General features: G+C 41.8%; 2 protein-coding genes across 4 annotated transcripts; one reads left to right on the forward strand and one right to left on the reverse strand.

The window, feature by feature from the left end:
- The first annotated feature begins 25311 nt into the window (after positions 1 to 25311).
- On the forward strand, positions 25312 to 88056 carry fancl (FA complementation group L). The gene is made up of 15 exons (XM_080200398.1): positions 25312 to 25369; positions 39244 to 39358; positions 46376 to 46434; positions 47188 to 47248; positions 49015 to 49071; positions 54293 to 54390; positions 58390 to 58486; positions 64718 to 64786; positions 78554 to 78704; positions 80021 to 80104; positions 80199 to 80244; positions 80351 to 80432; positions 84925 to 85041; positions 85167 to 85238; positions 87985 to 88056. The coding sequence occupies exons 2-15, from the start codon at positions 39266 to 39268 to the stop codon at positions 88018 to 88020; spliced, it is 1122 nt and encodes a 373-aa protein (XP_080056524.1). The 5' UTR covers positions 25312 to 25369; positions 39244 to 39265; the 3' UTR covers positions 88021 to 88056.
- LOC145350924 (serine/threonine-protein kinase VRK1-like) lies at positions 87843 to 190860 on the reverse strand. Of its 3 annotated transcripts, none has more exons than XM_080200396.1 (12): positions 190672 to 190860; positions 182446 to 182586; positions 178456 to 178511; positions 174623 to 174692; positions 174183 to 174270; positions 173979 to 174087; positions 171335 to 171427; positions 157982 to 158114; positions 121829 to 121949; positions 118862 to 118920; positions 109636 to 109811; positions 87843 to 88957 (listed from the first exon to the last, which is right to left on the reverse strand). In XM_080200396.1, the coding sequence occupies exons 2-12, from the start codon at positions 182582 to 182584 to the stop codon at positions 88424 to 88426; spliced, it is 1578 nt and encodes a 525-aa protein (XP_080056522.1). In that variant the 5' UTR covers positions 182585 to 182586; positions 190672 to 190860; the 3' UTR covers positions 87843 to 88423. The 3 variants fall into 3 exon arrangements, with proteins under 3 accessions (XP_080056522.1, XP_080056523.1, XP_080056521.1); XM_080200397.1 differs by lacking the exon at positions 190672 to 190860 and adding an exon at positions 190244 to 190264; XM_080200395.1 differs by lacking the exon at positions 190672 to 190860 and adding an exon at positions 189582 to 189703.
- Between the last annotated feature and the right edge of the window lie 97498 nt (positions 190861 to 288358).

The raw sequence follows: 288358 nt of genomic DNA on the forward strand, positions 1-288358 counted from the left end.
CAGCCTTCCATTTGGTCATCATGGCCACAAGGAAAAGTCATTCTCTCCAGATCCCTTAATTGATAGCAATAATGAAACTTAACACAACATCTGGCTTTGCCCTGAGCCTCAGGTTGTTACCAAGTGGAGGTGCTGGCATTGGAGTGGGGTGGACGAGATGAGAAGTCACATCACATCCGTTTATAGTTCCCAACAGATTTATTTGAAATCATGAGCTTTTGGAGCACTGCTCCTTCATCAGGTGAAGCGAGAGAGGCATGCAGGCACAGAAAATGTAGGCAGAGTGACAATAGCCTGATACTGACAGGTAATCAATTTGTGACTGTTGGACTATAGAGAGTGCTTACAGTGTAGAAGGAGGCCATTCGGCCAATTGAGTCTACACCAACCACAAACCCACCCAGGCCCTATTCCCGTAACCCCACAGATTTACCGTAGCTAATCCTCCTGACACTAAGGATCAATTTAGCTTGGCCAGTTAACCCAATTTCCACATCTTTGGATTGTGGGAGGGAATCAGAGCACCTGGAGGAAACATACACAAACACTGGGAGAACATGCGAACTCCGTACAGTGACCCGAGGCCGGAATTGAATCCCGGTCCCTGATGCTGTGAGGCAGCAGTGCTAATCACTGTGCCGTCACTCCACCAATTATATTCTGTTTCTGTATGCCTTCTCTCCACCTGATGAAGGAGCAGCACTGTAAAAGCTGGTGATTTCAAATAAACCTTTTGGATTATAACCTGGTGTCATGTGACCTGTGAAAAATGTGATAGGTTGTTACAGCATTGCATTGTTACCAACCCAATTTACTGACAGTACTGTTGTGAACAGTGTGAAGATATTCATCTTTGAATCAATTGTTGCATTGTAGAAAAATAGTGCAACTTCTAAGTTATGTGCAATCCCATACAAAGTTTATATTTATTAATAAATTATATAAATAATTTATTTAACTTTTTTTCATTCAGTCAGCAGTTCTGATAGACACAATACTGTACATTCCTAAAATAAAAATGAAGTGCTGAAAAAAAACTGAGCAGGTCTGACAGCATCTGTGGAAAGAGAAACAGTGTTAAATTCAATGTGACTTTTTTTAGAAACTGATAGAATACAGTACTACACGTTTCTATATGTATTATATCTGAACATTCAGTCCCTGTTTTAGAGAAAGCAATGGCTTTGTTACAATTGTGCAGCTACCACTGATATGAAGCCAGTGTCCTTCATATCAGTGGTGGTCGCATGGCATACAATATTCTATTTTAAACAACACTTTTCAAGTTGCATTTCCATTTTTGGAACAGCCATATACATAGTCAGTTTATTCACGTTTTTATTTTTGGTTAGCAAAGTGTTAATTTATTTTTGCTGATGGTTAATATTTTAATGTGTAAATGTTGGATCTTTTAATAGACATTTGAATGTGATTTAGATTTAAGATCCTGTCAGTAAGGTTTGTAAAGTTGTAATTTATGCTGTGCTTTATAACTAATATAGTATAAGATATATGTTATGATCCAGTGAGATAATTGCATTTATTAACTCAAGAACTGAAGTCCCAGATCAATAATTTGTTAAGAAGACTTGATGCTATTGCCTTATACTGAACTTAGTTTTGTTTGAAACAATCAGTTTGCTGAACTTGATGGTCCTATGAACCAAACAAAATCAAACTGGTGAGAAAGGCGGCTCATTGCATCAGTCTTTTGGGTATTCTACAGAGCACCTGTCCAAGTGATGGAATGTTAAAATCTGGTTTGATAGACAATGGGGAAAATGTGCCTCAGGTTTTGAACACAGTTGAAAGCCATTAATACCCTTCCTGAGACCATTGTCTGTACCTTCAAAGAGGTTGGTTCACATGATAGACTTCTACAATTAAAACTGAGCAATATTACATCTGTTAACTGAGGGCAAATGTCCATGTTTATGCCAAGAATACATTTGGTTCTGTAGTTCATTATTCAGCATCAATCCACAACATGTGTGTGGGAAATTGGTGCAAAGTTTAACATTATCTTCACCTTGTGGAACTCTCTCTGTTATTAATTTGAACTCTTGTGTACAAAATTCTTTCATTTGTAGTCTTGCACAAATTGAGTACATAAATATTGGAATGCAAAAATAGGAATTTCACTCACCTCATGTCATTTCAAAAGACAAATACTTTCAACCAAGCAATTTCTTGCAATATTCTGAATTATTGAATAGGTTCATGAATGATTAATTTGTTACAGATATTGAAATCAGTACTAAGCACCAATCTGAAGTTAACATATCGTTATATGGATAAACCTGCCAGAAGAAAACCTAAAAAAATCGATCTGCAAAAATAGGGCAAGGCCAATATCATTGTTGAAAGTTGCCAAAATCCCAGAGACTGCTCTCCCGGCTTTTTAAAAGGGAGAACAGACTGGTGATCATTTAACCTGAGGGGCAAGTTTGGCTTCATGAATAACCTCAGCTGGTACAGGAACTGAAGTAGAGATGCCGACATTGGACTGGGGTAAACACAGTAAGAAGTCTCACAACACCAAGTTAGAGTCCAACAGGTTTTTTTTGATAGTAATCTCACAAGCTTTTGGAAACAATGTTCCTTCGTCAGGTGTGTGGAAGAATCTCCCACACACCTGACAAAAGGAACACCATTTCCGAAAGTTTGTGAGATTACTATCAAATAAACTCTTTGGAGTCTAACGTGGTGTTGTGAGACTTCTTACAGGAATTGAACCCATGTCATTGTTCCACATCACAAACTAGCCACCTAGCCAACTGAACTATCCAATCCCTGATGGTATCCATGAACTGCAATTTTTCCTGAAATGTAGAAACCCATATCCTTCTCCTATTCACACTAGATCTTGTTAGACTCTTCATATATGTCAATAATTTTCAAAAATAAATTGAAACTTATAGTTAATAGCTGAAAGAATGACATGACAAGATTTTATTTTTTAAGACTTTTACTGTATGAAATAAACTAAAAACTCTTGATTAAACATATAAGTGAGCAATTTATACTTTAAACTGCAGAACAGAACTTCCCACTTTTACTGTTAACACAACCTAAAACTGTACTTTACAGATGTACGTTACATTGTCCTTTGATTAGATGCTGAATTCTCCTGGAACCAGTTCAAATGATTCTTGTGAGGGTTTACTCTTTTTTCAGTTTGGTAACCTTTAACCCCAGAACTCTAATTATGGGTAACAGTTTTCCCAGAGATATAACCACACTCATTAGATGAATGTTCCAATGATGTTTTAATTCCCCATGTATTTGTTCTGTTCGATTTAAGTGGGAGCTCCCATCCACATTCCTACATGGTAAAACACAAAGACCTGAATCTAACCACTATTCATACCAGCAGGATTTTCCCATACCGCCGCAATGAATGGAGATTTGGCCCGCTGCCAAATTCACTGAGCTTGCTGCAGCGGGAATGTGGCATGAACAGGCGTTAAGATAGCACCTAGAAACTTTAATCTCTAGTTCTCTAAATCTCTCAGATCTTTACATGCTGACTTGTTCGAATTTTCAGGGATCCATGGAAACCCTCTCAAAGTCAATCCCTATGGCAGTGTGAATTGCATAGACTTTGTGTCCAAGCAGAAATGCTGATTTGCTATCCTTGAGACCCCAACCCTCTTGGAAGTAAATGGACAGCTTGAAATATAACTACATAAAACACAACATTCTCAACACTTCTCTGAACTTTGGACCCTTGAAGTCCAACACTAAATACAGACGTTGCTGCCATTGTATCTAAGACGGAACACCTTACATCTTATTAGCAAACAAATTAGGCCTCTTTTTAATCTTTAAAAGTCACTTCATCCACACCTGTTGTCAGGCAGACAGAACAGATAACACGATCCACTTTGTTTTGCCCTAATTAATGACAACTGTCACAAAATTTAGCAATCTTATAAACCTCATAGTTGTAATAGTTCCAAATGCCAACTATTCTCATCTACTCAAACATTTTCCCAATGATACTGAATTTGGACTTGTTTTTTTAGAAAACCTCCTTGGCCTTATCCCACTCCAGCTCTGCAAACCCCTTCAACTTTATATCAATTCTCACATTGTAGATTTTTTAATATGATCTTTGAAAAATTTCACCTTTCCTCTGTCTAAAGAAGACATTGTCTTTTGTCACTTCAGTCCTGGTCTTTGGAATTCTTCTAAAATGTCAATGTCCCTGTATTTTCCATCTGTCTTTAAAAACCTCAAACTTCCTCGTGACCATGCTTTTACTCACTTCTAATTCTGCTGCTCTTCCCTTTAGTTACTTTTTACCTTCTCCTTTTGCTTTGGGATTTTATTTTACATCAAAGCTACCATTTGTCTTTATTGAATAAGTTCAGCAGTTCCACTTTGTGAAAGTAGTGAAAAAGGTTTCTTCCTGCTGCAAGTTACTTTATAGAGATCCTCAGCAATTGAACTGCCCTTTCCATAATGTTATTCAGACAAGTTTCTGTGCAACATTGTCCTTCCAGGAGCACTTCTTTGATGTCTGCTGGATTAGCTGTCCCACAGTTCATACGTCTATAAAACAAGTGATGGGTGCTGGGGAAAATATCTTTATCACTTTTCCAAAGGAAAGAAGATGTCAAGTCTTTTACCAAATGGTAGGTATCTCAAGAGTCCAGAACATCATCGACAAAATCAATGTTACCTGCTGATTCAACGCATGAATTAAAATGCACGGAAGCACACAAACAGGAAAATGCATTGATGTGTGGGTAGTTTCTGACCTTGAAATGAGATCATACGCATGAATTGTTTATTATTATCCAGTCGATGTTGCCTGTTGTATTTAATAGTTAAGAAAGAAAGAGCATATGGCTGTTGGGAGACAAAGGCTGCCTTTTGCAACCTCAGTTTGTGACCCTAATTAGAACAGCAGCAGACTGCAAAAAGAAAGAGGGTTGTGCCAACAATTGAATTACAGTTGGGCTCGTCATATATCCTGATGTGTCAGTTTCATTTGGACAGGTGATACTCTCCAACTTTTCCAAAATTATCATTGTACTGAAGGCTGGATTATGTTGTCATCGACAAAGAGTGAAGCTGTACATTTTATAGATCGGGCATTAACAATGTTCTCACCTAAGGCTTGGGATGGAAGGTACCTGGTTCTATAGATTTGTTACTCTTTAATGCCATTATTTCCTTAGTTAAACTATTTAACTATTTTTTTTGGTGAATTCCTGTCCTTGATTCATTGCTAGTTCCTTTAGGATTTCCAGTGATCTGACCTTTTTTTCTACTGTAAATACTGATGCAAAGTAATTATTCAACATGTCCACCTATTTCTTAATTTCATTGGCAATATCACTATTATCAATTTTCGAGGGCCCACATTTCTCTTGATCTTGTTCTTCTTGATATAATTGTGAACTTTATGTTGATTTTGATAACCCTTTCAAGTTTATTTTCACATTCCCTTTTTGTAGTTGTTACTTTCTTTGTATCTTTCCCATTCATTGATCTCAACGTTGAGGGGGCAAAGCTGGGAGGAATAAGATCAACAACTTTGATCTGATACGCCATGCTTCACATCCAAAGCATGTGGTCAGGCCACAAATTGACCATGACAGACATAGCCAATCTCTGTTCCACTAAATATGTTGCTATCATCAAGATTGGAGCCTTCAAGATAGCAAATGTCCACAAGCCCCCCAGCACCATCTGGGACAACCATATTCTCTTTATTGCACCAGCTGTCTATATTGGAGACTTCAACAGCCTCACTCAGACTGGGGCTACAATGAGATTGACATTGATGATGCAAAACTTGCAAATTGGGCAGTACAGAATGACATCATTTCCCAAACAGCCAGGGACTTTTCACTCTGCAAGATGGAGGTGTGACTGCTCACCTGACCTTTACTGGGTTAGCTCAACACTTGGCAACCCATTCCAACATCATGCTAAGTCTCGTATAGCTTCCCACCAGCACAGATCAACTATGACATCAGCCTTCAACTACCATCACCAGAAGTGGTGGAACCTATGCAGAGCCAACTGAAACAAATACCAAAAGGCACTGAAACAAATGTGGTAATGATACCACCCCCCATATCCTCATTGAGTACGCATATAGTAACTTCTGCAAAGCCACATACAAAATGCCCACCAAATCCATTCCATGGGGCTATCGCCTAGTATATACCCTCTGCCTCATAGAGGAATATGTTTCTCCTTCAACATTGAGAAAACTGGTGGCCAAGATACAGCTACTCACTTGATGGAGTCCTTAGGCTCTGCTCACTAAGGGAGATGGGAAGAGACCTCCCAAAAACCAGGCAAAGACCCAAACTTATCTTCAAGTTACCAACCAATATCTCTGTTCTCTGTGTGCTGCAAGGTCATAGAGCACATCTTATCCCTATCTTAATAGTGGATAGGGCCAGAGTGAGAAAGTCTTGAAAGAGAACAAGCTGGCTTTGGCAAGGGTGAAGCACTTGCAAACCAGGTCCTTGCCCTAACCACCTTCATTGAAAATGGTTTTGAAAATATCTCAAAACAGACTGTTTTTCTCAATCTCACTAGCATACAACATGGTCTGGCAACTAGTCTTCTGTCAAAAGTCCTGCCTATGTGGATTACTGATCCCATTGAACTATTACTCCAAGTTAGAGGGTTCAGGGTTCACATGGATGATGAGACAAGCACCTGGAGGAAACAGTTCATTGGGCTTTCCCAGGGATCTGTTCTAGCCCCAACCTTCCTCTATGTCAACAATATCTTTCCATCTGCCTCCAACCCTGTCTCAGAAGTTCCTCTATCCTGATTACATCTGCTGTGCCTCGCCGGCTTGGACATTTTCTCAACTGGAGGCAACACCAAACAATGATGTTGCAAAGCTGGCTAACTATTGTAACACATGGCGCCTTCAGCCCAACAGCAAAACCAAAAACAGTCACAAGTATATTTCACTTCCATAATGCCACCGCAAAGAGCGAACTCAAAATTTCTTTGAATGGCAAGAGACTGCGTTACGAATACCATCCCAATTATCTTGGTGTTGCCCTTGACCAAACACTGACATATAAAAAACATTTCAGCAGGGCAGCAACAGAGCTCAAAATGTGAAACAACCTTCTCAGCAAAACTTGCTGGCTCTTCATTTGATACTGTGCACCAGAATTGTACAGTCCATCCCAGACCAAAATTATACCAGTCACATCCAGCCCAACAGAACAATGCATATCATCTTAGGTACCCTCCAGTCAACTTAATTCCCTGGCTTCCAGTCCTAAGCAGCCCCCTATGCAAGGAGCAAGACTGAAACAAGAAAGCTCCTGGAAAAAATTTTCATCAGCAATCCTGCCACTTCATAAGGACCTTACTAATCCACCTGCTGCTTACTTGCCATCGCACCAGCTTATATGGCTAAGACCACCCATGCCTAGGATTAACAGCAGAGGCTCTATCACAGTAGGAATGGAACCAAATGCCACCATTAAAACCACTGCCTCAGATCGTACAACCTACCCACCTGGCTTCACCCCACATTGGGCACTCCTCAACCAAGACCAAGACCTTTGTGCAGCAAATCAACATGAGTGAAACCTTACATAGAACCTGGACTGCAGTCGTGGTGCACCCCAAACTATGGCTCACATCCCTGAAGACTGCCGTCTAACAAAATTCAGCAGAGGGTTCAGAAATCTCAATTTAGCCATGGCAGAAGTTATTTCCTATCTTGCTCATTACTGCACATACTAAAAAAATCTGGTCTCTGTACTATTATTTATATTTTAGTTTGCTTTCTCTTTTAGTTTTACATTATCTCCCAACTCTTCAATTGTTCTTTAATTATAAAAAAAGTTTAGTCAGGAATTGAGATTATTTGAAAGGGGCCTGAGGCATCCCTTCTGTGAACCATCCACCGCCATGATTCAAAGACAACTTTTGAATCTTGTCTAGCCACCCAATTGCTCTGGATTTGTTATCACTCTGGGATATCTCCACACTATGAGCAAGGGGTTAAAAACAAGAAAATTGATTAGTGTCACTTTGTGGGATTAATCTCACATGAATGGGTATAATTGCTTCACTTTCTTGATTCCCTGCATTGTCATTGGAAGGCTCCTAATATATTGCAGATGTGCCTCTCTCCTCATTTTGGAAGGCATCCCACCTCCTAGTGCATACATCAGCCCACAAAGCCCTCATTTTAATTTTTTATAGTGCCATCATTGCACATTGGAAGTTGGTGGTGCAGAACTGTCAGTGCCACACCAGCTTAGACCCTCCCTGTGAGAGTTTGGAAACCCCTCCCATTCTCTTGGAAGAGCTTCATGTTCAGGCTTCCTCCCTCACAGACCTCTCATTCGTCCCCTGTATTCCTTAATCTCATTGTGTCTATCTGTTAATTAGCCCCTGAACATTTTGAGATGGATGTACCTATGCCCTATTTGGGCTGAGACACGTGATGTTACAATCTCGCCCAGTACCCAACATGCTGGGTACAACTGAGACTGAACTGACATGCTCTCCCCCTGGACTGGGACGAGGATAGTCTTTGCAAGATCAAGAATGGATGGTTATTTCCAACTGTGCACACCCCAAGAACAGAAATTCCCACCCGAGGTCAACAGATCTTTCAATGCTCCACCAAACTTTCTGTCCCACTCACTACAATTCCCAGGATAGGCAGGACGGGAAATACTGCCCAATGTAAATTGAAGCACTTCTTCATTCAGCTCTCCACCCATTCTATAGCATACTCTCTCCCCATCCTGGCACTGAGGATCCTATCACCCACACCCTGCCCCCAGTCATGTGTCCATACGAGTGTAAACATCCCCATTTGCACCCCTTATAGCACTAGTCCTGCAGTCCCTTCCCCTGCCTGAGGTCAACTGGTCCCTTTCACCAGTAAAGCTCTGTAGCCCATTAAAAGCCTCCTCTGCCTTACTGTTCATCTAGTAGGTAGAAACTTGTCTCTAATAGTCCCCTGTAAACAATGTAGTGCTGCTTGTTAATTCTGGCATTATTTTAATTCTGAGCATTGAACAATGCAAGGTAGGTGTACAAACATCAAAATGGTGAACAAACATCAAAATGATGAACAAAGTTCAGGTCGCCAGATGCTTTTGCTCATATATCATTGTGAAGCATGTTGTGGTTATTTCATATCGACATGCCCAGCTGCTCAAATGTGGGGGGATGATTCTGACGGAGTATGCTTATAATGAGATGCAAATACATTGAAATGACATTCCCAACATGCCATGGTGCGAAATGTGGCTTGCCATTTACACCTGGAGTGCACAATTGCAACTGGGTTTTATGATGACGTAAAACTGGTTTTTACATAAGAACATAAGAAATAGGAGCAGGAGTAGGCCATCTAGCCCTTCGAGCCTGCCCCGCCATTCAATAAGATCATGGCTGATCTGTCGTGGCTCAGTTCCACTTTCCCGCCCTCTCCCCATAACCCTTAATCCCCTCTCTTATCAAGAACCCATCAACCCGCTTCTTAAAAATATTTAGCGAGGCAGCCTCCACCACTTCAACGGGCAGAGAATTCCAGAGATTCACCACCCTTTGAGTGAAGAAGTTCCTCCTCAACTCCGTTCTAAACCGCCTCCCCTTTATCTTGAGGCTGTGCCCCCTAGTCCTACTGTCTTTTTTGAGCGGGAAGAGTCTCTCCACCTCTATCCTATCCATCCCATTCATCATCTTATACGTCTCAATGAGATCTCCCCTCATTCTTCTAAACTCTAACAAGTACAAGCCTAGTTTATTCAGCCTCTCCTCATAGCTCAACCCCCTCAACTCCAGTATCAGCCTAGTAAACCTCCTCTGCACTCCCTCCAAGGCCAAAATATCCTTGCGCAGGTGCGGCGCCCAAAACTGCACACAGTACTCCAGCTGCGGCCTCACCAATGCCCTATACAGCTGCAGCAAGACCTCCCTATTTTTGGCCTTCTCATGATATTTTCCATTCCCACCTGCCATGAACAGGAATGGAAAATTTCAGCTCTGTCTCCTTATGTTGAAGTCAGACTTATTCTACAAAGAACAAAGAACAAAGAACAACCCAGCACGGGAAACAGGCCCTTCGGCCCAATGAGCCCGCGCCGCCGCATCACCCTTCACCTATTCTACCCTGCATGTCTACGAATAGAACCCCTAACTTAGCCAGATTCAGGGGAGAATAGTGTCAATTTGGTAAAACCAATCAGCCTAAGAGCACATCTTTGGGGTGTGGGAGGAAACCGGAGCGCCCGGAGGAAACCCACGCAACCACAGGGAGAATGCGCAAACTCCCACAGACACAGGCCCAAATCCATGTATCTGCACAGCTAGCAGTGCTAGTCACCGAGCTGTTGCGGCGCCCGTCTACCGGTCCAAGATCAAGCACACACACCGACACGAAGTACTAGGCCACTCCCGGAACTTCCAAGAGCAGCCCACGCACGACCCACCATGTGCATGCCCCTCGTTTGACACGAGGTGGACCTCCACCTGCGGAATAAAAAGACAAAAACGTTAATCTTACAAGCCTGCTTTTCCGGTGTCTCCCGAGGTTCTAACCTTATTTAATAGCCCCTACCATAACCCTCCATCCTCGTTTCACTCATGTGTCTATTCTCTAGGATCTTTGTAGTTGATTTGTGTTTTTTCCTCTCAAACACTAAATTAATCTCAGTTTTATTATCCTTGCTATTAGATAAATGTCATGCACCATTAGGTTGTTAACTAAATCTGATGTGTCACTAAATTTAAGAATGGCAGGGATGCTTGTTGATTCTAGGACATAGTTTAATTTACTTACCAAAATGGCCAATTAGTTACCTTTGCTACCGTTAGACCTAGAAAAAAGGGACTAACCAGCTTCTTTTAATATACTGAGAATGATTAATTTATTGAAAAACAAAATATTTTAAAAAACAAATTGCAAGAACATAAATGTAATCTGTAAGTATAACTATTTATCTATTTTAGAAGTTCCCCATTACACACAAACAAACAAAAGACAAACAGATCAGAGTCTCTGCAGAGATGGACAGTTAAAGAGCAGGCTTTGAAAGAAATGATAAAGTCATAGGGTTTCAACACTGTCAATTTGGCACACCCTTGTGTGAAGACAGGTCATTAGTGGAAGGTTTTCAGAAAGGTATTTTATATAATACATCCCTAAAGGGTAATAGCTCTACTTGTATGATGAAACAACCTTGGTCAATGAGGAAAGTGTGAGATAGTATAAAACTAGAAGGACTTATATATAGGCAAAGAACAGTGCAGATTTTGCGGATTGTGAGAGATATGAAGAAGATCAAAAGGATATGGTAACAGCTCCAAAAGAAATTGTACAAAAGAATCTCCCAAGGAATATCGAGACTAGCGTTAAAGCTTTAGGCGAGCCCCTTAATAATAAATGCGGATGGAATTTAATTGGAAAACAAGAAATTACTTACCAAATGGAAAGGAACTAATTATGGATGATGGAGAAACTAGAGATCACTGGTAGACATCTTCAGGACCAGAAGGCTTTCACCTTTAAGACGTAGGTGAGGAAATTTTTACATAGTAATTTAAAACTCTTATAATTCAGGAAGTGTATGTGTGTGTGAGCACATGCATGCATGTCCATGTGTGTTTGATATGAGTTTCAGCCTACTAGCATCACACCTTAAGACTTACGTATTTTTTTCATAACAATACGTTTTAGGTAACGCACTCCTGAAGCGTGTGTACTAACAGCAGTTAGTGTTAAGGGGGCATGGGAGTGTGGCTTGCTCGGAAATTAATTTGAGGGAGCCATGTGGCTGGCAAATGTATTTGTGACTGCACATCTCTTCCTAATTCCTAATATATGAATAGATATACCTAGAGAACACTTGTCTACATTTGATTTCCATGTTCAGAGTTGGTTTACACCACAAAAATGGAGCACCAACATTATGAGAATGTTAGGAGTTCCCTGATGTTCTTGGGAGGTCACTAGGGGTTTTATGGTTTGAAAAGTTTGGGAAACTCTGTACCAGAATGATACCAGATATACATGACTTCAGATAGCCTTTAGATAAATTGAGATTGTTTGCTTTATAACCAACTAGGTGTAGATGACATTTGGTAGGAGTGTTCAACATCAGGAAGGATTTTGATACAGTGTATAATGAGCAGCTGCTTCTACTGATAAAAAGATTAGTAGATACGGAACCCAGATTTATGGTTATTGGCTAATGAGTCAGAGACAACAGAAGGGAAAAACAATTGTACAGCAAGATATTATGAGGTGGATTGCGCTGCCTTAAAAGGTGGTGGAAGCACAATCAATAATAATTTTCAAAAAAGAATTGGATAAATATTTGAAGAGAAAACTTTTCAGGGCTATGGAGAGAAAGCAGGGTCATGGGTCTAAGTGAACACTTCTTTCAAAGAGACAACACAGGCATAATGGCCACCTTCCATGCTGAATTGTTCTATCATCACATAGTCAACACTTTAACAACCTTTAGCATGAAGTTCAGCAGCAGCAAGATACAGCTGTCCGATTTCACCAAGCTGCTGCATGTGTGATGTTAGCCATATGGCCATGCAGTAAATCAGTTAATTATGCCCCAGTGGTTCCTTGTGTAAGTGTTTCACTTTTGTGTTACTGTTCAAGCACACCAATCGCATCCTCTGGGAAGTACATAGCAATACTGATATTTGCTAATGGTGATTAGAGGTATGTAGTGTTCTATGAGCTGTTATCTTGTAGGTCACAGTTAACACTAGCAGATTGTTTTGCAAGAGGAATGGAGCATGAAAGTAAGAAATCTTGCTACCACTGTACAGGGCACACTTACAGTAGAGCATAAGCACTGTTGTTTTAGTTTCCTTTTTTAAAGAGAGATACTTGTGTTGGAGGCTGTTAGGTTCACTAGTGTAAGAATTCAGTCTCTATACTAAGCCCTGTCAAGAAAATTATTTCCAAGGAATGACCATATTCGCAAAAAGGACAATTACTAATTTAGAGTGCAAGCTAATGAGTTTAAATTTTAAGTTTATTTATTAGTGTCACAAGTAGGCTTACATTAACACCGCAATAAAGTTACTGTGAAAATCCTCTAGTTGCCACATTCTGGCACCTGTTCAGGTCCACTGAGGGAGAATTTAGCATGGCCAATCTATCTAACCTGCATGTCTTTTGGACTGTGAGAGGAAACCAAATATTCTACAGGCATCTCACACAGACACGGAGGATGTGCAAACTCCACACAGACATTGACCCAAGCTGGGAATTGAACCTAGGTCTCTGGCACTGTCCAGGCAGCAGTGATAATCACTGTGCCACAGTGCTACCCTCAAGGTTATTGAACAACAAACTTTGATACTTAACATTTCATCAGTTGAAGCATGGCACAATACACAAGTTCAAATACATGTTAGTCTATCTTTCCTATGGATTACAGGACTTCTGAGATCTTCTTTGTTCCTTGAACTTGGCTTTTCGATTCCAGCTGTCCTTTGAGGTTTTAGCAAGGCCAGTTTAACCCTAACACACATACATAACACCCTTTGCAACTTAGAGACTTCAACTTTGATGGATCCTTTCACAACCTACAAATTCCCAGTCAACCTTAATTTCTGAAGTTACACACTTTACAATTGCCTGCTGAATGCTCTCTCTCTCTCTCTTCCTTTCTCTTAAGGCAATTACTTCTGCTCTGGCAATCTTGGATTTACTGATCTCTTATATTGGATTCTTATGGCAAACCTCACGTTTGTGGCAATTACTTCATTGCCAAAATGTACAAGTCTGTTCCAATTATAAATTTAGTCCTCATCTTCTTGTTTAAAGCTGCGTCCGTATTTGGCACTTAATGAGATAAGACTCTCTTAAGAACACATCCCAAAATTCAAAGTCATCCCATTATTACATTAAAATTAAGACTTCTCCACCACTAATGTATGGCACAATTCAATAATTTTAGCATTATTAATTCCACAAATGTGTCAATGAGGTGAAGTCCAACATTAGGTTGATTCCTATAATGAAGGGGTTATCTTATGAGGAAGGGTTGACCCTGTTGGGCCTATATTCATTGGAGTTTGGAAGAATGAGGAATGATCTTATTTAAGATTATGACAGGGCTTTACAGGGTAGATACTGAGAAAAAGTCTTCCCTCATGGGAGAATCAAGAACAAGGGGCACAATTTCAAAATAAAGGGGTGCCTCATTTAAATTGAAATAAAGAGGAATTTCTTCTCTCAAAGGATTGTTAATCTTTGGAGTTTTCTACCTGTACGGGCAATGGCAGCTAGATCAATGAATATATTCAAGGCTGAATTTGACAGATTTTTGATCCACAAGGTAATCAAAGGTTATGGGGGATAGGCAGGAAAATGAAGTTAAGGGTGTATTTAGATCTTATTGAATGGTGGAGCAGGCCTGAGGGCTGAATGGCCTAGTCCTTGCCCTATTTATGAGGCCTATCAATTTATAAATGTTAGGTGAGCTTCATGAGGCCTTCAAATGGAACTTGCATTGCAATATAGTGTACAATGTTTTTGTCATCATGTGTCCATTTATGTAATGAGTCTGAAGGGAGTTAAAAGACAAATACAGGTTGAGATTAATTGAAGTTGAGGGAGGTTTGAAGCTTCCCCTTCCCATTGTTCCCTCCATGGTTTTGCGTGCAAGAAAGTTCAGAGTGGTCTCTTCAAAGGGAGTTGAATTCTTTTGAGGGCCAATTTTAACCACAGCTGGATAACAGGAGGGAGGTGGGCAAAATGCATTCGCTGTCCACCATCAAACCTCAGTTAGATATTTCTGCCAAACCGCAGACATGAAGCAGGTATCCCACTGTGGCTCAGCGGAATTGGGAAGGTAGACAACCAAGCAGTTCTCATGCTGTGTCATCTAATAGATGGAGTGTCAGAGGTTATGGTTGAGGTGATTCCAGATGGATCTAGAGTGACATAGCAGTGAACTGGAGTTTTCCTGTGGGTCCTGGAGGAGCACTCCTACTCCTGCTGGCTCCACCATTAAAAACTATTGCCTGGGCAATTCCCAGCATTTCCTTTAAGGACCACCATGGGAGGGAGAGTGTGGTTAGGCTGTTCAACACCTAGTAGCAATGTCTGGCAAGCTCTGGAAATTTGTATCTCAATTTTGCCATTGATGCCCTATGTACAGTGAACCATTATTTGCACGTCATGTAATCTCCTGCCTGAAACAGGAAAGCAATTCAGCTGCCCACCTCAGGGTTCTCCTCAGGGTGGCAAGATTAAGGAAAGCAGTTGGAGAGCTCAGAGTGGCACTGGACAGAACGGGCATCTTGAAAAAGTGATAATCTAATCTCATGTATTTTCTCCCACCATTGTAGAAGGGGCTGCACGATGATATTGGAATAGAGTGAGAACAATTTCTTCCTTAGCTGCTAAAGAACCTTCAGGGGCTAAGACAGGCATTGCAAGATAGAATGTTGGTTTAGTCCATATATTGTAGAGTGCCCTTTTGCTAACTGAGTGAAGCTTGTGCTAGGAACAGCTGCTTAGAAGGTCATTAAGCAGCTGATTGGCACTTAAATTGCCAACAACTGCTCATTGATAAAGCTGGAATTTAGTTATAACCGCTTTACTCAGCATCCTCTCATAATAATGACCAACTGATGGGGAATAAACTTGTTGATGTAGAAGATTTCAAGCCTTCCTTAAAGGTATCACCTTTTACTGTTCACTTGCTACTGGAGGTTTGAAGAGTTCATTTAAAACAGATTGACAAACTTTATGTGACACTTTGTGGGGGCAGGTGGGACATGTACAAGAAAGATGGGTTGCATCTAAACTGGAGGGGCATAAATATTCTGGCTGACAGGTTTGCTACTGTCACATGGGAGAATTTAAATTAGTTTGGCAGGGGGGTGGGAACCAAAGCAGAGATGAATAAACTGAAGGGGAACTAGAAAATACGGCCACTAAGACTCAAAGAGCAGGCAGGGTACAGTTGCTAATCAAAAAGAGTCTGGTGGACTGAAATGCAAGAAGTGTATCAGGTAAGGCAGATAAACTTGGAGCTTGGATTAATACTTGGAACTATGATGTTGTTGCCATTACAGAGATTTGGTTAAAGGAAGGACAGGATTGGCCACTTAACATTCCAGGATACAGATGTTTCAGGCAGGATAGAGGAGGGTGTAAAAAGGGTGTGGGAGTTCCACTATTGGTTAAGGAGAATATCACAGCTATACTGTGGGAAGATACCTCAGAGGGCTCAAACAGCAAGCCAATATAGGTAGAGCTCAGGAATAGAAAAGGTGTAGTCATAATGTTGGGGTTTACTAAAGGCCTCCCGACAGCCAGTGCGAGATAGAGGAACAGATGTGTGTGCAGATTTTAGTGAAGTTAAAAGTAACAGAGTTGTTGTGGTAGAAGATTTTAACTTCCTCTACATTGACTGGGACTCACCTAGTGCTAGGGGCATGGATGGGGCAGAGTTATAAGCAGCATCCAGCAGGGCTTCTTGAAACAGTATGTAAATAGTCCAACTAGGGGAGGGGCCATACTGGATCCGGTATTGGTGAATGAGCCTGGCCAGGTGGTTGATGTTTCAGTAGGAGAGTAGTTTGGGAACAATTCAGTAAACTTTAAGCTACTGATGGATAAAGATAAGTGTAGTCCTCGAGTGAAGGTGCTAAATTGAGGGAAAGCTAATTGCAACAATAGAACCATAGAACACTACAGCACAGAAATAGGCCCTTTGGCCCTTCTTGGCTGTGCTGAACCATTTTTTTGCCTAGTCCCACTGACCTGCACCTGGACCATATGTAGAACCGTAGAACAATTTTAGGCAGAAACTGAAGAATGTAAATTGGGGGCAGATGTTTGAGGGAAAATCAACATCTGGCATGTGGAAGGCTTTCAAGTGTAAATTGATAGAGGTTCAGGACCAGCACATTCCTGTAAGGATGAGTGTGGCAAGCTTTGGGAACCTTGGATAACGAGAGATATTGTAAGCCCAAAGAGAAAAAGGAAGCATTTGTCAAAGCTAGGAGACTGGGAACACACAAAGCAAATGTAGAATACACGGAAAGTACGAAGAAACTTAAGCAAGGAGTAAGAAGGGCTAAAAAAAATCATAAAGTCATTGGTCAACAGGATTAAGGAAAATCCCAAGGTTTTTTATACATTTATAAAGAGCAAGAGGGTAGCCAGGGAGTGGTTTGGCCCACTCAAGGACAGGGGAGAGAATCTGTGCGTGGAAATGGGTGAGATATTAAATGAGTACTTCACGTCAGTATTCACCAAAGAGAAGGACTTGGTGGATGATAAGTCTGGGGAAGAGTGTGTAGTTTGGGTCATGTTGAGATCAGAAAGGAGGAGGTATTGGGAATTTCTGAGAAACATTAAGGTAGACAAGTCCCCTGGGCCTGATGGGATTTACCCCAGAATACCAAGAGAGGCAAAGGAGGAAATTGCTGGGGCCTTGAGAGAAACCTTTATATCCTCAATGGCTACAGGGGAGGTTCCAGAGCATTGGAGAATAGCAAGTTTTGTTCCTTTGTTTAAGAAGGGTAGCGAGGATAATCCAGATAATTACAGGCCAGTGAGGCTTACATCATGGTAGGGAAATTATTGGAGTGATTCTTTGAGACAGGATTTATTCTCATTTGGAAATAAGTGGACGTATTAGTAAGAGGAAACATGGTTTTGTGAAGGGGTGTTTATGTCTCAGTAACTTGATCAAGTTTTTCGAGGAGGTGACAAAGGTGATTGATGAGGGTAGGGCAGTGGATGTTGTGCAAATGGACTTCAGTGAGGCCTTTGACAAAGTCCCTCATGGCAGACTGGTGCAGAGGGTGAAGTCGCATGGGATCAGAGGTGAGCTGGCAAGATGGATACAGAAGTGGCTTGGTCATAGAAGACAGAGGGTAGCAGTGGGAGGGTGTATTTCTGAATGGTCATAGAAGACAGAGGGTAGAAGTGGGAGGGTGTGTTTCTGTGACAAGTGGTGTTTCTCAGGGATCAGAGCTGGGACGTTTGCAGTGTAATATATATAAATATTTGGAGGAAAATGTAACTGGGTTAATTTGTAACTTTGCAGGCAACACAAAGGTTGGTGGAATTGCAGATAGCGATGAGGAATGTCAGAAGATACAGCAGGATATAGATCAGTGAGAGACTTAGGCGGAGAGATGGCAAATGTGAGGTAATGCATTTTGGAAGGTCTAATACAGATGGGAAACATACAGTAAATGGCAGAGCCCTTAAGAGCATTGATAGGCAGAAGAATCTGGGTGCACAGGTACACAGGTCACTGAAAGTGGCAATGCAGTTGGAGAAGGTAGTAAAGAAGGCATACTTCTTGCTTGCCTTCATCAGCCAGGGCATTGAGTTTAAAAATTGGCAAGTCATGTTGCAGCTTTATGGAAACTTAGTTAGGTTGTACTTGGAATATAGTGTACAATTCTGGTCGCCACACTACCAGAAGGATGTGGAGGTTTGGAGAGGGTACAGAAAAGATTTACCAGGATGTTGCCCAGTATGAAAAGCATTGGCTCTGAGGAGAGGTTTCAGAAACTTGGTTTGTTCTCACTGGAATGATGGAGGCTGAGGGGTGGCCTGATAGATGTCCACAAAATTACAAGGGACATGGACAGAGTGGACAGTCAGAAGCTTTTTCCCAGGGTGGAAGAGTCAATTACTAGGGTGCATAGGTTTAATGTGCGTGGGGCAAGGTTAATAGGGGATGTATGAGGTAAGTTTTTTACACAGAGAACGGTGAGTGCCTGGAACTCATTGCCAGGGGAGATAGTGGAAGTAGATACAATAGTGATTTTTAAGAGGTGTCTTGATAAGTACATGAATAGGATGGGAATAGAGTGATATGGTCCCTGGAAGAGGAAGAGGTTTTAGTTCAGTCAGGCAGCATGGTCGGTGCAGGCTTAGAGGGCCAAAGGGCCTGTAATTTTCCTTGTTCTTTGTCAAAACTCCATTAAACTATCAACATTTATTCTGGAAATGCTCTGAGAACCTAATTAAAAAAAGAGTATGCTACTCAACCTTTATTGGATGCATTGTAGGATTCACAAGGAGAAATTTGAGTGGCAGAGTGGTTAGCACTGATGCCTCACAGCGCCAGGGACCCAGGTTCAATTCCCAGCTTGAGTCACTGTGTGTGGCATTTACACTTTCTTCCCGTGTCTGTGTTTGTTTCATCCAGGTGCTCCAGTTTCCTCCCAAAGTCCAAAGATGTGCGGGTTAGGTGGATTGGCCATGCTAAATTGTCCCTTAGTGTCAGGAGACAAGCTAGGGTAAATGCATGGGGTTATCAGTATAGGACCTGGATGGGATTGTGGTCGGTGCAGACTCGATGGGCCAAATGGCCTCCTTTTGCACTGTAGGATTCTATGAAATAGAGTACTTTGTCTTTAGCACCTTGTGAGGGCCATTTCCATCTTGGTTTGAGAAGAAATGAGAAGGGAACATGTCACCAGGCAAAGCAACGTCAACTGCTGCAGGATTGGATGGACAAGAGGGGGAAGCAAACATTTTCTCTGTCCTGTAGATATAGCACATTCCTCCTTTGGGCGTCCTCCACTACGACCTCCAGTGACACGTCAAAGAATCAATGTCTCCATGGTAGCTGAGCCACTCCAAAACCTGCTGCTCTCTGTCAGTCAGCCCACTCCACATCTGCAGCAGAAGTGAAATCATGGAACCAGCGTACACTCCTATTTTGAGTAAATCAGATGAACTGAGGGATAGCCTGTATATACAGCTGGACAAAAATTATGCCTCATTAACACCTGAATGTTAAACTTAGATGTTAGTGATTTGGATGCTCCAGGCAAATTTAAGTAATTGGCAATAAGGCCTAAAATAGCATGCTTAAAACCAGACTTTTTGCTTTTATGCCTCTAATAAGATGTCTTGTCTTATCAGCATAGTACCCATTTAGAATCTATTTTCCCACTGTCAGAAAAATAACCCCAACATCTTAGAGGGCATACATGTAAATTGTTATGTTGTGGAAGAAATATGCGAGGCCTTGGTCAACAGTAAGAGAGATAGTGACTGCTTGGATGTTGATTTGATTTATTATTGTCACATGTATTAGTATATAGTGAAAAGTATTGTTTCTTTCGTGTTGTACAGACAAAGCATACCATACATAGGGAAGGGAAGGACAGAGTGCAGAATGCAGTGTTACAGACATTAGTGTCACAAAAAGGCTTACATTAAGACCGCACTTAAGTTACTGTGAAAATTCCCTGGTCGCCACACTCCAGGTACATTGAGGGAGAATTTAGCATGGCCAAAGCACCTAACCATCATGCCTTTTGGACTGTGGGAGGAAACTGGAGCACCCGGAGGAAACCCATGCAGACACAGGGAGAATATGCAAACTCCACATAGACAGTGACCCAAGCCGTGAATCAAACCTGGGTTCCTGGTGCTATGAGGCAATTCACAGGTTTTAAGTCGGTCTGCCTTGTTGTCCAATGAGGGGCATACATACGATGGGTCGTACAAGGGCTGCTCTTGGATGTTCGAGAATGGCCTAGTACTTCATGTCATTAGTGTACGCTTAAACTGGACCAGATGCTGGGCAACACGACAGCTCAGTGACTATCACTGTTAGCTGTGCAGATACATGGATTTGGGCCAGTGTCTGTGGGAGTTTGCGCATTCTCCCCGTGCTTGTGTGGGTTTTCTCTGGGTGCTCTGGTTTCCTCCCATGCCCCAAAGATGTGCTATTAGGCTGATTGGAGGTAATAAATTGTCCCTAAATTAGTTTTCCCTCAATGTGGAATGCCATAAGCATAGATAAGGGGTCATGGGTGGAGGGGGGACTGGTAATGTTAAAATGGTGGCGCGGGCTCGTTGGGCCGAAGGGCCCGTTTCCCGGGCTGTTTTTGTTCTTTGTTCTTTGACATTGTTGGAACGCTTTGAGTGTTGTCATTGCAGCCACTTTCATATGAAGAATGTAAGTAAAATTAAACAAGAAATTGCTTAAAGTGAGGAAGTTGGTGGTAGATGGGAGTTAGTGCTCAACATAGAAACAAGGGCACACAGGTTGTCTTGGAGAATGATTCAGGTGTATAAGTGACTGCCCATCCAAGTGAAAAGAAAATGCTGCGGATCAGAGAATGTGGAATTGTTTAAGCAGTGAAGGACATTTGAGAAATTTTGGATGGAGGAGACCGGAGACAGGTGAAAACCCTTTACCTGCTTCTTAAAGGCAGAGTCTAAATGGTGTTTTAACTGACCAGTGACTGCCACCACACTAGAAAGATAAGGCGCACTGACTTCCACCTGGGCTTATGGAATCATAGCATCCCTACATTACCATTGAGTCTCCACTGACTCTCTGACACTTTCTTACCTGGCCCTCTCCACTGCCCTATCCATGTAACCCCACACATTTACCATAGCATATCCATCTAACTGACACATCTTGGGACACCAAGGGATAATTTATCATGGCCAATCCACCAAATCTTTGGACTGTGGAAGGAAACTGGAGCTTCCAGAGGAAACCCATACAAACACTGGGAAAAAGCTCAACACAGATAGTCACTCAAGGCTGGAATTGAATCCAGGTCCCTGGCACTGTGAGGAGCAGTAAATAACCACTCTGCCACCATGCTGTCTATCATCACATTATCACCACATGTCATCACATTGGCCACATCCAGACATGGATCCTCAGAGGAAAATTTGTAGACAAAATCCAATGGGAATCAGAGGGGGAAATTCTGCGCAGAATCCTTTGTAGCACAAAGGATGGTTGTAGAAAGTCAACCCTCTCAGTTCCAGGCCATCACTTCAGGGGTTCCTCAGGATAGTGTCCTAGGCTGCTACATCAATGACCTTTTCATCACAGGTCGGAAGTGGGAATGTTCACTGATGTTCAGCACCATTTGCAACTCCTCAGATATGAAGCAGTCCATGCCTAAATGCAGCAAGACCCGAACAATATCCAGGCTTCGGCTGAGAAGTGACAAGTTACTTGTCAGTAACCGCCAGTCAATGACTAACTCTAACAGGAGAGAATCTAACCATTGCCCTTAATATTCAATGGCATTACCAACATTGAATCTCCCACTATCAATGTCCTGGGTTTACCATTGACCAGAAACTGAACTAGATTAGCCATTTAAATAATATGGCTACAAAAGCAAGTCAAAGGCTATGAACCTTGTGGTGAGTAACTCACCTCCTGACTCCCCAAGCCTCTCCAGCATCTACAAAGCACTGTTCAGGAGTTGCCATTTGCCTTGATGCAGATCCAACAACCTCAAGATTCTTGACACTATCCAGGATAAAACAGCCAGTTTGATTGGCACACCATCAACGACCTTCGATGTCCATTCTCTCCACCACCAAAACTTAGAATCAGCAGGGTATACCATCTACAAGATAACCTGCATGAATACACCAAGGTTCTTTAGATAGTAACTTGCAAATCCATGGCCATTACCATCTTGAAGAATAAGGACAGCAGACAGATGGAAACACCACCACTTGGCAGTTATTCTCCAAGCCATTCACCAACCTGACTTGGAAATATATTGCCGTTCGTTCACTGTCAAAGTCCTGGAATTCACTCCCTCTAAGCACTTTGGGTGTACCTACACCACATGGGCTGCAGTGGCTCAAGAAGGCAGCTCAGCACTACCTGTTCAAAGGCAATTAGGGTTGGGCATTAAATGCTGGCTGAGCCAGTGATACCCACATTCCATGATTTTTTTTTTGTAAATAAGAGTATGACAATGTGAGACATGAAATGAAATAGTGTAATTCTATGTATATTGGATAAAAGTTTTCGGGAAGGTATAGGCACATTAAGATTAGTGTGGGACTGAGCACAATACTGCTCACATAGTGATGTAAGAAGACACAGGGCCCAGACACAGAGGTCATTGTGGTGTTGAGCAGAGAAAGGTTAAGACCTAAGCAGGGAGAAATCGCCGAGCCTGTATCCTTTACTGTACATATGTAAATAGTTCTACTTAATAAAACTTACAGTTAAATAACTGAAAACTATGAAGATTTTTTCAGAGACATTGTTCTGTTACCAACATCCTCCCAACATCTAGAACTAGAGAACACAGTTTCATAATAAGGGAAAGACCATTTATGACTGAGATGAGGAGGAATTTAGAGGGTGGTGAATCTTTGGAATTCTCAATTCCAGAGGGCTGTGAAAGGTCAATCATTGAATATATTCAAAACAGAAATCTATAGATTTCTGGATACTGGTGACATCAAGGGATATGGGAATAGTGTGGGAAAAAAATGGTGTAGAGGTGGATGATCAGCCATGATCTGTCTGAATGATGGAGTGGGCTCGATGGGCCAAATGGCCCACTCCTGTTCCTATTACCTACTTTCCGAAATCTCTTCTGGTACAAGTTTTTGACTTGTTTTATCTGAGATATCAGGATTTGACTTTGTTTTTACTATCTGGAACTGTAGATCTTCTTTCTTCCCACTGCATTGGGCTCTCAGCTTAAATTATCCTCTTGGGATGAATATCATTCCATCATATAACCTCAACTTTATCTTCAATTATTTCATTTTTGGGTCACCATCTTTAGCAACCTTGTACAGCTTTGTGAAGCTCATGATATTGCACTTACCGCTCAGCAACAATTTGACACTTCACATTAACTTGATGCTCTCCTTGCACAGTCTTCATTCCAAGAGTTACAAACCATTTTTTACCTTGAGATTTGCTGGTGCCAACCGTTTTGGCAGTGTAAAATGAATCACCGTCTGAAATCTCTCCAGCAACCATCTCTATGGGCTTGCTTTTCTTCTGTCTAGCAAATTACTTGTGCTCAAAGTCACTCAGCTTGCACTGCTTTCTCCATGCTTCCTTTCCTTTTGTGTGCTTGCTTCTGCAATATTTATATTCAATGCACTAGCCTTGATCTTCCTTCTGCCCTTTTGTAAACAATTCTTCTTTTTCTCCATTACTTAATGCTTGGAAGTTTTGAACTGTCCCTCAGTATAGTTTAAAGTCTTGTTAGTTCTCCCATCAATACTTTTAGCTTATGATTAACCTCTTCAAACCTTCTGTACATCAATATCTTTCTTCAGAAAAAGTTTCCCTTCTCTCAGCAACAGCTCTCGCAACAGGGTTTCTAGTTCTTGAGGCAATCCTGTCTCTGAGATACTTCTTCAGTTGCCCAAACTCTCAAGCTCAGCTAGACGTCTCAGTACAGTCACAAATTGATCGATGTTTTCCCCCTCTTCCTGAGCGCTGGTGCTAAATATATAAATGCCATGGCAGTGGTGACAGGCACTCACTCTATTCTTGTCTTTCTTCTTGGACAACTTTCAGCACCCACCTTGCAGACTATCCTCAGGAGGGTTGGTAAATCCAGCCTGACAATTGTAATTTTTGAACAAAGTGAAAGAGCAGATATCATTAGACCAGAATGTAATCTGATCTCTGTATCTCAGATATTTTGTCCTAATTTTTATTCCATTATAAGTTCTTTTAAACATGAAAAATATTATTGTGAAATGTCAATTGATCCAATATCTTATCTGGCTCAGGGTCACATTTTCGTTTATAAGGCTTCCTGTCAAGTATCTTGGGATGTTGTTATGGCACGGTATAAATACAAGTTCGTTTTGGTTTCTTGAAATAAATATCTACTAACATTTAAGGCACTGGGTGATGCATGTTTAAAATCTGAAGCAAATTGTCTCGAAGTTTATGCTTGTTGCATAATTATAATATTATTATCTCTCCTAGATATCACCGTGATGTTCAGGAATGCTCATTTCGTAAGGTTGTTCTGTTTATTTGTTACGCAATAACTTCTAATCTCTCGATTTTTGTGTACCAAACACTTTCAATATAACAGTCTGTTTAATTTTTCTTGGTCTTGTTACATTATCTTTTATTTTTTGTTACATTATTGTGTTACATTTTGTTGCATTATTGCTGCAAACGGATGGACACTTTGAGTTCAGCTCAAAGCCAGCTTGACCCACGTGGCTCCATGTAACTAATAGAGGAAGTCGATGGGCTGTGATTGGCTGGGCGGGGCGAAGCGGAGGCTGTGATTGGCTGACTTGGACGGAGGGTGTGATTGGCTGACCTGAGAGGACGTTGTGACTGGTTGAGAATGGCAGAGTGGAGCGTGTGATTGGCTGGGTGGGGCAGAGTGGAGGTTGTAATTGGCTGACTGTGGAAGAGGGTGTGATTGGCTGAAGGCTGTGATTGGCTCAGTGAGGCGGAGCCGAGGCTATGATTGGTTGGCGGGACACGACATGTGATTGGCTGGTGGGGAGGGGGCTGTGATTGGCTGACCTTGGCGCGGACTGGTTGGCGGAGTTGGGGTAGAGCTGCAGCCGGCGGGAGATTGAATGAAGAGTAGTGTGAGTAATTGGGGGAAATATTGTTCACCTAAATGGCAGTTGGAGCACGGCTGTGTTTACCGCATTGATTGATTTATTTACACTTTCAGTATTCTTATTTATCTGTTAGTGTCACAGGTAGGCTCACATTAACACTGCAATGAAATTATTATGAAAATCCCTTAGTCGCTACGCTCGGGCACCTATTCAGGTACATTGAGGGAGAATTCAGCATGGCCAATGCACCTAATCAGCATATCTTTCAGACCGTGGAAGGAAAAGGGATCACCCAGACGAAACCCACACAGACAGGGGGAGAACGTGCAAACCCCGCACAACTGAGAATTGAACCTGGGACCCTGGCACTGTGAGGCAGCAGTGCTAACCACTGTGCCCCCATTGCATCAATTCATGGCTACTGCAAATTCTTGAACTCAATATGTCCATTTATGTTGGTTCCACCCTTCCGAGAAGTGTTTTCTTGTCAACACTGGCTTGGTGGGTAGCTGGGCCTTTCAGTTTTGGATTCAATTCCTGCTCCAGACACTGGAGCACAAAAGCCTAGGCTGAGACTACAGTCCAAGACTGAGTGACAAGGGCATGAATGTCTGTCCTGTGCCTTGGCCACTACTTATCCCTCAGGCACTATCACTGATTATATTGTCTGGTTATAACCATATTGCAGGTTGTGCGACTTTGCTCTTGGTAGATTGGTTGCAATGTCTCCTGTACCAGGCCAAGGACTGCTGAGTATTTTCAGCATTTTCTGGACATTGGAAAGATTCTGATTTTCTCCAGAAACTCTGGGTTATGCTTGCAGACTGAATAGTGGAATTCTGTAAGGTAGTCACCTAACCTGCGTTTGGTCTCCCCAACGTATAACAGACAGCATTGTGAGCAACTAAATTGGAAGAAGTATATGTAAGTTGTTGCTTCAGCTGGAAGGTGTTTTGGGGGCACTGGAAGGTAAGGAGAGAAGGTTGACGAACAGGTATTAATCTCCTGCACTTATGTGGATTGGTGGCTTGGAAAGGGTCAGGATGTTGGGGGTGATAAAGGAGTGGACTAGGATGTTACTGTGGAAACAGTCCCTTTGGAATGCTGAAAGGGGAGGGCAGGGGAAGATGTGTTTGGTGGTGATGGAAATGGCAGAGCATGATCCATTGAATATGGATGCTGAGAGTTGGGCACCAAGCACAAGGAAGGGGAACCATATTGTGGTTCTGAAAGGGGTGAGAGCAGATGTGTAGGAAATGAGCTGGACACAGATGAGAGATATGTCATCCACAGTGGGGCACAACCAGAGGTGCTGCCATGGAAGGCTGCATCATCAGAACGGATGTGACAGAGACAAAGAAATGGGGAGAAAGGAATAGAATCCTTGCAGGGTGTGAAGAAATAAAATTAAAGTTGCTGGGGGAGTTATTGGCTTTCCAATGATGATATTTGCTGATAGCCTAACCCTAGAAACCTTTCCTGCTTGATTACCTCATGTGTGTTCCTGTTTAATGTGTAATACCCATGCTCACTTCTATCCAATCTCAGGACTTTATACCTACCTCTGTTGAACTTCATTTATATGCACCTTTAGTCCAGTTTTTGTTGTTTTTAAATGTAGATTATTTAGGGATTCCTGTTTCTTAGGTCAGAAACAAGGGGAAAAATTGATTCAAAGATTGAGGGTCAATTTAGGAAAAATCAGTTTTTGTTTTGAATGTTTCGAACATGTAAGTATGTTCTATTGTCAAGTTATTGTTGATTCACTCATAGTATTTGTGAATGAGCTGAAAAATGCTGACTATAAAACTATATGTTTGAAGTAGCACATTGTTGCCACAGAATCATGAAACAAAAATATATGCCAAAATGTAATGCTGTTTTTATTTAACTGAACTGTAAATGAGAATCATTTTGTTAATAATCTAGATGTAGTTGATATCAATATGCTTCATTTTGCATTACCAACACCTTCCATTTGAGTCATATTTTTAATGAAAGAAAATGACCAAACCACTATACAGAACTAACCAGCAATGCCCACATCCTGTGAAAGTATTAAAAAAACATATAATCAAAAAATCAAAGCCATTCCAAAGAAGTTGGCAAGGGTAAGGTTTGTTTTATCATTTTGGGATGTGGCTGTCACTGTCAAAGCCAACACTTATTTCCCATTCTTAATTGCCCTTGAGAAGGAGGTGATTTGCCACCTTCTTGAACTGTAACTTCCTTGCAGTACAGATACTCCCACAGTGCTGTTAAATAGGGTATTCCAGGATTTTAATCCAGCAACAGTGAAGGAATGGAGGTACACTTCCACATTGAAGCTGGTTTGTGACTTGCAGGAAAAGTGGCAGGCATTGGTGTTTCCACACACCTGCGGTTCTTGCACTTCTCGGTGGTAAGGATCTCAGGTTTGGCAGGTGCTGTAGAAGAAGACTTGACAATTAACCATGATGTACTGGTGGTGAAGGAAGTGAATGTTTTAAAGTGGTGGTGGATGGGGTGCTAGGCAAGCAGGCTGCTTTGTCCTGGATGGTGTTGAGCTTTCCACGTGTTTTTGGAACCGTATTGATCCAGGCAAGTGGGAATTCCGTTATACTGTTGATTTGTGCCTTATCAACAATGGATGTGATGGATTGTTAAGTTTCAGGTCAGTGATTTTGATGGTGGGAATTCAGCAATGGTACTTCTGTTAAATGTCAAGGGACAGTCGCTAGACTTTTATCAGTGCATCCCTGAATATTGTCCAGGGCTTGCTTCACATGGGTTCAGTATGTTTAGTTATCTAAGGAGTTGCTAATGGAAATGAATGCTGGGCACATCAACAAAGTCTTTTCTCCAGCAGTGTAAGGATGGGCACTTTCACCTTGCCTCTGGAATCAACTCTTGTTCATGTTTGGACTAATTCTGTAATAAGGTCTGGAGGCAAATGACCCCAGCAGGATCTGAATGAAGCATTCATGATCTGATTATTGGTGCATAAGTGCTGCATACTAGCACTGTTCTTGACACCTTCCATCACTTTGCTGATGAGCAGGAGTAGACTGGGATAGTAATTGCCTGGAATGGACTTGTCCTGCTTTTTCTGGACAGGGATACCTAGGCAATGTTTTACATTGTTGGGTAGTTGTTAGTGGCTCTGGAGTATGATGCAGTAAATTTGGTATGTGGATGAGTTGAATGTTATTTCTCGAATCTAGTGTTTCTCCACTTTATATTTTGAAGATTTTCAAATAGTCAGTTCAGAAATGGGTGGACTGCTGCCTCATAGCTCCAGAGATCCAGATTTGATTCTGCCTTTGGGTGTTTGTTTCTGTGGAGTTTGCACGTTCCCTCCGTGTACATCTGGGTTTTCGCCAGGTGTTCTGCTTTCCACTCACAGTCCATGACATGCAGGTTAGGTGGATTGGCCATGATAAATTGCCCCTCAGTTTGTCTGTGTGCGCATATATCCTGCAATAGACTGGCGCCTCGTCCTAGGTGTATCCTGCCTAATGCCCACTGTCAACGGAATAGGCTCCGTCACCCCATGACCTTGAATTGGAATAAGCTGTTTGTGAAAGTGATTCAGAAACTAATTGATCCAAAGTCAGTCTGATGAATCGTAGCATGGATCATTAAAAGGGGAAGCTCTGTTTCTGTCTCCCCAGATGCTACCTGACCTGCTAAGCATTTCCAGCATTCTTTTATTTTTATTTCAGAATTCTAGCATTCACAGTGTTTTACACTCATATTTCTGAAGTCTAGGTGGATACCAAAAACAGCATGTCCCCCACCCACCATCTATCAAATCTGAAAGCTTCTTAAAGAAGTCTAATAAATTGGTCAGGTATATAACCTGCTCCTGAACCACTGCTAACTTTGACACAATTGACTTTGTCCTTTTAGATCTCTCTCATTAATGTCTCAAAAAAAAAACCCTCAATTGAGATGAGGTTCATAGATAATTTAAGGTTTTATTCCTCAGGCTTTTTTAAAGATGAATAGGGTTCACATTTCTAATCCAATAGGATATGGCAGTAAATGTTGCAGTATACTTGTGAGAGGATTTGTAATCTCAGCCAATTCCATCAGCATCCTTTGATGGATGTTCTAATTATAGAGTAACATAATCGTCTCCAAACATAACCAGAAGTCTGGAATAGGCTGCTGTTTCTTAGTTATCAAGGTTCTGGATTTGATTGAGTGGATAAAATCCTGCAGTAGGGAGAGGAGAATCCAGAGATTATGGAAACCAACAATGAAGAAATCTCTTCCGACGTTCCCTGTACCCCCTGAGCAACCATTCACTTGCTCTACTTCTTCAGCCTGCTCATGGATATCATTCCTGTCTGTTACATTCTGTCCATTTCCAGGACTGAAAATCTGTTGAACACTTCTTTCTCCACTGGTCTCTGATTCTTTCTACCCTCTTTACATACCTAATTGACTGCAACCCATATGTTATTGTTTGCTGTGTTGGCTCTGAAACAACATCATGGACAATCTCTTCCAGATACTTTTTTCTACTTGTGTACAATCTGCCAGATAGCTAGCTGGCCATTTAGTCAAGAAATCTATTTCTTGAGGGAGTCAATTACTTAGCATTCATGAAGGTGTACTCCCGTCGGATTCATTGCAGATCCAAGATGACCCACATCCTGTATGTCACACGTTCAGTAAGCTTAACATCCACAACGACGTCTCTATTTTTAACACGTTAAAAGATATTTTAATTTTTTTCTATAGGTGTACTTTGATATAAAATAATTACTTCCTACTGTCAAAAACTCTCTCCAAGTCTCCAAATATAATAAATTTTAACTTGTAATAAAATTAATTATGTACAGTATAACCTGCAAGGCCTGTCCTGAGGGGAGAAAGCTGAACTTTACATAAAAAGCAAATGCTGTCTCCACTTCGGCTGCATTCAATGGAGCAGCTCTCTCTATTGCAGCTGAAATTAAAATCAAAACAATTAAGATTTGTGGGTGGAGGAAGAGGACCTATCAGTGAAGTTAAGTCAGTTCCTCCTCACTCATTGAATGGGTTTATTGATGAAGGGCATGGTTTACAGGAGCAAAAATGAGAGTATTGAAATTCATCCAACAAAACTGTAGTTGCAATGGGTTTTCCAAACCTCAAAGTTGAGTGAGATCCTTTTAGTATCTTGTTTGCAGACATTGAGATAGAATCACTTTCCCTGCTCAGACCACTGTCTGTGTGGAGTTTGCACGTTCTCCTTGTGTCTGCATGGTTTTCCTCCGAATGCTCCAGTTTCCCCCCACAATGCAAAGATGTGCGGGTTAGGTTGATTGGCCATGCTAAAATTGCCCCTTAGTGCCCTAAGATGCTTAGGTTAGAGAGATTAGTGGGTAATAATATGTAGAGATGTGGGAATAGGGCCTGGGTGGGATTGTGGTCAGTGCAGACTCAATGGGCTGAAGGGCCTCTTTCTTCACTGTAGGGTTCTATGGTATGGTACTTCTCTGAAAAAGTAATAGACATATTCTTCAAGTGAACAAACCAGATCTGATCACTGCAGGAAAGAGGTAAGTGTACTGATGCATGCCTGCTTTCTGTCCCATCAATTCATGACCAAACAATTTCTGCACAGGGGACGCTGGAATTTGGGGCAGAACCTTGTTCTGTTGGAATTTTGCCCTGCTTTAATTGGCCTTTTTTGAGATCTCTACCAATCAAAATTCATACCTGATGTTCATCTGCTCCACTCTCACACATTGAGCACTGTTGCAAGTCTCTCAGTTGTACCTCAGGGGTTACATTCACTATCAGCTATTCAATCACGATAACGACGTGATTCAAGCAGATTGTATGACATTCGCTGACCCACTTCATTTTGCAAAGCTAGGTGGCACACAACCAGAGGTAGCCGGAGCAAACTGGAGGGGAAGAAGTGTGGTGTATTTCCTAATCCCCATGGAGGGGATGTGCTGGCCATTATTGGTGAGCCTGTGGGCAGTGATGAGACTGAAACCAACAAAGGTGACAGTGTCCTCATACGTCATTTTTGTTTTCACATTCCATTTTCCCCTTGCCCCCGCCCCCACTCCCCCACATTTTTTGATTTACAAAATACAGATGCCCCTCTTGCTTTTTGCTCCACTTTTCAGAACAACTTTATTTGTGAGCCTTTCTTCTTTCAGAGTTACCAATAAAGTGCAGTCTGGCCAGGCAAAGGCCATCAGTTGATTTCACACTTGCAGCCATCAGCTCAGAAACCAAAACTGTGTAATTTAGAAGATAACATGATAGTGGGATCTGCTTGCATTAAGACATTCTAGCTAGGGCAGGGATTGAGGACAGTGCAAGTTCCAGCTTATTGAGGGTGAGGTCACTGAGTTTTCTTGCAAAAGAACTCCGATGACCATTTGGATGGGACAGCCTATAGAAGGTTAATGGGAATGCACAATAAAATGCTGAGTGCCTTGGGAAGCCTGGGAGAAAACCTGCAATCAATGACAAGGCTGGTACTAACTTGGCAATGATCTTCATGCAAAGAGTCCTCTCTCCCTCTTCCTGCTGTGCTGTGGCCTTTTTTAACTCGTGTTATATTCCATGAGGGGAATGCTAACTAATCCAACCATATCGGGGAGCAGCTGGTTTGTGCCTTGAAGTGGGCAAAAAACTCTTTTAGCACCTGGCACACCACTTCCTGTAGACTTCGCAATTTTAAACAACTATGGGAAGTACCAAATACTTGCAAGTTCTTAGCAACAGCTTGAAGAAATTAGTCATCAAGAAACCTGATAGTAGTTGATCTTTTTAAATAGTGCTGGCTTGAGGGGGGCCATTCCTGCCACTGAGCGCATTTCCATCTGTGAGGTTAAGCAATTAGTTGGAATTTTGAGCTCCTAACTGGCACAACTAAGTCAAATTGTTATTCCAAACTGACTGGTTTCATGACCTGTCTATTCAGCATATTTCTGGCAACTGTTTGCTGAGCACGTGCATTAGCCGTTTTGGAACTTTAGGGACACCTTTATTGCCCAAACATTGAGTGATCCCAATTTCTCACCTATTGCTCCTAGTGATATGTTCACCTTTGAATTTTCCCAAAATAATATTTGCTTATTAAGGGTGCTTTTTTTTCCTTTCAAGGGCTGCTGTTGTCTTTCCAGCCAGCATGCTCAGCAGGAAATGAATGCAAATGTGTCATTTTATTTTAATTAAGAAATGTATAAAAAGGAAAGTCAGAAAATGTTGACAAAATATTAATTTTTTTTCATAATTTTCCCCTTGAATTTGCTGGAAGAAAACAAGAGAAGCCTAGAAAGATAAACCCAGAAAATTTGAGACTACCCATGCACACCAAGCAACTGTGTCAATAAACCGAGGCATTGCTTTCAATGTCACTGCCTTTGAAGGCATTTCATTCAGGATGCAATTATACAATTATGTCATTTTCTGTAGACTGATTCTCTGACTCTCTTCATCACACTTATAGCATTGCCCTTAACTGTGATGTCTGTGGCTCAAAGGGCCTCATGGGGATATCTAGGATAGATGCTAATTTGCAGCACATCAAACAGGTGACTGAGGAACCATTGCTCATGTCATTTAATACATTCATTATCCTCCCCATTCGAACAGCATTAGTTGCGTGATTTTATCATGTTGCTGGATTCCCCAACGTCCAGGAAGTCATTCATCTAGCTGTATGCACAGTCAGCAAACTTCCCTTACAAGTAGGCTCCAAGGCCTCTGAAGTAGCTGGATATGATGCTACGGTGTGGAGATGCCGGCATTGGACTGGGGATAAACACAGTAGGAAGTCTCACAACACTAGGTTAAAGTCCAACAGGTTTATTTGGTAGCAAACGCCACTAGCTTTCTGGTCTCTGCCCGTCTTCAGGTGAGTGGGGAATTTCCACTCACCTGATGAAGGGGCAGAGCCCTGAAAACTAGTGGCGTTTGCTACCAAATAAACCCATTGGACTTTAACCTGATGTTGTGAGATTTCTTACTATGATGCTACGGAATGTGGCAAACTGCTCCCTGGCCACCAGGTGCCCGCTTCATCATTGGCATGACCTCTTGCTGTTCCATATGTATGTACTGCCGATGACATAACGCTCCCTCCTCTGTTATGTATGTTGGGGCATTAGCTCCTTTAAGGGAATGGGTCATGTGACCTGTGTTAGGGGGTGAGTTTGTTGGGAACTCCCCTGAGTGGACAGTCAATGTTTGGACTATGGAGCAAGTAGGCTGAATAAATTTCTGAGTTCCCTGACACCTGGCTGTGGAGTAGTTCTTGAGGAGAGGAGATATGTCAGTACTAAGAGATTTAACATCGTCAAGTTCTCTAATATCATTTCTCCAAGGATGTGTGATACTTTGAGGTGCTGTTGCTTTTGCAAGGATTGCTGGCTGTTTCTTTGGACAATCTTTCAATAACTGTACACATTAAAATGCTGACTGCAGGACACTCCTTCAATCAGTTTACATGGCAATATACTGAGTGTCCTGGTGCTGTTCCTGGTTTCATGCCACAGAGAAAGAAAGTGGAATACCAGCTTGGGAGGCTTCTTCCTTTGTATGACTGTGCCAATTATTTCAGGGTATGTCCCCCTTGGAGAAATTTTGGATTTCTTCTGATAAAAGGTGAAAGAGTGGGTCCTTGTTCTTTTGTTGCCTAGCAATTCCAGTGTTCCTAGGGCAATTGTAAGATTCATTTGGTAGTTTTTAAGGGTATTTCTGTGTGGACTTATTTATTTCATTTTTGTTTTTTTTGATTCCACTTAGCTTTTTGTGACCTGTTATGGTAATTACCTATAATGCTTTAACTTTCTAGCTATGAATTTTGTCGCTACTGTGTACCCTGTGGACATTTCCCATTGTAGCTTTTCAGCTAGGGAAACTGAATGTAAGTTGGGCCAGGCTGCCTGATGGTGTTTTTTGCTCATCTGCAGTTATACATCTCTTAAATGAGGTTCACTGGTTCTTTCCCATTTAGCACTGACTTGGACATGAACTAAAGCAGTCCCAGATAGCTTTGTTTGGGGTGTCAGATGGGCTGGGGGGAGGTGGTGGTGGACATGTGGGCAGGGGGGATGCATTTGACTCCTTGTACTCAGCCCATTGTTTCAGACTGTCAGAGGATGAATTCTTTGGTTAGTTCTTTTTGTCCGTAATGCATCATCACACAGCTAATATATTTCCTGTTCCAACAAGTGGAATTCAAAATTTGGGTCATTTTGTTCCTTGATGTATCTAGGACAGCAAACAATGGATATGGGAAAAGAGTGCTTACTTAGCAAGATTTCTGCGGACTCTGTGCTGCAGTTGTTAATGGGAATTGTTCAATGTATAATTCTGTCAAACAATTTCCTGGCAGAAGTGGCTGGTAACGTTGGGCCGGGTGGTAAGAGTGAGTGGGTCAGCGTAACTTTTTTTTCACCTTTGGGACACTAGTTTGGGTTGAATTTTAAACCATTGTTTGAAAGTTTCTCCATTTACTTCAGCTGCTAAGATTTGAAGTTAAAGGATTTTTGGGCAGAGTCAATTCAATCACTTTGTAGATTGGGGCCTGCAATGTATTTGAGGTCTCCAGCGGGCTGGGGATTTGGTGGTGTAAATGGTAGATGGTGGGAAAGGAGATGTAAGGAAAGAATTGAAACAGTTACTCAGTAACTGACTGTAAGGTTACTTCGTACAGATTGCCTCTTACCAAAACGTGTTTACTTTCCCTATATTGACATCTTTCATTGTAAGTGCAATATTTACAAGGAGCTTTCTGTAAAGAGACTGATAACAAAGAAAGGGAAACAACTGATTTTAAGATTACAATAAATTTGCATGGTACGTTCACCATTTCACTTATTTTGTCAATCGTCAAGAAAGATTAACAGGAGTGAATACAGCCACTGGACCCCATATCTGGGACATTCAGGACCAGGCATGTTGCGGATTTGGGGATTTTGTGGATTTGAGTCTTGTAAGGCGCACTTTCATAATGTGAAAGTTTAATTTTTTTAAAATTTTCATAAATTACGCCTCAACTGAAGAATAGTCATTGTCAAAAGGAATGTCTGGGATGGTAGCTGCTGTACAGTCTCAGGCTGCAGAAGTTGAAAGCTCAGACTCCGTCTTACTACTTTTAAACATTCCCTGCAGCTTAAATTGTTTCAGATATGCAAATTTTTTTTTTAGGAACACCACTCGTATTTTGTAAACCCATGCAACATGCTACTCTGTAATCTGCCCCATCCCGTGAATCAGTTCCTCCGTAAAGCTTATATACCTGTTATTAGACACTTTTTCCTATTCATCCAATGCACCATTTTCATTGTCATCACCGTCGACCTCATTCTCTTTATTCTTATCCATGACCATGTCGCAATATTCCATTGAGAGTTGGATGTGAACTTATCAACATTCAGACAATCCTTAACAGCATATTCATTTAACAATTTGGTTTCAGCACGTAACAAATCTTTCACATGTTCCAATAAATATTCAACTTTTTTCTCCTCAGAAATACAGAAACCCTTAAAATCAGTTCAATTTCATCCTCAATATTTAGGAACATGGTTAAAGGCCACAAGTTGTGCCAACGATTTATCAAAATATATTGAGGTACGTTGACTGAGGCCTTCATGATACTCCAGAGTGCACCTTCTATCAAAGATAGAAGAATGGTAAGAGCTGAGGGCCTGAATGCGATCACTGTCACTGGAGAGGTAGTGCTCGATAGACGAGCGGGACTGATGGTGGACGTCCCCAGGACCGGATGGAATGCATCCCAGGGTTCTGAAGGAAATGGCAGAGGTGATAGTGGATGCCTTAGTGATTATTTTCCAAACCTCGCTGGATTCCAGACAAGTGCTGGAAGATTGGAAAATGGCTAATGTTACGCCGCTGTTTAAAAAGGGTAGCAGGCAAAAGGCAGGGAATTATAGGCCAGTTAGTTTAACGTCTGTTGTAGGAAAATGCTTGAGTCCGTCATCAAAGAAGAAATAGCGAGGCACCTTGAGAAGAATTGTTTGATAGAGCAGACGCAGCATGGATTCTTTAAGGGGAAGTCGTGTCTGACAAATTTATTGGAATTCTATGAGGATGTGACTAGTGCAGTGGACGGAGGGGAACCGGTGGATGTGGTGTTTCTCGATTTTCAGAAGGCGTTTGATAAGCTGCCGCCCAAAAGGTTGTTACAGAAGGTTAGGGGGCATGGAGATGGGGGTAAGATGTTAGCGTGGATAGAGGATTGGCTGTCAAATAGGAGGCAGAGAGTAGGTGTCAATGGGTGCTATTCGGATTGGCGGTTGGTGACTACTGGAGTGCCCCAGGGGATCGGTGCTGGGGCCTCAGCAATTTACCATTTATATAGATGATCTGGAGGAGGGAGCTGAGTGTAGGGTGTCAAAATTTGCTGACGACACAAAGATAAGTGGAAAAGCAAATTGTGCGGAGGGTGTAGAAAGTCTGCAGAGGGATCTAGTTAGGCTAAGCGAATGGGCCAGGACCTGGCAGATGGAATACAATGTTGGCAAGTGTGAGGTTATCCACTTTGGCAGGAATAATAGTAGGAGGGACTACTATTTAAAGGGCGAAAAGCTGCAGCATGCTATGGTGCAGAGGGACCTGGGTGTCCTTGTGCATGAGTTGCAAAAACCCAGCCTACAGGTGCAGCAGGTGATCAGGAAGGCAAATGGGATGCTGGCCTTCATTGCGAGGGGGATTGAATATAAAAGTAGGGAGGTCTTGCTGCAACTGTACAGGGCACTGATGAGGCCGCAGCTGGAGTACTGTGTTCAGTTTTGGTCGCCGCACTTGCGCAAGGATATTTTGGCCTTGGAGGGGGTGCAGAGGAGGTTCACTAGGCTGATACTGGAGTTGAGGGGGTTGAACTATGAAGAGAGGCTGATTAGACTGGGCTTGTACTCGTTGTAGTTTAGAAGGATGAGGGGGGATCTTATAGAGACATATAAGATGATGAAGGGGATGGATAGGGTAGAGGTTGAGAGGTTCTTCCTGCTCAGAAAGGACAGCACGACTAGAGGGCACAGCCTCAAGATAAGGGGGGGGGGTGCAGTTTAGAACGGAGTTGAGGAGGAACTTCTTCACTCAAAGGTGAATCTCTGGAATTCTCTGCCCGTTGAAGTGGTGGAGGCTACCTCGCTAAGTATATTGAAGACACGGGTAGATAGGTTTTTGGTAGGCAAGGGGATTAAGGGTTATGGGGAGAAAGCGGGAAAGTGGAACTGAGCCACTTCAGATCAGCCAGGCTCGAGGGGCTAGATGGCCTACTCCTGCTCCTATTTCTTATGTTCTTTAACATCAAATTATCTTTTGAAATTCCTTAAATCCCAAGCCTCAGTTGCATGCAGTGAGCATTTTGCACTTGAATTTAGTCTTGTACTTTTCTTGAATGCCTGGAGAGATTAACTTGATGCATAAGTTGAATAAGGGACGAATGTACAGTTGGGAGACGAATAAACTCTGAAAACATAGCTTCTGATGTTGAGTTCTGCACTGGGGTGCGCAGCACTGTTACCAAGGAGTAACATAATTTTGCAGCCCCTGGGAAGACCCACAGACCAACAAAGAGCGCTGGCTTCAGGGACAAAATGGTTCTCGTACCAACCAAGGAAGATTGGCCTTGCCATCCAAAATTGCTTATTGATCTTGTATACAACAGGAAAAACCCTGATCCCCTTGAAAGACCTAGGATTCTGACTTTTACCAGTAAAAAAACAATTACACTTGTGTGTGCATATTGCATTTGAACATCTGAGTGCAATTAGCCATTCCTTAGAATCTTTGAATTCTATTGGGGCCAATTCTTCCATTGTTACGTAGGTTTTCCTGGGAATATATCTCCAATATAACGATGTCTCATCAGCATTATTGGACACTTGCTCTGTTGTTCTTCTGATATTATGGTGGAACGTTCATCCAAGTATGCCTGTGCAGTTTTATGGTCAGGTGAAGCTTTTCACCATGGTGTTTTTTAAAATTTGTTGCACCATCCTTATGAATATTCACATGGTGATGTTAGGCTGAGTTCTTCAGGGAACACTTTCGCTTGGGTCATGACAATGGAATGGTCCAATGGATTTTTCATCGGAGGCTGAGAAGATTTGGGTTTTGTATGAGGATTACTTCTGGTGGGTCCAAGAGCAGGCACCAGCTTTCTAATATTTATATTCCTTTTGTCCATAACCATGAAAGGATAAAAAAAACACATTATTCTTCAAAGTTTATTTTGAGTTTACATGGATTTGATTTGGTATGTATAAGAAATATAAAATAAAAATATTTATAATGTTTTGAGGCCAATAATTCATTAATGTTAATTATTTTTACTGGGTTCCAAGAATATTTGTAGTTATTTTTTTAACAGGAGAGGGAAATACCACGTAGAGCAAGGGAGGTGGGAGTTCCTTTAGCTGTCTTGTCTGTGTTTTTGTACTAGTCAATGGAATGCATTTTTAAAAAATTTTTGAAATTGTCTTCACTTTTTAAAAAATCCATTTGCAATTTTGGGCGGCATGATAGCACACTGGTTAGCACTGCTGCTTTACAGCTCCAGGGACCTGGGTTCGATTCCCGGCTTGGGTCACTGTCTGTGTGGCTTTTGCATATTCTCCTCGTGTCTGCTTGGACTTCGGGTGCTTCGGTTTCTTCCCACAGTCCAAAGATGTGTGGGTTAGGTTGATTGGCCATGCTAAAATTTGGCCATTAGAGTCGTGAGATGTGTAGGTTAGAAGGATTAGCGGGTAAATATGTAGGGATATGGGGGTAGGGCCAGGGTGGGTTTATGGTTGGCGCAGACTCGATGGGCTGAATGGCCTCCTTCTGCACTGTAGGATTTCTATGAATTAATTGAGTTTTTTTGAAGTATTTTGGTAAATAAGACATCTTTGTAACCATACATATTTATTCCCTTCCAGATATTTACCTTTTTGGTGAACCATGACTGAGCGTGAAGGCCTGATCAATGAGTGCCCACTTCTATTGCCTCAGAACAAACAGAGGACTGTGTATGATGGTTTCATTATGGTTAAGGTACAGTACTTGTATTAGAGTGTGATTGGTAAATACCAGCATTACTAACATGATAGAATTGCAGTTTGTGGAGAACATCACTATGTGAAAGAATGTGTGATAATTGAATAAAAACAATTTTATTCCTTTCTTTCTCTCTGTAACCACCGTCCCTGTCTCCCCGTAACCACTACCAAGCATTGTAGACATTTTCCGTACAGAGAAGCCCATTCATTTATCATGCCTGAAAATCCTATAGGCCCTAATCTACTCTCCTGTCCTTTCCATTTACCCTTGTTTTTCTAATTTACCGTTTTCCTTTTAAATGCATTGAGCTTAGAATGATCCATTAGTGGAGAATATCTCCTGAAATGATGCATAACAATTGCTCAGACTTTTTCCGTCATACTTTTGGTGACGATTTTATATTGATATGCTGTGATTACTGACTCATTGATCAGTAGAAGTAACTTCCCCCATTTGTTATCAAAACCCTTCATAATTCTGAACATCTCTTAATCCATTCTATTTTAATAAAAAGAGCATCGGTTTCTCTAGCCTCTTTTCGTAATTAAACACTTCCAGCCATCGTCTGTCTCTTGTGCATTGTCTGTGTGGCTTTAACATCATTCTTAAAGATCTGTATAGATTTAGCGTCACCTCTTTGCTTCTGTATTCTGCTTCTATTTTTGAAACCTAGGATACCATATGTTGTTTGTTTTTTAAAGATATAGCTTTATCGATTTGACCTCCAGCTTTTAAAGATGTATCAAAAGTCACTAAAACTTTCCTTGTTTCCTTTCAAAGTTTTACCATTTTTAATAGGTTTGTATCTATTTCCTCTCCTTAATTGTCTTTGCATTTATCTGGCACCTTTCTACCCATTTCCATATGTTCTCTTGGAATTGCTTATAATTGTTTTCAACTAATCAAGCTCCCTGTTTTATTTTGCCTTCAGATTTTGAATTTATGTTCCTTGTATCCAAATTCAGATCACTTGTATGAAATGTATTGAAGATAAGAACAGCAATTCCAAAACTGATTACCAGGCGACTCTAAAGCTTTTACAGTTTGCAAAACGTCCGTTATGACTCCTCTCTATATTCTATCATGTAACGCAAATAACTTCTTAGCTGTGCTCCCACATAATCTTTTAAAAACCTGTCTTAAATTTGCAGTCTCAGAAGTCAGGACAGAGATGACATAAATTGTTGAAATCCCATTTTCTGCTCTACGCTTTCTGCAGTAATATGGGAATACAGAATCACCCATGTAGAATAAAAGGTTTGAAAAGTTTTCTCTCTATTTCCAGCAATTGAATGGTTAAAAGTGAATTGAAGATTAGGGATTACTATTGAAGTGTGAGGTTGTTTGTATGATTTTGGTTTGAAATGAAAATCAGTTTGACATCTGCCTCTGTGCTTATGTCTTCAACCAGGAGCCTTCACTTCCTTCATGGATCCTTTCACCTGTCTCCCATGTTCTCTCTCCATCTGGACTCTTCCCTCTGACCTCTTACCCTTTCTAGACTTTTTCATTGAGAATTGCTGGTGTGACAATGGTCATCTGCATTTCTTTGCTCTCTTGCCCTCGCGCCTCCCTCTGAACTTGCTGCACTCTGACCTCACGGGTCCAACCCTAACATCATCATCAAGCTTGATGGGTGGCGCTGTTGTTGTCCAGCATACTCTATCTTTGATTTGGCTTATTATTGTTACATGTATTATTGTACAGTGAAAAGTATTGTTTCTTGCACGCTATACAGACAAAACATCATTCATAGAGAAGGAAATGAGAGAGTGCAGAATTAAGTGTTACAGTCATAGCTAGGGTGTAGAGAAAGATCAACTTAATGCAAGGTAAGTCCATTCAAAAGTCTGACAGCAGCAGTTCTTGAGTCAGTTGGTATGTGACCTCCGACTTTTGTATCTTTTTCCCGAAGAAAGAAGGTGGAAGAGAGAATGTCCAGGGTGTGTGGCGTCCTTAATTATGTTGGCTTCTTTGTCGAGGTAGTGGGAAGTGTGGACAGAGTCAGTGGCTGGGAGCTTGGTTTGCATGATGGATTGGGCTACGTTCATGACCTTTTGGAGTTCCTTGCGGTCTTGGGCAGAGCAGGAGCCATACCAAGCTGTGATGTAACCAGAAAGAATGCTTTCTAAGGTGCATCTGTAAAAGTTGGTGAGAGTCATAGCTCATGTGCCAAATTTCCTTAACTAGCAGAAGCTTAATGCTAACTCCTTAATGCTTTCTCCTCCCTCCTCCTGTGCTATGATCCCACGACTGAATATCAAGCCATTGTGTCCAGAACTGTCACTGACCTCATCTCCTTTGGAGATCTTCCCTCTACAGCCTCTAATCTCATCCTACCCCAACCCTGAACAACTCGCTTCTACCTTGTTCCCAAAATCTTTATACAAGACTGTCCTGGTCAACCCATTATTTCAGCCTTTCCTGTTCCACTGAACTTATTTTTTCCTATCTCAACTCCATTTTTGTCCCCTTGTACAGTCGCTTCCTACCTACATCCGTGACTTTTCATATCCGGAGATGAGGGGGTTGGACTATGAAGAGAGACTAAATCCGGGGATGAGGGGGTTGGACTATGAAGAGAGACTAAATAGACTGGATCTGTATTCGTTGGAGTTTAGAAGGATGAGGGGGGATCTTATAGAGACGTATAAGATAATGAAAGGGATGGATAGGGTAGAGATAAAGAGATTTTTCCCGCTTAGAAAGGATAGCAGGACTAGAGGGCAAGCCTCAAGTTAAGGTTGGGGGGGAGGGCAGTTTAGATCGGAGTTGAGGAGGATCTTCACTCAAAGGGTCGTGAATCTCTGGAATTCTCTGCCCATTGAAGTGGTGGAGGCTACCTCTCTAAATATATTTAAGTCACGGGTAGATAGGTTTTTGACAGACAAGGGAATTAAGGGTTATGGGGAGAAAGCGGGAAAGTGGAACTGATCCCCTTCAGATCAGCCATGATCTTATTGAATGGCAGAGCAGGCTCGAGGGGCTAGATGGCCTACTCCTGCTCCTATTTCTTATGTTCTTATGTTCTTCAGTAGCTTCTATTTCCAGGCCTAACTCTTTCCTCTTCACTATCAACATCCAATCCTTCTGTAGCTTCATTCCCCCATTAGGATGCTCTAAAAGTTCTCTGCTTTTGATGAAGGTCCCAACAGTTCCCATCTGCTGTCACCTTCTTCCCCCTTGTTCTCACACTTGGTGACTTCTCCTTCAACTCACAGACTTCCTCCAAATAAAATATGTTGCTGCGGGTCTGAAAAAAGGACCCCCCTTGTCTTGCCTGTGCATCCTAAGAAAGGACCCCACTTTGCTTACTTTTTTGTGGGATATGTGGGGCAGGCATTATTCTCCCATCTCTTTTTTTATTCTGGTACATTAACGACTATATATCATTGCCGCCCCCTCCCCTCAGCATGAATTGGAAAATTTCATTTTTTCAATTTCCATCCTTCTCTCACCTTCACCTGTACCTTCCCTGACTCTACCCTTCTTTGATTGCCCTGTCTCTATTCCTGTAGATCAGCTATCAACTATTATTCACCATAAACCCAGGGGCCCCCACAGCAACCTTGACTATGCTTCCTCAACCTCTGTCCTGTAAGGATTCCATTCCATTCTTCCAATTTCTCTGTCTCAGTCACATCTGTTCTGACAATTCAACTTTCTACACCAGTGCTTCTGATTTGCCTTCCTTTCTCCTCAACAAAAGATTTCCACCCAGTGTGGTTGAGAGGCTCCTGTGCTATAGCTGATACTTTACATGCACTTCTGCCCTCACCCTTTCCTTTCCCTCTCAGAACCATGATAATATTCCCTTTGTCTTCACCCCCCCCCCTCACTCCACTCCTCCATCAGCCTCTGCATTCAATGGACCATCCTTTGCTGTTTCCGCCAGCTTCAGTGTGATGCCACCACCAAACATATCCTCCTCTTCCCTCCCCTCTCAGCATTTCAAAGGGAGTGTTCTCTCCCTGGTCCATTCCTCAGTCACCCGTAACACCCTATCTCTTCTGCATGGCACCTTTCTGTTCAAGCTTCCTCCCATATAACCATTCAGGCCCCAAACATTGCAAATGAAACAACAGTTTATTTGTCCTTGTAAAGGATTTGCTGTTCATGATATGGCCTCCTCTACACTGGGGAGACTAAATGCTGATTGGCATTTGTACGAAATACCTTAATTCAGTCACAAGCATGACCCCAAGCTTGTATTTTTAAATTTTTTTTAATTCCCCACTTGTCTGACATTTCAGTACATGGCCTGCCACCGTGTTCCAATGAAGCCCACTGACAGTTTGTGGAACAAATTTTTGTCTTGGCACTCTTCAGCCTTGAGAATTGAGTTCAACAAATTTAGAGCATCATTCCCCCCCCCCCCCAAAGTTTTTTTGTGCTGGCATTTTTTCCTTTTCTCTTCATGTTGCTTTTACAGTTCTGATGAAAGGTCATGAACCTGAAATGTTAATTCTGTTTCTCTCCACAAGCATTGCCTGACCTAACTATTTCCAGCATAGAGTCATCGCGGTTTACAGCATGGAAACAGGCCCTTCGACTTAACTCGTCCATGCCACCCTTTTTCCTAACCTCGTTTTTTTAACCTTTTTAAGCTAGTCCCAATTACCCGTATTTGACCCATATGCCTCTGTACCCATCTTATCCATGTAATTGTCTAAATGCTTTTTAAAAGACAAAATTGTACCTGCCTCTACTCCTACTTCTGGCAGCTTGTTCTAGACACTCACCCCCCTCTGAAAAGATTGCCCCTCTGGACACTTTTGTATCTCTCTCCTCTCACCTTAAACATCTGCTCTCTAGTTTTAGACTCCCCTACCTTTCGGAAAAGATGTTGACTATCTAGCCCCTCGTTATTTTATAGACCTTGATAAGATCACTCCTAAGTCTCCTACGCTCCAGGGAAAAGATTCCAGTCTTTCCAGCTTTCCCTTATAACGCAAATCATCACGTCCCGGTAGTATCTTTGTAAATCTTTTCTGCACTCTTTCTAGTTTACTAATATCTTTTCTATAATAGGATGACCAGAAGTTTTTTGTTTTTATTATTGAAATGGTTCCATCTCTGGGAATGCTGTTTTGAAGCACACGTTTCAATTAATATATCCCAGCACAAACAAAATTATATTAACATTAAATAAAATTTTATTTCTCTAGCTTAATGAGGAGCAGTTTTCTGCACTCTTATGGTAGAAAACCATTTTGAAGCTTTATGTTTTTTATTGCTTATGCCATACAAAAATGTTTTGAGACCTGCAAAGGAAATTTTTATTATTGTTCAGAAAGTTAATGTGCACTTCGCAACAAAATGTGTAAAAGTATTTTGTCCCAGCTTCCCAAAAGCTCGACAACTCCTTTTTATTGATGGTTTTCAAAAAATGACATTTGTTGCGAGGGTCTTCTTTAATTGCCTCCATCACCGAAAGTGGACAGAAGTAATGTTTTCATCCCTGTCTGTCTGTAAACAATGGAACTTGGCCCACAGATAGGGTATAGTCTATGGAAGAACTGATTAATTTTCAGCTAAGGTGTGGATGTGGATTCTGAATTTTTTGTAAAGGATCTGTTATGATTGGGAAATAGGGCAAATTAACTTATTTTTAAAGATTTTAAAGGATTGGCCTGCAGCCGCCTCAGTGAAATCGAAGCTCTTAATGAAAAGATTTGTTTTTAGCTTTGTAGTTGTAGACTATCAGCCATCAAGCAAAAGCCTCAGGAAGAGCTGCTTAATTGCAATAATATTGAATTAACATATTAGCTGGAATTCTACCACCCTGCCTGCCACGGAATCAGAGTGGGCGAGGGGCAGACAATGGAAATGTTTGTTGAGCTCGGGTAGGATTTTCCAATCTTGGGTCGAGTGAGGCCGTAAAATTCTGCCCATTGTGCGGACGTATACAGTACTGACCACCCTGTTCACTTGTTATTATGGAACTAGACATGTGCAGGCAAATTGCTTCAGTTCAATTTAAAAGTATTTTATAACCTTATTTTAAAAATAACTTTACAGTGACCCTGATTCTGTTGGCTGCACAATGGTTATGTCATGTTGGTTGAACTGAATTGCCATTTATTAGTTCTTTAGTAACCTGGTGTTGAAGTACAACTTTAAAATCCAAGCTTCCTTTAACTAGATTCCTGATTGAGGATTTCTCTGAACATGGGAAACCAATAATAATTGGGCAGCCAGCATTTCTTCTTCACTCGTTACAATTGGTTTGCGCCAATGTTAGTTGGCACTGGAGCCATTGAGCTGTGTTATACCATTGCCTGTAACTCAAGCCACTGGATCCATGAACCATGTATTAAAATGCTTCTCAGTAGTGATCAGTGTTTCTCCCTGTTCTACCCCACCCACATAAATCAGTGCTAACAATATTATATACTGACCTTCAGTTGTTGCATCAGCTCTTTTTACAGCACTAATCTCTGAGGAACTGCTGACTCCAAAATTATTGGAGATGTTGGCTGTTTAAATGCATTTCTGTAATAGATAGTGAATAGAGCAAGTCTTGCATATCAGCTTGAACCACTCTGCTCACTAATACAGCAGAACAGACACATTTTCTATCGATAAGATTGGTAGTGAGGGTGAGCGGATACTGTCTTTAGCGTTCGTCTGGATGGCTGTGGTCGTTTTTGAAGAAGTGTTTTCAACTTGTTTTAATTATCTGGCAGCTGAAGTTGTAGGCAAGTGGCTGGAAGAGCTGTGATTGATCCAGTTCATTTTTCCCAACAGAGGGAAATGGTGCTGGGAGATCTCAGAAACCTACTAATTTGGTATCCTATCAGGGAGGGTTTGGTCCTCTTTTGGGTAGATAATCTAAGTTCCATTGTAGTTCATTTGCTTTAATTGGGACATGTTTGTAATTTAGATTTATCTTGCCAACATCATGTAAATTGGGTTAAAAGGGCTTTGCTATCAATAACATTAGTAAATAGGAATTGGGTTTGCTATGAATTGTATAATAAATATCTCCTTTTGGCTGTATGTTTCCAGGACAAGGAATTTCGCGTAAGGATACTTTTACCTGAGCAGAAACATCTGAGGCATGCAAGGTATGGATTTCTTTATATTAATTATGATATTTGAAAAGTGTATTTAGGTATTTGATAGTTTGGCTCAGTTGCAAGTCGTCACAAGATTTCATCCTAGCCCAGGCTGGCTTTTCAGTGCAGGACTGAGGGACTGCTGCTGCTTTGATAGACATCATGCTTTGATTGGATGAAGCTCATGTTCAGGTGATTCTTAATGATTCAGTGACCCTTTTTGAAAGAAGAGCTTGCATTTATGTGTTAGCTGTGAGATTTGGAATAGAATCCCATTCAGTCTTTGTTCTGGGGATACAAAATTATATAAAAAAGGACAGGTACTGTAACGACAAGTAAAGAAGCAGGTGTATTTTATTTTCAGCTCATGGATCAAAATGATAAATTTATTTTTAATTGAGTTTGCTGAAGATGTGTGTTCAAATCTGATTGTTATTCTTGGAGTGTTTTGAAATGCAGTGAATTCTATTTTTATATTTTAACAAAAGATTAAGATAATATCCCAGGCTGCCTATCTAAGGATTGAAAAATTGAATTCAAATTTGACTGGTCAAATTCCTGAGATAATTTTTTTAACTATTATTGTTGAAGGGTTTATCTTCCTGTTCACTGCTAATGCCTTGAGCACTCACCGATATCATGTACTCCTTTTCTAAGTGATGAGACCTGCATGAGGATGTATTTCTGTACAACTCTGCAATTTATAAGTTGTAAATTACAAAATTTGTATCATTTTATTTTCATGCTTTTAATCTATTGAAGGCTTCAGTGCAGCTGGCAGTTAAAACAAGTCTTGCATGGATATCAGCACATTGTGAAGCAGGTAATGTGCAAAATAATGGCTTTGGTCGTGTAATAAAAATTTAGAGGTTGCTATAAATTGTCTCTGAATGGCAAAAATCCATTTGAGTATAGTTTACCTTCCTGAATGAGAAGGAGAAGCAGACTTTTAAAAATAAAATCAACACTTTATTAATATTATGAAGACTGGGAGCAACAGAAATGTTAATATGCATAAGAATTCAGCAGACTATGACAGGTTTAGTTATTATTTCTATGACAGCATTGAACAGCACTGGCATGTTTTCTGTCCTGTTACGTATGAAGGCTCAAATTTGGATTACAAGCAAATCAAAATGGACTAACAACTTAAACACACAATGTTGATAATTAGATCTGTTGCTTGAGCTGAAAAATTAAAGTGTCTTCAATTTTCTAGCCAGAAGAGACATTTGTGCTACATCTTTCAACATTTCTTGCTATTACTTACCAGCATAATAAATTAATGCAGCCTTATATACACTTAGAACTGTAGAAAAGTTACAGCACAGGAGGAGGCCATTTGGCCATTTTGTCCATGTCAGCCCCAAGACACCTAAGTGCCCTTTCTAATCCCACCTTCCTGCACACAGCTCGTAACCCTGTAACGTACAACATTTAAGGTGCAGATTCAGATACTTTTTAAAAGAGTTTAGAGTCTCTGTCTCCTCCACCAACTCGGGCAGTGAATTCCAGACACCCACCATCTACTATGTAAAAGATTTCTTCCTCTTGTTCCTTCTACATCTTCTGCAACTTACTTTGAATCGCTATCCCTTGGTCCTAGAATTCTATGTCAAAGGAAGCTCTCTCCCTCTCATTGATTTGTACACCTTAATCGAGTCACCCCTCAGCCGCCTTTGTTCCAAGAAAAATAACCCCAACCTATTAATCTTTCCTCATAACTACACTTTTCTAGTCCTGGCAACATTCTTGTAAACTTCTGTTTTCTCTCCAAAGCAATTGCAATTACAATTACTGTCATATGGTGACCAGAACTGCACACACTATTCCAGTTGTGGCTTCAACAGTGTTTTGTACTATTCCAACATTATACCCTTACTTAAATATTCTTTCCCTTTGTCAGTGAAGGAGAGCATTCCATATGCCTTCTTTACAACCTTATCTACTTGGACTGTTGCCTTTAGGGACCTGCGTACTTGTATGCCAAGATCTCTCACTTCATCTACCTCTTTTAGTATATTCCCATTTATTGAGTACTCCCTATAACTTTGACTTCCCTAAATGCATTACCTCAGACTTCTCTATGTTAAAATCCATCTGCCACTTTACTGCCCACTCCACCAACCCATCTGCATTGTTGTAGTGTAAATTCCACCAGAATTATCCATGAGAATCTCTTTAGCTTACATGTATCCCTATTTGTGTTCAAATATTGACCACATCAGATTTCAGGCATTCAAAAGCTTGAGACAGGAGTGCTATTTCTGTACAAAGTTGTTTGTTTCTTTAAAAGGAAAAGTTGTGCAGCTGAGTACCTGTCAACTGGCCTGTCTAAATATTGTAATGAGTTTCTGTTTACAATGGCATCGGAAACCAGAAGAGTATTATTGGTATTTGTGTTGCCTGACTTATTATCTCTCCTCCTCCTCTTCAGCTGTCCAATCATGATGGCTACAAAATACAAGTGGTATAGACAAGAAGTCAACAATTACTTGGAATGCTTATAATCTAGTTTAGCCTTCTAATGCATTGTGTTGCATCACTACTCACTGAAAGAGTATTTGATCATTTTCATTTCCTCTACAGAGACTGCAGCACTGCTCTGACCTGGTTAGTTTTATGTTGGAGTTTAAGACAGTTTTGGTGAGTGAAAAGGCACCCTAATCTCGGTGAATGCGGGCTTCTCAGTGGCGCATATTTTTACATGCTACAGGCGGGTGAATCCCACCTGGGAGGCGCTGCTAGCACCAGTGGGAAATAATCCTTGGCTCTTCACGCTGGTGAATCGTAGAATCAAAGAATCCCTTTAGTGTAGCAGGAGGTTATTTGGCTCATCGAGCCTGCACTGACAACAATCCCATCGAGGTCCTATCCCCATAACCCCACATATTTACCTTCTTAATCCTCCTGACACCAAGGGGCAATTCAGCATGGCAGATCCACCTAACTATCATGCCAAACATCCTCTCCACTGATTAACAAAAGTAGTCTTGCGGATACTTCAGTCCCATGGAACATCATCTCTAATTTCTCATTTGAATTTCAGAGAGACCAGCTTTGTTTTGTAAGTTACAGTCTTTGAGAGGAAAAACTATTGAAAGATATTAGATGCAAGCAACCGAAATTCATATAGTCAAACAAAAGGTGAAATAAAACAATGGAAATATTTTGAGTGAATGGGGCAAGAGAATTTTGTTCTAATTTGGATGGAGGTGCAATGGGAGGGACATTTAAAAGGTTCAATGTACAAACAATGTGTAAAGTTTGAAACTTTATGAAAAGTCAAATTGACCTTGCAAATCTTCAACTTTTAGAAAGTGCTGTAGGAACAAAGTGAACTGAGCTAAATTAAACCCTGAGTTGCTATGTATCTCAATCCAGTTATTAAAAATGGGAATTGTTTTTATTTTTGTATATTGGCTTATGTAAAGTATCAATCAGATGTCTTTTTTTGGGAAAGAAAAACTTTTGGGCCTTGGGAGCTTTGAAATGAGTAAGAAAGAACAGGTGAATAGTACTTTTGTCTCACATGGTGAAATATTTGTCGTAATTTGATCCCATGATGGAAAGTCTCATTGATTGAAGGAACGTTCTGGTTTTTCTTGACTACAAGGTATGACGAGTAGGTAGTGCTCCCAGCTGCAAATGAATACTGCAGGAGGAGCAAACCAGGAATAAAACTTGACAACAGGAGCTGTAACTAAAAAAAAGTAGCAATAATCTTTAGTAAAATGGAACTGAGGTCGCTAATAATGTAGGTCAACTGTTTTAAATTCTTCAAAAAAATTAAATTTGCCACCTGCATATGATATGAATTATTAATCTGATTAACAGCTGGTGATCTGCTTTGAAGTTTTTTGCCAAAGGTACCTTATAACTAGCCGCTAGGTGGCCAAGAGTTTGCACAGGAAAATTATTTTTCTCCTTACCCCTCTTCTGTTGTGTAATACATCCTTCACCCAGAATATTCAGGCGAGAAAGCTTTGGAAAATCTCAGATATAAGTCTATTAATTATTCTATAGTATAGGACGCAATGTGGAACAATGCTGTCTTTTGACCAGTAATTTGCATTTATTTATTTACTTTCTCTCAAAATTGCACTATCTAATCACCTCTTGTGCTAAAGGTGGCCAACTGGAAAGACTGTTGTCTCCATGAGCAAGGAGTGTTGAAAGGTACAGAACGTACCTCCTTGAAAACACAGTTGTCCCATGTGATTCTCCATGTTTGGCTTACCCATGACTATGGAGCTTTGTGTAATTGGAAGACGATGCTATATGCAAAAGACGGGTAATTTGCTGTCATGGATAGATTGGCAGCAGTCACTGAAAATTAATCAATTTTGTCTTGTGCAATCTAATTTTCACCTAAAGTCTGTAACTTGTCATAATAACATGCCCCAAGGCTGTAATAAAAACAGAAAAAGCTTGAAATTCTCAGCAGGTCTAGTAGCATCTGTGGAGACAAAAACAAGAGTTAAAATTTCAGGCTGAAATTTTGCGTCTGTTTCGTTCTCCACAGATTCTGCAAGACCCACTGAGTATTTCCAGCATTTTCTGTTTTAGAAACCTGCAGATTTACAGCATGTGCAGCATTTTGCTTTTGCTTGCCAAAACTGTCATCATTTACTTCAACATTTATTTGGCTCATGCATGGTTCTCAAAGTCTATCAATTTTAATACAATATTGACAGCATTGACAGATGTAACTTCATTTTGGCCTGCTGGTGGAGTTTTGAGTTTAAAGCTATATACATTAAGTGAAGATAACATTGTTGATGGAGCAGTTAAAAGATAACACCGTAGTCCTTTTGAAAAGGGGTAGAGATGGCCTAGTGGTATTATTGCTAGACTATTAACCCAGAAGCTCAGCTAATGTTCTGGGGACCCAGGTTTGATTCCTGCCATAGCAGCTGGTGGAATTTGAATTTGATTTTAAAAAATCTGGAATTAGGAATCTACAGATGACCATAAAACTAATCTCGATTGCCGGAAAAGCCCATTTGGTTTACTAATGTCCTTTAAGGAAGGAAATCTGCTGTCCTTATCTGGCCTGCCCTATGTGTGACTCCAAAGCCATAGCAATGTATTGACTCTCAATTGTCCTCTGAAATGGCATAGCAAGCCACTCCGTTCAAGGGCAATGAGCGATGGGCAATAAATGCTGGCCCAGCCAGTAACACCCATGTCTCATGAATGAATAAGAAAAATTAATCCAACACTCAATGTTAAACCATTTGACATCTTCTAATTTTATTTCCATTGCCATCTATGGAAGATTGACTGAAGGTGAAGATTGGAGATACAAAACTGGCTGTCATTTCTCTATCATCAGATTTACTATTGCACAAGTCCAGATCTACCCCAGAGAGCGCTGGTTATTAGTTTATTCCAGCATCATAAATAATACATTAAGTTCACAAAATTCAACAGTACAAATTGAGGGCATAAGAAAAATTATAATAGTGAAGCATGTTCACTGAAATTCCTTACACAGAAGAGCATGTTTTATCAGATTTCAAAAATTTTTGGACTTCCTAATTTGGCTACATATGGGCTTGGTGCCCAGTCAAGGATGTCTGTGGGGCTCAGGTTGTTAACTGCCCAATCAGAGGACTGGCAGCTCTGAAACCTGAGCAGACCCACGAGGAGAGGTGGTTGGGTCGGCAGTCTCAACAGTGTCTCCACATGGAGATGGCCTTGAACAAGTTTGTAAAGGTTAAAATTTAGGGGACTGATCAGTATGCCCTGTGGGGTGGAGGAGAACCTCCCCACTTGCCTCTCAGATGGTCTGTTGAAGCCCTCGGTACAGCCTGTCTTGCTTGTGACTCCCTTTTTTGGTCATGGAACCTCTGGCGGGACACAGTCCTATTGCTTGCAAAACGTGATTGGCTCTGTGAAATAGTCTGTAATTGAGCCCTTGCCTTCTTGATCTTGCCTCACTGTTCCTCAAAGATCCCTGGCAACAAGACAGTAATGAAAGGCTGTCCTGACACAGCTCCCTGCTGTGTGCACCCGCCCCCCCACCCCGGCACCACTACCATTCTTAGAATTCAACCCTGAGTTTCAGAAGAATATTCAAATCCAAAGTCATGCAGAATATAAATATTAAGTTTTCTTGACCTCCTGACCTTGGTCCAGAATGAGTGGAAATTCCCTCAAGTTGGAAATTAAGATGACAATGCTGTCAGTCCTTGCCACGTACTGTGCCAGCAACTTCAACCTGAGCCCTCACGTGTCTCGAGGCTAAACCAGTCTATTTGCAAACTTGACTATAGCTGAGTTTCTGACTCTATATTCACATCAATCCCAAAGTCACCTTTTGCCAGCTCTAACATTGCAAGTCCTGTCCCCTATCTCAAGCCAAAAACTCATCTTTGATTTTGTGACCTCCTAGACTCAGCCATTCTTTCCTGGTGAACAGCAAGCCTTGCACCATCTGTGTAACTCGGCTCTCTGCAACTGAACCTACACCAAGTCCTGTTTATTTGTCACCCTGTACTTGCTGACCTACATTGATTCCCAGTCCAGTAATGCACTGATCTTTAAAATGTTTGTCCTTGTTTTTAAATTCCTCCCTAACCTTGCCTGTCTCAACCTCTAATCTTCTCCAGCCCTTTACCTGTCAATGGCATCAACACTCCTCAAATCCTGGCCTCTTGCACCTAGAATTTTTAGCATTCCTCTATTGGTACCAGGACCATCAATGCCCAGGCCCTAAACTTTGGAATTCCCTCTCTAAACCTCTAGATTTATCTATGTCTATTCCTTTAAGACTTTTCTGAAAACCTGCTTCTTTAATCAAGTTTTTACTCACCTGATACCTCTTGTTGTGGTTTAGTGTCAAATTTTGTTTGATAATGCCTTTGTGAAGCGTTTTTACTGTTTTCAAGACTCTATATGAATGCAAGTTGTTGGACATGCCACTTTAGTTGTTTTCAGTTGTACTTTTTTTTGACTTGTCAACCTTTTAGCAATGCCATTTGTTTTTGTAGGTTGGCAAGTTTTGCTGCCTGATTTGAAATGAGACTAGTCCTGCCAGTTTTCTTTCAAGACTTTCCAAAGATTAGCTGAAATATTGCTGCAAAGTGTGCCATCTAGCAGCCAAATAATGAATTGAAGTAATTGCATGGAGGTTGTCAAGTTTAAATGCTGAAATAGTTTGATCTTGGAACATAATAAATATGAGCAGGAGTAGTCCATTCAGTCCTTCTAGCCTTCTTGGACTTGAACAGAGTCATGGCTGATCTCTCTCAGTTCCTTATTCACCCACTATTTCAACGTACTTCAATTTTGTCAGTATCGACTGATCTTTATCATTAATATATTCAAGTGACTGAACATCCACAGCCCTCTAAGGCAGAGAATTCCAAAGATTCACAACCTTTTGAGATTAGGAGAAATTTGTTCCCACACTCCTCAGTGGTTAACCCCTTATGCTCAGTGTGTGACCCCTATGTCTAGACACTTCAGCCAGAGGATAGTTTGCTTGGAGGTTTAATATACTACTACAGGAGCTATCATTCACTGTTTTAATCTTTTAAAGGTTTCTGCAGGGTAGCTGCTTACCTCCACTTGTATATGTTGGAAGACAGCATGTTTTTCAATGAATGTTTCCTGCCGATGCTTGCCTCTAAAGCAAGACCACTTGCTGACTCTGTTAAATCATTGAAGTACTTTTTATTGAGTTATTGACCTGCTCTGAGAAGTGATAAAGCTATAACAAAAACATAATAATCTCAACTTCTGCAGCAAGTCATTCTGTCGGCCTAATGCAGTGCAGGTTCATAATCTGCTCTAGGATTCTGAGTTGTATAGGAAATGTGCTGTAGATGATTGCTGAACAACAACTTTATTTTTGTAGGAAATTGCCTTGAGGAACAAGCATGAGCTGCAGTCCCCTCCTCCTCCACAGTATTATGCACAACTTATTGAAGAAATTGGAACTTTGGGTTGGGATAAGTAAGTAGTGTTTTTCTTTCAGTTCTGTTATCATTATTGAATTTGCATACCTTTATGATTGCGGCAAATTTCGTTAATATTGTACTTTCATTCATTACTTAATTATGTGGATACTTATAAAGGAGAAGTTATATGCATGGTTTTCTGCCGAAACAGTTCATAGAATCCCTCCACTGCAGAAGGAGGCCATTCCGCCCATCGAGCCTGCACCAACAGCAATCCCATCCAGGCCCTATCCCCATAACTCACATATTTACACTGCTAATATCCCCAGAACCTGACATATTTACACTGCTAATCTCCTGAAATTAAGGGGCAATTTAGCAAGGCCAAATCACCTAACTTGCAAATCTTTGGACTGTGGGAGAAAACTGGTGCACCTGCAGGAAACCCACGCACACGGAGAAAACATGCAAAATCCACACAGGCAGCCACCTGAGGTCGGAATTGAACCTGGTCCTGGCACTTTGAGGCAGCAGTGCTAACCACTGTGCCACCATGCCATCCCTGAGTGGCATTGGATTAATAGATAACAAAAACATGCTGGAAACATTGAACAGGTCTGGCAGCATCTGTAGAGAGAGAAATGTTAACAAGGCCTCCTTCAGTGTTGTAACCATTCAGATGTTGCCAGACCTGCTGAGTATTTCCAGAATTTTCTGGTTTTGCTTCAGATTTCCATTCTGCAGCATTTTGCTTTTGTTGTAGTTGGATTCTGAATTTCATTTTCCCTTGTATTTTCTCAACTGTACCTTCTCAGGAAGAATATTCCGTAGCCATTGTATACCCCCAGCTGTTCAAGAACTGCATTACTAGAGGCTAAATTACAACTTTCAGCTTGATAACTTGTCCATGCTCCTGCAGCTGCTGGGGTAGACAAGAAATCTAATTGAAGTGTTTAAATTGATTTAAAAATATATATATGTATAAGACAGAACAACTACTTCCTTTGGTGACAGAATCTAGAACAAGGAGACATAACAAAATTAAAGACAAGCCATTTGACCTTAAATCAGGAAGGATTTTTCACAGGGTAGTAAAAATAGTTCCCCCAAAAAAGTAGATACTGGGTTAGTTGAAATTTGCAAAATTGGTATATATAGATTTTTATAGATCCAAGTATATTGAAGGGATATGGAACAAAGGTAGGTCAGTAGAGTTGAGGTGTGTATCTAACTCATTGAATAGAGTTGAGGGGATAAATATCATACTCTTGTTCCTAACACCTTAAAAAAGCTTTAGATTAACTAGGAGATTTCAGAAGATGGACACTTGTAGTGTACATTAACATTGAAATTTATTTATGTATTTTGAAAATTACAAATGCTATTCAGCGTGTTTGTATGCAGAACATGTTCTAAGAGTATCTGGTGACTCTACAATACTTGTTAACAGTAATACCAATATTGATCTTTGGAGAGATTCAGTTCATTGGAGGATATAATGACTGGAGGATATTATACATGATAAAGAAATACACCTACTTGTTGCAGTTCTGCTTTGAGAACATACCGTACAATGTCCTTGGTCAGAGAATTCCTATAAGCTCATCTCCATCTGCTTTCTGTGTGCCCATTCCTCCTATTGGTGCTCCTTCTTCTCCATTAGTAGTCACAATGGAATGCCTGACAGGCCTCCAATGAAGGCAAATGTGGATTGCCAGAAGGACTTTAATCCCAATTGCCAGTGGTGTAGAGAGAGTACTGACAGCTGTAGAAGTTTTCAGCAATCAAAATCCACATCACTTTACGAGCCAAAAGTCAGAGCAAGCATTTCAATTGTAAAGCTTTACCTGAAAGCAAGAAAGGATTTCTTTCAATTTAACAGGAAGTGACAACCCTCCTGGCTGTGTTAGTGGATTGTTGAATAGTCAGTTGCTAAGCTGGTGACAACTAAAATGGCATTTGAATTCTTGAACTAGCACAGATCTTTAGTTTGCATATTAATATACAGCTCTTGTCAGTTTTGGGCAAGAACACTAACTGAATAAATCAAAACCACTCAAACTTAACTTTGATTAGTTCTCTGTCTGCTTCTTTATTTGAAAACTTCTATACACTGAGCTTCCTGTTTACACTGAAAAATGAGGCAGTGGGCAAATGGAAATTGTCCGCTATGTGACATACGTGCAATACAGGTGCAGTAGGTGGTAAAAAAGACAAATATAATGTTGGCCTTCATAGTGAGAAGATTTGAGTACAGGAGTATGGATGTCTTGCTCCAATTATAAAGGCCGTTAGTGACGCCACACCTGGAGTATTATGAGCTGTTTTGTCTCCTTATCTGAGGAAGGATGCACTTGTTACAGAGGGAGTGCAGCCAAGACTGATTCCTGGGATGGTTGGACTGACATGAGAGACTGAGCCAGTTAGAACTATATCTGCAGGGGTTCTGAAGAATGAGCAAGGATCTCATAGAAACCTATAAAATTCTAACAGTACTAGATGGGGTAGATACAGGAAGGATGTTCTCGATGGTGGGGGTGTCCAGAACCAAGGGTCATAGGCTTAAGGATGAGGGGTAAACCATTTAGGACTGAGATCAGGAGAAATTTCTTCACCCAGAGAGCGGTGAATGTGTGGAATTTGCTGCCACAAAAAGCATTTGGAACCAAAGCATTATATTTTCAAGGAGGAGTTAGACACAGCTCTTGGGGTGAAAGCGTTCAAAGGATATGGGGTGAAGGCAGGATCAGGCTATTGAGTTGGATGATCATCCATGATCATAATGAATGGCAGAGCGGACTCGAAGGGCTGAATGGTCTGTTCCTATTTTCTATATTTATATAACAATTCCAATCAGATTTAAATCCCTTGAAAGCTCGACAGGTCTAATCAACTTGTCAGTTCCAATGAGTTTATCCACTTTTTACGCATTATTGTCTCCTTTTAACAAACCCAAAGGGTACCTGAGCACCCCCCCCGCCCCCAAAAAAGCTGTCAGTGGAACTCTCCTACCTCTCCAAAAGTGTACCCTACCTCTTCAAATAACTTTAGCACCTTTAGAACTTCTTTGTAAATCCCACCAGCCATGTGTTGGACATCCTACAGCAAATGTTGGATCTGATTGAAGCTAACTGCGCTTTTACAAAACGCAGCTATCTCCATGAAATACAGATGTGCAAACTGTAACCTGTCCTTGTTTCTCCACTCCCACTAATCAAAAATGGTGGGTGCCGAGTTGGGGGAGGGACCTCTGGAATCTAGCCCTGGCCTCCAACACTGTTTAGACTAAGGCAGAAATCCTCTCTGTCTTTACAAACATTCAGACCCAAGTGTCACGCTACAAGGAATAGTAAATTTCTTAATCTGTAATTACTGTACAAACTTTCCGCACAACAGTTAGAAATTGATCAACAATACTGATCTGAGCAGTTGAGTGTCCACCGCTGGAATAGTTTATAGATTTTGTGGTGCTCTCCGATTAAATGAACTGCATTAATGAGCTTCCGATTTAGAATTGTATACAATTTGTGTTAAAGTAAATATGGCTAAAAGCTGGAATTTAGAGAAGTTGCATGTGCACAAATGATGGCTACATTGCAAATGCTAATAATTTGCAGAACGAAGGATTTAATGAGAAGGAGCAGATTAAAATCTAATAATTTTAATGGGCTTAAAAAAACATGCCTCCTGGTCTAACACACTATAAAACTGCAAAAATTGATCAAAGGCCTGACAGGAAGTTTTATGTGTACATAAGTAAAGGCTGACAAGAACCTGCTGTGTGTGCCAAAGGTTCCCATGATGGAAAACTGAAACATGGTGCTCACTGACCACAGCGTGAGCCTTGACACAGGTCGTAAATAACTTTGTGATATATGACCACATTAAACAGCCGACTGGTGTATTAACAGCAGTAAATCTGTGACAGGAGAAATGCTTGGCACTCAAGACCTTGTCTTTCTGATATTAGTTTCAGATTAATAGGGGTAAAGCAAACACATCAAATCACTAGTAGACTTTGATTTCATAAACCTTTCATATATTTTCTTCTCAGACTTGCTTATATAGATGCAGAGTTCAGAACCATTAAGCTGAAGGCTGAGGATTCTGCAGGTCGAGAGCATATGATCACAATTAAATTAAAATCAAAGGTGAGGCACTGGTAATGGATTCAAAGATAGAGCACTGGGATTTCTTTTGAACTGTAATTTTGTATATTAAGAAAAATCAATATCAGATACAGGGAGATGGATTTATTCACTATGGCAACTTGGTTCTCGATATTAGTCGGTCTTGCATTTTCATCCTACTTAAGAGTTTGAGGTTTTAAACCAATGATATAAAATGGCCTGGTTCACTGTTGCATTTATTTGTGTTTTTTAGGCTAGTTGATGCTGTAGGTAAACCCTGGGACTGCTCAAAATAAAATAAGCAGTGAATCAGTCTTGATCATTTAATGTTAACTTAAGATCTCAAGCAGTTAGATATGTAGTGAGAGCAATTATAACTTGGAATTAGCTTCTAGAATTGCAAGAAATATTTAAGGGATGACAGTACACATACTTACAGTATATTTTTTGGTTTGGGCTACATTTAAAAAAACGCCCCTTTGGGTAATATATAAATGTCTAAAATGAAGTAATTCATACTTCTGTTTTGAGGGTGTTAGGTACACGTGCCACACTATGCAAAGTAATGCACAGAAACAGGTATTGAGAAAAACATCCCTCAAGTAATATTAAATGCCTTGTTGGTAGCAAGGGAATGATATGAGGTCTTGGGGTTGTTCCTGCTCCCTCTTCCCACCTTAAAATTGACATTTGAGTAGACCAGGGTACTTTGCTTCATCCTGCATTAATATGTTATTTCAGTTTTTTTCATAGCTTTTCATGTTGTCATAATTTAAATATTCCCTGTTGATTTTAAAAGGCAGGAGTTCTATATACCCGTCAGGAAAATGTTTTGCAGGTGATGCATCTGTGCATGATTGACAAGCCGCAGAATGTTCAGTCCTTCTGTGGCGGAAGAAGTTGCAGTTGTCAGTTATCTTGTTATGCATACTTTTCTTCATGAACTAAATGACTTAACCTTTCAGAGTATAGGACTGCATTAAATAAAAAACTCTATTAATCATTTAGTTGTGTCTCTGTCATTGAAAAGTTGGCTATGAAGCACGAAGCTAGAATGTTCATGTGCAAACCTTGTGGCAGGTGACATTGAAACTTAGTTGCTAACAAATAGAATTTGCATCATATGCTAGAAGGGAGGTATGATGTCATTTAACATTTCAGATTTGATTGTGGCAAAGAGGATAAAATTGCCAACGTTTTGAATTAAGTCTTATTGCAGACTGCACCTATTTACTGGTGTCTTGGTATCTTTTTAGAACAAAATTGATAATTCCAAGTAAATGTGCAGTGACACTCAACACTGGAAACAAATGTTTTTAGAAGTCAATTGCAGTTATACCTCAAAGAGTAAGAACATTTCCTTTTTCCCTTTTGAGCCTGGCCTGAATAAATGTTAAACAGGAACTTTATTAGTGATTTGTTTGAAAACTTTTGACATAGCTTGCAAAATGGTTAAGGAATCTAATAATGAATTGTGTACAGCTGCTGTTGAATTATTAAAAAAATAGATGGTGTGGATGGCTTTAACTTCACAGAGCATAAAGTACATATTTCTGCAGGAAGTAATCATATTGTGTTGGTTTATAAAGAGGCCTCATTAGATATACATAGATCATAGAACATTACAGCGCAGAACAGGCCCTTCGGCCCACGATGTTGCGCCGACCAGTTAAAAAACAATGACCCACTAACCTAAACCAATCCCTTTTCGTCCATAAATATCCATGGATCTCTTAAACGCCCCCAAACTAGGCGCATTTACAACCGCAGCAGGCAGGGCATTCTAATCCCTCACCACCCTCTGGGTAAAGAACCTACCCCTGATATCCGTCCTATAACTACCCCCCCTTAATTTAAAGCCATGCCCCCTCGTGCTAGCTTTCTCCATCCGAGGAAACAGACTGATATAATTTGAACTTTGTTTTAAAAATGTAGGTTTGTGCATGCTTGTATTACAAAATCTTTATTTAGAAAAAAAGTCATCTTGAACAACAATCTATTGGCTGCAATGTTTAGCTCAGTAGCATTTCTAGAGCTTGCTCTTTGGCAGCTGAATAGCTAAAAATGTCACGCATGCTTTCTGTGTGGCCCTCACAACATCCCGTGCTTTTTTGATTTATTATTGTCATGTGTATTAGTATACAGTGAAAATTATTGTTTCTTGCACACTATACAAACAAGGTATATCGTTCATAGAGAAGGAAAAGAGATTGCAGAATATATTGTTACAGTCATAGCTAAGGTGTAGAGAAAGATCAGCTTAGTGTGAGGTAGGTCCATTCAAAAGTCTGACGGTAACAGGGAAGAAGCTGTTCTTGAGTTGGGTGGTACGTGACTTCAGACTTTTGTATCTTTTTCCTGACGGAAGGAGGTGGAAGAGAGTATGTTTGGGGTGCGTGGGGTCTTTGATTATGCTGGCTGCTTTTCCAAGGTAGTGGGAAGTGTAGACAGAGTCAATGAATGGGAGGCTGGTTTTCATGATGGTCTAGGCTTCATTCACATTTAGAGTTGGTGTACCATTTGTGGACCGAGAGCACAGATCATGACTTCAAACAGCCTCTACAACTGATTTGATGCCCACTTTGACCTCATCATAACAGGATCGTAACAGGTCCAGTTAGTACCCTCTTATTATCCTTAGCTGGTATGCATCCAAGAGGAACCCATTAAGCCATCCACCCCACCAGCATTATTTAAAGAACTGACCATCCAACTTCCACTTGCGGTTTTTGTGTTGTGAAACTTGTAGACGTACTGAGCTGTCTGGTCATACAGGTGGTGAGGAATTTTGACCGTGATTTCTGGCTACTAGAGATTGCTCGTGGCTGATTGATGGAGGTATGGCGCACTGAGTGCCATGAAAGTTTGTTGATACAGTGGATGAGAAATTTGATGGTGTGTTTTCTGATGTCATTGAATTTCTTTGGCACCGCTGCTAGGTCCTTGGGGGTTAAACTCCAGGAAATGACCTTCCTCATTACCTATTCCCTTTTCAAGGTGTGCCTTGAGGGTTTCTTGCTCATGCAGTAGATATAATTTATCTGGATTTGCAAAAGGCCTTTGATGAGATGCCCCATAATTGGCTGATGAATAAGGTCAGAGAAAATGGAGTCGGGGGCAAGGGACAGGATGAATTGCTAGCTAGACTTGAGGCAGAAATTGGGAATAAGAGGTAGTTATTCAGAGCGGCAGAAAGGATGGCAACGTGCAACTGAATATAACCGTTATTTACAGATATTTGAGCAAGATTCAGCCCCGAGAGTTCTAGTTTCCCAATTTCTTGTTAGCTCAGCAAATGCCAGTTCTCTTATTCAATAGTCTATTATCCAGATTTAATTTGTTGTATCAAATGTGCGTTGCAATATTAGAATAATGCATTTCTCAGATCAACATTTGCATATGAAATGTCTCCGACGAAAAGGAAAGCTATTTTTGTCCATTTTGAACTTTGTGATATACACTTGTCAAGTGAAACTTATTATTTTTGTGCTGTATTGGGTCACGCTCTTGTCGAAGCACTTGATTATTTTGCTGTTGATGTCAAATGTTTGTAGGTCTTTAACTGAGAAAGTCTCTACCTTGTCTCTTCCATGGTTTTTTTCATTGTTCTAATCTTCCCTGCAAGTACTTGTGTAAAGGATTAAATGCGAATGCTGATCCTTTAGACTGAGTAACTAAAGCTGAAAGGTGTCACCTAAATATTCTTCAGCAAGGAATCAGTAACTTCAGTAAATGGGAACAACATTTGCTGGGAAAATTGACGCTTTTAGTTTTGAAAATTCTTATGTTAATTCTATTTAAGATGTTTCATGTGGATGCTGCAATCTTCAGTTTCTAAAGTTAAAGGCCTCTCTTACCCTTGAGTTTCAGTTGTGCAACATGCACTTCTTAAAGGCCTTGCTGGGATTGCTATTGTACTGCATTTCTAAGACTGAGTCGGGGACTCTCCAGGAATCTTCCAAACTGGTGGGTGGGATGTGGATCTGAATGCCCCGCCCCCATTTCTGATGGATCCTATTATTGTTCAAGGAGGGAAAACTGGGACATCTTGCAACCCCCACATGTGGGAATCCGAATTCAGCAGAGCCATTTGAATTCAGTGTTAAGTTCAAAAATGCCCTGTTTTCACTGTGTCGCACACAGTTTGAGTTATGAATCTTTAAAGAACTCATAAATGCTCTTGAAGGGCAGATAAGGGAAGAAATGTTCAGCCGGTCTCTCCCCAAAGCTGAAAATTCCCGTCAGAGGTCAATGGACGTTTGCATGGTCCACCCCCACCCGCTATGATTCCCGTGGCGGGCGGGACAGGATAATTCTGTCCAAAGTCTCCAGAACGTTCAAACTGAACAAGTTATTTAAATGGATAGCCCTTTAAAAATTTAAAAATGCATCCTGCCTGTGTAAAAGAGTTGAAAAAAAATGTTCTAGCAATTTTAATTGCTGTTTGTTACACAACCCAACATACTATCATTATAATATTATTAATGCTAGGCTGCTTTCTACAACCTATTGTTATCACAATGAAGGGGTTGTGAGTTCACAGTTTTACAGCTCAAAGAGATTATTAAAGGATTAGCTGTTTTTGATCTGGGTTACAAATACAAATTGGTTTGTTTTGATTATGGACAAAGTATTTGAACAGATTCACATGTTTTGAATGGCCTTTCATGAATGAGAATTTTTAATGCAGTGAACTCTATATTTAAAACTTCATTGCATCTCAGCACAGCTCTTGGTTCCTGGGATCTGGTCATGGTGAATACTGGATGAGTTGACATGGAAGGTTTAAGGGCAAAGTGATGGTAAGGACTAAAACCTGGTGTTGTCAGACTTTTTACAAGGATTGAATTGACATAGGGGCAATAAAGGGCCATGGGGATTGGTGGGGTCATGGATTGACATGGGTTGGGAGTACATTGGCATAGGGCATATGAGTGGGTGGCATGAGTTGACCACTGAAGGATGGGCATGTGTTGGCATGAGTTGGTATGTTTAGGTATGGGAAGTGGATGCAGGGGTGAAGGCTATAAGACCAAATATCTAAGGAAACAACTGAGATGAAGTTCCAGAGAACCAAGGTGGGCCTTGTAAACAGCCCATCTCAGCACTTGGCAACTTTGGTGGCCACTTCCAATTTGCATCCAGGGTGGAGGGCCTGACTCCATCCCACAACCTTTCCCCAAAATGATCCTGCCATTCAGGTGAGGTGCGGTGAGCTGGGAAATTTCCTAATTCTCTCCACCTGACTTGGGAGAGGAAATCCAGGACTTGGTGTAGAAACTTAACACTCCATTGTCAAATATCTGCTTTTATTTGATGGGAACAAAGAGGGCCTAATTCAGAATTTCAATCTATCTTTCAATGCCTCAGTCACAAATATTTCAGGATCAGTTTGTGATCCCTTCATTTGTATTGTGTTTTTCAAGGAAGTTCTCGAGTTACACCTTTGCTTTTATATTTAAGAACAGGAGTTAGGCATAGTTTTGACTGCTTTTGATGGGAGTCTATTCTGTGTGCCCTGAGAGAGGAGAGAGATGGAATTTCTGATAACTTAATTCTTGCTTTAAATATGGTAAACATTTGAATGACTAACAGGGAAAGACTGTTAGGAGAATTGTGCATTTAAACCTATTTACATGCATCTTCTAGTACAAGTCATTAATGTGTCAAGTATTTGGAGTCTTGGCTTTTTTTTTGCCTCCAACACAAACCAAGAGGCACTGAGATCACTGGTCAAGCCCTTATGCTTTGGTTGGAACCAACTCTCCTCAAGCCAAGAATTGAAAAGGATAACATTTTATTCTGCGCCCACTTGGTTGTTGTGATATATGGCATTTAAGAAATTTTGCGATCATTATTTTTAAAGTTTGCATGGATGTTTTACTGTTTGCATTTCACTTGCTAATCTGGAATTTATGACTGCTTATTGGGTGTTTGCTGACTTTCAGGGGAGTTGTAAGAGAAAGAAGAGTGAAACCTGACAAAACTACAATGTAAATTCTATTATTTTGTGTAAACCAAAATGTATGCAGATATGCATAAATGAGAAAGTTTGAACACAAACCGATATTTACTAATTAATGAGATTGAAATTCCTACAGTATCATTTCAGAGATCCTCCATAAACAAGGAGGAACTGTGTCCTAATGGCTTGCTGTCAAGGGTTCAGAGGTCTGATCGTTAATGTTTGATGCCATTCCTGAAGGCATTCAGCAACCTATTCCTTATCTGATGCTTTGTTTTTGTTTTCAGTATCCAGCTGAACCACCTGATTGCTCTGCAGATTTTCCTGTTCCCTTTGTAAGCTCTTGGACACAACAGGTACTGGTCAAATTTCATAAATGTTCTTATATTGTTGTTTATCTTTTTTGTAGCATCAGAAATGTTCTTGTCAAGGGAATATTCTACCTTTGTAAATTATCACTTTGGGTGACACAGTGACACAGTGGTTCGCATTGCTGCCTCATGGCACCAGTTTCCTCCAGGTGCCCCAGTTTTTGCCCACAGTTCAAAGAAGTGTAGGTTAGGTTGATAAGCCATGGTAAATGTGCAGGATTATGGGATAAGGGTGGATGAGTGGGTCTGGGACAGATGCTCCGTCGGACAGCTCGTGCAGACTTGGTGGGCGAAATAGCTTGCTTCTGCGCTGTTGTGATTCTATGATTATACAAACTGAATAAATCTTTGACATTGCCAAATCTGCTGTTAAGATAAACAGATATCTTGTTTGGAGGAAAAAGCTTATGAAAACATTTCAAGGCCTATTGTTTGTTTGAGCCTCAATGGTTTGGTTGGTTTATCTAATAATTGGCTGAACAATACAGCTGGGGAAGGTTCCCGGTCTACACTGTGTTAGTTAATCATGGCTAGGTTACTGGTAACAATGCTACAGTCAACTCAGGCTGGAACAGAAACATTGGTCAGAGTTCCTGATCCTGATCCTTAACCAGTGAGTTTTGCTGCAGCGGGTTACATGATGGACTTTGTGTGAGGAAACATTGTCCCGAGCTGCAATGAGGCCTACTCAAGTGAGTGAAATGGAGCCTCAATTACTTCATATGAACAAAAGTCACTCGGGTGAAACACCTGAAAGTGACCACACCCCTGAAAGGAGTCGAGGAAGAAGGAAAGAGGGAAAAAAATCAGCAAAAGGAGAATAATCAGTGTATTCTATTGAGTACAAACTGACACAGTTATTGGCATAAAAATAAGCAACAAGCAATTGAATGGAATTGTTATTCACTGATACCTGTGCAAAATACAGCTGATAATGGAATGACCATTTTTCCAGTGTTTCTTTTTTAATTAGTTTAATGTTTTCTCATAATTTCCAACAAATATCCTGCCACTAGTTATTCAGAAGGCTGGACCATTCTTCTGTCCCATCCAAGTGTACAAGACAGATTGACCTCTGAGTTCAAAAAGTCATCTGTCCTACCGTCCTTCAAGTTGGTTGTGTCTCTCTTCAATCTTGATATTTAAACAAATGAAAATGGTTGACCCAATGAGTCGGTGAATTCTGGATATTCTAGGATAAGATCAATTGGCCTTTTTTGTGGATTTGTAAATAAAATTGCAAATTGTTAGTGTGTCAAGATTAGCCCATACTGAGCATGGAACTGGTTTACTATAAATTGCTTTTCTCTGAGAAATCAATAACCTTTTTTGTTAAAATCTTTAAAAAATCTTGTAGTAATTAATAATGGAGGAGAGTGTAGAGAGTGGAACAAAAGCAGTAAAGACTGGGATTTTCTGAGAAATCGGCAAAGTCCAAAAGCAAGCAGGGAAATCTCTCTTTCACCCGCCAATGGCAGTGGTGGCTTTTCACCCCCTACTGTGCGCAACTTGGTGGAAAAAATTGAGAGGCATGGGTTACTACATTGAGTCACAAGTGGGACCCTCTGATTTGCTCTCCTCTCATGACCTTCTGTAATCCAGGTGCCATGTTTAAAGGCAAGGACTTCCCAGTGTGCTGGCACTCCACGGACAACTGGAGGCGAAGAATCTGCTGAGTCCCAGTTAGCTCAGGAGCCTTTGGACTTAGTCATGCCTCAGTTGCTGGAGCTATAAAGATGAGCTCAGAGACATTATGAAAGGGTATCTGCTACCTTGTTCAAATTGCAAGGCATGATGGAGAAGTCTGTTGGCCTTCAGTCTGAGGTGATAACTACATCATGCCATCTCATCGGGGTCAATATTGGCCCATGTTATGGGTCCTGCATTGCTGTATGAGTTGCATTCTATTGCCGAGGCATCCATCAGTGCCAGTGGGAGAAGGGGTTCTCTTTCACTCCAGCTGCTGCATCTCCTCCAGGAGTCAGCAGGATGCTTTGCGGCACCTCATAGGGAGGAGGGCTGACAGCTCAACATTCCAAGGCTAACCACTCTAATACTCTGGAAATGCCCAGTAGATCCAAATCCCCTCTCTGCAGGCCGAGGAGGGTGCAACTGCCACAAAGCAGGAACCTGAAATTGGGCCACGGCCTCTTTGACTCCAGAGGGTGCTTGCCAAGGTCAATACGGACAACGAGGCATAGCAGTCAGTGGGCCAGTGCGGATGTTGAGGGAGCACCAAGATGTATTGGCAAGGTTAGAAATGTTAAGAAGATGTAGTTGCACATCGTGGGCATGGGTGTTAATCACTTGTACAGAATGTTGATGATTATAAATGCGCACCCAATCGTGTCTCCTTGTCTATGGTTCCCTGTAATGTTGAGTGGTATTTGTGGAAAAAAGATGTAAAACCTTGGTTTCTGCTCAAATTAAAGGCAAGAATCACAGTCTAGGATCTCCCCTCTGTGCAGTGTATAACTTTGAGTTCAGTGATTGTCTCATTCAAAGTCACTCTCCACGTCAGTGATCCCTGCACTCTGATTTGGTTTGCATTTGCTGCAAGAATCTTACACCCAAGTGTTGCAAGGTTCTGTGATGTCCTTTGCCTGCTCTCGCTTCCTTCCCACATATCTCATCAGCATTCCTGAAAGGTGAAGATGTGTGCTGAAGGGAGCGGGTGATGCTGCCTGCTAAAGGCTCAAATGATCTGTTCATGTGTCCATTGTCTCTTAGCAACATTTCCATGATATGAGTTTCTTCAGAGTATTTGATTTGATTTATTATTGTCACATGTATTAGTATACAGTGAAAAGTATTGTTTCTTGCGCACCATACAGACAAAACATATCGTTCATAGGGAATGAAAGGAGAGAGTGCAGAATATAGTGTTACAGTCATAGCTAGGATTTAGATACAGGTCAACTTAATGCGAGGTAGGTCCATTCAAAAGCCTGGCAGCAGGGAAAAATCTGTTCTTGAGTTGTTTGGTACGTGATCTCAGAACTTTGTACCTTTTTCTCGATGGAAAAGACTATGTATCTCCGTCCTGTACTCGGTCTCGTCATGTGCACTGCCCTCAGCAGCGTCAGACCTTCCAAGTTGTTCATGGCAGCCTGCACCTGTGGAGACTGGAAATCCCAGCGCTTACTCTTCCTCACCTGGCTTACCGCTGTTGAAGTTGACAAAGTTGTGTGCCTTGGCAAAAATGATGTCTATGATCTCCTGAATACATTAGTGGGTGGAGGCTTATGAGATACCATGCAGCTCCCCGTTGGAGTCCTGGAACGAGTCACTGCTGGAGATTTGAGCATGGCCACCGGCAGTGGATGCCCTCTAAGTCTTTGTTCTGCAAATTCCTGCAGAACATGATGTAAGGTTTTGGCTCTCATTCATCTGCAGGTAGCACACGTGCTGCCTATAGATCCTGGATCAAGGGACAACGGCCCTCTGAGAATGATCCTCTGTATGGGGAGCAAGCCATGTTGCCCATAGTTTCGAGGGTTCTGCTCCTCTCTTTGATAAGCCAGGTGCCTCTGCTGCATTCTGCACTTAAATTTCTCCTGCCTATAAACAATGAAGGAGATAGCAAGATTACCAGGCTCCATCTTCCTAATGGTCTCCTCACTGCACAATCAAAGAGAGTCATAAGGGCCAGCATTTGTCTCCTAAGGGCCACTCTTGGTCAGGTCATCATCCTGTGCCTCAATACCCCTTTATGCATGGCAGAGTGTCCTGGCCATTAATTGGATGTCCAGTGTTCAGTGCACATGAAGGTTCACCACAGTCTCATCCAACAGTACCCCACACCACATGTTGGAGTGACAACAGCTTTGACTGCTTGTCTGCATCCTGAACGCTTTGTTCATGCACTGGCATTATCCTAACCTGCACAACTAGGCTGTGCTGTTTTGTTGGATCATGAGGGTGAATGTTACAGAATAGAAGGAGGCCATTGAGCCTGAACAGATAAAAATCCCACCCAAGTCCAATCCCTATAACCCCACGTATTTACCTTGTTAATCCCCCTGACACTAAGGGGCAATTTACCATGACCTAACTTTTTTTAAAAGTTTATTTATTAGTCACAAGTAGGCTTACATTATCACTGCAATGACGTTACTGTGAAATTCCTCTAGCCGCCACACTCCAGTGCCTGTTCAGGCCAATACAGCTAACCAGCACATCTTTGGACTATGGAAGGAAACCAGAGCAACCAGATGAAACCCATACAGACATGGGGAGAACGTACAAATTCCACACAGTCACTTGAGGTCGGAATTGAACCCGGGCCTGTGAAGCTGTGAGGCAGCAGTGCTAACCACTGCCACCATGCTGCCATGGGATTTTTGCCATGCACCTGAAAGTAGCTTAACTTCTCATCTAGAAGATGGTGTCGCTACTGGAATTCCAGCTTCAACTTTGCACACACATTCCTGGAGTGGGTCTTGTTAGTACCAATGTGATGTAGCGCGTTGTCAAAACTAAAAAAGACTATCTACAGGCAGAGGAGATGTGGGACTTTCTATAAGGTGGGGGTAGCAGTCAGAAATATTAGAATTTAGGAAAAGAATATCCATTAACAGAATCAAGACTGAATAACTGAAATTTGAGAAGTTACCACTTAATCAAAGCCAGTACATGAAAAGAGACAGGGGAACTACAAAGGAAAATGTCAAGCATTGAAATCTTCTAAGTTCCAATAATTGTAAGAATGCAGAAAGATGAGTCACAGTGCATAGAGTAGACATGATAAACGTTGTTATAATATTTAGTTTGAGACAAAATAATCTTAATTTGAAGTAAATCTTGTTGTCTTTCTGTCCCTTTTCTGTCTTTAATTTGTATTTCAAAATAAATAACTGTCCAAGCCTGTTACTGTAGAACCTATTAATTACAGCAGAAAAACTGGTAACTAAATACATGTTATTTTGTAACTATTTTGCTGCTCTTGTTTATTTTGTAAAGATTTGGATCCACGCACTTGTTGCCAAGCGTTAGGCAGTAGTATTTGAATATATTTTTAATTAAGGCATTTTTTTTTGTTCCACTGCTAGAGTTATAGCTTGACATTTTTACATGGCATCCATATTGAAATGCATAATTTTCCTTATGGTCCCTGTCTTCCTGCTGGGATGATAATGTTTTGATGTATTTTTCTGCTGCCGTGATGAGAGGGCTGCTGCTGCTGCTCTGACATATTCATTCAGATGAATAATTATAACTTGTGCAATGTCAAGCAGATGATGGCAGGTCTTTGCACATCAAGCCAAAGCCTGATCGCCAGTGCAGGTGTTTCACAGCATGATCAGATAAAGCCAGTGGTTTGAAGCTGAGATGGCACATCGCGACTAGTGAGGAATGAGCATCCAAGGGCAAAGTGGCCTATGCCCATATGTAACTGTTATCTTACCGGACAGCTTTATCTCGTGACAGGGCTGTTAACCTATTGCTCCTGGCTCGCAACAAAAAAAAATAAAAACACGAGCTAAAGTCTGTGGCTTTCTTGAGGAAAAATCACCTGGAGGCAAAGGGTTAATTTCTTACAGGCTCATCTCTGACTGCAGCCCTGTTAACATTCTGCATTCAGTTCTTTTTTTAAATTTTAAGAAATGAGTTGTTTTTTTCCTGCAGATGATGCACCTTTCACTATTAGGCGCCTGAATCTGCTAAATGTGGCTACATGTTCAAAAACCTGGTTCCAAGCTACAGGCATTGAAAGTAGAGAGGTTTGGCTTTCAACTCTAGCAGATTTTTGGGTTGTGTAATTGTTATACTCCGACAGTCTGCTTTTTAGTTATGTACTGTCAGTGTGAGTTAGAAAACGTAATGCTTGAATTGTGTCTTAAATTAAAAGTCCTTGGCCTGCACCACAAAGATAACCAAAGAAATATTGATTTTTTTTTTGTTCAACCCATTTTTCAGCGTTACAGCCACTTTTACTGACAAATATGTCTTCAGACTTTGGTGTGCAAAAGGGAAAAACTTTTTAAAAATGAATTTAAAAATGTGAAACATAAATGCTTTATTTATAGAAAGGAAAGTGTGGTTGATGAGCTGTCAAGCACCTGATTGCCTCAGGGCCTTGGAGTTGAGAATGAAAGTGATTATTTGGAAATTTATATCTGAAAATGTTCATGAGGTGAAGTCGAAATAGGATCTAGACCATGCAAATATCGCAGAACACAATTACTTAGGTGGTGGGAGGAAAGTTGCATGAAAATAAGCTGCAGTTTAGCCAAGTGGTAACATGCAACACTCCAGGTGAAGGTAGAAATGATCAGAACTATGTTGGAATGATTGACAAGATTGCAGTGAAGTTTTACTTTTTGGGTAATTATTTTCTTAAAGGAAAAAAAGGAACAAAATCCTTAGACATTTTGAAAGAGTTCAATGTTAAATTCAAGGCAGATCGTGCATGGTGTAATTCATTGGTGCTATTTGGTCCAATTACACACTGCAAACTGAAGGAGACCACTATTTGCTTTGGACTTCCACAGCAGATGGAGCCACTTTACTGTAATACAACCATAAATAAACTTTCAGTTGAGATTGCAAAGGCAGACTAAACCTTTCAGAATAGTTTACATTACAGGCAGAAGCATAAGCCTGCAGCAGAATGGACTGAGAAAAGAACATGGACCTGCAGTCTGTCACGCTGACAGGGGTTAGTGGCTCTGGGCCCAACACCGCCAGCTGTCAATCATTGGTGTGATTTACCAGTTCAGCCGAAAAAAAGACGAACAAGATGGAGCCTTTAGGTGTAGATAGATCCAAAATTTGGATTTTCCTTTAAAAGGAGAATCCACAAATTAACCACAGTGGGCATTCAGAGGAAGATCATTTTACAATCCTTCTCTATAAGTGTGTCCATGTATATGATAAATATGTTGTAAATTAAATTGCATTCCTTTGTAATGTCATTCCTCAGTTTCAACATACTGCAGCATAGGAGAAAAAGCAGTGCAAAAAATAAAAAATGAATGGAGTCTTTTGTTTAAATATTTAGAAGTTTACAGAATGAATGTGCCTGAAAACGAAATGGTCATATTAGCCTTACCTGTGGTGTGCCTATCTGTTGAATAATCCAACAAATTATTAAAACATGCCAGTGTCTGATCAGAGGTAAAATTCCAAATTATTTTTGTTCAGGAATTTGATGCTGGCTATGTAACATCTCCTCACAAATCGGGACCTTGCTCTTTCAGTCCAGGTTCAGCACATTCAGTTGCATAAAGCAAAGCCAACAAACTTGAAAATCCAATACTATTCCATTGTCATAGAATGGGAAATCCAAATAGCCAGTCACTCAAGTGCTTGACTCACAGATTTCCCCAGAGTTGCAGAATTTATAAAATGGCCAGAATTTTATGGAGCTCGAGCAGGCATATGCCTGACCTGGAAGTGAGTGAAACTATGCCGGAAGATGTTGGGCTGCATCCTGATGTCATCGCACGCACTGTCAACATTTTGGTCAACAGACGCATGCGAGAGTCGAAAGTGTGCACACCAAGCAGGCAGTTTAGCTCATTAAGGGGCAGTTGAATGGAATTTTATGTGACCTGCCTGCTTTTACAGTTGGCAAGCAGTCAGCGTTAATGTTTCAGCTGCAATCTCAATCTAGGCGGTAGGGGGATGAAATGTCAGGGCTGAAATAAAAAAGGTGTGTTGGGAATGAGTTTGTGTTTGAAAGTGCTACCTGCCTCGACACGCTTTGCATAATTTCTCCATCACAGTTTTTTTTTTACGGGTCGACAGCTCCCTGAGGGAGCATATTAAAAGTACCAGCCACACCTTCCCTTTTCTCAGCTCCTGCCCTATATGCTGTGCTGAGCCTTTCCTCGTCATGTTTCACACTGGCTGCTCATTTAATGGTCAGCTGGCATGAAGTTGCATTTTGGAGCTGATTGCAGCTAGAAGTGTGTTTTGTGCCTGCTTCCAGGCCTGCAAAGTGCACATGCCTAATGGGTGGAAAATTTAGGCCGAAGTTGCTTGTGCTCACTAGATGACGAGAATGGCAGCATTAAACTGTAGCACCAGGCAGATCCCTGTGAATATAGTCAGAAGGCCCAGCCGAAGAAATAAGAAACGTTTCTCTTTTTTAGGAAGGCTATTTGAAGGGAACATTCTTTTTCAATAAGCCAGGCCTAGAACACTTGTCGATCCCATTGCCTCTGCAGAAATGTACTGCACAGAATGCCATTATACAGCTTCTGCTTCCTTTTATTATGTCAGATTGCAAGGAGGCGGATGCATTAGCTACTTTGCCTGACCTCAGTAGAAATCCCAACACAGTGCTATGTCCCACCGTATTATCTGCAAATAAACTCGCTGCCTTAGATGTACATCAAGTTTGTTGGTGATTGAGGAATTTTCGGACCTATTCCTGTGGGAGCTGACAGAACTCCTCTGACCAGTAGAGGACACATTCACACCCAAGGTGTGGAGGTAATGCTGGCTGTACCATATGATCATTATAGACTTTTAGGCAACTAGGATGCCCTGCTGAAAGTTGTGGTGTCAATGATATTTCACTGGTCATGGCACTGACCTAAGCAGGTCACGGGTTTGTGCCTCACCTCGGAGTCTTGTGCGTTTGTAATTACTCTGGCATTTCGGCGCAGCCCATGAGAGTGTGCTGTACTATCTGAGATGCCATCTTTCAAATAAAACTTCAAACTGAGGCCCTGTCCGCTCCCTCTTGGCATTATTCATAAGTAGACATTACCCAGTACCACCAAAACTGATCATTTGATTACTATTTATTGTTGTGCCTCCATTGGCTGCTGCATTTCCTAAATGTAAGAGTTGCTACAATCCAGTAGTGCTTTATTGGCTGTGAATTGCAATGATGAGCTCATGAAAGACATTATGCAAATATAATTTTTTTCTTCCATTTTCTCTCATAAGAACATAAGGAATAGGAGCAGGAGTAGGCCATCTAGCCCTTCGAGCCTGCCCCGCCATTCAATAAGATCATGGCTGATCTGTCGTGGCTCAGTTCCACATTCCAGCCCTCTCCCCATAACCCTTAATCCCCTTTCTTATCAAAAACCCATCAACCCACGTCTTAAAAATATTTAGCGAGGCAGCCTCCACCACTTCAACGGGCAGAGATTTACCACCCTTTGAGTGAAGAAGTTCTTCCTCAACTCCGTTCTAAACCGCCCCCGCTTTATCTTGAGGCTGTGCCCCCTAGTCCTACTGTCCTTTCTGAGCGGGAAGAGTCTCTCCACCTCTATCCTATCCATCCCATTCATCATCTTATATGTCTCAATGAGATCTCCCCTCATTCTTCTAAACTCTAATGAGTACAAGCCTAGTTTATTCAGCCTCTCCTCATAGCTCAACCCCCTCAACTCCGGCATCAGCCTAGTAAATCTCCTCTGCACTCCCTCCAAGGCCAAAATATCCTTGCGTAAGTACGGCGCCCAAAACTGCACACAGTACTCCAGCTGCGGCCTCACCAATGCCCTATACAGCCGCAGCAAGACCTCCTTACTTTTATATTCAATCCCCCTCGCTATGAAGGCCAGCATCCCATTAGCCTTCCTGACCACCTGCTGCACCTGCAAGCTGGGTTTTTGCGACTCATGCACAAGGACCCCGAGGTCCCTCTGCACCGTCGCCTGCTGCAGTTTTTCGCCACGTAAGTAATAATCCTTCCTACCATTATTCCTACCAAAGTGGACCACCTCGCACTTGCCAACATTAAATTCCATTTGCCATTTCCTGGCCCATTCGCCCAGCCTATCTAGATCCTTCTGTAGACTCTCCACGCCCTCCGCGCAATTTGCCGTTCCACCAATCTTGGTGTCATCAGCAAATTTTGACACCATACACTCAGTTCCCTCCTCCAGATCATCTATATAAATGGTAAATAGCTGAGGCCCCAGCACCGACCCCTGGGGCACTCCACTAGTCACCAACCGCCAATCCGAATAGCACCCATTGACCCCCACTCTCTGCCTCCTATTTGACAACCAATCCTCTATCCATGCTAACACCCTACCCCCAACTCCATGTCCCCTGACCTTCTGCAATAACCTCTTGTGAGGTACCTTGTCAAACGCCTTCTGAAAATCAAGAAAGACCACATCCACCGGCTCTCCTCTATCCACCGCCCTAGACACACCCTCATAGAACTCCAGTAAATTTGTCAGACACGACTTCCCCTTAACGAAACCGTGCTGCGTCTGCTCTATCAAGCAATTCCCCTCAAGATGCCTCGCTATTTCCTCCTTGATGACGGATTCTAACATTTTACCTACAACAGACGTTAAACTAACCGGCCTATAATTCTCTACCTTTTGCCTGGTACCTTTCTTAAACAACGGCGTAACATTAGCCGTTTTCCAATCTTCTGGCACTTCCCCGGAATCCAGCGACGTTTGGAAAATAACCACCAAGGCATCCACTATCACTTCCGCCATTTCTTTCAGAACCCTCGGATGCATTCCATCCGGTCCTGGGGACTTGTCATCTGCACTGAGTTTTAGGTTGAGGACACCCAGCTGGATGGCACAGGGGTTAGCACTGGTGCCTTACAGCGCCAGGGACCTGGGTTCCATTCTGGTCTCGAGTGACTGTGTGGAGTTTGCAAGTTCTCCCCATGTCTGCGTGGGTTTCCTCTGGGTCCTCTGGTTTCCTCCCGCACTCCAAAGGTGTGCAGGTTAGATGGATTGGCCATAATACTACTAGGCCATTGCCTCCCCACCTGGTAATGTGCCCGGTGAGAATTTCATCTCCAGCACTGAAGAGTGGTTCAAGCTGTTCAAGCAGCCAGTCAGTTGAAAGGGTTTTTGCAGACCACCTTCCTGTCCACCCACTCCCAACCAGGATTAAAAAAGAACCCATTAAAACAAAATACCTTTCAATTATCTCTTAACAAGGAGCAATGGGTACGTACAAATGAAGTGAAGGTTTCTGAAAAAAAAACTCCAAAATCTTAAGTTCATTTTAAAAAGTATCTGAATAATCATTTCATTGCATGATAAAATTATTTTTTTCTGGACCCATTCTGTTGCTCATCAAATTTCATTAATCATTAAGTTTAAAAACCTGCTTACACCTGATTTGACAGGGTGTAGCTTTTCATGGGCTTTAAAACGTGATGTGGGAGGGCGTTGCAGGAGCATTGAAATGCTCACTGGTTTTAATGTTTGCTCCCTCTGGGAGGAGGCAAACCACAGCCTGTATTGGAAACCTGAATGAAAAACTGCAGCCTCAGAATTTCCATGCTCCTCTATGCATGACCAATAGTTTGTGGTCAGATTTAGAGATGTAATGATGGTGAATGCTGATAATCTGGCCCATTACACAACAGGCATGTCTTTCTCTCTCTCTAGTTTCTGTAGCCCACTCAGCATTCCAGTTTCCAAGTAGTTTTTGTTTGCTCTGATAGCATCATCCTCACTATTGGTACCAAAGGGTTATGTTCTAAATAGTGGAGGATCAGCAGAGCTCAGACAATGCAAATTGGCTGAAAACTAGGGTGCTGCACATCCGTGAACAGCACTCACAAAGATGGCTTCTCCCAAGCCATGTGCAGCAGTCCTGGAGAAGGAATTTGCGATTCATCTTTTTGGAACTGCTGAGATCCATGTGGTGTAGTTACACCCACGGTACTGTTAGGAAGGGAATTCCAAGATTTTGGCCTAGTGACAGTGAAAGAATCGTGGTTGTCATTTCAAGTCAGGATGATTTGTAGTTTGTCGGTGGTGTCCCCCTGTGCCTGCTGTCCTTGACCTTTGTGGTGATGGAGGTCACGGGTTTGGAAGGCACTGTTGAAGAAGCCTTAGTGACTTGCCTGAAGTCTGTTTCAACTTGTTGCCAGTGCCGCTAACACTCTATGTCATGCTGAGATTCAGAAACAAGAGATGATTTTGGATACAAAAAGAGGTAATAATCGCCCACTTAAGAGGCAATATGCCATGGGCAAGGGCCCATCTGATGCCTCTACTATCACCTGTAAAACTGTGGTGGGGGTAAAGTTGTAACCTGCACGCAAGCTGCCAATGACAAGATGCCCTAATTTAGTAGTCTCATCTGTTTTCATGTTTACGTGTGACCGTAAATTTGAGGCAGAGTACAGGCAAAATAAATCTTATAAAATACATTCAAGGGAAAACTAAATGAGCCATGGGAAAAGAAAGGAGTGGAAACTTATGTTGAGAGGGTTAGATGAACATGGGAGGAGGCTTGTGTTGAAAATATACATGATGTGGAGATCTTAGGTTCATTTCATATCTGTAACCCCTACAACTTGTTTGGGTTTGCAAAATCTCACTAACCGTCCTGTCTTCAGACAATACACATCTCTTTAACTTGTGCTTAATGCTCTCTCCACTCACATTGTCTGTACCTTTAAGACTTCATTACCTGTAAAGACTCGCATTCCAACCATTATTTGGTAAATTGAGTTTGTGTCTTTATATGCCCTGTTTGTGAATAGAACTCCCACTCACCTGACAAAGGAGCAGCGCTCCAAAAGGTTGGGGCTTTTTCTACGAAATAAACCTGTTGGACTTTAACCTAGTGTTGTGAGACTTTTTACTGTGGAAAATATACACCAGCAGAGTGTGTAATGCTCTGTTACAATTAAAAACTGGCTGTAAATTCAAGGTTTCATTGCTCTAAAAGTGCACACTGATGTAAAAAATATCTTTTCAGATGTGATGCCATATTTTTCACACTGAAGATTACAGAAAGCTGCAGCAGAGAATGAGCCTGTTGTGTCTGTGCTGATGCTGGCTCTTTGAAAGATTTGCAGTTATTCCTGTTCCCCTACTTATTCCCCATAAGTTTGAAGAACATTTTCAAGTATTCAGTTTTGAAAATAATTATTGAATCTGCCTCCACCACCCATTCAGACAGTGCATTCCAGATCATAGCAAATTCTGTGTTTAAAAAAAAAGTTCCCGCATGTCTCCTCTGATTCTTTTTGAACTGCATTAAGTTTGTGCCTTATGATCGCTGATAGAGTATCAAGTCTCATCTCATTCTTCTCTGTTTTAAGAAGAACATCCTGGTCTCTCCTTTAGTCCATGGTACCATTCTAGTAAATTTCCTCTGCATCCTCTCAAAGACCTTGATATTTTTCCTCAAGTCTGATGCCCAGAATGGAACACAGTTGAATTGAATTGCAGCTAGATTTATAAGACCAAGTATGTCTTATTACTATCCTCTTTACCTTGTTCTGCCGATGTCAAAAACTTGCACAAACACATCAGTTTCTGCACTCCCTTTAAAATTATACCATCTAGCTTGTCTTGCCTCTCATTCTTCTGGCCAAACTAAATCACTTCATATGTTTGTACTTTCTGTTGTATGTCTCCCCATTTCACCATTCTGCCTGTATCCTCCTGAAATCTGTTACTAAAATGCTCGCAGTTTACTTAAGTTTCAAGTTTCATGTCACCTGCAAGCTTTGAAGTTATGCCTTTTACGCCCAGACCCCACTCATTAATATACATCGGTGGAGGAGTGGTCCCTGCATTGTCCTCAGGGGGTTACTTCAGTCCTGCCTGAAAAACAAGTAGTCACCATTCATCTCTGGTTTACGTCCTTTAGTCAGTTTAGCATACACACTGTAACTGCCCCTTTAATCCCATGAGTTTCAATTTTATCATAAGTTCATTATGTAATACAATATGCACTTTCAAAAAGTATTTTATGTGCACATCACCTGCACTCTGCTCATTAACCTTCTCTGCTACTTCATCCAATACAGCAGTGTTTCTTTTTGCCTTTTTTCAGAGCTCCTTAATAAACCTTCACAGCCAGTTCCTGGCAGCACTGGAGTCACTGCAGGATTTCTGGGATGTTATGGATGAAATAGATGAGAAGACCTGGGTGCTAGAACCAGAAAAGCCAGCACGGTCCTCCACAACACGCAGAATTGCCATAGGTATAAATCTTTTATTATAAGTAATGGATTTATCTGAATAGTTCTGAAATGACATTGAGAAAAAAACTGAATGGCACAGATACTGATAAGCTTTTCAGCATTTCTTTAAAAACATGTTATCAGAACTCCATTAAAAAACTGAAATCCCACTGCACAATGTATTTTAAGACAGCTCCGAGAAGACAATCTTGATTTTACTGCTGTTGTTTCTGAAGTTGTGATACGAAAACCTGATATTTTCTTAGCTTTAGCTCTTATCTATTTATTGTTTTGCTTTCACATCTTAAGTGTGTGAAGGTCGTGACTCTAAACAGAACGGCATCTTAAATGTGATCATATTTAAAACAGGAAAAAAATCTCTCCAGTTTCCCCCCCCCCCAACCCCATGTTATTCTCAAGCATCCACAAATGAGAAGTTTTACAGACCCTTATCTAACATATTGGTGTCCCAAGTACTACACTCAACATTCAAATGAAATGAAATTAACAAAATAAATTCAATCGGAAGAACAATGTTAATCAATATCTATATTTTCCATCTATTGGATATGTTGGATGGGGAAGATTGAAGCTAACCGTTGCTGTTTACAAAAATATTGAAAAAAATCCTCATCTTAGCAGTAATTGGTAACATTAATTCTTCGTTGCAATAAAAAGTTTATTTATTTATTAGACACAAGTTGGCTTATATTCAAAATGCAATGAAGTTATTGTGAAAATCCCCTAGTCACCACAGACCAGCACCTGTGCAGGTATACCGAGGGAGAATTTAGCATGGCAATTCACCTAACCTGCAGACACGGGGAGAATGTGCAAACTCCACACAGACAGTGACCTAAGCCAGGAATTGAACCCGGGTCCCTGGAGCTGTGAGGCAGCATTGCTAAGCACTGTGTCACCATGCTGCCCTGTATTCTTAGCACTTGAGTTTGTACAAATGAAACATTGAAATTATTTCTTATTTTCTGGCAGTTCTCAATTTAAAGTACTGTGATAGGATCAATAACAATTTTCAATTATATAGCAGCTTCAGTTAGTAAAAGTCATAAGTTTCTTCACAGGAGAGTTAACAGAAAATTTGACAGAGCTATATAAGGAGTTATGACGAATACCAGAAGCTTGGTCAGAGGATAGAATGACTGCCATGGAAATGCTTTACTACACTACTTACTGCTTTTGCTTTGTGGCACAGTGCTGTTACTTTGAAGGTTACTTTTTTAAAAAAATCTGTACATGAATAGTTGAGTTTGGCATCATTTAGCAATGTTATATGTTGCCTGTGATTTATTTTAAGTTATTAGTTCTTGGATTCATAGGTAACAATGTTTCAATCAATGTGGAAGTGGATCCTAGACATCCTAAAATGTTACCTGAATGTTGCTTCCTTGGCGCTGATCATGGTAGGTGATTTTTTTGAAATCAGATTTGTTGTTCAATTTTTTTGGTTTATTCATGTTAAAATTTAAAGAGGTAACCATATCTGTTGGATCCTAGTGGTAACTCCACTGAGGAATAAGCTGAACACCAATATGCATCTTTGGTAAGTAATACTCAAATAATATTAGTGTCACCTGAGTGCTTATAGTCTTCATCACCCAGAGGTTAAAGTAAAATCTTTGTAAGTAAATATAATATGTGCTTTGCAGGTCTCCCGAGTGTACTGTGTTGCAAAATCTAAAGGATATGTTGGAGATAGACTTTCCATCTCCTGCTACCCATGAGAAATCTGTAAGTTTCAACAAGAAAATGATACTCCAGTTTACCTTTCTGACATTTTCCAGCTTTCAAAATATGTACATGGCTCCAAGATGTGAAACGCAAAGCAGTTATCACTTTAAATTTTTGAAAATTTCTGCAGCATTGATGAAAATTGCTTGGAGCGCAGCCTCCAACTATTACTACAAATGCTTTTGTTTGGGAAGACAGTTTAGTAATGCAGATTACGCAAACTTGAAATGATCTTCCTTACCTAAAGGTGTATAAAGTGAAAACTGTTTGAAGCAATAGAAGTGGTGTCATATGTAAGAGGCTATCCTGTTCATTGTATATCAAAGTGATTGCATTTCTAGTAGTTACTACCAAATCTTTACCTTGCATCAACCAACATTCCTAGCCTGTTAGTTAAGAATATATAAATGGTTCTTGCTATAAAGGAAACCTGCATGTAAGTATCATAGTTCTCAAAGAACTACAGGATATTCTACAAATACATCTAGTCAAGGATATAAGTAGACTGAGATGATTGTGTATGAATGAGAATTAAATTTACTTATATTCCTGAAAATGTAAATGTATTGTAGCTTGAACCTAGTAGCTGAACAAGCTTTACCACTTCATTCTTACTTTCATTCTCATGGCTGTCTTGCACTTAAACTAATAAGGAAACTTAAACTTATTATTATTTTCTTGGTGCTTCATTGCAGTGTTAATGTAAGCATATAGTACATTGATACATTAACACTGCAATGAAGTTACTGTGAAAATCCCTGAGTCGCCACACTTCGGTGCCTGTTCGAGTACACTGAGGAAGAATTTAGCATGGCCAGTGCACTTAACCAGCACACCTTTCATTCTGTGGGAAGAAACCAGAGTGCCCAGAGGAAACTCACAAAGAAACTGGAGAATGTGCAGACTCTGCACAGACAGTGACCCAAGCCAAGAATCGAACCCAGGTCCCTGATGCTGTGAGGCAGCAGTGCTAACCACTGTGCCAATTTTATTTGGTGCACAATTGGAGGGCGATGAGCCACACTGCTTGATGACTCCAATGCCATATTAATAAATTCTACCTTAGGAAGACATTGCCTTCAGGTATGAAGGCAATGTCTTTAGTGTCTCATGTTGGCTAACGGGGAAGGTACGTTGATAGCTGGTCACTGAATGGTCTAAATCCAATGGCACATGCGAAGGGGATTTTCACAGTGACTTAATATAATCCTACTTGTGGCAGTAATAAATAAACTTTAAATGCATGTATGTTTCCCCATTTACAGGAACCATAACTGCAAATTATGTATCTAGCAATTTGCAATAAAAACAAATGCAATTTTGTATTAGGAATCCACAATAAAGCAATGTACACAAAATAAAGGTCTGAATCTGTTGTTTGTAAAAACACTAAAAACGTGAGCAGTTGAAATATTTTTTAGTTAAAAGTAGTAAATCAGCACATTTAACTTATTTTCTTATTGCAAAATTCCAGAGAAAGCTTTCAGAAGTTATATTTATTAGCCTTCACAAAATATTTGACACTTCCTTGGATAAATTAAATTTTAAACTTACCTACATATGTTCAGGACAATAATGCTCATTAAGCTCAGGACTTATTTTCAGAGCAGTTCAGTAACTGAAAATGACAAAATGGTGGATGTAGAGTTCAGCACTCATTAAAAATAATACTGTAAGGCTATACATCCCTCCTGTATATATTTTGTCTCCCTTAGAGTATTCTTTTCTTACACTTGCCTTATAATTTGACAAAAGTGATTTTTTTTTGCCTATTAAACTTCTGGGTAGCTAGTGAATTGTGAACTGTTTTAAGCCCATTAAATTGTTGTTCTACTCAGTTGAAACCAAAGGCTTCTGACTATCATTTCATGTTAAAAGAGCGGAAGATAATTACAGATAAGGAAGCAATTTGGTCTTTCTTAGCTCATCCATCCAGAAAGATCCTTTAAGCCCTTCCATTGCAGCATCCAATTATTCTAGGGTTTTTTCCGCCTTTAACAGGAACTCTGTTCCACATGTTTAGCAGCTCTGTGCGAAAAACAATTTCCTGATATTAATTCTAAAATTATCATTTTATTCATTTCAAACCGTGTTTCCTTACTCAGCTTCTGTGATTTAGAATGATATTCTGAATTTACTTTTTTCTGATGCCTTGGCCATCTTTTTAAACCTCTTATGCAAGGTCACCTGTTACGTCTCCTTTTTAGACTGAAGAGCCAAGTTTCTCAAGCCTTTCTGATAACTCTGACACAACTTGAATCAGTCTTATAGCTTTTCTTGCTCCATCTTTGAATGGAGGAGGCTTTCAATTTGCCACCTAGACAAAACTGGGTCATAAATAGACCACCTTTTTATAAAGATTTCATGATTTTCACCTTTTGTGTCCCACATCCCCACTTACCCGGTTGTGTCTCTATTATTTGAAAGTTAGAGTAAAATGCAGTATTCAAGGTGCAATCTGACCAAGCACTGCAGCTCCTCTGATTTTCAAGCTTAATGATGACACTGTCATAGTGGGTCAGATCTCAAGCAAGGATGAGACGGAGTACAGAAAAATGATAGAGAATCTGGTGAACTGGTGTGACAGAAATAACCTCTCCCTCAATGTCAACAAAATGAAGAAGATATTCATTGACTTCAGGAAACATAGTGGAAGACATGCCCCTGTCTACATCAAAGGAGATGAAGTGGAAATGGTTGAGAGCTTCATGTTTCTGGGCGTCCAGGTCACCTAATAACCTGCCCTGGTCCCTTCACATCGATGCCATAGTTAAGAAAGCACACCAATGTCTCTACTTTCTCAGGAGGCTAAGGAAATTTGGCTTGTCTGCTACAACTCTCACTAACTTTTACAGATGCACCATAGAAAGTGTTCTTTCTGACTGTATCACAGCTTGGTATAGCTCCTGCTCTGCCCAAGACTGCAAGAAACTACAAAGGGTTATGAGTGAAGCCCAGTCCATCATGCAAACCGGCTTCCCATCCATTGACACAGTCTACACTTCCCGTTGCCTCGGAAAAGCAGCCAGCATAATCAAGGACCTCATGCACCCCAAACATACTCTCTTCCACCTTCTTCAATCAGGAAAAAGATACAAAAGTCTGAGGTCACGTACCAACTGACTTAAGAACAGCTTCTTCCCTGCTGCCATCAGACTTTCGAATGGACCTATCACGCATTAAGTTGATCTTTCTCTACACCCTAGCTATGACTGTAGCCCTACATCTGTACCCTCTCCTTTCCTTATCTATGTATGGTATGCTTTGTCTGTATAGCATGCATGTGATAATAATAAATCAAATCAAATTCCTCTCAATATGAGTGTGAATCTGCCTCATACTAATTAAAAGGATCATCGACCAATAAGCTAAAGTAGGGTGAGTAGGCTAAGCAGAGGCAGGCTTACCCCAACATTTATGCTGGGGTTCAGGGAACCTGTCCTCAGCATTCAACCCAGCCCATTGAGTTTCTGAGTCTGGAAACTGATGTAAATCAGAAACAATAGTGCTTCAATAGCAAGTCCCAAAATACCTCACTTCTTAACTGCCCCATTCTGATGTAACTTCTCTAGTAATTGTTTTTTATCCAAGATTTAAAAAAAAACTTACATTGATGTAGTACCTCCTACATAATCCTCAGAACATTCTAAAGTGCTGTGCAGCAAATTAATTACTTTTGCGGCGTTGTGATTTGGTATCTGGGGAAATCTGGCATGATAAGTTCCTATAAGCAGCGTTGTGAGAAATGACCAATTAGTTTATCAATTTGATGGTGTTGGCTGATGAATAAACATTGGCCATAACTAAAAGAAAATCTCATGTTGTCTTTGAATGGCACTATGGAATCTTAAATCCACCTGGGAAAAGCCTTGGATTAACATCTTAACCAAAAAAAACCTGGTGAAGTATTGTACGCCCTATGAGTTAAATTAATTGCTTTACATTTAAAACCTCGTGTTTGAGTGTGTGCTATAAACTAACCCTCTGACTTCATCCTATCTCGAGTTTGCTATGGGGTTATTACTAGAAAGTGGATCACACCAAAATCAAGGGATTGGGAAATGATCCACCGTTTACAAAGGGGGAAGTAAATCAAAACACCTTTCTGTTTACAGCTGGGTGATGAGAGGAGAAATTAGTGTTTTTTAAATTAACCCCACTCCTATCTGTACCAATAAACATTTCTTAAAATAGTTCTTGGACATGTGCTATGATTAGATCTTGGTGAAAATCATATGCATATATCAAACTGTGGTTGAGAGGGAAAAGTGGGAATTTAATAGGGATGTTCCATTTGGTGGTCTTGGCAAAGGCGAAGTACGATCCTTGCTGCTTGAGGAAGGGTGCAGATAAAGCCAGTGCATTTTAAGCATCGTGTATACATAAAATATTACATTTAGTGTGACCACCTTCTCTGGAATTTATAGTATAGACATTATTGATAAATTTCCAGAAGAACCCATTTTCTTAACCACATTTATTTATTTGACAGAGTTTCAGTATGGAATGTGGGATTTGTTATGCATACCGACTTGCTTCATCCATTCCAGATCAAGTATGTGATGACCCACGTTGTGGGCAGCCATTCCATCAAGAGTGCCTTTATGAGGTTAGTAAAACTTAAAGCACATTTTAAAAACCCTAACATTTACAATTTTTTTGTATTGCATGATGTGCTCTAATGTACACCTCACTGTATTCTGATAACTGCTGAAATGTTCAATTCCCTTGCAGTGGTTGCGAGGGCTGCCTCACTCTAGACAAAGTTTTAACATCATTTTTGGAGAGTGTCCTTACTGCAGTAAGGTAAGAAAAGATAAGTTATAATAAGCTAACTGGTATCATTCTCTAATCAATGTGAAGCAGCCAAACTAATTTGTATGTAAGTTTGCCAAATGAAGCATAAAATTCTAGACTTAAAGTTAGTGTAAATTTATACATTCTTAATATAATGCCACACCCACTAGGAATACATATTAAGAAATAGTGCTGATGTTGCTCACAATTTTCCATTTATTAAAATTAATGGATAAAAAATTGTGGGCTTTGTCTGTACAAATGGTCTCCCGATTAAATGCATCTGGGGGGCACTGGTATATGTACTGTATCGAGTACATGCAAGTGGAAATTTTACCCTTTACTTGCTAGCCTTCTCTGGGGAGTGTCCATTTTAAACTTTATTGCAAAAATGGTGAAATATGATCAACTGTAATATTCAATAGGTGGAAATGTTCACAGGAAAAACAAGGCAGAAGTGAACCTTCTGATGAGAATCTAAAAATAATTGACTGAAAAGCATATTCAAAGGACATCTGTCCTTCAATTTCCACCTACATGACAGAGCATTATAAATACATTTTCAACGTGTTTCATAGTATTGATCTATTATTAAAAATGACATGCTTTGCCTTCAACTTTAAAATGTCTCTTGAAATCTCAAGTAAGCAAGACATAGCCCACTTATTACATGCTCTGCTTCCAATTACTTCCCGCGGTGCAGAATGAGACCTGTTTATCTCTGATGTTACCTATTTCAACTATTTTTCTATTCATGCAGAATATTATACTTTGAATTGCCTGAAAATCAGTGAAGTTTTGGTTACCTCGTACACTTGTAGATTTTGTAATCCTTCCGCAACTCTGGATTTACTTAATGATTTGCTGTACGAAGCCACAGAATTGTCTCCTCTTTTCAGTCTGCAAAAAGCTAAATGGATGTTTTTGGGCTGAATTTTAACTGCATGTAGTTCCCTAATTGCTTTCTAGAGAGCCATATATTCTTGATCGATATTGAAAGGATGTGGAGGATAAAACAATGAGAGTAATTCAGACATCTCAGGGTGACCTAGCAGTGGAGTATGCCCTCACTAGGGATGGGCATTAAATGCTGGCCAGCCAGCGATGCCCATGTCCCATGATTGAATTAAAAAAACAGCATGCTGGGAGTTTGGTGAATTGAGGGAATCTTAAATTGTTTTCTAAGAATCTAATGTTGGGGGCATTCCTCCCATTCCGCCCGCCATGGGAATCGTAGCAGGTGGGGAGACGGACCACACAAAGGCCCAGTATCCTTAGGTGGGATTGTCCGGTTTTGAGGCGAGCACGGCCAGAGAATCCCACCCATTGTCTGTATTTAATAGCAAGTACCTTTTTAAATTCTAAATTTCATTCAGAGGCCCAAGCAGGGAGATGGAAACTATCCACAGGGTAGTAGTTGTAGATCATTAATTAAGGAAATTAGCTTGAACTGTTTTTTTTCTCTGCCTGGTCTTAGCTAATCCCTTTAGTTTCAGAACATACAAATTCAGACATTTCAGTTGCGACCTAGCACCAGTGACCTCAACAAAATGATGGGAGTTTGATGAGTTGAAAGAGTGTGACTTCAGTGAGGTGCTGGAAGTTTGGGAGTTTGGTGAGGTGGGGAGAGAGGTGCTCTTTTCCTGTAGAAATGGCTCTTACTCTCTACTGGTGAAGAATCTAGCTGTGTGATAAGTATCTGGTGAGTGGTTAACATCTATTCTATTCCTAATGTTTAAAAAAAAAACTGGAATTTGAGGTAATTTAGTATAATACATGCAGCTTGAGGAGCTGTGGCTCAGCTGCAGACAATATGACACATCAGGGAGGGGGAAAATTACCTGGACACTTTGTACCAGGAGGCTGCCACACCTTTAGTATAGATCATAGAACCTTACAGTGCAGAAAGAGGCCCTTCGCCCCATCGAGTCTGCACCGAACACAATCCCACCGAGGCCCTATCCCCATATCCCTACATGTTATACCCACTAATCCCTCTAACCTCCACTACTCTGGACACTAAGGGGCAATTTCTTAGCATGGCCAATCAACCTAACCCACACATCTTTGGACTGTGGGAGGAAACCGGAGCACCCGGAGGAAACCCACGCAGACACGAGGAGCATGTGCAAACTCCACACAGACAGTGACCCGAGCCGAGAATCGAACCCAGGACCCTGGAGCTGTGAAGTAGCAGTGCTAACCACTGTGCTTCCGTGCTGCCCTTAATTTGCTATATATAGCTAATTTGATTTTAACCCAAATAATTGAAGTATAATTAATAACCCCATAGTCTTATTATCTGGTCATTGATTTACATAACAAATTTGTTGCTCTTTTGTCAGTAATTTTTTTTGTCATTTGCAGCAATCTTACAAATTTTTTGGAAAGAAGTTTAAGATCATTTGTTTGTATATCTTTAGTTGTGTACAATTAGTCACGTTGAATTAAATCCCAATCAGGAAATGAAGCAATAGTATTGAGACTGTGGTGTACTTGATACTTTTTGTCAAGCTGTGGGCAAATAAACAGACTGCAAAAGACAGCATTCTGTCAAAATATAATGAGTAATAAGATTGACATTTTGGCATTCAAGGACTTATTTTATTCTGCATTCTCAAATCACTTAACCCAAAGACATTAATTTATCATACAGTAGTCTTTAAAGTGTGAATCATTATCACATTGTTTTAGAATTAACAGTAACAAAACAATGCAACAAAGTTACATTCTTGATTTCTTTCTTTCCCTTTAGCCAATTACGGTAAAGATGGCTGTCAAGAAATCCTAACTACTTAAGAGTGAAGATTCCTGCTCTGGATATTTGTAAACAAAATGTCTAGTTTCTGTTAAGTTGGCAACCTATCTTTAACAACTCTATTAAGATACTCTAATTGTAAGTAGGTTAACCTGGCAGCATATCTTGATGGTTTGACAACCTTCATTTAACGTACATCATATCACAAAAATAGTGACTGCAGTCGCTCTAATAAAAGCAATTTCAAGAAGGCCATGTAATAAAAATTGAATCAGATTTATTCTGTCACCATAAACTAGTGATCCGAAGCATCATTGCTTTAAACTCCTGATGATGCTAAATATTGACTCAGCAGCATTATGCAAAAGAGGCAGTAAATTTGTGCAAGGTTAATCTGTTACAGTGAACAATGAGACTGTGATAAGTTGTACAATACTTAGAAAAACAAAAGGACAAGGATAATTAGTGCTACCAAAACAAAGACTGCAGTGCCGTAGCGGAAGATGTCTGATTTTACTCGCGTTTGATCCTGAGGCACTATTGAAGACACAGTTGGACCAATTACTCTTTCATTACTCTGAATAATCATTGTGACCTCTGGTATCCTGTTCCTGACCTGAGATCCTATTGAAGATTCAACTGGATCTGGTATTCTTACTTTATTTTGAACAGTCATCTTGACCTCTTCTTTCCTATTCCTGATCAGAAGATCTGGTGAAGATTCAACCAGACCAGTTATTCTTGCTTTATCTTGAACAGTCATTGTGACCTCTGGTATCCTGTCCTTAACCTGAGACAATATTGAACATTCAGATGGGTCACTTATTCTCGCTTTGTTCTGAACAGTCATTGTTCTTCTTTCACCTTCTTTCCTATCCCTAAGCCGCAAAGGTGCTGGATGTTCAACATTGTGCAAAGTGTTATTTTTCCCTTTAGTCGATTTTGGTTCAGGCAGTGCGTGTCTTTTTGGCTGTAAGACAAATTTATTATACACATTAAAGCAGTGAAAGAATAAACCAATAATAGTTCTCATTGAAAATCTGTGTTAATTGATTATCTGCTTTGGCAGTCAAAAATCTTAATCATTGTAACTTTTTCTTATTGCAGCAAAGTTAGTTGAGAACATTGGAGACCCACATGAAATAGTTTTACAATAGCACTTGGCGACTGGCAACTGCATTTACACCAACTAGAATGCAGCATTTCTTTTATCAAAAAGTAATTCACGTTGTAATGAATATTTTTAAAACTAGATGAATAGCTGAAACGTGTGTAAAAAAAAAAATTCTGTAAAAGGAAAATAAAGCTCATAATGTAAGATGTTTCTGCTAAGCTTTAAAAAGAAAATAAATGCATAGTTTAGAGGAGTCTCGTAATCTTAGAAACCGAATCCTGGAGTGAATGATGCCTTTGTTTTGGAAGCTTTAGAAATTATTTTAAGAGAGTTTAGGAGGTATTTTCTACATCTAGTCTGAGGATGTTGGCAAAGTTGAACTAAGTTTGGTAGCAAATGATAATGGAAGGCACTAAAGGAAGATTTCCTTGTTACACCCCAGCACATATTTGTGTGTGCAGAGATTGGAGAATTGCTGTTTTGCAACCCTGACCTTTAAAAATTGCTGACTGGCTGAGGAGGATGCCAGGTGCATGGGCAGAAGGACTGCCTTGAGGCTCTGGTACAAAACACAAGTTAGAATAAAAGATGAAACATCTTTTAACTCTTACCACCCTTCACCTCATCCATGCCCTTAACCACCACTATGGCCCTTTTTGTCCCAATGTCAACCTATGCTCCTCCAACCACCTTATGGCCCTTTGTAATCTCTATGTCAACTAAGTGCCAACTCATGCTCTTCCACCCACCATCCTTTGCTCTTGTATCTCCCACTGCAACTCATCCAGTGTCCACTATGGACAGACTTCTGGACCCATGTAGAGATAAGATAAAATGAAGTTCTATAAAATAAAGTTCTAAATGTCAATTTCAGACTTCATTAAAGGAGAATAAAAACACTTATAAAAACTCATTTACATTACAACAACAAGCATTGAAATTCATAGTCCCACATCAAAGAGTCTATAACCACTAGTAGCTATCAATCAAACTGAAATGGAAGATATTATGCTATCATAATGGTTGTGTAATCAGTCGCGCAGCACTGACCCAGTAACGCAAGCACTCTGGCTTATGTCAAGGGAGAGAGACTGAAATAACAAGCAATTTTTTTTTAACAGCACCCAGAAAATTTTTAAAGACTTAAAGGGCAAGATTTAAATGCTTTGACACTTTTGACAACTCCCTCTGACACACTGTTTTGACAGGTCTGCTGAGAGTTCCAATGAACTTGACAATAATGAGTTGATGCACATTTTACGCTCATTTTCATGTGACTTAGCAACCACTTAACGGCAACATTGTTTTATTTAAATTGCACGGGTGATTTGTTTAAGCGAACAGTGTCTTTAAATGTTTTTGCATGGCAACTTAAAGGGGCCAAATTATGCATGGTCTTTGTGTGGGCTTTTACCTTGCAGTGCAATTGCAGCTTAGAGGGAAGATTGGCTGATTAAATTGATTTTTTGGGGAATTGACCTAGTCAGCATTACGATTCAATTACGTCATTCAAATGTGACTTCCCAGTTGCAAATCCAGGCTTTTACTAATTCTTTTGACATGCAGGTTTACCCTGACCCTTAAATTTTTCCAATAACTTTCTCATCACCAATTAGGTTAACTGGACTGTAATAACTCAGTCTATTCATTTCTCCCTTTTTAACCAATGGTACAGCTGACTTTGAGTCCTCTGGCACCAAACCTTCAGCCAGTGAGGATTACAAATGACAGCCAGAGTCTCTGCTATTTTTTCCTCTTGCTTTCTCTAAATTTCACCCAGGTCTGGAAATATATCCTCTTTCAAGGATGTTAACCCCTTTAATACTTACTCTCTCACTGGCAATTGCACCCGCTTGTTTGTAATGCCTGTATCACTGCTCTCTATTGTGAAAACAGATGCAAAGTATTCAGTAAGAACCATACCAATGTCCCCTGTCTCCACACTCCTGACCTTCATGAATTCATAAAAACTTTAGGTTTTCCTGGATTTTACTTAATATTTTTCATGCCTTCTCTTTGATTTCCTAATTTCCTTCTTATTTTATTCTTACACTTTTATACTCCACCAGGTTTTCTGTAGTATTGAACCCACAGTATTTCTCATATCCTTTCATTTTTAATCCTTCTTTAAATCCCTTGGCATCCAGAGGACCCTCAATTTATTATTTTGTTTTAAGGAAGCTCTGAACCTCCTCTATGAGTTGGATTTTTGCAAAGTTGAGGGAACTCTGTAGACTTTTAAATATGGTGGTCAGGACCTGATTGTGGGATTCCTGTCACCAGCGTGGGATAAGGGTTGTGGGCTAGTGGGTGTCACAAGTGCACACCCTGCATTCCTAACCTGGCTGCCTTTATTGTGGGTATAGACACCTTCTCATCCTTCTCAATTTCCATGGATTCATGGTTGATGGCCCCTCAGAGGTGTGCTGAACCAGATTGGATGAGGGAATCTTTTGAAGGGTAGGTTCAAAAGGTCTTAACACATGTCTGCTTGCTAATCTATGTCCCTCTGCCCACTTCCATGGTCTCTCACCCTCCATGTCAACCTACACCCTCTAGCTATCCCCACTTTATGCCAAATTATGCCCCACCACCCCACCTATTCCACCTCATGCTTACCACCAATGACCCATGGCTCTTCATATGTGTTTTGCCAATCTATCTCACTTCCATGTCTATTAATCCAGAACAACATAGCATGTGAGAAAAACTTTACAGACTAGTTGTTCATAAAAACTTATTTCACTACAGCCCACTAAGTATCAATCATCCAGGCCCTTTAAAATATCAGTAGCAGAAATGACAAATACTTGAAACCTCTATTTTGTGTAAACGTTGTGAAATTGACAGAATAATCAGAGCAAAAGTGGTATTAAACAAACAAAATTTTCCTTGGAGCTCAAGGTGCGTCAATCACCTGATGAAGGGGCAGCCTGCCGAAAGCTCATGATTCCAAATAAACCTGTTGGACTTCAACCTGGCGTTATGAGTCTTCTTACTGTGCCCACCCAGTCCAACACTGGCATTTCCACAGCATGGCTTTATCCAATTTGACTCTAATTCAACCCCCTTCTCAGTCATTCCTCCATTTGTTTCTCAATTCTTATGGTTTAATTGATTTTGGAGACACACCGTTGGAAACGTCATTCACCAAAAATCCCAGATATCCTGTTTCCCTCTTCATCAGCTTGTAATTCCAGTGAGATATGACACATCATACTCAAGCTGATGGTTGTAGAAGAATCTCTTATTCATGGCATGTGATACCCAGTCCAACAAGATTTGGCCCAATCAAGGCGCAAGGCATGACACCGCCCCCCCCCCCCCCCCCTCAACTGCCCAATGGGAGATTTGGCGGCCCAGGCAGAAGTCCATTGACTTTAGGCAGGACCAGATGGCTCTGACGGCGAGTGGAGCCAACAAATCCCACCGAAAAAGTCTGCACACCAATAGAAACAAGGGCAATAGGGGTTCAAGTAACTCATCCAAACACCCACTAGAAACAGAAAAGCAAAGCCTAGGAGTATGAGAAAATATTCAGTTCATTTGAAAACTTTTCCACACTTTGAACAAAGTAACCTTTTCATTGCTGAACACTATGGAAGACTTACCCAATGCACTGAAAAGGTTTCACTTGATTTGAACTTATTTTAAATAAATTATGAACCTGTGATTCTGAACTGAATCTTAATGCTACTCAACAATGTAGTATATAATAACCATTGTATATTATCGTAATCACTAATACAATTTTCTGTTGTTCCACTTATTGACAATGAGCACCACTTACTGGATCTATTCTACATTACAATGTAAAGGTCTGCACTCCATAAACGTACCCTTTACATGAATAGCTAAGCTAATCTTTTACAGTTTTACTTTGGTACCACAGTCATGCCTAACTTAACAGGGATATGCACTAGTCAATAATTAAATGCATTTTCTCTTTCACATTTCTGATATTGTTGCTGATCTGACATATATTACTCGGACAATTAACCTTTACTAATTCAGCATTATTTTGTGTTATATTTAATCACAAATTGTCAGCTACTTCACTGAACTTGCAGCTAATTCTAAACCCAGCAACCAATGCACATCTAACTGACGTTCCTTTGCAGATGCACTTAAAGACTCATGCCCAACTTTTGATTCATTTGAATCAATTTAAAGTAGTATAATATTTAAAAAAGATCTCTTATGTTGCACTACTCATTCATTTGATTAATAGCTATGCACTAAACAGTCTTATCTATGGCATCAACTGCGCCTGAACGATGAGGCCAAAGGCTCTCCCAATATTGGAACACAGGCTCATTTCAATGCAGGAGGTAAGGTGAGAAGAAGCCACAGGCAAAGAAGAGTGGAATATCAGGCAGCAGTTGTCACTACAGCAGGCCTCAGTTAAGTGGGTATGAAGTTGATGCTGGGTATCGAGTGGAAATAGGGGGATCCTCAAGGTTGAGAGTTGCGGCAATTGATAGCTTTAATGTTGTCTGGGCTTACCACCTAATCCTTAGGCCTGATTAACTTGAAAATGATTGGCATAGCAAGGAATCATGGAGATGGGAAAGGGCTTAAACATGTGTTTTATATACAGTGGTGGATAAATCTCCAGGACCTGATCAAGTGTATCCCAGGACATTGTGGAAAGCTAGGGAAGAAATTGTGGGACCCCTAGCAGAGATATTTGTATCATCGACAACCACAGATGAGGTGCCAGAAGATTGGAGTGAGGCAAACGTGTCGTTATTTAAGAAAGGAAGCAGGGAACTACAGATTGGTGAGCCCAATATCAGTGGTGGGTAAGTTGTTGGAGGAGATTCTGAGAGCCAGGATCTAAATGCATGGACGGAGTAGGAATAGTCAGCATAGCTTTGTGTGTGGCAAATCGCATCTTACAAATTTGATGAGTTTTTTTGAAGGGGTGATAAAGAAAACAGATGAGGGCAGAGCAGTAGACATTGTCAACATGGACTTTAGCAAGGCCTTCAACAAGGTATTGGATGGTAGACTGGTTAGTAATGTTAAATCACATGGGATCCCGGGAGAACTAGCCAACTAGATAGAAAATTGGCTTGGCAGTAAGAGACAGACGGTTGTGGTAGAAGGTTGTTTTTCAGATTGGAGGAATGTGAACAGTGGTGTGCTGTAGGGATCGGTGCTGGGTCCACTGTTGTTTGTCATTTATATAAATGATTTGGGTGAGAAAATAGGAGTCATGGTTAACAAGTTTGTGGATGACACCAAAATTGGTGAACAGTGAAGAAGGTTATCTAAGACTACAATGGGATCTTAACCAGGCCAGCGGGCTGAGGAATAGCAGATGGAATTTAATTCAGATGAATACGAGGTGTTGCATTTTGGAAAGACAAACCAGACAGGACTTACACAGTTAATGGTAGGACCCTGAGAACAAAGGGACCTAATGGTGCGGGTACATAGTTCCTTGAAAGTGGCGTCGCAGGTAGACAGGGTGGTGAAGATGGCATTTGGCACATTTGCCTTCATCAATCAGAGCATTGAGTACATGAGTTGGGACATTATGTTACAACTGTACAAGACAATGGTAAGGCCACATTTGGAGTACTGTGCATAATTCTGATCGCCTCTGCCACAGGAAAGATGTTATTAAACTGGAAAGGGTGCAAAAAAGCTATACAAGGATGATACCGGGACTGGAAGGTTTGAATTATAAGGAGGGGCAGGATAGACTGGGATGTTTCCCCCGGAACACAGGAGGATGAGGAGTGACCTTATAGAGGTTTTTAAAATCATGAGGGGCATAGATAAGTGAATAGCCAAGGTCTTTTGCCCGGGGTAGGGAAGTCCAAAATTAGAAGGCATATGTTTAAAGTGAGAGGGGCAACTTTTTCCATAAGAGGGTGGTTAGTATATGGAATGAGCTGCCAGAGGAGGTGGTAGAGGCAGGTACAATTACATTTAAACCTTTCCCATCCATGTATCTGTCCAAATGTATTTTAGAGGGATATGGGTCAAATGCAGGCAATTTAGGAAACCTAGTCGGCATGAACAAGTTGGGTTGAAGGACGTGTTTCCATGCTCTATATTTCTATGACTCTTTATTAGGCTCCATTATTTGCCTATGCAAAGGCTGCAATCCCTGAATCAGACATAAATAAATAGTTTTTATTCTTTAACCTGTATGGCAGGCATTGCTTCTGGATGATAAACGGTTCCTGTCTAGCATATTGTAAGTTCAGGTTATGTGTGAAAAACAGTTAAGTGCAGTGCTGGCCAATTTCTACATGGAAACCTCTTTCTATCTGTTCATAAACTACGTTCCTAGGCAAACATAGACTCAGTTTTATTTCTTATCTCATCAGGGCTTAGAACTGCCTACTGACATGCAGCTATTCAGCCATTTGTATTCTTCAACCAGCTGGAAGGTAAGTGGGGTTAACTGTCATTCTGCAAAAAAGAAAACCTGAATATAATTGTTCCATATAATAAATCTATTTGTGATTAAAATTCTGTGCTAACATTATAAAGTCACAGCAGCTAAAGAACTTAATTTTTTGACTCTGGTGTTTATGAAACATTACAATTCCAGGCAGTGATCTCCAAGCGTATCACACAAATGTCTTTTTTGAGCCAAATTGTTGCTATGACCTCTGCACACATACACATGCACACAAAGCAACCCCTTTTCTAACATGTTTTGAAAGAGCAATTGCTTTGTTTAAAGGTGCTTAGGTTCATACTGATCCTTTATTCAACTTCACTTTCGTAGAAGTTCAAACTGCATCCAACTTAAAATGGTTGATAAATAGCAGGCCCTGGATTCGAGATGGCCCCTTTCCAAATAGATAATGACCACAGAGACACCAGTGAATCAAGTATATGTTTAGGGGTTTGCACTCAGTTAGATAAACTACTCCAGCACTGTCTGGAGATTCAACCTTTTTTTCAAAGCATGACAAATGAGAGGGCAACTGCTCAGAACCCTTTGATCTTTGCAGTTGCAAAGAGAAATAAATTTGGCTTTTAGTAACTTCTACATAGTTCTATGTTTTTCATTCATTGAAGCTTACTGCAGCCAAGTCAGAGTCTGTTTCGCAGTTTACCAGTATGAAAACACTTAAAGATTTCAATAAAGTACTATATAAATGTAAATGTATCTTTTACAGCAAACATGACGACAACAACTGATGCCCATATAAAGCACCAATACTAATACTAACGTCAAGTCAGACAATTCAAAATTGGTGATATTCATTCAAATTGTTGAGAGTGTCATGATTTTCCATTCTCGAGTTACAAAATTTCTGTGTCCCATCATATCCTTCAAAACCTCCGATAACACCAATACATGTCTCTGTTGTGCAAACACGTTATATTTACTGGTATAATTTTATATCTATCACTTTTGCATACATTGTGCAAGACTTTCCTATTAGTCTCGTTGATAAAATAAAAATTACTTGAATCATTTTTACCATCATGACCCAACGTATTATATGGTTGAAGTCTCTTATATCTGGTCAGAAGTATTAACCTTTCTTCAGAGACAAGAATCAAATTATAAAACCATACAGTGATTACAGCACCAAAGGGGACCATTCAGCTGATCCATGCAGACTCTCTGCTAGAGCAATTTTGCAAGTTCTACTCTGCCACCTTTGCCCAGAGCCTTGATTATTATTTCTTCCCCTTCAGGTTCTAATCCAATTTCTTCTTGAAGCCATAATTAAATCTGCCATACTAGAATTTTGTTGGTCTGGTTGATTGATAACAAAATAAATTTATAAATGATAACAAAAGCCAGCCCTGTTAGTAATATGCTTTAATATCAGCATAACATTATTTTATTTATTATTATTGTCACAAGTAGGTTTATGTTAACACTGCAGTGAAGTTACTGTGAAAATGCCCTAGTCGTCACACTCCGGTGCCTGTTCGGGTACGCTGAGAGAGAATTTAGCATAGCCAATGCACCCAACCAGCATAACTTTCAAACTGTGGTCAAGTCTTAGTTTCACGTTTGCTTTGAGCAAAATACACACACGGCTCTGGCCTTCCAAGCCGATGGGCACTGTGGTGACTGGGGTGTTATCGACCCCCTTCAATCACAGTTTGTTTTGATGTTTTAAGATATCTTTGAAATTAAAGTATCCCTTTAAGTAACTGCCTTTTAATTTATCCCACAGTTTTTTTAAATTCATTTCACAGATTTGGGCATCGCTGGCTAGGCCAGCATTTATTGCCCATTCGTAGCTGTCCTTCAGAAGTTGGTAGTGAGCTGCCTTCTTGAACCGCTGCAGTCCCTGGGATGTAGGTACACCCATAGTGCTGTTAGGGAGGGAGTTCCAGGATTTTGATTTGATTTAGTTTATTCGGTTAACTAAAAGAAGCACACACAGCTCTGATACCTTCAAGTTTTATACCTATGTATGCCTGTTCTCATGTGCCTTGTCTTAATATAATCCACAGAAATCTGTCCAATCTCTTGAGTGATTGATGTCTTGTGTCTTGCATTGTAAATAAGCCCAAGGTTTATCATTATAACACAAGCCCTTCCACTTTTTGTTGCTCTTGATACAGAAAGCATATTATTATGGCTGACATGAAGCAATTCTTGTTCCCAGTTACAACATTGGGCGGAATTTAATGTTCAAGGCGGGTGCATGTCCAACGGCTGGAAGTCCAGAGCAAGTTTGTTAGAATTAGGTACTTTGTTGGTCAGCATCAAGCTTCCTGTTGAATTAAGCCCTAAGCAAGGCGGACGTCTAGTCCCTGAGAGGTGTCGGCTAATCCGAGGCTGGCAGCTTTCCAGGGCTGGCAACACCACTCTGAGCAATATTCCTGTTGGAATTGCAGTGCGGCCTTTACTAGGGATCACCAATGGAGCACTGCAAAGAGGCAAGTGTGTTCGGGAGGGAGACCCCAGTAAGGAGGGGAGTCAAAAACAAAGGCCTACCTGCAGGAACCCTGACCTGAGACCCAAACCTTGGATCAGGTACAGGTTTGGAGTATGAGGGACCCCTTCCCACCCTTGTAGGCCACTGTCAAATCCAATAGGGTTTGTTGTGTTCTTATCTGACATGTTGATTTCTCACTCAGTCAATGGTTGAATTAATCGGCTACTTAACGGCCTCAATTGGCTTCTGGGCAAGAAGGCTGCCCACCACCTTTCCCACCTGAACCTAATCTCAGGTTAGTTGAAAAGGCACAGGGTCTCCATTCTGTGCCCTCCCAACCAATCAAATGGCCCCATGACTCCCAGCTTACTTCCATGGTGGTGGGGGACATAGAATCATGTCCATATTGTCTCTGGAAAGAAATTTTACATCCATGATCTTAATCATCAAAAAGATTTAATCTAACATAAGTATACTCAAATTAACTTCAGTGCTGTCTCATTTTAGTGATGGTTCAGATTAATAATTCTTTAATATAAATGAGTGATACATGTTTTAATCTTCATTGCTTCCAGTGCATAAAACTCTGACAAGAGTATAAATATGTGCCCTGGTAAAATGTGATTCTCTTTAAGCTGAACGAATAACATTTTGAGGAAGCAGCACACCATTCTTCCTTTGTACTCTGTGCCAGTGTTCAGAGTCCTTAGTTCAGCTACAGTACAGAACAGGTGAACAGCTAAACTTCCCTTCTTTTACAAAGAATCCGCTTTAAATTGAACCATGGTAAAGCTCCGGCAATTAAAACCACTTTTCCCATGTCAGATTCTCTGCAGAGCCATTGTGCCAATTTGTCGGCAACTTTGTTGACTGTGTCATCTTAAATTTAGATTGACACAATCCAAATTTAATTCAGGAAGAACTTTACACTCCTGTGGGAGACAAGATCATCCCAATAAACAGATGTAATGGCACAGTGGTTAGCACTGCTATCTCAGGGTGCCAGGGACCCAGGTTCAATTCCCAGCTTGGGTCATTGTCTGTGCAGAGTCTGTATGTTCCCCCATATCTTCGTGTATTTCCTCCCACAGGCCGAAAGATGTGCTGGTTAAGTGCAATGGCCATACTAAATTCTCCCTTAGTGTACCCGAACCATGGCAGAGCGCCAGCAACTAAAACCACTTTTCCCATATCAGATTCTCCACAGGGCTGGAAAGTGGTGACTAGAGGATTTTCACAGTAGCTTCACTGCGGTGTTAATGTAAGCCTACCTGTGACACTAATAAATAAACTTTTAAAACCTTTAAACTGGACAGTTTTTCAGCCCTGATCGCAAAGCAGGAACGATAGTAATCGGACTCACTACACCACAACATATCTCTTTTCAGGCATTCTGAATGATTCAACGATGCTTATTTTGGAGATGATGCTTAGGAAGGATTTTTGTTGCAATGGAGAATGTCCAATTCACAGATATAATTACTGGATCAGTGACATAGTGGATCCAGTTTAATACTAGTCCTAGCATGTGCTACAACTTGACAAATTTACACAAGCAATTAAAATCAATCCACAGTTGGCAGATCTGCAATATAGTGCAATTCCAACAAATTCCATGTTTGTTATTTGTTTGGAAACCAGACCCAAAACTAAACCTAAGAGCTACTTAATTTAGTGTAATATTTCTCAAAAGTTCATGCTAAATCAGAAGCTTGCACTATTAACCATCCATGGATGCCCCTATGTTAAATTATTTCTATTTAAATTCAGTAACTGTTATGGTGTGCAGATTTCACACAATGCACGTTTTTCAGATACATATTTCCTGTTAATTGAAAGCTGCAATGGATAAGAGCCAAGGCTTGTTTTCCAATGAGCTACTTTATGAGTGTATTGATATTTTGCATAGAATTAAAACTGCTACAAAAGTCAACAAAATCACCATTTCTGGAGAGGTGCTTTTAGTAACACTACACACCAATCGCTCAGCCGCCTTTCTGGCGCTTAGAAACCCGGGAAGGCCCAAAATTCATAGCAGACATTAAAGTCAGCACGGTAGCACAATGAATAGCACCGCTGCCTCGCAGCTTCAGGAATACGGGTTCGATTCCCATCTTGGGTCACTCTCTGTGCAGAATCTGCACATCCTCCCCGTGTCCAGGTGCTCTGCTTTCCTCCCACAGTCTGAAAGATGTGCTGATTAGGTGCATTGGCCATGTTAGTTACATTTCAGAAGTGTGAAGATGGATAAAATATGAGGAATCACTGTTACAAATATCTAATTTTATGAGTTTTATATATCTTAGGGGTATAAATTTTAGATTGGCAGCAGAATTTTTTAAAGGAAAAATAAATAAAAACATCTGGTCTGAGACGCTAGTAAACAGATGTAAAGTAATTGTAACTTAAAGGGTGGATTTTTTCCCATAAGGTAATTATGGGGAGTATTGGAAACAAAACAACTGGTTACCTCTCTGAGCTTTGTGGAAAAACTCCTTATTGAAGCTGCTATAAACATCTCATCTGCATAATTTGTTTGAGCACCACGTTCTAGAGCCAACCAGAAGGAAAACTATTCCAGAGATAATGCAATGTGACACGGTGAACTAATTACCTCTTAATAAAGGAGCTTCTCAATAGCAGCGATCATAATATGTAAACTAAACGATATAATTTTAAAGGGGATGCATCAACAAGAAAGACATGAAGCACATGTAAACAAGACTTTGAATATGACTGGATATGTTGAAGAACCTGTTAAAGGGACGAGGGGATCCTTGGATTTGTATATAGAGACGGAGGGCATAAAAATATGAACATTATGCTAAACTTTATAAAACACTAGTTAGGTCTCAGCTTGTATTGTGTGTCCAATACTAGGCACTATACTTTAGGAAGGATGTCAAGGCCTTAGAAAGGGTGAGGTACTACAATAGTACCAGATTAGGAAAGTGGGCCAAAAGATGGCAGATGGAGTTTAATATGGATTTGTATGAGGTCCTGCATTTTGGTTAGAAAAATGGGAAGGCGACTTATTATCTAAATGGGGAAAGACTCCGGGGTGCTCCGGTGCAGAAGGATCTGGGTTCCGCATTTATGAATCACAGAAAACTAGAATGCAGGTATAGCGGATAATAGATTAAGCAAATGGAATGTCGGCATTTATAGCTAAAGGAATAGAATTTAAAGATAAGGAAGTATTGTTGCAACTATACAAGGCATTGGTGAGGCTGCACCTGGAGTATTATGCACAGTTTTGGTCTCCTTATTTAAGGAAAGATGTAGCGGCATTGGAGGCAGTTCAGAGGACGTTCACCAAATTGATTTGAGAGATGAGGGGTTCGTCATATGAAGAGAGATTGAACAGTTTAGGCCGATACTCTCTGGAATTTAGAAGAATGAGGGAAGATTAAATTGAGGAAACAAGGTGATAAAAGGTATGGATAAAGTAGACATGGAGCAGATGCTTCCTCTTGTGGGGCATTCTAGGCCAAGGGGCAGCAAATTTAAAACAGAGTTGAGAAGAAAATACCTCTCCTAAAGAGTTGTGAATCTGTGGAATTCGCTATCCCAAAGTGTGGTGGATGCTGAGACAGTGAGTAAATTTGAGAGATTAGGCACATTTTTAATTAGTAATGGGTTGAAGGATTATGGGGAGAAGATAAGAAAATGGGGATGAAGAGCATATCAGCCAGGATTGAATGGTAGAGTGGACTTGATGGGCCAAATGGCCTAATTCTGCTCCTATATCTTATGAACTTATGAATGAATGATACAGTTTCGTGCAGAGTCCCAAGAATATGGAGTTGTTCTCAAGAGCTTTCGGGGTATTTTGATGGAGGTTTTCGAAAGCATAATGAAGTGATAGACTAAATAAGGAGAAAAGTGGCAGAAAAGTCAGTAACCAGAGAGCACAGTTTTAAGGTATGGATAAAGGAGCCAGAGGCAGCAAACAGAGAAAGAACAGTAACACAACAAGTCTTTACGATCAAGAATGCATTGCCTGCAAGGATGGTGGAGACAGATTCAATAATAACTTTCAAAGGGGAATTGGATAAATCTTTGAAGGGAAATTTTTTTCAGGACTATGGGGAAAGAGGGAGGGGCAGGTCTGATTGGATAACTCTATTAAAGAGCCAACACAGTTATGACTGACCAAATGGTCTCCTTCTGTGCTGCAGCATTCTCTGATTCTATGGACTGACCATAGGATTACATTTCCACACGGTAACAACGGGAAAATGGGTCACTTCCTGCAAAAATTCAACTTAACAGTAACTTCAAAGTAGAAAATCCATTTTGGATTTTAAATATCTAAAGAAATACTTTGGGATAAGACTCAACTGTGGTTTTCGCCTCAAGAATTACAGTACTGGGGAAAAAAACTCACTCCTGAATAATGATTTATGCAGTTGCTTTCCTTTGTGTTAGAACCACTATTTTCACGGCAGTTCTAAAACTTTAACGGACCAGTGTCCTGGTGTACAGCTGGGTCTGTAAAGAGGGTTTTAAAACTAAATATTTTCGGTGGGAGATTCATATAAGGAGTAATTTATAAAGTTATAGGGAAAAAAAAGGCAATCGTGCAGGATAGCAATATGGAAACTGGTAACCATAGTATGATAGGGAGGAACAGAGAGTACAAACCTAGGAGTACACCTGTAAAAGAGGTCAGAATGGGGAAAACAGTAAAAAGACTGTTTTATCAGAATGCATGCAGAATTTGTAATACGACAGATGAATTGATAGCACAAATAGAAATAAATGCTTATGATGTGATAATCATTACAGAGGTGTGCACAGAAAGGCACCAAGAATGTGAACTGAATATTCAGGGGTTATTGACATTTCAGAAGGATTGGAAGAAAGGAAACGGAGCTGGAGTAGCTCTGTTACTGAAGGATGGAGATCAGATCAATACAGTCATGAGAAATGTTTGGGTGGAGATAAGAAACAGTAATGGAAAGAAGTCACTGGTGGGAATGGTCTACAGGCCCCTGACAGTGGTTGCACTGTAGAACAGAATATAAATCACAAAGAATGACAAAAAGAGAGAAATTAAAATACAAGAATCAACTAGCAAGAAATATAAAAATAGAAGCTTATACAAGCATATAAAAATGAACAGAGTTGTTAAAATAAACATTAGTGCCTTCAGGATGAGACTGGGGAATCAATAATGGGAAACAAAGACATGGAAGAGACGTTAAGGGAACCTATAGATGCAATGTATTTAGATTTCCAAAAGACATTGATGAGGCACCACATGAAAGATTGCTACAGAAGATAAAGGCCCCTGTTGCTGGGGGTAATATATGAGAAGGCATCAAGGACTAGCTAACCAGCAGGAAACAAGAGAATCTGGATAAATGGGTAATTTGAGGTTGGCAAACTAACTATTGGAATGCCACAGTGATTAATGAGTGCTACAGCCTCAACAATTTACAATGCATGTTAGTGTTTTAGATGAAGGGACTGAGCATTGCAGCCATATGTGCTGAAGATACAAAGATGGTAGGAAAGCAGGTTGTGAGAAGGACACAAACAAGGGTTTCTCCCAGCCCGAGTAGCACAGTAGGCTGGCTGTAGCGGGATTCAAGATTTGGGACTGGCATCCACCCAATCGAGACTTTCCCAGGCACTTTTTTTCAACATACAATATGGGAATTGCTATTTCCATATCATTAGCGAGCCTGGGAAGGTATTCCACCCAGCAGGGAGAGGTTCCCACCAGCAGGGATCACAAATGGTCCCCATCAATGGGGAATGAGGACCAGGTGTGATCGCCCCACTGGTGGGTCCGCTCAGCTCGCTGATGCTGGCCTCTCAGGTGGGATTAGGCCCCATTCTCTGTTATCAAGACACTAGATAGTACATACTATATTCTCACCTGTGTGTTTCCTGACCATTGATGCATGTAGTCACAGGTTCTAAGTGAACCGAGATACCCAAAAAGTTTTGACACATAGACAGAATGTAAAAGCGCTTGTTTACAGACAACAGGTGCCTATCTATGCAAAATCAACTCAGCCACCTCAGTCCCAAACATTTTTCAATGAGACTGACTATGGTTATGATAATGGTTATGGCTAATGACACATGATAAATAGAAATCTGCAAGAGGCTGCAGGTAGGTTAAGTGATTGAGCAAAATTTCGGCAGATAGGAGTATGATGTGGGAAAGTATGAGGTGGAAAATTCTTTAAGTGAAAAGAATTAAAGGTTCTTGATCAGAGTACATGTAGCATTTGTAATGTGATGGATGAACTGATAGCACAACAAGTGTTATGGAGCAGAATGAGCCCTGTTCAGGGGCAATTTGAAAGGCCCCTCAATAAATTGCAGCTCAGGTGCTTTTGACTTACTTGTCCTCAGACAAAGTTCATAAGATCATAAGCAAGAATAAGCCCTTGAGCCTGTGGCATTATTCAAAAGATTATGGTTGATCTGATTGTGGCTTCAACTCTACTTTCTTGCCTGTCTCATAAAACCCCAAGTGATAAGGATTCTGAAAACTTCAAAAAAAGAAGCCATTTGGCCCATTGAGACGGCACTGACAACAATCCCACCCAAGCCCTATCCCTGTAACCCCAGGTAATTACCCTGTTAATCCATCTGACACTATGGGTCAATTTAGCATGAAGAAGACTCACAACACCAGCTTAAAGTCCAACAGGTAGCATCTGCACAATCTCTCCAATGTACCAAGCTTGGTGCTACAACAACGGATGAATGAACACCGCTCGACAATCATCAGGCAAGACTGTTCTCTTCCTGTTGGGGAACACTTCAGCGGTCACAGGCATTCGGCCTCTGATCTTCTGGTAAGCGTTCTCCAAGGCAGCCTTCATGACACATGACAGCGCAGAGTCGCTGAGCAGAGACTGATAGCCAAGTTCCGCACACATGAGGACAGCCTCAACAGGGATCTTGGGTTCATGTCACACTATCTGTAACCCCCACAACTTGCCTAGACTTGCAAAATCTCACTAACTTTCCTGTCTGGAAACAATACACATCCTTTTAGCCTGTGCTTAATGCCCTCTCCACTTACATTGTCAATACCTTTAAGACTTGATTAGCTGTAAAGACTCACATTCCAATCATTATTCATGTAAATTGAGTTTGTGTCTTTATACCCTGTTTGTGATCAGAACTCCCACCCACCTGACGAAGCAACATCCTGTTCCGAAAGCTTGTGGTGTTTGCTACAAATAAACCTGTTGGACTTTAACCTGATGTTGTGAGACTTCATTTTTACCCCAGTCCAATGCCAGCATCTCCACACCAATTTAGTGTGGCCAATCAACCTAATCCATACATCTTTGGACTATGGGAGAAAACTAGAGCACTTGGAGGAAACCCACGCAGATAAGTGGAGAATATGCAAACCCCATACAGTCACCCAAGCCAGAATTGAACCCAGGTCCCTGGTGCTGTAAGGCAGCAGTGCTAACCACCGTGCCACAGTATCAATAATCCTTGACTCCCCTGTAGATTTGTAAAGTCTGAACTTTCTTGTGCAGTGGGATTTTCAAGATTGATTACAGTGTTAATTTGTAGATCAAAACCCCTTTTTCTCCTTCAATAGGATTTTCAGGTAAGGGTGCATTGCAACAGCTTCCCTTTTATAAGGACAATATCTTTAAAAGGAAAGGATGCCTGGATCACATGGCTTCTTCACAGTGCTCCTTGTCTTCCTGCCATGTGTAGAAGATGTCAGCAGAATAATGGAGACAAGGGCAGTGTGGGAGTTGCTTATGGCCGACTACAGCTAATGAGATGATGACATGAATTTTATGCCCATCATACTTCCAACGCATAAAGGGAAATCGTGATTCCTGAGCCTTCACCTCAAATCAGGGCAAATTAATCTCTAGTTTAGCATGTTTAATCCAGTTATTTTCACAATTCTGTCCTTTCATTCTTATACTCTTTTAATAAAAACAGGAAAGCCTCTCTATATTTGTAACCTGGACACTCCACTATTTTAGAAACTTGGATCATGATCCCACTGTGTGTAAAATTTAAAAAATGTTCCAATGAAAAACTGAGTTATAGAACATAGAACATTACAGCGCAGTACAGGCCCTTCAGCCCTCGATATTGCGCTGACCAGTGGAACCAATCTATTGGCCCTCTAACCTAAACTATTCCAATATTATCCATATGCCTATCCACTGACCATTTGAATGCCCTTAAAGTTGGCGAGTCCACAACTGCTGCAGGCAGGGCATTCCACGCCCTTACTACCCTCTGAGTAAAGAACCTACACCTCTGACATCCATCCTATAATTACCACCCCTCAATTTAAAGCTATGTCCCCTCGTGTTAGCCATCGCCATCCGAGGAAAAAGGCTCTCACTGTCCACCCTATCTAACCCTCTGATCATCTTGTATGCCTCAATTAGGTCACCTCTTAACCTTCTTCTCTGTAATGAAAATAACCTCAAGTCCCTCAGCCTATCCTCATAAGACCTCCCCACCATACCAGGCAACATCCTGGTAAACCTCCTCTGCACCCTTTCCAATGCCTCCACATCTTTCTTATAATGCGGCGAGTTAGCTTTTTAACCTTCCAGCATTGGGTCCATGATCTACACCTAGAATAATTTTTTGAAGTTTTCAGAATCCTTATCACTGCATATAAGTCTCTTTCTTGCACATTGTGAGGATGGTTTCATACTTAATTAATTATTGGTACCATCTGCAAACTTGCACATTCTAATTTTAATTTTTCATCAAGATCATTTATAAATACTGAACGTTGTAAACAGCAGAGACCCTAGAACTGATCTCTAAGTTACTCAGCCAATCAGTGCTATCCAATTAGTGCCAGCCCCATTGATCATTATCTTTACTTTCTGGTTATTTAGCCAATTTATTATCCAATTTACAACAGCCCACCTTTATCCCAGGAGTGCTCACTTTACTTACAGGTTTCTTTTGAGGTACTTTGTCAAACAGCTGCTGAAAATCCAAAATATGTACCAAATTATATTATCCTCATCTACCATTTTGGTTACATCCTCAAAAAATTCAAACAACATTTGTTAGGTACAGTCATTGATAAAGTCATCCTGGCCTGGAATCCTGCCTTTTCCTCTTGTTAAAGGCATTGAAATGATCTTCTTGTAATAGACTTCGATCTGTAATAAAGCCCATTAGGGTTTGTTGCTTTAGCTATTCACATTAACAGGCCCCTAATTTCCAGTAGGATAAAAGCAAAATATTGCAGTTGTTGGAATCTGAAACAAAAACAAAGAACGCTGGAGAAACTCAGAAGATCCGACAGCATTGGTGGAGAGAAAGAACGGAGCCAATGTTTCAAGCTTGGGTGATTCTTTGTCAGTGCAGCTCTGATGAAGGGTCATCCAAATTTGAAATGTTGGCTCAGTTCTCTCTCCACAGATGCTGTCAGATCTGCTGAGTTTCTCCGCCATTCTCTGCTTTTGCCTCTAATTTCCAGCATGGGTTTTGATTTTAAAACTTAGAATTTCCAATTTTCTGGTATTAGCCATTAACTTAATGAAAAGCAAAAAAGAAAACCATGCAAAGCTCTCTTTACCTTGAGCCATATTTCCTCCTGAGCTCTTAGCTCCATGTATCTGAACAGTTTCCTGAAGAATAGGAAGCCCTCCAGTTTTCCTCATGCTCATATATTTCCCTCATTATCATGGGTACGGCTAGGAGACGCCCTCTATTATCTCACCCTTCAAGTCAACCTAGATATTGAAGAAAATGGGTGTGATCTTCATGCCACGAGCAAGGTCAGAGAATTTGGCACCGAATCTCCATTCACTGCAGCGGGATGGGAAAATCCCGCTGGCATGAATGGTTGTAACATGATTTTTTAAAAAATGCTTTCATGAGATCAACATGTCACTGGTAAGACCAGCATTCGTTGCCCTTGGGAAGGTGAAAGTTAGCCACCTTCTTGAACAATTGCAACCTAGCAGGTGTAGTTACACCCACAGCACTGTTACAGATGGAGTTCAACTATTATGTTGATTACAACCGTTTGAATGTCTGCTTACATTTCCTTGTCTATTTCTGTTCACTTGTGTGATCATAATTGTTTAAGACATGACTTGATCAGCAATGCAGCTGATTCTGACAGTGTGCTGGAACTCAGCTGATTCTGATTGTGCTGGAGCTCAATTATCAGATAATATCAGGTGGCACAGTGGTTAGCACTGATGCCTCAAAGCACCAGGGACCCGGGTTCAATTCCAGCCTCGGGTCACTGTCTGTGTGGAGTTTGCACATTTTCCTCATGTCTGTGTGGGTTTCCTCTTGGTGCTCTGGTTTCTTCCCACAATCCAAAGATGTTGAATGGCCATGCTAAATTGACCCTAGTGTTAGTGGAATAACAGGGTAATGTGGGGTTACGAGAATTGGGCCTGGGAGAGATTGTGGTCCGTGCAGACTCAACAGACTGAATGGCCTTCTTCAGCACTATAGAGGTTCTAATGATTCGATGAATATGATTATTGACCCAGAGGGCTCCAATTTCACATAGATGTGTGTCTTTGTATCCCAAGTATGCATAAGTGAGTGGAGGAATGAATGAGAGTGAGGAGTGGATAAATGAAAGAGTGAAAAGGAGAATGAATGCGTGAAAGGGAGAATAAATGAGAAAGTGGGAGAGTGAATAAGAGTGAGAGCATAAATAAGTGTGAGAGGGTAAATAATTGCAAGAGTAAACGAGAGCGAGTGAGTGGAGAAATGAATAAGTGAAAAGGGAGGGTAAGTGACAATGATTGGCAGAATGTGTCCTCTGTCACAGACATTCAGTTCCTTCTCCTGATCCTATCAGCATGCACCACTAAATAACTTTCTCATGGAGTATGACTGGAAAACACTGGAATAAATTTCCAAGTTAATTAGTTTTTTTAAATGATCTCGATCATGCAAGTCCCTCTTTAAAGTAGATGATGAAGTAACATTAAGTATGATAGACTTTCCAGAACACTCGAAAATATTTTACATGAGACTAGAGATGTCCAAATTTTTTGAGCAAGCATTTCAAATCCGAATGACCCAAGCAACTTCAAAAGCTTCTATAAAACTTAACTCTGATCGTTTCAGCCAAATCTCCCTCCTTTTCAATTACTTTCCAAAGCTTTGAGATGTTTACTATGCTGAAAACTCCAGACAAGTGTAAGTTTAAAATAAATGGGTTAACTTTATGGCTAAGATAGCAGGGAAAGGAAATATGCATGAATGTGCTAATGGTCCTTGCATCAGTATTGTGTCGCTTAATGTAATTTCAAGGCTTGTATTCATTAGCTGTCCCATGCTACTCATTGCTTAAGAGAGAAAAGTCATTCCCGACCTTTGCAAGTACTGTTCTGTGATAAATTATCTCAGAAAATTATATTGGTCATCTTCCCTTCCAACATGCTCTCAAGGAAACCTCCCACTTCTACCAACAGTCCTCACTAAGATTGGGAACTCAATATTTTGGGACCTCACAGTGCCCAAAAAAACCCTTTCCTACTACTCTGTGACAAAGGTATGAACTTACTATGTGATGTATGAGCTTCAGTATAAAATACCACTGCATATAAACTGTGACAAAACACATCAGGAAGCATCAATCCATCAACTCTTCAAGCTAGGAAACTGAAATAAAATGCAGCTGCTTACATTTTGAATTGCAGGTACGTTCTTAAAATGCCCGGTATCAAATAGAAGTAACGAATCCGTGACCTTCCATCGACTGGATTCCAGACTGTTCAACAAGATGTTGTGTAGTTTCTCATACTGAGGCCTTTCTTCATACTTCAGAGTGCTCACATAAGACAAATAGTTGATTATTTCATCTGAAAGACCATTCAAGGATACAAATTAGACAAATATCGAGCAGTCAAATAATTATGTCATAATTAGAATTATCCTTTTATTCTCATTGTGAATTTTACTGCAGGCTGAAGTACAGCAACATGTTCTCTATCACACAAAGTTTATCTCTTTTTTTTCATTATCAGCACAATGATTTCAGACATTGAATTGCGTAAAGCAGCCTTTTACATTTATACCCAGGAACTAACTAAATGCTAGTAACCTTACCATATTTAGTGACGTAGTGCAAAAGGGAATGTCTTAGAGGACTGAATAAATAAGACCAATCAGCCTGAGACTGTGGCACCACATCTGATTCAATACAGTAACAAAAAGATATTAAACAACACATAATTGATCATGAGTTGAAGCTAACAGGGGACAGGGCTCCTCAATCCTCGCCACTGCCTCTAATTTACAGAAATCATGGCTCTCTCTTGCCTGTAAATTCTAAATTGTGAGCGAGGGATTTGCAAGCGGCCTGGACCCGATGCTGCCAAATATCATTGTTAAAAATCCACTGCGTCGTAAATGTGAATAAATAGAACACGGAAAAGCAATGTTTTTAAAAACATATGGCGCAGAAACACCATAGTTCTTTCCATCAAACGCAGCCATGAATTTGTTTCTTTTGTACATGGGAAGTTTGTCTCAATTGCACCAGTTTTTACATCAATTTATTTTCACCATAGTTTCTTCATATTTCTGATTGGCAATGTCCTGCAGAATATGTGCTTGTGAGTAAATCTATCTGCTGACCACAGCAAGTGCTTTCAGACACTGATGCATTCACTGCTGCCCGTATCAGGACCACAACAACTTTTGGTTGCAATCATTATATTTCCTCAGTCTCTGCCACTGTGAATATTTCTCAGCCGGACACATTAAAAAAAAACTGATCATAATGGTAAGTGACCTTTCAGCTCACTGTGATTATAATTAAAATAGAGTTGCTCCTTAACAATAATATAGCAATATCATCATCTTGTGCGGGCATAACTGGCCCTGAGGTACTCATTACTAGACCAAGTGAAGCAAGGGATGGTAATGAGCACCTCAGGGCCAGTAATGACCATAATCCTTGAACAAAATGATGTTATCACTATTATCAATCTATGTGGCCTTATTCTGTCTTCTACACTTGTAACAATGCTATTTTTCACAATTTTTGCATCCCAAAGATACTTACTTACAATTCTTAGCACTTCAATAACACAGGTCAATAACCTTTCTCAGCACTCCATTTGATCCAGAGTGTGTTACTGCTGTTGCACAGAGTTTAGTTAATATATAGACCTTCAAATGTTCTAATTGTATTGCAGCACATTACACAACAATGTGTGGCAGTGTTGTTGAATTTTTTCGAGTTAGCTTCTTCAGTGGAACTGGATTTTGTTTTTCTAGTCCCCCCACCCCCACTCCCCCTTGACCACACACATTGAGGTCTAACAATTATCAATAAAGTGGGGTGGGGAGCTGCAGTCAGGCCAGCTGACCTGCGGAAGAGTTCAGAGGCAGGCTATTTAAAAAAGCCACCCTGGGCTGTCGGAAGTAATCCCATTTATACTCAGAAGGCCATCAAACTCTCACCACTCACTCTTCATATATTTCCATGCCCCATTCATGCCACCTCATTCACCCCACCCAACTTCTCTTGGCCCATGTTTCCCCCATGCCAAGCTATACCCCACTCACCCCTCACTGTCCTCATGTCATTTCCATGCCCATTCACCTACTATACACTGTAGAACCATTGAAAACTATAGTAATAACAGGATGTGCATAAAAATAAACTTGAGAAACAAATCATTCATTGGCAACTTTACACTTGCTTAAAGTTAAACATGTTACGACAGGCCAATAGAAGTATCAATCGTCCAGACCCTTTAAAGCAATGATGGAGAAATCACAGGCACTAGAAATGCCAAGAGTGCATAATGAGGCTTGGCTGAGAGTCCAGAAATCCATTAGGCTATTAAAACTCCTGAGCACCAGGGAAAACATTGTTTGATTGTCAGCTCTGGCTGTCTGATCTTTTCTGTCAATCTTATAATGTAAAGTTACAAAGAAGAAATGGTTTCAAGTGTTTGCAGTTTCATTTAAGACAGCATTCAGTCAGTCATCAACTAGTCAAGTTGGCAACTTCAGGTTCATGCAAGTGCACAGTACTTATCTTCAGAGATTACAAGGGCCATTGTGGATGTCTGAAACATAAAAGCTGTAGTTCCTATGTGAACACACACATCAGGAGTAGCAGTAGGCCACTCAGTCCCTCCAGCTTGCTTTACCATTCAAAAAGATTGTGGCTGATCTGACTGTAACTCAGTTCCTGCCTATGCCCGATAACCTCTCATCCCCTTGCATATCAACAATCTATCTAGCTCTGCCTTAAACTCTACTTTCACTGCTTTTTGAGAAAGAGAGTTTCCATCTTATGCTTGCCTTTTTCTAGACCATAAGACCATAAGATAGAGGAGCAAAATTAGGCCATTTGGCCCATCGAGCCTGTTCCACTATTCACTCATAGCAGATAAGTTTCTCAACTTCATTCTTCCACCCTTTCCCCCATAAAATTTGACTCTTTTACGAATCATGAGTCTATCTCTTTCTTAAATATACTCAATGACTTGGTCTCCCCAGCCTTCTGTGGTAATTAATTCCATAGATTCATCACACTCTGACTGAATAAAGTCCTCCTCATCTTGGTTCTAAATGAGATGAAGGCATGTTGGCCCTTGCCTTTGTCTTGGTGGCATTTTCAGGAGGTTATGCAGTTAAGCTTCTCTCTGCAATAGATTGCACTGGAATCATTTTGCACTGTATTGCTCCAGAAGGTCACTTTCATTCTGCACATCAGGTTCCTTTAAGCAAAATGGAATTTGTGTGGTTCAGAGGATTTACTTCATGGAGATTCAACAAAAACTAAGAGCTTTATTCAGGAGATGTTACTACAGGCTGAGCTGTTACACTATCCAGTTATCCATGCAAACGGCCAATGATGTTATCTCCAATGACATCACACAAGCAGCCTCTTAAAGTGTCCCTGTTCAGCTGCAAGGCTGCTAGTAAGGAATCACTAAAAATACTATAAATTTCCTCCCCCTTTAAATTAGCTGTTCTCCAACATATTAACAATTTATATATGAACAATCAATTAGCAACAACAATCAATAAGTTAGACACTTTGGAAGTCATTGTTCTCTGGCCATTGTTATTGGTTATTGGCCAACCTCAGGCGTTTGCTTCTTTCTACTTGCTGTAACTTCTGGTGTCTTTAGTTCAGTGTGAACGTTGACAGTAGTTGCTTTTGCTACCAAATAAACCTGTTGGACTTTAACCTGGTGTTGTGAGACTTCTTACAGTGGTTGCTTTAACCAGACATTATTATCTGAGGTTGACACTGTATTTAATTGGCAGCTGAGGTGCTGCTTACCTCAATCGGTTCTGTTTGTGCCAGGTTTTTGGAAGGTTCAGGTTGTCTCTTGGCACATTTTAATGTTGACTCTCCTGTCCATTCTGCCTCTGATAGATTGGTTCTTGTCGCCAAAAGATGATCCGCATGCCTCCTTCATATTGTGTCATCTTGAGTCTGGAACTGTAAGAAATCAGTCTGGTCTGAGCCAGTTTTTGCCTGTAGTATAGTTTCATGAAGAACTTCTCGTCTCTGGCGAAAAGCCCAATTAGGTCATGTAGGGGGAAAACAAAACCTGGCTTTGTTTTCCCCCCACATGACCTAATCGTGCTGTTTTTTTTCCTAGACTACTCCTTTTGTCTTTGGTGGTTTTAATAAGTCGATTGCTGAACACGGTTGATGTTTAATCATGAGCAATGCCGGAGAAACTTTTGTTGAGTAAGCAGTGAACCTTGTTTTCTGATTATCCTTAATGAGTTTGCACAGAACACTCTACTAGCCCAATGGAGCAAGATGGTAGTGATGCAGACCTGCAGTGCGGTATTCTGTTCTCCTTAAAGAAGTTTTCAAACTCTTGAGATGTGAACTGTGGCCCCAAATTGTTCAAGGTAACTGAATCTGCTGAAAATTTCACTTCATCTCTCAACAGTCTTCTCCAGTGACACTGACTTCATGATGGTAACTTGCGGCCATTTTGAATGAGCATCAACTAGAATAAGAAACATGCACCCCTCAAATGGTCCAACATAATCAAAGTTTATCTATAGCCAAGTATTTTCTTGCCATTCCCATGGATGTAATGGTGCTAATGGCGGCAGGTCTCACATTCCTGTCTTCTCTCCATTTTGGCATCTAATCCAGGCCTCCAGAAACAACACCGCATTATCTCCTTCATTCTCACAATGCCACAATGGCCTCCATGTAATTGGTTCAATAGATGTTCCTTTAATAGTGGTGAAATAACAACTCCCCACGGGAAACATGCTGCCTGTATGGATAACTCAAGTCTTTGAGTGGAATATGGCTTTATCTCAGGTTTTGTCCTGAGATTTCGCCGCAAAGCAAAATATCCAGTACCTCGGAACATAGTGGATCACTTTGGGTGTGCCTCTTCACTTGTCATGAAGTGACAGGAGTCACCTACCTGCTCAAAGTAGAAGATCTTTCCACACAAACTATTTAACAAACTAGGCAGTTGGGAATGCCCCTCTGCATTATCATAATGACTTGACTGATGTTGCTCGACACTATGAGTGTGCTGACGCCATCTGTTCTTTTAGTCTTGGGGGTGACTCTGAGACTGAAAGTGGTTTTTTGATTGCAGTAATCATTATGAATGCACAGTTGAGCTGCTGGACAACTCTGCACTGTTACCACAAGTGGTGTGGCTGGAAGTTGTATTCTGCCTTAGCTGTGGTTCCTGAAATATGGCTGCTTGTTTAGATATCTTAGTGGTTACTTCTGAGATTAAACTGTTTTTCTATGGGTCGCCAGTTCTTTTACAATGAAAGAAGTTTGAATGGAAGTTTTGTTAGATTTGTTACAGGCTTAATTATTTTTCAACTGCACTTATCGATATTGTATGGTTGGTGAAGATCGCGCATAGTGGATACTGGGTGAGTGACTGTGGCAAGGGACAAGGAGATAATGATGCGCGATGCGGATATGAAGGGACATGGGATATATGCAGCGCAATGGAGGTGGGTGGATTGCGGGTGAGGTTTGTGAGCTGGGCGAGAACCAAGGCAGGCCTTTTAACTAGCGCACCTCAGCACCAACACTCCCATTGCACTGTATCACAGCTCACAAATTACATATTGCGCTCATGTGAAAAAAGAAAAATTCCTGGCCAAGTCAGTCATGAGTCGAGTGTTTGTTTCTGAAACCACTAAAGGACCCAACTCATATTTCACTAGCCCAAGACGAAAATCCAAGTCATAGTACCTTGCCTAAATTATGACAAATAGTAACAGAAATAGTAATAATCAGCATCATGCCAAGAATACAAATTTAAAATTCCTGAATTGATTGAAAAATATTGAATATAGAACATCCATCATAATTTGATTGGCAAAAATCACCAAACAACGAATGTGACTGAGAAGATCTGAATCTTGGAATACCACAGCTGATGAAACCACACAGGCCTGTATAGCTCACTTAGTGAGCGCTACTAAAACCTTTATTGATTCTGAGCATGGACTTCTTGAGGTTAATCAGGGCCAGTCCATTATTTGTCAGTTTTTCAATTCTGAGAAACTACATGCTGAGAAAGAATTTCTAGGTGGGAGTTTTTTTACCAAGACGATAGGTTGTTTCAATGGTCGCACAATCACCTCTGAGTCAAAAGATTGAGGGATCAAGTCCCATAGCAGAGGCTGCTGTGTAGGACTTTAGGTTGACAATTCAGTGTAGTGCTGAGATGGTCCTGAAATGCCAGACACGGCATCTTTTGGATGAGACAATTCATCCAGGCTTTCTCACTTTCTCAGGTGGATGCAAAAAAATCCGATGGCATTATTGTGAAAAATAGCAGACAACTTCCCCACTGTTCTGACGAATATTCATTCCTCAACCTACGTGATACAAAATACAGATAATCTGGCCATTACCTCATTGCTGGTTTGTGGGAGTTTGCTGCAAATGGCTTTGCTATACACAAGCACATTGGCTGTCACATTTCCTGCTTTGCAACAGTAACTACATGTTAAAGTACTCCATTGGCTGTGATTGAGTGTCTGGAGGCCATAGATGGCAAAATACAGGTGTCAAGGTCCTTATTTTTAACTCTTGCTATGCAAAGTAACATTGTAAAAGCAGCTGTGAACATTTCTTCTATTCCACAATTCAAAGTGAAATCTTTAAGGAAGAACCCAGCTGAGAATCTTGTAGAAATATCTAAAAGAAGAAATGTTGCAACTGTATTTATACTTAAGAAAGATTGGAGAAGTTCGGACTGTTTTCCTTGGAGAAGAGAAGGTTGAGAGGAAATTTGATAAGAGTATTCAAAATCAGGAGCGGTCTAGACAGAGGAGATAGGGAAATATGTTTCCATTGGTGGAAAGGTTGAGAATCAAAAGTCCAAGATTTAAGGTAATTGGCAAAAGGAGCAATGGTGACATAGAAACTAGAAACAGCAGGCCATTCGGCCCTTTGAGCCTGCTCCACCATTCATTTTGATCATGGCTGATCATTGAATTCAGTGTCCTGATCCCCTTGCTCCATATATCTTGATCCCTCTAACCCCAAGAGCGAAATCTAATTTCTTCTTGAAATCAGACAATGTTTAGCCTCAACTAGATAAAATAATGTTTAGCCTCAACTTGATTCAGTGGCAGTGAATTCCACGCATTCACCATCATTTGGGTGAAGAAATTTCTCCTCACCTCAGTTCTAGAAGGTTTATCCCTTATCCTCAAACAATGACCCCGAGTTCTGGACTCCCCCACCATTGGGAACATTCTTTCTGAATCTATCCCGTCTAACCCTGTTAAATTTTATAAGTTTCTATGAGATCCCCTCTCATTTTTCTAAACTCCAGTGAATATAATCCTAACCAACTCCTCATATGACAGTCCTGCCATCCCAGGAATCAGCCTGGTACTCCCTTTATAGCAAGGACATCCTTCCTCAGATAAGGACACCAAAACTGCCCACAATACTCAGTTGTGGCCTCAATGATGCCCAATACAATTGCAGCAAAACATCCCTATCCCTATACACAAATCCTCTCGCCATGAAGGCTAACCTACCATTTGCCTTCTCTACTGCCTGTTGCACTTACGTGCCTATTTTCAGTGACTGATGCATGAGACTCATTGAGTGTCCACCTCTCTCTCTATTTACACCCATTCAGATAACATTCTGTCTTCCCATTATTGCTACCAAAGTGGATAACCTCATATTTATCCACTCCCATGAGGAAAAACCTTTCCTGTAGCATGTAGTTAGTATCTGGAACTTTTTATTTATTCTTCCATGGGATATATGGGCATCAGTGGTAAGACTTGTTGCTCATTCATAATTACCCTTGAAAGGTGTGGCTTGCTAGGGCATTTCAGAGGATAGTTAAGAGCCAAACACTTTGCTGTGGCTCTGGAGTCACATGTAGGTCAGACGTGGGAAGGACGGCCAATTTCCTTCCCAAAAGGACATTCGTGGGCCAGATGGGTTTCTGTGATAATCGATGAGTTTTGCAATCACTATTACTGAAACTAGTTCTATGTACCAGATTTATAAACTGCCTGAATGTATTTCCTGAAAGTATGGTGGAGGCAGGTTTGATCAAAGACATTCAAGAGGGAATTGGATTGTTATCTCTAAAGGTCAAATGTATAAGGCTATAGGAAGGTGGGAGAGAGGTGCTACCTAAATTGTGCATACAGAGAGCCAGTGCAGACACAACATGCCAAGTGACCCCTCTCTGTGCTGTAACAATTCTATGATAAATCTTGGTACACACAGAGGCAGAGAATAAGTGTTTCATATTATTAGCAAATCTGCCAATGAAATGAAATAATAGGTTAACCAATTGGTCCATTGCTATTTCAAATAATGCACAGTTATGGCAAAAATGCCATTTTTTTCATAGATTCATGTCAGTAACTAAAATGCAGATAATTTCATAATCATTTTCAATAGAAAATTATTGCCATCTGATAATCCAAACCAAATCAGCATCTGTAAGGAGAGAAAAGAACTAATGTTTCAAATCCAGATGAAATTTTGTCAAAGCTGGGGAGTCATCTGGACTCAAAACGTCAATTCTTTTCTCTCCTTACAGATGCTGCCAGACCTGTTGAGACTTTCCAGCATTTTCTCTTTTGGTTTCAGATTCCAGCATTCGCAGTAATTTGTTTTTATACAGTTGAAAGCGGGCTGTCCCCTATGATTTCTCCCTCTATAAACTGTTGATCCTAATCTTCCTGTCAAACAGAAGCACTTCCTCTTCTCGAAAATACATAATTATGTGAATTAATTGATCAGGGCCACTCTTGCATATTTTCAAGGATACTATAGGGAAAGTATAGGATCGGTTATCTGTCCATTTCCTTTATTACTCACACCCTCTTCCTCACAAAGGTTTAATTCCCTCATTTGTCAAATCCATTTGAAAGTAAACATAATTGCTAATCTAGCAGCAAGTTTTATTTCAGCCTTTCATGATTAGTACCAGTATTTACATACGAGGAGCTCTCTGCCAAGCAAATCTCACAAGGATTGATAGCAGTTATAATGTATAAAAATCTACAGCTAACTTGGAGTGAAGAAATGGAGGGGAAATAACATCGCTGTTCTCTGCAGCTATTCAAGTTAATTAAGTCATCCTTTTTTTTACCCAAAATCCAATTAGCATGTTTACATTTCAAAAGCAAATCAATAGAATTGCATTTAAAATGGTAATTGTGCATCTTTCGTCACAAATAGATGATATGATTTATCTGATAATAGACATAGAGAGGACAGTGAAAACCTTTTTGTTTAATAGGCAAAAGATGAGGTAGTCATTTTATTGGACATTTGAAGGCAAATTCTTGCTTAAATTGGGATTAACTACTGAAGACTTCCTTTTTACAGTACTAGAAATGTACGGCTGTTTTTGTAAATGAACACACTTACTGCTCTCACATCCAGAGGGAAAACACTGATGCACAGAAGTCGGCAGGTTTTCCATAAGGCTGAAATAAGAATAGACATTATAGTAAGTCGCAGGGATACTTCCTGACAGCAAAGGATTGTTGGCTACAAACTGTCACGGCATTGAGAAAATGTGTCCAATTTAATATTTTAGTTTTTAACCACATTTGTGTTCATCATAAGAATTTCTCAGCACATTTAATCTTTCATTAAAGATAAAAGCAAATTAGTTCAAAAAGGCTCATACAGATGAACTTTCATCTCAACAAAAATGAAGTTACATTTTTCTTGCTATTTCACATTAAAAATATTTTATCAAAATGCTAGTTATATGAATTAAAATGATATATTAATGTTGGGCTTTGGAAAATTTTGCACATCACACATTGGATACTTCAACAGCTATCACTGGATTTGATCACATTGAATAAACAATAAATGATTACATATACATCTCCGTGTTACACCACATTGTCACTTGAACATTTTGGGAACGGAGTTTATGCATGCTGATTAGTATATGTGCACCCAGTACCAAAGTCTGATCTTTTGTCCAGAGAGGTTTGAGTTAGTTTCCACTTTTAGTGATCTGAAGGACAAATTTATTCCCTAGATTTCAGAAACTTTGGATTTCTTTTGATGGGAGTTTACAAGGGCGAGAAATGTGCTGTGTGGGGCGACTTAATTAGATGGAATGCAAAGTTCTAATTTCCCGTCAACAGGTCGTGATGCAGCGGCGAGTTTGCAGCATATTGAGCCCTACACCCGCTTGTCGTGGCTTCTTACTTGTAATATGTTTGCATTCCATGAATATTCATTAGCATAAAACGTATTAACATTATGTCCTACTTTCAAGATAAAGTTAGCACGAGAACCTCGTGGCACCTGGTTCATGATCTTTGTACAGTTAGTGAAAGATTAGAGGTTTTCCTGGTTTCACTCTATGGCATAAAGGAGACGAACAGGGGAATGGACACTTGCAGTGGAGGCTTGGGAGTGGCAAGGGTCAGACTCTGGTGGGAGGTAGTGGAGATTATGGAGTAGGGTGCAGGGATATGGAGGAGTTGAAAAGGAATCTATGAGAGTTCAGAAGGTGGGGTCAAGGGCATGGAAGGGCCCAGTGGTGCAGAGTGTTGAGGACGCTCAGTCAAGGTAGGAAAATAAGGGTCCTAAAGGTTAGTATCAGCATTGTCCACATGTGTGTCTACCACAGGATATTGGCTTGAGACATTACAGGGTTTTGATTTCATCTGCAGTGTTTCAATTACCCCACTCTGATAAAGTCTGATATGACGTGTAGACGGAGTGACAGCTGAGCCTACACGTTCAGCCATGTCCAACACAATGATGTGTAAACACTAATACTAACGTGATCGTTCAGTAATACAAGTGAATGCAAAAACACATCGTTTCTTCCACAAAATAAAAAATTCCCCTAATACCCTCATAACCATCATGCGTGCCAATCATGAGATGTGTCAGTACATTTTGCTCTCTGACTAGGCTACTCTCAACAAACAACGATGATGTACACATGAATAAAATGAATTCATTGTTAAGTGATTGATAAGATAAGGGGCGGCATGGTGGCACAGTGATTAGCACTGCTGTCTCACAGCACCTGAGACCTGGGTTCAGTTCCTGGCTTGGGTCACTGCCTGTGTGGAGTTTGCACGTTCTCCCTGCGTTTGCATGGGTTTTCTCCGAATGCTCCGGTTTCCACCCGCAGTCTGAAAGACATGCTGGTTAGGTGAATTGACCCAAACAGCCACTGGAGTGTGGTGACTAGGGGAATTTCACAGTAACTTCATTGCAATATTAATGCAAGTCTTACTTGTGACTAACAAATAAACTTTAGCTTTTTTTAACTTAAGATTTTAAGTTGTGAATCGGACATAAGAATCAAAGGGATCTAGAAAAGGTTAAGTGAGTGGGCAAAAATTCAGGCAGATGGAGTATAATGTGGGAAAATGTGAACTTGTCCACCTGGAAGACAAAATAGAAAAGCTGCCTATTATTCAAATAGAGAGAGATTGCAGAACTCTTGAGATGCAGGGGGATCTGGGTATCCTTTTACATGAATCACTAAAGGTTAGTATACAAGTACAGCTTGTGATTTGAAGGCAAATGGAATATGAAAGTAGGATCTGGAGTCACGTATAGGCCAGGACGGGTGATAATAGATCTCCTTCCTTGAAGGGAATTAGTGAACCAATTGATGATAATTTCATGACTATCATCACTGAGTCTAACTTTATAATTCCAGGTTTATTAATTTGAATTTAAATTCAACCATGGTAGGTTTTGAATCCATGTCTCTGGAGCATTAATCTGGGCCTCTGGATTACGAGTCCAGTGACAGTATCACTGCACCACCATAGACATTACCACCATCTCTGGCTCCTATTGCTTTTAGGAACCTGTTCTTGTGGTTAATGTTCAAGCATTTGTATCTGTGTGAGTTATCCATTATTTTAAATTGTTTCATCCCTTCCAAAACATTTTATTTATTCTAAGAGAAAGATTTTGAAACATTTCAAGGTTTGAATATCAAATATGAGGAAAATAGAATAAATTCCCCAGTTTTTTCATATTTTAAACAAAGTTAATCATCAATTAGCACTTTTATTTCAACGTGAAGAAGACAACTAATCTTGAAACTGTCAATATTAATTTACTGTTTAAGTGCTCCAAATAATGTTAACTGAAGTGTGGATATTGAAGTGCACTTTAATGGCATTCAGGGACAGTTTTATCAAAAAACACCAAATAATTGGAAATTACTAGAATATTTGTTTTGACAATTTGAAGTTATTACTATTACGCATGAAAAGAATACTTAGTCACACAAGGCTGAAATGCGGTATTGTAAAAAAAAATTGGTGAGCTTTGAAATTTTTTTTGAAGCAGCTACAGTAAACCATAAAATAGTTAGAAGAAAGCTCGTACTTGATTTTGGCTTCTTGGACTGCTACGGGATCCCTCAAGTTCTGCTCCCAGGGCAGCTTCCCACACAGCCACTGTAGCATGCAGTAGCCAAGGATTTCCAGGTCACCTCGTCTGGATGGGGCTAAGGGAATGTGATTGAGGAAGGGGAATTAAGAATGAAGGATTAAAAGTCACTCAAGGCAAAAATAGAGAAAGCTTTCATTTAACTCCTGTTGATGAAATGTGTAAAATCCAAGCAGGCAACTGTCCTGTTTGTTCAGCTGTATTAGAGTTGGAACGCCCAGGTTTTTGGCTGTGGTTCACAGACAGGCTGTGACTTGTGCAATAAAAGCAGGGGTCAGTTTCCTTACCTCCCCTAACCTCATCCTTCCTCAGTCTGGCCTGTCACATGAACTTGATCCCTGCGGCCTCTGACATGATCCAGACAGCTCATAATCCAGCACCAACACTTTCTCAAACAGCCAGCAGTAAAACAAAGAAATAAATGTCTGCCTCGAAATTACTAACATATGTTGCAGGAAGTCCACAGGATCTGAATCACCCGTACAGAGATCCCGCTCACAGACTAAACAGTGATGGCCTTTCCTTTCCTGCACAAGTGCAGAAAGTTTTGAGGCAATGGCAAAACTGCCATCTAGTGTAGAGTAGGAATGGGGGAAAAATTAACACACAAGGTGATTTGTTCAGTTTGGCCGCACTCTTTCCAATGCTTATTAGTTAAATCGTTGAACACAAGTATTCTTCACCTGAAGTGAATCACAATACTAATTGAAAATTCCATTTTACACAGCACAAATTTGAAGACTTGCAGGGGCTCAATCCTTAAATCACACAATTTAACCCCAACTACTAATCTAACAGGGTACACAAAAACAGGCTTCTGCAATCTAACACTAAACACGTAATCCCTTGGGAAGTTTATTTTTTAAGACCTGGCATGGATACAATAATGTCCAGACACAGAACCTGGCTCCACACGTTCCAATTAATTGACACTGGATTGCAACTCCATTTTGTAACTATTTCACAGGCTATAAATCTCCGACTAACTTTGTGGATGGATATGATTTACCTAACTCCTTCATTTAAATCTGTTATTCCATAGCCAGTCAATCAAATACCAAATTCACATTTGTAAAACTTAGATAGATGTTCAACAAAATTAAACACATTGAGCTTTGTCTGAAATGTGGGTTGGCAATCCATTACTAAATCCCAATTCAGAGGGAGCTGGTGGTTTTCACTTAACTGTCACACACGTGTTAATATGGTCATATTACCCCATAATGATGAGGCAACTGCCTATCAACTGGCTCCAGAAATTATTGAAATACTGGAAAATAGTATCATCTGATAACCCGAGTCATTCACTCTCAATCATATCCAATCCCATAATAAATGAATTAAATACTACTGAGTTTTTTAAGTTGTGACGCAGTGATAGCACTTTTGCCGCCGAGTCAGAAAGTTGCGTGATCGAGTGCCACTTCTGAGATGAGTATGTAATCAAGCTGATATCTCAGTGGAATACTGAGGAGCGTTTTGCCAAAGGTACCATGGTTTAAGATAAGATGTTTAATCAATGGCCTCTCTCTCCTCTCAGGTGGAAGGAAAAAATCCCATTACAAATTTGTGATTTTGTTCTGACAGGCTCTTTCCAGTAACTATTTGCTACATCTCTTAGATGCAAAGTTGATGCCTTCAACATCATTTCAATGAGCAGAAATGTGTAAGAACATTGGACAGAGTTTGGGAAACACACCAGATGTAGAAATGAATGATTTTGGAGTTTCCTGCCACCAGCCAGCACGTCAGATTTCTAGCAAGATCCTACCACTCTGCCATTTTTACAAAATCAGTCAGTTAAGGGGCAACACAGGAAACAAGATGGCCTAGTGGTATTGCTAGACAATTAATCCAAAATCTCAGCTAACGTTCTGGGGACCTGGGCTCAAATCTCGCCACGGCAGGTGGTGGAATTTGAATTCAATAAATACATCTGGGGTTAAGAATCTACTGATGACCATGAAACCATTGTTGATTGTTGGAAAAACCCATCTGGTTCACAAGTGTCCTTAAGGGAAGGAAAACTGCCATCCTTAGCTCATGTGGCCTACATGCAACTCCAGAGCCACAGCAATGTGGTTGACTCTCAGCTGCCCACCAAGGGCAATTAGGAATGGGCAATAAATGCTGACCAGCTAGTGGCACCCATTTCCCATGAATGAACAAAAAAAAACACAGCTACCAGCCTGCAAATCTTGGATAGCCAATTGAGTGGCTTTGTTAGCCACCTTGCTGCGCTGACTGGAATTTTGCAGTTGGCAGGTGGGAATGTGCAGGACTGGGATCTGGAATTACGTCCATGTTGAAGTCCCCACCTCAAAACAAGAACTTAGTCCATTGTTTCAAGATCAATCTGAACTGTTACTGTCTTAATTGTTTCCATACGCGTATAAAGAAATAAAGGAAATACATAAATTCATTCTTTACTCTTTTGTGCAAGTATTTACATGGCCTGATGTGGAGCATGTGCTATATTAGTCTTCAATATTTCCAGATACAGACACTGAGGATCATTTACAAACTTCTGGGGGCTTGGACAGGATACTAAGACCTGTCTTTTCAGTCAGGATCACTTTGCCTTTGGATGGATTGGGTAAGATTCAAGCCTATGAAAAGGGACCTCTCAGGGCTGGATTTTTAAACTTAAAAATAGGACCCAATTCTGGGATTCCTGCTCCAATTCCACCTCAATAGCATGGGGTAAGAATGCAGGTAGCAAGCATGCACACTGCCTGGCTAGCTCCATAGTGAGGATAACCATCTCCTAACACCTGCAATTTTCATGCAGTTAAGCCAGCTTCTCAAGGTCCTTTGGTCCATGGCTTCTCAGAGAAATTGTGAGCCATCATCTGAAAGATAATTTCAAAATGTCTTACCCATAACCCATGCCAACTTAAGCATCCTGCCCACTCCTAATAGCTCCTCATACCACCATGCCAACCCATGCTCCTCCACCCACCTCCAATACCCCTCATATCCTCCATGCCAAACGTTGCCCATACAGCCACCCTCAATCGCCTTTCAAACACTTCATGACAACCATTGCCCTTCTAGCCATCCCACCCAAAGGCCCCTCATATCTTCCTTGCTAACTCATAGCATTTCCATGCCCATTCACCCAGTATACACTCTGTACAGAACCAATGAGCCCTAGAATAACAATGACATATGTAGAAAAGGTTAAAAGCAGTCATTGATAACTTTCTTTAAAATTGTGCTTGTGTTCCCACCTGTTTCAATGAACTAATAGAACTCTGGGCTTTCAGCCAAGCATGCATTGAAGGTCTTGGCTGTAAGCCTAGACTTTTATGGAAACAGATGCACACAAGAGAAAACATTGTTTGATTGGCAGCTCTTTCTTAGATCAATTTTGTCAGTGGCTCAATTTTATTACAGAAGTGCTTAAGTTCAACTACTGATGCTTCAAAGGTTTGGTTGATTGACAATTTTATAGGGCTGTAGTAACAGAGGTTTATTTAAAAGGACATTAAGAATGGCTGGAAGGGCATTGGTTAGCGTGGAGAGTATGGGGCAATTGAGTGGGTGGAGGGGCAATGGGTTGACATAAGTTGGCATGGATGGGGTGTGGGGAAGGGATGAGGGAAATTAGGTGTTGGTGAAGGGGCATGGATTGGCATAGAGGGAATGATGGTGGATAGAAGGGCATATTTGGTATGAGTTGACATTAATGGCGCTGAGGAGTGGGTGTGGGATTAGTAGGAGTGAGGGCTAGAGAGCCTAATATTTAACAACCGGACATATTAGTCATCCTACCTCTGCACGCAGTATCCCCCATGGCCATCTCTAAGAATTGGCAGGCCCAACCTCGGCACAAACCCACTGTCCCAGAACAAAAATCGTACCACTCAAAGCAATTTCTCTCGAGATGCTACCAACTCTTGCTACCCGTCTATAATATGAAAATCCAGCCCTTAAGAAATAGGAGCAGCTGTAGGACCGACGAGCTTGCTCTGCCATTCGATAAGATCTTCAATCTCTCCTCGTAGGACAATCACCTCATTGAGGCATCAGTCCAGTGAACCTTACTTTCACTCCCTCGAAGGCAAGCATATCCTTCCTTAGATAAGGAGACCAAAGTGTGCACAGTACTCTTGTTTCATCAGGACCCAAATACAACTACAGTGGGAGTCCTTTTATACTCCAAGTGCTTTGCAATAAACGTGAACATACAATTGGCTTTCCTAATTTCTCATTGTATTTGCGTGTTAACTTGCTGTGATTTAGATACCACGCTTCTCCAAGTTCCCCAGATACCAACAATTCTGAGCTCTAGGCTTGTTGATGTGCACAACTCAAAAATAAAAAGCCTATCTTTTTTATATCTGGCAGAATCATCTACTGCCATTAGTTGAAAGGTTTGTCATATATATAAATATTACCACGTTAATTATCAAATCCAAGTTAAAGCTGTATAAATGGAGTTCATTTTGATAATTCACAGAATCGTTAAATACAGAAGGAGACCACCTAGTCCATGATGTTTGCACCAGCTTTCCAAACGAGATTATGGCTTGGAACCATTCCATTGCCTTTTCCCCATATCCTGCACATTACTTCAATAGAAACAATCTAATGCCCTCTTGAATGCCTCAGTTAAACCAGCTCTACCACACTTCCAGGCAGTGCTCTCCAGATTCAAACCATTCAAAGAACAAAAAACAAAGAACATTACAGCAGGGGAACAGGCCCTTCTACCCTCTGAGTTTACACCAACCAAGCTGCCGTCTAAACTAACACCACCTACCATTCCAGGGACCATATCCCTCTATCCCCATTCTATTCATGTATTTGTCAAGCTGCCCCTTAAAAGTCACTATCGGATCCGTTTCCAATACCTCCCCCAGCAGCGTGTTCCAGGCACTCACCACCCTCTGTATAAAACACTTACCTCACACATCTCCTCTAAACCTTGCCTCTAGCACCTTAAACCTATGCCCCCTAGTAAGTGACTGTTCCACCCTGGGAAAAAGCTTTTGACTATCCATTCTGAACATGCCCTTCATAATCTTGTAGACTTCTTTCAGCTCACCCCTCAGCCTCCGTCGTTCCAGTGACAATGAACCAAATTTCTCCAACCTCTCCTCTTAGCTAATGCCATCCATACTCGGCAACATCCTGATAATTTTTTCTGTACCCTCTCCAAAGCTTCCACATCCTTCTGGTAGTGTGGCGACCAGAATTGATGACTATAGGCCTGATTCATTCTAAATTCTATAGGCCACTTCCATTTTAAGTGCTGAATCTGGGCACAATTCAGATCTGACTTGGAAATCTGTTCTCAGGCACCCCTATATGACACAGCCTGAAAAAAAATCGTGGGTCCCATTCACGCTGTGGGCGGGGCTTATCAAGCCCAAAACAATCGGAGCTCTGAACTGTGCATGTGCAGTTAGAAAAAAGTTTGAAAAAGCACGCCCTTGTCTGATTGCCCCTGGGCCGCAAAAGCAGAGAAAGCGGTCCGAGAGCGAAAAGCGGGAGCGATGGCCCCCACAGACATCACTGTCCCCCTTATTCACCCATCCCCCCCAAATACCCAGACCAATTGTGACCCCCTGCCCCCTTCCCTGGCCAGAGAGCTGTTAGAAGCAATGAACTCACCTCTTCAGCAGCTGGAGCGCCTGATTCAGACTTTTATTCAGCATGTTTATTTTGGCGCGATTCTGGATCAGCGAACGTGATGGTAAAGGGGGAAAAGCTGATAAAGTTGGCCGGACAGTTCATTAATTCAATTTAAATACATGCAAATGCATTTAAATCACCATTGCGTCCGTTTCGGGTGTGAATCGGATTGTGGCCATTCCCAGGCATTGGTAAAGTGGCCATCTGTGTGGGCGCGGATTGCGTTAATGGGCTCACATCCAACTTTACCACAATTCTGCACCTGAAAATGGGCGCCACGCAATGGTAAAATAGGGCCCTGTATTCCAAGTGCGGCCTAACTAAGGTTCTACAATGCTGCAACATGACTTGCCTATTTTTAAACTCAAAGCCCTGGCAATGAAGGCAAGCATACCATATGCCTTCTTGACTACCTTCTCCACCTGTGTTGCCACTCTCGGTGACCTGTGTACCTGTACACCCAGATCCCTCTGCCTATCAATACTCTTAAAGGTTCTGCCACTTACTGTTTTTCCCAACTGTATTAGACCTTCCAAAATGCATTACCTCACATTTGTCAGGATTAAACTCCATCTGCCATCTCTCTGCCCAAGTCTCCAACTAATCAATATCCTGCTACATCCTCTGATGGTCCTCTTCGCTATCCGCAATTGCACCAATATTTGCACCGTCTGGTTACTAATCAAACCAAGTACATTTTCCTCCAAATCATTTATATATTTCACAAACAGCAAAGGTCCCAGCACTGACCCCTGAGGAACGCCACTCATTATTTGTGCTGTGAAAAAGTTTTTTCTCACAAGACATCTTTTGTGAATCACCTTTTTCCCATATCCCCCTTTTCTTGATCCTTTTACAAGGGGACCAGTTTCTCTAACCTGTTCAGCCCCCTCATGATTTTGAACATCAAGAGATGATCATTTCAAAGATCACTTTCTTTCTCCCTCGGATCGTGTTGAGAGTTTTCCTGTAAATTTGGAGTTACGGATTAACAAATTGGAAGGCAAGGCTTGATATACTGCAGCAACATGTCAGTCTTAAACCTCAATGGCTGCAAGTATATAACTGCAATGCCCTTCAACATTCAATCAACTGCTAACATAATTATTCAAATTTCACCTCCATTCCCCGATATACTGGAATGGAATGTTATTTGCCTGACTTTTAATTCAAGCAAATCTGTCTGTAACCATATTGCATCTTTCTTCACCACCCTTGTTCTTCATCACCCCCTCCCTCACCTCCTGTCCCAGCATTCCATTCCCCCTCCCCCCCCACCACCCACAGCTTTTAATTCTAGACTGAATTTTTAAACTTATTCAACACAGAAGCAAGTCATTCATTTGTAGCTATAAACTCCACATTCACACTCTACTTGCCAATAACTTAGAAGGCAACTGAACAAGGTAACAAAAGTATTTATCACCCTGCCTCCTTCACTTGGGTTCCCCAACTGGAAACCATGGCTGAACAGGGATATCCACAGCTTGCTGAAGTCCAGGTCCGCAGCATTCAGGTCAGGCAACACTGACCTATACAAGAAAGCCAGATATGATCTAAGGAGATCTATCAAAGATGCCAAAAGACAATACTGGACCAAGCTAGAGTCCCAGGCTAGCCACTCCGACCCCCGATGATTATGGCAAGGTCTGCAAGACATAACCAGATTCAAGATGAAGGCATGTAAAATCGCCGGCTCCAACGCATCCCTCCCTAATGAGCTCAATGCATCCTACCCGTTTTGAGCAAGAGGTCAGCGAGAGCATGCCCTCTACCCCGGAAGCCCTGAATGAACCTATATCTGGGGTCACCATTGCAGATGTCAGAGCAGCTTTCTTGAAGATCAACACACAGCAAGCAACTGGTCCGGATGAGGTACCCGAACATGCACTCAGGTCCTACGTGGATCAGCTAGCAGGGGATTCACAGGCATCTTCAACCTCTCTTTACAACAATCTGAGGTCCCTATCTGCTTCAAGAAAATGACCATCATCCCACTACCCAAGAGAAACCAAGCAACATGCCTTAATGACTATCGGCCAGTGGCTCTCACATCGATCATTATGAGGTACTTCGAAAGGTTAGTCATGGCACAAATCAATTCCAGCCTCCCAGGCTACCTGGATCCACTACAGTTTGCCTACTGCTGCAACAGTCGACAAGCAAGCGACATTTCCCTGGCCCTGCACTCAACCTAGAACACCAAGATAACAAGAACACCTATGTCAAACTTCTATTTATTGATTACAGCTCAGCCTTCAACACCATTATTCTCACAAAATTCATTTCTAAACTCCGTGGCCTAGGCCTCGGCTCCTCCTTCTGCGACTGGATCCTGAACTTCCTAGCTCACAGACCACAATCAGTAAGGATAGGCAACAACACCTCCTCCACCGATCATCCTCAACACCTGTGCCCCACAAGACTGTGTTCTCAGCCCCCTGCTATACTCCTTATATATCTATGACTGCATGGCCAAATTCTCCTCCAGTTTGATTTTCAAGTTTGCTGACGACACCACTGTAATGAGTCGGATCTCAAACAACGATGAGACAGAATACAGGAATGAAATTGAGAATCTGGTGAAATGATGTGGCAACAATAATTTCTCCCTCAATGTCAACAAAACAAAGAGATTGTCATCGACTTCAGGAAGCGCAAAGGAAAACATGCCCCTGTCTACATCAACGAGGGCAAAGTAGAAAGGGTCGACAGCGTCAAGTTTTTTGGTGTCCAGATCACCAACAACCTGTCTTGGTCCCCAATGACATTATAGTTAAGAAAGCCCACCAATGCCTCTACTTTTTCAGAAGACTAAGGAAATTTGGCATGTCAGCTATGACTCTCACCAACTTTTACAGATGCACCATAGAAAGCATTCTTTCTGGTTGTATCATAACTTGTCCCATGATTGTCCCTTCGTCAGGTGAATGGAGAGTTCTGGCCTCAGTCAGAGCATATAACAGCACACACAGTTCACAGGTTATCTGTAAACTGTAATCTGTAAACTGTCTGCTGTTATATGCTCTGTCTGAGGGCAGAACTCTCCATTCACCTGAAGAAGGGGCAAACCCCAAAAACTTGTGAGTTTACTATCAAATAAATCGGTTGGACTTAAACCTGGTGTTGTCAGACTTCTTACTGTGTTTACCCCAGTCCAACGCCGGCATCTCCACATCGGTTCATCAAAGATGCAGAAGAAAACATTTGGTTATCCAATGATAAGGATATCCTCTGAGTAGCATGTTGAAATAAATTGGCAGTCTTAAGGAAATTTGTATGTTTGTTTTAGCTTGAAACACACCCGTACACATGGCAACTCTGCCAGTTTATGACTAGATAAAATAAGACTGAAGCTCACAATGGCTGGAATTTTACCATCCCATCTGCCATGGGAATCGGAGCAGGTGAGGGGCGGACCATGGAAAGGTCCACTGACCAATGGGCAGGATTTTACGGTTTCAGGACGAGCGAGGCTGTAAAATCCCGACTGGTTTTTTTTAACCCTGGCTTCAGAATTGATGAGAATAAATGCCCCAGTCGTAATGGATTGACAGGTTGGCAGGCTTCTCAACAGTGTAGAATAATTATAACCAGCAGTATTTGCATGCCCATGCTTGATGCAAATGTGTTGACATTTGAGGAAAATACTTCAGTCGCTGTGATAAGAACATACCTTTGTAAGGTATATACGGACATGCATTTGACTCACCTCATCAAAAAATAGCTTTTTGCTCCAATAACGAACCCAGAAGAACCATAAAATGGTTGCTGCCAAATATTCTAGCTATTTCTGCTGGACCAGGTTTCTACAGCAATGCTGCAATGTCTAGTAATCACAGCAATAAAATAGGTCTTGACTTGTATGCTGGCAAGTAGACAATACGTTAAAAACCACCTCATTTTGGTAAGTAAGTGCAATATCCTGGTATCTCCAGAGAAATTAGATATTGACTACATGCTTCAGTGACTAGAAATATAGCTGCAAAGCAGTCTGTGCATTAATCTAGACACTACCATTTCAGTGACACTAACAATGTTAAAAAGTTCAAACAGAACTCGGATACAGTAATAATTCCCAGTAATTATCAAAAGCTGACAATGCAGGATTTTAATTAATAAAGTTATTCATTGTGCTCTCTGGTAATTTGCTTGTAATATTGACAACAATAAAGTATTTTGCTCCATGATAGATCAAGCAGAACAAGCTTGACCTCTGCTTTGCTTCAAATGATACGTGAAAATAATAGGCAACACTATAATTAGTCTGTCTGTGTAATGTGTGTTCTATATTAAAACACTGACATGAGCATTCATGTTTACTCCGCATTGAAAGTGACCATTAAGGTGCTCATCAGTCTGGCAGACAGTAGTCTAACCTGCTTTATCCTGTTGTACTTTTTAACCCCTTAAATTGTGAAGAAAATTGGTCTAAGTAAACAAATGTATTAGAGAGCTGCACTTTATTTCACAGTGGCACAAGCAATTTCCACTGCTGTTCAGTATATCCTACAAACAGAATGAAAGGGAACAAAACATACTAATAGTTCTAAGTGTTCAGTCAAAACAATGTAAGTAAAATTCTAGTAAAAACCAAAATGTGTTCATAAAATCAAATGCAAGTGATACAATTAAATTGATGCTGTACACTGCCCAGAGCTTTCAAATGTTCAACTCTCAGAGGTGCAATGATGGAAGATCAACCCGTAAACATGGAAAACAAGTCTTCCTGGGAATTTCCTCACAACTCTTGCTGCTTATTCACCATAGGTGATTCCTGACATAGGTCTTGTTGCTGATGGGCAGATTTTGGGGAGTCATGAGATGTTAGCAGTGGTACAGTGGCACAATGGTTTGCACTGCTGTCTCACAGGACCAGAGACCCAGGTTCAATTCTGGCCTGAGGTCACTGCTTGTGTGGAGTTTGCATGTTCTCCCCATGTCTGCATGGGCTTCCTCTGGATGCTCTGGTTTCCTCCCGCAGTTCAAAGGTGTTCACTGACCATGTTAAATTATCCTTTAGTGTCAAGGTGGCCAGTAGGGTGGGATTATTGGTAGTGCAATAACCAATAAGCCAAATGGGATTCTATGATCCACTTGTTGAAGAGTGCTCTACCTCTTGCTTGCTGCAGTGGCCACTGCATTCATGTCGTTGTTCCAGTTTTGGAACTGGATGTTGAATGCATAAACTCAGCAAAGATAATATCATTGAATAGCAAAGGGAGATATTTATGCTCTCTCTTATCTATTGTGGTCATTGCCTGGCACTTGCATTGTGTGAATGTTATTTTCTACTTAACCGACCATTGTCCAAATCTTGTTACATGCAGGCAACGACTACTTCATTATCTGAGGAATGACCAGTGTAACTGAAAACTTTGTAGTCATCTGTGATTAGCCCACTTTGTCACTCTGGATAATGCCCACTTCTGACTTTATGATAGAGGAAAGGTCTTTGATGAAGCAACTAAGGATAGGTGGATCTAGACTGCTACAGCTTGGTGTCTACTAATCACAACAATCTTCCAAATTTGCAGGAATGATTCCAGTTGCTGGATATTTCCACCTAATCTCTGAGTTCAATTGTACTAGGATTCTTGCTGCCTCATTTTACAAATTCAGGATCAGATTTTCTGCTGTTGGGTGAGAATGTCATCAGTAGTTAAATGAGGGTCCCAATCCCACACTGTGGTAGGAGCAATAATCTAACATTAGTTTTCACTGGATAAATTAATTAATCAAGGTAGCAGGTGGAGTCATATGAATTCGGAGCAGGAGTAAGATCAGAGCTGATCTAATTTTAACCCCAACTTTATATTCCTGCCTACCTTCAATAATCTTTCACCTCCTTGCTAATCAACAATTATCTACTTCTGCCTTAAAGATATTCAAAGACTCTGCCTCAACCACCTTATAAGGAAGAGAATTCCAAAGACTCAGAAGCTTCAGAGAAAAGAATCCTTGCATCATCCTGGTCATAAATGGATGATTCCTTATTTTTAAACAATGATCCCCACTTCCAAGTTAGCCACAAGAAAAAATATTCTACTTAGATCCACCATATCAAATCACCTCAGGGTTTTATATATTTAAATCATGTTGCCTCTTACTCTTCCAAACTCCATTGGATACTAGCCTAGTCTGTCCAGCCTTTCCTCATAAGGCAACCAAAGCTGATGGGATAATAGGAAGCCATCCAGCATTGAAATGAGCTACAGTCTGCTCTTGCAGGTGTGGCAAAGAGAAGACACCTCCCTTACAAATTATCCTCTCGACACTTTTAACAAATCAGCGAGAGGTCTCAACATGATCCAGGAACACCGGTTCCTCTGTCTGTCCTTGGGAGGCCACCACCAGGCATCTGCAGGGGAGTCTGAAGGCCAGTTGACTTCCAGTACTCCAGTCATCTGCTGATCAACAGTTTTAAATGATTTAGCAAACTACCTACTGCTTCCAGGGTGGGCATAACTGCTCATCACTCAGTCTGGCCTCCAAGATGATGACTGGGGAAACCAGCACATCGACCAGGGGGAAACTCCGTACATGCCCACCTCTGTTCCTGCCCCCATGTCCAGGCCAATATCTTGTCTTCCTGTCAAGGGAAGCCACTCTCACATCATCCCAGGAATTTAACCTGTGTCAACATTTGTTCACGTACCCAAGGCTGCAATGAGATCTGGAAGAAAAGGTGCTGACACCACTCAGATTAAGCATCAATGAGCAAGTTAATGGTGAGTTGAACTGTGGTGGAGTCCCCTTACTTAGCAAATGAGCTATCACTTGGTCTATGGAATTTATAAGGCTGGAGTGAATGGAGGAGAAAACACAAAACTAATGGTGAGTACCATTTATTTCTCTGAAGACATGTTACATCAACACAACTAAACGCATTGAACAATCGCAATATTGGTGCATGTAATGAAATTAAAGCACCCAGTGAAATCACAGTAAAATAACTGAATCAGCGTTACCTGCCTACCCATAATGTACCAGCCAATCTCTTAAGTGTACAGAAATCCAGCAGCTAGACCTAATGAGACATAACTCAGTATTAACCATTCGCAAGAGAGCAACACCTGATTGTGTCATGCCCAAGGCATCTATTCTGTGAAAGTACCCTCTCAGTCAGGTTAATACCTCCTGCAAGCTGTCATTCTTCTGTGCCTCTGCAACCTGAATAACTCTCCCCTTGTGTTCTAATATAATGTAACCACTTCAAAGCTTACACAATTGGGTAGGAATCTTCTCCATTCTTTTCAAGTGTTTGATGCTGTTTCAAAAGCAAATTTTTAAACTTCTACAGACTCTATAGCTGTGGAAGGTGAAAGAAGTTCACCAACAATGACTTTTGACATCTGTCCCTCCTGCTTTGCTTCTCAATTATTTATCATGCTAATTTTTCCATTGTAATTGTGCTTGAGTCAATACCTACACTAAAGGATATACAACGGTCTAGTGATATTAGCACTAGACTATTAATCTAAAACTCAGCTAATGTTCTGGGGACCCAGGTTCGAATCCTGCTGTGGCAGTTGGTGGAATTTGAATTCAATATAAAATATCTGGAATTAAAAATCTACTGATGACCATAAAACCAATTGTTGGAAAAACCCATCTGTTTCACCGATATCCTTTAGGGAAGGAAAGGTCTGGCCTACATGTGATTCCAGACCCACAGAACGTAGTTGACTCTTAACTGCCCTCTGAAATGGCCTAGTATACCACTCAGTTCAAAGGCAACTAGGGATGGGCAATAAATGCTGGCCAGCCATTCTGTGCCCAGAATGAATGAAAAATAAAATAGACTTTGTCTTATTGTTCACTGGTCCTCTTTAACTACTCTTTTGGATTGGGTTCTAATTATTGACAAAGCTGTAAACGGAGATAATTCATCAGTCGTTTTCACTTTTTGCTAAAATGATTAATAGGAGCATATCCAAAAGCTTCAGTGATAACTGCAACATGCAGATATGGAAGTTGTGTCATCACTGTAGTGACCAATAGCAGTGCTGTTTGAATCCAGTGTCAACACTGATCCCTCCCAAGTCAGATAGTCCATGAATTTCTAACAACGTACTGCCAACTTAATCTCAGGACGGGTCCTGTCAAAACTGGTGTCTTTTTTACATTTTCCACACCAGCTATTTTTGTGGTCACTTTGTATTTCCCTATTTTAGTAAAAATTGACTAAATTGGCAACATATTTGAATGATGGGCTTAGAAAAGAATAATTGCAGTCAGCAGTCTCAACTCTGTGACTCAAAAGTTGTGAAAATCACCATGAAATTTAGTGTGCTCTCTCTTACTTCTCGTCCCAATCATTTATCTTGCTAATTTCTCCATTGTTATTGTGTTTGAGTCAATGCCCATAGTAAAGTTATGTTTTTGTTTCATTCATTTATAAGATATGGCTTCGTTGGCTGGGCACAGTAAGAAGTTTCACAACACCAGGTTAAAGTCCAACAGGTTTGTTTGGTAGCAAACACTACTAGCTTTCAGAGCGCTGCTCCTTTGTCAGGTGAGAGTTGGCTGGGGCAGCATTTATTGTCCATCCCTAATTGCCCCTTGAACTGAGTGGCTTGGTGGACCAGTCAGAAGGCATTTAGAGTTAACCATATTGTTGTGGGTGTGGATTCACATGTAGGACTGACCAGGCAGATTCCTCTCACTAAGCACATCACTGGATGGGTTTTTATGGCAATCAACAGTGGTTTCATAGCCATCGTTAAACTTTATATTCCAGATTTCTTTTTATTGGATTTTCATTTTCCCCATCTGCTGTGGCGAGATTCAACCCCCAGATCATTACCCTTGGTCCCTGGTTAATAATCTAGTGACAATACTAATGGCAACCACACTGTCTCACTGGTGGCACTGTCAGGAGGTAAGACTAACACATAGTTTAGTCTGGCACTTCAGTACAGTACTCAGAGAGTGCTGCACTGTCAGAGGTGCCATCTTTTGGATAATGTGTTAAACCAAAGCTCTGTCTGCCTGTTCAGGTGGACTACATGAAGACCATGAACTTCTATCCCAATGTCCTGACTAATATTTATCCTAATGTCACAAATCTGATCATTGGGTCATTAATCACATGGGACTTTGTTGCAATTTGGGGAAACACAGCAGGACAATGCCTACGTTTCAAAAGTACTGATTTAGGTGTCGTAATGTCAGCCAACAGCATTCCAATTCAAAACACTAATTGTTGGTCACCTACTGTGAAAGCTGGAAATCTGAAATAAAGTAGCAAACACCGGAAATACTCAGCAGGTCAGGTAGCATCAGGAGAGTGCGACTCTGAGCGATAAATATTTCTGGGTATCTCACTCAGCTAGGTCAAAATCAGGTGAAATAATTTGGCATGAAGTACCAGTGACTACTGTAAACAGTTAATCAAAAGTAGGGTCTGAATTAAACTTTTTCTTTAAAGAAAAGTTTGAAATGCATAACTTTTCTAAAACAAAGGCCACCAGTGCATTGCTGCCTTGAAACAGTTATAAAAAAACAACAGGATTAAGAAATATTTGGCAGGCCAAATGAAGAATCTCAGCCCCACTGTGCTGAGTTTGTTTGAGGTGACAGCAGAAACTGGCCTCAAGCTGCTACAGAGTTGCAACAGCAACAACTGTAGTCATTTAACTTCAGGGCCTTGTGGCCAGTGGGAACTTACAGCCTGGATTTGATTCAAACCAGGTCTCTGGATGAAAGGTCAGTGCTAAAACATATTGCCACAAACTCTCAAGAGAGAAGCAAGCCAACAAAACACCAAGTTCGAGGTGTTGCTGTAAATGATTTTTACTTTTGTATCCCTCCCTGTGTATTTTTGTTTTGTCTTTTGAGATTCTCACTGCTGCTTCTTCCTATCACAACTCCATTCTTAAATGCAAGTGAAGGCGATACAAAGCACAAGTGTCTCAAAGCTGCTTCATATGCTTTCGAGAGACAAGATGGTAACTGCCAGTTTTGCCAACCCCAGAGGTACAGCACTCGTCACATGATGCACTTTGTAGTTGCTCAAGGACTAGAGAAAATACTGCTAGCAATGAAAAATAATTGTAAATGTCTGTTGTGGCCAGAGCTCCAACATTGTCCCCAGTGTTTAGAGTACCAATGCCCTTATACTATAACTACTGTTGATGCCATGACCATGCTGTAGCTGTGCTAGCCATGAGCACAAATCCTGTAATGGCTGCAAAATCTCACAAAAGGCCAAAATAGAGATTTGTTCCAGCAAGATTTCAGTTCAGGTTCTTGCTCATCCATTGAAAAGGGCATGGGCCTTATTTGCATACATTAACATTCATTATAATATCATTAGCAGGCTTGACATTGCTAGCTTTGCCCAATTGGCACCTACCCAACTGGCATGCCCTCACACTGACGAGAATCACTATTGGTGTTCGAAAATAAAAGCCAGTCATGGTGACCATGCAGAGGGAGTCCAGATAAGCATCGCCCCCATGTGGTGAGGGACAGTGTTGAGTAGTGTCCTGGTACTGCCCCTTGGCAATGCAAAGTGTAGTAGCGACATGCTGCACTTGGTTGAAGTCATTAGGTTACATTTCAGCTTCATTTGAAGCAATTTTTAAAAGCGACATCTCGGCCTTTTGGCTAAGATGCAAATGAGATCAGGCCTTGGAGGTGGAGCTACACCTACTCCAATCAGCTTGAATCATGTAGATCAAGCCCAAGACAGGAAGTGAGAGCCCTGTCTTGTCAGCTTGGATCAGGAATGTCCCAACTGGGACTCTGAATTGGCTTTAATTTGACTTGATTGGATTGGAATAAAGTTTAAAAAAAAAACTGGCACTGCCAGGGGTAGGGTCTCTGGGGAGTCCCTTTGAGGGGGTTCCTCTTATGTATGGTGGAGTGAGGGACATGAGTGCAGCGTTGCCTTTGGAGGGGAGGGGGTCGCCCTGATGCTGGAAGGGGTCAGGGGTTGGCCCAATGCTTATGGGGGGAGGGTTGCCAGTGTGCCAAAGAATCCAGAGCGTCTGGAGAGCTACTCACCAATTTTCAGTCTGAAGCTGACACGCTTGACAAATTTTGGGAAAATTCCACTCCTTGGCTGGAATTTAATTGCTGAGGGTGCTGGCAAGAGCAGCGGACGTAATTTGAAAATTGTGTTTCTGAAGGGCGACAATGGATCCCTGTGTCTCCGTGATGCTAGTTTTAATATGAAACTTGGTGTTTTTGGAACTGCTTTGTAAAAATGTTATGCATGTATGTATCCACTAGTCCATTACTTCAAGTGAGCTGCTTCAGCTCTAAGGATCTTAGCTAGGAAGCAGCAGATACTATTGACACATTTCCATTCAGCATTCCTGATTAAAAACAAAATCATGCCAAGGTTCCCTAAAGATCATTGAAAGATCATTGATTTTAATGTGAGACAAGTCAAATAAACTTTGAATTTTCTAGCGAGGATTCAGTCCTCCCTCCCCCAAATGCCCCACACCTCCAGCCATCACATACACCCCTCTTACTCAGTCACACAGTAATCATTCCCTCTCCCTACACACACTGTAATCAGTTGCTTTCCCCTCACTACATATGATAATCGATGCACAGACACACAAGCACTCTCTTCCCACCACATCTTCCCTCCACCCACTGTAATCAACTGCATTCCCCCCAACACACACAAGTCAACCTGCGAGTGGCAGCCAATGAGGAGGCATAGCAGCTCTCGGCCCAACCTCAGCTCTCGCCCTGCAGGAGATATTTTTACATGGATTCAAGAAGGCAGCTGACGTTGAGGTCCAGTAGAGAGAATTACTGTGGGAGAATGAATTTCTTTTCATTCAGCTCGCCTATTTCATTTCAATAATACTGCAATAAAGTGGAGATCACAACGTGGAGAGAGAGACTGAGACACGGGCAGGGCAAGGGCTGGATGTTGGCTAAGTTTTAAGAGTATGGGACATAGTCATGGAGGATGAGGAGCTCACAACCCCATTCGCTGCTTCTGCAATACCAACTAAGGTCGTGGCCCAGTTTTGGAATTGGTGTGATGAGGCATATAGGACAAAGGAGGGTTTATGGAGTTAGGCTCTAGATCAGGCATGATCTCATTAAATGATGGAACTGGCTTAAGGGGCTAGATAACCTACTCACATTGCTATGTAACCAAACATGCTGCTATTGTCATCGAGTAGGTGTGGGCCTGAATCTGACAAGAAATAAAAGAAATCGTTAACAACTACGCACTTTTCAGAACAGGTTAAATTATCAAAACTCATTGCATAAACTTGGCTGATATTTCCTTGAGTTTAGAAGGTGATCTAATTGAGGTCTTTAAACCAAAAAAGGATTTTAATAGGGTAGATGCAGGGAAAGTATTTTCTCTGGTTTGGGAATTGGGAACAAAAGGATAGACTTTTATAATAAAGATTAGCAACCTGGAAGTGAAAACAGGAAGATGGTGGAATGAAATTTTCTCCCCAGAAAGACTGCAGATGCTTCATCAATTGAAACTTTACAGACTGGGATTTATTTTGCTTGATAAACATATCCAAGGATATGAATAGTATCAGCTGTGATATTGTCAGCAGTGAGAGTTGTATTACATTGACGGAAGTTCATTTTTTTTCATCTCCACATGGTCCTGAGATTTGTCCATGGTGGCCACTAGTTGCGTGAGGTGGCATGGAGGGTATGAGAGTATGAGGGGCCATGGAGGGTGGATGGGGCATGAGTTGGCATCTGTAAGTATGGAGGCAATGGGGAGCTGGGGGAGTGAGGGAGTGTGAAGGGTGAGGACTAAACAACTGGGATGAATCCTCAGAACTGAGGTAGGCCAACTAAACCACCCAACTATCTCAGACCCACTATTGTCTCTCTGCTGCCCACTCTCCCATTGCTCTGTGAAAAAAAATCATAGTTCAGGGTATTTTTTACCAAGATAAATCTGCTGTGTTATAAATTTTCCTGACTCAAATACCTGCTTTGGTGGACAATATAAAATCTGGCCCTCAGACTCTGACGTCTTGCACAACTCCAATTGGGCCCAACCACTCCGCCACACCTCTTCCCCTCTACTGACAGTTGTGACCTCTCAAAAACCCTTTCCATCACGATCACCCTATTCTTCTTCAAGGCTCTCTTTAAAATAACATTATTGACTAAGCTTTGATTGGTGACAGATTTAAAACAAATGAGAATGCCTTACTTCACTCAAAGGGTCATGAACCTGGGGAATTCTCTACTCAGAGTGTAGTGGATGCCAGAACACTAAACAAATTTGAGGAGGAGATAGATAGGTTTCTAATTAGTAACTGGATGAAGGGTTATGGGGAGCAGGAGGAAGGTGGAGATGAGATGGTGAAGCAGGCTGGGGCAAGGTGCTAAATTGCCCATTCCTGCTTCTAGTTCTTATTGCTAGTTCACCCCACCTAATAACTCCTCTGGCTCAGTATCTCATTCTCTTCCCTGATGTTTCTTTCATGCAACCTGAAGATTTTTGTGAATTGAAGGTGCTTAATAAACACTTATTATTGCATTAACAGCAATTGTAAACTTAAACTTGCAATCTTTAATGGTACTGGTTCTGAATATTTTCAAATTATTGGGGTTCACATATTTCCTTAAGAACCTTGAATAAGGTTTCCCACATGCCTTTGTTTCAGGGTCCCTTGCTCTTCAAATCTCAGATATCTTGTATATCACTGAGCTTGATTTTCAAATTGCGGTTACATCAGCCATCAATGTTATTGAATGGTGATGCAGTCTTGACAGGCTCTATGGCCTACTCTTGCTCTTATTTCTCATATTCTTACATTTGTGCAGCAAATAGTTGTAATCTGGAATGCATTACCTGAAAGGGTGTTGGACATAGATTCAATAAGGAATTGGATAAATAGTTGAACTCCTTTTTGTCGGGGTTTAGTTAGAAAAGGGGAATGGGTCGAATTGGATACCTCTTTCAAAGAGCCAGCCCAGGCATTATGAAGCCTGTCTGCTGCATGATACTTTGACCTCTTTCCAACTGGGACTTTTGCAGCCAGCATGAAGAAAATTATAACCTATTGTTTTGGGCCTATTAGGAAATGACACTGTTCTAACCAATTATTGCACGGTGTCCACCAAAAATTATTCAGTAAAGTTTTAGACCTGTAACATGAAAGCATTTTCAAAACTGCAGAAGAAACCGTTAAAAGTATATTCAAAAAACTTACTGTCAGGGAGCCTGCCTGGAAAAAGCCCAACAATGGTAAAAACATCTCTTTAGGAAATCTGACAATGGCTTGTCAAAGTTTCAATTAGATCATAATGTAACTATACATTTATTAAAATGCCACAAAGGTCAGCAAGATATGGCTTTCCCGCTCCTTTATTCCCTCAAGTTCATTTAATGCCAATAGTCTGCAAGCCTTCCATATGAATTACAACAAAGATTCAACATAGTGTCGACTCTGTAAAGCCTGAACAAAATTGAATATAGGCTGCTCGGTCAATTATAGTCTCTGCTTTGCAAAGGTAATGCTGGAAGGCTATAAACATGCTATTGATTGGTGTAGGGATTACTGTGGCTGTATTTGCTTTTCTCAGCTGGGTGGCCAGCAAGCTACCTGACTTTGCCCAGCTTCCTAATATTTCTCCCTGATCCAAAGGCATAGAACTGTGCCTGTTCAGTGAGTAAATCATTTAGCTCCTAATTGACTTTTACCAAGCAGTTATATGTTTCTTCTTTATAATAAACTCCATGTTGTTTATCAAACTCAATCTGCACTTAGACTCTTTGTATTTGAATTTTCTCTCTGTTCTGAGTGCAGGTGCAACTATAATAAATGTAACCTCGTAAAATCGTTGTCAGTACTTAAACCAAACCACAATGCGTAAATCACAGCACTTTACATTTAATATTCTTAAAAGTTTATTTTTAACGGTTCAGGGAATGCTGTTGTAAGTAACTGTTACTTTGAAGCTCAGTTGTTCTATACTTTTGTAAAAATGATCTGTTTAGTCCACAAGAATAAACTGACGCAATATTTCCTGCACCAAGTCATTTGTTATACCTACATTGTTAATTAAAACTTGAAATAAAAAACTCCTTTACAATTCAGAGAGTTTGTCTAGCTGGTAGCAGAGGTGTACAGAACAGGAAAATCCGAGGTTCAATCTCCTATCCCTGCTGAGTGATCTAATCTTCTGAGTTAGCCACAATGAGCTAAAAAAAAGGATTATTGCACCTAATCGGAGCACATGACCATAATGCAGTGTGGGTCGTGATTAGGATAATGTACTGTGGGCAAGTAAGAAGCAAATAGTCACGTGAAGGTTCAAATACAATAATGTCTAAGTAGGCAAGGCATTGGCACCAATTAAAAGCTTAAAGAAAACAGAAAAGTCTGTTTAAAATATTTCCTAAATACATAATAGTCACAAAGTCAGCCCCTCACAATCGCAGAATTTTTTCCAAACTTGTCAAATATAAATTTTGAACAATAATAAAAATTTTACAACTTTTGATTTCAATCACCTCATATTTTTCTACCCACCTTCTTGTGCTTTGAATTTATCAAATTTTTTGTAGCTGATTTTCTTGGGCCCATTGAATCTGAGCTGGGCAGGTTTACCAGATCTCCATAGCCTTGAATTTGGTGTTTGAGGTTATTTGAATGGTCCAGTTGTGCCCTGGTTTAATCCTATGCCCAGGAGGTGAGGGAAGTAAAGTCTGGCTGATTGCTGTAATCAGGAACTTCTTGCTTGATACAAGAAGCAGCAACTAGAAAGTCTGCAGCTAATCCCTGGCCAAATATCCCCAAAAATTGTTGAAAGAACCATTTGTCTGCCAAATGCCTCTCTGCCCTCCCATGATTCCCTACCATGTGGACAGAGGGGTTAAAAGGTCATGTGGACAATTTCTATGGGTACCCTGCAATAAATGTCCTGTTGGCAAGGGAACAAATGAGGCAGGAATGTCAGGAAATGCACATTCCCATCCCATTCGAATGACTACCTGCACTCACGTTTATTGGTGGTGCCATCTCTTTAACGCCCATGTGTCTTGCATCATCACAAAAGGAGAGGTGACCTCCTATTAGTTCATATTTTCTTTAGGTTGCAAGACCATCACCCTGATTCACAATGTCGTGACATTGCAGAAATCATTCTTTTGCAGATAGCTTGACCATTTAAAGTAAGTGTAACGATTTGACAGTCAGGCCTTGCCGGTTATGCTCCTAAAACCATTTATAAACATTTTCATGATGTCCTTGTGGGAAGGATTGAGTTTCTCTTCACTTGCATTGTATTGGTTCCATTGTTTTTCAGAGCTCAATTTTCCACTGTTGTACTTTTTCCCGTACTTTTTCAAATGGTGATGCTGGTTCTTGTTTATTCCTTCATGGGATGTTGGCATTGTTAGCAAAGTCAGCATTTCTTAATTGTCCCACGAAGGTGATGGTGAGCCACCTTCTTGAATTCCGGCAGCCTATAAAGGTTCTTCTTCAGGAATGTCAGGTCAGGAGTGCCAGATTGCATGAATCTTTGTCTGTATAACTCTGCTACCTACTGAATCTCAGGGAGGGATGACGAGGGGAGGAGTTCACATTTTGAAGGTTTAATTAAGAACACAGGTATAACAAATGCTTTTGGGATAAATATTATGAGTAATTTATTCCCATTTGCAAAACAACTGACTTCAAACAAAACTGAACACAGGTATCGAACAGTGATGTTTCAAACTAACAGTTACTTAGGACTGGACCTCCTTTATTAGTACAAAGAAACTTTAAAAGTATTAAACTTAAACATTGCATGCTTGTTCCCAGCTGTTATTTTACTTGTAGCAAGAACCAGCTCAGCATGAGAATTTCTTTAGGGATTTTAGTGTCTTTATGATCCCCCAAGGACTTCCCAACAAGCAGCAACAAAATACATCTGCATCTGAAGTGTTCCGTACTATACTGTCCTTGCTTAAGAAGGCACTCCTATAGATCTTAGCCAGACCTAGGCAAGCTACAGTGTGTGTGTGTTTGTTTGTTTGTTTGTTTGTGTCAGATTGTATGAGACAAGGTAAGTGTGCGTTACAAGGAAACTGTAGTTTCAATTTGCATTTTGTTTTTCCAAGTATATATACTGAAATTTCAAAACTTCAGCTTAATCTTTCACTTGGTTTTAAAGCTCTTTTTGAAAAGTCAAGTCAACTTTTCTATAGTTTTATTTTCCCATTTTTCTCACTTTCTCCCCTGGTGACGCTGATCCTTGCTGAGGTCTGGTTCATTGGCTGCTGGCAGTCCTTCAGTATCCTTTCCAAGCGACCATTCATCATAACCAGGCAGGTACACTGAATGTCGGCAGGCTGTTTGGCACTGCAGCCAAACACTGTCCTATCTAGAACTAATGCACACTGCCGATCGGTGTAGCCGATAACTTTTTCTTTGCTCTCCCTATAATCACGCTGAGTACAGCTGTAACTGCTCTGGGTTTAGATCAGTTAACTGGCAACACTGACCAGTGAACTTGGGACCCTCAGGTCTGCACTGGTGTTGTAACACACTGAAAAATGCACTTACTCACTAGAACAGCTATATGTTTGTAATCTATTTAAAAAAAAATTTGCATCCATATCAACTTTTTACACTATAAATTCCTATATCCACAGGGATGAGGAACTTCAGTTAAATGAGGAGATGAGAGGGGTCAGGATTGTTCTCCTGGCTGAAGTATCAGTATCCTCAAGACATGGATTTGAGGTAATTGGCAAAAGAAGCAGAGGAAAGCAGATTTGTAGACTCAGTTAAGTGACCAGCACCACATCACCTTATTGCAGGTTTCCACAACAGGAACGACACTGCCCTCTAAAGCCACTGTAAAGTGAGGTTTTATTCACATTAAGCCAAGAGAATGTGAACAATTGGGGGTTATTGTTTTAATTACTGTAATGCTTCATTATAATGGGATAATTATCATAATAGTAAAGGTTTCATGTTTATTAGTTCCAACATTTATCTTTATTTTAATTATTTGCACTTAACAGCCTTTCTATACAGTTTGTACACCCAGTTTTGGACTTCTGGCTGAAAGGTTTCCCAGCCCTTGGACTAACCACAATGATTTAGGTAAATCAGAGGATATCTATAACTGTTATGGGCTGAATTTTCCTGGCACCTTAGAGATGGGATTTGGAGGCAGTAAAATGTTGGCATGCCACCCTTGCCAAAGTATATCCCCTGTGATTTTTATATGTTTCTACAGAGTGTTTAAAGTTGTGTTTTTTTTTCCCCTTCAAAGCAGTCGGTATATCTGGTGGATATGCAGCAGATGCTGGAAAACAGGATAATTACTAAATTTAGCCCTGTAGTGTTTACTTCGAATAGAGCTAATTGTGTTTCATTTATAAATAAGAAAGGACCCCTAGCAAGTTTTTTGATTAAAGTAATGAAAGGTAAGTTACGTAGACAGGGTCATAGAGGCATGTGGTACTAAAAGTGGGAGGAGCTTGGTTTGTAGCAGAAAGACACAGTTTTTTTCCTGTGACCACAAAGGAAACAGCCTCGTTAGAACAGCAACCAAGTTGCCTTATGCAGATAGTAAAAATGGCTAAGGTTAATTTCCTTAATGCTCAGGCTAGTGGGATGGAAGGCTGAATCCAGGAAATGGGGCAGAAATAGATGAGGGCACTGTCGACAATAGTGGAAAGGGAGTCTTCAGTTGTGCCAAAAGGAAGACATTTCAGAAGCACTACAGTGGAAGATGGCACTCTTGGAAGAGATGTGATAGAGATGGGTAAACTGGGAGAATAGAAGGGAGTTCATACAGAAAGAGGGGTGGGTGTAGGTAGAATCAAGTAGCTGTTGGAGCTGATGGACTTGTAAAAAAAAAATTGGAGAACAGAAACAAAGATAAAAATGTTAAGGAAGGAAAGGGAAAAGCCAGAAATGGGTTGGGGGCAAGTGGTTAGAAACAAAGTTGATCTAACATTCAGGTTTAGGATGACAGCTGATTATGGATCAATACGTTCAACAATATACCAGAGAAAAGAGAGGAGGAAAGAAGCCCAAATAGGAATGGAACAAGGAAGGTTCCACATTTTCTTCAAATGGACAGGAACAGCTAGAATCTATACAGATTCCCACAGCAACACCTTTTATTTGGAGGAAGTGATTACAGGTTAAAAAAAAAAGTTGTTCAAGTTAAGAACAATCCCCTCTGGTCTTGCTCAATCACTCCATTAGAAATCAACAACCAGTGAACAGAAATACGATTAATCTTGTTCTTCAACCAAGATTCTGATGGAAAATATCATCAGTCTGCTCAAACAGATATTCCATCGTTTCAACTATGGGTGGGAGGAAGATGGAGTTTCATGTTCAAAATCTTGAAGATCACTTCTGTGAGTTGTAATTTTATTATCCACCAAAGAGATATCACATAGGAAACAAGCATAGGCAAAAGAGAACATTGGAGAAGAAACTATTGGAGATCATTGAAACACAGTTACAGCACAGAAGGAGGCCATTCGACCCATTGTGTCCACGTCGAGTTGTGTTACTGACTAATTAAGAGGTCATTTAACTACTTAATCAGCTCAACGTACAAATGTGCACAATGGGCAAATGAATAATGTACTTTGCATTATATGCTGTACCACAACTACCGTGCATTCCCAGCCTTCTTTCTGCTGTCACTCTAACTTAGCCTTTGTTAAATAAAGAAAATGCTCAGGCCCTCATACAAATCATATGCAACCAGTTAACTTCCAAACAATGAATTCAGTGTGTGCAATTAATGTTCCAAATACCAGTGCCTACCCATGTTAATAGTGTGGTGTGCTATTTCTAGTCTAATGGGGACAGCAGTATGACTGCAGGCTGCTGATGATCAAGGGAACCTGATGAGACAGAGGCGACTCAGACTTAGAAATTTGACTGTGTCCATTTTTGGAAACTTCAGCCACAAGAGCATAAACTGCCCATGCTCAAAGCAGGATTTCCAAAGATCTCAGACCTCAACATCACGCAGAAGGTGCAGTCATAGGAGCCCAAATGAGTTCATATGTCAATGTTTAGGTAACTGAATAAGTAGTTCAGGAAAGAAACTTGAGGCACAATGCTGTATTAATGAGGAACGGAGAGGATCGGAATGTGATCAGGGAAGTCTGGAGGTCAGATTTGTAACTGAGGTCTTGGAGTAGAAGCTGGTCTCAGACTCTTTATTTGCAGATGCTAATTGCCTAATGCCCATCTGGGTGAAACATGTTTTTAATTTACCCTTTACAAAAAAGTCATTCAGGACATTCCACATCAAAATTGTAGATGTTTGGCAAGGGGTGGCACTGTAGCACAGTGGTTAGCACTGCTGCTTCAAAGTGCCAGGGACCCAGGTTCAATTCCGGCCTCAGGTCACTGTCCGTGTGGAGCTTGCACATTCTCCCAGTGCCTGTGTGGGTTTCCGCCAGGTGCTTTAGTTTCGTTGCATAGTTCAAAGATGTGCAGTTAGGTTGACTGGTAATGCTAAACTGACTCTATTGTCAGGGGGATTAGCAGGGTAAATATATGGGACTACAGGATTAGGGCTGGGTGAGATTGTTGTTAGTGCAGACTCGATAGGCTGAATGACGTCTTTCTGCACTTGTAGGCATTCTACGATTCCAAGTTGGACAAAAAATGGCTACTGCAGCACCAAATATCTGGGTACCACAGAGTTGAACTTCTAGTCCTCAGAATCGACTAATGCTGGATCTTTTGGTGGCCTTGCACAGCTATTGGCAGCATGTCGCACAAAGTACTGGCTGTCTGGTTCTGCCTGTTACCCGCCACTGCTTCTAAACCCCAACTATATGGGATGGATGCAGCATCCCTCAAAAAGACCTTTGTCTGATCCAGGTTGCTCCATCCACCATGCTCCTTGAGGGTGTCAGCTATTTTGGTTGTTTGGGTGGGCAATGTGGGGGACTATTCAATTTTACGCCAGATAAATTTTCCTGCACACCAAATAATTTCTTGAAAGGCCCTGCGTAATGGAAATTACACCTTCAATGGCCATAGTCAGAGCATTAGCAGAGACACTGCAGCTGGGCCTCTCACCTCTCTGTCTGTAGCTGCTTATGGGGTTGTGTCATGCTGCTAGGTAGACTGCAGGTATTTGATCCACTTTTGCAGTAATGATGGCCTTACAATTCTCAACACTGTTCAAAAGGGCTAGTTAGGTGTTGTGAACCTTCTTAAAAGAATAGGAAAACACTGTTCTGCTAATCAATGAGCTTCCCATAATGGGCATCCCATTGGAGAATGAACCATCCACCTTTCATGAACATTTATGACTTAGCTAAAGATTTGTAACTGCCATACAGTAGGTTAAGGTCCATGTGAGAGTTAAAATCCCATCATCCCCATCCAGCAAAATAAAGGTCTATCAGACCAGGCCTACTGGGGTGGGACTTCCAGAGTTGAGGTCTGCCCATCATTTTAGAAGGTCCACACCCCCATGAAAGTACAGGCCACTTTGAAGAATAGTGATCGCTACACGTAGGTTCTTGGGCCATAATTCTAATAATTTCCTCAGACTGTTTATGAAAATCAGAAGATGGTCTGAGATGCACCTGTATTCCATTCTGCTTCTGATCCTCCTATATTGTCACAACCTATAAAGTCATAGAGATTTCCAGCATGGAGACAGGCCCTTTGGTCCAACTTACCCATGCCGTCTTTTTTTAAATCCCTTAGCTAATCCCAATTGCCAGCATTTGGCCCATATCCCTCTATACCCATCTTATCCATGTAATTCTCTAAATGCTTTTTAAAAGACAAAATTGTACCCGACTCAACTACTACCTTTGGCAACTTGTTCCAGACACTCACCACCCTGTGTGTGAAGAAATTGCACCTCTGGGCACTTCTGTATCTCTCCCCTCTCACCTTAAATCTATGCCATGTAGCTTTAGACTCCCCTACCTTTGGCCTTTAGCTAATCATTTATTTACCTCTGTAAATCGAAGATTAGCTAAAGGGACATCCAAGTTAATGGACAAGCTACAAACAAAGACCGTTCCTGACAAAGGGCTACAGCTTTGATTATCTATGAGCATCATAAATGTTGTATATTTAGAAAAGATGTAATAAAAATCAATTGAAACAAACAGAACAATGACAAAGACATTTTGAAAAAGAGCCAAAAAGGCAATTCTGTGACTTATGTAAAAAAAAAATTCATAGGATATAGATACCACTGGCTAGGATAGAATATATTGCCCCATCCCAAATAACTCTTGAAAAAGTGGTGCTGAGCTGCTTTCTTGAACTGCTCCAGTCCATGTGATGTAGATATACCCACAGTGCTGTTAGGGAAGGAGTTCCAGGATTTTGACCAAGTACAATGAAAGAACGTTTCCAAGTCAGGATGGTGAGTGAATTGGAGGGGAACCTGCAGGTGGTGGTGTTCCCATGGATCTGCTGTCCTTGTCTTTCCAAATGGTACTAGTTGTGTGTTTGAAAGGGGCTGTCCGAAAAGTCCTGATGAGTTTTGGCAGTGTATCTTTTAGATGGTATACACGGCTGCCACTGTGCATCGATGGTAGATAAAGTGAATGTTTGTGGATGGGGTGCCAGTGAAGTTGGCTGCTTTGTCCTGGGTGGTGTCAAAATTCTTGAATGTTGTTAGAACTGCACTCACCCAGGCAGAGGACAGTATTCCTTCACAATCCTGACTTGTGCCTTATAGATTGTGGTCAGATCTTGGGGAGTGAGGGGATGAGTTACTTACATAGGATTCCTAACCTTTGACCTGTTCTTGTAGCCGCAGTAGTTATATGGCTGGCTGAGTTAAGTTTCTGGTCCATGGAAATCCTCAGGATGTTGATAATGGGGAATTAGTGGGGGTAATGCCACTGAATGTCAAGGGGTGATGAGTAAATTCTCTCCTTTTGTAGATGATCATTTCCTAGCACTTGTGTGGTTTGAAAGTTACTTGCCCAAGCCTGGATATTTTCCAGGTTCTGTTGCATTTGTACATGGATTGGATTGCTCTTAGGAGCCTTTTCTGATACTTTCCCAACATCACCATGTCTTTTGAGTGCAGAACTTAAAGTCCCCCGTAAATTCCCTTCTCATCCAGATGCTTATTGAGGCTTTTAAGTGGGTAATTAATGCCCACTTAAGCTCCTCATCCCTCATTCCTGGGAATAGGAAGTCACCTCAGCAAGAAGGCTGAAATGGGCTTCTGGGGAGAAGAGGGTATCTCAGTCAGATCAAGGATCCCAGTCATCAAGAAAGGATAATTTGCTCAAAGCCACACTCCCACCCTTTCTTCTGCCCCCATTTTTCCTCGCCCAGCCAGCAACCCACTCCTACCTGACTCACTAATGGCTGGCGTCCCTCAGCAATTCTAGGCCTCTGATAGGCACATTATGGACATTTGCCACTGCTCCCAGTGAAACTGCCTATAAGGGTAGCTGCTGGCCTCTGATTAGCTGGCAGCCTAAGGGGGTGTGATTCACATCCTGAGGAGCCTAAATCCCAGGGAAGGTCTGCTAATAACCTTCAATAAGGTCTGCACGTTAAGCACTTAATAAGGTGGGCCTTCCCCAACAGAAGTGACACGGGGGTCTCAGTACCTCTCCAGTCAGTGGCAAGACCCCTGTCACCTGAATTAGATTCTGCCCAGTGAGTCTGGTACACAATACTGGCATAGACATGGACATAGGCACTCATCAACACCAACATTTTGAAAATGCATTATGCCACCCTATGTACCCCATCATTGTGGCACAATGATGAGGTGAAGGGGCAATGCCCATTATTCAGTGGGGCTATGAGCAGCACATATTCTGATATTGATTCCTATATGTAATGACAGTAAGCATAGAGTAGTTTGTTCATGTTCATTGCTAATTGATGTTAATTGGTGGAGCTAGTCAAGTGGCAGTATTGGGCACTATTAAAGCTATATTCTGTTTGTGTGTCACATTTTCAAATGACTCTTTAGTCAAATAACTTTGGTGTGGAGTGTCTGTACAGCACTTCACACTAAAAGAGTGCCAACACATGATTAGCTGGATTTTAGAGATATTTTAATTGAAGGTTATTTTATCAGAGGCGTATGTCATGCAAAAGTCATTATTTCTTTAGTATTGCAAATCCTATTCATACTACCAAATGAAATTAGACAATTATTATAGTATCAAAAATGTTCATTTCAGAGTAACTGCATGTTAAAAAGAACTAACATTCCCATCTAGCATATATCACAATTTAAATTAATATTGTTTATTTCAGAAAAAAATGATAAAATTAGGGGAAAAAAACAGAATGTATCTCATTATCTCTAACTGAACCTGTCTGAGCTATCAACAGTTTCTGTATCCCCACATGTTGAGGGAGATCTTATGATCTTACTAATACAGTTCTAAGTGCCAAATGAGTGTGAAAACGGGAGAGAGTTGAGCCCATTTTTTGGGCAAGCTCTCAGACATGATCTTATGTCATTTCATGCAAAAAATGAGGCAAAGTGTGATTCAAGCCAGTAGGGAGAATGGGCTGAGTCTATTCAGCTGCTCACTGCTTGGGGGAGGGGGAGGAAACTATTGTGCATGTGCCTTGATCTCTGTGTACAAGTGTACATAGTACACTGAGAGATCTGTCACGCTACATTGACCACTCCCCACCCCCAATTTCACCCCCCAGAACCCTCAACCTTTGTTATTACCCCCCTAATGGCTGCACCAATACTCTTCTGCCCCCAGCCAGTCACCACACTGGCCAATGCCCAATTGCAGAGTGCACAGCCTCCCCCCCCCTCCGCCCGTCTGTCTCCCCTTTGACCCCCTTTCAGTCTCTGCCCCCGCCAGGTCCCACATCTTGGCACTGCCCAGAGCCTGGTGGGCAGTGCCAGGCTGTTTGGCCTTAGGGGCACTGCCCTCCTGCCCTCGACCACCCAGGGAGCCTCAATGGCCTCTGCTTCCACTGACGACGCCATCACCTTTAGTCCCCATTGGTAGGGGATCATACATGATCCTCACTGGTGAAGGCCTTTACCAGCAAGGCCTTTAAGGCAAGTGAACCAGAATGATCGCATCTGGAACTGACTGATAATAGTTAAATTAAAATTTTATAAATCAGCCTCATACACGATCATGCCGGCTTCACACTGTCGATGGTATTGAGAGAGGCGAGGAACTGTGCGCAAAGCCAGTTTTTCGCACTCACTGGTCGAACAGTGGGATGAGCCAGTAAGATCGCCCACAGTGCCTTTTTCACGCTATGAGTCAAGAAGTTTATAACAAAAATGGAGATTTACCAACAGAAAATGCTGGAACTACTCCGCAATCTGGCAGCATCTGTGAGGAGAGAAATAGGGTCAATGGCCGGAATTTTACCGGCACTCCTGCCCCGGTATCGGGGACGATGCAGCTCGCAGAACGGAATTCTCCATCAGCCTGGGGCAGGATTTTACGAGCATTGCCCAAGAGACTTTGTAAAATTCTGGTCAATATCTCAGTTAGATGATCTTCTTATGGGTTTTTCCAAGATCTTCTGTTTTTATTACAGATTTGCAGCACACTACATTTGTTTTCAGAGACTTCTACTTTTTGTCATAATACGATGTACTTTGTAGGGTACTGCTTGCTGTGAAAACAATCCCGTTCCAATCAGGAACTGTTGATAATGTGCGATACAATGCTAGACAGAATAGATTATTCCTTCTTCCCTTCCTTCCATACCTCTAAAATTTCCTGATGTTTGTGAAACCACTAAATATTTCTATGCCTTGTTAATAAGGTCCAGCTGGTTGGTGAAGCTGGATCTTTATTGAGAAAGTTTATCAACTTGTTCAGTCTCTCAGTTCTCTTTCCACTTAACCCAGTGTCCCAGCTATCTCCTATTTATATATGCTCAAAGAGAATTAACATCCATCATCCGTTCCCTGAGCCTTAGTCCTGGAATGAATTTTACATATAGTTGACAAGACATTAATGTGCATAATTCCATACGCAATATATCCCATGACCACTCTACTTCACTGAAATCATTACCACTGCTCCCTCTTGCAGCTAGACAGGTTTGACAACAACAGCCTTAACACCTGTACACATAGTCATTAGCACAGCTACTCTGCCTGCAGCCCATCATATTCCATCACTCTGACAGGAAGGACAAAATTAATTACAAGCTAGGGGTCATAGGCCCTGAGGCGGAAAGAGAGAAGGGCAAATGGGATGATTTGCAAAACCCGTCCACAATAGTTCGTTGTAGACCTTGCTAATTTGACAGGAGGAGGACCCATTTAAAATCTTTTCAACAAGTTTCCTGTCCGATGGCCAGCAAGCTTAATTGAAACAGATTGGAGGCAAGTGAAGTAAATCCATCAGCATAGAGGAGGCTGATAATCACTGGTGGTCTGATCATAGTGGGGTGATACCGGGTGGGCCTGGGCAGCTCTTGCTGCTCTTCCTGATCCACAATCAGTGCTATAAATGTCTCATGGATCTGATCCTTCGTAATTCCCTTCAAGACCCAGGAAAACCAACCTCCATCTATGACAAATAAAATTTCACATCAAATTGACACGCCCAGTCTCAGAACATTTTCAATACCGATCCAGCTCTCGAGGCCAGCTTGATCGCCCACTTAACAACCTAGTAAAACCAGAAGTCAGTGCATTGGAGTCAGGCTGCCTGCTTTTTTTATTTTAGCCTCCCACCTGCCTATAAAGTATTTTGAGGCCTGTAAAGAGGAAGGGGGTGGGGAAGTGTATGTCTCATCCACCATTAAGAGAAAGAAAATGACACTGAGGTTTCAACACAAGAATGTAATTTTTTTTTACCCAACTGCACTCAACAGGATTAAATTAACTCAGGGCAGCAGGTGTCCTGTCAATGGGCCCAACAACTGAGGGCAATTTCACCTTGGCCTCTGGCTTAATTTTATCCTCATTCTGGCAACTAATTAGTTATTGTTGGGTCTCCTGCCTCTTTAAAGAGCGACAGCCTGCCTCTCAACATTGTTAGCCAGAGGACAGGCAGCTCTTCAGTCTCAGCAGCACTACCAGAAACAATGGCCATTGCTGGGACTGCACCTAATGGAAAAGATGCAGCAACACATACTACCCTTGCAATGAGGTAAGAAGATTCAAAGGCCACCATGGCCAGTCAGGCAGCTCTCTGGGAGAAAGGATGGTGATAGTATGGTGATGTTGCCACAGGGGCAGCCATTGTCACTGAGAGGCCCTTTCATGGGCTACAAAGTGTTCAGTTAGGAGAGCCACCACAGCCACAGCCACACCCACAGGGAGGCCAACACAGTGACCAACTGGCGAACCCTATGTGACAAAAGAGCTCCCCACCACTGGTAAAATGCCAGCAGTGGCCCTTAATTGGACAATTAAGTGGTTCAGTCGACCTCTGGACAGAAGGGCTGTCCATCACTTCCCTGCTGCTGGCAAGGTGGCATGGCAGTGGTCAGCAGACATGCCAATCCTCACCTTGCCTAAATACTTGACTGGTCCCCTGTCTCCAAGTCTGTCCCTCAAGGGCTGGTAAAATTACAGCTCAACCTATCTAAATATCTCTGCAAATTTTCAGCCACAATTTGTGATTACAATGCACTTATTTTTGTGTTGCTTCCAAAGTTAATAAGCTTACAATTTGTCTTGACATCCTAATTTTCTGTAGCGCAGAAACAAGAAAGACCAAAACACTGGCCTCTGTGGCACTCTATTTGATAGCTTATCCAATGTGAGACACACACTCACCAATACACTATGGTTTGGATATTCCATTATGGTAGTCCCTGAAAATGTTCTACATCACGCAGTGACTATAATTCAAAATTACTTAATTAGATCTAAAGCTCTTTGGGAAGTACTAAGGGTCATGAAATATATTGCATAAAGCCACGTCATTAAGGCTGTTCCTTGGTGTGCTGAATTGGAGAGAATTATCTCTTAGAGTTAGCAAATAATTGCAGCTGTTAAGAGTCAGTTATCCCACTTTGGTTCTATCTTTCCTGAAGATGCTTGATACATGTGGCATGTCAGCAATGAGATTAAGTTACAGGGCTGCCTTGCAGGATAGCAACACATTCTGACCTACCTGCTAGCTCAGGCCATTGCCTGCATGTGGCAGAAACAAGGCAGTAGTGCAAAAAAGTACTATAACCTGTAGCAGATCCATTTCAGGACTTAGCTATGGTGAGATTAGGGCAACATCCATCTCAGGGTACCTAAAGGATATTTTGGCCTTGGAGGGAGTGCAGAGGAGGTTTACTAGGCTGATACCGGAGTTGAGGGGGTTGAGCTATGAGGAGAGGCTGAATAAACTAGGCTTGTACTCGTTAGAGTTTAGAAGAATGAGGGGAGATCTCATTGAGACGTATAAGATGATGAATGGGATGGATAGGATAGAGGTGGAAAGACTCTTCCCGCTCAAAAAAGACAGTAGGACTAGGGGGCACAGCCTCAAGATAAAGGGGGGGCGGTTCAGAACGGAGTTGAGGAGGAACTTCTTCACTCAAAGGGTGGTGAATCTCTGGAATTCTCTGCCCGTTGAAGTGGTGGAGGCTGCCTCGCTAAATATTTTTAAGAAGCGGGTTGATGGGTTTTTGATAAGAGAGGGGATTAAGGGTTATGGGGAGAGGGCGGGAAAGTGGAACTGAGCCACGACAGATCAGCCATGATCTTATTGAATGGCGGGGCAGGCTCGAAGGGCCAGATGGCCTACTCCTGCTCCTATTTCTTATGTTCTTATGTTCTTAAACAACGACTACAATAGCTCCAAGGAGTTGCACTGAATTGCATTTAAGAATTTACACTTCACACAGCAGGGGAAGTGGAAGCATTAACATGCACACAATGTTTTCAATGAAATTTACTGTTGCAGAACGTTTGCAAACAGCTGAGATGTGGCTTTGATGAATTATGTTTGTTGATGTTGCACAGGAGAATTTCTGTAGGTGAGAACATGCCACTAACAGCAAAGAGAAAATGTCCGTGGAGTAGTCAACTGTGGCTGTGAAGAAATGATCTTCTGCAGCAAAGCAGAACAAAGAGCAATGAAAAGTACAGCACAGGAATAAGCCCTTCAACCCTCCAAGCCTGTGCCGGTCATGATTCCCTAACTAAAAAAGCCTTCTGCCCTTATTTGAACCATATCCCTCTATTTGCTCCTATTCATGTACCCATCCAGATGCCTCTTCAGTGTTGTTAATGTGCCTGCTTCCAGCACATCCTCTTGTTTTTTTTGGCTATGACTGATCTTTCATTCCACCACTCTAGAATATAAACATCTCCCACTTTCTATGCCTTTCAGCTTTGACAAAAGGTTATCTGGACTCAAAATGTCAGCTCTTTTCTCTCCTTACAGATGCTGACAGGCCTGCTAGATTTTCCAACATTTTCTCTTTTAGTTCCCACATTGAAATGTCCTGGGTCACAGTATCTGAATTAGGAAATTGCATCATAAAAGTGCCAACACTCACCTACACATTGGTTACATTCAGGACTGACACCATAATTTATAAAGAAGTGCCACACAACATTAGCCCTAAGCACAATACTGCATCCATATTGTTGCTGATCTTAAAATGATTATTTGTGATAGCACACAGCTGCAAGTACAGAATAAAGGCTTGTGCAAAGGCTCCCTTAGAGGCAGCAGGGATCTAGTTGTCACAGCCTTAGAGTCCTGGCCCCACTGCTCTCTCTAAAATTACTTCCTGCCCTCTCTCAACAAAAGAGATAGATCATATCATATCCCCTTGTGATTTCAATAACTGCAACCTTCCCTCACCAAAACTATTAAAAGAGCCCCGTATCTGAACTTCCAAGTTCCCTGCAATCACTGTGTTCCTCTAAAAGCTTCTCCTTTATCCCTGTATGCACTTGCATAGCTTCCTATTGCCACTGTAATTGGCGTATCTATTTTAGTGAGTGCTTCAGTAGCTTGTACTTTTTTTCTTGGGTTCGCATCTTGCATTTTCAATATAGTATTTCAAAAAACTATTCCACTCCCCCTGGGCTGAGACATCATTCACTGCTCACAGTTAAACTTATTTTAGTTCACCCCTTATTCTACTGAAGCATGCCTTTTTGAACGTATATGTTTCTTACTCCCAGGTTTTCAAAATGATTTACAGTAGCAAAACTTTGAAAATCAATCTCTAGCTGACAGGCTGGACAGAAGGGCTAAAATGATGCAACTGAATTTGGAAGCAAGCAAATCAAATTCAATTCTACTTTCCAAATTATGCTATCAGATATGACAATTACATTATTTACAACATTATAAAGCTGCTTTACTGGAGGACTACAGCACTGTATTATATGGATGGCACCACTTCCTGCTGGGTCAGCTATAAGCTTTGGTAAACCAGGCTCCAGTGTAACCACTGGAGCTGGGCTGGTTGATTAAAGTGTCAGGTCACAAGTCACATAATATAAATTCTGCCCCAAACTATCAGTCTGCAGCACTAATTGTAACAATAACCAAATGGATATCATCCTTACCTACACCTTTGTGAGCATCTATACTAGTAAATTCAATTGTCCCATTGTGGCTTTTCTTGGGATCCTCCTTATACTGCTTGTGAGTTCCATTCGGATGGTATCTGAAGGCGAGACCATAATCTGCTAGATAAATCTGTAATATTTAAAAGGGATAAGATCAAAAGGATGTCATTTTGAAAACAATATTGTTATCCTGTCACTTTCTACATAAGAATTACAGACTCTAAAATCAAATCTCTGTTTCCTGCTTTGTTCATCCTTCCCAATTTTTTTTAAAAGTTTATTTATTATTGTCACAAGTAGGCTTATGTTAACAACACATTAACGTTACACTTGCAATGAAGTTACTGTGAATACACCGAGGGAGAATTTTGCATGGCCAATCCACCTAACCAGCACATCTTTTGGACTATGGGAGGAACCCAGAATAAACCCACGCAGATGCAAGAAAGACATGTAAACTCTGCATAGACAGTGATCCAAGCCAGGAATTGAACCCGGGTCCCTGGCAATGTGAGGCAGCGATGCGAATCACTGTGCCACCATGTCGCCCTGATGTTATAAGTGAGAGGGAAACTCATTAAGTGACGAATCATGGTCTAAATCTAGTATCCAATCATTATAACATTTTCCTAGACCAATGTGTTGTGATACCAATTTGCAGATTAGTGATCAGTTTAAACACAAACAGGGGCAGAAACTTGATTGGAGGGATTCAAATATGGTGTTTTAGAGAAGGTGAGTACGGGTTTGGGAGGTGACAATATGTTCCAGGACTTTGGAGATGAAAGGGAGATTGATGAGGACAGTGGGGTCATGGGGGTTTTTTTTGAGGTGAGAGATGATGATAGGAGATTTAAGGAAAGAGGGACAATGCCCAAATAGAGAAAACTGAATAATATCAACTAAGACAGGGCCAGGATGGGAACACAAACAGAAACAGAAAATGCTGGAAAATCTCAGCAGATCTGATAGCAACTGAGAAGTGAGAACAGAGCTAACGTTGAGTCTGGATTATTCAGAGTTCTGAAGAAGGGTCATCTAGAGTCAAAGCATTAGCTCTATTCTCTTGCCACAGATGCTTCCAGAACTGCTCAGATTTTCCAGAATTTTATGTTTTGGTCCAGATTCCAGCATCTGCAGTGATTTGCTTTTACCTTTGTGACCAGGAGGGTTGTGAATGTAGCCCGATCCATCATGCAAACCAACCTCCCATCCATTGACTCTGTCTACACTTCCCGCTGCCTCAGCAAAGCAGGCAGCATAACTAAGGACCCCAACCACTCCAGACATTTTCTCTTCCACCTTTTTCCATCGGGAAAAAGATACAAAAGTTTGAGGTCACATACTAACTGACTCAAGAAGCTTCTTTCCTGCTGCCATCAGATTTTTTGAAAGGACCTACCACACGTTAAAGTTGATCTTTCACTACACTCCAACTATGACTATAACACTACATTCTGCACTATCTTGTTTCGTTCTCTATGAACAGCATGCTTTGTCGGTATAGCACAAAGGAACAATTCTTTTCACCATATGCTAATACATGCAACAATAATAAATCAAATCAAAAGATCAGAAGTAACCTTGTCCATCAAAGCTGTTTGATAAAATGCAGAATTAACCATGGTGTATAGAAGAATAGGAGATATTTTTGTAAATATAATGAATCATTCTGTAGTAAATGTTTGTTAAGACAGTTGAAGAGGGAGACTGGATAGCCGGCCTATGGTTAACACTATACTGAAGTAACTGATAGTATACAACAGTGAACAATTGGGTTGTTGATTGAACAGTAAGTTTGATCTTAGGGACAGTTTGTAAAACCAGTTAGGGAAACAGCATAGAATGAGATATGGAAAACTATCCTCAGCATGTTAAAAGGGCATTGAAACTATGGGCTTCTCCCCATGGTTTGAACAAAGAACTGAACATACTATTAGGCACCTATGTATCTAAAGGAACCTCTTTAGAGCAATAGAATCGTGAATAATGAATCCCAGGTCCACCTTAGAAAAGGGGTATAAAGGTTAGAGTTTTAAAGGGATTCTGCTGTGGCAGAGAGGAATTCCCAAGCATTGATCCATGCTGACTTTGACATAACATACTTGATGGTATAACATGGCCAAACAGATTGAGTGCTGACTGGCAAATCTTTCCAAACACTCCCATGGCTGGTGGTAAGATGGCTCCTGGTCAGCTATGCTTGATGTGGAGTGGTACCCTTCAAGCTATAAACTCCTGGCACCAGACTAGTGACCTGGTCCAGAAATTAGCTATAGAAGCAGATGAAAGTCTGCCTTAGTGAACCACTCTAGATGTGGAAATAGAATTGGAATTGGGAAACTCAGCATGTTGACTGCAACTGAGCCTGTTAAGTTCAATTTCTGCAGGATGGGTTTGTGGGATCAGGAAGTGGATCTTTTGAGCAAGATGACCTCAGAGAGGGCATGGGAGCGTTGGAGATAAAGTGGAGAAAGAAATAAGAACATAAGAAATAGGAGCAGGAGTAGGCCATCTAGCCCTTCGAGCCTGCCCCGCCATTCAATAAGATCATGGCTGATCTGTCGTGGCTCAGTTCCACTTTCCCGCCCTCTCCCCATAACCCTTAATCCCCTCTCTTATCAAAAACCCATCAACCCGCGTCTTAAAAATATTTAGCGAGGCAGCCTCCACCACTTCAACGGGCAGAGAATTCCAGAGATTCACCACCCTTTGAGTGAAGAAGTTCCTCCTCAACTCCGTTCTAAACCACCCCCCCTTTATCTTGAGGCTATGCCCCCTAGTCCTACTGTCTTTTTTTGAGCGGGAAGAGTCTCTCCACCTCTATCCTATCCATCCCATTCATCATCTTATACGTCTCAATGAGATCTCCCCTCATTCTTCTAAACTCTAACGAGTACAAGCCTAGTTTATTCAGCCTCTCCTCATAGCTCAACCCCCTCAACTCCGGTATCAGCCTAGTAAACCTCCTCTGCACTCCCTCCAAGGCCAAAATATCTTTGCGCAGGTGCGGCGCCCAAAACTGCACACAGTACTCCAGCTGCGGCCTCACCAATGCCCTATACAGCCGCAGCAAGACCTCCCTACTTTTATATTCAATCCCCCTCGCTATGAAGGCCAGCATCCCATTCGCCTTCCTGACCACCTGCTGCACCTGCAAGCTGGGTTTTTGCGACTCATGCACAAGGACCCCGAGGTCCCTCTGCACCGTCGCCTGCTGCAGTTTTTCACCACGTAAGTAATAGTCCTTCCTACCATTCTTCCTACCAAAGTGGACCACCTCACACTTGCCAACATTAAATTCCATTTGCCATTTCCTGGCCCATTCGCCCAGCCTATCTAGATCCTTCTGCAGACTCTCCACACCCTCCGCACAATTTGCCGTTCCCCCAATCTTGGTGTCATAAGCTCAGGGTTAGGACAGGGGGCAAATTCAAAGGAACTTTGAAGGGTAAACGTGTAGAAAGGAAAGATACAGAAGAGGCAGCTAATTGGATGGTTTTAATCTCAGTGACAAGGTCCATGAGATCCACGCACTTATTGTTGGAATGAGAGTGGTAGAGACAGGGGAGGGGATATAAGTAGACAGTTTGCAATAGAGATAAGAAGCCTAAAGTTATCTTTGCATTCCAGAACAATGCTGGTAGAGAGAACTGTTTTAGAAACTCACATCAGTGCTTCATATGGTGTGGCTAAACCATTGCCTGCCAAATCCTTTCAAGTGTGTGTGCTTTCAACTTAATGGAGCAGGATGAGGGAGAATGAGCGAGACAGCATAATGGGGAAGAATTACAGAGCCCACAAGAGCAGGAAATGTGCTCTGAGGGGTGATTTAGTTAGGCGGGATGCAAAATTTTGCCTTCCAAATTTTGAATGGTGGGTCAAGATGCAGAGGTAAAGTTAATGGCAGGTTTGCGGCGTGTCAAGCATTATATTGGTTTGCGGCAGATTTGTACTTGCAATATATTTGCATCCATGAATATTCATTTACCGTGGAACAGTTTTTAATAAAAATCTCCAGAGAATGTCAATGGCTGACAAGAATCATGTGATAAATTGGAGAAAGATATAAGCTCAGGGTTAGAACTCTGTTGGCGAACACTTCAGCGGTCACAGGCATTGGGCCTCTGATCTTTGGGTAAGCATTCTCCAAGGCGGCCTTCGCGACACACGACAGCGCAGAGTCACTGAAGAGAGACTGATAGCCAAGTTCTGCACACAAGGACAGCCTCAACAGGGATCTTGGGTTCATGTCACACTATCTGTAACCCCCATGTATTGCCTGGGCTTGCAAAATCTCACTTACCATCCTGTCTGGAGACAATACACATCTCTTTAATCTATGCTTAATGCTATCTCCGCTCACATTGTCTGCACCTTTAAGACTTGATTAACTATAAAGACTCGCATTCTAATCAGTATTCTGTAAACTGAGTGTGTGTCTTTATATGCCATGTTTGTAATCACTTCACTCACCTGATGAAGGGGCAGAGCACCGAAAGCTAGTGGCATTTGCTACCAAATGAACCTGTTGGACTTTAACCTGGTGTTGTGAGGATTTCTTACCGTGTTTACACCTGGTTCACCATCGTTTAAAGGGGGATTACACCAGACAACTTTGTGTAGGTATGTATCAGGTCAGTGGTTTGCTTTGTATAACTCAATCACTCCATGGGATGGGAAAAGGAGAATGGAAGTTTGCCTGGAGGCTCAGGAGTGGCAAGGATGAGGGAATGTATGAGTGAAGTAAGAGGGACTGGCATCCTGGGTGTGATGGGGAAGGGGTGATGTGTCAATCAGGGAAGCTGAGAAAATAAGGAGTCAAAATAGTGATGTCAGTACTGTCCAAATGTGTGCCCATTTCCAAGACTGAGCTGGCTGAGTCCCAGGTTGATTGGGTTGTTAAGAAGGCGTACGGTGTGTTAGCTTTTATTGGTAGAGGGATTGAGTTTCGGAGCTATGAGATCATGTTGCAGTTGTACCAAACTCTGGTACGGCTGCACTTGGAGTATCGTGTACAGTTCTGGTCGCCGCATTATAGGAAATATGTGGAATTATTGGAAAGGGTGCAGGGGAGATTTACGAGGATGTTGCCTGGTATGGTGGGAAGGTCGTATGAGGAAAGGCTGAGGGACTTGAAGTTGTTCTCATTAGAGCAAAGAAGGTTAAGAGGTGACTTAATTGAGGCATACAAGATAATCAGAGGATTAGATAGGGTAGACAGCGAGAGCCTTTTTCCTCGGGTGGTGATGGCTAACACAAGGGGGCATAGCTTTAAATTGAGAGGTGATAAATATAGGACAGATGTCAGAAGTAAATTCTTTACTCAGAGGGTAGTAAGGGCGTGGAATTCCCTGCCTGCAGCAGTAGTGGACTCGCCAACTTTAAGGGCATTCAAATGGTCATTGGATAGGCATATAGATAATATAGGAATAGTTTAGGTTAGAGGGTCATTAGATTGTTGCGCTGACCAGTGGAACCATCGAGGGCCGAAGGGCCTGTACTGCGCTGTAATGTTCTATGTTAAGAGTTTTGAGTTCACCTACAATATTTCAGTTGTCCTCGTTGAAAGTGATCTTGGACAATATCCTTCAAAATGCAGAGAAATGAGTGACAGCTAAGCCTTCAAGTTCAGCCATGTCCTGCAGAGTGGTGAGTACTGCACTGGACACTTACAAAGACATGCAATAAAAAACACAACAGTGTGGAAGAAACAATAAAGAGCATTTCTCCAGTTCCCCTAATCATCAGTGCATGTCAACCATGAGACTTGCCAGTACATTCAGCTCGCTGACTGAGCTAGTCTCAACACACGAATAAAGTAAAACCAACATGATGTGAAATATTTGAAAAACACACGAGCCACCTTTGCACTCAAGTGTTATTGACAATGATAATGCAATTGGACAGGAAAGCTGTGGCTGAGATGCAGAGCCACCCTGTTTCACCAGGAGATTTTTTTGTAGCTCATCCTATATGCTACAACATCAGCTGACAGCCGTTCCATTATTGAAAAGCTTCTTCCTGGCTGAATCTCATGTGTTTTGTATGCACTCCTTCAAATTTTAATTGTAATTATGTGGGAAATGGAAAAGAGAAAGAGAGAAAGTATCAGTGGCACATTGTTACAACATTGAGACTGCCACATTATTGAAAAAAATCCTGCCCAATGACTTCATTGGGGATTAAGACATTAGTAGTGGAGGTGAGGGTCTCACTTCATTTTTCAGCCCCTGATTTGGAAATCCACTTTGATTGTGCCTTGGGCCTGGAAGTTCAGAGTCATATAGTTTTTGAACTGTTAACTTTAAAGTTTTTTAATTCATTGAATCATCCTCCTTAAATTTAAAACATCAACCACAATCAAGTCAAATTCAATTATACCTCCACCACTGAAAGAACCCAGAAATACAGCTTGAGCAGCAGTGTGAAATTTCAACCATCCAACAATGTCATTCATACAATAACCAGGATTAACAAATGCAGGCCTTGTTTGATGCTGACAGAGCTTGTGGTCTCCTTATCTTCAGGTGACAAGGGACACTCACTATAGCAACAGATAAAATCCCTTGCCATCAGTTTTCTGCAATGATGCAATTGGATGTTGGTGTAGACACTAGTTCTTTGAGTGGTACCCAAAGGAAGTTCACTGAACTACTTTAGGTCACAATGCTGACCAAAGTGTTGAAAGGAATTTCCAATACATCTTACATTACCATAGGCTTAGGTTCAGGTTTTCACTACAAAGGAGAATCTCTCCATCGTGGTGAAAATAATGCAATTGCCAAAGAACTGAATCTTTGGAAAGATAAGACACCCCTTTGGGTCTAGTCACAGTACACCTTTAGGGGAAGTATGATGCTCTTTGACAGAGGTAAGATGCCACTTGATGGAAGTCAAGTTTAGTTGACATAAATGTGCGGAGAAGGTGCATACACTCATTACTGTGAAGCTCATTGGAACTGTCAATAGACCTGTCCATATCAAATGTCAAGAGAACCTGTCAAACGGATCTGGCAAATAAGCCTGTCAAAACTATCAAGGGAAACAGGCAAAAATACCTGTCAAAGGGTGTCAAGGCACTTAAAAGTTCCTGTCCTTTAAAATTATGAAAAAAAAATCTGGAGTGTCAAAAGAAAATTAACACTTGCTATTTCACTCTGATGACATAAGGCTGAGGATTCTCTTTACTTGACTGGCATTGCACTACTGATTTCATAACCATCCATTATCATAGTGAGGTGCCTGATATTTCACAGTTTGATTGACAGCTACAAGTGGTTACAGCCTCCTCGACGTGAAACAATAAATTACAATGTTGTTATTAGGGATTGTGCACTTGAATGAAGTGTTTCTTATGAAGCTTTATCTGGCTGAAGGAATATAAATGTAGTAAATTAGTTTTTATGAATGAGTGTTTAATATAGTTTAGTCTGCAAAGGGCACTTAGAACTTTGTTTAATCTCATTTCTGCATGATGTCTGCCCATGTCAGATACTAGGTGAGTTAGCAGGGTAGACTAAGGGCAAAGGGTAATGGTTAGGATGTGTATGGATTGGTATGAGTTGGCATAGGGGTTATAAAGGGCCATGAGGTGTATGGGTGGGAGACATAACTTGGCATAAGCACATGAGGCCACTCAGGGGTTGAGAAGAATAATTTGGCATGGGGCCATGAGATTTGGTGGGTAGCATGAAGTGGCATGGATGAGAAATTGGAAGTGTTGGGGAGGGGGTTGTGAGAGTTGATGGACAGGAGGGAAGCCCCGAGGCAGGCCTTTTGCCTACCTCCATACCCAGCATCCTCCTCAGTTCTGTTGGGGTCAATAGCCCTGACTTTTAATCTAGGCTACCTCCCCTTCACCATCTCTCCCTACATCCCACCCATCCCTTCCCTCCAGGTTTGCTTTTCCTGTCAGTATGCATGCTACCAAGAGCAAAAATGCTCCACAATTTCTTTCTCAATGCAGGTTCACCAAAACTAGTTATATAACATTGAGACTTACTTCTTTGATCAGAGTATTTCACATGTCGGCACAAATTTCCTCAGCATTTTATTTTAGGTGCCATTAACCTACCAGCATTTATTTTAAATGATGTGATGGTCATTTAAAAGTATTACAAGCCAGTATGTAATATGACATTGTTAAACATTTGTATGTACACTTTGACAGTCAAAAATTATACTTTTAAAGTATGATTGAAAAACGTGATACGTTAGACTGCAATATCTCTTCAATTTTCTGGCAGCATTGCTCAATCACTTTATCGACAAATTATAGAACGGCTTCTGATAATTAAAATAGTCTGTATTTCATGTTGGTAGGATTCTTGCTTTTTTACGTTGCTTCAAGTATAATATCTGAAACTAAGAGTCTACTGACCGTAACCAGAAGTAGGCCCCAGTGACCCCTGGGAAGGTTTTTTTCCCCAGTGAATTTGAATGGAGAGGAAACCCGAGACTCTAGACTTCTGGAGTCTCCCCTCTCCCCCTTCCTCTAACCTTAAAAAAAAAAGGCTTGGAGAGAGAGCAGTTAAGTGTTTTCCTTTTTTCACTTATTCCTCTAATCGAAGGGGGTGAGGAAAATCAGGCAAGATCTATCTTTCTTTTTATCTAGAGGGAATGGCAGTAAAGACAGTGCAATGTTCCTCCTGCAGGATGTTTGAGGAGAGGGATGCCATTAGTGTCCCTACTGATTTCACCTCTGGGAAGTGAACTCATCTCCAGTTCCTCAAAAACCACGTTAGGGAACTGGAGCTGGAACTGGATGAATTTCAGATCATTCGGGAGACAGAGGTGATTGTAGATAAGAGCTTCAGGGATTTGGAGTCTCCAAAAAATGAAAATAGATGGCGACAGTGAGAGGGACTGGGAGGAAGCAGTCAGTGCGGGGATCGCGTGTGGTTGTTCCCCTCAGCAACAAGTATTCTGTGTTGGATTCTGTTGAGGGGGATGACCTACCAGTGGTAAGCCAGCGTGACCGGACTTCCATCACTAAGTCTGTCCCTGTGCCTCAGAAGGGAAGGGAGGAGAGCATGAGAGCAATAGTAATTGGGGACATGATGGTTAGAGGGACAGATAGGAGGTTCTGCAATAGCAAAAGAGACTCACAGATGGTATGCTGCCTCCCGGTGCAAGAGTCCGTGATGTCTCGGACCGTGTTTTCAAGATTCTTAAGGGGGAGGAGGATCAGTCACAGGTCGTGGTGCACATTGGTACCAAAAATGTAGGTAGAATGAAGGATGGGGATTTAAAACAGGAATTTAGGGAGCTAGGCTGGAAGCTGAGAGCTAGAACGAAGCATGTTGTCATCTTTGGTTTGTTGCCAGTGCTATGTGCTAGTGAATTGAGGAACAGGGAGAGAGTACAGATTAACATGTGGCTGCAGGGATGGTATAGGAAAGAAGATTTCATTTACTTGGGTAATTGGAGCACATTCTGGGGAAGGTGGGACCTGTACAAACAGGACAGTTTGCACCTGAACCAGAAGGCACCAATATCCTGGGAGGGAAATCTACGTTGGCTCTTCGGGGGTGGGGGGAGGTTTAAACTAATTTGTCAGGGGGTTGGGATAATGAGATGTAGTCCAAAAGCTGTAGTCCAGTGTTGAGGATCGCGAGGTACTGAGGAAGGTACCAAGATCACAGCTGTGTACAGCCAGACAGGATGGTGGATTGAAGTGTATCTACTTCAATGCAAGGAGCATCAGGAATAAGGTAGGTGAACTTGGAGTGTGGATTGGTACTTGGGACTATGATATTGTGGCCATTACAGAGACATGGTTAGAACAGGGACAAGAATGGTTGTTGGCAGTTCCGGGGTATAGATGTTTCAGTAAGAGTACGGAAGGCGGTAAAAGAGGTGGAGGAGTAGCATTGTTAATCAAGGATAGTCTAATGGCTGCTGAAAGACATTGAGGGCAATCTGCCTACTGAGGTAATATGGGCTGAAGTTAGAAATAGGAAAGGATCGGTCATGTTGTTTGGAGTTTTCCATAGGGCCACAAATAGTAATAAAGATGTGGAGGAGGAAACGGCAAAGCAGATTATGGATAGGTGTGGAGGTCACAGGGTAGTTATCATGGGCGACTTGGTTCATGGACAACAAGGTTCAGTTGGGTCGCTTGAATATTACAAGGTAGCTAGGAATGAGTTAAAGAAAGGGCTTAGGAGAGCTAGGAGTGGGCATGAGAAGTCCTTGGCGGGTCAGATAAAAGAAAATCCCAAGGCTTTTTACTCTTATGTGAGAAATAAAAGAATGACCAGGGTGAGGTTAGGGCCTGTCAAGGATAGCAGTGGGAACTTGTGCATGGAGTCAGAAGAGATAGGTGAGGCGTTGAATGAATACTTTTCTTCAGTGTTCACTAAGGAGAAGGGCCATGTCTTTGAGGAGGAGTGTGTGATACAGGCTGATAGGATGGAGGAGGTAGATGTTCTGAGGGAAGACACATTAGCAATTTTGAAAAACCTGAGGGTGGATAAGTCCCCTGGGCCAAATGGGATGTATCCGAGGATACTTTGGGATTCAAGGGATGAGATTGCGGAGCCTTTAGCTTTGATCTTTGGGTCCTCACTGTCTACAGAGATTGTGCCAGAGGACTGGAGAGTGGCGAATGTTGTTCCTCTCTTCAAGAAAGGAAATAGGAACGACCCTGGTAATTATAGGCCAGTTAGTCTTACTTCGGTAAGCTAATGGAAAGGGTCCTGAGAAATAGGATTTATGACCATTTGGAAAGATTCAGTTTAATCTGGGATAGTCAGCACGGTTTTGTCAGGGGTAAGTCCTGCCTCACAAATTTGATTGAATTCTTTGAGGGAGTAACTAAGTGTGTGGACGACGGTAGAGCAGTTGATGTCATTTACATGGATTTTAGTAAGGCATTTGATAAGGTTCCCCGTGGTAGGCTCATGAAGAGAGAGCCATAGAATGCCTACAGTGCAGAAGGAGGCCATTCAGCCCATTGAGGCTGCACCAACTATCTGAAAGATCTTACCCACTCCCATGCGTAACCCCATGCATTTACACAAAAAAAAAAGAAGAAAAGGAGGTGTGGGATAGAAGGAAATTTGGCCAATTGGATAAGTAACTGGCTGTATCATAGAAGACAGAGGGTGGTGGGGGGAAAATTTCCAGACTGGAGGCCCATTACCAGCGGTGTATCACAGGTATCAGTGCTGGGTCCTCTGCTTTTTGTGATATTTATCAATGACTTGGAAGAGGGGGCTGAAGGGTGGGTTAGTAAATTTGCTGACGGCACCAAGATTGGTGGAGTAATGGATGAGGTGGAGGGCTCTTGCAGGCTGCAAAGAGACATTGATAGGATGCAGAGCTGGGCCGAAAAGTGGCAGATGGAGTTTAACCCTGATAAGTGTGAGGTAATTCATTTCGGTAGGACAAACTTGAATGCAGATTACAGGGTCAACGGCAGGGTTCGAAGGAATGTGGAGGAACAGAGAGATCTTGGGGTTCATATCCACAGAACTCTGAAGATTGCCACTCAAGTGGATAGAGCCATGAAGAAGGCTTATAGTGTGTTAGCATTTATTAACAGGGGGTTTGAGTTTAAAAGCCGTGGGGTTATGGTGCAACTATACTGGACGTTGGTGAGACCACATTTGGAATATTGTGTGCACTTCTGGTCACCTCATTATAAGAAGGATGTGGAAGTATTGGAGGGAGTGCAGAGGAGATTTACCAGGATGCTGCCTGGTTTGGAGGATAGATCTTATGAGGAAAGGTTGAGAGAGCTGGGGCTTCTCTCTTTGGAGCGGGGGAGGATGAGAGGCGACTTAATAGAGGTTTATAAGGTGGTGAGAGGGATTGATAGAGCGGACGTGCAGAGACTATTTCCTCCGGTGGATGTAGCTGTTACTAAGGGGCATAACTATAAGGTTCATGGTGGGAGATATAGGAGGGATGTCCAAGGTAGATTCTTCACTCAGAGAGTGGTTGGGGTGTGGAACGCACTGCCTGCTGTGATAGTGGAGTCAGACACTTTAGGAACTTTCAAGCAGTTATTAGATAGGCTCATGAAGCACTTCAGAATTATAGGGAGGGGATAGCTTGATCTTGGGATTGGACATAACCTGGCACAACACTGAGGGCCAAAGGGCCTGTACTGTGCTGTAATGTTCTATGTTTCTATGATGACCACAAAACCATTGTTGATTGTCAGAAAAACCCTAATGGTTCACTAAATGTCCTTTAGGGAAGGAAATATGCTGTCCTTACCGGTCTGGCCTACATGTGGCTCCAGGGCCACAGAAATGTGGTTGACTCTCAACTGCCCTCTGAAATGGCCTAGTAAGCCATTCAGTACAAGGGCAACTAGGCATGGGCAATAAAAGCTGGCCAGCCAGTGACACCCATGTCCCATGAATGAATTTTTAAAAAATGTTTGCAAACACTTTTGCCTTTGCTCTCTGGTTCAACAGTTCTTATCAACAGACTATATACCCCAGTTAAAGTTATTTGAGTAGTTCAGGATGTGATAGTACACAATATAACACGACAACAAGATCTGCAACTTATTTATGAGGTAAATACTATGAGAATCTAACAATTGCAAAGCTGACATATTCAAATGTTCTATGACCATGGCTAGCAGCTTCCACAGATTTGGAAAGTAAGGTTGAGATTCCTAAATCATTCCTCAGACATTGGTAGGGCCACACTTGAAATACTGTGTGCAATCCTGGTCACCCTATTATGAAAAGGATATTATTAAACTAGAACGATGCAGAAAACATTTACTAGGATGCTACCGGGACTTGATGGATTGCGTTATAAGGAGAGGCTGAAAAAACTGGGACTTTTTCTCTCGAGCATAGGAGGCTGGGGGTTGACCTTATAGAGGTCTATAAAATAATGAGGGACATAGACAAGGTAGATAATCAATATCTTTTCCCAAAGGTAGGGGAGTCTAAAACTAGAGGGCATAGGTTTAAGGTGAGAGGGGAGAGATACAAAAGTGTCCAGAGGGGCAATTTTTTCACACGGAGGGTGGTGAGTGTCTGGAACAAGCTGCCAGAGGTAGTAGTAGAGGCGGGTACAATTTTGTCTTTTAAAAAGCATTTAAATAGTTACATGGGTACGATGGGTATAAAGGGATATGGGCCAAATGCGGGCAATTGGGATTAGCTTAGGGGTTTTACAAAAACAGACGGCACGGGCAAGTTGGGCCAAAGGGCCTGTTTCCATGCTGAAAACCTCTATGACTCTAATCAGCCACATCAATACATCTTTTGTCCTTATACAATTGCTCTGTATGACCTTGTACCTTTCCCCTTTAGTTCATTAAATAAAGCAAGCATGCATAACTGTATTAACAGCGAGATGGGTGTACAATACCTCTTTGTAATCTTTGAAGCCCAGAAGTAGGTTTGCTGACTTGATGTCACCATGGATGTATTCATGTTCGTGAATAAACTCCAAAACATTAAGCTGTATAAATAAATAAAATGTGAATGAGAGCTTGCAAAATACAGGAAACTTTTATTTAAAAAAAAGTAGCATGAGAACGTAACGTTACTTTAAACAGCAGAACACTGAAATATAGTGGCTGGCATTCTCCCATGCCCCTGTCAGCAGGATCAATGATTGGCAAGCAGCTGCAAATTTGGTGGGAGGCCAAGAGATCAGTTTCATGTTGCATGGAATTATAGTGGGATCTTCCAGTGCTGCCCACCATGGTGGATCAGGAATCCCACTGGACGCTGGTGTGAAACTGATTTGCATCCCTTAATGAGATGCAGATAAAAGGCCCCTCACACCCAATTCCTTATAATGTCAGTGGGAAAATGCACCAATCTGAACACATCCGAACAAATGCGGCATGCAGAAATTGGGAATGACCTGAAGAAGGCCAAGGGCTGCCTCTGGAGTTCAGAATAGGAGACACCAACAATGCTGGAACCCCACAGCAGCGAGTGGGATGGGAGAGAGGGGGAGTATCTATCAGGCTGTCTCCAGCCTCAGAGTATTTCTGGAGATCCACCTTCTTTCTTCGATGGTGAGTCAGTGATGTAAGATCCTTTTCAATATGGGGGCGGGACACACACCATCAAGTCCTCCCTACCATAGAGGGCAGTGCAAAACCCATCTGGATGCATTTATAGTTACACTGGGGATGGAAGGTACGGCAAGGTTTCCAGTCACCCTCCACAGCAGATCACACTGCTTATCCCTACCTCCACTATGGGACTTAGTCCTGGATGGAAGAATTCCATCTATATTTATCATTCTTTCTCTAATCACAGATTGAAATCTGAATTGGAGACCATTTGCAAATCGTTGTCAATATAATCACAGACCTTAAGATGGTTTAACATTTAGCAGTTCAGCATGATGGTACTGTACTAGTCACATCCAAGACAAAACCAAAATAGTTACAATGTCTTCTGATAATATTGTGCCTTTAAGAACCGTATTTGTCATGTTTTTTGTGCAGGATCTGTCCTATGTACTCAGAGCCATTTTGATCTGGTCCTTAGCAGTGTAACATTTAAACGGGAATATTTCCGCACTTCCAAGCATTGGAAAAGTGCAATAAAACTTAGTGAATCATATTGATGTGTGGTTTCATGGATTTTGTTGGCCATCTGATGCTTCTCAAAGGCTATTCTTCGCATGCAAAAACCCATACACAGAGTGTTCACTGAGTGGATTAATGATGCCCAAACCTAGACCAGAATTTACCCAGCCTTTAGATAACTGTATCTCGAGCAGGTGTTTCAGAACTGTTTTCAGCAGATGTAAGCTATGTCAAAGATGCACCAGCATAACATGTACTCTGCAACCCTAGCTGACAGTAACTCAGCACAGGTAAATAGTATAAACATATTTCCTGATCTGTGTCACCCAGTAATTCACCACATCCTGCCTTTAACCTTCACTAGTATTACAATTTTTTGCAGAATTAACAAACATACAAAATTCTAAACGAGCTGTTTTTATTTTAACTTCCCCCTCACATAGAGGTTTTATGGATTTTAATTTCAAAAAAATTGCAATACTGTCACAATTACACTGTGACATAACAGATTTGCAGGATCTATTGCTTCCAAACACTTGCAACATCATTGTAGCTTACATGGAGAAATAATTAATAGCATTTCACATTATTGCTATGACCCTAAAATACAATTCAGTGACTGCAGGTTCAAAATGTCCATCCATGTTCCTTATAATTTACAACGTCCAAGATTTGCAGATATAGGCATTCCTCCCTTACCCTAAAGGCATGAGCAGTAATGCCATTAAAAGTAAAACATATAGTGCAGAACTGGAGTCACATACAGCTCTGACCAGCCAGGGATGCAAGATTCCCTTCCCTGAAGGCTCTTCATGAATCAGTTGAATTTTAGCAGCAATTTGGCAGTTTTCACTGTCATTTTCTGTTGCTAATATCCAGATTTATTGAGTTGAATTTCATAACTTTCCCAAAGTCAATTTATAAGCTCTTGATTATAGTCTAGTACCATGGCCATGAGACTACCATGCTCGCCTCAAAGCTTTTGACTTTTCAGCTGAGGCTATTGGAAGATGATGAGTACTGGAGCCCCCGGCTGATATTTTTCCCTCTTGATCCCAGGGTGATGAGGGCAACTCTCAGACCTGAACTGCTGCCTAGTCTGAATTAGAGAACTCAGCGAAGACAGAGGGATCAGACTCAATTTATACGTTTAGTACAATCCTGTGTAATGCATTTCCTTCTTAGGCCACGGATCATTTGAGAACAGTTTTAGTTTTGCAGCTGATTGGGGAATAAAGAATGGGCCGTGTAGGGGAAGGCGTACAATGGAACCCATCCACCATGTTATATTAGCAGCCATCCTTGCCCATCTGATTCGTGTGTCTCAATTACTCAGCTGCTCACCTTGAAGTAAGGTATTTTGTTCATTTATAGTAGCAGGAAAACCTAGAATTCAGTGTGATTCTTCCTTCCTATTGGTACAAGACAGCAAACAATTATCATTTGTATCCAACTGCTTACCAAGTGACTGCCTATTTTCATAACAGTTGTTTTACTCAGCTGGTTTCGACTTGCTTCCAGCACCTTTTGCAAATCCACACCGAGTCTGTCTAAAACCATGAATCTGTAGCTGTACGGGAGAAGATAAAAGGGTAAAAACCACATCATCATTTCAGAGAAAAGGGACTGACCTAGGACGGATTGACATTAGTAGAATTTTCTCACCTTTTCCCATTGTATTCAGCCAACCCTGATCCCCAGTAAGCAGGAATTCCCAAAAAACTCAACTGGTGGCTCTTCATCCACTTATTTACTGATACAGGAATATACAAACAAAAAAAATTATTACAATATCAGTGTTTCCTTTAGGTAAGCAGACGAAATATTAGCTTAGTCCTTTGCAGTTTCCTGTTTAATCCTGTTATCTAAAATGAAGCACTGTAATTATGTTCCAGTAATTATTTTCCTCATTCATATGCTACAGGATAAAGAAGATGATGATATGCAGACTTTAGCCCTGAACATACTGCAGCACTAATTTAAAAAAAATATATAATTACTATGTACAAAGGCATCACAGTGTACTTAAATTTCTACTCATTCATACAAGTACAGTCCCACAAATAAAATGTGCAATTAGCATACACTACATCCTGTGTACCTACTGTGCTCAGATTTCGCTGCTCTCTGATAAAATTTCAGCTCCGTGAACAAGGGTCCATTATCCTGGTGCTCCTGAAAACAAGAATTACCTTTTATAATTGAGCATTCATACAGAAAAGTAACAGAATTAGCATCAAATAAGCATATGGCTCTCTCTCTCTATTACATGAAGTAGTAACAAACATATCCATCCATGAGCTGGTTCTGCTTGTGGCCCAGTGAGCATTATATCAAGTTGTTCCGAGCTATACAAACTAGGAAGCTCCCAAAGTTCAAGCCAATGTGCCTATTGAGGTAGCTGCCCTGGCCCATCAACTGGCTTCAGTGTCCCTAGTTTAAAACCATCACACTTCCAAATTCAATCTAACCACTCCTGTTGAAAAGTACACTTATCAATCAAGACAGGATCTGATTTAGCTGTGATTGATGCAACAGTAGTCTGATAGCTTTTATTGTCTAGGTTCACATACAAACAAAAATAATTACTTGGATAAGATATTGGAGGAATACAATGACACTTGGAATGATCATTCATTGCATGGTCAGGTGACGGTGATTAATGAGAGTGGGCAGCTTGACCCAAGCCTACAAACACTGTCTGTGCTGCACCTGTAATATTGTCACTGGATAAGGGAGAGCAACTCAACTCCAGATTTTCTCTTCTTTTCTACTATTTGCCCTTCACTTGTTAGTATGCCAAACCATAACACTAAATTCCACAATTCTCTGCAAAATGGTGAAGTGCGGGGGCAAAAATTTCTCAAGGTGCATCACAGAGCACATGGCAAAACAGATGTTGACCCAAAGGATGATATTTTAGAAACAGTGATCAAAAACTTGGTCATAGGGTAGTACAGTGGTTAGCACTGCTGCCTCATAGTGCCAGGGACCTGGGCTCGATTCCGGCCTTTGGCAACCATTTGTGTAGAGTCTGCATATTCTCCTGAGCTTGCCGAGATTTCCCCGAGTGCTCCGGTTTCCTCCCTCATTCCAAAGATGTGCAGGTTAAGTGGATTGGCTGTGCTAAATTGTCCCTTAGTAGTCAAAGATGTGTAGGTTAGGGGGGTTAGCCATGGAAAATGCAACGGTTACCAAGATGGGGGGGGGGGGGGGGGGGGGTGGAGGCTTAGGTCAGTACAGACTTGATGGGCCAAATGGCCTCCTTCTGCACTGTAAGGATTCCATGCATTCAAAGAATTGGACTGTGATGGGTCTTGGAATACAGGGAGTAAATTTCAAAGTGTGAAGCTAATGAGACTGTAAGCATAGCTACAAATGGTATGGGGAAGGAAGGGGTTTAATCAAGAGGTTTAAGTCCAGAAATGGTGAAATCAAGGAGGGTTGTGGAGCCAGAAGTGCAAAGCCATGGAGAGATTTAAAGCCAAAGGTAAGAATTTTAAATTTAAGTGTTAGGGGACTTGATGCAATATTGGTCAGACAGGAAATAGGTAAATGACAAATTGGACAGCAGAGTTTTGGATAAGCTGAAGTTTAAAAAGCGTGGAGATAATGTTCCCTTTCCAATTTAGTTGTATGGGCCAGTTCTTTCATGCATGGTCTCTTTAAATTTCCTTTGCTTGGCTGTTCATTACTTATTGAAGGACAAAGCTTGCATGGTGCCTTTAGGGCTGCAGTGTGACCACATGCCTGTGCAGCTTGGTGGGAACTTTGGGTGGAAGTTAGCAAACTAGCCAAGAGAATCTTGGAGCAGCTGAATCTGGATGTGGCAAAGACACAAGAGTAGCTAGGACAGGGGTGAGTAATTTTACAGTGTGTAGGTACATGGACTTTGTGGATGCAGGAGATTGTGAGATTAGAATGTCAATTAATGTTCAAACAGAGTGACCAGATTGCCTCAGTCTGGGTCAGCCTGTGACAGCAGTCAAAGGAGGAGATTAAATCAGACTTAAAGTTTTTTTAGTGTCATAAGTAGGCTGGCAATGCTGCAATGAAGTTACAATGAATATCCCCTAGTCACCACACTCTGATACCTGTTCGGGTACACTGAGGGAGTATTCACTATGGCCAATGCACCTAACCAGCAAATCTTTTGGACTATGGGAGGATACTGGAATGCTTGGAGGAAACCAATGCAGACACGGAGAGAACACGCAGACTCACACAGACAGCGACCCAAGCCAAGAATCAAACCCTGGTCCCGCGCTGTGAGGAAATAGTGCTAACCACTGTGCCGCCCATGTAGAATATATGATGTGGAATGTGATGTGGAATCATATATGGTGTGGAATTTGTACCAGAGGCTGAAGGTGACGGCTTTGGTCTCTCCGTTATTAAATAGAAATTAATCTTTGCTCATCCCAAGTTGGATTCCAGACAAGCTGTCTGATAACATTGAAGCAGTGAAGAGTTGAGAGATTGGAAAGAGGTAGAATTGGGTTTCATCTGTGATAATTGTGGAATCAAGTTGCAAGACAGTAATAAGCCAGGTGCCTCAAACATTAGTGTTAGGGCCAACATAGTTTATATCTCTCACAAATGATTTGAAATCAAGCTAAGTTTACTGTTATCTAAAAAGGGATTCCAAATAAAAGAAAAATGCTGAGTAAATTCTAAAGGAAATTAAAAAGAATAGATATTTGTGTTAATAATAACTAAATGGTGTTTAACATGAAAAGCAAGAATCGGGGAATATTCAGCTAGACTATAAAACAAATTGGAGTTGAACACAAGGAGCAGCACATAAGAAGCTGAAAGTACTGATGGATAGTTCATGGAATTATAAGCACAGCCTAATTCAACAGTAAAGAGACAAATAAGGCCCTGTGGTATATATTAATGGGGATAGATCATAAATTACTGGGATAAAAGTGAGCCTAAATGAAACAGGGATCTGTCCCCCCACATCTGGAGTTCTGTATACAATTCCAGCCAATATACCAGTATGGGGATATAAAAACTTTTGAGAAGTGAAAATAAACTCATCAGGCATTTGAGCAATGAAAAGAGAGAAAAGAAACTGTGAATATATAATTTACTGGAACATCAGGAGAAGCATAACAACATAAGAAATAGGTGCAGGAGTAGGCCATCTAGCCCTTCGAGCCTGCCCCGCCATTCAATAAGATCATGGCTGATCTGAAGTGGATCAGTTCCACTTACCCGCCTGCTCTCCATATCCCTTAATTCCCTTATCGATCAGAATCACCTGACTTTACCCATCTCAGCTCACTTGCTGCTGAAACCCTCTAAAGGTTGCCTTTGCAATCTCTAGACTTGACTATTCCAATGCATCCCGTCTTCTAAATTCAACCCTCTGTAAACTTGAGGTTATTCAAAACTCCACTGTCCATGTCTTGTACCAAATACCTATCACCCCTGTACTCACTGACCCTGACCCCATTAACTCCTGGTCAAACACCATCTTCATGTTAAGATTCTCATCCTTGTTTTGAAGTCCTGCATGACCTTGCCCCACTTAATATCAGCAATCTCATCCAGCCCCACAACTCTCCGAAATATCTGCGCTCTTCTAATTCTGGTCTCTTGAGCACCCCTGATTTTAACCACTGCACTGTTAGTGACAGAACCTTAGCTGCCTCGATCCTAAGCTCTGGGATACCCTGCAATGCTTGGGATAGTCTCCTATACACCTCAACCTCTCTTTCCACTTTTAAGACATTACTTCAAACCGACTTCTTTGACCAGGTTTTTGGTCCTCTAACCTTATACCTCCATAAATGATTCCTTATCATATCATACTCCTATAAAGCATGCGGGACATCGTATTACAAAAAAGGCACTACATAAATCAAAGCTTTGCTATTGATTACAATTTCAACTGAATTGTAAGGTAAAGATTTCTGAAAGTACTTACTACTTTAATGACATGCATTGCATCATCCCCAACATCTTTCTCTGTCGCACGAGATGCTAGAAATAATTTAGAAAGCATCAAGGTAAAACAGAGTCAGAATCAAACTAAGTAGTAATTATTGGTATATGATATCATCACTGAACTGCCAATTGAAGGTTAACAGTGAACTAACAACCCACTGTCAGTTTTTTCATGCTTGGTCCAGAAGTCAAATTTGCCCAATTCACCTTTGTAGAATGATAGAAATCATAAAAACCCGACAGTGCAGAAGGACGACATTGAACCTGCACTGATAACAATCCCACTTACGCCCGATCCCCATAGCCCACATATTCATCCACTAATCTCTCTAACCTATGCATCACAGGACAGCAAGGGTCAATTGAACATGGCTAATGCACCTAATCCGCACATCTTTGGAGGAAACCAGAGCACCTGGAGGAAACCTACGCAGATACAGGGAGAATGTGCAAACTCCACACAGACAGTGACCCGAGCTAGGAATCGAACCCAGGTACCTGGAGCTATGAGGCAGAAGGGCTAACCACTGTGCCACCGCGCCACCCTATTTTTTAATGATGCTTTGTGAAGCATTACAATGACATGCTGCAAGAAATGTTCCACTCTAGTGTGCTCGCTCCACAGAAAGTGGGCAATGTTAGCAGACTAGGGAGTTCCCTCAAAAATATATTATGAAGATGCAATCAAACAATGTCGGGAAATTCCAAAACGAGTCCCTGGTCAGTGCTGAGTTAGTTAATCTCAGTCAAGATGCTTGTGGTAAAGTAACAACTGACCTCATCACCATTTAACAGGGCAAAAAAAGCATGGGATATGATTTTCCCGCCCCGCTGGTTGAGTACTACAATTGGATGGGAAATTTTAGGGGAGAAAAAAATCCAAATCACCCTGGCATCTGGTCGTGATCTTCCTGGGCTATTTTCTGTGACACGATCGTACTCATCGCATTATTTAAATCTCTTTAGCAAGTTCCAGACGCTTTTATCATTTAGATTTCTGACGTTGCAGTGGAGGTTCTCGCTGGTGAGGGTCACAGCTAGTCCCCACTGATGGGGACCTGATGTGGTGGCCGTGCTGGTGGGGCTGGAGGCCATTGAGGAGCCCCTGATGGTTGGGGGTGGGCAGGTAATGCCCCTTGCTAGCTCAACAGTTCCCAGGATCTAAAAGGGCAGGGCGTCAAAGGAAGGTGGAGTCGCGGTGAAGATGAGAACAGGGGGAGAGAAGGGGGGAAATTTGCATCAGGGGGTGGGGGTTAGTGGTTGGACTGGTGATCGGGGGGTGGGGGCAATCAGGAGGAGCTTTTGGGAATGGTAGGTGGGGGAGGGGGTAATTGACAGATATCCTATACACTTTGTGGACTCGTACATAGTTTATGGGAGATCGGGGCACCTGCCTAGAAGTTTGCAGCCAGCGAGGTGTCTCCTCCATCCCATCACCAGCGTGAAACTCCCTCATGCCATAAAACATGACTTGGGGTAACTCACTGAAAAAAAAGGAGTGAAACTCTCTGGTTTTCAGACTTTTGTGACACTTAGAATTTTTTTGAGACAATTATGCCCATGTTCTTCAATCCCAAATGCTAAAAGGCATGCTTGAAAACAATGAGAAAGGAATCCATCTACAATCAGATCAGAACTTGTAACTAATCTAGTTATTACTGTATATCTCAGTCATTAAATGTAGTGTTGATAGTGGTAATTGTAAAAATAAAACTGGAACCACGTCACGCATTTCAATTACGTCCGAATATGAACCATAACAAGAACAGAATCAAAGTAGGTTATTTAATCCAATGAGTCTGCTCTATCTTAGTAGAGCCCATTGGTTATCTTACTTCTCTCCTTTTCTCTACACCCTTTACTATCCTTATTTCTCAAGTAAAAACAGACAGCCCTCAAAGACTTGAGTTATGGGCCAACACAGTGACGTAGTGGTTAGCATTGGTGAACTGTTATGTTCCACAATGTTTTCTTAAAAATTACATTTGATATTAATTTATTGCTATATTACTTTTTTTATAATTAATTGAGTACAAAATTCTGGATTATTTTGGTGAAAAGAAACAATCCCCAATTTATTAACATTGCTCTTACGGAAAAATAAGTTTCCAATGTTTAACATTTTAAGTTAAGATGCATTTTTCAGGGAACAATAGTATCTTAAGTCCGAGGACTGCCTGTACATTTCTTCCTTTTTAAAACTTTGATGATATTGCAGTTAGTTCAATTAAGATGTCAATGGAACCATATTCAAGGTCTGCCTGTCCCTCCTACAATAGGGAGGCAACCCTAAACTAAACACAGTGGGACAGAGTTTCCTATATGGGTGCAGGCAGCAATCCAGGCCCAAATGGCACTGAAACCTCTTCTGGTTTTCTGAAATAAACTTCTGGTTTTAAGTTCCTGTTCAAAATAATTTGCAGTTCCAAATGCAAATCCTCCAATAACCCAGTGCAATAAAGCAGAGTTTTAGAATGGAATTGTTCATTTTTCTCTTTGCATTAAAAAAATGTATGAGTGGTAACCTGATGCAATTTTATTAATTCAGCTAAAAATTATCACAAAAAAAACAGCTTTTTTAATGCGTCTTGTCCTACACGAGTAAACAGATTTTAAATAACAGATGTTAATGAGTTGGAAAATGAATTTTAAAAAGACTACAGACCATTTCATTTGCGTGTACTAGCCAATTTCTTAGTAGAATAAACATTCTCTAAAATTTAAAAACTTTTGAAAAGGTGCCTAAGAGGCACTATGCCTCTGCATCAGAGTTTCATTTGAAGAGCCTCCTCAAAGCACAATCAATGCTAACTAACTGTGGTTATTAATCCAATTCAAGATTGTGTATTCAGGACCAGCTTTCAGCAGAATGTCTCTTAAACCAGCGCAAGAATTTGCTGTTCATGTAACAGGCACCTGAAATTCCTCAATCTTTGGCCATTCCCAGCTGACTCAAAATAACCATGCAATACCGAACATTATCAGAGACAAAAGCTACATTCACCAGCCATAGCGGAAGAATGACCACACAGGAGGAAGATGCAACAATTAATTTATAATGTATTTCTTACAGCTGATTGAGACTTTATTGAATTCTTTGCCTCTTGGAATCAGCAACGATTTAGAGCTATTTTGGTCACAACTAATGGGGTTCTTCAGTGAGAAAGTGACAGCATAGTTGTCCAAAACATTATGATGATTTAATTTCACTCGGTGACTATTAAATAACATGGCTCTTTAACTCCAATGAATTTCACTCTAGTCATAAAAACATATATGGATAATATTTCAGTTATTGATTATGAATGAATAAATTTTCCTCTCCATTTTTTGGTCTGATGCATGACATCGTATATTATTCTGAACTGAATTTATTCACTTACATTTAAACTTGTGGGCAGTTTCTAATTGCTAAAGTGATGGCATTGGTCATATGGATTGTATAGATGAAGTAATAAACTAATATTCAAATTAATAAAGGATGTGCCTCACACACAGCTATAGACTAGTAATGACAACATGAGAGAGAAAAAATGTGCCTTGCACTGTACAGAATGTCACTTGCTTTCATCTTAACATATGAAGGTACAAAATTGGAGATGTAGGCCATTCGGCCTCTCGAGGGCAACCCCTAATTTTAAAACAGTGTCCCCTAACTCTGGACTCCTCTTACTTCTATTGCTTTCAATAAGAGAACAAAATGCAAATACTCTTGCAACTTACATAAATAAAACCAAAAATACAGATTCACTGAAATATTAGGATGGATGGAGTTTTTTAAAAATGATGACCTGCCATTGAGAATTCCAAATCTCCTGACACGTGGTTCTAACACCCTCAATTTGCTTTTTGGTGCAAATCAACAATTAGTTAATGGATATACTAATAATGAGCTTTAGATAAAAGACCTTTAAAAGCCTTGGCTTTGTCAACAAATAAATCATTATGCAACAGTTCATTGTTTCCTTACCCAAATGTATCAGCCCAAATCCACCTTTACCAATAATTTTCCCAAGTTTCCACTGCTTCTTCTCAGAATCCGTCAGGATCAAGCCCTCAGGGAGAGGATTAGGAAGCTTACGTCTGGTGTTGCCTTTGGGTGGCATCATACCTATCAAAAAGCAAGATGAGTTTTACTTCTCTATATGAAAGCTTAAAATGCACACCAGTCTGCATTCCTTCCATTTAACTTTTCCAACATAAAGTCAATTGATCACGATCGGCTGATAGTAGTGGTGATCGCAGACACATAATGATTCAAATTCGGAGATGGTAACGAGAGCAAAACTGTTGATGTTTGTTGTCCTTTCTTCTCCAAAACCGATAGCAACTTTGGAAGTCTGCACATGCTTAAAACATGCGGAAATCCTGGTGCTGTCAGTGATTCTAATTCTGCCAAAGGATGCACTGTGGAGGCTCCAACCTGTGTAATCCCTCAACAACCAGTAAATTGACAAACTTTCACGTTTATGTGGTTGAGCTCATTGTAAAAGATCTAGTTCAATGCGATGTAACTGGGATTTTGTAAAAGTGCGTTAACTTCATAATTACAACTAAATATTTTCACTGATTTTATATTTGTGGAAAATTTCTCTAATATATGAATCACATTTTTATAAAAAATAGTCACTTTTTAAACTTTTGTTTACTTTCTATCTTAATCCAATCATAATCATATCTTTCATGACCTGAAATTTACATTTCAAGTAAAAGGGACCCAATGCTTTTAATTTCCTACTTTGCAGTGAGAGAATATTTCAGTGTGATTGGCTGGTGATCTTATTTGCCAACATCACTGCTGCTGGCTGCCTGGAGATCCCCTTGACTTGAAGCCAGATATAAACTGCTCTCAGCAAAGAGGAAGTCAGCAAACAGATATCACTAAATCTCTGTAGGTAGCTATCATTGAGATCAGAGACAAGCACTATTACTTTTCCATTCATCGGCCATTTTAGCCCGATCTTAAAGCACCGATTTCGACTGGTGAGTTTCTGATCAGAGTGTACATTGACCAAATAAATCCTTATTGTAAACCTATGTACGGCATTCTGAAATTTAGCAATAGGTCACATTCTTATGTTAAGTTGAATCAAACGATTGCTAATGGTCATTCTGATAAGCTTGTTGCTTTTACATATATCTAGGAAAATAATGTTTCACAGAAAAAACCCCAGTTTAATTCCTGGCCTGTTTCTGTGTTGTAAGTCTCTATGACTTGGAGATAACTGTGGGCCAAGGACTTATTTTTGGGCCGAGCACATGTGATTAGGCAGCACAGTGGTTAGCACTGCTGCCTCACAACACCAAGGACCTGTGTTCAATTCTGGTCCTTGAAGAAATGCACAGCCTGGGTCGGGATATGGACAGTGCAATTGGCTTCAACACAAAATCCCTACAGTGCAGAAGGAGGCCATCTGGCCCATCATGTCTGCACTGACCAAAATCCCACCCAGGCCCCATTACCCTGACACTAGGGTAAATTTAGCATGGCTAGTCAACCTCATTCGCACATCTTTGGATTGTAGGAGGAAACCGAAGCACCCAGAGGAAACCCATGCAAACAGGGGAAGAATGTGCAAGCTCCACACAGATAGTGACCCGAGGCCAGAGTTGAACACAGGTCCTTGGCGCTGTGAGGCAGCAGTGCTAACCACTGTGCTGTCCAATCACATGTGCTCTGCCCAAAAATAAGTCCTTGGACCCCACAGTCTCCAAGTCATAGAGATATACAACACAGAAACAGGCCCAACTCATTTGCAGGTTTCCCAAACTGAAATAGTCCTATTTGCCCGCATTTAGTCCATATCCTTCTAAAACTTTCCTATCCATGTACCTGTCCAAATGCATTTCAAATGTTGTAACTGTACTCTCCTCTACCACATCCTCTGGCAGCTCATTCCATATACTCACCACCCTCTCTGTGAAAAAGCTGCCCCTTAGGTCCCTTTTAAATCTTTCCCCTCTCACCTTCAATCCATGTGCCCTAGTTTTGGATTCCCCTATCCTGGGGAAAAGATCTTGGCCATTCATCTTATCTATGCCCCTCATGATTTTATAAAATTTTACAAGTTTACCCTTCATCCTCACTTGCTCTAGGGAAAAAGTCCCAGTCTATCCAGTTTCCGTCGTAATTCAAACTTTCCGGTTCCGGTAACATCTTTGCAAACCTTTATTGCACCCTTTCAAGTTTAGCAACATCCTTCCTGTAGCAGACTAGTCAGAATTGTATGCAGCACTCCAAATGTGGCCTTACCAACGTCTGGTACAGTTGTAACATAACATCCCAACTGCTGTATTCAATGCTCTGACCTATGAAGGCAAGTGTGCCAGTTTTCTCATTTTCCAATAATTTCTTTCAGTTTTCAAAACATCCAACATTGATACCCTCTTTCTCATTCTCCTTTTCCTTGAAATCTTCCTTCCATAATATTTCGAGCTCTCCTTAAGATGTACCCTGCTAGTCTCCTTGCAATTTCCTAATTACATTCAGAAATGTCTCTCCTCATTCACATTCCACAGCACTACATCATTTGTTAATTTTATTGTCCGCTAACTTTTCCTATTCACCACCAAAGCTACATTTCAAAGTGATTCAGCAAGTCAGTCTCTTCTCTCCATAACAGGAGAGTGACTTAATTTCCAGCGCAACAGGTCCATTGCGGACGCCATTTCCCTGGTCTTGCACTCAACCCTGGAACACCTAGATAACAAGGACCTGGACGTGAGAATCCTATTTATTGACTACAGCTCAGCCTTCAACACTATTATTCCCACAAAACTCATCTCCAAACTCTGTGGCCTGGGCCTCGGCATCTCCCTCTGCAATTGGATCCTGAACTTCTTAACTCACAGACCACAATCAATAAGGATAGGCAACAACACCCACTCCACGACCGTCCTCAACACCGGTGCCCTGCAAGGCTGTGTTCTCAGCCCCTTACTAAACTTCTTATACACCTATGACTGCAGGGCCAAATTCCCCTCCAATTCGATTTTCAATTTTGCTGACAACACCGCTGTAGTGGGTCGGATCTCAAACAACGATGAGACAGAATACGGGAATGAGATAGAGAATCTGGTGAACTGGTGTGGTGACAATAATCTGTCCCTCAATGTCAACAAAACAAAGGAGATTGTCAGCAACTTCAGGAAGTGTAAAGGAGAACATGCCCCTGTCTACATCAATGGGGGCAAAATAGAAAGGTTCGAGAGCTTCAAGTTTCTGGTGTCCAAATCATCAACAACCTGTCCTGGTCCCCCCACGCCAACACTATAGTTAAGAAAGCCCACCAATGCCTCTACTTTCTCAGACAACTGAGGAAATTTGGCATGTCAGCTGCGACTCATCAATTTTTACAGATGTACCATAGAAAGCATTCTTTCTGGTTGTATCACAGCTTGGTATGGCTCCTGCTGTGCCCAAGACCGTAAGGAACTACAAAAATGAATGTAGCCCAATCCATCACGCGAACCAGCCTCCCATCTAATGACTCTGTCTACACTTCCCACTGCATCGGCAAAGCAGCCAGCATAATTAGGACCCCATGCATCTGGACCTTCTCTCTTCCACCTTCTTCCTTCAGGAAAAAGGTGCAGAAGTCTGAGGTCACGTACCAACCAACTCAAGAACAGCTTCTTTCCTGCTGCTGTCAGACGTTTGACTGGACTTATCTTGCGTTAAGTTGATCTTTCTCCACACCCTAGCTGTGACTATAACGCTACATTCTCCACTCTCTTTTTTCTTCTCTATGAATGGTATGTTTTGTCTGTATGGTACGCAAGAAACAATACTTTTCACTGTACGTTAATACATGTGACAACAATACATCAAATCAAATCAAGGTCCGAGTGTCACAGAGATAAGAGCATCAAAATGCATATCATCCAAATCAAGCACATTTTGCAAGACACTTTATTCAGCTGTCTGGTTAGAAATTGTCCCTTTTTACTAAATAAAGCTTTCTCATTGCTATTCTTGTTCTAATTTCTTTGCTGCACCTGCCAACTACAGATATGCTTCCTATTTATTTGAATTCTTGCACTTGTTCTCGTTCTTTCCCTCTTATGAATAAATGAACATTTCTTGGTGGTTTTGAGGTACGCATCACTTCGGCTTTTGCACAAAATGTGGCTTTAAGATTGGGCAGGACTCATTTTCTAGCTATTCTTCTGCAGGAAGAAACATCTCAAAAAGTCTGCAGGCTCTGTCCACAGCAATTTAAATTCATTACCGTAAAAGTTTACAGGACAGAGGGTAAGGGTGACTTACCTTATCATCTCTAAACACGCACTGCAGTGGATTTTCCCCACCCCTCCTTTTCATACTTGCACACCTTAATATCTTAAGCTTCTATTGGCTCTGTTCCACTCATAGATCAATTATACTGGCTGATTGGACCAACACTACATTTCCAACATCTTGCAAGATTTTGTAATGAAAAATTATAAAAACAAAAAATGCTGGAAACACTCAGCAAGTCAGGTAGCATGTGTGCAGTGTAACTAGAACAATACTTCTCCATGTATTGCTGAGCTGCCACATCCCCAATAGGAAGGTCCATGATATCCTGTTATACCTGACAGGCAAGCAGCAGGCCACCCCACAGCATCAAGGACCCCACTGGCCAATCAGAGGCCAGAGCTTTGCAGAGTGGTAGCACCATTGGGAGTGAATTGCTGCTGCTGTAGGGCACCCACCCGAGGCCCAGAAAGACAAGGGGTGAGAGGTGGCAGTTATATGGCAGAGGTGGTGGCAACAGGGCCAGGATCTCAAATATACACCCCTTCCCAATGCCGAATCCTTTGATTAAGCCCCTGCCAGGTGCCCGCAATGACCTCTTATGGGTCTGCTTCTAGTGCTCCCTTGTATGGCAAATCCATTGCCCACTGCTGGCTTCATACCAGTGGTGGAGTGATAAACGGGCATTCATTTAAAGGCCTCAATTGGTGGCAGGGTGGATGGGAAGGCTGTCCAAGGGCTTCCCTACCATAGACAGGGAAGTTTGGGGGGTGGAACAAGGAGATTGAATGCTATCTGATTAAAGTTGATTCATTAGTGTCACAAGTACGTTTACATAAACACTACAATGAAGTTACTGTGAAAATCCCCTAGTCACCACACTCCTCTTTGAGTACACTGAGGGAGAATTTATCATGGCCAATGCACCTAACCAGCACATTATTTGAAGGAAACTGGAGCACCCAGAGGAAACCCACGCAAACACGGGGAGAACGTGCAGACTCTGCACAGACAGTGATCCGAGGCCAGAATTGAAGCCAGGTCCCTGGCGCTGTGAGGCAACAGCACTAACCACTGCGCAGCCCATCCACCAAATCCATTAAGATAGTTAGTGCAGGATTCCACCCAACGTTTCAGGTCAATGAGGATGTTTAATATTTGATGACAATAACAACTTCTTTCTATATCCTTTGAGAATGTACATGTAGATATCTCAGACAATTGTAAAGTTGGAGCAGAATTCAGGGACAGGGAGGAGCAAGACCCAGGAGACATTTGAAAACAAGGATCAGCATTTTAAAATCAAGACAATGCTTGACTACACAATGTAAGTCAGCAAGCATGGGGGTGAGAGGGGAAACAGCACTTACTGCAGGTTAAAATACAGGCAGCAGAGGTTTGGATAGCTAAAGTTTACAGAGGGTAGGATGTGGGAAACTAGACAGGAGTGCACTGGAATTGTCAAGTCTAAAGGTAACAAAGACGTGGATGAGAGTTTCAGCAGCAGATGAGTTGAGGCAATGCAAAGACGAGCAATGGAGGTGGAAAAAGGCAGCCTTAGAGATGCCATAAATGTGAGGTCAGTAGCTCATCTCAAGATCAATTGTGACAACAAAGTTGCAAACAGATTAGCTTAATCTCAAGACTGTTGCCAGGGAGACAGGTGGAGTTTGGAAGAATTATCTTCTGATCTACTAAACTAAGAATAAAAGCAAATTAGCATGAATGCTGGAATCTGAAACAAAAACAGAAATTGCTGGAAAATCTTAGCAAGTTTGACATTATATGTGGAGAGAGAATAGAGCTAAAGCTTCAAGGCTGAATAATCCATCTTAAAACCCCTCTGATAAAGGGTCATCCAGGCTCTATTTTCTCTCCACAGATGCTGTTAGACCTGCTGAGGTTTTCCAGCAGTTTCTGTTTTTGTTGCAGTAAGCTATGAAGCCTGAAAATTTAGTGACAGTGAAGGTGAGAGAAGTAATGGTGAGGTGGTGCTGACCGTCATCAGTGTTTGGTGTGAAAATTAATACCATGCCTTTGTTTAGCCGAAGGGCATTATCATCCTGAAACATGACCTCTTTTCACAGATGCTGCCTGACCTGCTGAGTACTTACAGCATTTCCTGTTTCAATTTGATTGCACTGACTTTTGGGTGATTTTACATTCAGGCTTGTGCTGGCTAGCTATCTGTGCAGAAACATGGGTGTAATTTCACTGTGTTCAGATGGATGCATTTTGGCAACATTTTGCCAATTGTGCCCTTAGGACAAACCCAAGTGTGTCAACATAGAATGTCAACTTCTTGTCTAAACCATACTTGATAATTCTGAAACTGAAATACTGAGTGATTTGCAATCCCACCACTATGATCCGTTAAACTAAGGGGTTTTTAATTATCAGGGGGTTTACACAATGATATAGTTTTAAACTCACTCCCAGGTGATTTGCTCTGAGCTGCACTCCACAAGCTTTCCACCTGCTGGGACAGGCTCGAAGTAAAAACAATGTTAAATACAGGGCAAACAGCCCAAGTGTGCATGGTCTGACTGTCTAATCTCACTGCTGTCGGGACTCGGAGAACAATCCCGGCAGGGTAAATGGGAACTTTCCCAGATAAGTATCACACATGTGACATCCTCAAGACTCCCAGATGAATCAAGCATTTAAGTTTCAGGCGGATAGTTCTGCTCCTCTCTCCACAGACGCTGTCTAATCTTTAGTCACTTTCAACATTTTCTAATTTCACTTCCAATTTCTTCTCCGATAAATCAGCAAATAATTGGCCGCAGACACGTTACTATTCATTATCAGAGACTATTAAAAAGCAAGCGCCGTAAAGACCGAAGATAAATAAAGGAAACATGTACATTACAAACAGCTTGAAGATGGGAGGTCAGGAAACTGATAGCATGTCATTGAGAGCTGAGCCAAGTTACTTCCCCTGTACCGAGCACTGGTTCCCTGTGTGTGTCCGTGTACCGAGCACTGGTTCCCTGTGTGTGTCCGTGTACCGAGCACTGGTTCCCTGTGTGTGTCCCTGCACCGAGCACTGGTTCCCTGTGTGTGTCCGTGTACCGAGCACTGGTTCCCTGTGTGTCCGTGTACCGAGCACTGGTTCCCTGTGTGTCCGCGTACCGAGCACTGGTTCCCTGTGTGTCCGCGTACCGAGCACTGGTTCCCTGTGTGTCCCTGCACCGAGCACTGGTTCCCTGTGTGTCCCTGCACCGAGCACTGGTTCCCTGTGTGTCCGTGTACCGAGCACTGGTTCCCTGTGTGTCCCTGCACCGAGCACTGGTTCCCTGTGTGTCCGTGTACCGAGCACTGGTTCCCCCTGTGTCCGTGTACCGAGCACTGGTTCCCTGTGTGTGTCCCTGCACCGAGCACTGGTTCCCTGTGTGTGTCCCTGCACCGAGCACTGGTTCCCTGTGTGTCCGTGTACCGAGCACTGGTTCCCTGTGTGTCCGTGTACCGAGCACTGGTTCCCTGTGTGTCCCTGCACCGAGCACTGGTTCCCTGTGTGTCCGTGTACCGAGCACTGGTTCTCTCTGTGTGTCCGTGTACCGAGCACTGGTTCCCTGTGTGTCCCTGCACCGAGCACTGGTTCCCTGTGTGTCCGTGTACCGAGCACTGGTTCCCTGTGTGTCCGTGTACCGAGCACTGGTTCCCTGTGTGTCCGTGTACCGAGCACTGGTTCCCTGTGTGTCCGTGTACCGAGCACTGGTTCTCTCTGTGTGTCCGTGTACCGAGCACTGGTTCCCTGTGTGTCCGTGTACCGAGCACTGGTTCCCTGTGTGTCCGTGTACCGAGCACTGGTTCTCTCTGTGTGTCCGTGTACCGAGCACTGGTTCCCTGTGTGTCCGTGTACCGAGCACTGGTTCCCTGTGTGTCCGTGTACCGAGCACTGGTTCTCTCTGTGTGTCCGTGTACCGAGCACTGGTTCCCTGTGTGTCCGTGTACCGAGGTTTCCGCTGAGCTGAATCGCACTGGAAGCTGCGAGTAAACCACAGCCCGAGGAATGATTGGGACCCTGGTTAAAGTCGAAATGCTGCGGCCATTAGGGAAAAGCTGCTGTTTAAAGTTTGGTTCCGAATCTGTGAACTTCCTCTGTGCAGTAGTTTCTATTTGGCAGGCCGGGAAACATGATATCCCTGTGACACTCGAGTGAGCTCATGAGAAAGTGGAAGCACTGAACCTTGAACTGACTCAGCCTTTTCATATGTATGCACAGAACTTGCCTTAAAATAAAGTTGTGATTAGTTCGCAATTGCTTCCCGTTGGAAGGAGGTCGGCTGCTGACATACGTAGAAATGTAAAAGCTTTTAATTGACTCCATTGCTGTTATTTTGCTTTGCCGGGGTTATAGTCTGGAGAGGGATGAAGGAAAAATCAGGAAGACTGCACTGCTGCAGTATGACTCCTGTTCTGAGGCTGTGATTGGGATAAAATGTAAGGAAGTTTACTCAGTAGCTGTGCCCTGGAATTATTGTCACTTCCTGTTATCCAGCACAAACTTTGTTTTTTATTCATTCCTGGGACATGGGCATGGCTGGTTGGCTGATGTTTATTGCCCATCCCTAATTGTCTTTGGCTAGGCTAATTCAGAGGGCATTTGAGAGTCAACCAGATTGCTATGGCTCTGGAGTCATATGTAGGCCAAATCCCTTAAGGACATCAGTCCTTCCCTAAAGGAGTTGAGTAAACCAGATAGGGATTTTCTGACAATTGACAGTGGTCTCATTGTCATTAGTAGATTCTTAATTCCAGATTTGTTTTTAAATTGAATTCAAATTCCACCATCAGCTGTGGTGGGATTTGAACCTTAGCTGAATTTTTGGGTTAATGGACTAATGATAATACCACTAGGCCATCACCTTGCTTAACATGTTATATAATTTGTAAAATGCCAGGGATCATATGAGCGTGGAATAAGCTAAGCTATTTGAATACATGTTTGAACATATGTACACATCAGGAATGGGAGTGATGTAATCACCCATCTGCTGTTGCTATGATGCCCAACCAACACATGTAAGATCTGTAAAGCACCAAGTGCAATGTTAATGTTGACTTTTCAGCCCATTTTATATGACTCTAAGCACAGCGAATACAACATGGTGGCAACAGTGGTGTCTCAGCAGCCCTACAGATAACAGGAAGCAAGTAGTGTCATAAGAACATAAGATCTAATCATATTGCTCTTGATGTGAGTAACAGAAAAATTAGAAGTGAGCTGGACACACTTACGCTCTTTGCCCCACCCAAACAGAGTAAAGGCAACAGGAGAATTAGCCAGTGAGACGAGTACAGTGATTGTGTATTTGGACATGGATTTTTACTTAAACACCAATAATTATCCCACTGACGGAGTCCCTCCTGTCTCATTTGTTGTTATAGCTCAGATGCAGCTGGCAGGTGCACAACTACAGAATGAATGCATCACGACTGCCGCCAGCACCGGGTACTGACTCATAAATAGCTACCTAAAATTATACACCAGATAGACATTGAAAGAGAGAAATCCCCTTTGATTCTGGCATTGGGCCGAATGGACAAGCAGTGACTGCAGAGCAATGTGTGTGCAGTGAATTGCACCCTGCACCATGCTAGCAAAGCCATGTACTGATTCTGCCTACATCTTTCTGACAAAAGAACATAAATATAGCTGTACTTGAATAGAGAATTCCAGTGACCTACCTTATGCATTAGTGAATGTCAAGCTGTGAGCCACTGTAAATATCTCCAGCTAGAAGAAATAATCTTCACAGTCATACAAATGGGAGGTTATATGAGATTATTATATTTTGAGACTTCCTTTAATTCAAGATAAAATGGGATAGAGCACAGAAACATGTCACCTGTTCCAAATCCTGGCCAACAAGTCTGGGTGGCTTGGTTACCAAGGTTTCAGGGATACAGAGTGAAACTCAGTGGGACCAACATGCAAACTACTCACACTTGAAATAAAGACAGTTGGGTAACTGTGGATAGACTTTCTATCTTATGCTTCTGCAAAGAAAAGGAGAAAAGTCTCTCAGAAGATAAAAGGCTGCAGCTAGTGTGGCCAGCAGGAAGGAGTGTGCTGCCTTTCTGAGAGCTACCAGGCAGAATGCGAGGAACAGAGCAGTCACTGGTCAAAAAAACCCCACATCCCTTAGCATTCTAAAGAGTTAGGATGATTTTCCCTGGTAAAGCTGTGAAGAGAAGTCAATCGAGTGAGTCTTACCACTTTGGAAATTCTCCAAACACCGAGTAAGTGCCTTTCGATGGTATCTCAATTTTACAACTTGGTGAAACAGAGAAATGTGAATCCATTAGAAGCCAGGAATGACTGGATTGTGTTCTTTAAAGATGAAAATCCTGCAGCGACTGTGCTGGGAAGAATATGTGATGAGGAGCGGGAGTAGGGTGGTTATCAGTCACAATACAATAATAAGTGTTACTATTTCTGTAGTTTAGAGTACTAGTTGCCTACTAAATAATGCTTAGTCAATTTTGCTTTTAGTTTGTTACAGTAAAAGTCTTAAAACTTTAAATTTGTCTTGGAAGTCCTTTAAGTTGGTCACTGGGAATTCAAATATCTTTTCGGATTCTATGGGAATCTTACAACCGACATAAGCAATTATATCCTTGCCCTGCTCTAAGGTCACAGATATCACTGCACTAGGTGGCAGACATCATTAAGGATATCCTTACTGAAATGCAGACGTCTTGCATATCATTCCTTGCTGATGTTCCGTGGGGGAGAGAACTGCCAGAACAGCAAGGGGAAGGAACAGTCTGAGAGAGGAAGCAGGAGCTGGGGAGGGAGAGCAATTAGAGTGAGAGAGGGTGTGGTGGCGGAGAGCTGTCAGCAGCAAAGAGAAAGAGCAGTCAGACTGGGGAGAGGGTTATCAGAACTGGGGAACTGGGGGGGAGGTGGCGAAGAGCTATTAGATCAGGAACAGAAAGTAATCTGATTGGGGAGGCAGTGCTTGGGGGGAGTGAGCTCAGAGTAGAGGGAGAGGGAGCTATCAGAGTAGAGAGAGAGAGAGAGATGAGTGTGAAGGAGGAGGGAGCTGTCAGCGGGAGTAATGAGACATGGTTTGGGATCCTCTGGACTAGTGCTGCTGTGTACATTCCTTTCCATCCTCCCTCTCTTTGCAGAGATTCCCTTCCATGCAGTATCTGCTTAATTTTTGTGTTGCAAACCCAGTGATACTGAGACAACAACTTCCATCATTCTTGCAGATTGTAGGTGTCAAATCCTCTGTCCAACCTGAGTGGATACACTAGTTCAAAAACAGACTTCCAAAAACAAGCTACAGTGCTTCCACAAACTCCAGCACAGCAGAAGTAAGTCTGAAGTACCTCACCTGAAGTTGGATGCCTGTCCTTTTAAATAGTGGGATTCCTTATGCAGCTGAATGCATGTTCAGCACAGGCCCTCCGTGAATCTGCATACTTGAAGTTTCACCAACATGTGTCAAATGAACTGAAAGGGCTGATTCATGTCAGAATCCAAACTCTTCTCACTCCGTTGGCAAATGCACAGCCCACTGCAAAAATGGGTGACAGTGCAGCTGGTGACATTATGCTTTCCAGGTTTCTGTAACACTGGTACAAAGCCCAATTTCATGGCCTCAGATTCCTGATTCCTTTGGTCTTAAATTAATCTCTGAGGTGGGTTTCTGTGAAGGCCAAGTACAGTTAGAGGTGCTCAGTATGAGACACTTAATCTTCTAAAAAATGTGTGGATTAAATAAAGTTAGGTTGCAGATCTGTCATTCGTTGGAATATTAAACAGCATATTAGTGTGGCACACAATTCCAGTTTAGACAATTATATAATTGTACAATCTATATAGATTGCCTCAGTCTTTGAATGATCAAACCATAGAATTTTGCTGCATAGAAGATTATTCGGTCAATTGTTCCTGTGCTGCTCTCTGAAACAGCTGTATAGATAGTCTAATTGTGCCTTTCCCTCTAAAATGTTTATTTTTCTATTATTTTCTGATGGTTTCACCTTCATCAGTGACTCCAGTAAGACATTGTGTGAGCAAAAACGACAGCATTAAAAGCAAAACTACTGATCTCTGTTTTTCTTTTGATGAATACTTGAAATTAAAATATTGTCAAAACCTCTCAGGTTTGTTACAGTCTTGCGACACATTCCTGGGTTATGTTTTAACTATTGTGCGTCTAAGTGTGGCAACTATTATTTGACAGAACATTCAGACAATATCAGACTGCGATAAATGGAGGATTTACTCTGGCAGTAGATCAAATGTCCAGTATGTCAAAACCAGTCAGAAAGATTGGTGCCTGACAATCACCATGTGAAGCCTTTGTTGCCAATAGACCAGCCTATTCAATAATAGCAAAAATGGCATCAGACAGATTAAATCTGACATAATATCACACCAAAGATCGTCAACAGTTTGACCGACAGGGTTTTCATAAAAATGCTTGCAGGTCAAAATCATACCCTTTGCAAGCTGTTGTTGGGAAATGTTGGTAGACTTAAACTATTTGTTTCAATCTCCTCCACTGGCAAAATAGTGTGGTAAGTGAAGTAAGGACTGAATATTGTGGATGTTTACAGAATTTGTATCTTTTGTAAATTAAAAAATCAGCTGGGCTTTAAACAGATAATCTCTGCAGATGTATCAATCATAACAATCTGGCCCATGTGTTATTTTGTCATTTTGACATGAAACATTTTGGTGTGAGTTATAGAGTCATAGCTTCATAGAGGTTCACAGCATGGAAACAGGCCTTTGGCCTAACTTGACCATGCCACCCTTTTTGTTTTAAACCCATAAGCTAGTCCCAATTGCTCGCATTTGGCCCATATCCGTCGATACCCACCTTACCATGTAACTGTCTAAATGCTTTTTAAAAGACAAAATTGTACCTGCCTCTGCTACTAACTCTGGCAGCTTGTTCCAGACACTCATCATCCTCTGTGTGAAAAATTGCCCCTCTGGATGCTTTTGTATCTTTCCCCTCTCACCTAAACATGTGCCCTCTAGTTTTAGACTCTCCCTTTCTTTGGGAAAAGATATTGACTATCTAGCTGATTTATGCCCCTCTATTTTGTAGACCTCTATAAGATCACCCCTCAGTCTTCTATGTTCCAGAGAAAAAAGTCCCAGTCTATCCAGCCTCTCCTTATAACTCAAACCATCAAATCCCAGTCGCATCCTAGTAAATCTCTTCTGCAGTCTTTCTAGTTTCTAGAAGGTAATAATAATATTCCAAATTACTATCTTCAGAGTTGATCCTAAACCAAGGATCTTCAAACATTGAAGCCCTTTAAACATTTGCCAATATGATTTAACAGACTTCAGGAACATTGAGACTGTTCACCGTTCTCTCACAGATATTCACATAAGGCATTGCCAAGTTTGTTTTTTTCAAGACGTTTAATCTGGACAGAAATCAAGAGGCAACTGATTTTTTATTTTTATTTAGTTTTTTCAGTCACAGGATGTGTATGAGATTTGCAAGTTCAACATTTTTTGTCAATCCTTTGTAGCCCTTAAGATACAACTTGCTCTTCTTTTCAGAAGGAAGAGTCACCTATATGGCTATGGACCTTGAATCGCTTTTAGGCCAGACTGTGTAATAATTGCAGATTTCTGTCTATTACAGTTAGAAGTAAACCAGATGGACTTTCACAACAATCTGGTAGTTTGTGGCCATCAGTACTAATATTAGCTTTTGTCTTACTCCAAATTGAACAAAGAAAATTACAGCAAGCAACAGGCCCTTTGCCCTCCAAGACAGTGCCAATAAACTTAAATTCCCCAAATTCCATGGTGGGATTTGAACTAATGCCTTCAGATTATTACTCAAAGGGTGGGATTTTGGCTGCACTTGCCCCAGTGCTGGAAAATCCCGCCCAAGGTTAATGGACTTTTTGGAGAAGGTAAAATTCCATTCTAAGACTCTGATCACCAATCCAGTAACATAACCACTATACTTACCACACCGTTGTATATTTTGTCTCTAAACTGAAAATATTAGAGTTTTTATAAGTATATAAAAAAGGAAGAGGCTGGCTAGGGTGAACGTTGGACCCTTAGAGGATGAGAAGGGGGACTTAGTGGTAGGGGATGGGGAAATGGCTGAGGTCTTGAATAACTTTTTTGTTTCGGTCTTCACGGAGGAGGACGTGAATAATTTGCCGGGTGTTAGAGATGGAACGGTGGTAGGACTCGAGGGTCTCGATGACATTACTGTTACTAGAGAGGTGGTGCTCGACAGACTGGAGGGGGCTGATTGTGGACAAGTCCCCAGGACCGGATGGAATGCATCCGAGGGTTCTGGAAGAAATGGCGGAGGTGATAGTGGATGCCTTGGTGGTTATTTTCCAGACGTCGCTGGATTCCGGGGAAGTGCCGGAAGATTGGAAAGCAGCTAATGTTACGCCGTTGTTTAAGAAGGGTGCCAGGCAAAAGGCAGGGAATTATAGGCCGGTTAGTTTAACGTCTGTTGTAGGTAAATGTTAGAAGCCGTCATCAAGGAGGAAATAGCGAGGCATCTTGAGGGGAATTGCTTCATAGAGCAGACGCAGCACAGTTTCGTTAAGGGGAAGTCGTGTCTGACAAATTTACTTGAGTTCTATGAGGATGTGTCTAGGGCAGTGGATAGAGGAGAGCCAGTGGATGTGGTCTTTCTTGATTTTCAGAAGGCGTTTGACAAGGTACCTCACAAGAGGTTATTGCAGAAGGTCAGGGGACATGGAGTTGGGGGTAGGGTGTTAGCGGGGATAGAGGACTGGTTGTCAAATAGGAGGCAGAGAGTGGGGGTCAATGGGTGCTATTCGGATTGGCAGTTAGTGACTAGTGGAGTGCCTCAGGGGTCGGTGCTGGGGCCTCAGCTATTTACCATTTATATAGATGATCTGGAGGAGGGAACCGAGTGTATGGTGTCGAAATTTGCTGATGACACCAAGATTGGTGGAAAGGCAAATTGTGCGGAGGGTGTGGAGAGTCTGCAGAAGGATCTAGATAGGCTGGGCGAATGGGCCAGGAACTGGCAAATGGAATTTAATGTTGGCAAGTGCGAGGTTGTCCACTTTGGTAGGAATAATGGTAGGAAGGATTATTACTTACGTGGAGAAAAACTGCAGCAGGCGGCGGTGCAGAGGGACCTCGGGGTCCTTGTGCATGAGTCGCAAAAACCCAGCTTGCAGGTGCAGCAGGTGGTCAGGAAGGCGAATGGGATGCTGGCCTTCATAGCGAGGGGGATTGAATATAAAAGTAAGGAGGTCTTGCTGCGGCTGTATAGGGCATTGGTGAGGCCGCAGCTGGAGTAGTGTGTGCAGTTTTGGGCGCCGTACTTACGCAAGGATATTTTGGCCTTGGAGGGAGTGCAGAGGAGGTTTACTAGGCTGATGCCGGAGCTGAGGGGGTTGAGCTATGAGGAGAGGCTGAATAAACTAGGCTTGTACTCATTAGAGTTTAGAAGAATGAGGGGAGATCTCATTGAGACATATAAGATGATGAATGGGATGGATAGGATAGAGGTGGAGAGACTCTTCCCGCTCAGAAAGGACAGTAGGACTAGGGGGCACAGCCTCAAGATAAAGGGGGGAGCGGTTTAGAACGGAGTTGAGGAAGAACTTCTTCACTCAAAGGGTGGTGAATCTCTGGAATTCTCTGCCTGTTGAAGTGGTGGAGGCTACCTCGCTAAATATTTTTAAGAAGAGGGTTGATGGGTTTTTGATAAGAGAGGGGATTAAGGGTTATGGGGAGAGGGCGGGAATGTGGAACTGAGCCACGACAGATCAGCCATGATCTTATTGAATGGCGGGGCAGGCTCGAAGGGCCAGATGGCCTACTCCTGCTCCTATTTCTTATGGCTCATCATCAAACTTGAAACTCATTTTGTACAATAAAAGCAGAGTTTCCTGAAATTCAAATAAATCATTGGCTTATCCATTGTGAATATTTAGGACCACTGGGCAGAACTCTCCCAGCCTTCTCCTGGTGGATTTGATGGGGAGTGCAGAGAATCTGTCGAGAGCCAAAATGTTGGAAACCTGCCAGCATAAAATTACGTTGCAATTGTCCCAAGGCAGGTTAATGATGTGACAGGCATCCCCCTGGCAGGTGGGATTAATGCCATTTGCATTCATTCGCATCTCATGAATGCTCATTAAAACAACTGCCCAACAGTGTCCTATTATGCAGTTTTCAGGAAAACAGAAGTAGTTTTGAGGGATTTATTTTGTATTGTTGAATATCAGAAATAAGGTGTATGTTGGGTTAAAATAGTGGATTGGTATGACAAGAATAAAACTTGAGTTAGATTCATGCTTGGCAAAGGTATCTGTGTAGGAATATGGTCTGTTGAAACTGTGCTTCTATTGTGCTTAGAGAGGGTTACAGTGTGAAAATTAAAATCATTGCCTAGCAACCAGGGGCACTTTTAGAGTAGGAAGGCTTTTTGATTGTGTTTACAGCTGAATTCATAGCAATTGGTTATTGAAGGCTTGTGGTTATTCTCAGCTTGACTAGAAGAAAACACAAACCATGGAATAATGGTTAAGAAAACGAGAGCAGGAAATTTAAAGAACAGATAGTTGAGCAAACTAGTGAAATGAAACAAAATTTCCAAGAAGTCTGAAGTTAAGGGAACGGAAGTAACTGGGAACTGGAGTAGTCACAAGTCACAAAGAGCTGATGAACTTGGCTGCAAACAAACCACATATCTGAAGCAATTGTAAGATTTGCTGACCTTATTTCAGTATTTAAAGCAATAGTATTCAGTTGGGCACTGAGTGCTTACATCTGTGCAGAATTTTGGATTCATGTTGCAAATCAAGATGAAGGAAGCCAGAAGGGAGATGTGGAAAACCTGGTGATGAATTCCTTGTTAAAATTGGAGTGGAGCCTTTGTCTGAAATGTTAATTGGAAAATCTGCAGTTGATTCTTAATGAACACAGCTGATGGAAAGCATTGTTTGAAAGAAGATTTTAATAGTGTGACTTTTTGAGAGTGGAGTTTGGAGACATGTGACAATTATCTGGGGGGAATTTGAGGGGAAACCACTGGAAGATTGGATGAGTGACATTGGCCATTTGATTTCAGATTGCATTGTCATCTTTAAAAATGATATACCTCTGTGAAGCTAAGAGGGGAGTAAAGGAATATTGTATTATAATCAAACTTTTAATAATATTTCATCTTGTTAAAACTGAATAGCAGTCCTGTGACTCTGTTGCTCCATGTTTTCTACAAGAAATTGAAAAGTTATGGTCTTTCGAGCCTGCTTTATATTCTGGGATCTTCCCATTCAGTTATAACATCAACTGGGATCAAAACATTGTCCAATATTGTGTCACACCAGTGGAAAACTGCGTTAGCATCAAACCTGATTACTGAAGAGTGGCGTGCACAAGGTGATGCTCAGCTGGCTAGAGATTCCAAGGTGAATGTAACAAAGCCTTTCTGCCTTGGTGCTGCGCTGCTCCTAACGTGCTGTTCGTGTCTCTGCTGGATTGACCGTCTCTCCATTTCCTTGCCGAGCTGGTCTTCATGGTCAACTCTGTGCTATTGAACCCTTGATTCTCCTGTGTCACCGTCTCGGTTCAGTATTATGCCTTGGGAATAGGGATCTCCTTCCCCGCAGTGCCACACACACCAGTATCTATCTGAACAACACTGCTGTGAGACTCATGCAACCACTGCAACTAAGGACCAAAATCATCTGGGAGATGAGGGAGGCTGGGTTGTGTGTGTGTGTGTGTGTGTGTGTGTGTGTGTGTGTGTGTGTGTGTGTGTGTGTGTGTGTGTGTGTGTGTGTGTGTGTGTGTGTGTGTGTCAGTTGGTGGCCTGACAAAAACATGGGGGGATATTGTGGACAGAAGGCTGAATCTATACAAGTCAGGTGGGGGTAGCATGAGGGGGGGTCACAATGGCATGACAAGGGACAAAGGAGGTAGCTGAAAAATGCCTCTGTCCACTATTTTTAATGGACTGAGTAATGCATCTGTATCAGATTTCTATGTACAAAGTTGTTAACTCATTTATTTTAACTGAATTAATGGCGTTGTTAAAATAGCAGACTCAGTTACTTGATTAAGGAGTATTAACCAGTGTACTAAAAATAGTGGTCAAAGGATTATCAAGTCTTGACGTTTAAGGGTTGGTAGGAAACCTCCAGAGAAACAGTATAATTCTTCTCCCTGCTGATGTACAATAAGAAGGGCACACAGTGCCTTTAATTGTATGTTATATCACCGAGAAAAAAGGATGTATCTCTAAGGAACTGAAATTATAAGTGCACTCACCATTTTTACAGCTTCATAATGTCACTGAGATGATCCCAGATTGGTTAAGTTGAGGGGAATTAAGGTTATGGAGGACTTTGTTAAGCTCTTAAGAGTTTTTTATTGAAATGAGATGCCAGACAAGGTACAAATGGATGTATTATGCAGACTGTCGACTCTTAATGCTTTTTTCTCACTTTCATTATTATTGGAAGAACTATTATCCTGGGTACCAAGGCACCTCAGTGCTATTGAATTTTCCAACACCCTATGCCAAAATCCACATTCTTTTCTGAAATGTTCGCTTGTGCTCTCTGCTGCAGTCCTTGAAAGATGATAGATTTCAGAATCAGTGTCATTTTAAAATGCTACACGCTGCAATAGGCATTACTTTCAGAATTCAGTACAAAGGTTTCAGTCATGAAGCTCCTTATGGGGTTCATCCCATCTCGCCCATGTTTCTCTGTCAAGGAATCCACATTTTCGTTCCAACTCTTGAACTTTCCTTTAGCCTTAACTTTGATTATTATTTTTCGCTTTGCTCAGGTGCTGTTACTCTGTCTCTCTTACATCACCAATCCCCCTCAAAAAAATGTACTGTCAGACCTTCCATCCCCATTAACTTTTCCATCTCCACCCTCCTCCATATCTCAGCTCCAGGTTTATTGCTTTCAAAACTCCCTGTTTGAACCCCTCCATTATGACCAAAGTCATAAGTATCTTCCACTGTGATTGTAATGGAGATGTTTAATGCTCTACTTGCTCTCATTTTCCTGTTTGCAATCTTTAAAACATGCACTATCATCCCTCAATCACTGTGAAGCTTTGCAGAGCTGCCTATGAATGATTCTACCCTCACTTTTATAACGTTATAATACATCTCCAACAATAACATCCCTTTCCTTCCCCAAAGTGTCAACACCCACAATTCAAGATTCAAATCTTTGTCGTACTTTTCTTTCCAATATATATGTTGGCCCCTTGCTGGTATAATGCTGCTGGCATAAGGTGAGCTTCTATTTGTGAACTGGGTATACTCAGTTCAATTTTCTCTGGCTACTTAATGTTAAAAGCATTGAATGCATTCACTTCCCTATTCAATGGGCATCCATTCAATGCCCTAACTTGAGGAAAGTTTTCATTTTATTACTGAAAGATCAAGAAGTATATTTGATATCTAATTTTACATTTGTGATTTTCATCCTCACCAAGTTGAGAGTTATCCTGACAGAATTGACATCCCTGAAACTTCAAGTGATTTGCAGATAACACACTCTATTAATTATGTTTAATTATAAGCTGGTACTGGACATTAACTGTGGATTTTCCTGTCCTTCTACAAAAGGGGCACAGGCTAAAACTGTGATTGTTGTGTTTGGAGGTGCATGCTTGTAATGTGTAACTCTGTAAATAAATGTGTTCAAAAGTTTGAAGATGGGGTCCAATTTTATCCTTAACCCATTGGACTAAAACACCCTTGTAATGACTTCGATGAGACCCATGAAGTTATCCTCTTGGAATATGTGCTCCCTTATTAAGATCATAATTGCCAGTGAGCTCATTCTCCAAGAGGCCAATCTCATGTGCCTCACTGAAGACATTACAATCCTCAGCCATGATAAATTTAGTATGCCATCGACTAAGTGCCCTCCCCACTTATTATTTGTTTTTATTTTAACTTCCTTTAACCTCTTGTGCCAACTATTTTTCACATTTGTGCATCCTGGTATTCCATTGCCAATTGGAAGAACTTGAATTGGCTTGGTGCAGATGTGGTTCCTGAACACATTTTTCAAGAATATGATAACCATTAAAATTCAGCGTGTTAGGTGAAAAATTAACTTTGCATCTGCCTTTCTACAAGTCCTCGAACATTTAAATAAGTCCAAAGTTATGCAGGTTAGGTAGATTGGCCATGCTGATTTGCCCCTTAGTGTCCCAAGAAGTGCAAGTTAGGGGGATAAGTGGAGTAAATGCATGGGGTTACGGGGATAGGGCCTGGCTAAGATGCTCTGCTGGAGAGTTGGCGTAGACTCGATGGGCCGAATGGCCTCCACCTGCTCTGTAGGGATTCTATGATTGCTCCCAGCACGTCTCTTGCCACATTCTGACGCCAGCATGTAACGGACTACTAACCATCGCACTATCTACCTGCACAATAACAGCCAATCCAGCAAGCTGTTTGTCTCAAATAGCCTCCTTAAATGTGGAGGCCCAAGTGGACTGAACCCAATTTAGTAATCAGAAATCTTTGTAGCTGCCTACCTATTCCCGTAAGGCTGGTTCTGCACTGCATCATCATGGACTCCTGTTGCCTGAGCTGCTTTCTAAAACTCCCTTCAGTATCTACATTATTCCTGACTTTACTATCAAATGGCATTGACAAATAAAATCATACCTTTATGATATCTGTGTGACCAGTACATTGCAGCCTGACTCCAGCCAGTGATACCTCTGTAGTCAGCCACAACCCTCGATTATGGGCAAGTTTGCTCTTTATACAATGACAGCAATATTTTTCCAGACTATCATGTACTATCATGAAAAAGTAATAATTCTCGCAAAGACCTTACTTGCACCTCATTCATTGTGACTCAGTAAGAGTCACCTTCTTTAGCTACCTTGTACCTTTGGAGTGCACATGGTCTCCTGATTTGTGATGTGGGATTTTGAAGAGATCAGTAGTGGGATGCTTCATGGAATCTCTACAATGTGGAAAGAAATCATTTGGCCCATGATCCTGCACCTACAACAATCCCACCCAGGTCCTATTCCCACATATTTACCCTGCTAATCCCGTGACACTAAGGGGAAATTCAGCATGGCCAATCAATCTAGCCCACACATCTTTGGACTGTGGGAGAAAACCGAAGCACCCGAAGAAAACAAATGCAGATATGGGGGAGAACGTGTGAATTCCACACCGGTATTTGAGGCTGGAATTGAACCCAGGTCCTGATGCTGTGAGGCAGCAGTGCTAAGTACTGTGCCGCCTCTGTGGTCTAACTCGCTGCACTTAAAATCTCTAATCTCACTGTCTTTAGATTGTGCGCCACCTGCAGTGGGCTGAGCAGTTTATCACTTCAACTGTGGGATGGTAAGAGGTATCTGATCTCTGAGTCATGCAGCAGTTCACCTGTAGTCATGAGCAGGAATGTACCCATGGGTGCCTTGGATGGACCACAACCCATTCAATTTGCAACCGCAAAATAATAATTGCTCCTATTCCACAAATACCCACAAATGAGAATTCCAGTTCATGCTCTTAATATATAAATATGTAATATCAATTACCTAGGAGAATGGAAGTTTCTCTTTGACACTCCATTGCATTGAGCTAGTTGCTATGATAAAGAAACTAATGACAAAATGAGACTGGTACATTAAGCAGCACAATCCCTAGTTGTGGAGGTAGGAAGAGAAGCTATTGCTGGAGATGAACTGTGATTGTATTTTGAACAGTGAGGGTAGAATCATGGGAGAGCTATCTAATTTTGAGATTGTCTAGCTCTGCCTGAAGGTGCTGTGTAGAACTCCACATCAAATCCTTTATCATCTAAGATATGTGGGTGAGAATCATAGATTCATAGAATCCCTACAGTGCAGAAGGAGGCTGTTCAGCCCCTTAAGCCTGCACTGATAACAATCCCACCCAAGCCTTATCCTCTTAACCTCATGTAATTACCCTGCATTCCCCTGATACTAAGGGACAATTAAGCATGGCCAACCAATCTAACCCACACATCTTTGGACCATGTTAGACTACAAAATGAGTGCAATCTGGTTTGGAGGCTGGATAAAAATGAAGTTAGGTAATTAAATACAAATATATCAACATGCACTGGCCAACTGCATTCTCACAAAATGTGCTATTAGTTCACTTTTGTAAAGTATTTTTAACCACAGACTGCTGAACCCAGAATTCTCCCTAACTGCTGAATTTGCAATACAGCATTGGAGAAGTGTTGATGGTGTAAGTCATTTTCACTTGCAAATAATGTCTGCATTTTGTATATCATTTTAAAATAATATATTAGAATAGTTTTATGACTATTATAGCTATTTTAGTGCAAGTAAGACTGAGATGGTGGACCTTTGTGCGATAGTTTGAAATCAATGCATCGGGCAGAACATTATGCCCTCCTTTTGGTGGTGGGAGCCATTTAATCATTAAGTGAGGGAGGCTGACCACCTCTCTGTCTCTATCCTGACTTAAGTCCGGGACAGGGAAGAACAGGAATGGCCTTCCTACTTTCCTGCCAACTGACACTCTTAAAGTGGCAATTCTCAAGGGCAATTAGAGATGAGCAATAAATGCTGGCCTAGCCAGCAAGGCCCACATTCCATGAAAGATCATAAAGACAATTAAATCCCACTTAAGGGTATCTTTCCACTGCAGTTGTTGTTGAGCAACCAGAAGGCAGAGGGCTCATGACAAGCATACCCTGGTGTGTTTGTCTGCTGGGCCCTGGAGTAATCCATCATTCAAAGGCTGAGAGTCAACAACCCCACTTTCCTGCAACCCCTCTCCTACTCACTCGATCTGATTCCCTCCTCTATCTAGGCTTTGGGTGCGTGTTTACCGGCTGCAGCAGCACCCTCCCTCAGTGATGTAGCTGAGTGCAGATTAGCTGCCAGCCTTTATTTGGGCTTCTCTTCTTGGTGGGTGGGACTCCCAAACCCTGGCTCCTTGATCCCAGAGGAAGGACCGCCACTGCTCTGTCCGGTGCCTGAGTGGCACAGTATGTGACCTGTCTTGCCAAAAAAAGTGACATGAGTCTCTTGCCATCTCTGCAGCTGATGGCCAAGGTCCCAGTGCTCTCCACCAGATTCTGTCCATCAAACCAGCAACCTGTTTTGCATCTCTCCTGATTGATGACTGTAGGCTTTACCACAAAGTATTGAAATTATTAATACAGTAGGCTGTGCAATGGCAGGTAAGGAACTTAAGTCAACTATAGAACAGCATTTTTTTTAGGAAATTATTCAATGGGCAATTCCTTGATCAAGAGCAAGATGTCTAAAAATCAGAGACAGCATTTCCCTCCTCCTCAGTCATTGTCAAAGCATCCTGCACCAAGGTTATGGCACCATTTTCTGTACCTGGTTTTGAGAGTGAGATAACTTAATTATAACAATTAGGCAAGCATCTAAGGAAATTGTCAGTGACCCACCCAAACCCAGGCCCATATGGTTTGAAGCTGATAATGAGCCAGTTAATGTGCTATGTCCAGACCTAATGGATACCAGATATGGATGGCAAGAAGCTGTAATTGGCCACGTTTTTGAATGATAACTTTTCGCACCATAGATGAGTAGCTCTATTATTTCAAAATTAATAATGAGGGCAAAGTATTAACAATCCTCATGATTCAGAACAAAAGAAAAAGTGAAGTTACAGTGAACAATGCTTTAAATGTTAACTTTCAAGGAATAGAACTTTAAAAGCTATTTCAGGTATAAAAAATGAGAACAAAGGTATCTAAGTGCTACAATGGTCCACTTTTAAATAACAGTGTCATCGACTGTCATCTCAGAGCAATGAGGGCTACTTATGAGGTTCAGCATTTCTCCTAATTACAGCAGCACACTGGCACAGTGGTTAGCACTGCTGCCTCAGAACACCAGGGATCCGGTTCGATCCCCAGCTTGGGTCACTGTCTGTGCGGAGTCTGCATATTCTCCTCATGTCTGCACGGGTTTCCTCTGGGTGCTCCTATTTCCTTCCACAGTCCGAAAGATGCGCTATTTAGGTGCATTGGCCATATTAAATTCTCCTTCAGTATCTGAACAGGTGCCAGTGATTAGGGAATTTTCACAGTAGCTTCACTGCAGTGTTAATGTAAGTTTACTTGTGACACAAATAAAAAAGCTTTAACTTTAAAGTGCAGGTGTTGTCTCACTTTACTATACAGGAAAAACTGATAAGATTTTGAATATAGTTTTTACCACTGGAAAAATACCAACATGTGCAGGTTACCTTGAAAAATAGTCTACATTTTTCAAACAGTATTAAAATAGCTTCACCCACTACCCTGGTTATAAGGAAATAATAATGGTGACCGGAATTCTCATCCCCAGCTGGGATTATCCAGTCCGCTGCAGTGAATGAAGTTTTGGCTGAGTGCCAAATTCTCCGTCCTTGCAGGCAGTGGTGATGGGGTGATTGGAGAACCCCACCCAGGATCTTCAGTTATGGTTGCTGTAGAATTAAACAACTGAAATGTGAATTCTTGCATATACTTCACTCTATTGCCATTACACACAAAACAAATCAATGCTGCACTTAAGAGGATGGGATTTACTGGCTACACTCGCCCCAAGACCGGAAAATCCCTCCCAAGGTCAATGGACCTTTGCATTGTCCTGCACTGCCCACTACGATTCCTGTAGCGGCCAGGATGGGAAAATTCTTGAAATATCTATTTTTGTATCCTGGGAAAATCTTTGCTTCACCATTTGACTTGTCTGCGAACAAACTAGTTTATGTGAAATGAGAACCAGAAATAATAGCTGGTTTCTATTGCGCTAATATCACACATTTTTACTAAAGTTGTTTAATAAACATTTCATTTTTTATTCATGCTAACTGAATGAAGGAGGTCTACGCCAGAGGCATCATCTCAGAACTGAGGCTTCAAACATTTAAAAACCGTGCGTCTCATTGTAATAACATTGGAATGTGAGCAAAGTGGTCTGTAAAATTGACCCAGAAAATTACAGTTGTACCTTGCAATCTCCTGGATGCATCATAAAGAGACTGCAGCAAGGCATCAGGTGCAGGTGTGCAAAGTAGACTTGTGCTTTTCTGAGTCAAGTATACTTCATCAGCAATATTAAATAACATAAGCTCAGCTCTTACAACTGACTAATCCCCCGTGGAGAAATCATTACTTTCATTATTCATTTCTCTGTCCATTTTAATTGCTGTGATCTTTTATTAGCCTTCTCCTTTTCTTCTATCTAAAACATTTTGTGTTCATTGATTTATATCGATCCAGCTTGCTGGGATATATTTTACATATTGGACTCTATTTTCCCCACCCCAAGTCGGATAGAACAATAAGGAGAATATGGGGAAATCAGACTGAGAAGTCTCATGTTGAAATTGTAGAAAGAGGAACAGGCCATTCACTCCTCCAGTGTGTTCTGCCATTTCATTAGACTGTGGCTGACTTGTATCTCAGCCCTAGCTTTTCTCTATATCCAGTAATGCTAGCAGTTAATGAAAATCTTTCCATCTCAGTCCACTGGGTTTCCACTGACCCAGAATCCACAGCTTTTCGGATGGGCAAACTGATAACAGTTTATTAACTAAGTGCTTCCTGATTTTACTCTTGATTGGTGTAGTTGCCATTTTAAAAATTTTAGATTGTATTGCCTTGGATGGAATTTTACACTGAGTAGTGGTCTCCACCTCCTCCACCACCTCTCACCCTCCCTCAAGCCCTACCCCCAGACAAATCTCCCCTGATTGGAAAGCCCAAGGTAAGCCTGCTTCAGCTTAGCTGCATTACCTCACAGCAAGTTTCCCGGCCATCAGGCCATTGATTGATTCAAGGTGAGACTTCCACTCCTAGCTGCCAAGAACTCCTACATTCATTCAAATGGCTGGCAGCTCTCGTGTCCCAGCGGAGGTAGCCAGAGGGAGGATGATGGAGGGAAGTGTGGCTGCTGGACTACCGCAGTGAGTACCATCAGCAATGGTGGGAGCAGGCCCCAGTATCATTTGGTGAACTTGTACTGTTTTGTTCCAAGGCCAGAGTGTTGTCGTGTGGTGCCAAAAATGGAAGATGAGACCAAGTGCAACTGAAGGATCACTTTCTCTTCTTTGTTACCCAACTGCTATTGGGTAAATACCAATATTCTATTCATCTTTTTGATTATATTATCTAAATGTGCACTCAAATGTGCACCAGGTATGTGAATACGGGCACCAACACAAGTTCCCTCACAGCTTCTAGTCTGTAGCTTTAATGAAGTCAATGGCAGAAACCAATGTGCATTGTTAGGAAATTGAGATAGTTTAAGTAATTTGTATTTGTTAAATTAAGGTGTAGCTTTAATTAAGTTTAATTTTGTGCTTCTATATTTGTGTGCTAAAAAAGGGTTAAAACTTCAGTTTTAGCTTCATATTAACAAAAATGATGCCTGCAGGTATGTAGGTCTGATTAGATGTCTGCTTTCTGATGAAGTTTTACAACATTAAGGCAAATACAGGATTTCAAAAAAAACTAAGCTGCTACTTAGCAACCAGGGGCCCCCATTTGGAAAGTAGAAGCAGTTTGTGCATGTTGAAAGAAAGTTACCCAGGAATAAGCAGCCTTTGTGGAAACTGCTTGAGCAGGCAAGACAATGCACAGGGACAGAAAGCCAGTTCTATCTGAAAAACAAAAAATCCCAGAAACCAGGGAATGGGACAGGAGAGAATTTCAGGAAGACTGTGAAGTCAAAGGAATGAAGAACAGGAATTTGAACAAGGTCCTGTTCACTGAAATTAAAGTAAGGAGCAGAAAGAGACTCTCAATTAAAAACAGGCCTGGGGACGTCAGCTTGTGAGAAGCCAGATATTTAAAGTTTATTTATTATGTGACACAAGTAGGCTTATATTAACATTGCAATGAAGTTACTGTGAAAATCCCCTAATTGCCACACTTTGCAGTTCGGATACATAGAGGGAGAATTTAGCATGGCTAATGCACCTAACCAGCTCATCTTTTGGACTGTAGGAGGAAACCCACGCAGACAGGGGGAGAGCATGCAGACTCCACACAGACAAGGCCAGGGATCGCACCTGACCCAGGCCAGGGATCGAACCTGGGACCTTGGCACTCTGAGATAGCAGTGCTAACCACTGTGCCACCGTACTGCCCTGAAAACTCACTGGAATGTGCAATGGGTTTTCAAGTCAATAAATATTTCCAATCAGACACGTTGCGAGCAGGGTATCCGAGGTGATCTAAAAGTTGATAACACCTTAATACAGCCTAATAATCAGTGGTGTTCTGGTGGCATTACTGAGTACCTGAGACATTATATGGATGCTTGAATGCATGTAGCAATCCAGGACAGAGGAGTACTAAAGAAAGAGGTTGATATCCTGGATGGTGAAGGCATCTGACAGGAAGCATCGTTTGGAAGAAGATTCCAAGGCATGTTCTTCAAGAGCAGGATTTGAAAGCCCTCATGAGAAAGTTAGAATTTCAGTTGGCTCACAGTGTGACAAGCGTCTGGGGGAATTGATGAGAAATCCACAGAAGTTTCATTGGCTGGCAAAAGCAAAATACTGCAGATGCAGGAATCTGACACAAATACAGGAAATGCTGGAAAATCTCAGCATCTGTGGAGAGAGAAGAGAGCCAATGTTTAAAGTCTAAATGACCCTTTGTCAGAGCTAAGAGCAAAGAAAATCAGAGAAGATTTATTCTATGAGGGTGGGGGGGAGGGGCTGTAATAAGACAAAGGGAATGTAAATGAGGATGAAGATGACAGAGAGGTGTTAGAAGTGTCCATTAAGTGATCAGAATGGCATTCAAAGGATCATCCTCACCATTCAGCACACCTTCCTCTCACTCCTCTTGTCAGCATTCCACTGTAATTTCTGGGAAGCCTGGAGAGAATCCACTCCTCCATCATGTCCAACACCTCACCCCCTGCCCTCGACACCTTCCCATGCAATTGTAGAAGGTGCAACACCTGCCCCTTTACCTCCTCCCTGCTCATTGTCCAAGGTTCTAAACACTCCTTTCAGGTGAAGCAGCACTTCACATGCACCTCTTTCAATCTGGTCTCTTGCATTCGCTGCTCCCAATGCGGCCTATTCTACATCAGAGAGACCAAACATAGACTGGGTGACCACTTCGCTGAGCACCTTCGGTCCGTCCACAAGCAGGACCCAGGCCTTCCTGTCACTTGCCACTACAACACATCACCCTGCTCTCCTGTCTACATGTCCAACCTTGGCCTTTTGCAATGTTCTAGTGAACCCTAGTGCAAATTGGGGGAACAGCACCTCATCTTCCAACAAGGCACTTTACAGCCTTCCGGACTGAACATTGAGTTTACCAATTCCGGGCATGAACTCTTGCCTCTACCTTCACCCCATTTCCATTTATTTTATTTCATTTTATTTCATCTCATTCATCCATTTTTTATCATCTTTCTTTCTCACTTCCATTTTTCCACTTCTCTATACCTGCTCTCATTCTTTGTTACCCAGTCCACCCCTTTTCAGGCCATCTGCACCTCTGCTCTGCCATTCGCACATTCTGATTATTAAATGGGCACTTTAAGCATCTCTCTCAGCCTTCCTCATGCTCATTTACATTCTGTTTATCCCATTACAGTCCCCAGTCCCAGCCTCATAGTATAAATCTTTTCTGATTCTCTTTGTTCTTAGCTCTGATGAAGAGTCAGTTAGACTCAAAACATTGGCTCTATTCTTTCCACAGATGCTGTCAGACCTACTGGGATTTTCCAGCATTTTCTGTTTTTGTATTGGGTTTGTTACATGGTTTCAGAGTGCAGTGAATCTGACCACATTTTGCCTATTGGTTTACATGGACTGAAGATATTAGAATATAAGATAGATTTTGTAACTTTCATAAAGATATAATTGGGGTAAAGCAGTATGCATTAAACTTACTTTTTGCTTTTATAATAAATGTTTATTGTTTTGTTAAACATTCTATGGCAGTCCTTTGATTCTGTTTATCCACGTAGCTGAACAAAAAAAAGTTAGAAAGCTGACTTGTCCAATTTCTGGGCTGTAACATGACGAAATTGGGACAACAGAGTAAATGCACATCCAACCCTTTGGGTGGCAAGGTGTCACAATGGTTAGCACTGCAGCCTCACAGAGCCAGGAACCCGGGTTTGATTCCTGGCTTGGGTCACTGTCTGTGCGGAGTTTGCACATTCTCCCCGTTTGTGCGTGGGTTTCCTCCGGGTGCTCCGGTTTACTCCCACAGTTGGAAAGACGTGCTAGTTAGGTGCATTGATAATGCTAAACTCTCCCTCAATGTACCCGATCAGGCGCCAGAGTGTGGCGGCTAGGGGATTTTCGCAGTAACTTCATTGCAGTGTTAATATAAGCCTACTTGTGACACTAATAAATAAAAAAACTCTTGGGGCTGTTTCAGAAAAGAATGTAGCCCATTATCCTCGTGTGGCATACGTCATTGTAACATTCTCACTTAAATAACAAAAACGTTGGGTGGGATTCTCTGGCTGTGCTCGTCCCAAAACGGAAGGTCAATGGACATTTGCGTGGTCCGCACTCCCCGCCCGCTACAATTTCCGTGGCAAGAGGATGGGAGAATTCTTCCTCCTCCCTTTATCACAATCTGCAAACACACAGTGACCTAATTTACCCACAAATTTCAGTATGAAAAATAAATGAGCTAAGTAAAGGAGGATCAAATGTGGCTTGAGCATTAAGGCCTAGAAATAAACACTGGCAATAATTATATAGAAATAAATGTGAGTAATGTTATTGAAAGGATCATTTAGCTATCATGCTTTATTTCCCTTTTAAGTTAATAATGTGGTCTGCAGTTAGGTTTATGACTGTTACTGCTGCCAAATGGCTGTGTATTCCTGTTCCAGATGAATGACCACAGCATTGGATCGTGCACATCAGGCTTCTGCAGCTCATTTGGTGTGGCCACGTGAGTTATTCTTCATGATGATAAAGGCTATTGTCAGGTATAATGGAAAAATGCTGGCACCTTGTTTTCACAGATTCGGCAGAGTTTGATATTTCTGATTATCCCTGAAGAATTCCACAGTTCAAAAGACTTAACAAGATGGAGCAAATCAGATTCTTTGTTACGATTCAAGGCCAATTGATTTTTATATTCAAACTCTGGGACAGTGTTTACTGTCACACAAAATGGTTGTTCGACCAACTAATACTGTGCAGAAATATTTTACAAATGCAATAATATTTCTGTTAAGACGCTGATATGTGAAGCAATTAGAATTCTAAAGATGTCACAAGCGCTTTATTAGATTTGGGATTCTCCCCCTTTTTACAATAATTTATAAACAATGACATCTTGGTAATTTGATAGCATTCAAAGGCACCTGGATCAATTTTAGTGAATGGAATAAACTATTTCAATATGGATAAATATAAACTCATATACAAGGGGAAGGAATTGTGACTTGAGTACTTATATGTGTCGATGTTTTCAATACACTGGCTCTTCACACTGGTGGGGTGCTCTGGTTGAGGGTTTCCTGGTGGCATGGGCTGGCTTCAGTAGGAATTCAACAGGAATTGTCTGCACCTTTAAGACTTGAATAGCACATTAGCTGTTAAGACTTGCATTCTAATCAGTATTCTATAACCTGTGTGTGCCATTATATGCCCTGTATGTGAGCAGAACTCTCCACTCACCTGATGAAGGAACAGCATTCTGAAAACTTGTGGGGTTTACTACCAAATAAACCTATTGGACTTTAACCTGGTGTTGTGAGACTTCTTACCGTGTTTACCCCAGTCCAATGCCAGCTTCTCCACATCTTCAATAGGAATTCCCTTTGACAGTAGCAGAACCAAAAGGTCCTGCCACTAGTGAAAGACATGGTGCCTCCCATCACTGAGGAAAAACGCTGAGAGGAGGCAACAACATTTCTGCTTTTCAATTCATTCATGGGACATGGGCATTGCTAGCTGGTCAGCATTTATTGCCCATCCCTATTTGCCCTTGAGAAGGAGGTGTTGAGCCACCTTTTTGAATCGCTGCAGTGCGTGTGCTGTGGGTTGACCCACAATATCGTTAGGGAGGGAATTCCAGGATTTTGACCCAGCAACTGCTGGAATGGTGATATATTTCCAAGCCAGGATGGTGAGTGGCTTGGAGGGGAACTTGCAGGTGGTGGTGTTCCCATGTGGCTGCTGCTCTTGTCCTTCTAGATGGAAGTGGTTGTGTGTTTGGAAGGTGCTGTCTAAGGATATTTGGTGAATTGCTGCAGTGCATTTTGTAGATGGTACACCCTGCTGCTACTGAGCGTCAGCGGTGGGGGGAGTGGATGTTTGTGGGTGTGGTGCTAATCAAATGGACTGTTTTGCTTTGGATGGTGTCAAGCATCTTGAGTGTTGTTGGAGCTGCACCCATCCAGGCAAATGGGGAGTATTCCATCACACCCCTGACTTGTGTATAATAGATGGTTGACAGGCTTTGGAGAGTTAGGAGGTGAGTCACTCATTGCAGTGTTGCTAGTCTCTAACTTGCTCTTGTAGCCACCGTGTTTATGTGATAGTACAGTTGAGTTTCTGGTCAAAGGTAAGCCCAAGATGTTGACATTGGGGGATTCAACTATGGTAACACCATTGAATGTCAAGTTAGTTAGAGTGTCTTTTATTGGCCATTGTCTGGCATTTGTGTGGTGTGAATGTTACACGCCACCCTGTCAGCCCAACCCTGTATATTGTCTGGATCTTGTTGCATTTGAACATGGACTGCTTCAGTATCTGGGGAGTCGCAAATGGTGCTGAACATCGGCAAACATCCCCACTTCTGACCTTATGATGGAGGGAGGGTCAATAAAAAAGCAGCTGAAGATGGTTGGGCCTAAGACACTACCCTGAGGGACTTCTGCAGAGATGTCTGGAGCTGAGATGACTGACCTTCCACAACCACAACCATGCTCCAACGTGCCAAGTTTGACTCTAATCTTGCCCTTTAGGACATTTAAGATAGAGTCAATAAGCAATAATCATGCCTCAGTTAAACCACATCAGCTACAATATTTGATATACAAAGTTGAGACAATTACAATGCTGATTTAGATGGATTGCACCTCCACATATTAAACGACATTCAGAAAAGGTACAGTTCATGTGCAGTTTTGATATTGTACCTCAAAATGAAACCAATCAGTTGAATAGAGTTTGTAAAGAGATGGCTTAGAGATTTAGTTCTACGAGGAGATGCTGACAGAGTTGAATCTTCTCTTCCACTGGGGAAAAATTGAAGAATGGTATGAGCCAATTCCTTAAAATCTTTAGCTAAATATTATGAATGTAAGCAGGCTGTTTGACTTCAGCTTGTGAACATAGAACTGGAAAATGGAAGGAAAACATTAAGAAGGGTTAAGCAAGACCAGAGATTTCAAAATAATTTTTCCGCAGAAGAATAATAATGTATGCAATAGCTTCCAATACAAATATTGTGTCAATTCATAGACATATTTCTAATGATAGAAACAGAAGATGATGGTAAAGAAGAAGGATCTGGTACCTAAAGAGTAACATGGGACTGAGCACAGTACCACCCAACAGTTACACTACAGTGTAAGGAGGCACATGACCTAGAGCTAAGAGAAGTCTAGAGATAGGCAGCAACATGTAAGGACCTAATATAGGGTCCCCTCCATATCTGCGCCTTCTACTGTAAATAGTTCAGTACTGTTAATAATGTATTTGTAACTTCAACAAGATTGCTTCATGGTGGCCAAGCAGGACATACCACCAGTAACAGAACAGATTAGATGTATTATGGTGGAGATACTGCTGATTCCATCCAGTTGTGATTTATTGACAAACCACTTTTAGTCATGTCACCATCAAATATATATACTTTCTTTTTGGATTCATGAATTATTGTTATTATGTGATATTGCTAAGTGTATTCCTGTTATATTTCTCAATCAGTAAACCATGACTTCATTGAAGGGTAATGTTTCTGTCAGCTTGATTCAGTGATGGCTCTCTCACCTTTGATATAGAATCAGCTGGGTTCAAATCCCACTGCAGAGCTTGTGGACCTAATAAAAGCTGAGGGACAGCAATATTAACAGGGATATTGTCTTTCAGATGAGACATGAAACCACAGTCCAGACTGTCTGTTCAGGTGGATGTAAAAGATGCATTTGTAAAAGAACATGGGCGTTCTCCTGGTGCCTCCCAGCAAACACCAGTAAAACAAATTACATGGCCTTTCATCTTGATTCAGCTCATGGAATCCTGTGAGATACAAATTAGTTGTCATGTATGCCGATAGAACAACTTCAAAAGTAATTCATTGACTGTCACATCTGGCAGCATCTGTGGAGATAGCCCATATCACACTTCTACACCCTCATTACTTTCCATTTCGGTCTTGCGGGGGTGGGGGTGTGTGGGGGGAGGTGGGGAGTGATCTTACTGTTGCACTCTGCCGGGGGAGCTGGTAAGATTGTGTGAGAGCAGAGACATCAGGTTCATGGCTGATTTCTGGCCTCTTATGATATTACTGGCACGGGATATCTGGCGCAATTAGCCTCACGCCCATTTCTAGCTTAAGGCTGAATAATTTATTTAAATAATATTTCATATTTAATAATATTTTTTACATAGATTTAATGAGCTCAGGATGGAATCCTCCAGGCTCACTAGCCTGTGTGACCTCACCAGGAAAGGCCCTCTCACCAGTTGTGATGACCTCATTGGTAAAACTTGAGGTCATTGAGGTCCCTGGGGAGGTTGAGGGCAAAGGGGGTGTCCTTTAAGCAGTGACAATCTGGCATTCTGCCAGTGACAATCTGACACCCTGTCATTACTCACCAGGCATTGGACAGTGCCAAAGGTGGGTGAGGCCATAGGGGCAGGAGCTTCTGGGGGCTGGAATCAGACTGGGGTCAGCCAGTTGGTGGTATGGGGGGGCACTGCACATTCTACATTGAGATAGGTAGAGTTAGGTATGGGGAAACATGCTGCCATTCTGCATCAGGGCTGGACATGTGGGGTGGAGTGACAGGTGGCCAATAGTGAGGGTGGTGGGCCGACAATCGCGGAGGGGTCTGGTGGCTGACTGTGGAGTGTGGGGGTGTCAGACAACTGCTCGCAGGAGGGATCGGGCAGCTGATCATGGGGGAGGTGGGCAATTGAGGGGGAGGCCAGGGGTTGATTGGCCTGGGCAGGTGGGAGAAGTTGCGAAAGGCCATGGGCCCCCACAGTAACTTGGGGGATGCTTTGTTTAGGCTGGGAGGCAAGCTGAGAGCAGAGGCTGAGTGATGGATCTCTGCTGCTGGAGACCTGCACATGCACAATGGCACTTTCTGCTGCTCTCAGCCAGTGTTCAGGCGAATTAATTCCCACCCCCTTCCCCCACAGGTGAGAAACCATCTTCTGCTGTTTGTTCATGCACTGAGTGCCTAAGGTAGTACATTTGAATGCGCCCAAAAAAGGGATCTGAAACTCTCCTGTTTTCATGCCTGTTCTGAACCTAGAATGTTTTTGGTAAGAACACCCCCTTGGTGTTTGACAAATTCTCTGTTCCCACTGGCAGTGGAGAATTCCAGCCAAAGGGTTTCCCAAAACTCACTTCTAGAGCCACATCTCTTTAACAGTCCTCAGCCCTTAATGGCATCATTAACAGCCTCTTTGTCTCATCTCCACGACCTCTCTTTAGCCCTTACCTATCAACAACTTTCCATTCTGCCCCATCCCCCTCTCCATGTATATAATTCATCACATTGCCATCCCTTTCCAGTTCTGTAGAAAGGAAATATGGGCTTGAAACACTTATTGTATTTCTCTCTCCAGAGATGCTCTCAGGCTTGCTGAGTTCATGCGGCATTTTCTAATTTTATTTCAGATTTCCAGCATCCGCACTATTTTATTTTCCTTGACTGTTCAGTGGTTTTGGGAGATATTGAGGATGTAAAAGGTGTTATTTAAAAACAATGTTTTCTCTGCTTTGAGATATACTCGTGTGATTTGTTGAATCTGAGTAAGCAGCTAGCGTGACAAGTAGATTGCTAAAATTATTTTAATTAAATTTTGAATTAAAACATTTAAAAAGTATTAAAATAGCATTTGAGCAGTCATATTGAAGTTTCTCAATTATATAAAAGCCATTGATGTTTGTACTATAACCGTTTAATGATTTTCTTAATACAGCAGGTGCCAAATTATTTTTGCTATGTTACAATCAAGTATGAATGGCAAACAGAAAATGTTATTACAAATCATATTATATGAATCCAATGAGCAATAACAAGCAACTGTTTTGTCATTATTGAGACAACTGCTAAGTGCTAATAAACACTCATTTTTGCCATTTGGAGCAATCACTAAATAGAATTCACTTGTTCCAGACCTAAATGTACCCAAAAGCCTGAGGCGACGTAAACACAGGAACCCTGAGCCAAGTATTATTGAGACAGCTTCATAAATGAGTGACAACGGGATGCCTAACTCCTACCAAGATAACAAGATGCTGTGAGCATTGCTGAACACCCGCATCTAAAACTGCCCACCTCGGGGTACAAATTGCTTCTTCCTTAAGTCATGTCATGCTGACCACCCAATTAGATCAGCCAATCAACCGGAATAACTCACACTCGCACTGGAACACTATCATCCTCCCGTGCCTCAGAATGAACATTGTGTGGGTACGAGCCATTTGTAAACGATTTGAGTTTAATTTGAGAGTGCACACAAAATATTATTAGCGCTATGGAGACACAACCTGACTGAGGAAGTGTCAGCTCTCATTTGTCATGGTCTCTTCTCACCTCTCACTTTGGGCTTTGAAATAACATTGCTAGATATTAGTGTACATATGCCATTAAACTGTTTATTTTAAGCAGGTCAGCACTTCCATTAAGGTAGAGGGCTAAGGATTTTCATGTGAAGACATTAAGCATTCATGCACTAATACCACACAACATGACATGAAAGCCTTAATTTGTTTTTCAATTCCGGAATTCCCTTTAACTTCTTACACAGTGGAATTAAAGTGAATTTTACGGTAAACAACATGGCATCTGTGATTCCCTATTCTCCTCACAGACTTTGTTGGAATGCCGGCATCTGCTCTGCGATTTCGGAATCGAGGTGACTGGAATTATTTTCTGGTTAATCTGGCTGGAGCACAGAGTATTTTTCAAAGTGAAGCACTGCACAAAGCTAAGGTTTATGACTGTGTTCATGATGTCTGCACAATGATGGAACTGTTACCTTTGGTTTTGCATTTCTCACGCTACTGAATCAACTTTATTTGAGGCACTAACTATAATGTGCACCATATTAGAATGTAGAAACTGCTTAGCTTCTGCAGGCCATGTTTTAATGAGGTAGGGTATATTTCTATTTCACATTGTCAATTGTATTTTTGACATTTTGAGGGAGATATGTGTTTTCTTTTTTACCCAGTGTAATGCAGTACAACAGAATTGTAACAATAGCTAATGCCTCACAAAATTGATACTAGCTGTTAATAAAGGTATAAAAAAAAGACTTATAATATTTATACTGGGGACATATGGCCAAGCCCAGAGCCTTTCCTGTATCTTCACTTTAACATTTATACTTTTACAAACAAGGGCAGTGCTCCAGCCAATAATTGATAAGCAATGTTAATGTACAGGAGAAAATGATGCAATCTTTCCACCCTCATTCTTTTCAACATTTCCAGGTTGACATTCAATTCTGATGTGCCCCAAGAGCATCTGCCATGTTCCTCTGTGAAAATACAAGTCTGGCTTAAGTGTTCATAATACTTCCAGTATAGATTTAGCTACATTAGTTAGTCTGTGCCAAGATTGCAAATGAGAACAGTCTTTTCTCCAGCAAACAGGTTATTTCCATCAAAGATCTACAACTTTGCTGTTCTGGCTTCGGGAGTAAGAAGAATAATTTATTATTTTCTGCTTCTAAAGGGTTTCCTATTTCATGAGAGAACATTGTTGATATTTAATGCTCTCCCTGAAGGCATGTTTGAAAGTGGGAGTTCATTTAATTGGATTGGGAGGGTGATGGATATATTCCCCATTGCCTTCCTCCCTCAGCCTTGATTAATTCTGGGCTGTAAAGCCTCACGTACAGCCTTCCTGTCCCACCAACCACCATCTGTGGGCAATTAGTGTCCACTTAAGCGCCTCATCCCATTGCCATTGGTATTCACCCAAAGATGGTTTGGATGCTTTGTCTTGTGAGAAGTCCAAAAAGCAAACCCTGCTGGGGTCACTTGCAAGTTCAAGGGCAAAATCCTTCAGTCATAGGCACTCTGCTTGATATGGCATCAGGAATGGGACAGGGAGGGAGGGCTGCGGTCTGCTGAGATCCAGCCCTTTCCCTTTGCTGCAGACCCCCCCTCCCCATCCTGCTCCCCATGACCTCCATCTTCCTCTCAGTCACTTGGAGCCCCTCGCTGATCCTGGGCTTCTAGTGGGTACATCCCTGGTAGCTACCAACATTTATCTGATGGCAATGCCTGCAATGTACAGCTGTCAGTTTCTGATCGTCTGGCAGCTCTCAAGTGGAATTCCCAGGGTCATTGATGGTGGGGACGGCCTGCCACTGTCCACTTAAGTTCCTGATGGTAATGCGAAAGGCCTTCTCGAAAAGAAGTGACACGGGGCTGTTGCCAGCTCTGCAGCCTGTCATCCACATTAAATATTACCCTATTCATGGGTTAGACTGTAACTACTAGCAGAGCAATTATAGAAAACCAACCGAAATGTCAATGAACCACCCTGGCCTCACAGTGTTATGATTTGTGCCCTGAAAAACACCTTATTATAAAAGTTACTCTGTTCCAGAATAGTGAACATTTTTTAAATCTGCATTTTTAAAAAAAAGGGAATAGTCAACTGCATTAAATGGGTTCTACCATTAGGTAGATTTGCTCTTGTCTATTCAATCTTGATGCTATTTTGTGTCACAAGTTGTGGAAAACATGAGCTAATTATGTTGAAACCAGGTATCAGTGATTTGTGTAAACTAGCCAAACAATGGCATATGGTCTTAACCTATTAGGTGGAAGGATTGTGAAATAAATCGAATGATGATTGAAATTAAGTTGCAGGCAAATTCAAAACCAAATCAGGTTTAGAAAGAGAAATATTGGCTGGAATTCTCTGGCCATTTGTGCTGGTGGGTTTCTCTGGTCTTGCCAACAGCGCACTCCTGTCCGTGGGTTTCCCGATGGCAGGGGGTGATATCAATGGGAAATCTCAAAGGGAGCAACAGTGCAGAGTCAGAGGCTAGAGTTTTACCGCCCCACCTGCCACGGAATCAGAGCGGATGGGGAACGGACAATGGAAATGTCCATTGGCCTCTGGTGGGAGTTTATGGTTTTGGGACGAGCGAGGCTGTAAAATCTTGCCCAGAAAATCCCGCTTCCAGTGAACAGCACACTGCCTCCTATTGGTGACAATCATATGGCTGGGAAGCTGGAGAATTCCTACATTGTGGTTGTATGAGCTGTTGTATGGCAAGTTGATGAAAGTGAGAGGTCAAGACAATTGCAACACACACTGTAGGACATTTGGAGCCGACATGAACATAAGCACTCTGTATCTCCTTAACCAATCATATTGAGAAATCATTAATAAACAGTGCAGAGTCTAAACCAGAAAGTGTTGATGAGAAGATTGAACTCCATGTCAAATTAGGTACAGAAAGTGAAATAAAAAGAGGGAAAGAAAGATGTGATTAAGAAAAAGAGATAAAGGAGACATATCGAAAGGAGTCAGCTGTGACCCTGAGCCCATTCTAGAAACTGCACCCACTGAGGTCAATATCTCAGTACTAGTGGAGAGTGTGGTCAATGCCTGGCATAGGTGGCACTAAGAAAGAGATTCTGCTCAGGAAGTAAGAGCAGCCAGGCACTAAATTAAAAAGCAGAACCACAAAGATGATAATTTCTGGATTATGATCTGAACCACAAGCAAATTGGCATAGGATAAATAAGGTCAGAGAGTTGAAAACATGCTTAGTGTGGGAGAAGTGAGTTCATGGGGAAATAGCAACAGTACTGAGGAACGTGGGAGTGCATCATTGGGATAGTCTTCACCTGAACGATAATGGGACCTGTGCCTTAATGAATCGTACTAAGGCACACTGGCATAGTGGTTAGCACTGCTGGCTCACACCACCAGGGGCCCAGGTTTGATTCCTGCCTGGGTCACTGTCTGCGAAGTTTGCACATTCTCCCTGTGTCTCTGTGAGTTTTCCCCAGGTGGTCCAGTTTTCTCCCACAGTCCAAAGATGTGCGGGTTAGGTGGATTGGCCATGTTAACTTGCCCCTTAGTGTCTGGGGGACTAGCTAAGGTCATGTGGTCATGGGGATGGGGTTTGGGTGAGATTGTGGTCAGTGCAGACTCAATGGGCCGAATGGCCTCCTTCTGCACTGTAGGATTCTCTGATTCTATGTATAAGTATGGCTGTAGAGAGGTCTTTAAACTAAATTATACAGGGAGGGGGAGACTTAACGTGAGGGGAGGTTTGGAAAATTAAAGACAAAGGACAAGGTGATAGTGAAGAGCAGCGATAAAGATAATAGTAACCAGAGTGTGACCTCGATTTTGTCCTCTGGAGATCCCAGGCCTGGAGGGTCCCTGCTTAGCTGTCCTGATGTGGGGCGGCTGCTCCTCGCTGTAGTCACAGAAGATGAGGCTGAAGGGATTACAGGCGAGGGGGATTCAGAAGGGCTACACATCCTTGAATGAAGGTCCCAGAAGTGTTTGAAATTGCTTCTCCTCCCTTTAGGTGCTCATGGGCCCCTGTCTGACAATGGCACCAGGATATGAATGTGAGGTACGTGTTATCCAGCCCATCCCACCTCACCATGCAATACTTAAACCCAAACTGCATAACTAATGTGTCTGGGCTCACATGATACAGCACAAACTCCCAATGGCCTCCATGGCGGGAAATATTCTCAGTCTTTGCCATGGGACTGGAATGGAAAGTTCTGCCCACTGTGATTGCATCAATAGTCCCCAACGAGATTGTTTCTAAAATGACATTGATGCTCCTGCTTCAGGCAGAGGCTGCTTGATTGCCACCCACCAGGAAGAAGAAAAAGATTGTAGCCAATGTGTAATATAGCAGTGAATACGATAGCTTTGGTTACCTAATAGATGATGTTGAATGTGAAGCATGAAGTGGAATATATTGATATTTTGTCAATTAACCTGGAAAGGCCTAGCTTCGGTTCTTTTGATTTGGGAACACAGTGTGTATATACTAGCACCAACACACTTTTGAAGAAAGAAAGACTTACATTTACATATCATGGCTGACAAACTCAGGATGTCATGAAGCACTTTGCTGACAATTAAACGCTTTTGAAGTTTGGTCACTGTTGTAACAGGAAACTAATGTTGCCATGTTGTCAGGCATGCTATTATCAGGGGAGCGGGGAGTGGGGGAGAATGAATTTTATTTTAATAGCAATGCCTTAGAAGTGAGCTGATTAGGGGAGTAGATGGCCTAGTGGCATTAGTGCAGGCTATTAATCCAGAAACTCAGCTAATGTTCTGGGGACTTGTGTTCGAATCCTGCCACAGAAGATGGTGGAATTTGAATTAAATAAAAAATATCCAGAATTAAGAATCTGCTGATGATCATGAAAGAATTGTCAATTATCAGAAAAACCCATCTGGTTCACTAATACTCTTTAGAGAAGAAAATCTGCCATCCTTCCCTGGTCTGGCCTATATGTGACTCCAAAACCACAGCAGTGTGGTTGACTCTCAACCAGGGATAGGCAATAAATGCCAGCAACGCCTATGTCTCATGAATGAATAATAAAAGAAAGTCACAAATAAGAATGGTATCTCCATCCTGCCTGAGAGTATTTGACATTTTAAATACTATACTTTAATAATATTAGCTTTTAAATCATTCTTGGTGGTATGAGCAGACAAATGCTTTGTGAACTTGTACGACATTCCTCTGTTCTATTTTAGCAGAGGCATTGACCCATTTATAACATACTACCTAATACTTATATTAAAACAGTAAGAAATGTCACACAGAGGAGCTTAGCTAATAGCACTACTTATAATTTATAAGCATTGTTATATGTAAATATTTTTCAGGAGAACGTGATTGATCCATCGAGCCTACATGCCCAATAATCCCCTTTTCTCCTGTAAGATACCTCTTTATTAAATGTTTAATGATCAACAATTTCTTTAGGTGTTGGGATTTATCAATTTGCTTTCTGAAACTTCACATTTCAGAGTTCAGCATCTCATGTAGGAACTTGAAATGAAGATTGGATGGTTTTAAATGTTGAGAAGTGGTATGTTTAGATTCTTCAATTGTTCAAGAAGCCAAACAAATCTTACAGCCTGAGTTCCTGCCACTAATCTTTATTCCGTTACTTCCAATGATTGAGTATGAGCACTAGGTGCGACGAGGCTCAGGCTCAGCTGTGATGCCCCATCTGGTCAAATAGCTTGCTGATATTCTCCGCCTTAGCTCACACGTTCAGGAACACCACTTGGGCAAGGTGCTGGGTTGCTGCTGCTCGATCCCAACGTGAGCTATTGTCTTCAGGAGAAAAAGAGAGGATGAAATATGGGATAGATTGTTTGCTATTTGTGGTGTAGTGATAAATTAGTTCATTAATAATAGCACACAGTGAAGATCAAGCCACATAGTGCTATTAATCTGGCAAACTCATTGCCATACTTTGTATTGCTTGGAAGCCTGATATTCCTGGCAGCAATGTTTTCTTTAAGATCGATGAGTTTACCCTTGATCTTCATATATTAATTTATTACAGTCCTAGGAAGAGTCATTTGGAGTCAGACTTTTAAAACATTTGATAATATGCATATGTTTTAAAATTGTTTAAATCAACAGGTTTCCATCTATGGCATTTCCTAAGTTGTGAGAAATGCTTTTCTTCCATGTTAAAAGCATTTTCATGCCTCAAAGTTACTTCTTAATAAATGTTATATAACGTATGTTATAATATACTGTAAGATCTGAGCACTTTGTTATACTGCCCTTCCTGTTAGGGAGGTGTAAATAAAATTTGTTCAATAATGGCTGCCTGCTGTGAATCCACGTGTGTATGCATAACCAAAAGATGGCAACAAGGGTGTTTTGGAATTCTTATTTATGCTCCATTTGAAAAATTAAGGACTGAATAACATTGTGACACATTTTTGGAATTCTGAAAGTTTTGAAGAAGTTTGAGCAAGCTGAAAGACTGCTCTGTGTATGCAAAGTGGGTGGGATTTTCTATTTCGGTGTATAAATTGGCTGGCGGGCATGAAAATGAAAGTGATAATCCAAATAATGTGCAGGTTAGGTGGATTGGCCATGCTAAATTGCCCCTTGGTGTGCAATTAGGCGGATTAGCAATGAGAAATGTGTGGAATTACGGAGTTAGGATGGGGGATTAGACCTAGGTAGGGTGCTCTAGGGAGCATTGGTGCAGACTTGATGGGTTGAATTGCAAACTTCCAGAGTCACTGACAAAGAAGGTTTGGACGCTGATGACCTTTAATGCCACTGGCGTTCTTGCAGTTACAAGTCCTGGAGAAGCTAGCAACTCTGAGCAACCACATTCTGCAACATATTAAAATACCTCCTGCATTGATTTACACTTACCTACAGGTAGTTCCACCATCTGCGGCCTACCCGTGTTTGAGCCAGTTCTCGCTGTCACATTGCCTCCTGGTCACCATCATATTGACCTTCCTAAGGCCCCGCTCCCTCTTGTTCCTCTGGCTGTTGATCCTCCAGGCCCTGGGCAAACCTATGCTAGTTCATTCTCATTTGAACAGGAGCTAATAGAAAGGTAGGGCTCCCTGGAGACTGCACCGTCTCGGCCTCAGTAGATCTTAACAAATTGCAGTGATCCAGCTACTGAGTAATCATTTCCAGATTTACCTCCATCTTTGAGATCTTAAGCAAATACAAAGCCGTGTGCCCATGGTCTCCACACCCTACCCTTTCATGATGAAGGACATTCTGGAGGGCCACACATGAATGTTTCCCCAGCTCATATTTGAATGTGCATGGAGACATTACACATTGACTGGATTGATCAGAGCAACATGCGAGAATCCACTCACACACACTATTCAGCTTACTTCCATTGCCCCAGAGACTCTGAAACAATACTTTTCACTGCATGTTAATACATGTGACAATAATAAATCAAATCAAAATCAAATCAAATCAAATCTATAGAGAGTCTATTGGCATTATTGTGAGACATACCAGATAAGACCTTGTTAGTGATCATCATTTATCAGGGAAGGTGGAGGTTTGGAGTCAAGACTTTGCTGCTGTCCACCATACATGCCCCTTGGAGGCATTCACCTCCCTCCATCCTTGCCTCTGACAGCAGCAGATGCCAAATCGCATAGAATAAATGGCACCTCCAGAGTTTGATGGGTTCTCGTTTGAATGTGACACATTAAACGTACAATAATGCTGGGCCTCTGAGGAGAGCTCAGGTCAGCCTGGTCCTCCATGGACTGGCTTAATAATTAGCAGGGTTCCCCTTTAACTGGCCCAAAAAAGAATCATTACCTCCTCCAAAAAGGGAACGTCCCTTATTGATGCTTAAGAGAACTGCTCAATTATTTAACAGCTTCAGCATGATGTGTGTGAGGTTTGGAAGCGTATCAAGCACCTTCTAATCTCCACTGGTTATACTCCAGGTTTCCCCCATCCTCCTGCACAATCACTACCACGTCATTCCTTTCTGCCCTGTAACTCTTCAATCTCCTCCATTACCCCAGACCCTACTATCCATGTGGATATTCTTGCTCTCCCACCATATCTATAACTGTCAATGTCCCCCTTGCCCCTCCTGGAATTTACCCTTCCTATTCTTGAGGCTGACTGAATCCTGACTTTCTGCCCCATAAGACCATTGAAGCTCACCCGTGACCCTTGAACTTCCACCTTACCTGATCCAACTCCCTCCTTTGTTTGTGACTGTTCCCTCAGACTCCCAGTACCCTCGTTCAAAACCTTAGGAGCAAACTCCTGTGATCACTGACCCAGTCCTTCAGACGCAACTCTCCAAGACCCACTGCCCAGAGTGCTCATTATAGCTTTATAATGGGACCAAGGCATGTGTGACATGAATATCCTCCTAACTTTCCCGGGACAACCTGGCCTCCTTCCCTGGACACCCTCCTAACCAGCCTGAGCAATCTGGATTCTGTTTTATTTATGTGGTCAGGGGAAAGGGACATCACTGACAGAGAAAGAAGCCAGATGGGTTAATTGGAAAGTGGATGAAGGGAGAAGAAAAAGAATGCTCTTTTCATTACTTCTTGGCAAATGGTGACATTTTTGTCAAACACACATTGATGTAAAGAAAATAAAATATTTACATGTAAATTACTTTGATAATATTAATGATATATGTTTTGGTTGTGATTACAGTAAAAAGAATTGCAACCATTTTTATATATTGTTGATTTTGGTTTAGTCCTATTGTATTCTGGAAACATTTGATGTTTTAATGTAGAAGTTGTGGTTTTAGTAGGGAGGGAGTGTAGTATATTGCAAGATCTGAGCATTTTGTTCGATTCCCCTTCTGCTGCCATCTCTATTGGGAGGTGAAAATTAACTTAATTCGCTAATGGCTGTTTGATGTAAATCCATGTGGTGAGGTAATCTCAGTACAGTATACAATTTAAAGATTTAAAGTTTATTTGTTAGTGTCAGAAGCAGGCTTACATTAACACTGCAATGAAGTTACTGTGAAAATTCCCTAGCCGCTGCACTCCGGGGCCTATTTGGGCACTCTGAGGAAGAATTTAGCATGCCTAACACACCTAACCAGCACATCAATCGGATTTGTGGGAGGAAACCGAAACACCCAGAGGGAACCCATGCAGACACGAGGGAAACGTGCAGACTCCGCACACAAATGGTGACCCAAGCCAGGAATTGAACCTGGGTCCCTGGTGCTGTAAGGCAATAGTGCTAACCACAGTGCCACCCTGCTGCCCCAATCTCCAAGCCTCCATTCTCTTGTTATCTCAATGTTTTGAATCATTGTCATGAATTAGCATATAAAGTACATCTGTTTCTTAACTGCTTCAAATATCTAAACTGAAGATTACAATCTCACAACAACAAAAGAAACTTGCATTTATACAGCACCTTTAATAGAGTAAAATGTCTCAAGGAACTTCATGGGAATACAAACAAAATCATTGAAGACAATATTAGGACATGTGATCCAAAGCTTGGTCAGAGAAGTAGGTTTTTGAGGAACATCGTAAATGCAAGAAACATGGAAGCAGATAGGCTTAGGGATACACATGAGGCAGGACTGAATGAGTACTGAATTCTCAGAGGAGCCTGGGACCGGAGGAGGGGAGTATAGATATAGGAAGAAGCAAAGGCATGGACTCATTTGAAAACAAGTTTAAAAGTTTTAAATTTGAGGCAATGCAAGGCCTAGAACTGATTCAACAGAGGGGTGATGGGTAAATGGGACCTGGTGTGAGTTGGGATATGGGGAGCAGAGTTAGGGAGGGAGGTGGGAGACTAGCCCAGAAAGCATTGGAATAGTCAAAGCTACAGGTTGCAAAGACACAGGTGAATGTTTCCACTGAGTCTGACAATTAGCACTCAACAACATAACTCTAATATAATTTGTGCTATTCATTATTTTAAACAAACCTTTCAGTATTTTCACAGTCTGTTAGACATCTGTGCGCAACTTTCTAATTGATTACTCTCCCCCCACCCTTGGCAGGGAAGGAGCAGGGGGGTAGTTAAAATGTAGCAGCTCCATTCCTCACTCTGTTCCTGCTGATTCACCATTTCAATGCTGCCCGCTTTAGCAGGCAATGAGGAAGGGAGGAAGTATCATCATTAAACGTAAATAAGAGTTTTGTAATGTACATGGGATTCTGATAGCATTTTAACCCATTCCTGATCCCTTTGTGCACATTTCATCAGGTAAAGCTGTCAGGGGATCAGCAAGGCCTCTTAGGTATGTTAAAAGGCTTATTGTTCTTATTATTAATAATATTATTATTAAGAGCAACACGGTGGTACAGTGGGTTAGCGCTGCTTCCTCACAGCGCCAGGGACACAGGTTCGATTCTGACCTTGGGTGACTATCTGTGTGGAACTTGCATGTTCTCCCCATGTCCGTGTGGGTTTCCTCAGGGTGCTTCAATTTCCTCCCATTGTCCAAAGATATGCAGGTTAGGGAGATTAGCCATGATAAAATGTGTGGAGTTATGGGGAGACAGAGTCAGTGCAGAGTTGATGGGTCAATTGGCCTCCTCCCACACTGTAGGGATTCTACAATTGGGGGCAGGAAGAGCACAAGTGCTCCTTCAGGGTCCATAAGGAAGTAGAGATCTCTGAATGCTTCAAACTTCCTCCTCAGCTACAAGGTCCTTGTACTACATCCACTCCAGGACAGAGCTTGCTGCCAGCAGACTTTCCTGGTGCTAGTGGCTGCATTTGTGTAAGTCCCATTAACTAAAATCAGCTAGACTTCCAATAAAGAATCCCCTGTCGAAATCCCAACAGCAGTTAAAATCAATTCTAAAGATTATGCTGCTCAGATGTCATCAGGTCAACTACAAAATCAACTTCTGACGGGATGTTAGTTATTTATTCTGTCTTTGGAAACGGAAATGGTTACTTCTATTAGAGAAAAATAAAATAATCACCTAACAGTAGAACACGTTATTACATCTTTTGGAATCATGGAATCACAGAAAGAGGCGCCGCAGTCTATCCTCTCCAGGCTAACTTTCTATAAGGCCTGGTCAGCTAATCCCACAGCCTCCCTTTTTACCATAGTCCTGCATTTCTCCAGATAATTATCAAACTCCCTTAAGGGCGGCACGGTGGTTCGCACTGCTGCCTCACAGTGCCAGGGACCCTGGTTCAATTTCTGGCTTGGGTCACTGTCTGTGTGGAGTTTGCACATTCTCTTTGTGTCTGCGTGGGTTTTCTCTGGGTTCTCCGGCTTCTTCTCACAGTCCAAAGATGTGCGAGTTGGGTGGATCGGCCATGCTAAATTGTCCTTTAGTGTCAGGGGGATTAGCAGGTTAAATATAAGGGATTACAGAGATAGGGGCTGGGTGGGATTATTGTCAATGTAGGCTTGATGGGCTGAATGGCCTCCTTCTGCACTGTAAGAATTCTCTGATTGTATATGTCTGCCTTCACCTCATTCTCAGCAATGCATTCCAGATCCTAACAACGCATTATGTGAAACACTTTTCCACGCATCACTTCTGGTTCTTTTGCGACTCACCTTAAACAGGTATCCTCTGATTTTCAAAACTGCCACCAATAGTAACATTTGCTCTTGGTTGTCTCTTGTCTAGAACCCTCATGATTTGTACACTTCTTTCATTACCTTCTACCAACCTTTGCTTCTCTCAAGAGAACAGTCCCAATACCTTGGATCTATCCTTGTGACTGAAGTCTCTCATCTCCGGAACCATTCTCATAAATCTTCTCTGCATCCTTCCCAATGTTTTGCAAGCTTCCTTAAACATGGTGCCCAGAATTAGACAAAGTGGTGGGGAGTTCTGGGAATACAGCAGGAGGCAGAGTATCCAACAGGAGTCCCAAAACAGCTTTTACACTGGAGGGATTTCCCATTAGAATTGTTGTCAATGACAGAGTGATGTTCCAGCCATGAAAGGTCAGGAACCTCATTAGCATAAATTAACATCTACTTAATAGGCTTCCCTGCTGTGTTACCCTCCATATAGGGATACCACCCACTCACTCCTGTCATAGTGAAGTTGCATCAGTGAGATTTACAACAGATCCTAACGAACAGGGACCTGGCGAACAGAACCCACAGGGGCTAGCAGGTAGGTACAGCCCCCAGGGATGAGAAGGTCATGCCTGCACTGTGCTCAGAAAATGTCCTGGCAATGTGCCCGGAGTGAGGGGGTCTGTGCTGATGGTGGTGGGAGGTTCTTTTATTCGATCATTATCATTTGGACGTTGGGCGTTCTGATCTGTCAAGGTTGCAAGCGGGGCAGGCTCTATCAGCATGATGTTGTGGGACCCGCGTTCTTTTTTTGACTAAGTGTCAAAACATATGGCAGGAAAACTAGCAGTGGAGCTGGCGGGCTACACCCTACTTTACTCACCTGTTTTGTCAATGTCCTTTCCATCCTGATGTCAACTGTTTCTGGAGTTAAGGGGGTTGAGCTATGAAGAGAGGCTGAATAGTCTGGGCTTGTACTCGTTAGAGTTTAGAAGGATGAAGGGGGATCTTATTGAGACATATAAAGGGATGGATAGGGTAGAGGTGGAGAGGTTCTTCCCGCTCAGAAAGGACAGCATGACTAGATGGCACAGCCTCAAGATAAGGGGGGTGCAGTTTAGAACAGAGTTGAGGAGGAACTTCTTCACTCAAAGGGTGGTGAATCTCTGGAATTCTCTGCCCGTTGAAGTGGTGGAGGCTACCTCGCTAAATATATTTAAGACGCGGGTAGATAGGTTTTTGGTAGGCAAGGGAGTTAAGGGTTATGGGGAGAAAGCGGGAAAGTGGAACTGAGCAACTTCAGATCAGCCATGATCTTATTGAATGGCGGGGCAGGCTTGAAGGGCTAGATGGCCTACTCCTGCTTCTATTTCTTATGTCCTTATGTTCTTATGAAGCCCTCAGGTGGGCTTTTAATACCCACTTAAAGACCTCCTGCCACTTCTAATATTCAACCAGTTCACAATACTCCAGGGGCAAAAATGCTGCCCCCCAAGAGTTGCTGGCCAAACATTTACAATTCTTCAGTCCTCTGGTATCATCCTGTATCTAATGTGGTTTGAAAGATTATGGCCCGTTCTCCTTGATATTTTCCACCCATCATTTCTGCAGTGTTGTCAGATGCATCTGATCCGGTTCTTGTGACTTAGCAACTTTAAGTATTGACGTTCTTTGTGGTATGCTCCCAACACGCCCCGCCACACCCCCTCCCGCCTTCCCACTCCTCCTGCACACTTCATCAATTTGTAGCCATCTAGTGTGTCAACTATCTCCTTTTTCACGATGACTCTGACAGCATCTTATTTTTGATAATGACAATGCAAAACATATATTTAGAACCTAAGCCATGCTCTTAGTCTCCATGTTTCACAGAATCATAGAATCATATAATGCAGAAGAAGCCCAAGTCTGCACCGACACGTGAGAAATACCTGACCTCCCATCTAATCCCATTCACCAGCACTTGGTCCATAGTCTTGAATCTATGACATGCCAAGTTCTCATTCAAATACTTTTCAAAGGATGTGAGGCAACCTGCCTCTCCTAGGCAGCACATTCCAGATCGCCACCACCCTCACATTCCCCCTAAACCTCCTGCTCGCATATTGAATCTATGTCCCCTTGTGACTGATCCTTCATCTAAGGGGAACAGTTGCTCCCTATCCACTCTGCCCATGCCCTCATAATCTTGTACACCTCAATCAGGTCACCCCTCAGTCTGCCCTGCTCCAACGGAAACAACCCAAGCCTATCCGACCTCTCGAGTCTGTACCGACCTTAATCCCACCCAGCCCCTATTCTCGTAACCCCATGCATTTATCCTGCTCATCCCCCTGAAACTACAATCATTTTAAAATGGCCAATCAATCTAATCTGCACATTTTTGGACAGTGGGAGGAAACCGGAGCACCTGGAGGAAACCAGTGTTGGTGTAATGGATGTCTACAATAACATCTTCCTCATGTTAAATTATGTTGCAGGTATTAAAAACAATGCTTCATACATGAGCCATTTCACCACTGCTCCATTCAGCCATGAGAATTTCTTCAATCTCTTATAGACACGTCTTCTTTTATTTTCTTAAGCGAGCGTTTTCGTTTGATAATTTCTGTTCACTTATTAAAGTACTTTTCTTTACAACAGGACATAACGTGTGTGCATGGGCAGAGAATGGGCAGTGATCTCTACCTTCCTGGTGTCACCAACATTGTTCAGCAAATACCTACAGTTTACTCAGTGCTGTATATATATATTCCGTTGTTTGTTATTCCACGTAGAATACCGATGATTCAGCTGAAAGCTAGGTTTTTATGAATGTAAGTTGGCCAGCAGCAGGACAGTTAGTTAACTTTGAAACACATGGTGCATTGTAAATTAACCAGTAAAGACATATTCATTTAGTGTCTTAGTTCACTGGGGGCCAGTCGGACAAAGGAGAAACTCAAACTAACATTAGCGTACTGAATCGCAAAAAGTAAACAGCTTTGAACTTCCTTGTGCAGATAGATTGTGGATGCTTCTGTTTTTATTTTTTATCCTGTTGTTGATTGTGCTGTTTCATAGAACGATGGAAGATTTTAAGGTAGAATAAAACGATTATTTGTCATAGATTTTACAAAGATTCTCAGCTAAAGTGCAATCTTTTCACTGATGTACTCAAATTAGGATTACAATCATTCTGATAAATCCCAATATTTGAGTTTGTTAATCTGTAGTCAATCATCCATCAGTAATTAGTGAAGATGTCAAAATGTCAAAGATGCCTTTACAATTCTTAAACTACCCAAAGAGCAATATCTGATACTTCCCGTACTCTCCTGGTGTGTTGTTGCTGTGCGTTGGAAGGATGGGGCGGCACGGTGGCACAGTGGTTAGCACTGCTGCCTCATAGCACCAGGGACCCGTGCTCGATTCCCGGATTGGGTCACTGTCTGTCTGGAGTTTGCATGTTCTCTCCGTGCCTGCATGGGTTTCCTCCGGGTGCTCCGGTTTTCTCCCACAGTCCAAAAATGTGCAGATTGGCCATACTAAATTGCTCCTTACTGTCGGGGGACTAGCTAGGGTAAATGTTTGGGGTTATGGGGGATAGGGCCTGGGTAGAAGTGTGGTCAGTGCAGACCTGATGGGTCGAATGGCCTCCTTCTGCATTATAGAGATTCTATGATTTGATTCCAGATAAATGCTTCCAATTATTAAGAAGATATTCAATATGGTATACTTTAATTGTCTATGGCTGGCAGTGTCCTTAGAAAGGTGGCATTCCTTTGACTACATTGCATTCTTATACAAGTCAAAAGTCCATCCTTGTCTATATGAATTAAATTATTTGTAAAAAAAAATTGTCCAGGTTCTTTGTAAGTTTTTTTTAAACTACTATCTTTAGTGTTATATAATCCTGAATGCGGAGTCAACTCTGATTAGTTTTGAATATAGGACCTGGAACTGACGAGTAAATGCTCTTCAATCTTCAAAATTGCTGCCAGCAAATTGGTTCTAGTAAAAACATTGCTATTAATAGCAAAGCTTCCCCAACAACGCAGCTTCTAAATAGTAAACAGTGGGATTACTTGTTAATGTTCCTAGCTGAGTCAGAATTCAAAGGACTGTATTTTCATGAAATCAATAATACTTTTCTCCCTGTCAACTTGTTTGAATCTTGTACACAAGTAGGAAAAAAATTCAATACTCTATCTCGTTTCCATACAACCAAATGATTTGTCATCAAGTATCAAGATATCTACTGATTCTGACACATAGGTTGGAATATATTTACACTCCCCTTCTTTAATGGAACTCTATTCAGACAGGCCATGCATCCCAGAGTCAGCATTACATTGTATGTCTTATTTCCCAACCTATGCTTTTAGGTCCAGCAGAATTCTCCATAGGGAACATAAGATTGGTATGTTTCATTGGTGCTTTCCAACTAGCGTCATGTTGGCACAGTGGACGACACAGTGGCATTACTATCTCACAGTGCCAGGGACCTGGATTTGATTCTAGTCTTGGGTGACTATTTGTATGGAGTTTGTACATTCGCCCTGCGTCTGCGTGGGTTTCCTCCAGGTGCTCCGATTTCCTCCCACAATCCAAGGATGTGCAGGTTAGGTGGATTGGCTACGCTAAATCATCCTTTAGTGTCCCAAGATAAGTAGATTAGGGAGATTAGTGACATTTCTGGGGTGGGGGGTGGAGGGTGGAGGGGGGTGGTGCCTGGAAAGATGCTCTGTTGAAGAGTTGGTTCAGACTCAATGGACCAAAAGGCTCCTTCTTAATGCACATTCAGTTGAGAAGTTAAGTTTCCATGGAAAAAAATGATCATTTACGGCTAATTAAAGAGATCCAGATGGCACTACCAATTTGAATCCCAAGTGGTTCCAATAGCTGTTAAAAAAGTCTCACTTGTGCAACACATAAAGTAACACCAGGGCCTTTCTTTTCTCGGCCTTTTGGCTAAGATCAAATGTAGTTTTTGATCCTGCACCGGGACAAAGCCAATGGGTTACATTGAGGCTCCACCTGTAGCAATTTTTTAAAGCCACCTCAGCCTTGTGGCTGAGATCAAGCCTGAGGGGGAGTGTAACGCCTCATCCTGTCAGCTTGGATCTTGTTTGATTGAGTCCAAGATGTCCTGTCTTGTCAGCTTAGATCTGTTTTGTCTCTCTTGTAGGGACTCTGATTGGGCCAAATTGGATTTTTGATTGGAAAGTACCAAAAGGCACAAAAAAACACCAGGGTCTTTCAAGTGCTCTTCACACACTAAGTAAAGATAAGAAAAAGCTTCAAAGTCATTTTCAAAGGAACCTTAAAAGCTTTTATGAAGTTATTTGGCTCCTTATCTATTTAGGAGTCTTACCTCAGCAAATTTGAAAATCAGACTTCAAAAAATCTGTTCTTCTATAGAAGGTTTAAGATCACTTCTATAGAAATCGAAACAATTGGAGGTAAATAGGAAAGATATTAAGGGCATATTTTAGAACATGATGACCACATACTGGCTCAAAAGTGTGAATAATAAAAGCATTTTAACAAATAAATAACAGAGAATAATAACCAAAGGAGAAGGGTTAATCAAAGAGATAACACCCATTACTGCTAACAAATTATGCAATCTGGTTTAGAAAGTATAACTGTTTTAGTTTCCTTTCAGAACATCAGAGACACTGTAGAAGGGTATTGGGAGAACCCATTCAATGTTTCTCCAATTGTCAAGGAATTGGATATGGCCAAGCAAACAGCTTTTCTGCCCAAATAGCCCAACACCTGATTCACTTGGGATTCACGTGAAGCTTAACTTTGTATAGTGATGGATATTCTTAAATTGATATTAGCTGTGACATTGTATTTTTGAAGTTTTATTGGATTCAAACTATTAGGACTAAGACTTTATATAACAACACAAAGAACAAAGAACAACCCAGCACGGGAAACAGGCCCTTCGGCCCAACGAGCCCGCACCGCCGCATCCTTCTCCACCTACCCTGCCCTGCATGTATGCGAGTGGAACCCCTAACTTAGCCAGATTCAGGGGAGAATAGTGTCAATTTGGTAAAACCAATCAGCCTAAGAACACATCTTTGGGGTGTGGGAGGAAACCGGAGTGCCCGGAGGAAACCCATGCAACCACAGGGAAAATGCACAAACTCCCACAGACACAGGCCCAAATCCATGTATCTGCACAGCTAGCAGTGCTAGTCACTGAGCTGTTGCGGCGCCTGTCTACCAGTCCAGGATCAAGCACATACACCGACACGAAGTACTAGGCCACTCCTGGAACCTCCAAGAGCAGCCCACGCATGACCCACCGTGTGCATGCCCCTCGTTTGACAACAAGGTGGACCGCCACCTATGGAATAAAAAGACAAAAACGTTAACATGTAAGTCTGCATTTCCGGTGTCTCCCGAGGCTCTGACCCTATTTAATACCCCCTACTATAACCCTCCATCCTTGTTTCGCTCATGTATCTATCTAAGTAAACCTTAAACAAGTCCAACGTGCCTGCCTCCACCACCCTACTCGGTAGCGCGTTCCATACCCCACGACCCTCTGCGTGAAGAACCTTCCTCTCATATCCAAATTATACTTCTCCCCCCTCACCCTTAGATCATGACCTCTTGTAATTGTACCCAATCTAGGGAGTAGCCTATCGCTATTGACTCTATCTATTCCCTTCAGTATCTTATATACCGCTATCATGTCTCCCCTTAATCTCCGTCTTTCCAAGGAGAAAAGTCCCAGTTTCTCCAACCTTTCCTCATAACTCAGTCCTTCCATGCCAGGCAACATCCTGGTAAACCTCCTCTGCACCCTCTCCAGAGTCTTCACGTCCTTCCGGTAGTAAGGTGACCAGAACTGGACGCAGTACTCCAAATGCGGTCTAACCAACGTTCTGTACAACTGAAGTATTAGACGGCAGCTCCTATACTCTATACCCCTTCCTATAAAGGCTAGCATTCCATAAGCTTTCCTCACAACCTTCTCTACTTGTGTCACAACCTCCATAGACTTGTGAACCTGCACTCCTAGGTCCCTCTGTATTTCTATACTCCTAATCGGTCTACCTTTTATCAAGTAGCTCCTCTCTGCATTATTCCTTCCAAAATGCATCACCTCGCATTTGTCAGGATTAAATTCCATCTGCCATCTATCTGCCCAATGTACCAACCTATCTATATCCTGCTGTATCACCTGACATTCCACCTCAGTATCTGCCAATCTTGCCATCTTGGTGTCATCCGCAAACTTGCTGATCACACCACGTACGCTCTCTTCCAAGTCGTTTATGTATACTACAAAGAGGAGAGGTCCCAGTACTGAGCCCTGCGGCACACCACTGGTCACTGGCCTCCAGCCCGAAAAGGTCCCCTCAACAACTACCCTCTGTCTCCTATTGCCCAGCCATTAACATTGCAATGTAATTAGCTACTTTAAAGTGTATTTAGTCTTAAATAGTTTTGTAATAAACTTATAAATAAGTTGGTAAAATATAATGTCTCCTGTCGTCTTCTGCATGCAGTATAAAAAAGCACCTCTTGTATTTTCTGAAAGTGGGAAGACATTTTTTGAAGAGAGAACCCCAGACCCTTACAATATCCGAGTTGCCAACAAATTATTTAACAGGCTACCTGGGAAAAGTAATCACTTTCCTTGGGGGAGACATGGTTCACTTTCTCAGACCCAAAGTAAGTGTCAATGTGAAGTTGCTGCGTTGAACTCAGGTGAGGATGATTGCTAGAAAGTCTCCCAATCCAAGGTAGTTTACATTTGGGGCTAGGATTATAATGCACTTCAGGGAGAGAGACAAAGACTGTCACCCATAAAGGGAGACAGAAGGTTTCTTTGAGCAACTGGGGAGAGCACTTCTGCTACTTCTGCCCTCAAGGAATGCTATAACAAGCACCCATCTCCATTTGATTGTCAGTTTCCCCAAGCCCTGCCAAACCAGTGCAGCAACAATTACATTTAAATCAGGCATCATTAATTATAACCAACTCCATATACATTGCTTTATTATTGGACTGACAAGTTGCACTAACATTTGTGTCATACAAGCCAGGTAATGACCATTTCCAACAGAAGAAAATCCAACCAGCATCCCTTGATATTCAATAGCATTAACATCATTGAATCCCTCACTACCAACATCCTGGGGTTTAACACCAACCAGAAACTGAACTGAACTAGCCATATAAATACTGTGGCTACAGGAACAGGTCAGAGACTAAGAATCTGCAGTGAGTATCTCAGTTCCTGACTCCCCAAAACCTGTCCACAATCTACAAGGCACTAGTTGGGAGTGTAATGGACCACTTTCCACTTGTCTGGATGAGTACAGCTCCAACAACCTTCAAGAAGCTCAGTCCATTAAGTACCATCCAGGGCAAAGCAGTTGCTTGATTTGTACACCTTCCACAAACGTTCAATTCCTCCACCACTAAAGAATAATGGCAACCCTGTGTACCATCTAATGTTGCACAGCAGAAACTTTCCTGAGGCAGCTCCTTCCCAAACCCATGACTGCTACCATCTGGAATGATAAGGACAACTGGTACCTGGGAATACCACCACTTGGAAGTTCCTCTCATAATGTCATTCACCATCCTACCTAGAAAATATATTGCCATTCCTTCACTGTCACTGGGTCAAGATCATGGAATTCCCTCCCTAACAGCAATGTAGGTCTGCCTACACCTCTGGGACCGCAACATTTCCAGAGGGTAATCTCACCACCACCTACTCAAGGGCAACTAGGGATGAGCAATAAGTGCTGGCCCAGCCAGTGACGCCCATGTGCTGTAAATGAATTTTAATAAAGTTATATAACCTTGCTTCAAGATTGCTTATTCCCATTTTTCCTGGAATCAAATGTTCAAACTTGAGGTCAATGTGACTTTTATCAACTTGCTGCTCCTTACCAACATTGTCACAGAAATAAAATGATCAGTCATGTGATGCACTTGGATTCAATAAATGTAGGTTACTATCTGGGATCATATTAAAAAGTCTCATCAAGCTTCTTTTTCATTGAAGTTAGAGAGTTATTCACTGCATTGTATTCCTTATAATGAAATTAATCTTTTAAGTGTCAAAACCTTCAGAAAAACATCTGCTGTTTTAAATTACTTTAATCTAAGTACAAAATGCAATTATGATTAAAGTATGCTACATGAAAAATTTTATTTAGTAAATTAAAATAAACCTTCAGTTATGTTATATTTTCGGAAATGGTTTTTGAAAAACCAAAACCATTTCCTGAAAGGTTAAGCAGAGAAAAAGAACAGTTAATACTGCCACAATAGACCACTGCATTTTACTGGTCTATAGAAATTGCTCTGAATACTATGAAATTGAATTTTCACCGTTAAATTTCCCCTGTTCTTTATGAAAAGATATTTTTCATAAATCTGTTTTGTGTATAAGCAGGGGTAAAATATATACCTTTCAGTCAAAATGCAGAAATTTAGTAACCAGAAACCAAACCTTATAATGACATATGATTCAGCCTGATTTTGCGGGGATGTGTTCTTGACATCAGTTCAATTTTTATTGTGAATACAGTCAAAATTGCTCTTGTTTCCTCTTCCAGGATTGTAAACATCGATGCACAGGAACAGTTCAACCCATTTTTGCCACTTCCAAAGCAAATGTTCAGTCCACTGTTTTCATTTAAAATTTATAGTCATCATTCATTTGTTATAACAACCAATAATACTCACAAAATTATTGTAGCATAATGAAATAGTGGTGTGACACAACAGTGAAATCAGCAATCATGGGCTAAGACTCTGTAGAACAGGTGGAAGAGTCTCCATCCAACAGAGGTGGGAGACCTTGTAGCTTATTTGGCACACAGTCTAAATAGCATAGTTTTGAAGTAATCTACTTGTGTTACCTGTGAGGACGGTACAGTTGCACAGTGGTTAGCACTGCTGCCTCACAGTGCCAGGGACCCGGGTTCAATTCCTAGCTTGGGTCACTGTCTGTGCGGAGTTTGCACATTCCCTCCGTGTCTGCATGGGTTTCCTCTGTGTGCTCTGGTTTCCTCCCACAGTCTAAAGGTGTGCGGGTTAGGTAGATTGGCTATGCGTTTCTGAATGGAGGGCTGTGACAAGTGGCATTAATGTGAATATGATGGCGTTGGACTGGGGTAAACACAGTAAAAAGTCTGACAACACCAGGTTTTAGTCCAACCGATTTATTTGATAGTAAACTACAAGTGGCATTCCTCAGGGACCTTTGCTGTTTGTAATATATATAAATGATCTGGAGGAAAATGTAACTGGATTAATTGGTAAGTTTGCGGATGACACAAAGGTTGATGGAATTGCAGATAGTGATGAGGACCATCAGAAGATGTAGCAGGATATAGTTCAGTTGGAGACTTGGGCGGAGAAGTGGCAGATGGAGTTTAATCCAGACAAATGTGAGTTAATGCATTTTGGAAGGTCTAGTACAAATAGGAAATATACAGTAAATGGCAGAACCCTTAAGAGTATTGATAGGCAAAGGGACTTGGCTTATATAGGTACACAGGTCACTGAAAGTGGCAATGCAGGTGCAAAAGGTAGTCAAGAAGGCATACAGCATGCTTGTATTCATTGGCCGGGGCATTGAGTTTAAAAATTGGCAAGTCATGTTGCAGCTTTATAGAACCTTACTTAGGCTACACTTGGAATATAATGTTCAAGTTTTGTCGCCACACCACTAGAAGGATGTGGGAGCTTTAAAGAGAGTACAGAAAAGATTTACCAGGATGTTGCCTGATATGGAGAGCATCAGCTATGAGGAGAAGTTAGAGAAACTTGATTTGTTCTCACTGGAACAATGGAGGTTGAGGGGTGACCTGATAGAAGTCTATAAGATTATGAGAGGCATGGACAGAGTGGATAGTCAGAAGCTTTTTCCCAGGGTGGAAAAGTCAATTATTAGGGGGCACAGGTTTAAGGTGCGAGGGGCAAGGTTTAAAAGAGATGTACGAGGCAGATTTTTTACGCAGAGGGTGGTGGGTGCCTGGAACTCGTTGCTGGAGGAGGTAGTGGAAGCAGATACAATAGTGACTTTTAAGGGGCGTCATGATAAATACATGAATAGGATGGGAATAGAGGGATATGGTCCCCGGAAGGGTAGGAACTTTTAGTTAAGTTACGTAGCATGGTCGGTGCAGGCTTGGAGGATCAAAGGGCTTGTTACTGCACTGTAATTTTCTTTGTCCTTTGTTCTAAATTGTCCCTTAGTGTCAGGGGGGCTAGCTGGGGTAAATGTACGGGGTTATGAGGATAGAGCCGGAGTAGGATTCTGGACAGTACAGACTCAATGGGCCAAATGGACTCCTTCCGTATTGTATGATTCTATCAAACCAGAATTACTCATGGTAAGAAGAAACCTCCCCTGTATAGGTTAGACCATGAGACCAACACACATGGAGCAACTGTGGCGACATCGGTCGATTTGGTGTCATCGACAGAAACCCACAGCACCCAGTGGAAGAACAACTATTCGCAGAAAGATCTGAATATTTGCCTACAAGGTAGGCACACCGAGGTTAAGTAGTGGTGTTGGCACCAGTCCTGCAGTCACTACCACTTCCATGGTTGTTTGAAAACCTCCAAGGTCTACAGAGAAGATAATATTAGGAATTATGGCGAAACAACTTTCCTTAGGTATTAAGCAGCATTGAGGTCAGATGCCAAAGGGCAGAAGCACCAGGTTAATTAATTCCTCTATGCTGTAGAGCCTGTCACCAACAATGTCCTCTCAAGATAAAAGAAATAAGAGACTTCTGTAGGCTTTGAAACAGTTCTAAAAGCATTTGATGCATATTTTAGTCTGAAATAGAACCTCATTGTCAAGCGAGTATGATTCAATCAGAGTTTCCTGAATTTTTAAAGTTAATTTATTAGTGTCACAAATAGGCTTACATTAACACTGAAATGAAGTTACTGTGAAAATCTCCTAGTCACCACACTCCAGTGCTTGTTTGGGTACACTGAGGGAGAACTTAGCATGGTCAATGCACCTAACCAGCACGTCTTTCAGACTGTGGGAGGAAACCAGAGCACCCAGAGTAAAACCTTCTGGGGCGGCACGGTGACACAGGACTGCAGAGCTTAGATCTGATCCATGGGTTGTGGAATCAATAAGCTGTGGAGCCACATGATCACTGTGATCACAGCATTCATGAAGTTTTCAAAGTGCTACATGTAGCAGATCTCATCTTAAACCAGGAATGTGAATTTGTCAAAACTTCTATCAAATTCTTGGGACACATTGGAGGAAGGGCATCAGGTGGCTCCTCAAACACTTTCCACCACCAAAGAATGTTACTGTTGACCAGAAGTTCCTCGGAATGGTCAATCAGGTTGGCAAATTTATTCCAAAATAAGCAACAATTTCTGAACCCTTGAGTAACCTCGTATAAAGGGGCCAAAGTGTTTACAGGGCATTGAGCAAATCAATGCATTTCAGTGAAAAAAGGAAAGGCTCATCTTTTCAGAAATGTGTTACGATCCCACACTGCCCATTGTGGTGGCTGCCACTGAATCCTTAACAGGCCTTGGAACTGCACTCATTCAGATCCAGAAAAATGGCCACAGAAAGCTGTATAATTTGCCTCTTGGGCATTGACAGAAATGAAGCAGCTCTGTACAACTATAGAGAAGGAGACAGGCACCTGGGCATCAGAAAGATCCTCCAGTTGCTTGATGGAATTACAATTCCAAATTGAGACTGACCAGAAACCGTTGCTCACTCTCTTGAATTCTACAGAGATGGTCAAAGTGCCTTTCTATATCAATGCTGCAGACTTAGGTTAAGGTGTGACCACTATATAGCTGTGGAGGTGCTAGGGAAATCACAAGCCACAGCGGGTGCCTTTTCCAGAGCTATGGTTGATCATGATATTACTCAAGACTTCACACTTATTTTCGAGATGAAAGCATTCATATCAATCATAGTGAATTCCTTACCAATCACCAAACAAAGCCAGCAAAGCACAAAAGGAAGATGTGGAGTGTAGTCGGGTCAGCATCTTTTGCCAAGAAGGTTGGTCAAACTACAGCTCAACTGGCCAGCTCCCAAGAAAATACCATAAACAAAGAAAGCATCTAACAATAGTGGTGGATCTTCGAACCTTTAACCATCATCTAGTGGTACCCATGACCACAAGGAAGGAGATTCTGCATAGAATCCATGGTGGTCACTTGGGAATAATGAAGTGTAGAGATCATGTACATAGAATCATGGAATCATATAGTCCATCAGTGAAGAAGGAGACCGTTCAGTCCATCGAGTCTGCACCAACCATAATTCCACCCAGGTCCTATCCCTGTAACCCCACATATTTACCTTAGCTAGTCCCCCTAACACTAATGAGCAATTTAGCATGGCCAATCAATCTAACCCATGCATCTGGCCTTGTTGTGGTCAGGCTTTTCAAGATTTGTCTTGTTGTGCCACACTTGCATAATCAGTAGCCAGTCATCACAGAACCTTTATCCAGTCTTTCTTCCCAGAGACACTCTGGAAAAGACTCTTTGAGTTCCACGGAAATACATGCCTTGTTATCATTGATTATTATTACACGTGGTTTGAAGCTCCCAGACTTCATACTTCAATAGCTGAGATTGTGATAGGGGTGTTATAGCACATATTCGTCAGGCATAGATTTCCAGACTGAATTACTTCGGACAGATGGTCACAATTTGTGTATGAATACTTCAAAAAATTTATCCACTGGCTATTGGTAAAGCTAAAGAGCTGCGGAAACCATCAAAATGTTAATGAGCTGAATTACAGAGCTACACATTTAGTTAATAAATTACAACTGGTGGAACTGCCCAATAGCCAATGGCCAAAGGGATCAGTCCCTTTTGCTGGAACAGAACATGCAATTCTGTGTTATAATGGCTGATCGTTAAAGGATGATGAACATGGAGATTGGCCTATGTGAAAAGCAGAAGAGCTTGCACAACTCCAGTCATCGAGTCAAGACTCTAGCCCCCTTAATACTGGGCCAGAGGTCTGGATTAGGGATCAGAATTCTTAAATTAGAGTATTTCAATGAAGGGGATGAACATGGTGACATTAGAAAGGGCACCTGGGTGTCCTCGGGTTACCGTGAACAAGATGGGCAGAATGGCCTCCTTATGTGCTATATCGTTTCTATGGTTCTAATCCTATGTCTTCCAAACACCATTTGGGACTTTCAGAACCAACAGGAGAACCCTGAGTTGTTAGTGCCTCCAAGAAATACTGTGCACTTTAGGATGAAGGTCCAAAGAATAGATAATCAACTCGCAGGATGCTGACCCATCCAACAAACCAGTTCAAGACCATCACTCTGATGCCAACAAGATTAAGGAGAGCTGTGAAGACACAGCAAAAGCTTAACCTGAGGACGGCTGATTTTAGGGGGAGATTCTGATCATGTAAATGTAACATGAAGATGTTAACATTGTTATTAAAGAGGTTGACATTAAACTTGAGGGGAGGTGTATTATAATGGGTTAATAGTTATGTAATGTGTTAGTGATACGTATCCAGATGTGTTGCATCAATGACACTGATGGTCATGTGCTAGAGATTCTGCAGAAGAGATGGATAGTCTGTGCCCAAAAGAGATTTATCTACCTTGGACCCTGTCTTGTATATAGTGTAAATAAAGTGGTTCTGAAGTAATTTACCCACGTCAGACCAGAATTACTCATGCTGGTGGGAAACCTTCCCAGTACAGATTAGGCCCTGGGATCAACACACTAAACAGGTGGCACGTCTGAAGAAAAAATAGATTGAATTGAACTGTGAAGAATTTTTTCCATTGGTTATTGTTTGGGCAGAATTATACAGCTAGGGACAAAGCTCTCATGGGCTATAGTTTTGGCAAAGCACCAAGTTGATGACAACGTGCATGAAAGATGCCAGTTAATAAAAAAAAATTGTTCTTAAAATTGTTAACTTGTGTGATACTGGTGAATACAAATTTTTCTCTTTTTAATTTATTGACATCATGTACTGTCAAGACATAAATGATTCTAATAGATGACATGAAGAATTCACTTTGCTCACAGTTCATAGAATCCGACAGTGCAGAAGGAGGCCATTTGGCTCATTGAGACCACACTGACAACAATCCCAGCCAGGCCCTATCCCGAAGTATTTACTTTGCTAATCTCTCAGACACCAAGAGGCAATTTAGCATGACCGATCAACTTAACCTGTGCACCTTTGGAGTGTGGGAGTAAACCAGAGCACCTGGAGGAAAACCCACAGACACATGGGGAGAATGTGCAAATTCCACACAGACAGTCACTCATGACCGAAACTGAACCTGGGTCCCTGGTGCTGCAAGGCAACAGTGCTAACCACTGTGCCAACATGCCACCCAGTTGTCAAGTCATTTTACTACATGCATCAAAATAATAACTTGGTGGTGTTAAGACACAACATAAACTCCCAAGGTGCAGTGTAAAGAAGATACAAAGAACTCAAAATAATAACAAAAAATCTTTGATTTTTTTTAAAGAAAAATATGTGTATTGGTACCTGTATATTGACCTGAGTTGAAAGTATATTTTTCTTTAATTTTGCAAACCTAGATTGGTCGATTAGTAGAGCAGGGTTAAAGCTTCCTTCCTTTAGGGGCTGCTGCAGGTTCCAAGGTTTTTGGATCTAAGTACAGTTGGTGGAGGCCAGTCCTCAGTGTAAGCGTTCATCATGCTCAAGATCAGCCTTGGCCAATGTTTCTATTTTGTGAATGTTCTTTTAGTTAACTTTTACCCTTCCACAATATACATTGATGCAAGTATTCAGTAGTTATTTGCAAATACATTGATACCATACCTTACTTGTCAGCAATGCTCAATTTAGCAAATGGAACCGTGATGGAGTTAAAATTCCTCTTTGCATTTGAATTAATGTGTAATAATTTGGCAGATTAGCATTAATGAAGCAAAATTCATCCCAGGTTGAATCTGCTCCAATTGATGTTAATGTACTGAGGCAGCATTGGTGTTTTTTGGGGCTTCTTCATGGTTTGTTGAGCACCAATTAAAGATTAAATAACTTCTTTATACTTGCCTTCCAGCTCGTACTGCATGGACTAGAGCTGGAGAGGTGCTAAAGATGCATCGACAAGTCTTATTTTGCTATTGACAGTGGAGAATGTGCATAAGCTGCAAAGGATTTAACTCTGCAATTCTGCAGCAGCAACTTGTTGATCAAGGCCGAAGTTTGCATCATGATGGGGAGGCGTTCTTGGCTCAGATGGGCAGAGATGGGAAAACTCCCGCTCTCCAAACCCAATCTTTGAAAATGGTTGCTCACAGTTCTGTTTGTTGGTTTGATGGTAGTGAGCTGGATGAGAAGTCAGACCTGCCAGCCCACAATGACTGTTAGGCCAACTAGGTAGCCAAGGATCAGACCACCACTTTTAAAGGCTGCTGTGGCAGGGACAGAGCAAAGCAGTTCACCTTGGATCCTCCCCCTGCACCCCTCTGAAACCTCCCTGGCACTGCCCTCCGGTATGGCCCCCAGGACTGCCTAGGTGCTACCCAGGCATTGCCTTGGCAGTGTCAAGGGCAGTGCCCGGGGACACTGCCTGGAAATGATCCTCTCTCCCTGAGTTCTTCACTCACCTGAATTGCCCTAACATCTGTTTGCCAGGTGCACATCTTGGGAGACCAGTCCTCATTCACACCGTTCTATCATCATGCTGTATGGATGGATATTCTGAGGGAGGTCCAATTCAACTGCAGGGGCCTGATAATGAGATATATTTAAATGATGTTCCCAAACACGCTCCTTCATTGATGGGGGTAGGGGACAATTGTGTCACACGTTTACACCAACATAAAACACAACTTTGCAGTTCTCACAATATTTTCCACTCCCATAACCAAACCTGCCCAACATAGAAGGTAGTGGAAAATCCTGGCCATAAACTCACTGGAACTGTCAAAGAACTGTCAAGCTGTCAAAGAACTTGATAGGATACTAGGTGAGTTGGCATGGAGTGGGTAAGAACAAAGTGTGCTGGTGGGGGTCATCTGTTGTATGAGTTAGCTTAGGGGCGCAAAAGGACTGTGGGGATATGGGGAGCATAGGGGGTATGATGGGCAATGGAGGGTTGGTACAGGAACATAGGTTGACAAAGAGGGTATGAAGTGGGTGAGAAGTATGGAGTTGCATAGATTGGCATGATCGGGGCCAATCATACCCCAATAATGGGGCATGATCATCATGGAAAGTAAATAGAGTCTATGGGGTGAGGACTATTTTTGTTTAAATCTTCTCTTAATTTCATTCAACAAAGTGCCGGAACCAGTCGGGTCTTCCGCCCAGCTGGCCTCTGCAGCACACAGTCTTCATACTGGAAGAGGTGGAGAGCTTGCCTTCTAACCCTGACTGTCCCAGCATCTCCCCAAACAAAAATCAGAACTGTGGGCAGCTGAAGGCTGGGTTTATAGAGCAGGGAATTCTCCCATCCCTGACCTGGGAGCAACAGGCTGGGGCTAAGTTTCCATTCAATATACCAGACCATCAACTGGACCCCACTGATGAAACATGCTTACGTATTACAGCCACAGTGTGCAACTGATTCAGCAACACTATTTCAATGAAACTGGGTACTCGCATAAACTATTTCTAGAAATTGAAATAACTTCTCCTAATTCTGACACTTTAATAGAGGAAGAAATTATCCTGTGCGTAACATTAATAGGTCATATTGGATAGGGACAACAGATTTCCCTTCTCTAAGGTACATTAATGAAACAGTTGGGTTTTTATGACAACCTGATAGCTTTACATTCATTTTTACTGATACAATTTTTAGGTTGCTGAACCAGAATCCCAAATTAGTTTAAGAAGCTAGACTAGACCTCTATTTTGGCATAAATGTGAAAAAAGGTACTTCCTTCCAGGAAAAATTTCACTGACAAATTAGGGATCTTTTACAGTAAAATGCTGTTCTCTTGCCATCCATCTTAAATCAATTGTTCTCTACACTTCTGCCTGTGGGATGTTTTCCCCTACCTACTTTGTCGAGACATCGCATGGGGTGGAATTTAATATTTCCTTCCCTCACCAAGAGGGCAAGTTCCAACAAGCATTCATGGGGTGAAGTTTGATCGGGTGAAAGGGCACGGAGTTGGAACTACACCACTTCCACTTGAATAGGTTCGGGGGAGGAGGCAGGTAGGGGAATAGGTTTGCTGATGGCCTTGCCACCCAGGTGCTAAGTGAAGCCTTAATTTCAGCAATTAATGCCCAGTTAAGAGCCTCATCCTATTGCTGCTGGTATTCAACTAGCATTGGGCACCTTGTGGGTAGTGGGACAAGCAATCCCAAAACCTTGTCAGAGGTGGTTCTCGAGAGATCTGGCATTGAGAAAAGGAATATGCACTGAAAGCCCAGCCGTTTTCTTCAACTTGCTTTTCCCCCCTCACTGGCAATCTCCTCCCTAGGACCTTCATCCTGCCCTATACCCATAACCCCACATATTTACTCCGCTAATCCGTCTAACCTATATATCCCAGGACACTAAGGGGCAATTTAGCATGGCCAAAACACATTACCCACACATTTTTGGAGTGAGGCAGGAAACCAGAGCCCTGGAAGGAAACCCACACAGACACAGGGGGAACGTGCAAACTCCACACAGTCATCCAAGCAGGAAATCAAACCCAGGTGCTGGAGCTGTGCGGCAGCCTAACTGTGTGTTACCATGGGCCCAATTTTTCTTACTTTCCGCGTGGCAAAAGGCCCAAGTGTATTAGCAGCAGCAGCCGCTGCTCCTGGTGGCACTGCTGGTAATGGAGAGTTGCCAACCTCTGATTGGCTGATTCATAATAATTTCCTTGCTTTTGTACTCTCTTTCTCAATCCCAGGATTCCGTAGGCCTTATTAACTTGCCCTGCCTCCTTCAGTGATTGCGTACTAAAACCTGTAAGTCCCTCTACTCCTGCATCCCCCTTTAGAATAGTACTCTTTATTTCTTATTGCCTCTCCTCATTCTTCTTAACACAATGTTTCAGTTCACGCTTCGCTGCATAAATCCATCAGGCACATTCCCCCTGTGTCTGTGTGGGTTTCCTTCCAGGGCTCTGGTTTCCTGCCTCACTCCAAAAATGTGCGGGTAATGTGTTTTGGCCATGCTAAATTGCCCCTTAGTGTCCTGGGATATATAGGTTAGAGGGATTAGTGGAGTAAATATGTGGGGTTATGGGTATAGGGCAGGATGAAGGTCTTATCATTAACCTCATCACAGCTCACAATGCTTCCAAGTTTACTCATCTGCAAATTATGAAATTATCCCCTACACACCCAACTATTCTGGATTCTTCTGTGTTCTACTCTTCTGGGCTACTTTTGTAATGTGTCAGCTGTGGCTTTGTTGGAGCACCCTTGCTTCTGCGGCACACGGTTCCAGGTACAAGTCCTACTCCAGGACTTTCACAAAAAAGTCAAGGCTCTACTCCAGTGTAGCACTGAAGTACAGGGATACTGTCAGAGGCTGGCCAGGATTTTGCAGTGGGAGTCATGGCGAGTGGGAGTGGAAAGTATTGCGAGAAGATCAAAATCATTTTTATGTCATCATAAAACCAGTTTGTGATTGTCTGCTCCACCCATCGATAGTGGCCTTCTTTCTCGCCACCACACATTGGGAACATCTTTTGAATACATTTGCATTTGATTATACACATGCTGAAATTAGCCCCCATGTGGATCACTAGGCCATGTTGACATGCAATTAAAATAATGTGTTTCCCAATGATACATAAGCGACATGACCTGGCGACTTGCACATTTCTCATGACTTTGAGGTCAGTTCCTTTACCATGCATTGCGCAATGCTCATGGTAATCAGCTCCAGGTTCTGCAGGCAGAATTGCACCACTTTCAAAGAGTTGTCACAGGCAAGTCGCTGGATAGTCGATGAACAGTAAGATGGGAGTTACTTCAGGCATTAGAATGGACTGAAGGGCTGGGCCTATACTAAGGAAGAGGAGCAAGTGGCCTCAGGCGGGAAAGGAGTTGCAGGGCTCGGCCTACATTGGGGATGAATACTGGGAAATATTGCACTTAAGCACAATTTTGAGTAGCGTAAATGGCCTCAAGATGTAATGGAAGAAGACATGCGGGCCATAGGTACCTCTATTTCCAAATGTTCAGGGACTAGCACCAGAAGAATGACAAGATCAAAAATGCAAGAGAAGGTATTGAAAGGTTTGTGAGGGAGGGAACCCCGAACATGAAACTCCTCCAAAACAGCGGGAGGGGCTCCCATACACAGAGAGGGTCTAAGTTAGTCTAGCAGTGAGAGTTCCACACCACCATCTCCCAACCTACAGCGATGGTACAGTAGAAAATTAAAATGAGGACAAATTCTGTTGGTGAGGGCTCAGTGGGCAGATTAGAAGAAAGGGACATGTGTATGAAGTTTATTAAAGAGGCATCCAAGTGAATTGTGCATTCCAAAATGAAGAGAGAGGCACAGCTGAGACATATTAGGAGTTTTCCAGTGACAGGGCAGGGAATCAGGAAAGTCAAGCAAAGATGTGCTTTCATGCAAGATTAAAATGTGTGCAGTTTTGGGCGCCGCACCTGCGCAAAGATATTTTGGCCTTGGAGGGAGTGCAGAGGAGGTTTACTAGGCTGATACCGGAGTTGAGGGGGTTGAGCTATGAGGAGAGGCTGAATAAACTAGGCTTGTACTCGTTGGAGTTTAGAAGAATGAGGGGAGATCTCATTGAGACGTATAAGATGATGAATGGGATGGATAGGATAGAGGTGGAGAGACTCTTCCCGCTCAAAAAAGACACTAGGACTAGGGGGCACAGCCTCAAGATAAAGGGGGGGCGTTTTAGAACGGAGTTGAGGAGGAACTTCTTCACTCAAAGGGTGGTGAATCTCTGGAATTCTCTACCCGTTGAAGTGGTGGAGGCTGCCTGGCTAAATATTTTCAAGAAGCGGGTTGATGGGTTTTTGATAAGAGAGGGGATTAAGGGTTATGGGGAGAGGGCCGGAAAGTGGAACTGAGCCACGACAGATCAGCCATGATCTTATTGAATGGCGGGGCAGGCTCGAAGGGCCAGATGGCCTACTCCTGCTCCTATTTCTTATGTTCTTATGTTCTTAATCCCATAAAATAGTATTAATCAATCTCTCTGTTTGAACCCCTTATTCACAGTGTGGAAATGTTCCAGAGTGATAGCAAATCCACAGCAATCGGGTGGCCGGACAAGATTCAGAAGTGTCTTCGACTCATGGCACTGGATGATTCACAGAAGAGATGCCTCAGGCTCCCCTCAAATAATCTCAATTCCTGACTAAACATTTACTTTCATGTTTATCCCGAAGAGTGTGGTATTAGAGTGCATCGACTATGGTTCCCAGTGCCTGGGCTGAAAGCAACACATCCAACACCTGGCCGAAGCAGTCTGATAGTAGTCAGTCACATTGTTGAGGGGGGCACCTTGATAAGCACCTTGCACTGGTCACCATTTCAGGGGCAAATAGTTTCTGACACAGGAACAAACTCTGACTAGCACATGGCATGGTAATTTACCTAAAATACTACCTTTGATGTTCTACTTTTCAACTTGCTTCCTTGATCCCTATATTCAGTTTTTAGGACCTTATCCCTTTTTTAACCCATGTCTTTTGTTCTAATGTATACCATGACAACTGGCTGTTCACCCTCCCCATTCAGAATATAACGCCAATACCCTGAGACATCCTTGACTCTAGCACAAGGGAGGTAACATATCATCCTGGAGTCTCCTTTGTGGCCACAGAAATGTCTATCTATTCCCCTCACAATTGAATCTCCTATAACTATTGCTTTTCTATGCCTTTTTCTCTGCCCCTCTGTAGCAGAGCCAACCGTGATACTATGAATTTGGCTGCTGCGGCCATTTACCTCAACAATTTCCAAAATGATAAATCTCTTTTGTAGGGAAATAGCCACAATAGGATAAAGAAAATAAATAAGAAGTGAACCTAAGAGCAGAACCAGGTGGTTAAAAGACTGTAAAAAAGAATGGCGAGGTTCTTGCACTGCCTGCCTGGTCCTCTTCCTTTCCTGTTTAGAGAGTCTGAGACTATGATGTGATCACCTTGCTATCTGTGCTAGCTGCAATACTCTCCACCTCATGGATGCTCCATTCCAGTTCTGAAATTTGGGCTTCTAGGAGCTGCAGCTGGAAACACTTCCCGCACACATGGTGGTCCTGAGAACTGGAAATGTTCCTGGTGTCCCACATGGAACAAGAAGAGCAAACCATGCCTTGGAGCTCTCCTGCCATGTCTTACCCCTTTTTGTAAATGAACATAAGAACATAAGAAATAGGAGCAGGAGTAGGCCATCTAGCCCTTCGAGCCTGCCCCGCCATTCAATAAGATCATGGCTGATCTGAAGTGGATCAGTTCCACTTTCCCGCTTTCTCCCAATAACCCTTAATTCCCTTGTCTGTCAAAAACCTATCTACCCGTGACTTAAATATATTTAGTGAGGTAGCCTCCACCACTTCAACGGGCAGAGAATTCCAGAGATTCACCACCCTTTGAGTGAAGAAGTTCCTCCTCAACTCCGTTCTAAACTGCACCCCCCTTATCTTGAGGCTGTGTCCTCTAGTCCTGCTGTCCTTTCTGAGCAGGAAGAATCTCTCTACCTCTACCCTATCCATCCCTTTCATTATCTTATACGTCTCTATAAGATCCCCCCTCATCCTTCTAAACTCCAACGAGTACAGGCCCAGTCTATTTAGTCTCTCTTCATAGTCTAACCCCCTCATCTCCGGTATCAGCCTAGTGAACCTCCTCTGCACTCCCTCCAAGGCCAAAATATCCTTGCGCAAGTGCGGCGACCAAAACTGCACATAATACTCCAGCTGGGGCCTCACCAATGCCCTGTACAGTTGCAGCAAGACCTCCCTGCTTTTATATTCTATCCCCCTCGCTATAAAGGCCAGCATCCCATTTGCCTTCTTGATCACCTGCTGCACCTGCAGACTGGGTTTTTGCGACTCATGCACAAGGACCCCCAGGTCCCTCTGCACCGTAGCATGCTGCAGCTTTTCGCCCTTTAAATAGTAATCCCTCCTACTACTATTCCTGCCAAAGTGGATAACCTCACACTTGCTAACATTGTACTCCATCTGCCAGGTCCTCGCCCACTCGCTCAGCCTATCTAGATCCCTCTGCAGCCTTTCCACACCCTCCACACAATTTGCTTTGCTACTCATCTTTGTGTCATCAGCAAATTTCGTCACCCTGCACTCAGCCCCCTCCTCCAGATCATCTATATAAATGGTAAATAGCTGAGGCCCCAGCACCGATCCCTGCGGCACTCCATTAGTCACCAACCGCCAATCAGAATAGCACCCATTGATACCAACTCTCTGCCTCCTATTAGACAATCAATCCTCTATCCACGCTAACATCTTACCCCCAACTCCATGCCCCCTAACCTTCTGAAGCAACTTTTTGTGCGGCACCTTATCAAACGCCTTTTGAAAATCGAGAAACACCACATCCACCGGTTCCCCTCTATCTACCGCACTAGTCACATCCTCATAGAATTCCAATAAATTTGTCAAACACGACTTCCCCTTAATGAATCCGTGCCGCGTCTGCTCTATCAAACCATTCCTTTCTAGGTGCCTCGCTATTTCTTCTTTGATGATGGATTCAAGCATTTTTCCAACAACAGACGTTAAACTAACCGGCCTATAATTCCCTGCCTTTTGCCTGCTACCTTTTTTAAACAGCGGCCTAACATTAGCCATTTTCCAATCTTCCGGCACTTCCCCGGAAATGAACCGTTTCAATATCAAACAATATCAGCTAGGGCCCTTCCTTCTTCTTTGCTCCTTGTTGTAGAATATATTTCTTACAAACAATGAATCACAGAATGATATCTTAACAATTATAACTAATAGTAGTAAAAAGTACCTACCCAACTGTACTCACCCAAACAGCTGTTTAGATTTCCTTGGGGATGTAAACTTGCATACCTTTCTTTCTTACCGCCTTTTAAACACCTGGTTCTGCTCTTAGATTCACTTTTTCTTTACTCTTTTATCCTGCTAACTTTGTTTCCTAACTGTTATCTAGTTTACTTATTTAAGTTTCAGCTATTTAAAGTGCCTAATGTCAGTTACACAGCATCCAATCAGTTTACCACTCTCCTGTCAGGCACTCTTGGATGTTTGAAACTGAGCATGCTTTTTGCCACTGTACTTCGTAAGTCCAGTGCACTCCATTCACCAGTGGTAAGATCTCTTAAGGTAAGGAAGCTCTCAAGCATCCATGCACAAATGTATTCATGAGGTTACAGATGCCCTTTTTGCCAAGGTCCACGATTATGTCAGTGTTGACAGGGATCAAGCAAAGAATTCCACAGCAATGGGTGCTGCTGGGATTACCAGACTTCCGTAGGTGCAGGGTGCCATCGATTGCAGTCGTGTGGCTATAAAGGCTCCAAGACAGCGGGCATTGAAATACACCAATGAGAAAGGCTACCATTCACTCAATGCAGAACTGGTCTGTGCCAATAAGAAACCAAACACTGCAGGTTTATGCCAGATACCCAGGTTTCAGACATCTCGAATAGATCACAAATCCCAGATATCTTTGAGGTACTATACAGGATACAGGGCTGGTACCTTGGTGACAGTGGTACCTGCAATGTATGTGGCTAATAATGCTGATTGCTTCAGATTCCTGCAGAGACAAGGTAAAATGAACATTGAAGCTGCTGTACTTAATTCAAATTGTAAAGTACAGACATTATGACAATGAGTAGGCACATGATTTTAATCACCTTTTTCACTTATCACTTCATTTGGTGTTTTAAGTGAAATATTAGTTGTGTTTTAATTTATTTTTAAAATTTTGCTTTTGGCAATAACTCATCATGCTAGCTGAGCATTTGCGGAGCACATCATAGGGATCCTAAAGATGCAATTCCAATGCCTAGACGGATACAGCAGATTTAGCGAGACATGGGCATCAGAGGCCGGCCAGCATTTATTGCCCATCCCTAGTTGCCCTTGTTCAGAGGGCAGTTGAGAGTCAACCACATTGCTGTGGCTCTGGAGTCACATTAAGGCCAGACTGGGTTAGGACAGTAGATTTCCTTCCCTAAAAGACATTAATGATCCAGATGGACAATGGTCATCATTAGATTCTTAACTCCAGATATTTTGTTATTGAATTCAAAGTCCACCATCTGCCGTGGTGGGATTTGAACCCAGGACTCTACAACATTAGCTGGGTTAATAGTCTGGGTTAATAGTCTAGCAATAATACTATTAGGCCATCGTCTTCCTCCAGTTCAATCCCCAGAGGGTCTTATGGATCACTGTGGCTCGCTGTATTACAAAGAGGGAGGACTTTCCAGAATGTGAGATAAAGGAGCTGCACATCTCCTTTGATGAGATGGACCTCAAAGAGGATGAGGGTGATGAATTCAAGTAAGCCCATGCTGCAGGGGAAGAGGCCAGAGCACAGGGAAGATGAGGCAGATATGCGCATGAGACTTTCATTGCCACCAGATTCCACAAGGAGGATGATGGTTTGTAGTGAATATTCTTTTGGACAAAAGTGCTCTCCATCATGGGCCAGCATGAATATCAATGTTACTAATCTTATCAACCATATACTTCAATGTGAGAGCAAATAGTAATATATCAGACTCACATTATGCTGATCATTTGAAAAATGAGGAAGCCTCAGGAGTGTGTGTCCTTGCTGAGATCAAGTGCTAACTGGAGGAGGGAGTCCTGGCATCAGACATCAGAAGTTGTTGCCTCTTCAATAGTCTTTCCAGTCATAGCACCACCCCACAAAAGCCTACATTACAATAGCTCTACACTTTAAAAAGCTGTTATCATAAAAGTATTTTATAAATCTAAATTTTTCAATCTTCTTTACATTTGTCATCTGTTTCTCCCTCTATTCAAATGAAGACCTAAACTTTATACAGTTTATCCTAGATCCATTGAAGAAGGTATGAAATTGTTATGGATTTTCCAGTAGTAAAGCTCAATGTTTAAATTCAAACCTTTACAGTGCAGAAAGAGGCCATTTGGCCCATCAAGCCTGCACCAACAACAATCCCACCCAAGTCCTATCCCCATAAACATATATTTACCCTGTTAATCCCCCTAACGCTAAGGAGAAATTTAACTTGGCCAATCCAACCTAACACACACATCTTTGGACTATGTGAGGAAATCGGAGCATCCAGTGGAAACCCAAGCAGACGTGAGGAGAACGTTAGCAGGATGCTACACAGACAGTCACCCAAGACTGGAATTGAATCTGGATCCCTGGCACTGTGAGACAGCAGTGCTAGCCACTGTGCCACCACGCTACCTGGTGACGGTGACTGAGATAACTTGCATGAGTATCAAACCCAGGATATTGAGGATTCAGAGGAAATGGGCAAGATACTAAATGAATACTTTGTCTCAGTATTCACCAAAGAGAGAGACTTGATGGATGATGAGCCTAGGGTACACTGTATAGATATTTTAGGTCCTGTCGATATCAAAAAGGAGGAAGTATTGGGCATCTTAAAAACATTAAAGTAGATAAGTCTCCAGGGCCTGATGGGATCGACCCCAGAATACTGAGGGAGGCAAGGGTGGAAACTGCCGAGACCTTGACAGAAATCTTTGTATCCTCATTGGCTACAGGTGAAGTTCCAGAAGATTGGAGGATAGCCAGTTTTGTTCCATTGTTTAAGAAGGGCAATAGGGCTAATCCAGGAAATTATAGGCTGGTGAGCCTTACACCACTGGTAGGGAAATCATTAGAAAAAATTCTTAGGGACAGAATTCACTCACATTTGGAAACATTATTATTGATTATTCGGCAGCATGATTTTATGAAGGGGAAGTCGTGCCTCACTAATTTGGTTGGGTTTTTCAAGGAAGTGATGAAGTTGATAGATGAAAGAAAGGCAGTGGATGTTGTATATGTGGACTGCAGTAAAGCCTTTGACAAGGTACTTCATTGTTGACTGGTGTGTAAGGTGAAGTCACATGGGGTCATAGGAGAGCTGGAAAGATAGATACGGAATTGGCTTGGCCATAGAAGACAGAGGATAGCAGTAAAGGTGTGCTTTACTGAATGAAAGGCTGTGAATAACAGTGTTCCACAGGGATCAGTTCTGGGACCTTTGTTGTTTGTAGTACATATAAGTGATTTGAAGGAAAATGTAGCTGATCTGATTAGTAAGTTTGCAGATGACACAAAAATTGGTGGAGATGCAGATAGTGAAGAGGATTGTCAGAGGATACAGCAAGATAGAGACCGATTGGAGACTTGAGAGGAGCAATGGCAGATGGAGTTTAATCTGGACGAGTGTGAGATAATGCATTTTGGAAGGTCCAATGCATGTAGGAGTTGTACGGTAAATGGTGGTTCCTTTAGGAGAATTGACAGGCGGAGAGATCTGGGCATACATGTTCATCAATCACTGAAAGTGGCAATGCAGATGGATAAGGTGGTGAAGAAGGCGTACAGCATCAGTTGGGCATTGAGTATAAAAGTTCACAGGTCATGCTGCAGCTGTAGAGAACCGTAGTTAGGCTTCATTTAAAATATTGTGTACAAACTTGGTCACCACACTACCAGAAGGATGTGGATGCTTTGGAGATGGTACAGAAGAGGTTTACCAGGATGATGCCTGGTCTGAGGAATGTTAGTTATAAGGAGAGGTTGGATAATCTTGGTTTGCTCTCACTGGAACAACAGAGGTTGATAGAGGTTTAGAAGATTATGAGTGGCATGGACAGAGTGCAGTCAGGTGCTCTTTCCTAGGGTAGAAAAGTCAAGTACTAGGAGACATAGGTTTAAGGCGCATGGGAAAAGTTTAGAGGAGATGTGTGAGGCAAGTTTTTGACAGAGGGTGGTCAGTGTCCGGAACGTGTTGCCTGGAGAGGTGGTGAGAGCAGGTATGATCATGGCATTTAAGGGGCAACTAGACGAATACATGAATAGGATGGGAATGGAATGGTATAGACTCCGTTAGTGCATATGGTTTTAGTTTAGGCATCATGATTGGTGCAGGCTTGGAGACCTGTATTTCAGATATGGATAAAATGTCCCTGGAGGCAGAAAGTGGCCCTTAAGTGGTCATTTAAGAGGCTCAATTGTGCTGTACTTTTCTTTGTTCTTTGTTTATTTTCATCATTTAATGCAAAATGCCAGAATTACTGTTCTGTGGTAAGTTTCAATCGGCTGATAGAGTCATTTAGATATATACATAATTTCAGAGAATGTGCTTTCTCTTTTAGCAAGTTGTTGATTACAGAGAAAATCAGCCATTCTATAGTTTGTCATGAATAGTTATCATTCCTGTATGCTTCTGGTTGCCAAAACTCACTGCATGGGCAAAAGACACATTTCAGCATTAAGCATCTGTGACAACAGGGATGGGTAAAGATTTGAAATAAAGTGATACTACACTGACATTTTCTGGGCTCTTTGAGGATGGGCTGACAGATGGAAAGCTGACAAAATGGTATGGCAAGGTTTTGGGCATGGTGCCTAACGCCTTCCAGCCACCTAGCCATTTTGAGTGGGGAAGTTGATGAGTTGGTCACATGCTGGGTAGTCAATTGAGCCACTTGAATGACCACTCAAGGGCCACTTTCTGCCTCCAGGGACATTTCACCCATATCATGAAATACAGCATAACATGTACATAGACAACCCAGTGAAATTGCTGGTCTCCAAATGGGCTCTGGCGAGGAGGCCATCCTTTCGGGGTACACCCCCAGCAGCAATAACTACCTTGCAGCAATGACACTTAGCGACACATCCCGGGATTTGTGGCACCTGCCTGCCTGTTTTTGGCGATAACACAATTCCACTTACCTCTATTCAAGGGTGCTCAGCCCTTGGGGCACCCTCTCCCTGCAGTCTGGGAATGGCCATTGCTAGCAGCAGGAATGCTGAGGCTGCTGGTCAATGACTCGCTGTCCTTAATTGCATGGCAATTCCCACGGCAGACATTTAATTTGCTGTCACCTCTCCCTTGGTCCTGCCACTGGCTGAATTTCAGTCTGGTTTTCACTTGCGTTGCAAAGAAGGATTTCTGTGAATCTCATATAATGTGTTAAATTAGTAGAAAACATATACCTTTTAAAAAGTATAGCAGCCACGTTTAATTTTCATATGTTTCAATAACTTACATGCTCCTGCTTAATTTATGTAGATGCTTAAGAATTCATATAAAATTATCCAACATGATGATTAAAATGTTCAGTCATGATTGTCACTCTGCAGTTTTGAGAACTGCACAGATGGAGATACCATCCTATAACACTTTAAATCACACTGAAAAATCTTCTTTGAAATAAGCTTCTGGTTTGAAGTAACAGATCTAAAGAATGTTTGCAGCTAAGTCCAGTTGCTGATTCCCCATTATGTTTCTTTCATGATTAAATATATACAGAACAAAGTTTTCTTGTCCAATGGAAAGCTCGCTTAAAGTGGTCTCACAGTACCAACATGCCATCTAGTGCACAGACAGCTCAAACACTTAGAAATCCCTCTTAAGGCCCATGTATAATTGATACTGTACTCTCATTAAACTTAATGTTGGTGAAAAGTGGGTCATGTTTCCCTATTTCTCAAGGATTTATATTTGGCTTGAATTTTTAATATCTATTTAGAATTATTTGTAGCAAAATATTTTATTTCCTTCCCTCAACATGATCTGGGATAAGAAAAGTCATGAAATAACCAGTTTTTTTTTCAAATTTGCTTTTTTACTGATAGTGGAAGAATATTTTTGATTTTTTTGCAATAATTTGGCAATCCTGTTCCCTGCTCTTGCAGCTTCAAGGCAAAGAAACAAAGAACAGATTGACGAGTCATCGTAAATTAATGAACTTCCATTTTGTATCGCCAGCAGAGTCATCAATATTAGCTTTCTGGCATGGACAAAACCCCAGCATCATGAAGTCTTTTGGTTTCAATTTGATTATTACTGAGGCCAATCAGCTAAGTAAACTTTTGCTTGGCTCAGGGAGCTCATCTCGACTCAGTAAGAAGCAGGGAGCTCAGAGGGTGAGTAATGATTGTTTTCAACGACTGTGAGTGGAGCTTTATTTCTTTCATTAAGATTCAGCATAAAGTGGATACACAGTTTCCATTGAAGGACTCAACACAGTTCCATTTCCAGAGTATCACTGAAAGCAGTTGCATCAAACAGAGATGGCACATATGCATGTAAATTGTCATTAAACATAATGACCACAAAATGATTGGGGGCACTTCAGTACAGCATTAAAAACACACAAAATTAAAAGATTAGCTAAGTGTTCGTAGATAAATATGATGACCAACTGTTGGAGTGTGGTTACAGGTTTTAATTCATTTTTCTCAACTACAAAAAGGGTTACATTGTCTGTACATTGGGGCAGCACTATAGCACAGTGGTTAGGGTGGCACGGTGGCCCGGTGGTTAGCATTGCTGCCTCACAGTGCAAGGGACCCAGGTTCGATTCCCAGCTTGGGTCACTGTCTGTGTGAAGTTTACATATTCTCCGTGTCTGTGTGGGTTTCCTCCCAGAGTCTAAGGATGTGTGGGTTAGGTGGATTGGCCTTGCTAAATTGCCTCTTAGTGTCAGGAGGACTAGCTAGGATAAATGTATGGGGATAGGCCCTGGGTGGGATTGTGGTTGGTGCAGAATTGATAGGCTGAATGGCCTCCTTCCGCACTGTAGAATTCTATACATTAAGCAAATTACATGGTTTCTGCTTCTAAAATCCATGAGATTGTCGAACATCATGTGACAATATTTTGTCAATCGATAAGAATCCAGTGGAACAGCCCTTTGGCTGAATTCCTGACCCTGCCAACCCCAAGATTTAGCTAAAATGGGATGGGATAATAATTAAAAATTGATCCAAGAAGCTCTTGTTTAACCTGAAGTAAGATGATGGTGGGATATTCGCATTGTCACTGGACTAATAATCCAGACACCCAGGTTTATGATCTGGGGACATTGGGTTTTAATCTCATTATGGCACATGGTGGAAATTAATTATTTTAAAGATCAGGAATTAAAAGTCTAATGTTGGCCATGACACCATTGTCAATTGATGTAAAAATTATCTGCTTCACTAATGTCGCTTAGGGAAGGAAATTTGCTGCCCTTACTTGGTCTGAATACATGACATTCCAGATCCACAAATATATCATTACTATATGACTGTGCAAAGTATCTCCCATCTCCTTTGATGTGAAAAACACACAAGGAATAGAAGTAGGAGTAGGCCACCAGGCCCTTCAAGCCTGTCTTGCCATTCAATATGATCATGGCTGATCTCCCACATTTTGGTATATGATTGTGCAAAGTACTTCCCATCACTTTTGATGTGTAAAACACACAAGTTGACCCTTAAGTGTCCTCTGAAATTGCTCAGCAAGCCACCCAGTTGGTTCAACCCATTAAAAATGCCATGAAAAGGAATGAAAACCAAAGGACTAGCTGGCATCAACTTAGACATTTGCAGCAATCTTCAGCCAAAAGTGCTGAGTAGACGATACATCTTGGCCTCATCCATTGGTCCTCAGCATCACAGATCTCAGTCTTCAGCTAATTTGATTCACTCCATGTGATATCAGGAAATGGCTGAAGGCACTGGATGCTGCAAAGACCAATGCTCCAGAACTTGTTGCGCTCCTATCTAAACTGTTCCAGTACAGCTACAACACTAGCATCTACCCATCAATATGAAAAATTGCCCAGTTATGTCCTGTGCACAAGAAACAGGACAAATCCAATCCAACCAATTACTGCCTCATCAGTTTGCTCTCAATCATCAGTAAAGTGATGGAAGGGATCATCAACAATGCTGTCAAGTGGCACTTAATCAGCAATAACCTGCTCACAGACGTCCAGTACGTGTTCTGCCCGGGTCACTCATCCCCTGACCTCATTATGGTTTTAGTTCATACATAAACAAAAGAGCTGAATGCCAGCGGTGAGGTGTGAGTGATTGACATCAAGGTTGCATTTGACCGAGTATGGCATCAAAGCACCCTAGCAAAACTAGACTCAATGGAAATCAAGGGGGAAAACTCTTCACTGGTTGGAAAATGGTTGTGGTTGTTGGATGTCAATCGTCTCGGTTCCAGGCATCACTGCAGGAGTTCCTCAGGCTAGTTTCTAGGCATAACCATCTTCTGCAAGTTCATCAATGATCTTCTTTCCGTCAAAAGGACAAAAGCTGATGATTGCACAAAGCTTGACGCTATTCGTGACTCCTCAGATACAGAAGTAGTCCATGTACAAATGCATTAAGACCTAGACAATATCAAGGCTTGGGCTGACAAGTGGCAAGTAACATTTGCGCCACACAAGTGCTAGGAAATGTTATGGTAGTTCCTTATGCATTCCTACAACTGGGGACTTTCCCAGGGATAGACTGGGGACTGGGGCTATGGGTCATTCCACAGAGGCAGGCAGCCAATGAGAATAATTAAGGCCTCACTTTTATTCCAATGCCAGTTTTCTACTAACAGCCGATGCAGTGTCAGTAGTCCACCCACCATTTTTAATAGGCTAATGAGTACAGAGTTGGCTGATTAGGAGAAGCTACCTTCTGTGTAAGAGGGTACATTGAAGGCCTGGATGGGCTTAGGACTCTCATATGGGCCCAAAGTCAGGGTCCCAATGCCGACTGGAAAATTGCCCTTAGTCTGCACATCTAGTTAGTTAACTAAATGAGTGAATATTGGAATACTGTAATCTAGATATTTTAGCAATGCAAGTATGATTTGCCTGGGAGAAACTGTTGCCATTTGAAAAATATGAAAAGTAATTTGGGCACAAATGCGGCTAACATGCATAGAGAGACAAGGCTCAGTACAGTCACTCTGATCACTATTCTTACATCATAAGAAAGTCCAATTGTAGCACAATACCTAGGCACTTTATTAAAGTTTGTTAAATCAAGGGACCACTCATTTTCTGTTAATTATAATTATTTATTCCAGTCTGGTGTGAGAAAACAGAAGAAGTAAACCTCTGGTAATAAGGGATGTACTACCTGCTTAGAAAAGAGATTGCTGTCGCTTAGCCGTACACAATAACGAGTGTTGACTCAAAATTTTTAATAGTGGCACATGTAACAATCAACAGGAAATGCAAAGCACAAACTTTATTGTGGAGGTTGGTGCTTTGTGAAAAGAAAAAAAACATAACTTCTAATGAGGACTTTGCATGAAATTCTTTATTTATAGCACATGTTTCAACTTTAACCAATCTTCTTCAGGAATATTTTACACTGAGGGGAAATGCTGGTACAGGGGTTTTGAACGTAATGCATATTGACAAGGGTAAACAAACAATCTCTGACACTGGTGTGTGAAGATCAGATTTCTCTCTCTTTCTCTCTGGGGTTTAGTAAGAATATAAATCTTTCATGACTCCATAACTTATTTATAATTCTGGGCCGTTTTGGTAAATTCTGCATTTAATATCTCATGTGTACTTTAGTTACAACTTCTCCACATATCAGATAATTATGCTTTGGATATGCTATTATATACTGACCATTTATTTTAGAAAGTATTGTCTAACCAGTGAGGGACAAGTGTTATGCTTTGAACTCATGTCATGGAGAATAAGATTGTGTCTATCCAAATATATTTCAGTCAGTCCTTCACATGGGAAAAGAATGAGAATTATTTCATTCTCGTGTGTCTAAATTTCATTCCTGGGTTTGGGTGTAATGCACCACGTACCAAAATATCTTTAGTATTCACACTGGTATTATCACCTTATTCAGGACGGTGAGGAGTTGAAGATTTAGGGTGAGTGCTTCAAACAGACTTAGCTTTTATTGTGTGGTAATAGACTTTTGTACTCTATGCTGAAGGGTTGGAACACTGTGAACTTCATTCGAGAAGCTTGTACCTAAAAACTACGAAGTAAAGTTGGTTGCAGTTTATTTGTTAGTGTCACATGTAAGGCTTACATTAACACTACTATAAAGTTACTGCGAAAATCCCCTGCTCACCACACTCTGGCATCTGTTCGGCTACACTGAGGGAGAATTTAGCGCGGCCAATGCACCTAACCAACACATCATTCAGACTGTGGGAGGAAACTGGAGCACACGGAGGAAACCTATGTAGACACAAAGAGAACATGAAGACTTCGCACAGATAGTAATCGAAGCTGGAATGAAACCCAAATCCCTGGTGCTGTGAGGCAGCAGTGCTAACTGTAAGACCATGAGACCATAAGACATAGGAGCCATCGAGTCTGCTCTGCCATTCAATCCTGGCTGATATTTTTCTCATCTCCATTCTCCTGCCTTTTCTCCATAATTCCTGATCTCCTTATTAATCAAGAGCCTATCTATCTCTGTCTTAAAGACACTCAATGATCTGGTCTCCACAGCCTACTGCGACAAAGAGTTTCACTGATTCACCATTCTCTGGCTGAAGAAATTCCTTCTCTTCTCTGTTTTAAAGGACCATCCCTTTAGCCTGAGGTTGTGCCCTCTGGTTCTAATTTTTCCTGCTCGTGGAAACATCCTCTCCACGTCCACTCTATCCAGATCTCGCAGCATCCTGTAAGTTTCAATAAGATCCTTTCTCATCCCTCTAAACTCCGACAAATACAGACCCAGAGTCCTCAACCGTTCCTCATATGAGAAGCTCTTCATTCCAGGGATCATTCTTTTGTACCTCCTCTGGACTCTTTCCAAGGCCAGCACATCCTTCCTTAGATATGGGGCTCAAAACTGCTCACTATACTCCAAATGGGGTCTGACCAGAGCCTTATACATCCTCAAAAGTAAATCCTTGCTCTTGTATTCTCGCCCTCTCAACATGAATGCTAACATTACATTTGCCTTCCTAACTGCTGACTGAACCTGCATGTTAACCTTAAGAGAATCTTGAACAAAGACTCCCAAGTCCCTTTGTGTTTCTGATTTCCTAAGCATTTTCCCATTTAGAAAATAGTCTATACGTCCATTCCTTCTTCCAAAGTGCATAACCTCACACTTTTCCACATTGTATTCCATCTGCCATTTCTTTGCCCACTCTCCTAGCCAGTCCAAGTCCTTCTGCAATCCCCCTGCTTCCTCAATACTACCTGTCCCACCACTGTGCCACCATTCCAGCCATAAAATAGCATTATTAGAAATAATCTATCAGGTGTCACATTCAAAATGTGCCAAACATCTTTCCATGTCCCTTTAAGGATTAAAAAGGCCAATGTAAAATATTGAATGCAGCTAGGCACAATGTTGCAGAATGACAAGACATGGCAAATTAAAATTATGTAAGGATTTCAGGATTTTGCATGGTCTATTGTCATTACCCTACTACCAACTTATTATTCTTCAATGTATAAATGAATAAGATTACAAGTGATGGCAGAAGCTATTATTTTACATCTTGATGATGAGGGATTAAACCTTTCTGCATGATCTCTGTCTCATATTGCAAGTCATTGCAAATTTAGTTACAGAGCAGTTTCATAGCATTTCCTTTTATTTTGTGACCAATACAATCATCACCATAGCTTTCTCAGGAATATGACTAAAAATGCAGCAGGATAATTTTATACGTATTGAAAAGACATCTAGGTTTTATGCAGTGTAGGGTTTACTTTCACTTGCCTTCAGTGCATGTTATACAATTTGCACCTCATTGTAATGCAGTTGAGCTGTTTTCCTTATCACATTCAAACAAGATTGTTTGGTTCAGCGTAAAAAGATGGCCATGCGCCAAACAAAAAAAATGTCCATCTGCTTGATGTAAGTTATCATTTGTTTCAATTCCAATATAAATTTGTCGCAGTTTCAAATATTTGATTCATTAGTTCCTCTTCCCTAACAATGTTCAATCTTCTTCTCTAAAGTGAGCTTCTTCCTTCATTCCGGTTTCCGCTTCACATTGTGGGTTCAATCCTTTGGTCAGACTGACTTGCAAGGGATAGGTAGAGGCTTAACTTTGTTCTCTGTGATGATCTTCCTAAGTCTACCTGTGGGTGGAATTTTCTAGCTCCATCACGGTGGGGGAGAGACCATAAAATTCAGGGAGCAAAACTCCATTTCGGCAGGAACGGAAGATCTTGCTGGTGTAGAGGGAGAGTAAAATTCATACAATCCCTACAGTGCAGAGGGAAGGCAATCGGCCCAACGAGTCTGCACAGACCACAATCTAACCCAGACCCTATCCCCATAACCCCATGTATTTACCCTAGCTAGTCTGCCTGACACTAAGGGCCAATTTAGCGTGGCCAATCAACCTAACCCACACATCTTTGGACTGTGGGAGGAAACTGGAGCACCTGGAGGAAACCCACACAGATGCGTGGAGAATGTGCAGACTCTGCACAGACAGTTACCCAAGGCCAGAATTGAACCGGGGTCCCTGGTTCTGTGAGGCAGCAGTGCTAACCACTGTGCCACCATGCCACCCTAACATCCCTGGACAAAGACACACTTCCAGGCAAATCGGACTGATGATTTAGTCTGCCATCAACTGTATTGCTATCAATTCAAAGCTTGTATTTGAAACTAAATCGTTTGGATTTGTTTAATTCTACTTTCGGCCTGTCTCTCCTGCAGATGCTGCCTCATGTTGGAGCATGATCTGTGGCCACACTGACTGTGGTTCCTGTCCTTACCCAATAAGGGGATGCGATGGCCTAGTGGTATTATTGCTAGACTATTAATCCAGAAACTCAGCTAATGTTCTTGGGACCCAGGTTTGAATCCCGCTGTGGCAAATGGTGGAATTTGAATTCAATAAAAAAATCGGGAAATAAAAATCTAATGAAGGCCATGAAACCATTGTCGATTGTTGGAAAGACCCATCTGATCCTTTAGGGAAGGAAATCTGCCATCCTTACCTGGTCTGGCGTACATGTGACTGATATGATTGACTTTCAGCTGTCCTCTGAAATGGCCTAGCAAACCACTCAATTGTTCAAGCAGGCTGCTCACCACCACCTTCTCAAGGGCAACTAGGGATGGGTAATAAATGCTGGCCAGCCAGCGATGTCCATATCCCATGAATTAATGAAAAAAATCTATATCATTGCTCTTCTAGTGAGATAATGATCCAGAATAGGAGCCATAGCCAAATTTATAGAACATACAAAAACTACAGCACAAACCCTTCGGCACACAAGTTGCGCCGAACATGTCCCTACTTACTAGGCTTACCTATAACCCTTTATCTTACTAAGTTTCATGTACTTATCCAAAAGTCTCTTAAAAGACCCTGCTGAATCCATCTCCACCACCACTGCCGGCTACCGATTCCACACATCCAGCACCCTCTGAGTGAAAAGCCTACCGCTGACATCTCCTCTGTACCTACTCCCCAGCACCCTAAACCTGTGTCCTCTTGTGGCAATCATTACAGCTCAGCTCAGATCACAGCTTAACAAAATACAGAACCTGGGGTTTTCCTGATTGTGCCAACTCCTGGTCTGAAGTTTATCACAATATTTATTTTTGCCAGACAGTCTTAACAGAACAGTCTCCTCTATAAATGATGGTTATGGGTCAGTTTTCTAAACATTTTTACAAGGTGGTTTAGATTAGTCTCTAGTGCCTGACTGCTGTAGAACAATACTATTTATTATTAATTGAAAGTGCCTCGAGGAGTTGTATCAAAGCAAGTTAGATACTTTATTATTAGCCAGCTTTGTGGGGATTTCCTTTGTCACCCACACTTGGAGCTAGGTGATTATTTATATGGTTTATAAAATATATATAGGTACCCTGTGGGAGCTTAATAACTAGTGAGTGATTTTCATTGTCTCTGCCAGTGGGAACATGCATCAAAACCATGGGGCTGAACTGCCTGCTCCCATACTGTTCACTGGCATTCTATCTGGTACTGGACATTATTGTCTTGATTTGATTTGATTTGATTTATTATTGTCATCTGTATTTACATACAGTGAAAAGGTATTGTTTTTTGCACCCTATGCAGACAAAGCAACACATTCAAGGAAAGGAGAGACTGCAGAATGTAGTGTTACAGTCATGGCTAGGGTGTAGAGAAAGATCAATTTAATACGAGGTAGGTCCATTCAAAACTCGGAAGACAGCAGAGAAGAAGCAGTTTTTGAGTCTGTTGGTACGTGTCCTCAGAATTTGTATCTTTTTCTTGACAGAAGAAGGTTGAAGAGATTATATCTGGGGTATGTGGGGTCCTTGATTGTGCTGGCTGCTTTTCCAAGGCAGCAGGAAGTGTAGACAGAGTCAATGGGTGGTTTGATTTGATTTATTATTGTTGCATGTATTAGTATACAAGGCACAGTAGCACAGTGGTTAGCACTGCTGCTTCACAACTCTAGGGAGCTGGGCTCGATTCCTGGTTTGGGTCACTGTCTGTGTGGAGTTTGCACATTCTCCTCGTGTCTGCATGGGTTTCCTCCGAGTGCTCTAGTTTCCTCCCACAGCCCAAAGATGTGTGGGTTATGTTAATTGGCCATGCTAAAATTACCTCTTAGTGTCCTGAGATGGGCAGGTTAGAGGGATTAATGGATAAATATGTAAGGGGATAGGTTCTAGGTGGGATTGTGGTCAGTGCAGACTCGATGGACCAAATGGCCTCTTTCTGCACTGTAGGGCTTCTATGATATACAGTGAAGAGTATTGTTTCTTGTGTGCTATACAAACAAAACATACCATTCATAAAGATGGAAAGGAGAGAGTGCAGAATGTAGTGTTACCATCACAGCTAGGGTGCAAAGATCAACTTAGTGTGAAATGGGTCTATTCAAAAGTCTGATGGCATCAGGAATGAAGCTGTTTTTGAATCGGTTGGCACAGGACCTCAGACTTTTGTATCTTTTTCCTGAAGGAAGAAGGTGGAAGAGAGTATACCCAGAGGGCATGGGGTCCTTAATTATGCTGGCTGTTTTTCCAAGGCAGTTTGAAGTGTAGACAGAGTCAATGTATGGGAGGCTGGTTTGCATTCACGACCTATTGTAGTTTCTTGTGACCTTGGTCAGAGTAGGAGTGATACGAAGCTGTGATACAACCAGAAAGAATGCTTTCTATGGTGCATCTGTAAAAGTTGGTGAGAGTCGTAGTGGACATGCCAAATTTTCTTAGTCTTCTGAGAAAATAGAGGTGTTGATGGGCTTTCTTAACTATAGTGTCAGCATGGAGGGACCTGGACAGGTTGGTGATCTGGACAACTAAAATCTTGACGCTCTTGACCATTTCTACTTCCTCTCCATTAGTGTAGACGGGACATGTCCTCCACTACGCTTCCTGAAGTTGATGACTATCTCCTTCATTTTGTTGACATTGAGGAAGATATTACTGTTGTTGCACCAGTTCACCAGGCTCTCTATCTCTTTCCTGTATTCCATCTCGTCATTGTTTGAGATACGACCCACTATCATGGTGTCATCAGCAAACTTGAAAATCGAGTTGGAGGGGAGTTTGGCCATATAGTCATTGGTGTGTAAGGAATATAGTAAGGGGCTGAGGACGCAGACTTGTGGGGCACTGGTGTTGAGGGTGATCATGGAGGAAGTGTGGTTGCCTATCCTTATTGATTGCAGCTGTGGGTTCGGAAGTTCAGGATCCAGTCGCAGAGGGAGGAGCCGAGCTCCAGGCCATGGAGTTTGGAGATGGATTTAGTGATGAAGGCTGAGCTGTAGTCGATAAATAGGAGTCTGACTTAAGTGTCTTTGTTATCTTGGTGTTCCAGGGTTGAGTGCAGGGCCAGGGAGATGGCGTCTGCTGTGGACCTATTGCAACAGTAGGCGAACTGTGGTAGATCCAGGCAATCTGGGAGACTGGAATTGATTTGTGCTATGGCTAACCTTTCAGAGCACTTCACAATGATAAGCCACCAGAAGATAGTCAGTAGGGTTCGCTGTCTGGCTTTTCTTTGGTATTGGGACGATGCTCGTCTTCTTGATGCAGATAAGGACCTCAGATGTTTGTAAAGAGAGGTTAAAGGTGTCTGCGAATACCCCATCTGGGCCAGTCACTTTCCATGGGTTAACCTTCGAGAAGGCTGCTCTGATGTCTGCAATGATGACCTCAGATGCAGGTTTGTCCGAGACTTCTGGGGTGGAGAATGTGCTCTTGCTGACCTCTTGCTCAAAATGGGCATAGAATGCATTGAACTCATCAGGGAGGGGTGCGTTGGAGCCGGCGATGTTACATGCCTTCATCTTGTAGCCTGTTATGTCTTGCAGACCTTGCCACAGTGGCTAGCCTGGGATTCGAGCTTGGTTCGGTCCTGTCTTTTGGCACCTTTGATGGATTTCCTGAGATCATATCTGGCTTTCTTGTACAGGTCAGGATTGCCTGACTTGAATGCCTCAGGCCTGGACTTCAGCAAGCAGTGCATATCCCTGTTCATCTATGGTATCCGGTTGGGAAACGTACGGATTTGCTTCTTTGGCACACAGTCTTCCACATACTTACTAATGAGGTCAGTTACTGTAGTAGAATACTTGTTCAGGCTGGTCACAGAATTTTTAAATACTGACCAGTCTACTGACTCTAAGCAGTCCCATGGGAGGTCATCTGATACCTCAGACCAACATTTATATTTCTCCTGGCCCAACAAGCTCGCTTCGTGTGCTTTCAGGAGCAAGCAGCAGCATTCCTTTTAGGTTAGGTGGTTCTAATCTTAGTGATTCTCCCATCGGATCGTCTGCCGGTTTCAAGGTGACATCTCATTGAAGATTACAAATAAGGCTTTGTGTCATAAAATTTATAGCTGGCAACAGGTTGTGGTGGGTCACACACATTCCATCCATTACTACTAAGATTAGAACCACCTAACTTAAAAGGAATGCTGCTGCTTGCTCCTGAAAGCACACAGAGCGAGTTTGTTGGGGCAGGAGAAATATAAATTCTCCTCCTCCTGGTCCTTCCGAAATCTCACTGCATCATTTGTGGCACTCCTCTAGATCACTTCTTCCCATTGTAAGGCTCAACCCTAGTTTGGCACACGGGAGGAGGTATAGATTTCCCTGATCACTCGGGTTTGTGCCTGTAAGCACAGGAAAGGGCCAGCGCTGCCAGTTTGGCAATCAGATACAAGTGAGGCCCAACTACAAAATGGCTGAGCCCTCATGCTAAGGATAATGGGTGGGCAATACTTAATACTGACCTGATATGCACTGATAATAAAGTTGTCTGCATTCGTCATATTCTTTGTTCTCGATAAGAGTTTTACAAAAGGAGAAACAATTTTCATTCTAAGTGCTGAGTCTGGGCACAGTTCAGATCCAACTTGGAAAACTGCTTTCAGGCGCCCCCGTATGCACTCAGCTTGAAAAAAGTAGTCGCTAGTCTGAATCATGCTGTGAATGGGGCTTATCGCTGCTGCTCCGATCGGAGCTTTGAACTGCGCGTGCGCAGTGAAAAAGAAATTGAAAAACAAGCCCCTGTCACAGCGCTCCTGGGCCGCAAAAAGAGAATAAAGCAGACCGGGAGCAAAAAGCGGGAGCGATAGACCCAAAGACATCGGTCCACCCCCACAACATAACCGTCCCCCTTGTCCCCCACCCCTGCTACACAGAATGATCGCAACACCCTGTTCCCCCTTCCCCCCCATCAATCACCTGCAGAGTGGCAGCGGTCCACCCTCCCCCCCACTGATTGCCCAAAGAGTGGCAGTGGTCCCCCCTTGCCCCCTCACTCCCTCCTCCCTCTGCCCCCACCAGAGATCCATCTGGCCTGTCTCCTCCTCCACCAGAGAGCGATTGGGCCTCCCTCACCCCCAACCAGAAATGCATCTGATGTGCCTCTCTCCTCCCTCCCCTACCCACCCACCCTATCAGAGGATGATCGGCCCTCCCCCCCCCCCCCCCCCCCCCATTACAGAATGATTGGGCCTCCCTCCTCCTCCCTCCACCCCCCCAACAGAGAATGATCTGACCCACCTCCCTCATCCCCCCCCCACCCCCCCACCCTTGATCTGATTGCTATTGAAGAGAGCTATTGAAAGCTCTGAACTAATCTTTTCAGAAGCTGGAGAGCCCCGGACAGACCTTTGCCAAGCATGTCTGTTTCGTGCCAAATCTGGACGGGCGAATGCAATGGTAAAGGGGGAAGAGCTGGTAAAGTTGGGTGGGCAGCCCATTAATTCAATTTAAATGCATGCAGATGCATTTAAATCGCTGTTGTGCCCATTTTGGGCGCAGTTCGGATCATGGCCATTTTCAGGCCTTGGTAAAGTGGGGCATCTGCATGGACGCAGGCGCGGATCTCGCTAATCACCTCATGCCTGACTTTACCAAGTTTTCACACCCAAAAACGGGTGCGACGCAATGGTAAAATCGGGCCCAAAGTCAGGTATTCTACCCTGGGTCCTGCTGACCTACTACTGGAAATTTGTGAGTAACTTATTGATTTATAATTGACCTAGAGTATTACATCACCTGGGTTTTGATAGTAATGTAGACGAGATTAGAGTCTAAACTTTCAATACATGCTTCAGATCCCATGCTCTATGTGTCAGCTGGAGTCAGTGAATCATCAAATCACTACAGTGCAGAAGGAGGCCAGTTGGGCCATCGAGCCTATACCAACAACAATCCCACCCAGGCCCTACTGGTAAGTGAATCCACTCACCTACCCTGCTAATCCCCCTGACACTAATGGACAATTTAGCATGGCCAATCCACCTAACCCGCATATCTTTAAACTGTGGGAAGAAACCGGAGCACCCGGAGGAAACCCACACAGACACGGGGAGAATGTGCAAATGCCACACTGACAGTGACCCAAGCTGCGAATTGTACCCGTGTCCCTGGTGCTGTGAGGCAGCAATGCTAACCACTTTGCCACTGTGAACCCCATTCTTAAGGGGCCTGATTGTCTCTTAATCAAAATGTCAAACCCTATTAAGAAATTAGGCAAAATACATTGGTTGTGAATCATATTGGGACTCCTTGTGAGTATGACAAGCACTTTCTTTTTTACCAGTGAGCAATTTCACGGAGGATCTGCTCATGTACAACCACCTGGACTACTTGGAAGTTAAATTCAATAACCACTGACAACAGGCGTTGGGGATTATAATGTATGATAACCATGACTGGTTGAGTGTAGTGCAGGTGACACACCAACATTGTTTTGTCTGCTTATTTTAATGAGTTCAGTGTCTGGCCAATGTCCATTGTGCAGTTGATTGCTGGCTGCATTAACATTGAGTCAGTAGTATGTGTGGCTAAAGCATCTATGGCTAACCTCCACTGCTTAAGAGAGATGTACCTTGGCTGCAGCAGGTGACAGCAGTCATATTGCAAGTGAATCTAGGAAACATCAAGAAAGGGTATAACACTGAGGCTGTGGGCTCCAAAAGTTTCAGACGTTGCATTGGAGATCTTGGTGGCGAAAGTGGAAGTGAAGGAAAATGTCCTGTTTCCACACACGGGCCAAGGACTTTTTGCACAGATACTCATGGGGATCAATGCCTAGAATTGAGCTCCGAGAACCCTGATGCAGAGCCACAATACATTCATTGACCTCATACCAGATGTCAGGATCAGTGAATGCCTCCTGAAATGCCAAATCGTACCAACTGACACTCCTCACTTTACCATATCCTCATCTTCCAACTTGTATCAATCAGGCCTCATACCTATCCACTACTGATACTTCACCTCACCTTCACACCTAACTTTACTGCAAAGTCCCACACCTATATCTCACAGCTTGTCTACACTGCCAGCTGTTCAACCGTGATAACCATATCGCACAAACAGATTGCACTCTTGCCGATCTTTTGCAGGATAAGGTGCCACAGAGCAAGAGCGAGTTGATGATGGGCAGACACTGCTGCATTTCCTAAGCTCCATGGAAGACAAACAATGCCAGTCATTATTTGAATATCCAAATGGCCATATGGTCATTGCTGAGGCCATGGCTAGTGACAGGTCTGAAACTACCAAAGATTTGATTTATTATCATCAAGTGTATTGGGATACAGTGAAAAGTGTTGTTTCTTTATACAGACAAAGCTCACCATTCATAGAGTACGTAGGGGAGAAGAGTGCAGAATGCAGCATTACAGCCATAGCTAGGGCGTAGAGAAAGATCAACTTAATATAAGGTAGATCCATTCAAAAGTCTGATGGCAGCAGGGCACTGCTAGAGAGTAAAACTTAGAATTAGATAGTATGCTGGGACAGCTCGCAAGAAGGTACCACGGTCTGGCACCATCTTGAATGGAAAAAACTTTGCTCTCACAGCCTACTTCCTTCTCATTCACAAGTTGCAGATAGTGCATACATGTAGCTCCTGTTCCCCTTGAAGAGAGAGGAGGAGGGGGGATGGAAGAACTCTCAGCAGGAGGTCATTTCCATCCAGGGTGTTAAGAGAGCAATTTTACTCCTTGAACCCAGTGAGGAATAATGTGTGAGATGTCTGCAATTCAGTGATAGCATCCTCATTGAAATCTGCCACCTGCCTCAGGCACAATTACAACATCAGAGCAAGGCAAAGGTCACATTGTCAGTGGCTGTGAAAGATGCTGTGGCAATCAACTTCTGTGGATCTGGCACCTTCTAGCAGGGGAGATGTACAAGATCTTGCAGCAAGTTCAAAAAAAATGAGGGTAAACAATCTCAAATTATCATCCCTTGGGGTGGCACGGTGGCACAGCGGTTAGCACTGCTGCCTCACAGCACCAGGGGCCCAGGTTCAGTTCCCGTCTTAGGTCATTGTCTTTGTGGAGTTTGCATGTTCTCCCCATGTCTGCTTGGGTTTCTTCCGGTTGCTCTGGTTTCCACCCACACTCCAAAGATGTGCGGGTTAGGCAGATTGTCATGCTAAATTGTCCCTTGGTGTCAGGGAGACTAGCTAGGGTAAATGTATGGTGTTATGTGGGGATTGTGGTCGGTGCAGACTCAATCCTTCTGCACTGCACTGTAGGATTCTATGATTCTTATGTTTCAATGAAGAAAGCCAATGAATTATTGATAAGCATAGAATGCCTACATTGCAGGAAGAGGCCATTTGGCCCATCAAGCCTGCACCGACAACAATCCACCCAGGCCCTATCCCTGTAACCCCACATAATTACCCTGCTAATCTCTATGACAATAAGGGACAATTTAGCATAGCCAATCAACCTAACCCACACATCTTTGGAATGTGGGAGGAAACAGGAGCACCCGAAGGAAACCCACACAGACACGGGGAGAACATGCAGCCTCCACACCTGAGGCAGGAATCGAACCTGGATCCCTGGCGCTGTGAGGCAGCAGTGCTAATCACTGTGCCACCGTGCCACCCCAATCATCCATATTTGCGGTTAGAGCAGCACTTCAGCCTTAATTGAATTTTTTTCCATAAGTTAGTGGCTGATTTAAAGTTGTTGCAGGAAATCTAATATCTCAGCTTTTGCTGAATTTGCATAGTAGGGGGAGTGCTGAAATTGCAATGAGTTTGAACTTTTATGATAATTACATTGACAGGCCATTTTTCTGCAACTTTGACACATTTGCTAGTTAATATCATAAAAATGCTAAGGGATATTTGAAGGGTTTTTCTTAACCTATCGTAGAATGAGGACATGACACAGGAAGAAATTAATAATCTGATGGAAGGCCGAGATGAGGAGGAATTTCTTCACTCGGTGGATGGTGAATCTTTGGATCCTGGAGGGCTGCGAAGGGTCAGTCATTGAGCTTGTGCAAGGCAGAAGTCAGTAGATTTGGGGATAGTATGGAAATATGGCACGGAGATCATTGATCAGCCATGATTTGTTTGAGTGGCGGAGCAGGCTGGAGGGGCTGAATGGCTTATTCAAACTCTTCTGTTCCTATGTGGAATTTTTTAAATAAAACATCGCCTGATACTATGCTGACACATACCGATAAATTATTTACATTACAGCAGTTCTGTGCTCCGTGGGGGCAGCCTCGATTTGCCATGTTAACAGTCTGGCCATAAAATTGTGCAGGGTCTGAGAACAGGTACAGGGATTGCAATATGGGATCACACCATGCACATTGTTTCCAATGCAGGCAACATGCAGACCTGGTGCTAATTTGAAAGATTGTAACCTGTAAACGGTGCGCAGTGTGCTGCTGGCTGGCAGCACCCCCATGCCAGGAACGCAAAATTTTGAAAGTCAGATTAAAGGAATTAAAGTCAACTTACATGAATTAAAGTCAGCCAACATGAATTAAAATCAGCCTACATGAATTAAAATCAGTCTACATGAATTAAAGTCAACCTGCATGAATTAAAGTCAGCCTCCATGAATTAAATTCAGCCTCCATGAATTATAATCAGTCTACATGAATTAAAGTCAACCTGCATGAATAAAAATCAACCTCCATGAATTAAAGTCAGCCTCCATGAATTAAAATCAGCCTACATGAATTAAAGTAAAATTAAAGGAATTAAAGTCAGCCTGCATGAATTAAAATCAGCCTCCATGAATTAAAGTCAGATGAAAGGAATTAAAGTCAGATGAAAGGAATTAAAGTCAGCCTACATAAATTAAAGTCAGCCTACATGAATTAAAGTCAACCTGCATGAATTAAAGTCAGCCTCCATGAATTAAAATCAGCCTATATGAATTAAAGTCAGCCTACATGAACTAAAGGCAACCTCCATGAATTAAAATCAGCCTACATGAATTAAAGTCAGCCTCCATGAATTAAAGTCAGATTAAAGGAATTAAAGTCAACCTGCATGAATTAAAATCAGCCTCCATGAATTAAAGTCAGCCTCCATGAATTAAAGTCAGATGAAAGGAATTAAAGTCAGCCTACATAAATTAAAGTCAGCCTACACGAATTAAAGTCAACCTGCATGAATTAAAGTCAGCCTACATGAATTAAAGTCAGCCTATACAAATTATAGTTAGCCTGATCGTTGTACTCCCCAACTCCAGGGGCACTACTGAACTGACCTGGTTGTATAGGGGGTCCATGTGTCCAGCAACATGGTGCTCTCCATGAAGATAAGGAGATGGCAAGGAGATGGAGGGCAGAAATGGGTTTGCCTTTGCAGAATAGTGAACAGCGCATCAGGAGCAGCACAACAGTATGGCAGAAAGGCTTTGTTTCCCTCACTGTGAAGTCTCTTGGCTGCCTTGTGCATAACCACATGTTAGCAAATGGTTTGATGCTTAAGTGATTTCCCACTGGCATGACGCAAGGTAGGAAGGACTTATGGGCCACTTGTGAGCAGCTGTTTTAATGAGAATTCATGAAATGAAATGAATGCAAATGGCGTTCGCACCTTCTACCAACGGATGACCGACTCGCCATTAAGCCACCATTGACAGAATTGCACCATGATTTTATGCAGGCAGGTTCCTGACTTTTTCGCTCTCGACAGACTCTCTGCACCCACCACCAAAACCTTGGGAGAATTCCGCCCCAGACGTCTGCAAAGGGATATTGTTAGAATGAGCAGAAATTTGGCAGATGGAAGACAAAATGGGAAAATGTGAACCTGTCCACTTCAGCAGGATTAGAAAAGCAGAATATTATTTGAACTGGGTGTTTCTGGTATATGAATCACAAAAGGTTTGAATCCAGGTATAGCAAGTAATTAGGAAGGCAAACAGAATGTTGTTGTTTATTGCAAGGAAAATGGAATAGAAAAGCAGGGAGTCTTTGCTACAGTTGTATAGGGTGACGGTGAGAGCACATCTGGAGTAGAGTTTGGGTTTCCTTATTTAAGAAAGAATGTAAACGTGTTAGAAGCATTTCAGAGAAGGTGCACTTGACTGATACCTAGGATTGGGGATTCTCTTATAAGGAAAGGTTAGACAGGCTGGGACTGTATCCATTGAAGTTTAGAAGAATGAGAGGGATCTTATTGAAATATATAAGATCCTGAGGGGACCTGATAGAGCAGATGCTGAGAGGATGTTTCCTCTTGTGAGAGAGAAGTAGGGGATACAGTTTACAAATAGTCGGGGTGATCTTGCCAGCTCGCCACGCTGGCCGATGAACAGGTCGAGTCACTGAGATTGTGCAAAAGGCAAAAAATTGGGTTTGCACCCTGTTTCTCACTTGTTGTGATTTTACTGGTCCCGGATTTCCAGCATGAGCAGGGTATGAGATTGATTTTAATATTTAAATTAGGATTTTAATATAATTAGTAACTCAGGATGAAATCACCTGGGTTCACTTGCCTTAATGGCCTCGCTGGTGAAGGTTCTCACTGACGAGGATCACATATAGTCCCCATCAATGGGGACTTAATTTGATGGCCTCACCTGTGGGACTGGAGGCAATTGAGGCCCTCAGGTTGGGGGTGGGAGGGGCAGTGCCAGCCCACCAGGTACCCTGGCACTGCCTATCAGGCAGCAGGCCGTGCCAAGAGTGGGACCATGATAGGGGTGGGGCCTGAGGGGAGGGGTGAGGCCCAAGGCAAGGCAGGTGAGGGGGGAGCTACACACTCTCCAATGGGGGAACTAGCTGGAGAAGGTGCTGCAGAATCTGCAATTAACAATCGGACAGAGTGGTGATTGACCGGACCGATGTTGGAGGGTTGGACGGACGATTGACCAGGCCAGGGAGTGGGGAGGGGTCAATCGACTGGGGTGGGTAATGGCATGGCGATCAGCTGGAATGGGAGTAGATATCAGGCAATATCCATGGGGTTAGGAGAGACAATTGGCTGGGAAGCCAGTAATCAGGGAGGGAGGGAGGAAGGGGGTGGGTGTGATATCCAAGGATGAGGAGTCTGACAAATCTTTTTGTGTTTTGCATAGAACGGAGAGATCTGTGCATGCGCAGTAGCGCCCTCGAGTGTGAGCAGCCAGCTTGCGTGTGAGTTTAGGCCCCAGGCTGCCCCACTGCTGTTGGCAATCAGATCATGCATTGTTTTTTGCACTAAATGGTGTAAAATGTCAATTGTGACCTCACCAAAAGAAAACAATTCTGAAACTCTCCCGTTTTCACACTCATTCGGCACTTAATATTAGAGGTTTACAGCATGGAAATAGGCCCTTCAGCCCAACTTGTCCATGCCGCCCTTTTTTAAAAAACCCCTAAACTAATCCCAATTGCCCTCATTTGGCCCATATTGGTATTGTTTTGGTGAGATTACCTTCAGTGAATCTCCCATTTAAGCTGCATCTGAAAAGATATTTTTTCCCTTAACAGCATCATAGTCTTTGGAATTTTCTTCCCCATGAGTGGTGGAGGCAGGTCACTGAATATTTTTAAGACATAGATAGATTAATTCCTGATGAACAATAGAGTCAAAGGTTATCAAAAGATGCCAGAAATGTGGAGTTGAGGTCATGATTGGATCAGCCATTATCGAATGGCAGAGCAGGTTTGAGGGGCCAAATGGCCAACTCTTGCTCTAATTTGTATCTTTGTTTGCACTGTGCCTGCCTTAAAGCAGTGATTCTCAAAGTTTTCTGATGGAAGTACCTTGTTTTCAAGTGGATTAATAATGAAATAATCCCCCCCTCTAAATTAAAATACCGTGAAATGTTCAGAATATGCAAGTGCTGCATGTAAATAGTGTTTTTTTTAGGCAAACACCTAATGACATCAATGAGATAAGTATGGCTCCTTTTCACTGCAGAATCTGTCTCCCTTTGCACACTCCCCTCTTGGGAGGAACATTCAATTCATCCTGTGCTGGACCTAGAGTGGTTGCACTCAGCTCCTGCTTCCCAGCTACAGTTAACACTATTTCTTGGATCCCTGTCAAATTTCTATGGACTCCAGTTTGAGAACCACTGCTTTTAAGCTTAGTTTTGAGGTGGGTCTACAAGTGGTGAGGCATCAGGCACAAGTCACTGCAAACTAAGGTAGGGGGCAAGGGTGGTTTGGGTGCCAGCTTGGTGGTGGAGGGGTCATGTCTGTAACTGAATGTGTGTTCTGCTCCATCAGAACAGAAGAGAGCATTATGTGGAGTGTTGAGCTCCAAACGCTCAGTGCTGTGGTCAAATCAGCATTACATGCTGATTACCTTTACATTTTGCACGCATGTATTGCTGAAAAACTGCATGTTAAGGAGCTGAATTTCATTGTTTCCAACTCTGACCCAAGCTCTTTAACCTCCCTACTCTTCTCAGGTTCTGCTCTTGAATATCTAAACACCTGGCTGTTTACTCTCCATATTTTATGGACAATTTTACCATATATTCACAAGACAATGCTAATAAAAAGTGATCATGCTGCATGATATATGGGAAAGTTCAGTGATCCTGTGCTTTTAGGGACTTTGCATATTAAAAGTGGCCTCCTGTCTGAAACAAGTGGGGTCCTACCAAGATGGAACGAGATAGTAATGACCAAACAGTATTTTGATGATGCTACCATCCAACATAAGCCAGGTGACAATGGCTCCAGTTTTACTCCATTTAGCAATTTTGCAAGAAATTTCCGTTGCCAGTTAGATAGAAAAGTTAAACATAAAAGGCATTAGTTGCTCGAACTTAGCTGTTTGTCAATCTGTTAAAGTTTAAGTGTATTTATTAGTGTCACAAGCAGGTTACATTAAGTTACTGTGAACATCCCCCAGTCACCACACTCCTGTGCCTGTTCGGGTACATTGAGGGAGAATTTAGCATGGCCAATGAGCCTAACCTGCACACCTTTTGGACTGTGGGAGGAAACTGGAGCGCTGGAGGAAACCCATGCAGACATGGGGAGAACATGCAAACTCCACACAGACAGTCACTGGATCCTTTATACAAATTAAATACTTTACTCGTACAGAAAAATAATGCCAATGTTTATCTTTCAACCAACTAGCAGTTTTTGCCATTCTTCACTCAACACTCAATCCAATAATTATGTTTCTACTGGCATGTAATTGAAAACAAAGACTGTCTTACCATAAAAAAAGTATATAGAAATTATCATTAATCCATTTGGAATTCATCACCATTTCATCATTCTTTAATTCATTAATGTTGCAGAACTAAAAAGGAACAAGTTTAACCGTCAAGACTGTCTTTATTTTCTCAATCCCATATTCAGAACACTATAAGAAACATTAAACATCCATAACACTTCAAAGCATGTTAACACAATATGCAATTTCAGATATTTAGGTACCTTAATGTCAAAAGAGTTTTGATCCATGAGAAACTAATTTTAAATTCTTTGTAAAGCCATTATTATATAGTTCTACTGAAGAGAAATGTAGAACTATAGGTTTTATAGTTGGCAATTCTTGCATATTAATCAACAACATGGGCGGCATAGTGGCACAATGGTTAGCACTGCTGCCTCACAACAACCGGGACCCAAGTTCAAATCCAGCTTTGGGTGACTATGTGCACTTTGCACATTCTCCCCATGCCTGCGTGGGTTTCCTCCAGGTGCTCTGGTTTCCTCCCCCACTCTGAAAGACATGCTGATTAGGTACATTGGCCATGCTAAATTCTCCCTCAATGTACCCGAACAGGCGCCGGAGTGTGGCGGCTAGGGGATTTTCACAGTAACTTCATTGCAGTGTAAAAGTAAGCCTACTTGTGACTAATAAATAGCACCAATGGTAGTTGAAATTATACAGTTAATTAGATTGTGTGGAAAATCCTCCATGTGCCCCCTCTGGGGCATGATGCCAAGTTCGTCACATGTACTACGAACTTAAATTCTAGCAAGAATGAACTTTGCATCTTTGACATATATGTTAGTCTGTTAATCCATAGGTAATAAGTGGCTACTACAGAACTTCATAACTAAGGGATTCAATAATATCTATTCACCTGAACTCTGAGGCCATTCTGTATGACTTTAACTTTCCTTCACCCCAATACATAAAAAAACTGCGATTTTCGATAATGTGATATAAATTCCCATTTGATTTGAAGGCCCTCACATAGTGGCAGTATATTTGATACTTTTTTAATGATGGAGAAACTGGCATAGTTATTTACCAAGGATCTGTAGAAATTATACAACATCAAATTGGAAGGAGAAATTACTGGAAATGTACTCCCCTTTAATCCTGTACAAGTTAATGCTGATACCGCATTGCTGGACTATATAATCGAACCAGTTTTCCGAGCTCAAGGAGGAAACAGTATGCTGTGGGGATAGATATCAATAATTGTAAAATATTTAATAGAGAGTAGTGCTTTTTTCCTCAACAATAACTTGCATTTATACAGCATGTTTATCATGGTGAGATGCCTCTGGATTCAGTGTAATGGTCATTGATCTTGGCAGGAAGTACAGTGGCGGGGTGGGGGTGAGGATGGGGTATAAACTTTCAAGGAGGCAACTGATAGCATTATGGAAGCGGTAAATCTTAAAGAAGTGTCTATAGGTATGGAGCGATGTTGGCCGCAATTCTCTGGCTGTTCATTCCCTGCTGCTGCTGCCAGTGAGAATGGAGAATTTGGCGCTCAGCTTTCTTCACTGCAGCGGGGCCAAAGAATTCCATCCGTGGGCAAGATCGGAGAATCCGGCCTGATATGTAACAGATGAAATTTGCTCATCTTGATGAAGGACTGGATGTAGGATTTGCAGCTCAGTTCAGGATCGAGAGGGATTTGGAGGTTAGACACCATGGAATGGGCATCTGGGAAGAGGAAAGGGATGCAGAATAAAAAGGGCAAGAATTTCATTTTCATCAATTAGATTGTGCTTTGGTGCAGTAAATCTCCCAAACATTGTGGAACCTGCTCCATTATCATTCCATTGAAAACAGAATGAAAATTAGGCAGGTTCAATGGTGGGCTTCCAATCTGCTCTGCCAGATTACACACTGGGCAGTGAAGATGAAAATCCATCCAAGAGACTTGTTTCATGCAGGAAAAGGATTAAACTTTATGGCATTGCATTCTCAGGAGGTAGGGAGCAATTCCAAAATAAAAGGAACTTGAACTGAACATCTATCATTTGAATAGGGAAATAATATCAATAAAGTGTTTGCAGGTTGTTGAGCTCTGTACAGTTCAGCGCTTGGCAGAGTGACACATGAATGTTGTATTGTAATGTATGAAAGACAGCAAGTTCTTGATTCCCAAGTGTTGAAGTTTTGTAACTCTGCCAAATAATACTTTGAGAACAATTTGTGACAATGGTTAGACATTTATTGAAATTCATTAAGGATGTAAATCTTAACAGCGAAAAAGAAACACATTCTCTGGTTTTCCTTTTGGCCATTCTTTATTGTTTCTGTGACATTTAGTTTCTGACAAAATAACATCTTATTACATGAATAAATGCATACAGTATAAATCACTCTCTGCTTTTCTGACTGAACAGAAATGAATGTTATTTTGCCCAGTAAGTGCTATTTGAGTGTAGTGCTAAAAAGCCTAGCCTGTTTGATAGGCTGGACATTGCACATTATTTTGGTCCTTCTTACTGATTACCGGAATTTGAACTTGTCTGGAGGTACTGATCCAGGACCCATTCAGTTTAGCACTCCAGCGCTGATTAGACGTCATTTTCATGGTGCATATTTGTGGGCTCCTTGTACCCACTTACACTGAAGGTGTGCAGTGCTCTGATTGGCACACAGCAGCATGTTGCAGGATGGATCAGGGATTAAGAGAGGAGGTGCACAGATTCTTGGATATAACACTGGAGTTTCTAGTGGAGCGGGTCCAGAGGAGCAATGACACCCTGTATATATGGAGAGAAGAAAATCACCTTGCCCTCTTCAATTGCCTGCCCCTCTCCCCTGCATCAAGTGGTGCTGCTCTTCCTGGCCTTATGCCCTCCTGCCATATCTCATCTAGGTCAAGGGGACCACAAGCAATGTGTCCATGAAACAGGGCCCGATTTTACCATTGCGTTGCACCTGTTTATGGGCAGGAAAACTTGGTAAAGTCGGGAGTGAGGCAAATAGTATGATCCATACCTGCCTCTGCGCTGATTCCCCCTTTACCAAGGCCCGAAAATGGTATTTGCATGCATTTAAATTGACTTAATGGACTGCACGTCCAACTTTATTGACACTCTCCCCTTTACCACTGTGTTCGCCTATCCAGAATTGGCACAAAACAGATATGCTCCATAGAAGTCCGATTCGGGCACTGCAGTTAGTGAGGAGGTAGGTGCTGAACGTCCAACAGCTCTCTGCTTGAGATTAGTCAGAGGGGGAAAGGTGGGTCCACTGTCACTCTGCTTGAGATTGGTGGGGGAAGAGGGAGAGAAAGGGGGGAGTTTGCTGCCACTCTGCCTGAGATCAGTGAGGGTGAAAGTGGGTCTGCTGCCACTCTGTCTAAGATTAGTGGGGGGAAAGGGGGATCTGCTGCCACTCTGCCTGAGATCATTGGGGAAGGGAAGGGGGGGGTCTGTTGCCACTCTGTCTGAGATCAGTGGAGGGGAGAAAGGAGGTTCACTGCCAGTCTGCCTCAGATCATGGGGGGGGCTGGGGGGGAGGGAAGGAGGATCTGCTGCCACTCTGCCTGAGATCAGTGGGGGAGGAGTGGGGGGGAAGGGGTGTCCAGTGCCACTCTGCTTGTGATCAGTGGGGAGGAAGGGGGGGTCTGCTGCCACTCTGCCTGAGATCGGGGAGGGGGGGGTGAAGAGATGATGGGGTTGCGATTGGTCTGAGTAGTGGGGGTGTGGAGGAGACATGGTCAGTAATGTTGTGAGGGGTGGGGAAATGTCTGTGGGGGTCAGGGGGACACATCTGGCCTGGGAGGGATGTGGCAGGGGAGCACCATTCTCTCAATTTTCTTTCTGCACATGTGCTGTTGGAGGTGCCGATCGAAGTTGCAGGGTTTCGGGCACATTAAGCCCCGCCCACAGGCTTCTGCAGCACGATTGAGACTTACCAATATTTTTGCAGGCAGGGTGCATTTGGGGGTGCCTCAGAACAGGTCTAAAAGTCGGATTTGAAACAATCCCAATTTCAAGTCCACCCAGCATTTAGAATCAAAATGATAAAATAGGGCCCAAAGAGACACTCGCTTTCTCCTGCTGTCTCCTCCAAGTTATCCAATAACCTGGAGTAGCATAGCATTTCGTATTTTTTGCTGAAGTTCTCAGAACATTTCCTGGATAACTGTTTTTTAAATGTTGTGCCCTAGAAACCATCTCCAATATCCTTTCCACAGCTATGGCAACAATGACCATGAAACAATATCTCTGTAAGTGGTATGTATCTCTTTAAGCAGTAAATATCCCTTTAAGTTATGCATCAATGGCCTGTTTAATGTCAAATGCAATCACCACAGGGTATTAGTTAAAGCATGGTCAACAAAATGCTGTGCAGCCTCTTTAAAATGCCAGCAAAAATTTAAAGTGGCACACAGGTGTTTGACAAGCCTCTGGGCATCCTTTGCTAGTGCTGGCTTCAAATTCCTCTACCACATTGATGACTTGCTCTTCCTGAGAGTTAAACTGGTGATTCAGCTAGGGACTCCACTTGGGCCATTTCTCCACCTCTCTAAACTATTCATTGAAAACCGTCAAAACTCTCTTGCTGAAGGTACTATCTGCACAATAAAAATCACTTGCTATCTCACAATATTAAAATGTTCACAATTTAAGGGAAATTATCTTCTTTTTTCTATGTACAAAGCCCCAACATTGTCTCTGCCTTGATTGGCTACAGGGTATTAAAAGACTGCAAACAGAGGCAACTGACAAACGAGTGTCTCAAGAAGGAGAGAGGGAAGGAATATTGGAACAGTAGGAATTGGCCTTCACTCACACACACAGATCAGAACAGGAGTGAGCAGTGCACCTGCTGGGCCTGACTTCTGCAGACATTGCATGTGAAACCTTACAAAATACTTTCCCCTGTGGCTTCCAGTAGCACTCTCTCTAGGAGGCAATGAACGCACATACTGAAAACAAGTTTTTGCATCTCAACTGTAACCTGTTAAAGGGGGAAGTGGGGAATTCAGACCTGACAGATCTCCAAGCCATCAGTCCACCAATAAGACCGACTATTACAGCCCCATTGAGCCTCTGGATAAATTGTATTTCTAAGGGTTAATTAAGCTGTCTTCAGTGGCTGTGCGAGAGGGAGCAAGCTGGCACTTACAGCATTTTCTGAAGTCGACTGTCGACATTATAGTCCCTGCTGCTTTTAGCTGTATCGATCGAATGCCTGACCTGTGAAATCCTTGATGGCTGCTAACACAAGAAGCTTACTGGAGCTTTCCAGGAGTTCTCTGAATGACTGGTGGTGTGTAGCACAATTACTCGTCCCACCAGGACAGCCAATTAATTCACAAGAGTCAAAGCAGAGTGATTTTGGTGGTGGGGACTCGACTTAAAATAAATTCAAGTAAAATGTTCTCTATGTTGTTTATATGGATCTTTTTAGTTTTTCATCTGTCAACTCAGACTTTGGCAAACTGCTTGGTCTGTTTGTATTGGTGCAATGGATTTGATTCATTGTGTCGGTGTGCTGATTCAGAATGGAAAAGTGAGGAACCCTTTCTGTCCTTGCTCATAGGTCAACTATCACTTGAACAAAGTAACAATATATGATTCGTGACCAAAGAACCATGTACCCCATCTGAAGTCAGTGCCTGCAAGAAACAAAAGAAAAGCAGAAAATTGCTTTTAAACAAACTGAGTTTTTTTTTATATAATCTTATTATGTGCCAGCCCCACAACAAGAAAGGAGAAGTCTCTTTTAACCTTCTAACGGTATATTTAACTCTTGCCTTCTGGAGCATTAACATAAGTCCAGTACAGTGACACATAAGCACAGTAGGATTGCATTTGATTCAGGTTTTGAATATTAATTGAGTCAAGGCTGTGGTGTTCAAGAAAAGAATCAATTGTTCATGGCTCAAAGTGTGGACTGCACTTTGCAGCATTGTTATTGCTAATACACACAATCAAACCATTCGGCATTGGAGGACATCACAGTGGGGTACATTGGAACACCAGACAGTAAAGTTTGTAATTCTACCTCAGCCTTTACTCAATTGTAGCACTCTTATCACAGAGTCCAAAGATCATGGGTTCAAGCTCCATTACATGGTCTCAGGGAACTGAAATTCATCATAGATGATAGTGAATTTTATAGGCCATTTTATAGTTTGTGGACTTGCTCTCATCATTTTACACTACCATCCAATTTAAAATTCAACCTGTAGGCAGATCAAGCTGCAGTCCATGGTGAGGGAGTGCAGTATGGTCTGAAGTGCCGTCTTTCAGATGAGACATGAACGTGGCAATCTGCCCGTTCAGTTGGATGTGAAAGATTCCATGGCATTATTCAGAGAAGATCACAGCATTTCCTTGGCCAATACGTGTTTCACAAACAGGAAAGAGATAGAAAATCTGGTGAGCTGGTACGATGACAATAATTTCTCACTTAATGTCAACAAAACGAAGGAGATAGTCATCAACTTCAGGAAGCATAGTGGAGAGCATGCCTCTCTCTGTATCAATGGGGTGAAGTAGAAATGGTCGAGAGCTTCAACATTTTAAGTGTCCAGATCACCAACAACTGGTCCTGGCCCCTCCTTGCTGACCCTATAGTTAAGAAATCCTACCAATGCTTCTACTTTCTCAGAAGACTAAGGAAATTTTACATATCAGCTACAACTCTCACCAGCTTTTACAGATGCATGATAGAAAGCATTTTTTCTGATTGTAAGACAGCTTGATATGGCTCCTGCTCAAGACCGCATGAAACTACAAAAGGTCGTGAACGAAGCCTAGATCATCGCACAAACCAGCCTCCCATCCATTGACGCTGTCTGCACTTCCCACTGTCTTGGAAAAGCAGCCAGCATAATTAAGAACCCCACACACGCCAGACATATTCTCTTCCATTTTCTTCTGTCAGGAAAAAAATACAAAGGTTTGAGGACACGTACCAACCGACTCAAAAACAGCTTCTTCCCTTGCTGCCATCAGACTTTTGAATGGACCTACCTTGCATTAAGTTGATCTTTCTCTACACCCTAGCCATGACTGTAACACTTACATTCTGCACTCTCTCCTTTCCTTCTCTATGAATGGTATACTTTGTCTGCATAGTGCGCAAGAAACAATTATTTTCACTGCATACTAATACATGTGACTATAATAAATCAAATCAAATAAAGCAGACTATTAACTATCCTTCACCTTTCTGTACCCAAATTGGCTACAGACACATTGCAACTATGTCTCCACTTAAAAAGAATGCTTCATTGGCCCTCAAGTCCCTTGGAGATGTTCTGGGATCGTATATATGCACATTTTTTCTTTAATGTGGTATTAGAACCACACAGATCATTAAATAGTGAATTGAAAACATTATTGTGAAGGCACAGAAGCATTAAAATAAAGCTATAGAGCATTGACAATGGAGTGGAATATTAGTGTAAAACGGAAGAATTAGAATAAAATAATGGAGCATCAACATAAAGGCACAAAGCACGTGAAATTAGTGAGAAAATGTAGAATCTAAATGTATAGGTACACTACAGCAATGAGTGTTGCTCCAATGTAAAGACAGAAGGAATGATGCACAGGTATAAAAAGG

This window comes from Carcharhinus amblyrhynchos, chromosome 12 (assembly GCF_965287045.1).
Source record: "Carcharhinus amblyrhynchos chromosome 12, sCarAmb.v2.hapA, whole genome shotgun sequence".
Taxonomy (NCBI): domain Eukaryota; kingdom Metazoa; phylum Chordata; class Chondrichthyes; order Carcharhiniformes; family Carcharhinidae; genus Carcharhinus; species Carcharhinus amblyrhynchos.

Bases quoted from the DNA above. Each gene is read 5' to 3' on its own strand.
- fancl (XM_080200398.1), top strand. From the start codon at position 39,266: ATGACTGAGCGTGAAGGCCTGATCAATGAGTGCCCACTTCTATTGCCT. The intron at 64,787-78,553 runs GTACTGGTCAAA...GCCTTTTTTCAG, and splicing joins TAAGCTCTTGGACACAACAG to AGCTCCTTAATAAACCTTCA. The intron at 80,105-80,198 runs GTAGGTGATTTT...GTTGGATCCTAG, and splicing joins CTTCCTTGGCGCTGATCATG to TGGTAACTCCACTGAGGAAT.
- LOC145350924 (XM_080200396.1), bottom strand. From the start codon at position 182,584: ATGATGCCACCCAAAGGCAACACCAGACGTAAGCTTCCTAATCCTCTC. The intron at 174,088-174,182 runs GTGAGAAAATTC...TCTCCCGTACAG, and splicing joins GCTGAATACAATGGGAAAAG to CTACAGATTCATGGTTTTAG. The intron at 121,950-157,981 runs GTAAGGATGATA...ACATTCCCTTAG, and splicing joins AGATGCTCACAAAGGTGTAG to CCCCATCCAGACGAGGTGAC.